The 242,078-nt window shown below is 50.8% G+C and overlaps 7 protein-coding genes and 1 long non-coding RNA gene across 17 annotated transcripts in view; 3 read left to right on the top strand and 5 right to left on the bottom strand.

Annotated features, from left to right (window-relative positions):
- The first annotated feature begins 2,640 nt into the window (after nt 1–2,640).
- LOC128110539 (ras-related protein Rap-2a-like) lies at nt 2,641–5,179 on the top strand. Its single transcript, XM_052738222.1, has one exon. It carries the CDS (start codon nt 4,002–4,004, stop codon nt 4,602–4,604), a length of 603 nt encoding a protein of 200 aa, XP_052594182.1. The 5' UTR covers nt 2,641–4,001; the 3' UTR covers nt 4,605–5,179.
- Nucleotides 5,180–47,537: 42,358 nt separating this feature from the next.
- Tnfaip2 (TNF alpha induced protein 2) lies at nt 47,538–58,864 on the bottom strand. Its single transcript, XM_052739062.1, has 12 exons — nt 58,723–58,864; nt 56,084–56,456; nt 55,209–55,842; nt 53,458–53,572; nt 53,188–53,310; nt 52,932–53,032; nt 52,223–52,321; nt 51,681–51,804; nt 50,840–50,962; nt 50,447–50,602; nt 50,213–50,334; nt 47,538–49,136 (listed from the first exon to the last, which is right to left on the bottom strand). Exons 2-12 carry the CDS (start codon nt 56,439–56,441, stop codon nt 48,995–48,997), a joined length of 2,097 nt encoding a protein of 698 aa, XP_052595022.1. The 5' UTR covers nt 56,442–56,456; nt 58,723–58,864; the 3' UTR covers nt 47,538–48,994.
- Nucleotides 58,865–69,704: 10,840 nt separating this feature from the next.
- Exoc3l4 (exocyst complex component 3 like 4) lies at nt 69,705–78,799 on the bottom strand. Of its 2 annotated transcripts, XM_052738220.1 has the most exons (11): nt 78,151–78,795; nt 76,621–77,275; nt 75,529–75,640; nt 75,195–75,317; nt 74,821–74,921; nt 74,584–74,664; nt 72,831–72,945; nt 72,281–72,400; nt 72,046–72,198; nt 71,312–71,433; nt 69,705–70,222 (listed from the first exon to the last, which is right to left on the bottom strand). In XM_052738220.1, exons 1-11 carry the CDS (start codon nt 78,536–78,538, stop codon nt 70,039–70,041), a joined length of 2,154 nt encoding a protein of 717 aa, XP_052594180.1. In that variant the 5' UTR covers nt 78,539–78,795; the 3' UTR covers nt 69,705–70,038. The 2 variants fall into 2 exon arrangements, with proteins under 2 accessions (XP_052594180.1, XP_052594181.1); XM_052738221.1 differs by lacking the exon at nt 72,281–72,400 and having other exon boundaries at nt 78,151–78,799.
- Nucleotides 78,800–89,655: 10,856 nt separating this feature from the next.
- Lbhd2 (LBH domain containing 2) lies at nt 89,656–95,093 on the bottom strand. Of its 4 annotated transcripts, none has more exons than XM_052739058.1 (4): nt 94,876–95,093; nt 93,146–93,229; nt 91,056–91,212; nt 89,656–89,980 (listed from the first exon to the last, which is right to left on the bottom strand). In XM_052739058.1, exons 2-4 carry the CDS (start codon nt 93,209–93,211, stop codon nt 89,823–89,825), a joined length of 381 nt encoding a protein of 126 aa, XP_052595018.1. In that variant the 5' UTR covers nt 93,212–93,229; nt 94,876–95,093; the 3' UTR covers nt 89,656–89,822. The 4 variants fall into 4 exon arrangements, with proteins under 4 accessions (XP_052595018.1, XP_052595017.1, XP_052595020.1 ...); XM_052739057.1 differs by having other exon boundaries at nt 94,886–95,089; XM_052739060.1 differs by having other exon boundaries at nt 89,656–89,993; nt 94,886–95,066.
- On the top strand, nt 95,040–113,953 carry LOC128110966 (uncharacterized). Its single transcript, XR_008218427.1, has 4 exons — nt 95,040–95,146; nt 96,988–97,146; nt 99,262–99,418; nt 113,215–113,953. It is a non-coding gene; the product is annotated as an uncharacterized LOC128110966 (long non-coding RNA).
- A 2,664-nt stretch (nt 113,954–116,617) lies between these two features.
- Nucleotides 116,618–210,916, top strand: Cdc42bpb (CDC42 binding protein kinase beta). 2 transcript variants are annotated; one of them, XM_052739055.1, is made up of 38 exons: nt 116,618–116,998; nt 154,628–154,719; nt 159,388–159,471; nt 162,577–162,672; nt 166,275–166,423; nt 171,495–171,588; nt 173,798–173,998; nt 175,931–176,179; nt 177,017–177,096; nt 179,502–179,668; nt 179,752–179,871; nt 181,105–181,238; nt 181,673–181,915; nt 183,304–183,414; nt 184,803–185,047; nt 185,133–185,238; nt 185,544–185,668; nt 185,941–186,046; nt 187,378–187,526; nt 188,488–188,582; nt 190,583–190,662; nt 192,898–192,948; nt 193,994–194,083; nt 194,344–194,421; nt 195,879–195,984; nt 197,824–197,960; nt 198,495–198,634; nt 199,712–199,793; nt 201,250–201,466; nt 201,584–201,646; nt 203,023–203,622; nt 206,074–206,171; nt 206,261–206,345; nt 206,485–206,602; nt 206,709–206,826; nt 207,284–207,389; nt 207,481–207,551; nt 209,688–210,916. In XM_052739055.1, exons 1-38 carry the CDS (start codon nt 116,824–116,826, stop codon nt 209,817–209,819), a joined length of 5,193 nt encoding a protein of 1,730 aa, XP_052595015.1. In that variant the 5' UTR covers nt 116,618–116,823; the 3' UTR covers nt 209,820–210,916. The 2 variants fall into 2 exon arrangements, with proteins under 2 accessions (XP_052595015.1, XP_052595016.1); XM_052739056.1 differs by lacking the exon at nt 192,898–192,948.
- A 14,124-nt stretch (nt 210,917–225,040) lies between these two features.
- On the bottom strand, nt 225,041–234,656 carry Amn (amnion associated transmembrane protein). The gene is made up of 13 exons (XM_052738130.1): nt 234,578–234,656; nt 232,959–233,151; nt 232,248–232,360; nt 231,556–231,674; nt 231,352–231,469; nt 226,708–227,270; nt 226,441–226,578; nt 226,229–226,337; nt 226,057–226,139; nt 225,795–225,942; nt 225,544–225,721; nt 225,372–225,465; nt 225,041–225,288 (listed from the first exon to the last, which is right to left on the bottom strand). The coding sequence occupies exons 1-13, from the start codon at nt 234,654–234,656 to the stop codon at nt 225,175–225,177; spliced, it is 2,049 nt and encodes a 682-aa protein (XP_052594090.1). The 3' UTR covers nt 225,041–225,174.
- A 1,954-nt stretch (nt 234,657–236,610) lies between these two features.
- The window catches only part of Traf3 (TNF receptor associated factor 3), a 121,957-nt gene continuing 116,489 nt past the window's right edge, over nt 236,611–242,078 (bottom strand). For all 5 annotated transcript variants that reach the window (XM_052739051.1, XM_052739053.1, XM_052739049.1 and 2 more), the window contains one exon: nt 236,611–242,078. This exon is cut by the window's right edge and continues 437 nt beyond it. In XM_052739051.1, the coding sequence (XP_052595011.1) occupies nt 241,944–242,078 (135 nt within the window). In that variant the 3' untranslated portion in view covers nt 236,611–241,943.

Below are 242,078 nucleotides of genomic sequence, written 5' to 3'. Positions count from 1 at the left end.
AGAACACTAACATGTCCTTGTGTGGTAGGAACCTTGGCTGGGGCACAGCAGTTCACAGCAAATCCACAGTGCCGTGCAGAGGCATTTCCATGGCCAGGGAGGGCACGATGCTCGCTTTTGTGTCAGACTCCAGCTAAAGCAAGAAGGACAGGACTAGAGGGACACACCTGTCTTGATAACTTCCGTGACAGTGACGTGCCCTGACAGAAGTGGTAAGGGGTAAGAGGCTTATTTGAGCCACAGTTCCAGAGAGTCATTGTCCGGCATGTTGGGGAAGTCACAGCAGCAGGAGCTTGGGGCAGCTGGTCACATCACATCCTGTGGATTCTGTAGGTGAGTGTGTTCCTTTTCTGAGTGTATAGTGAACAATTTGAAGGTACATTTTACTCTAGTGCCCAACTCAGCATGCATGCTGGCATTGGATTCTCTGTGCCATGCCCCTGACTTGTCCAGAGTCCCCATTCTTGGTCCCTGAATGCACTTCTAAGCACCGATGACATGCACCCAGTGCAGGCTCCATGCTATGGATGCTGGGAATCCCGATTAGAAGAGCAGAAGGGCAGGGCAGGGTTCCAGAACAGCCAACCGCACACCTCTCTGCTGCACTGTGAAGTCCGCTTTGCTGGTGTTGAGTGAAGGATCTGAGGGTGAGTCTTGGTCTTTTATACAGGTGCAGTTGGTGCACCAGGTGGATTCAGATCGGTTTGCAAGGTGAAGCGTGTGTCCTTATGGTGGGGGTCACAGTTTCATCAGTAAGAAGTAATAAATGACTACTGCAACAATAATAGTAAGAGTGACTGAAGCCGGCTGACTTTTATCAGTGCTCTTCAAAGCCTCACAAACAACAAACCCTTAAAACCAGTGTCAATTCAAGACATTCTCTGGCCACAGGAAAGTCTCCCTGCTGCAGGGAGGGTTTTCCCTCCTTCCCACAGTATGAGGCGGCGGCGGCTGCTGCTGGAACCAGCCCCAATGTCACCTATAACTTCAAGTGACGTTTTATCTCTTCAGCGGTGCTCAAGTGTTAAAGAAAAACTGCTGCTCACACCACTTCTGACACCAGATGTGGGTGTTTCCATACCAACCCCCCCCCCACACACACACCGATGAGGCAAGGGCTGGTATTTAATTCTGACACTGGGTACAGAGATTGCTGCCCTCACAAGCGGGGACCCAGTCCCACAGCACTGCCTTGAGTTCAGAACCAGTGGAAAACCCGAGCCTCCCACACATCCATAAATCCACTTTCAAGGCTCGTGGATCTCAGGGCTGCACTCTCCATGCCTTTTCGTGCTTATCATATAGGAGATAAACGAACAGCTGAGGAGGTTCACAGGGTGAGATCAGGGAGAGCCCTTATTGCAGGGGATTCTGTCCCATGTACAGATGTTGGGGTGTCCCAACTTCCTACATCAGTCCAGAAGTTCTCCAAATCCCTTTGGATAAGGTTTTTATGTAGGTCCTATTACACAGCCTTGATTAATAAGTCAGTGACCACTGACATGGCTTAACCCCCAGCCTTTTAATCACTCTGAGCCTCAACATGGAGCTGGGATGCTCAACCTTCTACTCGCAGATTACCCCTTGAGCAACCAGCCCCTCTCCAGCCAGCCAAAGCATGAATGCAAGCTCATGTACGGATGAAGGGGAAAGTTGCTTTTAACACAGGACTCTGTTCACTGCACTTAGAAATCTCAGGGGCTTGGACTCTCTCGTGAACCAGACGAAGTTCAAACGTAAAGGTCTTTCACATGCCTATTTATACATTTTAGTTGCAGTTGTGTTTCAGAAACTCTGCCCAGAGAGGCATAAACTGTCTACCCCTCCCTTATAGGGCACTAACAGTCAACTAAAGGGTTCTGCCAAAGTCCAGCTTGGGGAACCAATGGGTTCCTTTGGTTCATTTGCAGAGCCCAGGAGAGGGGCTACTTAGAAGAGTGTGGGTGACCATAAAGCAGCCGCCCCAGTACGGATGGCAGTTTCCCCATAGATGCATACATGGGGTCCCCCTGCTTTCTGTTAACCTTCCACACACTATATGCTCAAGCGCCTCCTGAGACCACAAGGTCATGTGCAATTACATACATCCCACTGAGAGGCACAGGAGCGCGGACTGGAATCAGCAGGCTAGAGTGTGAGTAGTCACTGGTGTGCAGGGGAAGATGATGGCTGTGATGCTCAAGAATGGGAGCCGTGGGGGACTGGGAGAGGAGCCTTTTTTGGATGCTCCTTTGGGAGTCGTGGCGAGCCTGCAAATGTTAGTTCCTTGGAAAACATGCTCTGTGCCTCCTAGGCAAAGGGTCCCGGATATGTATTTCTTATGACATTATACCTGTCAGTTTTCATACTAAAACAAAAATTTGTATTTTTGGCCTGGTGGTGGTGGTGCATGCCTTTAATCCCAGCACTCGGGAGGCAGAGCCAGGAGGATCTCTGTGAGTTCGAGGCCAGCCTGGACTACCAAGTGAGTTCCAGGAAAGGCGCAAAGCTACACAGAGAAACCCTGTCTTGAAAAACTAAAAAAAAAAAAAAATTGTATTTTCGGCCTGGGAGGCAGAGGCAGGTGGATCTCTGTGAGTTCAAGGCCAGCCTGGTCTAAAGAGCGAATTCCAGGACAGCTGAGGATCTTACACAGAGAAATGCTGTCTCAAAACAAACTGGTAGTTTCACTTTACATTGTTCTTAGTAGACTCTTTCTCAAATTAGTCTCCTGTGGATTCCTGTTACATTTTTTTTTTTATTTCTTCAGACACAAATGTCATTATTTTGTTATTTTGTGCCAGATAATGCCAGCATCACAGATTTGGGATGTGATTGTGCATCTGGGGTTTCCTTGCCTGTTTTGTGACATTTGAGGCTGTAAATTGCTCTGTGTTCCTTCAGAAGTTATCTGTAGGAAGCTGTCGAACCCGGATGGAGCATGAATGTCTTAGTAAATGTTTAGTTACTTATTTTCGTGTTAGTGTCCCAGAATGCCTACATTGTAAGCCCGCTCTTTTTGGAGATCACTGTGCGCTGAGGATGTTCCCGCACAGCTTATAGAAAAGCACATTCCTCTGGTGGACCACTTCACCAGAGCTGCATAGGCAGCCAAGGCAGCTGTTTTTGCAGGAGGCAGAGGGAATTCACTCAGGGAAACAATGCCAGAACTGGGGCCTAGCCTTCCCCTCAGCAGCCAGCGAGGAGCCAAGAGTAGAAGGGGTCTGAGAAGGTGGCGGTGGGTTTTGCCTGGGGGCTACCCAGGTTCTGCTTGCTGTTGGGTGAATTCTCATTTCCCCAAAGGGACACAGTTGTACGGATGGCAAGTTACGGGGTCACTCCAGTCTTAGGCCTAGGTGAGGAGTCCTCACCAGGATGGGAAACAAGGAAGTGGGTGAGGCTGTGTGGTTTACATTGTACAGGGTTCAGGGAGAAGGGACCAGGGTGAGCCCGAAAGGGAATTGAGACCCTCTGTGACAGGCTTCTCCTTCATCTGCCCTTGAGCGTGGGGTCCTCCCAGACTGAAGGGGCCAGCGGTTGGGAGCAGCGTGACCTTGAGTGGGCATGTCTGCATCTGGAATGCTGCGGAAATCCTAGTTCTTCCTGGGCTGGCCAGGAAAGGATCAGGTTACCTTCTTCTGGGCTGTCAACGGAGGGGCTCCCTCGTCGGGACAGTCAGCCTTGGGCCGACTGAGGGGCCCCAGCTGGTCTTCAGGCAGGGAGTGGGAGGGAGGCCGAGCAGGGCCAGGAAGCTCCGGGGACTCACGGGAGAGAAGAGGCCCGGAGGAGGGGCTGGTGGGCCAGGCCGCAGCCGGGGCGCAGGGCGCGAGGCTGGAGCTAGGCGAAGAGACTCGCGGGACCGAGACCCGGTGACCCTCGGCGGCGGCGGCGGCGGGGCGCCGGGTGGGTCTGTCCTCTCGGGCGCCACGGGGGCGTGCGCGCGCCCTCGGCCTCGCGCCCCGCCCTCCCGTCCTCCCCGCGCCGCCTCCCAGCGCCATTCCCCGAGTCCCCTCGTCCCGGCCATGGAGGGTCTGGTGCTGCGCCCCGCCAAGGACTACCGGGTGGTGCTGCTCGGCAGCGTGGCGGTGGGCAAGACGGCGCTGGCCACGCAGTTCGCGTGCGGCCGCTTCCCCGAGCGCTGCGAGCCGTCGGTGGAGGAGCTGTTCAGCAAGGTGATCGAGGTGAACCGGACTCCCGCGCTGCTGGAGATCGTGGACACGGTGGGCGCCGAGCACCTGGTCACCCTCAAGGACCTGTACATCAGGAACAGCGACGGCTTCGTGGTGCTCTACAGCGTGTGCAGCGAGGCCTCGTTCCAGGCCGTGCGGCCGCTGCGGGAGCGCATGGGCCGGCTGCGGGGCTCGCGCGCCGTCCCTCTGGTGTTGGTGGGCACCAAGGTCGACCTGGACGCCGAGCGCCAGGTACTGACGGCCCAGGGCCGCGCTCTGGCCCGAGAGTGGCGATGCCCGTTCCTGGAGGTCACAGCCAAGAGCAAGATGATGGTGGACCGCGTGTTCACGCAGGTGGTGCGGGAGATGGAGGCCCTGGCCCCGCCGGCGCAGGAGGCTCCCCGCATCCCTGTCAGCGCCCTGGAGTTGTGGCCCACCGAAAGGTTCATTGGCTAGCGCGTTGCGGTCGGCTGGTTCAGTGCCTTTTCCAAGAAAGTTACCGAATCGTAAACAAGTGGCTGCTTCTATATATTCATCCCAAATGGTGCTTCAATCTGCCTACGTGTCTTTCTTCAATGTTTGGCAAAAACTTTGCAACCTCCCTCCGTTGACCTCTGACTGTGCTATAAGAAGAAACCAAAAATGGCCTTTTTCTGTAAAGAGAATTTACAGCTCTGTTCTTCAATCAGCTTGTTTCTGGACTCTCACCCCTCCCCCCCCAGCCTAATTTTTGTAAATAGCGACTTGAGAGCTTTGGATTGGTTGGGGAGTCTGCACTAAAGACAAGTTTTCTTCAGTTGCAGGAGGGTTTTCTCTCTCCTTTTTCAGCCTTGAATCCAGCAGTAAGATTTTCCTCAACATGAATTCCTAAATATAGTTATGACTTATGCCGGGTCGGTTTGAAAGGGGATACTGTATGGGGGACAACTGTCCACACGCACGAAGCTAGCTCAGCCCTACCTTGTAATTGACAGTTAGTTGGTTTCTACATCCCTGCATTGGAAATAAAATTAGAAGCTGGTAATTTTTAACATGTGTCTTTCTAGCTTACGTGTAAACCGATAATTCCTAAAGCTTAATTTTTTAACGATTTATTTTTAGTGTGTGTGTGTTTGTGTGGTGCTAGTACATATGTATGTGGGCACATGTGTATGTAAGGGGACAACCAGGTTTTGATCCTCCCATTCCCCTTTGTTTGAGACGGTGTGTGTTTTTTGTTCACTGGCTTCTGGATTCTTGAGTCTCCTCTGCACATCTTGTTAAAGGAGTACCGGAATTACAGTATAGGCTGGGATTTGAACTCAGGTCCTCAGGCTCGCACAACTCGTGATTTCCCTATTGAGCCATCTCCCCAGCCTCTAATTCTTAGAGCTTTCACATACCTTGTCTTTGAGTTATTTTCCAGGAAACAGAAGTGTGTAAGGAGAAGGGAACGGCGCCCATCTCCTGGTGTATTTCTGCAGAAGTGCTGCCATGAGCCAAGGGCTCATTTATATGTCTTTTTTCCCCCCTTGTTTTCTAGATTCAGACTTTTTTGTCTGAATACCTGCGTAGCTGTTCAGTGGGTGGACATATGAGGGTCATTCTGTGTCATTTTCGTGTGATAGGAGCTGTTTAATGCATCAGTTTAGTAGTGTTTAGTGGAGTGTTTAAAAACTGACCTTTGAAATGTGCATGTGCACAAGTTAAGGAGTTTTCCCTAGCTGCAACATAGTTTTCAAATTTAGGGGCCTCACCCTCTTGGGTAACCTTCCAACACAAACAGAAAGCTTTAGCTTTCCTGTGACCTGAACAGTTAACACTGTGTAAGGAAAGCTGGTTGAAGAGTGAGGGGACAGGGTTGGTTCACTTTTATCTATATGATATGTGGTACTTCAATAGAAGGTTAGGTTTGTCCCCCGCCTTAATGTAAAGAGCATGTTTCAGAACCCATCTACAGATTCGCCCAGAGAGGGCCAGCTGGTTAGGCGGTCCTGACTCCACTCTTCCTCCCTGTCCTGAGACAGCCTTCGCAAGCCTTAAAACCCATCTCACACACACACACACACACACACACACACACACACACACACCCCTTGCTAGCCTCCCTGCCAGACCTCAACCATCTCTCTAAGGCCCTGTTTCAGAGACGAGGAGGAGTGTGTGGGAACAGTGGGAGCACTTTCCTGGCCTCAGCGCTGTGGTCAAAGGCAGCTCTGCTTCTGGAGCAGAGGGAATAAAAGATTCTCCACACACTGGACAGGGGCTCTGCAGGGAATGAAGTCCCCAGCCTGGGGGGTTGGCCCCAGGACTGGAAGCCAGGTGGCCCCTTCTATCTCTCCATCGGCTTGTGCTGAGGCCTTCAAAGACTACTTGTACATCCCTGGGTCCCAGTCCTTATAACTATCAGGCCTTGGTCCAATAAATCATTCCCAGCCAGCCCTTTCTGCCTTGGGACTTCTGGGATGACCTCAGATACCCCCAGTCAGATCCAAGTTTCCAGTTGAGAGTCCAGGGCTCCTCCTGGCTGGCTGGTGGACCAAATGAAAGAGCGGAGTGTGAGGCCAACTCCTCCACCCTCAGGAGTGTGCTCAGGAGTGAGGAGGAAGCAGCTTTCTGGGACATACACACAATTAAAGACATATACAGGAACACACACACACACACACACACAGAGTTAAAGATATACACACAGGATTTTCCTTCATATACTTCTAACATCTGTATATCAGGCATAAGTTGCCTCTGTCCCTTTGGTGGCAAGGAAGGCCTAAATGACTCCATAGTGAATTTGCAAGGGGCAGTAGGACTGCCAGGGTGTTCGGCTCTGGCAGGTGCAGTTCCCAGGCCAGGCATCTCAGGCTGGGGTGAAATGACCTTCCCAGGCCTTGACACTGTGGTGGCCCTGCCCTGTGCAACTAAGGAGTATGTCCCCCAAGTGGCCCGAAGAGTGTCAAACTGTGGAGTGGAAAGAGTGGAAGAGGGAGGCAGTGAGTACTCCAGCCCCTCCCTGGGCTCAGGCAGAGCTGTTTCTGGCCAGCACGCTGCGGTTTCTCTGTGATTAGGGCTGCTGTGATGTAGAGAATTCTTTTGGGGGCTTAAAATAACATCACTCCTCTTCTGAGAAATACCCACTCTCTTCTCCAGTGTTACAGGGCATAGTCTGCCATGGTAACTGCCTCGTGGTAACATGGGGGTCTCGATGTCATCTTGTGGCAGCAGTCTCTGAGATACACCAGCGGCACCCACTTCCCAGTGTTTATTCCCTGTGGTGGCCTCGGCCATCATGGCTGGTCTGCCCTTTTAGAGCTCTGTATTTCAGAAACGTAATATGACCTGAGTGATGGAGTGCCGCTTTCTTTTTTCTTTTCTTTTCTTTTTCTTTTTTTTTTTTTTTTTTTTTTTTTTGGTTTTTCAAGAAGGGTTTCTCTGTGTTACAGCTCTGGCTGTCCTGGAACTCACTTTGTAGACCAGGCTGGCCTCACAGAAATCTACCTGCCTCTGCCTCCTGAAAGCTGGGATTAAAGGCTTGAGCCACCACCACCTGGCTGGGTTGACACTTTCAAAATCACTTCACAAAAGGGTCAACCTCTGCCATGCTTGCCTCCTTGAAAACACACACATGCAGTGACACATGATGTCTCCAGCCGGCTGCAGCCTCCCAGGCTAGACTGGAAGTGGGCCCTTCCCAAGGGGCCATGAAGATGATGGTGTCCTGCTGACACCCACAGAGACACCAACTGAATCGGGTGAGAGCCAGCACAGAGGGCCCAGCTCAGTACTCCAGTCCCCCAGAACACCAAGGACCCACACTTATCTGTTCCCAACCCTAGGTTGGGACCATTTTGTTTTCTGCCTCCTGCATCAGTAGGTAACCAACATAGCTGTGAGGTTAGACAGGGTGCTGACCACAAACCTCTGAAAATGTAGACACTTTGCATTCTGAGGAGTGTGGTAGCCAGAAGGCAAAAGCTCCCCAGGCAGGCCATCATGAGACAGAGGGACTTTGAGGATGCCGGGTGTGGGAGAGGGCTCAGAAGGAAATGAGTGATTTGTTACCGGGACTTGCAGGATAACGCATAGTTTGGTCCTGTTGCCGCCCAGTGGGAAGCTGGCAGTGGCCCACTGCAGCCCATGGCCAGGCGAGGTTTCCCAGCAGGAGGCTGAAGGTGCTGCTTGCTTTGATTTGGGTGTGATGAAAGAAAGAAACAAGGGACTGGAGAGATGGCTCAGAGGTTAAGAGCACTGGCTGCTCTTCCAGAGGACCCGGGTTCAATTCCCAGCACCCACATGGCATGGCATAATTGCATGTAACGCCAGTTTCAAGTGGATCTGAGAGCTTCACGTACATTCAGGAAAAGCATGAATGCACATGAAATAAAAATATAATTAAAAAAGAAAGAAAGAAGACTGTCACAAAAGGACAGACGCCTCATCGTCCCGCTGACTCCACGTGTGCAGCCCACACACACTTCTAGTTTCTCTCGGGCAGTCCAAAATCCCTCATGCTAACTGTCCCTTTATTTAGTCCACACTGCTGATGCCCGTGCTGATATGATTCTTCAAGAATCTTCGTGGACCTCTGTGATTCGGGGTCAACCCATTAAAAAAATAGACACCCCTAAAAGTCTTTGAGAATAGCCCTCTCTACTTTGGGCTTCTGTTGGCTTGTCAGGGACCAGCACCCCCAGATTCCTATTGATTGGGTATGCCATCTTCCTAAAGGGTCCTATTGATTGGGCATGCCATCTTCCTAAAGGGTCCTATTGATTGGGTATGCCATCTTTCTAAAGGGTCCTATTGATTGGGTATGCCATCTTCCTAAAGGGTCCTATTGATTGGGTATGCCATCTTTCTAAAGGGTCCTATTGATTGGGTATGCCATCTTTCTAAAGGGTCTTTAAATTTTTTAAAGTATTCATTAACATATATTTTTAAAGATTTGTTTTATTTTGCCTGCTCATATGTCTGTTCACTAAATGAGTGCATTGCTCTCAGAGGCCAGAAGGAGGCATCAGATCACCTAAGACTGTGAGCCACCCTGTGGAGGCCGGGTATCAACCTTGGGTCCTCTGCAAGAGCAGCCAATGCTATTAACTTTGCCACACCTCCCCCTCCCCCATCTTTTAAACATTAATTTGTATATATATTTGCCATAGTATGCATGTGGGGGTCAGAGGACAACTTGCAGGAGTTGGTTCTCTCTTTCCACCAGAGATTGAACTCAGGTCAGCAGGCTTAGTGACAGGCATAACCTTTTTTCTGTGGCTGAGAACTGCTGAGGCCAGAGCTCCAGTCCAGCCACTGTTGGAGAGGTGGGGGAGGGGAGAGCCAGGTAAGTAAGCCCTCTCAGAGTTTCGTGGATCTGCAGACCACAGGACACTGCACTGGAGACATTGTGTGCACGGGGAACCACACTTCAGGTGCTGCCTCCTCTCCAGTATTTCATAGAGTCACGGGGGGGCAACGCTTAGGGCTTTGTCTTCAGGCCACAGCACATCCAGCTGGCACTGCCTTGGCTTATGGAGTGATTAATATGGTCCAGAAATGGACATCATAACCCAGGGATGGCAGCAGTGACCACTGGGACCTTGCCTCTCTCTCCACCGCAGAAGAGAGCAGGAGTTCAACTGAAGAAACAATGGCTTGTCTTGTGGACGCAGCACGCTCATCCAGTTATGCGAAGAAGGGTAAGTGTGGGTGTTTAGTGCAAGGGGTGGATGGTGCTTGCTCTAACCCTCCATCGCACCAGCGGTTCCTGGGGATTGGACTAAAGGTAGAGCTATTGGATCCTATGGGCACGAGAGTGGACTTCACTTCTTTTACTGTGAAATTAACTCCTTGGCCAGTGAACTGGAGAAGCCTGAGGTTAAACAAACCTTCCTCTCCAAAGCACTTCCCCAAACCAAGAGGCCAAGCAAGCTTTTGATGAGAGCAAAGCTCTGGCTTTGCAAGGAGGTGGGGTGGGCACGCTGTAAAAGAACAAAGCGCCAGCGGCATGGAGTCTCTGTCTATTGAGGCTTTTGTTCCGGTGGACATGAAAAATGCATTCTGTCCAGGGTAACATGAGCCCTGGCGTGAAAACCAAGCCCTCCCTCCTCAGGCCAGCTGAGGAGGGCCTGGCCTTTCATCATATATGCATATATATATATATATATATATATATATATATATATATATATATATATATATATATATATATTTTTTTTTTTTGAGACACTATGAAGGCCAGGACAGCCTGAATCAGAGTGGCCTCCCAGGTTCTGGGATTAAAGGTGTACACCACCGTGCCCAGCCTCCAGTGCACCACTGTGCCAGCCTCCAGCATGTCACCATGCCCAGCCTCCAGTCTTCATCACTGAGTAAAGTGTTCACAATTAACTTTTCACAATTAGCTTTTTGTATATGGCTTTTGTTATGTTAAAGTAGTTTCCTTCTAGCCCCCGTTTGTTGAATGTATTTATCATGAGGTGGTGTTCAATTTTGCCTAGTGGTTCTTAGTTTTCTTAAGATTTAGTGTGTGTGTGTGTGTGTGTGTGTGTGTGTGTGTGTGTGTGTGTGTATGTGCAGGTGCATCTGCCATGTGTGCAGATTCTGGCGGAGACCACAAGAGGGCATAAGATTCCCTGGAGCTGGAGCTACAGGCATAATGATGTGGGTGCTCAGAACTAAATGTCGGTCCTCTGCAGAGCCACAAGAACTCTTAACTGCTGAGCCATCTCTCAAGCCCTGCTTCTTCTGTGTTTTTGTTTATGTTTTTGAGACAGGTTTCTTTATGTAGCCCTGGCTCTCCTATGCATACCAGGCTGGCCTTAGACTTTCAGAGACCCACCTGCCTCTGCTCGCCAAGTGCTGAGATCAAAGGCATGTGGCACCATGCCAGGCCTTCAGCACCTGCTGCTCCTGTCTCAGCTGTGTGTGCGTGGCCCCTTCATTCCTGCTCTATTCCTGTGCTTTAACTCAGCGGTCAGGTTGACCTGCGCGGTCCCGACTCGGGATGGATGTTTGAGACAGGATGACAGCCAAATGTAGGTACTAATTTCCCATTTAGCTTTTGTTAGCGTTGACCCAGGAAGGCGCAGCTGACTGTATTACTGTCATCAGCTTACCCTTAAGCTCTGTGACCAGTTTAGGGCCCCAGACTGCTCTTTGGGCTCCCTTAATTACACAGCAACACGCAGACGAGGTTGCTTGGTCAAAGTGTAGTGCGTTTAGAGCTCTCGAAGCCCTCTGCAATAGTTCATTTGGTTATAATAAGACACGCCTCAGATGTTAGTGAGGCAGACATTTGGGCATGTCCATGAGAAGATTAACTGAGAGGGGAGACCCACTCTGAACTGAGTGTACCATTTCCTGGGGGCTGGAGCAACAGAATAAAACTGGGCAAAGGAGTACAAGAATCCACCTCTATTTTCTTTTTTTTTTAATTAATTAATTTTTTTTTTATGGTTTTTTGAGACAGGGTTTCTCTGTGTAGCTTTGCGCCTTTCCTGGAACTCACTCGGTAGCCCAGGCTGGCCTTGAACTCACAGAGATCCACCTGCCTCTGCCTCCCAAGTGCTGGGATTAAAGGCGTGCACCACCACCGCCCGGCTTTTTTTTTTAAAGATTTATTTATTTATTATGTTTACAGTATTCTGCCTGCATGTATTCCTGCAAGTCAGAAGAGGGCACCAGATCTCATTATAGATGGTTGTGAGCCACCATGTGGTTGCTGGGAATTGAACTCAGGACCTCTGGAAGAACAGTCAGTGCTCTTAACCTCTGAGCCATCTCTCCAGCCCCACCTCTATTTTCTAATCCATACAGATGTTGCGCCTTCCTGTCATGGAGAACTGGACCCTCCCAGACTGTGAGCCAAACTCTTCCCTCCTTTACGTTGCTTTCTGTCAGGCATTTTGGCACGATGAGGCCAATCTAATACACCGCATCTTTCAGAATTTCCTACCCTTTCAATTCCCTAATGTCCTACCTCCTGGAAAAGCACCAGGAAGGTTCCTGGGGCAGGGATGAGTCTGCGGATGCTGATGGCATCATAGGCAGGGAGAACAAACATATACGCAGAATAAACACCCATCCCAGTGGGGGCAACTACTGCTCCTGCCATGACAAAGAGTGGGCTCTTAGGCCACCCACTTCCCTCCAGGGAACTGCTGCTGTTGCTGGAGCCACACAAGCATCGCTGACTGCTGTTGGCAGCACGCGCTCAACAGTGCGGAGAGACAGACAGGCTTGGTGAGGCTTGTGTGCTGAGTTAGGCTAAGCCTAGTGCCTGGCTGGCTCCTGTACACGGGCCCTCGATGGCTGGGCACAGGGTGACTGCACAGGAAGGACAGTCTCTCCCACCCTGCTGTTGACATCCTCTTCTGCAGTCGATGCCCCTGGGGTGGTCATGGGACAAGTGTCAGCACTGGCTACACAGTGAGGGCATTTCATCCTCCCTCTCTCTTCTGGGGTACCTCACCAGTCTTCCAGTTTTTTGGGTTTTTTTTTTTTTTTCCGAGACAGGGTTTCTCTGTGTAGTTTTGGTGCCTGTCCTGGATCTCACTCTGTAGACCAGGCTGGCCTCGAACTCAGAGATCCACCTGCCTCTGCCTCCCAAGTGCTGGGATTAAAGGCGTGCGCCACCGACGCCGGGCCAGTCTTCCAGTTTTATTCCAAGTCTTAGCAACCATTCATGAGCCTGTGAAGGCCCATGTTTGAAGCTTCCAGTGTGCCTGGTGCCGGGGGAGGCCAGAAGAGGGTGTCAGATCTCCTGGAATTGGGGTTTCAGAAGGATGTTAGCTACCATGGGGGTGCTGGTCCTTTGGAGGAGCAGCTAGTGCTCTTCCCTGCGGCTCCACTCCTCTCTAGCTCTGCTTTCTGGCAGAGGTCTTCCATTGGGGTGTATCAGAATCAGAATAAGATGGTAAGCTCTGCTGGGTTCTCCTTTATCCTGGAACATGTTCAGATGATTAAAGCTAGGTCTTCTAGCTCAAATTCTAATTGGTCTTAACAATTAAAAACCTGGAGTCAAATATTGGGGTAAAAGCTGAAAGATCAGAGCAGCTAGCCACTAGAAAGACTTCTTACTTCTAGTCCTCAGACTGAAAGGGCCAAGCTCCTGTCTCCACCATGCCTTATCACTTCCTCTCTCTGCCCAGCCATATCACTCACTTCCTGTCTCTGCCTCCCAAGTACTGGGATCAAAGGCATGAGATCCCAAGTGCTGGGATTAAAGGTGTGTGCCACCACTGCCTGGCCTCTAGTGGCTAGCTCCGAACTCTGATCTCCAGGCAAGCTTTATTTGTTAGAGCACAAACAAAATATCACCACATTTGCTACATCTGGCATCCAACTTTTGGGGCACAAATTCACAAAAAAGCTGCTTTCCTGTGACTTTGCAGCCAGAGCTGCACACAGCTGGAGTCACTACCCCACCAGCTAGGTTTTCCTTTCTTTTGGGATTTTTCTGTTGCAGCCTCTCTGCAGAACTCCATAGGCATTTGGGCTCCAAACGCTATAGGAGTTAGCCACTTTTGAACACTCCCCTGTGCAGACAGCTGGCTCTTTGGCTTCTTCTCTCCTGGTGGGTTGTGGGCTTTCCCTGGACCCCCTCCACAGGCTGCTGCCCCACGAGGTAGCTGCCTTGACACCTGCTTGTGCTTCTACTGTTCTAAGCAGCAGCAGTTGGCCTTACATCTTCAGTGTCCTCTGAATCGGCATTGTTGGCAGATTTGGTGAGACAATTGGGAATTCTTTTTTTTGTTTTTGTTTTTGTTTTTCGAGACAGGGTTTCTCTGTGTAGCTTTGCGCCTTTCCTGGAACTCACTTGGTAGCCCAGGCTGGCCTCGAACTCACAGAGATCCGCCTGGCTCTGCCTCCCGAGTGCTGGGATGAAAGGCGTGCGCCACCACCGCCCGGCCAATTGGGAATTCTTAAAGGGAGAAATTAGTAAAAAGAGAGAGTTTTTTCCCCCACATTAAAATAGTGGGGAACACTATTACAATGCTGGGAGTTAGACTTCTGTATGATAACACGCTGGGCGGTTTGAAAATGGAGCAATTAAATGAAAGGATAATTTAGATGGGATTTACATAATGTCATTTTGTTTTATCATTTAAAAAGTTGATTAACGTGAATTTCAAGATAAAAGTTTTAGAAAAACTTATTAAAACAAATCATAGAGATATTCAGACCTAGACAGAGGAATTTAAAGGAGAACCAATCTCAGCATTGTATTATAAGGTTAGAGAGGATCAGCCTAAGGTTTTCAAACAGTCAACCCTATTTATCCAGTAACCTTACAGGAACTGCCAAATGATAGCTATCCCCAAGGTTGTGTAAAAGCTGAGTAGATTCCTGTGCAAATGTTAGATTTGAAAAGATTCAAGGAAGCTGCAGTCTCATGTGGTATGAATTCACCTTTTGTGAAGCAGATGTTAATCTCCTGGTCAACTTGTAATAGAATTATCCCTCAAGAGTGGAGAGACTTGGTTACAGCAGTCTTGGAGCCTGGTCCTCAGTTACAGTGGAGGACATGGTGAAAACATGAGGCTAAGACCACTGAACAATGAAGTTTACTTTCTGTTTTTTTTTTTTTTTGTTTTGTTTTTTGTTTTTTTCTGGAGCTGAGGACTGAAACCAGGGTCTTGTGCTTGCTAGGCAAGCACTCTACCACTGAGCTAAATCCCCGGAGTTTATTTTCTTTATGGCAAAAGTAAGCCACTGGGCAAGAAAGTGGTCTTGCCATGACTGCTGGCAGTACGCTGTCCAAATTGGACAAGCAGGACAGAAAAGAAAGTGACTGTCAAACTTTGCCAAGACAAGGTGGTACAGTCCTTCAAATACCCTGCTTAATAGAAAAGTCTGTCAGATATGCTAGGCCTGTAAGCAGAAGATGGATGCCCCAACATTACAGAGGAACCTTGGGTAACTGTCCAGGCAACCAGCTGTTTCTGTCACTTCTCACATTTTTTTTGGAAGTCACTTGCTTGCACTTCCTGTTTACTTAGGTAATATTATTTCCTTCTTGAGTCTCTGATGGAGTTGAAGACTTTATAGTTATAGTTTTCCTTGTTACCAGACTCAGAAAAGAAATTCATTAAAGAGGTATAAAGTGTATAAGGTTGAGAAACATTAAAAGATAGTTTTGGTAATGCAAGTTAGAATGGAAAGTGAATTAGGTACACCCTTTTGGATTCACCAAGATAGGATAGATATGGAGTATTTTCTCTGAATTTGTCATTTGTTATTGTACTAGACATTGTTGATGTATTTATTGCCTGTATATATTATATATAGTTATTGTACTTATTGTATATAGTTTTTCTTATGTTAGTTATTTTACACAAAAAAGGGAAAATGTGGAAATTTTATTTGTGTTCTAACAAATAAAGCTTGCCTGGAGATCAGAGTTCAGCGCTAGCCACTAGAGGCCAGGCAGTGGTGGCACACACCTTTAATCCTAGCACTAGGGAGGTAGAGACAGGAAGTGATAAGGCAGGTTGGAGACAGGAGCTTGGCCCTTCCAGTCTGAGGATTCCTAGAGGTAAGAAATCTTTCTAGTGGCTGGCTGTTCTGCTTCTCTGATCTGTCAGCTTTTACCCCTATATTTGACTCCAGGTTTTGTTTTTGTTTTTTTTTGTTTTTTTTTTTTTTTTTTTTTGGTTTTTCGAGACAGGGTTTCTCTGTGTAGCTTTGCGCCTTTCCTGGAACTCGCTTTGGAGACCAGGCTGGCCTCGAACTCACAGAGATCCGCCTGGCTCTGCCTCCCGAGTGCTGGGATTAAAGGCGTGCGCCACCACCGCCCGGCGACTCCAGGTTTTTCTTGTTAAGACCAATTAGAATTCACACTGAGGAGAAGATCAACACAAAGGAAACCTTTTCGATTGTTGTTTAGTTCACTATGTAGACCAGGCTGGTCTTGAAGTCACTATGTAGACCAGGCTGGCCTTGAACTCATAGAGATCTGCCTGTCTTTGCCTCCTGAGTGCTTGGATTAAGGACACACACCACCATGGCAGGCCAGGAAATCTTTTTGAAAGGAGCCACATATAATTGCTTCCTGAGTTAACAGAAAAGGGGGCCTTTCAGGAAAGGGTTCCCATAGACCTAGGAAAAGACTAAACGGTACTGTGCGTTGAGCATTCTTTTTCTGACTCGATTCTGGTCACTTTTCAAAGGCTCAGACAAAATAGCTGATGGATGAACACTAAGCAACGACAAGAAGCTTTTAAATGCATTTGCAAGGATCAAGATGTGATGCCTCATGCCTGTAATTCAGCAAGCACTTGAGAGGCTGAAGCAGGATTGTCTCAAGTTTGAGGCCAGCCTGGGCCTCAAACAGTGAGAGCCTATCTTTAAAAAAAAAAATGCCAGTAGCAATAAAATACTATCTAAAGTAAAAAATACTATTTAAAAAATAACAATAGCAATAAAACTAAAATGCATTTGCATCATTGAGCATTGAGTGTATTTCCTTTCTTCCTTTCTGTGTTGATTTAGTCCCATCCTGAACTGACTTGCTTTTTTTTTTTTTGAGACAAGGTTTTTCTGTGTAGCCCTGGAACTCTCTCTGTAGACCAAGCTGGTCTCAAACTCAGAGATTCTACTGCCTCTGGTTCCCAAGTGCTGGGATTAAAAGCATGGGCCACCAATGCCATCTTGAACTGACTTTCTTTAAAAAGTTTTTCTTAGCCGGGCGGCGGTGGTGGCGCACGCCTTTAATCCCAGCACTCGGGAGGCAGAGCCAGGCGGATCTCTGTGAGTTCGAGGCCAGCCTGGGCTACCAAGTGAGTTCCAGGAGAGGCGCAAAGCTACACAGAGAAACCCTGTCTCGAAAAACCAAAAAAAAAAAAAAAAGTTTTTCTTTGGATTTATTTATTTTATGAAGAGGTGTTTTGCCTATGTGTTTTGTGTATGCATCACATGTGTGCCTGGTGTACTAGAAATCAAAAGAGAGCAATAGTCTGGTCCCCTGGAACTGGAGTTATAGATGGTTGGAGCCATTATGTGGGTGCTGGGAATCAAACCCCAAGTCCTCTGGAAAGGCAGCCAGTGCTCTTAACCTGCTGAGCCATCTCTCCAGCACTGAACTGATTTTCAAGGCCTGGGTTGTGGCCCAGTTGGTAGAGTGCTTGCCTAGCATGCTCAAAGCCCTGGGTTTGAGACACAGCTCTGAATAAAATGAATGTGGTGGTACCTGCTGTAATCCTAACACTTGGGAGTTGGAAGCAGAAGGCTCAAAAGTTCAAGATTATCCTTGGGGGGCGGCGGCGGCGGCGGTGGCACACTCCTTTAATCCCAGCACTTGGGAGGCAGAGCCAGGTGGATCTCTGTGAGTTCGAGGCCAGCCTGGTCTACAGAGTGAGATCCAGGACAGGCACCAAAACTATACAGAGAAACCCTGTCTCGGGGGGAAAAAAAAGATTATCCTTGGGTACATAGTAAGTTCATGTAAGAAAGAAAAATGTTAAAGAATAATTGTTGCAGCTTGAAATAACTCTAGAAAACACAGCTTTATAATAATATGTGTGATACAGCTGTAAAATCACTTGGCTTGTGCTGAATTCTCTGATGCTGGAGTCTATGAAACTGAAAGCAATGGCTAGCAGGACAGTTCCCGGATTGGGATGTCCAGCGACACAGCAGAACTGGGGCCCCTTCTCCAGCATTCCTGGGCTAACCAGAGCTATATTTAGAACTCTGTGGCGTGCTGGCTGCAGCAGCTCAGGGCTGCAAGCAAGCTTCACTACATGGAAGCCTTGTAAAATCGCCTTGCAAATTGGTGCTTCAGTGACTGTCTAGTGAAGACATTAAATGTAGCTACCGCAACAAGTACAGTGACGCATTCCTCTACACCGGGAGACCAAATCCTTCCAGTATGATAGACCACCCAAGGGGAACAAATCTCTCAAAGTCTGAACACACCATGAAGCCTGCAAAGAAGTCACTACCAGGTGGAGGCTCGACATTTTTTGCTTTTGTTAAGACACATTAAATAGGTAATTCTTAATACTTGAGCAAATATTTAATTGTTGTAAGTATAGAGCATGGTTAACAAAATCAGTAAAACATCAAACATAATTTTGTTTTGCTTTTTTTCTTCCTGAGACAGAGTCTATGTAGTCCTGGTTGTCCTGGAATTTGCTATATAGACCAGGCTGGCCTTGAACTCACAGAAGTCCACCTGTCTCTGCCTCAAATGCTGGGATTAAAGGTGGCTCACCACACTTTCCAGGTTGTTAATGACTACAAGCAAAAGGTAGTTTCAAACATGTGATCACTTCATTTTAGGGCTGTTGTAGCCGACTAGGTTTCCTAGTGACTGTACCCAGCGGGACTGCATAAGAGGTTGGTTGGACCAGGGGCTTGGGTACCAGGTGTTTGTAAGGGTCTACACTTGACTATAACTAGCAAGGGGGAGGTCTTCTGTTCCACCCTTGGCATTGTTATAAATAGACCTTTGGAATAAAGTTCTGGGCCGGTGGATTAGGATCCAGGCCCTCCAGAGTCTATCCTGTGTTTTCTCTCCCCTCTATTTCTAACTAAGTCTCTATCCCTCATTCCTCAAGAGTCCCTGGGGTAAATAATGGTGGGGACTGGTCCCCCACAAGGGCAGTTATAACTGAAAAAATGAAACCTTACTGTCTTCAGGTTTGAATTGGTATCTGGTCACAGACACACTATGAAATGATTGCAGCCACACTAACAATCATAATCCTGTCACTGGGGAACACAATCCTTTTTACGTGGTCTCTTTTGTAGATTCTTAGAGTTTCTCCCAGATGAAAGAAGTTAAAAACATACTCAGAAGGAAACTCTAGGATTGGCCCTCTGGAGTTTGAGGGGGGGCAGGGCAGGGGCAGACAGGTTGGAGATCTTGGAAGCTGCCAGGAAGAGGGAGATGGGTAAGAGAAACCCATGCTTTCCCAGGTAGAGATCCAGAGAGCAGGGGACTCAGTAACAGAAGTCTGTGAGGTGGAGGACAGACCAAAGACTGCCCCTAAGGTTGGGGACAACCCTCTTTCTGCTTCTGCTGTCTTATCCAGCTCTGATCTCAGAAATTTCTGAGGTTTGTGCCTCCTTCTACTGCCAGAAGCCAAGGCTTCCAGGAGGCTGTGGAGCCTCACTGCCCTACCCACGTCAAACCTCCAGGGGGAGACAGGGCAGGGGTGATTCTGTCTGCGGGGAGACCCTGCCTCTCCCCCAAGAGGTCTCCAATGTGGAAGGCTGGTTCCTCTAGGGGCCCACTGGGAACTTCTTAGTTCTGGTTTAAAATCACTACTGTGGACAGGGCATGGAGACTCAGGGCAGCCCTGGGTGTACTGGAAACTGGGGTATTATCTGGAGTTTGTGTATTTCATTTGGGGAGGACAGCTGTCATTCATACGCCTGTGAAGCCAGAGAGGAGGATGAGGGGGAGTTTGGGGAGCATTGGGATTAGCGTATGAAAGAAATCAATGACAAAAAGAAAGACTGGACCACGGACTGCCACCGCTGGTCATCAGACAGAACACTCCCAGAAAAAGTGTGTGATATGCAAATGACTCGTGAAAAGGCACCACTTTTCAGCAGGAGGGCAATGAGCCTCTGCCCTTTCTCCTCAGCTCTGGTCCACTCCCCTCTTGGAGGTGCTCTTTATAAACGCCCCATCTTTACTTCTACATGTCCTTACCCATTTCTTTATCCCAGGACACAAAAGCCTGTTTTTCCCATGTTTAGACCTCAGGCATCAGCTACCTTTTGCTGTCTAGGGACAAGCAGTAGATACTTGAAGAGCTACCAATCTCTGCCATGACCACTCAGCTCCGTTCTTAGAGTGTGAGAGCCACTATGCACATAACATAAGCAAATCGGCAGGTTGTGGGAGGAAAGCTTTATTTGTTCAGCAGACAAGGGCTACACTTGGTGCTGGGTGTGAACATTATTACATGAAAATTTTAGAGACTGTCTGTTTATATTCTTTTTGGTGCTTTTGTATGTCTGCCCATACATGGGTCGGGGGGTGCACATGCGTGTTGTTGCCAAAGAACAATTTCAGTTTCAGTGTCCCTCAAAGGAACACATGAACAATGTGAAAGTAAAAGACATGACCAGGATGGCCTCTGTCCTTTAACCCAACATTGGTGATAAGTGTGCCTCATCTCACTGGGGGGAGCTCAGCTTCATAATCAGTTGGCTAATCAGTGGGAAGGGTTAAAGGGAAGTTCAGGGAATATGGGCCTCTTCATTGAACCTGGTGCTCACCCTGTTAGTTAGCTTCTCCAGCACTGTTTTTGTTTTTCTTGGACAAATACCTTACCATTCCAACTGTACAGGCCAAGAATAAGTTCCTGGCGGTCCTCCCAAGTGCTGGGTTTACAGACATGCACCACCACATCAGACTGCAACGTGCCCCACCCCCACCCAGGAGTCTTTAGTCATTCCTGTTACCAATTACTTCTACAAAGTCAGCTTACTTCTTCGGGATTATCTGCTGTGCATACACATTCTCACACCGGCCCCAGCAAGGTGGCTTCCCTTAGCCCCTTCTGTGAACCCATGAGCCCGACTGTTCCCACGAATCAGACAGGAGCTGCCATTGATCTGTGTCCTTTGGTCACCCAGGTGACATCGAGCATCCATTTCTGTTTCCTCTTTGAGCCTTTGTCCGTTTACAAAAGAGGACAAGTTAATATGCTCTCGTGGGAACGAGAATTACGGAGAGCACTCCGGAGGAGCAGGAGTGAAGACAGTTGAGCATACTCTCTGTAACTTACACCAAGGAACAATGGGGAGTGGATTGCCAGGGCGGGGTGTGTGTGTGTGTGTGTGTGTGTGTGTGTGTGTGTGTGTGTGTGTGTGTGAAGCTGAAGGCCACTCCCACTAAGGGAAGACAGGGCTTGTGGGCAGCTTCTAGAAGGAGTCCAGGGGCTTCTCCCTGGCATAGGGCCCTTTCTGCTGTAGGGTTCTCATCCGGGCTCTGCTGTAGGAAATTGGAGTTTAGGCACACTGCTGGACCTGCTGGCTCTCCTGACCTTGGACTCAGGAAGTGTAGCTCTCTCTCTGTCCCTGCCTGCATGCCAGGGCAGGTTGAGAGCAGAGGGATTTCTGAAAACAGTCTAGCTTTTTTTTTTTTTTTTTTTGGTTTTTCGAGACAGGGTTTCTCTGTGTAGCTTTGCGCCTTTCCTGGTATTCGCTTTGGAGACCAGGCTGGCCTCGAACTCACAGAGATCCACCTGGCTCTGCCTCCCGAGTGCTGGGATTAAAGGTGTGCGCCACCACCGCCCGGCTCAGTCTAGCTTTTAACAGATGCTTCACATACAAGTGGAAATCCCTGTGTTTGATGAGGAGACCTGGGCAGACTGGGATCGGTCGCATCGTTAGCTGGGCATCCTAAGATGAGACGCCAGCTGGATCCCAGAACTTCTGCCTGCAGCAGTGGGGTGTGAGGCTTCCCAGAGTTCTTGGAGCTCGGCTGCATGTTCCCTCTTTCTGTCAAGACTTCATAAGCAGTTAACCAAAGCAAGCTGGTCCTGACTCCCCGTAACTGGCTTCTCCAGCATACTGTCCCGGCGATCAGATGGGCAGAAGCCCAGGGCCCATTCTCCATGCTCTCTGAGGCTCCCCAACAGTGTCACAGTAGACTAGGAAGGCTAGAAACTCAAGAGGGCATTCACAGTAAAGAAGCTCTCACCCTGGGTTCTAGTTTACCTTCTGTGCTAACTGAGAATCAAGAAACTTCAAGGCGCAGCTAGCAAGATAGTGACGTGTCCTGCACCCGGCTCCCAGGATTCATGAAGACTCCTGGCTGTGGTGGTGTGGGCGTGTAATCCCAGCAGGATGCGGTGGGAGGGCCCCTGGGGCTTGTGGCCAGCCAGTCTAGCCTAACTGATGAACTACAGGCCAATGATAGACCTTGTCTTAAAAAAGGAGGTAGACGCCGGGCGGTGGTGGCGCACGCCTTTAATCCCAGCACTTGGGAGGCAGAGGCAGGCGGATCTCTGTGAGTTCGAGGCCAGCCTGGGCTACCAAGTGAGTTCCAGGAAAGGCACAAAGCTACACAGAGAAACCCTGTCTCGAAAAACCAAAAAAAAAAAAAAAAAAAAAAAAGGAGGTAGACAAGAGCTGGAGAGGTGGCTCAATGGTTAAGAGCACTGACTGTTCTTCCGGAGGACCCAGGTTCAATTCCCAGCATCTACATGGCAGCTCACAACTGTCTGTAGCTCCAATTCCAGGGTACCTGACACCCCCATACGAACATGCAGGCAAAACACCAATGTACATAAATTAAAAAAAAAAAGAGAGTATGTACTACTCTTGTGGAGGACCATGGTTTGATTTCCAGCATCCACATCAGGCAGCTCACAATTGCCTGTAACTTTAGCTCCAGTGGATCTGATGTGTTCTCACCTTTTGGCCACTGCACTGACACACTTAGTTTAAAAATTAAAAAAAAAAAAGGGAATTTTCTGAGGATGATACCTGCCGTAGTTAGGGTCACTATTGCTGTGCTGAAACACTCGGAACCAAAAGCAACTTGGGGAGGAAAGGGTTTATCTGCTCACACTTCCTCAGGACTGTGCATCGCTGAAGGAAGTCAGGACAGGAACTCAAACAGGACAGGAACCTGGAGGCAGGAGCCAACGCAGAGGCCATGGAGGGGCGCTGCTTGCTAAACCCAGGACCACCAGTCTAGAGATGGCACCACCCACAATGGGCTGGGCCCTCCCCCATCAATCACTAATTAATAAATGTCATACAGGCTTGCCTACAGCCCGATCTTATGGAAACATTTTCTTAGTTGAGGTTTCCTCTCCTCAACTAAGCTTGTGTCAAGCGGACATAAAGCTATCAGCACAACACCCTAGGTTGTCTTCTAGACTAGCCACAGAGAGAGGGAGGGAGGGGGGCAGGCAGAGAAACACATGCACAGAAACACACAGAGAAAAACACACACACCAGAAAGCACATACAGTGTGTGTGGGTAGGGGGAGAGAAAAACACACACACACAGAGGGAGGAAGGAGAAGAGAAACACACACACACACACACACACACACACACACACACACACACGCACACGCACACACACACACAAAGAATGAAAGAAAGTCGGACATAACTGAAAGAGCCCACAGCAGTGACACACAATCTCCTAAGACACTCACACAAGGACATGAGAAACAAAGTGTGCTTGCTTAGGTCAGGGCGGCTATGACCTGAGCTTCACTGTGCCAGCACCCCGCTCGCCCTCGGTCTAAACAGTGTACCTTCAGACTAGGGTTTGATTCCCAGCATCCACATCAGGCAGCTTACCAGCCTGTAACCCTGCTCCAGGGGGATCTGAGCTGCAGAACTCACTTAAGATGGAAAGAGAGCAGCGGCCCTGACCTCCGCAGGAGCAGCGCGTCACACATGAACCCACACTCACACACACACGCTGCAAAAACAACAAACAGTGAAACCTGGGGCCTATGCAGGGTCGCTTGGCTCGGCCTGGGAGGAGGGGACTGGACCTACCTGGACTGAGTCTACCAGGTTGATCTCAGTCCGCGGGGAAGGCTTTGCCCTGGAGGAGATGGGAATGGGGGGCGGGCTGGGGGGAAGGTGGGGGGGGGGAGGGGGGAGAACAAGGGAATCCGTGGCTGATATGTAGAACTGAATTGTATTGCAAAATAAAAAAAAAATTAAAAAAAAAACAGAAAAGGAAAATTCCTTAAGAAAAAAACCCAGCTCTATAATTTTACTTAACTTTTAAACTTAAATTTTAATTTAGCTTTTCTTAATCTTTGTTGTTGTTTGGTTTGAGATAGACCGGCCTTGAATTTACGAGGTGGTGGAGGGTGACGGGACCTCTTATCCTCCTGCCTGGTTTCAGTGTTAGGCTCATCGGCGTGTGCCACCATGCCAGCTTCAAGCTTTGCTTCATCTTTAACCTTGTAAATTGCATCCTTAGGGAAACACATCTTAGAGAGGATCACGGTTGTGACCACTGTAAGGATGCCGAAGCACAACACTCTCTAGAGACACGCAGGCTCTCCCACTGTGTCGAGACTGTGCGCTGCCCTTTCCTACAGACTGCCTGTCTAAAGACGCAATAAACCTGCTAATTTTGCTTCACTCGGGCTCATCCTAAGCCTTATTTATTTATTTATTTTGTAGTGTAGTTAAGGATACCACTTTAAGTAGAGGTCCCCATGGATTATGGAAACTCCTCAACTTGCTAGTGGCTGCACTGGGCTGAGTCTCCCTGGCACCACTGACCCTGTCAACCTGGACTACTTTGTCTGTCAACTTGGACATTGTATCACTCTTCTGATGCTGTGACGAAACAGCCTGAGGAGAAACAGCATAAGGAGGAAAGGGTTTATTCTGGCACATGGTTCCAAGATGGAGAGAATCCATTATGGTGGGACAGTCCTGCTCTAGTCAGGGCGGGAGCAGGAAGCAGAGAGAGAGAGAGACAGAGACAGAGACACAGAGAGAGAGAGAGAGAGACAGAGACAGAGACAGTCAGAGACAGAGGAGTGGAGTAAGGCTACAGCCTCCCAAAGCCCCACCCCCAGTGACACACAGCAATGCTATACCCCTAGAGGTCCCATAACCTCCCCAAACAGCGCCACCAACTGGGGACCAAGGGTTCAATCACATGAGCTATGAGGGGCATTCTCATTCAGCCACAACAGACCCAGAGGCCCCAGAGCCTCTGGTGTTGAGTAAGCAGAAGCCATTGCCCAGGCTAAGCAGGTCACACCTAAGACCTCACGTCCCTACAGCCCTCCACCTCCTGCTCTCTGTCCTTCTCTGCACCGCCATGGATCCTACCGGATCTCTCCACCGCTAGGTGGACTCTCTCTGAGGATTGGCAGTGAAAAATAGGCCCAGAGAAATGGCATCTTGCACACATGCCATTCTTACTGTGGCATGGGGCCAGTGTCGGTAATTCAGAGCTCTATTACCTTGTCGATCTGATGCAAATGTAGCCCAACCAGAATTTTCTGTGACTGCCTCTTCAGCCTGACTTTCACTACAAGGCAGGGCCCTTTCATCTCTGGGAAATGAGAGGTCAACATGTCCCTGCTTTGAAGTTCCGGTCTGAAGCTCTCGGTGATGTGGGAGCCTCCGACCTTTGACCCACGCCTCGCAGGGCCTGCCAAGAGGCACCTCTTGGTTCTCAGAGCATGGAAAGCACACAGTAGGACCTCTTCCTTTGCACTCATTCGCACGTGCTGAGAGAGGCAGCGTTGTAACTGGCACTTTTATTTCATTTTGGCACAATGCCACTTTGACCCTTAAAACATTTTCCTCTGGCTTTGGAGGGGTAGTTTCAGGTTTGGGGTGCCAGTAGAGTTAGTAAATACCAAGTCAGACTCTGTCTTTGACAACTTCCTGGAGGGTTTCATTCCCCAGAAAGGTTGAGCCGCACCGTTCCAAAACACTGTTTTAACTCAATCTTCTGAGTCAAAAGCGGGTTAGTTAAGTGGTTCCTTTCTTTTTTCTTCCTTGTTTTGTCGTTTTACAGAGGCCCGGAGTCCTCAGGCATTCTTGTTACGCATGATATCTCTTGGCTCCAGGCCTTTGTCAGCCTTGGTGTGCTCTGCATGCCGATTGCCAGACTGGACCCATTATCCCTCATCAGTACCCGGCAGTTCACTGGGCTCATGAACTCCACAGGTGCTTTGATCTTCACTTCCTACTTGCGCAGATAGAGTTATCAGGAAGGCAGACCGAGCCAGGCTCTCCGTTCCCGTCTCAGTTACCCGGACACAGACAGCTGCCTTCATCTGCACCTCCTCCATCTTCAGGCTGAGTTACTCGTGGCCAGCTTTCAAAGGTAATAATGGAAAATTCCAGAAACAAACAACCCACATGTTTTGAGCTGTTCCAATGTTCTGAATATGGTGATGAAGTCTCCCACTTTCTCCATGCTGTAGATATAACCTGTACTAACCACTTAGGAGAGGCCACAGCCATTAGTTTTTGTAGGTTTATAACACTCTTATCGCAAGGGTAGTACTGTAACAGGCTCCGAGACCTGAGCACCACTGGCACCATGTTGGCGGCACCGTTCTGACCTTAGAACCCAGTCCGCAGGCCCCAACGCCTGCCAAAATGGGAGCAAAAGCCTAATCCATCACAAACCTAGTCCGGAGTCCCAGGATCCAGGGAAGTCTCTGAATGCGATAACCGCGCTTTTTGGCTCCTTGCTAACTGAGGTGTGTCAGCCAGGATGTGTTTGAAGACAGAGAACAGTGAAGCGTGGGGCCGCACGATTGGGCAAGTCCCCCTCACAGCTGCTGGTTGGCAATATAGATGTGCTATTTGCCTTTACGAGTGTCGTGTGTTTTCTGGTGGGATTACCTCACAGCAGTATGTGATACAAACGACTCCATTTTAGTTCTGTTCAGCTGACAGTGTTAATAGCCAGGTAACACTGCAGAAGAAGAGAGCTGAACTTGAAGACACAGTAGTGGTGTGTGAGTCAGGGTTATCAAAAGGAATAGAACTGATAAATTGTATGAATGATTTTGTCCAACAATGGCTGACTCTGCATGAAAGGGCCGAGAATCCTGTAGTTGTTCAGTTAATGAGGCTGGATGTCTCAGCTGGTCTTCGGTCCTTGTTGGAATCCCAGCGAAGTAGGCTCTAGTACCGTGAAGAGTGCCTCAGCAGCAGGACAGATGAACTGGCCAGTGAGAGCGAGGGCGAGCAGGCAAAAGCAAAGCTTCCCCCTTCCGTGTCCTTTCATGTGAGCTGCCACCAGAAGGTGTGGCTCAGATCCAGATGAGTCTTCCCACCTCAGATGATCCGATCAAGAAAACCCCTCACAGGCAAGTCCAGCTGCTTGGGTTTTAGTTGATTCCAGAAGAAGTCAAGCTGACCACTAAGATTAGCCGTCACAAGTAGGAGCTACCCCCAAAGGAACACCGTTCATCCCAGCACTCCAGAGGCAGATGCAGGCACATCTGTAAGTTCCAGGCCAGCCTGGTCTACAGAGTGAGACCCCTGTCTCCAACACACACACACACACACACACACACACACACACACACACACACCCCAACTACCCCAAATTAAACATAGAGGAGCTGGGCGGTGGTGGCGCACGCCTTTAATCCCAGCACTCGGGAGGCAGAGGCAGGTGGATCTCTGTGAGTTTGAGGCCAGCCTGGTCTACAAATCGAGTTCCAGGACAGGCTCCAAAGCTACACAAAGAAACCCTGTCTTGAAAAAAACAAAACAAAACAAACAAAAAGTAGAAATGGAATGTATATATGTGATGCAAAATGAACCTCATGTATAGGAAAATAAAGAAATCCAACTCCTACCCAAAGCCAATAAAGAAATTCCCAGACATGCAAATAGGAAGACGGTGCTACCAGCAGACTCTTGATGCAAGACCTGTGAAAGGATCCCTCCAGCACAAGACAATTGACACTGGGAAGTGCCCCAGGTCCACTGAAAGAATATGACATGCATAACTCTGTGAGACAGTATGTGGCTGACATCTGTCATCCCAGCACTCAGGAGATTGAGGCAGGAGAATCGTCATGAGTTCAAGTTCAACCTAGAAGAGTTTCAGCCTAACCTGGGCTACAGAATGAGACCCTATCTCAAAAAACCAATGGCTGTAATCCCAGCACTTGGGAGATGAGTTTTTTTTTTTTTTTGTTTTGTTTTGTTTTTGGTTTTTTCGAGACAGGGTTTCTCTGTGTAGCTTTGTGCCTTTCCTGAATCTCGCTCTGTAAGACTAGGCTGGCCTCGAACTCACAGAGATCCGCCTGGCTCTGCCTCCGGAGTGCTGGGATTAAAGGCGTGCACCACCACCGCCCGGCGGGAGATGAGTTTTAAAAGCCGATATAGTCTACATGATACTCTTTCTCAGGACAGTAAGAAGAAAACAAAAACAAAAACAAAAAGACCAATGTTTCCAATAGCTTAGAAATTACATTCTTTGCAACAATTTAAATGTACACTTAAAAAAGTGTATAGTATCATTAAAAAATGGGAGGTAGAGCTAGATAGATCTGGCGACTCACTCTTTTTTTTTTGGAGCTGAGGATCAAACCCAGGGCCTTGCGCTTGCTAGGCAATTGCTCTACCACTGAGCTAAATCCCCAACCCCGCAACTCGCTCTTATAATCCAAGCACTCAGGAGAGTTCTTTAGCAAAAAGTGGGTGAGGTCCAGGCTTCACATAAGCCCAAACCCTAACCTAACCGTGAGCTGGGGTACTGATGGGTACCGAGGGCCTGGGAGAGAACCGGAGTCTGCCACTAGGGGGCGAAACCAGCCCAGTGAAAGAAAAGGTGTGCCTGCGAGTGGTTTTCTCAAGTGGCCGCAGCCCCTGGAAGCCTTCTGCAGCCTGGGGACCAAGGTCTGGCTTCCTCTTCCTCAAAGGACCCGAGACCCTAGAGTTCTGCAGTCCCACAGTGGTCCAGGGTCATTCCCGAGGCACCGAGTATCACCAACACCCGTGCAGCCCCCGGGGCCACTGCCTTAACGAGGTTCTTGGATCGGAGAAACCTGTCCCGGGGCCAGCAATCTGAGGCACAGTCTCTTGAACAGAAGGGACATAGATACGTGTTATGAGGACAGCATCCAAAAGGGGTCCCAGAGTCATAATAGCAGGGGTTTGCGGGACCTGCCATTGGCCATCAAGGACTCTGCGGGGTCACCCTACTCTTCTAAAGCAACCTTACAGATTTTCTTCTAACAGCGAAGAAAACAGGGATTATACCGCCTTGGTGACTCAGCTTCTGCTCTGTCCTGGGCTCAGTCCCTTTCTCCCTGAGCAAAGTGGGAGGGGATGGCCCTGTTCCCACCACCTTGCTGCTGGCTGCTCTCCTGGAGAAGATGTGGCCCCAGGACTTCAAACCCTCTCCCTGTTAGCTTTTGTTCTTCCTGATGCCCCATTTCTTCTGGGATCCGAGCATTGGTTTAAAACCAGCAACAACAAGAAATGTTTATGTATTTATTTAAGGGTGTGTGTATATTGTGTGTGTGTGTACATTCACACACCTGTGGAGGTCAGAGGACAGCTTGATTCTTTCCTCCCACCATGTGGATTCCTAGGATCGAACTCAGAATGTCAGTTTTGGCAGCTAAGTGATTTTACACACTGAACCATTTTGCTCCCCCCCCCCCTTTAAAGCCAGTCTAGAAATCCACAGGGTAGCACAGCCCTTACCAAAGGACTCTGGAAATATCCTTGGCTCACTCTGATGGTCCCTTAGATCCTGCTCTTACAAATTCCACCTCTGTGGGACAGCTGGAGTGAAGCTCACAGCCTTTCCACCAGACTCAGGGCCAGGGGTGGCTGGCTGTCCAGGGGCTCCTTCCTCTCCAGCCCTCTACTTTAGTCGGGAGGCAGAACCCTTGTCCCCTAAAACCTGGACTTGTGAAGGCCCTGAGGGATCCCACACACCTTGGGGCTCTGGAGCACAGCTTGCCAGGGAGTAGAGCTGGAGTCATGGACACCAGAGAGCAGGGAGGATACACAAGCCGGTTCTGAGGTCTTTCACTCCAAGTCCTGGACTCTGACTAAGGCTGAGAATCGGCTGCCCTCGGGCCTCGGAGCCTGCCTTCCTACCATCCTGCCCCTGGAGTCCTTCATTCAGGCTGCTCTGCCCTGACCCCAGGCAAACTGCTGGTTCACCTGGAGTGTGACAGTGGGGTTTTCCTGGTGGATGGAGACACAGGACAGGTGAGTAAGATCCAGAGGACCTGAGGCAAGGGTGCTGGGTCTGCCCAGCCTGGGGCCTCTTGGGTGTGCTCTAGCTGCTGGAGTCCTGGTTCCCCCGGCTTTCTGGGGTGTGGATTGATTGTGAATGACACATTGTATTTTGTGTCCACATTGTTGGCTCTTCCCTTTTACTGGGTGTTTTGGGAGTTTCCAATTTTCCCTACAATGAGAATCTTTATGTGTGAGGACACAGATGTCCTATTATTTCTAACATACATTCCTGTAAGAAAAGCCTGAGCAAGGTGAGACCAGCCACTCAGTCCCTTAGTACGTAAGACATTTTGCCGAGAGGAAGGCCATCTTGTCTGAGAATCTCCTATCTTCATTTAGCCGCCTAGAGTCCCAGAAGCCCCCACAGCAGCACCCCTCAGGAAAGGAAGCCTGGCAGATCTCTCAGGCTTTTCTTGGTTGTTTTGGAAGCCATAGTAATGGATTCTTGAGTCTGTTTTATTAGCAGCTGCATTGCTAAGAAATTAGCAAATTGAGAAGAGTTACGAATTTTCACGTGACTGAGTTTTCACAGGGAGCAAGATATATGCTCTTCTCATGAATAAATTTTTAAATTATTTTTAATGTACTCTTTGACCAGCAAGATGGCTTACTGGTAAAAGCTCTCCCCATACAAGTGGGAAGAGATGAGCTAGATCCCTGGAACCAGAAGTGGAAGGCAGAGCTGACTCCTGGAGATTTTAATCTGATCTCCACAGGAACGCCCTGGCACAGGCACCCCCCCACACACACACACATAAAGAAATGAATACGCATAACTTAAATTTTTATTCCAAAATGTCTATGCCAATTTACTCTGGCCACAGATAGTTGGCATCCACACATCTGCACTTGCACACACACACACACACACACACACACACACACACACACACACACTTCCATGAAGAGGCCATTCACCCAATCAGACGCTTTCGCCGAGGTTTAGAATTCAGAATGGTATCAGACTAGTTCAGGGAAAAGAAGGCGTGTTAATGTTGTCCTGGATCACTTCTCTTCTCTTCCTCCTCTTCTTTGAAACAGGGTCTCTCTGGGTAGCTGTGGCTGGCCAGGAACTCCCTGTGTAGACCAGGCTGGCCTTGAACTCACAGAGATCCACCTGACTCTACCTCTCAAGTGCTGAGATTAAAGGCGTGCATTATAATTTTTAAGGCCAGATTCTGGACCATCATTAATTGACTTTTGAAGCAAAAGAAAGCACCTGTGGAGCTCGATTTTGCTGAGACAAAAAAGAGAAAATTGTGTTTTAGTAACAGCTCAGTAAGGAGTGCTTATAATTTTATCATTTTTATCCCACAAAGAATCAAAACACTTTAAAAGCTTATCAGTGTGTGTGTGTGTGTGTGTGTGTGTGTGTGTGTGTGTGTGTGTGTGTGTGCAAGTGCAGATGTGTGGATGCCAACTATCTGTGGTCAGAGTAAATTGGCATAGACATTTTGGAATAAAAATTTAAGTTATGCGTATTCATTTCTTTATGTGTGTGTGTGTGTGGGGGGTGCCTGTGCCAGGGCGTTCCTGTGGAGATCAGATTAAAATCTCCAGGAGTCAGCTCTGCCTTCCACTTCTGGTTCCAGGGATCTAGCTCATTTCTTCCCACTTGTATGGGGAGAGCTTTTACCAGTAAGCCATCTTGCTGGTCAAAGAGTACATTAAAAATTTGTTTATTTACGTATTTTATGTATATGGGTGTTATGCCTGCATATGCCTCTGTACACCAGAAGAGAGCATCAGATCCCATGGTATTACAGCTATAGGTGGGTGTGAACCGCCATGTGGTGCAGGGAATTGAACCCAGGACCTTTGGAAGATCAGCCAGTGCTCTTAACCTCTGAGCCATCTCTCCAGCTCCTAAAGAAGAATTTAAAAGATTAATTTTAGTTCTAATTATGTATACGTCTGTGTGTCTGCATATGGTTATGTGCAGATGCTAGAGGATTGAAGAATCCATCGGATCCTCTGGAGCTGTAGTCATAGCAGTTGTGAGCTGTCTGATGTGGGTGCTGTTGACCAACTCGGGTCTTCTGCAAGAGCCATACAAGCCACCCCACCTTTGAGTCAGAGTCTTGCTACGTAATCCAGGCTGGCCTCAAACTCAGAGAACCGCCTGCATCTGCCTCCATAGCACTGGGATTAAAGGTGTGTGCCATCATGCCCGACCAGTCTACATTCTTAACTGCTAAACCATCTCTCTAGCCCCCAATAATGTAATTACAAAAATTAGTTTCAAAAATGTGTATGACAATCACCTTTCCATCCTAGACACCTGGTTTCCTTACAACTTTGCCAAAACAGAGGTGATTACACTTATTTTTCTTCTGTTTCTCTAAATCACTTCATTCATTCACTCATTTTGTACGTATGTGTGAGGTGGTGGTCATGTGCTCATGCCGCTGCACACATATGTAGGGTAGAGTTAGATCTCTGCTTTCACTGTGTTCATTTTTTCTGGTAACTTGATGGGACAAAAAAATGCATGTTTTTTAAACAGCTTTGTTGAGGCACCATGTACACCCTGTGAGCTGAGCAGATGTGCATGCACACCACTTAGTGAGCTTTCGTGTGTGTATTCACACGCAACCATCGAGAGAGAGAGAGAGAGAGAGAGAGAGAGAGAGAGAGAGAGAGAGAGAGAGAGAGAAGTTTGCTCACACCCTTTCGTGATCTGTCTCTTTCATCTCTCCCTGCTCCTCATCCCCAGGTACTCGTTAATCCACTTTCTTGAAAGAGTCTTTCTGTTTTAGTGGTGAAATGTCGGGCACAGGCTCCCTCTCCCAGGGCTTAGAGGATATCACTTTGCACAGCTCCCGGGGAAGGATTTAGCCTTTGGGTCTCACACTTAGAAGTCACCTCCTGTTCTCTTCTAGGCCTTCATCTGACCCACACTCTAGCAATTACACAAGATGACCCGGGCACCAGAACAGTCCCATCCACTGTTGCAGCAAAATTCAGGAAACTCCCCAAGTGCCCTCAGTGGGCAGCAGGGGACCAGTCAGAGTGGAAGTACCCAACAACAGAGGCTTGTAAAACTGTGAAGACAGGAAGGACGGTCCTTCTCCCTAGGCAGGAACATCGCAAGAACTTCGACCTTAGCCTTCATCTTCCATGGTCCCACACCCAGCCCAGGTGGAGAGGCTTCCCTGATCGGCCATTGATGAAGATACTGAGCCTTTTATCTACTCTTTTTTTTTTTGAGATTTATTTATTATGTATACAGTGTTCTACCTGCACGTACCCCTGCAGGGCACCCGATCTCATTACAGATGGTTGTGAGCCACCATGTGGTTACTGGGAATTGAACTCAGGACTGGGAATTGAACTCAGGACCTCTGGAAGAGCAGCCAGTGCTCTTAACCTCTGAGCCATCTCTCCAGCCTTCTCTCTACTCTTTAGTAAGAGTGTTCTAATGGTTCCCTTCTTCTGTCTCCAAGGGAAGCACCAGTGCCAATATACAGGCAGGCACAACTGTCCGGTGGAGTGCCCAACACCTGCCAATGTCAGCCAGGTTCTTCACATTGTCTTCCTCGGTCATGATGGTCATGATTTCATCCTCATCTGCTTGCATTTTGCAGGCTGTGTCTAGGTAGGTCATCTCTTGCCCTCCCCCAAATAATGTGATTCTACATTGACAGTTTCTATATGCTTTGTACTAGGGGTGTGTGTGTGTGTGTGTGTGTGTGTGTGTCAGAATAAATGTAGATTTGCTAAGGGAAAGTGAGAAAAGACTCAGGAGAGTCTTCCTCAGAGGGCACAGATGTTATATGATGCACATATGAATCCACCACTCACATCTGCATGATAAGGGGGTTCACACAAAAAATAAGAGGGCAAACCAACCCATTCTTAAAATAAATAGAGAGTCTAATAATGTCACTAGGTATGAGACAAATGGACCAGACTTACTACTTTTAAGCCCACAGCTGAAGACCTGCTGAGGTGGTGACAAGTGGCTTGAGCTTGGAGGAGGTGTGGGCATTTGGGGGATGAATAGGACTTTGGCATACATCAAAGGGCACTGTGTTGTGATCCAGTCAAAGGGGTAGTGTCATTCTACCAATACCACATACAGGAATTTGGTGTCAGTGAACCAGAAGTTGGTGCACAGATCTGATCTGGAAGTGCGTCCCGTTGCCATGGGATGGATGCATTGATCAGCAGAGGCCAGGGCAGATGGAGCCTTCTCCTTAGTGCTGGTCAGCCTTCACCTCTGCTCTTCTGTGGAACTGCTTTCCCAGGAAGCCATGATCACTCTGACAGGGATTAGTCTTGGTCCTGTGTAGATGGAGGTTTCTCTCTCACTTGCTAGTAACCAACTCAGAGGTTGAATGTTACTTATAAATGTTTGGCCAATAGCTCAGGCTTATTACTAACTAGCTCTTACATTTTAAGTTAACCCATATTTCTATTTATGCTTTGCCACATGGTGGCAGTACCTTTATTAGCATGACATGTTAATGTTCTGCTCCCTCTGCATCTGACTGGTGACTCCTGACTCTGCCATTCCTCCTTCCTATCATCCTTAGTTTGGTCGCCCCACCTATAGTCCTGCCTGGCTACTGGCCAATCTGTGTTTTATTAAACCAATTCGAGTGACCAATCTTTACAGTGTACAAGAAAGGATTATTACACAGCAGTTCTGTGTCTTGGCAGTCCCTCTCCCTAGCTAGTATCTTCCACACTCAACCATGTCTTCTGCTTCCAGAACAGGGACTTAGGGGCTACTTTTACTAAAAGCACAGGCTCTTAGGCCTGAAGATGCCCAATGGGTATAATGAAAGCTTCGCATCTCTGCCCTCATGTTGCATCTGTCTCCTTTACTGTGGGTCAGATTCCTGTTCAGCTTGACTCGTAGCATATATCCATTTTTTTTTTTCTCGAGACAGGGTTTCTTTGTGTAGTTTTGGTGCCTGTCTTGGATATTGCTCTATAGACCAGGCTGGCCTCGAACTCACAGAGATCTACCTGGCTCTGCCTCTCAAGTGCTGGGATTAAAGGTGTGTGCCACCACTGCCCAGCAGCATATCCATTTTTTAATGAGGGTTTATTTTAAGGGGTTTATTTAATGAGGGATGAAGACATAAAGAAAAGAATAATCCAGCTACTTGCAAGACTTGCAGGGACGTCAGAACCCACAGATGGTCAGCTGCCAGACCTCGATAGTAAGCCTGGAGGTCTCCAGTCACTGCCTCTACCTGCTAGGAGTGGGAGGAGTCTCTCAGCCCATCACCTCCTGGTGAACCTGCAGTCAGCCAGCACAGCCCTGGGGAGTGCAGGGCTGGTTGGGAATGAGGTCCCTGGGTGATCGAATGCAGGTGTGAGTTAGATGGTCCTGTGAGAGTCTCTCTGCGCTTTTTGCCCTGGTGTCTCACTTGCCTCTTTTTTAGGTCCTAACTCTGACCACATTCCTGGATCGTTAGAAATTGATTTTCCCATAACAAACAACACTGGAGCCAAGCTGAGGGGAACCGAGCTAAGTGTGGGAACACTTGTTTAGCACATGCAAGACTCTGGGTTCAATGCCCGGCACCGGCAGGAATGGGGATACCAATCATTTCCACGCAGTAGGCTCACCAGCTCAATCTGCAGGAGTTGGACACCTTGGAGAAGAGGAAGCATAAGAAGTGTGATCATGAGCCGGGCGGTGGTGGCGCACGCCTTTAGTCCCAACACTCGGGAGGCAGAGGCAGGCGGATCTTTGTGAGTTCGAGGCCAGCCTGGTCTACAGAGGGAGATCCAGGAAAGGCGCAAAGCTACACAGAGAAACCCTGTCTCGAAAAAACAAAAACAAAAACAAAAAAAAAGAAGTGTGATCATGAAGACCCCTGCAGCTGCTATCCTGGAGTAGGACATTTCCTGGAGCAAATTAGCTTTGCCTTTGGTCTTGGGTTTGCAGCTATGGCCTAAACTATTAACTGTTTCTCTGTATTCCTTTCAAGGTTCTGTTTGCTTTTGCCCAACAGGGGCAACAGGGCACTGTTCCATGTTGCCTCTTGACAATGTCGATCCCCCTACTCTCTGCTACAATATACAGAAATCTTCTCTTTCGTTTTTACTTTAGTAACTTTGTTGTTTATAGCTTAGGTTTCTTTTTTTTTTTTTCAAAGGTGATAAAAATATTCAGTCTTCATGAGCCATCTGGGGATAAAGGTCCTGGTCTTGAGGTGTAAGGTCAATATCTGTGTATCTAAAACTGTCAGTGATGCAATGTGCTTTTAGAACGTCAAGACTCTGATACACTGTTTTCCCAAGACTCTGATACACTGTCTTCCCAAAGTGACCACATAAAAACACAATTTGTTTTTGTTTTTCTTTTGAGATAGAGTTGCACTCTGTAGTCTAATCGGGCTTTTTTTTTTTTTAAACAATCCTTTGCTACTCTTTTTCAAAATTATTTTTTAAATTTATTTTTGTGTGTACAAGTGTTTGCTTGTATATATGTCTGTGCACCATGTGTGTGCCTGGTACCCACAGAGTCCAGAAGAGGGCACCTGGAGTTCCAGGCAGTTGTGAACATCTGGGTGTGCTAAAAAGCAAACCCTAGTCTCCCAGAAGAGCAGCCTGTGCTCTTGGCCACCTCTCCAGTTCCCAGTCAGTTCTTAACTTGTAGAAATCCCCTTGCTTCCCTCATGCTATGGTTGCAAGTGTGACCAATCATGCCTGCCCAGGAGATTTATTTTAATCTATAATTTTGTTGTCAACCCAAAGCAGCAGTAGGGAGAGTGGCTGGCTCAGGAATGTACAGAGGATTGCCAACTTAGGTGTGTGTACTATGACAGATCATCAGCATATCTGGGTAGGTCAAGGCAAAGCAGATTTTTAGAAGTGCATCAAGGTTATCTTGAGACAATAGGTCATTGGTCACAGTGGTTTGTCACAGGCAGTGATGTGTGCTTGCTGCTGTTAGGGGATCTCCAGCAACCAACTCTGACCGCAAGGTAGCGGGCTCAAAGGCCCCTTGCAAGCTTGAGGTCAGGGCTGGCTGGCACTGGAGAAGTGTTCTTGTAGAAGGGGCCTTAGCTATGAGATTGCATTTCAGTAGAGTCTTTTAAGGCACTCTTTTTTGTTTGTTTGTTTGTTTGTTTTTGTTGTTGTTGTTTTTCGAGACAGGGTTTCTCTGTATAACAGCCCTGTCTTGGAATTCTCTTTGTAGACCAGGCTTGCCTCGAACTCACAGAGATCCACCTGCCTCTACCTCTCAAGTGCTGGGATTAAAGACATGTACCACCACGCCCGGCTTTTTTAAGGCACTTTGGCAGCAGGAGTGAAGGTTACATTTGGAGTTATCCTGAAGGTTCTCTGTTCATGGCCTCCACTCTACTTTATCAGGATCTGATCAAATTGTCTCCGTTTTGATTCAGGCAATTTAAAAATATTTTTCTTTTTTAAAAAATATAATATTTTAGAATTTTTTGAGAATTTCATATATGCATGAGTGTATTTTTAACATATTCACCCCCTCTTTCCCCTAACTCTTCTCAGGTCCACCCCTTCCAGCCCCCTCCTTTTGTGTCTTTTTGGTTTGAGTTTAGTCTTTAACGGCTGAACCATCTCTCCAGCCCACCCCCTCCTTTTTTTAAATTTGAGACAAGGTCTCACTCTATAGCCAACGCTAACCTTGAAGTCCCAACAATCCTCCTGCCTCAGCTTCCTAGAATGATGGGATTACAGATGTGTAAGTTCATACCAGCTTTTTTTCCTTCCTTCCTTTCTTTTTGAGACAGAGTTTCACTGTGTAGCTCTGGCTAGCCCAGAACTCACTATGTAGTCCAGGCTGGCTTCAAACTCAGCAAAGATCAGCTACCTCTGCCTCCTGAGAGATGGGATTAAAGGTGCACAACACCACATCTAGCTCTTTCCTTTCTTTCTTTCTTTCTTTCTTTCTTTCTTTCTTTCTTTCTTTCTTTCTTTCTTTCTTTCTTTCTTTCTTTCTTCTCTCTCTCTCTCCCTTCCTTCCTTCCTTCCTTCCTTCCTTCCTTCCTTCCTTCCTTCCTTCCTTCCTTCCTTCCTTTCTTTCTTTCTTTCTTTCTTTCTTTCTTTCTTTCTTTCTTTCTTTCTTTCTCTTTCTTTTTTTCTCCCCCCCCCCACCCCCTGTTTTCAAGACAGGGTTTCTCTGTGTAGCCCTGGATGTCCTGGAACTCACTCTGTAGACCAGGCTGGACTCAAACTCAGAGATCTGCCCGTCTCTGACTTCTCCAGTTTTGGGATTAAAGGTGTGTCACCACCACCACCCCCTTTTTAAAAAAATTTACAATAAAACACACATAAAGCTTCCCATTTTTACCCTTTTCCCGTGTTTGTTTTTGTTTTTTTGTTTATATGTGTGTCGATGTTTTGTCTGCACCACATGCATGCCTGGTGCCAGCGGAGGCCAGAAGAGGGCAGGTTCCTGAGACTAGAGTTACAGACAGTTGTGAGCTGATATGTGGGTGCTGGGAACCAAGCTGGGATCCTCTGCAAAAGCAGTGTGTGCTCTCAACCACTGAACCATCTGTCCAGCCCACCCTGGCCCCATTCTTCATGTGTACAAGTGCAAGGGGATTCAGTCCATTCCCAGTGTTTCAGAATCCAAAGCCGTACCACCTGCTTCCAGAACCTTTCATCCTGTGAATCCAAATTCTGTATCCATTAGCCTGCTAGTCGGGATTAATCAGCTCCTCGCCCACATCAGTTCTTCTGCTTGTGCCTCTACGAACTGACCTCATCTGAACATTCTGAAAACACCACAGGAGTTCACCACATTGATGCGGTTTCCTGATTGGATCTGATTAGCCGGAAGTGTCGTGACAGGCTGTTGCCATCTGTGGCTCCATCTTGCCTTATGCCTGTTCCTTTTTCCCTCCCAGGATATGGCTTTGGTCCGCATTCCTGAGTGTCTTGCTGTCAAGATAAGACTAGGAGGTCACTAGGCAAGCGTCACTTCCGGCCAGTGTCAAAACACCAGACATTCCTGTTCAAACTCCAGGGAAGATCGCCTTCTGCACACAGCCCCGACCTGATCCTCTCAGGTCATTAGTGAGTCCTCACTAAGTCTTGGGCGCAGTGGGTGTGGGGCATTAGTCTGCCTCCTTTCCGGGTTACTGGCATCCTTAATAAAGCTCATCCTTCTCCCCTGATTTCCGGAGCATTGGGTTTTAAGGTGATGACACTCTTACCAATCAATTGAAAGGCTGAAGATTTGTGGCACTCTTGGTGTGAAAGGCTGGAGTTTGCTGGGACAGAGCACTGTGAAGAGGTGGCTTATGTGACAGAGTTTATTGTCTCATAGTTCTGGAGGCTAGAAGTCTGTGAGCTCCGGGCCAACCTGGTCTACATAGTGAGACCCCTGTCTCAAACACCCCCACACCCTCACACACACACACACCCCACACACACACCTGACATTGTGAAGGAGATACATTCCACACTTCTCTTGGCTTTGGGTGGGTTACCAGTAATCTCTGAACTTATGGGCCTGTGGAGACCTCCTCCATCTGTCACCGGCTTCCAGTGCTGTTCTCTCTGTGTTCATATTTCTGTGTTTGCTAAGGACACTGGTCACTGGATGAGGGCTCACCCCACTGAGCTCATCCTAGGCAATTACTATGTCCAAATAAGGTCACATTCTGCAGGGCCTAGAGTCAGGACATCAGGGTGAATGTGGGGACACAATTCCCAGATTTTCCAGTGTTTCCTCAAAGGACCAGAATCAACTTTGCTGTGGTGACTGGGACAGAGCCTATGCTTGGCTCAGTGGCATGGGATGAGTGTCCCAGACTGGTTTGGCTTTGGCAGGGACTAGTCCATGGCTCCTGGTGGCACCATTCCCAGAGGCAGCCAGTCGCATGTCAGACAATATCCATGGTAAGGGCAACACTGTCTTCCTTGCGCAGACATATGCTGGGAATGGATTGGCCTTCCCTGCCCATAATGCTGGCACCTGGGTTGCAGATTCACCAGACCTCTCAGCCACCATCTTGCTATTCTATGGGCCATTGCTTTTGGAATTCATTCCATTGCCAAGTAAGAGCAGCAGGGGATTCTGACATGGGGTTCACTGGTCTCACCACCTACCCCCTCACCCAGGAGCGCAGGGTCTCACTGGAATTCCGGTGAGTGACTCTGAAGACATGATGTTCAGGCAGCACACCCAGGAAGGGTGAGGCTCCACTTTATAGGATTTCACACATGCTTTGGAGCAGAGATCACTGAGGTTGCATTTCCACAGTTAAAAATGCAGTAAGCCAGGAACAGGGGTGAGGTGGAACCACCCAACACCCCCATGCTCCCACACCCCCATGCCCCCAAACCCCTGCATTTCCATACTCCACAGCCCCACACTCCCCACACCCTCACATCTCCACACCCCTACAGCCCCACATCACCGTATCCCCCTGCACCTCCACGCTCCCACACCCCCACCCTATACCCCCTGCACCCCACACTCCATCCCCCTCTCCCCCCACACCCCTCACCCCCACAACCCTGCATCCCCACACTTATGGGCAGGATGTTGACTTCTTGTCCCTGAAGCCTTGAATCTACCACTTTGAAAGGCTTTGTCTCCACAAGGAGTACACTCAACTATGGGCACAAGAACAACCCATTAAATTGAAGGATGACACTACCACATGGCTGTGGAGGGCTCATGATGCACCAACAGTCTAGAATGAGATGGCTCTACTGGCTTGAAACATTCTGCGAAAATTGCCAAAGTCAAGATGAATTTGCTATCAACCCTAACGAAATCCAAGAGACGACAAGGGAGAGGTTCTGGCAGGCATTTGCCTGAGTAAGATGGTAAAAGTCTCACGCAAAGGCCACCAAATCCCGAGACAAGAACACTTCTGCAAGAACGTCTGCTTAGCGTCCCTGGGCTATGTCGCTTTTCCAGTAATCATTGTGCCGAAGAGGATTACTTCTTATTTTGCCTTTTAGAATTTCCCTTTGGAGCTAGCAAGATGGCTCAGGGGTAAAGGTGCTTGCCACCAAGCCTGATGACCTGAGTTTGATCTCTGGAACCTACATGGCTGACGTAGAGAAGAGCCAGGCATAGTGGCCCACTCTTTTAATCTCAGCACCTGGGAGGCAGAGACAGGTGGATCATGCTGGGGGCGGGAGGAGAGAGAGAAGAGAGGAGACTCACCCTAGTTTGTCCTGGACCGCCACACATGCCATGGCATACACCACCCCCACATACACAGAAATAAAATGTTTTTTACATACACCACAGACCCTGGCTCCCCGCGAACAGTCCCTTTGCCTCAATCTTTTGAAAATACCTGTAGTTTACTATGGTTCATGAAATTTTAGGTGTTGTCACTAAGTAAGACTTGATTTGTTTCAATTTTAACTTCTTTGTATCTTACTCCATCAACCAATTTTGGGGAGCCCAGCAAGAGACATCACTAAGGGAAAGTGAGGTGCCACTTCCTGCTTTGGCTTCGTTTGGAGGAAGGATAGATTCAGCCTGTGTAGCGATATTACGAAAGGCCGTGACTGGGTTGGAAGAGTACTTGCGTAGCATGTACAAGGCTCCTGAGTTGATCTCTGGCACCGTGCAGACTAGGAGAAAAACAGGAAGATAGGGAGTTCAAGGTCATCCTGGACTATATAGAGGGTTTGAGGTAAGCCTGGGCTATAATAAGATATGATAACAAAAAGAACGAGATGTTGAATGTAACTGAAAGGATGCATAGGGCATGTGCTGCCCCTCAGCCCCACACCTATCCCCGGTTACCCTGCCCCTCAGCTCCACACCTATCCCCGGTTACCCTGCCCCTCAGCTCCACACCTATCCCCGGTTACCCTGCCCCTCAGCTCCACACCTATCCCCGGTTACCCTGCCCCTCAGCTCCACACCTATCCCCCGTTACCCTGCCCCTCAGCTCCACACCTATCCCCGGTTACCCTGCCCCTCAGCTCCACACCTATCCCGGTTACCCTGCCCCTCAGCTCCACACCTATCCCCGGTTACCCTGCCCCTCAGCTCCACACCTATCCCCGGTTACCCTGCCCCTCAGCTCCACACCTATCCCCGGTTACCCTGCCCCTCAGCTCCACACCTATCCCCGGTTACCCTGCCCCTCAGCTCCACACCTATCCCCGGTTACCCTGCCCCTCAGCTCCACACCTATCCCCGGTTACCCTGCCCCTCAGCTTCACACCTATCCCCGGTTACCCTGCCCCTCAGCTCCACACCTATCCCGGTTACCCTGCCCCTCAGCTCCACACCTATCCCCGGTTACCCTGCCCCTCAGCTCCACACCTATCCCCGGTTACCCTGCCCCTCAGCTCCACACCTATCCCGGGTTACCCTGCCCCTCAGCTCCACACCTATCCCCGGTTACCCTGCCCCTCAGCTCCACACCTATCCCCGGTTACCCTGCCCCTCAGCTCCACACCTATCCCCGGTTACCCTGCCCCTCAGCTCCACACCTATCCCGGTTACCCTGCCCCTCAGCTTCACACCTATCCCGGTTACCCTGCCCCTCAGCTTCACACCTATCCCCAGTTACCCTGCCCCTCAGCTCCACACCTATCCCGGTTACCCTGCCCCTCAGCTCCACACCTATCCCCGGTTACCCTGCCCCTCAGCTCCACACCTATCCCCGGTTACCCTGCCCCTCAGCTCCACACCTATCCCCGGTTACCCTGCCCCTCAGCTCCACACCTATCCCTGCTTGCCCTGTCGCAAGGTTCCGGCACTCGTCCCTTGATAACTGGTAATATTCAGCAGCAGCAGAGGGCGCTAGAGGGACAATGAAGAATAAAAGCTTTTTCCACTGGGAGGCTGGCTGGTCAGGGGCACAGCTTCCCACTGCTTCCCTCAGGACTCTTTGCAACAAGTTTTCTGCCCAGCTACTGCCTGTGCATGACTCCAGCAGGAGCTAGAAGAGAGCAACAGGCGTGAAGGATTGGAAGCATTGACTTCTTCCTGGGACTGCAGCTTGGCCTCCCACAGGGCTGGTGGCCATGGCCTAGCTCTGCTATTCCTGTGGGGTTGTTGTTGTTGTTGTTATTTTGTTTTAGAGATCTCTCTCTTAAATTTAATTAATTTATATATCTATTTTTGAGACTGTCTCATCACATAGCCCAGGCTGACCTAGAAATCACTATGTATACCAGGATGGCCTTGAACTCAGAGATCTGCCTGTCTCTGACTCTCGAGTGCTGGTATTAAAGATGTGTGCTACAATGCCCGCATATTTACAGATACCTTTATTCTTCAGTAGCCAATACCTTGTTTCCAACCCCATGTCAGAACCTTACGTTAGACGTTCCCTGTCAGGTCACTGTCCTGGCACCTCTTGGTTGGCTTGAGATGGCACAAAGACCAGGAAAGCCACAGACATGAGCCACTTGTTAAGGCAGAGCCAGCCCTCTGCACAGGGAAGTGTCAGAAGAATAGCTAGAGAGACCCCAGGGGACAGCACTAGGCCTTAGAGAGGCTTGTCCTCTCCTGGGCTGGGAAACAAGGTCTGACGGAAGAGTCTGTTGGCCCTTCTTCATGACATTACCAAAAGCAGCCATCCTGTCCCACCCCTCTCTGGCCACTCAATGTCAAGTGTGTCTCATCATCCAACTTGGCTTTTTAGTTCACAACTCCCTGGATCAAGAGAGGCGTCTGGGCGGTGGTGGCACACACCTTTAATCCCAGCACTTGGGAGGCAGACACAGGAGATCTCTGTGAGTTTGAAGCCAGCCTGATCTACAAAGTGAGTTCCAGGACAACCAGGACTGTTACACAGAGAAACCCTGTCTTGAAAAAGAAAACCAAAAACACAAAGAGAGGGGTGGGGGTGGGGGTGGGGGTGGGCAGGGAGCAGAGGAAAATCATGAGCTCCAGGCCAGCCAGGGGAAGTCAATGAGTCTCAGGGTCAAAATACTGTTTTTAGAAGGGTCTGGGATGTAGCTCAGTGGTAGAGTGCTGTGGAGGACTGAGGCTCTGGGCTCCATCCCAGTACTGCAGAAAAGGAAGTGTGGCCTCATTCATGGAGCCTTGCTGAGGCTCAGCACCCAGTCCCATGGAGATCACAGGGTTGTTGATGGCAGCTGTGATCCCGGTTACACGGAACTTTGGGGAACTAGGCAGGGGAAGACATCTTGTTCGTGAAAGGAATGCGCACAGCTGTAGTCAAGATGGGCTGTGGTAAACCAGCAGGAGAGATGGTCACAGAGCACTCCAGCGCCTCCTCTCATAAAACAGCCTCTTTCTCCAACTCTTGCATGTGGACTTGATCATGTGGCCCGGGGACATCAACAGATGTGACTCCAGCAGGAACTAGAAGAGCACAATAGGCTTGCTCTTTCTTGCCATGAATGAAATCATCCTGCTATCATGTGTCCAGGCCAGGCCAGCCTCCCAGGGATGAGACCGCTCATCAGCTCCAGGACCCGCTGAGGCACCTGGCTACAGGAGGTCCAGCCTCTAGGTGCATGCAATCCCACACGTCTTCCAACACTCCTCCACCCCACAGGAGGGTGCCCCACTAAAGCAGGTCTTGGCTGCCAATGCCCCTGCCTCCTCCTGATAGTTGGCCTACAATAACAACTGCTGTCTATACAGGAGAGGGACTCTGTCTCACACAGACCTTAACATAGGTTTAGTGTCTGCACTACCCCCCACCAGGCTCAGACTCAGGGGACTGGGACCCCAGAGATTCATCATTCTCAGGGGTGACTCCAGAGTACAGCAAGACTAGTCCTGCTGATACACCGAGAACTGTCCCCTCGCCTCAGTTCAGGGAAGGCTTTGCTGAGGTCAGTGGGCACCCACTCTGCACTTTCTCTCTGAACTTTGTCTCCTTTCTACATGCTGCTGCCATCTGTCCCCCTCTCTCTGATCTGCTGCCTTGAGAACAGGAGACAGAGAAAACCCACTGAGTTCCCCAGGGGAGAGAGGAGGGGTAGGGAGGACTCTGACTGTGGACAGAGATGGGTTGTCTCTGTGCTAAGAGCAATTCATCAGCCTGTGGCCTGAGATGCTCCTTCCAGGGTGAGGAAGGCCTTGGGGGGCCTTGGAGGGCTGAGAGCCTGGGGAACTCGGGGAGAAACTGAGCCAAGCTCAGTTTGAGAAGTCTGCAGAAATCATCACAGAAGTCTATAATGATTATGGCTCATTACAAGACCCGAGTCATGATCATGCCCTGGGTAAGGTCGTGGGCACCAGTTCTCTCGCGCTGTTCTGAGGATATCTTGGCACAGCCCTGTGGAGGCGGGTGTGAGACTAACAGACAGATCTCATAACTGGAGCCAGCTACGCCCTTTCTAGGGCTTTCTGATCTGTAGTCCAGCAATTATGCAAAATGACAGGGACATCATGCCAGTCACTTCCATTGTCGTAGCAAAATACTGGAAACTCCCAAAGTGCCCATCAATGGGCAGCTGGGAATTATCTCAGCACACCCAACAATGGAGGCCTGTGAAGAAAGAGAGGAAGGTTCCTCTGTGCTGACTAGGAAATTCACATTGTATAATGTCATGGGAGAGCACAGTACACAACAATGTGCCATATTCTGCCTCTCAAATAAATTCAATTGAAGATAAATGTACATTTGAATTTGCTTATGGGTGTAGCTGGGGTGATTGCATGATTGAGCCATGTCTAGCTGTTAGCATTTTATACTTACACACTCAACTGAGGGACTGAAAGCAGGTGTTGCTGGAGACTTAGGGATGGAAAGGAGCTATGAATTTCTGGCACAGGATGGTCCAGCCACAGTCAGTATCTGGTTGGAGCAGGTACACCACAGCCTCAGCTTTCTCCAGTTATGTTCTGTGCTCAAGTGTAGACCATGAGTGACGGAGTTGGGTTCCTACTAGAGAGTGAGCGCAGCTGAGACAGGAGGGCCTTGCTGGGTAGAAGCTCTCACCGAGGAACCATGGGATCTCAGCTGGCAGGGAGAATGCGGCATGCGTGGAGGGGTGAGGGGTTCTGGCACAGTGATGTGTTGAAGGACAGGACTCCCAGTAGGTGGAGGAGTCAGTCACAGGAGTAAGCAAGGGCAGAGATGGGACTCCTATGTCACAGAGGGGAACCCTGGTGATGGAGACTGGAGCTGCTACAGTTGCAGATCAGGGCAGGGCTGGGGTGTCACCCTGAGAGTGTGGCTGACATCCCTGGGAAATGAGAACTCAAGGAACTGGTCAGCATCTCACGGATGCTGCTGGGGGCTGCAGCGGCTGTCCTTGGAGAATCCAGGGTGAGGTCCTTCATCATTAAATCTTCTCTTCAAAACTAACACCTCCCCTTACAGCTGGAATGAACTTGACCCTGGCTTGTCTCTCACTGTTTTCCGGTCTGTCCCGGCAGACCTCCTCCCGAGTCTTGCTTTCACCCCCAGGTCTCCCCACCTTTCCCCTACAGCCCGACTCTCCCCAGCTCCCATCTGCCCACTTTTGTCCAAGTGGCGTTCAGTCCCGGTCTGTGCTAGGGGCCCCTCAAGTCTGGGATTTCTGCCACAGTCTTCTCTCTTAGCCAGTCCCCCATAATGTCACAGCTAGAGTTGCCCCCTCGGTCCTTCGGGAGTCAACTCCACTGGCAGGCACCCTGTTGCATTTAGCTCTCAACCATTTTCTTACTTGGCATTTGTGTGGGCCTCTGAAAACAGGAGGCAGCCAGGATATGATCCCTTCAACGTGGACCCTGGTGGATGAACTCTGCTTCCAATGGCAGAGATGGGATCAGGCAGTGACCTCTCCCCGTGTGTCAGCGTTCTGGAGCCTGCTGGCCTGAGGTACAGAGCCTCTGCCCTAAAGCCCAGTGACTCACTTCCCCTCTCTGGGGCAAATCCTGCTTCTTGTGGGATTTTCCTGGAGAAATGACTGATGTAGAGCTCAAGTGGCAGCTAGGCTGGTGACAAGGTGGGCCTGATCCTCGCCAAGAGCCGGGAGCCACTGGGGTCACCCAGGCACTGTCATCCTCCACTCGGTAACCTGGCACTTTGGGTACTCTGTGTGATCATCTGACCCGGTTTAGTCTCCCCTTATCTTCAGCCAAGGGATCTTGTCTCATCCTAGCAGGAAGGTCCCAGGTAAGATAGGAATGTTTTGGCCCCAGTTCCCTGGGCTCTGTGAAGGAGACTCAAACCAGTGCAAGGCTGCCGTCCTGTCTTCCCACTCTGTGGTGGGAGTCATCCCATCCCCATCCCATGGAATTCTCCAGCAGCACACACACACACACACACACACACACACACACACACACACACACAGTCCCGCTATGGGGGAGACACCAATTCCTCACCACCTAGAATCCTTCCTGAACTTTGTGGAGTGAGTTTGTCATGCCCTCTTTTTTCCCTAGAGACTCAGCTCTGCCTCAAATCCTAGGTCAGAACTGGGGTGCAGAGGAGGCGGCCATCACGCCCTTCCAGTTGTACATAACCCAGGAGCCTCTTGTTGGAGTTCAAGCATGCAGTTAACACAGTGGCAGCCCACATTTCACCTTTCCACCAGCCCTCCATAGCCCCCATCCTCAGGGTGACCAGTTGCCAGCTTATAGGCAAAAAGACAGGGAGGGGTGAAGGCCAGGACTGTGACTATGAACCAGAACCAGAGAAGAGAGGGTTTGCAGACAACAGGAGGTTGAAGAAGCAGCTAGAGCTACCCCAGCCCATCCCCCAATGTTGCAATTCTCCAAATAAACCACTCCACAGCCACTTTTGAAATCAGTTTTATATCAAGCTATAAAAAAAAAAAACAAACACCCTAAATTCTGTCCTGGGTACACACATACGAAATCAACACTATAAATATATTATTAAAAACATTAATGTCATCAAACAAGCTAACATCTACAGAAATGTGAAGGCCTTTGTGCATTGCTCACACTGGCCAATTCCTGGCCAGTTTTGTAAGGCAAGTACCTGGAAAGGGGATAAACCTGGAGGCAGGGCTTCAAACCCTAGCCTTGAACCATGAGGAATAATCAAGGCTGGGTCAGTGCTAAGAAGGACTTTCACAGCTAGAGAGGAGCAGGGTCTGTGGAGTAGCAGGTGCATGATGGGAAATTGAGTTCCTGTTTTCCAGTTGTAGACCCTGTGGGACCAACTGGTCCCCAGAGCCAATGACTACTGGGTGATGCGTCAAACAGGAATTAAATTTGCAGCTGGAATCAAGGCTGCTAATAAGTCTCCAGGCAGATTCAGTGCAATCACCAGGGTCCTAAATCACAGCGGGATCAGAAGCAGTAGACACTGGGGGAGGGGGGCATGAAGGACATAGTAGCTGTTCCTGGCTCTGAAGGTACAAGGGCCTCAGACAAGAGATGTGGGTAGCATGTAAAAACTGGGGAAGCCCAGGAAATGATTTTCCCTGGGGCCTCCAGGAGCAATGGGCCCCGACCACACCTAGATTCCAAGCCTGGGTCACATTTCACAATTTGCAGAACTGTAAGCAAAGTTGTGGTTCAAACTCACTCGGTGGATGTGTGGAAACATGGTACAACACCAACAGGAAGCTGATCAAGCACTTGGAGGACCCCTGGGTTCCTGCCCAGACTTCAGAGGGTGGGCCTGCGGAGGTGCTTATTCCTACATGGGGGAAGGTGTGGCCTGAGAGAACCCAGGCGCCCTAGGGCTTTACCCACACAGGGGCAGCCTACAGGAGTGAAGGAGTGGGTCCTCCAGGCTGAGTGGTACCAGGAGCTACTTGCAGGGCCAGGGGGCCACTATGGAAGTGGTTCTGATGCCAGCGCTGCCACAGCATCCTACAAGGCTCCTTCCAGGCCCCAGATACAAAGATGACCTTTTCTTTCTTCGTTTTCAGCTCTATCTCATGGCAGCCCACGGGCTGAAGAAATCAGGATGAAGCTTCGTCACTGGTCCTAGGGAGCTCGAAGGGGCTACTCAGAGCCACCTGAGGGGGCACCATTAGGAGACAGACTGTAATGTAGAAGGTAGGGGCAGTCCGCCCAAGATGAACCATCATTTATGAGAAAATTCTTGCGTGCTCACAGGGCAACGGCCCACAGTGGGTTCTGGGCCCCACTGGACAGTGGTATGTCCAATCCTGGCTGCCAGGTCTTGTTCCAGAGGCAAGGCTGAGAGAAATGGCAGCAGAATGTGGGAGGCTGGTGATGGGTCACGGTGCCAGTGCCATTGAGCATCCCCAACCAGGGTGATGCCTGACGTTTGCTGCGTGCTCATTAGCACATCAGACATTTGGAAAAGTTAACCAACTTTTATAAGTGAAAATAGGGGCCTGGAAGGCTCCTGCACCCCTGTGTTGATGTCCAGTATATTCCGGATGCTCTTGACTTCACTGCTTAGTAGATTTCCCTTGATGGCCAGGATGGCGTTCAGGTGGCCTTTGCTGGCAAACGAGAGCATCCTGTCAGCCCCACTGGTCACAAACACCCCTGCTCACAGCCGTGCTGGCTGCCCTGACTCCAGGCCCTGCCACAGAACCTGCAGCCAGCTGCTCTGCCCAGTAGGCAGCCCTGTCCTCTCTGTCTCCTCCCCTCTCCAGCCTGTCAGAGCTTCGTACTGACTGTTACCCGAGAATGTCTCTCCTCATATCCTTGAGGTGGCTGACTCCTTCCCACCTCAAGTTTCAGCTAAATGTCACCTCTCTAAATGGCTTTGCCCTCTCTGATCAGCACCCCCTGTAATTCAAGATGATTACTTACTATAACTTGGAATTTTCTCTCTCTGCCTGGTTACCTCATCATGGTTAGCCCTCACCAGGCTGTAAGCTACAGGAAGAGGGCTGAGACCCAGCTTGCCCTGTACTTCACTGTATCCCAGAATACAGAGCAGCATAGAGTCCAGCATCTAGAATGCTGATAAATGACTGTTGGTGCGATCCCAGCAGAGAAGGACAAGTGATGGGGTCAGTGGACAGATGGGTGGATGAGAAGGCAAGAAAGATGGATGGGTATCTGTGTGGAAAGGTGGGGGATGGTTGGATGTATGACAGGTGGATGAGTAGGTAAACAGAAAGATGGACGGATAACTGGAAGGATGAATAGACGGATCAATGGAAGAGTGGAGAGGTGGTTAAGCATAAGGACGGATGGATAACTACATGGGAAAGTGGGTAGATAGGTAGATGAATATCTATGTGAATGGACAGAGAGTGCTAAGTACATAGACTAATGGATAGTAGATAGGCGAATGGGGGCTTAGCTGTATACGGGTCAATATACGTAGAAAATGATTGAATAGGTGGCGTGAGTCAGTCACAGGCTAGACTAGGTCCAGAAACAGGAGGTGCACATGCCCCCAAGTCACCCCCAGACTGAGCATCAGACATTATGATCCCACCTTGGTGGAGCCTTAGCAGTTGAGTGGGTCATGAGGGGATTCTAGTCCCAGCATGTTCAGAGCACAGTGGGACCTGGCAGGGACAAACCAGCTGCTCAGTTCCCGAGGGCCTCTAGTGCTCACCTGAAGTCAGGGTACAAGGTGGCATATGTGGCCACTTCAATCTTAATGGCATTGGAATCTTGCAGGTGAATGATCTCAGCGAGCCTGGGGAGGGCTTGGTTCAGCCAGGTTGCGTTGGAGCCCTGGAGGCAGAGGGAAGGTTATCCCTTTCCCCCAGGGGTACTAAGAGAGCAGTAGCTGGCCAGGCTTGGAGAGGCTGCAGGGCTTGTTCAGGGAAGGGTGGGGTGTGCTCACATTCTGAGTGCAGAAATGCTGAATGACGTCGGCATTGGCGAGGATGTGCCGTGCCAGCTGCTGCTGCTGCTCCTCAGTCTTGAGGACCACGCGCCGTTTGCTGAGCCGGATGATGTACTCCTTCACCAGGTGCAGGTGCACGGCCCCCATGAGCTCCTAGGCAGGCAGAATGAGACATCAACTGACACCTACCCACAGAGGCTCATCTCCTCTCCTCAATTAAAGCTTCCAAGGCAAAAACCCAGGAATACATAGAGGCAAAAGTGTGAGCACGGGTGCCTGCAATCCCCGTGCACATGTGTAAACACATGTGGGTGTGAGGTATAAACACTGCTGGTTAGCGTGGGTGTCCAGACAGCGCCAATCCCCAGGCCCACTCCTGAGCTCCCTCACCTCCTGAAAACAGTCCTTCAGTTCTGAGAACTCAGGCAGCCTGATGCCCACAGTAGTGATGATTTCCTCCAGGGTCTCAACTGGCGTTGCCCAGCGGGTCTGTGTGAACTTCTTGAACAGTGGCTGGGACAGGCGAGAGGCAGGATGTCTGGTCACACCCAGAAAGGAAGGGCAGCCAGGCACAGACACCCTCACATAGACACTCATGGCCAGTAGGGTCCCAAGGGCTTTCCAGGAGCTGGCCAACTTCAGGTTCCTGCTCTCAGATCGGAAGCAGAGGTAGTCTGTGTGTACCCTTCTTCCAAGGTCACGCAGCTGTGGCTCAGGAGAGCAGGACAGCCTGTCTGTAGCCCTGCAGATCTTTTCCATTGCCTCCCTCTTAAATAAATACATTCCTGCATAAACAAGCCCTGTGCCAGGTCATCCAGGGTCACCCCGTGGGCTTTCCATACCCACTGGCTGCCCTTTGTACCTCCAGTTCTGAGGTTGAGCAGGGAACCTCTCCTCTGCTTTCTAAGGGGCCCCCAGGAGATAGAATCCAGCTCTCAAAGGTCCTGAGCCCCAGGAACTGGGAGCAGGAATGGCAGGGGTGGGAGTGGGGGATGAATCTTCTCCGGATGCTCCTAGCTTTGTGGTCCTTCCAGGCCAAGGCAAAGCCAGGATGTGGGGTGGGTCAGCTGGAGAGCACTTCAGGCCCCCACCACTTGGACATCCCCAGCAACACTGCACCTCCCCATCCGTGCCTCCTGCAGGTCTGAGGCAGGGGCTTCTACTACTCCTCTCTCTGATCTCCCTCCTGTGCCGGGCTTCAGGATGCGCCCTATAATGGGGTTCCTGATACCTTCAGGTCTGAAAACAGGCTCTGGAGCAGGGTGTCGAAGCCATGAGCCTTAAGATCTTTCAAGGGATCCAGCATGTGGTTCAGGGAATCTTGAGGTATCTGCCACTTCTGCTCCACAGATGTTCTGGAGAGTGAACGAAAGCAGGTCACGCCGGCCTGCCCAGCCTCCAACACTGTGCAGCGATCCTTGGACTGGTCTTCCTGAATTAGTCTTTGCTCTAGGACCCTCAGCAGTCCTCCACTCCCTGTGGCATCCCGTCCAAGTCTTCCATGGATGCCCCACGCCCCAGGCACCTCCCTCCTGCCTTTGGCGGGTCTCCAGCTCTCCACCTCTGCTTGGTGTGTCTTCTGCTTCACAATTTGTTATAAAGCTAAACTAGTAAATCAATTGCATCCTGCTGACTCCTTCAGTACTCCACCCCGGAGCTGCGGCTGCTCCAGCCCTGCCATTTCCTCACTGCCTTGTGACCCTTAATTCCCCTTCTGTGCTCCACCCCCCGTCTGCCCTCTTCCCATCGGGCACATCTGCCCAATCCTCTCACCGGAAGGACAGGCAGTTGTTGATGTTGGCGATGATGTTGGCCCTGTAATTTGTCAGCAGTTTGCTCTTCTCTAGGAATTCATCAAAGGTGCGCTGGTAGCTGATAAAACAGAAGGGCATCTTCAGGACCAGCTCAAACACTGGGACAACAGAAGCCACTCCCTCTCAGTCTGCGGGCTGTTGATCTCCCCAGGATCCAGGGAGGGGCCATAAGCTCCTAAACATCCTATTACAAGCTGCAGAAACTGAGGCCAGAGGGACAGAGCCCTGCTTGGGCTCCAGAGAAAGTGCTACCTGACTCTGGGGTCCCCTTTCTTTCCCCAGGCCCCTCCTCTTCCTCAGTCCCCCTCTGTAACTGGGAGGCCAAAGGGTGTCACAGTCTGATGGTGGATGGTGTTTTCAGAACTGGGGGAGGAAACCAAGTTAATTCTGAGGATGTCACGGGAAGGGGCAGCTGGGCCTCCATTCCTCATGGTGCATCTTCTTTTAAGCTACCAAACTGCTCTGCTAGGGAGCTTTGATGATGGTGAAGTCAGGAAGTACTGATTCCTGTAGAGGTCACCCAACCGAGGCTCTTGGTGCTCTGGATTGGGGCAGGGGCCGAGGACCCTGGGCTGTAGTTGACAAAGGCAGGGCAGGGCAGGACTGACTTAGCTTGAATCCCCCCACCCTAAGGTGCTGGGGACCCTGTGTGCTGTAGACACACCTACCTCCTCAGTAGTGCAGCCAGCTCCACCAGTAGCAACTGTCTTATCTGTACCCCCACTTCAGGAGTGATGTTCTCAGCCTTGTCCTGGCCTTGTAAGATGATCTGCAGAGAGCAGCGGGTAAGCATAGCAGGTGCCCCTCTGGACTGGGGCAGGGGCAGAGCATGGAAGAGAGGTGCATGCTGGAACATGGGGACCATCAGAGGTGAGCTGTGGCTGTCCCTGTTCACCATGGGCCTGAGGGGGCAGTTAGAGGTACCTGGATGATGTCGATTGCCAGCTCACTGTGGTAATGGCCATCCAGGCTCTGGGGAGCCACATCCCGGGCCCAGCGCTGAGACTCTAGCTCTAAGGCTCGGGTCATCAGTAACTTCACATTGGTCTAGGGGAAAAGACACAGGTCTTGGTAGCACTAAACCTGTCACTAAACTCATCTGGAAGTGTCTGTCACACACTGTGTCCTGACTGGGCTCTTCCCTTCCATCTCCACTCTGCCCTCCCAGGCCCCGCCCCCAGCATTTGGACTCACCACCTCATTGGACAGGAACACCGCCTCCAGCAACCTGATCTGCTTAGGGGGCAGGAGGCTCCCCAGCCTGATACCCTGTAGCTCCTTTGCCAATTTAGGGCTGTTCAGAATATCACTGTGGGCGGAGAGACACTGGCGTGACGACAGCAGCACCCCAGCAGCTGAGTCCCCTGACTCTGCAGCCGCAGATACTGTTGCATCTTCTGCCCCGCCCCCTTCCCCAGGTCTGACCACACTCGATTTAGTTCAGGCTGGAGTCATCCTGCCTCTTCTTACTACCACCACCACCCCATTCCTCCTGCTCTAAACCAGTTCCCCAGACCACTAGGCTACCAGGCTTCCCCTTTTGCACAGATACGACACAGCCTCTGACCCTAAAGCCAGCCCCACCAGACCAGCCTTGTGGCTGAACAGGAAAGGCTGCCCTGGAACTGCCCTATAGAACTCTCTTGGTGCCTCAAGTGGCTGCAGAGTTCCCAGGGGACCTGCCCAGCCCTGGCACTGCTTAAGGCCTTTTGTTTGCCTAGAACATTAAGAATGAGCCACTCTGTGCCCTTCACCCAGTTTGGATGCATGTGAGTCAGACTTTGGTCCTCACAGGACAGGTCTCAATATGCCTCCCTTGGACTCCATGTTCAGGCTAGCCTTAGTTTCCTGCTGCGCCCCAAGTCAGGAGACCCCTAAGTATCACAGGGGCAGGAAGGTGACCAGGCAGGGAGCATGAGTGCCTGGCATTTCCTGGTGAGTCAGGAGAAACTAGCAGGAACCGGGTCAGGGCCCCGCTGTCTCTGGAAGTCCCTGCCTGTTTTCCCTATGTCCTGCTGGCTCTTCACCTATCACCCTTCTCATGTCCTTTCCCTGGCCCTCCCACAGGAGGCTGGCTCAGCACTTCTCAAGCTGCTCACACTGTCTGTGTCCTTGGCCTTCCCTCCTGTAGACTATACACTCAGGTCTGAGGAATCCATACAAATCCCTGGTCTCTAGTGCTGTGAACATTTCCACCCTGTAACACCAGTCACTCTCCCTCAGCTGGTGTGGATGACAGGCCCATTTGGGGATCCATGGAGTCTGGACCAATCAAAGGATGCTGAGGCTGGACCCAGCTGAGTACCAATTGCCCACCTTTGGCATATTCCAGCCTCTCATCCGAGGGGCTCCAGAACTCAATGGGCCACCAGGGTGATACTGTCTGACAGAGACTGCCCCATCAGGGACACCTAGTGCCACTCCACAGTTGCTAGCTCTCTTGCAAGGGGTTGTTATGACACAGCATCTCTGCTCAGCTCCCAGAATGTCACTCCCCTAGAATACCATCCTCCCTACCACTTCTTCCTTGGGTGTTCTGTCCCCTCCCTGCCTGACTGTACAGCCATTAAAGTGTGAACTGACTCAATACAGAAGACTCCCTGACTCCCCCAGACCTGGTGTCCTCTCAAGCCCTGTGTTCTGGCCTCCCCTGTGTCCAGCTGCGTCTGTCACAGCCCCTCCTACTCTGTTTCATCCCTGTTCAGATCGGAGACCTCCTTGAGAACGAATGACGAAGTCTCCTTTTCCGTGCCTCCCTTCCCCAACTGCGGAATGGCAAAGGTTCAGGAAACTGAAGTACAAAGCCAAAACATTGGGTGCAATTCCCAACTCTCTCCCCTCACCCCCGACACTGGTTTTCAGCTCAACAATGTCTGCCCCTGGAGTCTCAGCACCCCCCCCCCCCCCCGCAGAGGAGACCCGTCCCATCCACTGGCATAGCTCACTTGGGGTAGAGGTTCAGCACCCAGAGCAGCAGAAAGTAGGTGTCCCTCTCACACAGCTCGAACTGCGCCAAGGTGCACAGTTGGGCTGCGAAGTGCGCGTGGTAGCTTTCGGCATAGGTGTGCACAACGTTGAACTCGGCAGGGAACAGCGGTTTCAGCCGCTCCACCACCGCCTCCAGGTCCTCCTTCATGGTGCAGCCCATGTGCAGGAACCTGATCTCGGCCTCCGAGCGACCCTCGGGCACCACGGCTGGCTGCGCGTCCAGACGCTCCGCCGCCACCTCCGCCACACTGTCCCTCCACAGTTGCAGCCAGCGCCGGGGGCGCGTGGCCACCAGCACCGCCGCCACAGGTGCCCCGGCCGCCCGACGGTCCTCAAGCTCCTGCTGTGACACTACGGCCAGCGCCTGGCGCAGCCTCTCGGGCGCCGCCTCCAGCGGCCGCCGCAGCACCCCAAGCACCTGGTCGCGCAGCAGCAAGTACAGCGCCTCCACCTTGCTCTGCTGGCGCACCAGTTCCTCGTTGCTCCTGTGGCTCGCCGCCGCTGCCTCAGCCTCCAGCTCCCGCTCCAGTGCCAGCACCTGCCACGCGGCCTCCAGCCGCCCACTCTCCAGGGCCTCCTTGAGCTCCTCCACTGCAGTGCAGAAACCCGCCTTTAGGTCGACAAACCCACCGGGGACAAGAGGAGGCTCAGCTCCCAGGGAGGGTGCCAATGTCCCAGACAAGACCCGAGCAGGGAACCCCATCTCCTACACTAGTGACTCGCCTGACTGTCTCACCTGCCCACTGTCCTAGCTAAGTGGTATATGAGCCCATACCCAAACCTGGACCGACTCTTTCGTGCTACTCCAGCCCCAGCTACCACCACAGCCTACCTGTGGGCGGTGGACCATCTAGCTCGGGCCTGGACTTGGGCTGGACCTCAGGATCTGATAATCTGGGCTGGTCCTTTTTCTTCTTCTTCTTCTTCCCTTTGGTGAAGACACTGAACATGTTGGCCAGTCCTTTGGACTTCTTCTTCTCCTTCTTTGCAGACTCTTCCTCCTCCTCATCCCGAGCCATCCCAGCCTCCTGGGATGGCATCAGGTCCTCGGAAGAAGCCTCTGACATGGAGGCCTCCGGTTCCGCCTCAGACGTGGAGCGTGACTTTTGGGGGCTTCCAGGGAAGTCCAGGGTCCCCGGCACAGACTGTTGGCCAGGAAGCCCTTGGAAGAAAGTCACCATTTTCAGCATCGCCCTGGCTTAGGCCTGCGGGTTGAAAAGCACAGCCTTGAGAGAGCAGTGCGAATGGTCCCCAGGCCTGAGTGCACAGCCAGCTCCCAGCCCTGACAGTGCTCCATCAAGTTCACCTGGATGGCCACCAGAACCCCCATCTCCTGGCCCTCAGCCTTGCTCCCTCCTTGGCCATGGGTGCTGTAGTGCCCAGGCAAGGAAGAGGCTGGAGGCCCCAGACCTCCCAGACTGAGGGGGCAGTCTCTGCACACGAGTAAATCCTCCCTTGACAGTGCAGCTTCTTGGAGAGAAAGGGGACATGAGAAGTGAGTACCTTTCTGACTCCATCAGACTCTGGTGAGGAGACAGGACACAGGCTGCTATTCCTTGGGACAACAAGAACGGGTCTAAAAATTTCACACCCACTCAGTGGTTACTCTTCCTACCGAGACCAGCCTCCGCCTCCCACCTCTGCCTCCCTGCACAGTTCTTATCTAGCTTTGGGGTCACAGAAATATACCACAAGCAAAACACAACTGTTGTACTGGAACCACAAGAAGAATAGAGCCTGTCCCCTATGCTGGCTTGGGGATTGGGGACCTCAGACCCTGAGCAAAGGACCCTAGGAAGCCTTTTACATGTCAGCAAGGCACAGGGATGCCGGGAGTCACAGCAACTTGAGTGTGGGACCCACACTGCCTGGTTTCCACCTTACCCTGCTTGCTTCCAAACGGGGTGACACGACCTTCACAAAAGTTTCGGTTTCTATGCCCTTCCCGAGGGCCCATCCCATCTAGTCTCTCCCCAGCAAGGGTGTTATTTAGCTTAAAATAACCTTGTGGTCAATAGCTTGAGCCTGGAAGCCACAACATCTGACTCAAAGGACCAGCTTCTCAGTCCTCCACATCCCCTGTTGTATCTGGACTGTCCGAGCAAGGAGGACCGCCAGAGGAAGCATGACTAGCCCAGAGGGAGAATCAGGCAGGAACCTCTGTGGTAATGGTGTGACCCATTACCAGGAGGTGGCCTGCCCGCCCCATCCCCAAGAATACACACCCCAAGCTGTAGCTTCAATTCGCCAAAATGACATGGAGCAACCCTAAAATGGCCCTAGATGGCAAATGGGAAGACCCACCACCACCAAGACGAAACTGAAGCAGCCGATGGGAGGGCCTTGCCCCAAGCACAGCAGACTCGCCAGGCTCAGATGAGGCCACTGTTCCCTCTGCCTCCACCAGCTCGGCTGTCCAGCCCATTTCCTGAGGGGCTTGTCCCATAACTGGGGCATGGGTAGAGCACCCTGATTAGACAGGAAGCCTGGGCTCCTCCACCCCAGCTTTTATCATCCTCCCTGGGTACCCTGAACAGACAGACCCTTCTCCTTTTAACCTCATGAGGCCGGAGAATTCCACTTGGGGCCGTGCAGTGTTTAGGGCCTGTGCCAACCTATCCTATTTGCATGCTAGACAACCAGAAAGGCTGGTCTGGCTGATGGGGCTACAGCCCCAACCTGAGTGTCTGGCCCCAGTTGCCCTTTGGTGTCAGAGGCTGTTGGTACCAGAGGGAGGACCAGCTGTGGGCTCAGAGACACCTCTCACCAGTGTTAGCACTAAACAACCCCCTTCCTCAGGAGGCCTCAGTTTTGCCATTTGTGAAATGGGGATGAGCCCTCCTACTCACAGTGCTGCTCAGGAGATGTGGCAAAATCACAAGCCAGGAACTTGGCACCAGATGTGAGTCCCCTGTGTCCCTGTGACTGCAGGCTCCCCAGAGAGCAGGAGTGATGGGGTGATGTTTAAAGCGCCAGTCCCAGCTAGACCCACTGAGGCAGGAAGGGGCCTGCTCAGAGGCACGCGGAATGGCTGCAGCTGGTGTCACCTACCTTAATTCTAGATGCCCCTGGTCCACAGAGACTCTCTTGCAACCTACTGTCTCTTTCATCGGGTGACAAGAGAGCGTGCCCAGGCCCACTGGAGACTACCCGGGCAGGGAATCCCGCGGGTGCTGGGACCTTCCTATTGTGAACCTGAGATTCCCTAGCTTTTGTCCCGGTCCCTACACCCTGCGTTTCTCCGGAGAGAGCCCTGTGCTGGTCCCTGGCTCGAGGGGTACAGAGTAAAACCTCTACGTCCCTACCAGTGGGTATGCTGGAGGTCAAGGGACCTCGGAATATCCCGCCCGCGTTTTCTTGGCCACTCAGGGCCATTCCCTCGGGGAGTCCTGTCGGAGACTCTGGATCAGGACCGGAGGGGAAGCTACACGGAGCGGTAGGGACAGGGGCACGCCGGTGGAGGTCACTTACTGTGTCCGGGACAGGACGCCTTAGTCCTGACCCTGGCGGGCCACAGCCTGAAATAGTCGCTGGCCCCTCCCGGGCTCCGCCTCCCCCACCAGCCGCAACCACGGAAAATCCGCGGGCGGAGGCCAAGGACCAGTCCGAGTCCAGAGCTGGGGGCGGGGCGGGGCCAGTAGAGAGGGAGGGGGCGGGGTCGCTTCGCTGTTCCCAACAGCCTGGAAAAAAGGTGGCAGAGCTAGCCGAGTGTGGCCCGGGTATGTGTGCGCAGGGAAGGGTATCACGGGGGCCACAAGTTCCGCTAGACGCGGGGCCATTGTCCTTCGACGATCTCTGATTGGCTGCCAAGCAGGGGCGCACGCCCAGAGCCGCTGTTCCGCGTCACACAGTCAGCACCTACTTAGGTGTGGGGAGCGCCCTCTACCACCTCAACCCCTCGGCCACGTGCTGTTACCCCTCTGAGCACCTCTGAGTCTATGGAAGCCTGGAAGGCAAGCTTCCTGGAGGAGGTGTCCTAAGGCAGCTGGGCACACGGCCGGTCCTGGGACCTCTCATTACCAAGCCTGGTGTTAGAGGAGCCTTCATCTTTGCCCCAGAGGTCACACAGGCAGAGATGACAGACACTCCTCCTGCGGAGCTCCCATTGATTGACAAGCTTTCTCAGGCTGAGTTTGGGCCAGATCCTCAGGATTCCCTTCTGCAGGCTTTTTCTCAGGGTCTGCCTTGGGGCGGGTGGGGTTGTAGACTAGTGTAGGAAGGGGGATGCTTCACCCGCTAGGAATTTCTGCCCCCTGGAGTATGGGCTCACTCAGGAATTTCCCCCACTAAACACCAGCTTCTTTTTTGCCTCTACTTGGAGCTCAGCTCCTCCCCATCTTTTGTTTGGGTCCTCTCTTCTTCCCCTGCCAGCCTAAGCTGGGCTTTGAAGGGAGAGGGAAGGGCAGCTGAGTGGGGGGTTATGTTTAGGGGTTGTCCCTGGAAACTCAGAACTTCCTCTTCCTCCTGGGGAGCACTGTCCAAGTGCCAGTTGGGTTTTTTTTGTTGTTGTTTGTTTGCTTTATTTTTTGGTTTTTTTTTTTTTTTTTTTTTTTTTTTTTTTTTTTTTTTTTTTGGTTTTTTGAGACAGGGTTTCTCTGTGAAACAGCCCTGGTTTTCCTGGAACCCGGTCTGGCTGGCCTTGAACTCACTGAGATCCGCCTGCCTCTGCCTCCCAAGTGCTGGGATTAAAGGTGTGCCACCACCACCAGGTATCCAAGTGCCAGATTTAAGATGTGCCTCCGTCCTGTCTCTTGTCAGGTTGCAGAAGGCAAGTACAGAAGGTTGCTGGGCGTGGTTACGCACACCTTTGACCCCAGCGCTGGCGAGGCAGAACAGAGAGACCTCTATGAGTTCAAGACCATGTCTACATAGCAAGTTCCAGGTAGCCAAGACTACACAGAGAGACCCTGTTTCAAAAAACAGACATAAAAGCCAGATGGTGGCTCTTCTCCTGTGGTCCTAATGGGTGACATTTTCAGAGGAGCCCACAGAGCTCAAGCTGGAGGTTATTGCCTCTGCTCCACAGGGCACCCAGGGGAGATCAAGAACTTAGGGCCCCATCCACACTTACATCCAAAGACAAAAAAGGACAGAAAGCTAGGCGTCCTAGCCTCCCCCCTCGGGCTGCCTCTTGACACATTGTGCAACCTCACCAGAGTTTACCCAGCCTCTGCTTTATTCATCCAATTCCTAATTTCAAACAGGTTAGGAAATGGCTGGGAAACTCCACAAGTTGAGTTGAGAGAGGGAAGTCAGGCTTTTAAGAACCCACATCTGCTCAGAGCCTCTGGGCTCTGTGGGACAGAGTTGGACTGCCAATCTTGTCCCAAGATGCCCACAGTAACTTCCTCAGAGCAGAGTCAGGGTTGGCAGAAGCCAGTGCCTCCTGTCTTGTGTGGGCACACCAAGCACTTCTCTGAGTTTAGGGTGAGGGTCAAAGTTCCTGTGTGAAGTTCCCAACACAAAAATGTTGAAATCGGGCTATGTGGATGGCCAAGGGCCAAAAACCAGTGTGGTCCTCAGGGATCTAGATAGTTAACTCTTCTAAATAGTCCCCCAAAGGCCAGCCAAGAGAAGTCCTGATGGCCAGCACCCGGCCACAAGCCATGGCCCACTGCTTGCACTCAACCCAGGGTTACCTCCTCTCCCCAAGTAGCAACTGCTGATTCTTTATCTCTTGGGTGTTTTTTTTTTTTATTTGAGACGAGATCTTTATAGCCCAGGTTGGCCCAGAACTCAAAATTCCTCTGTTCTAGATCCTTGAGGACTGGGATGACAGGTCTGCACCACCACAGGCTCTCCCTTTTGTGTTTTTAATTATAAATAATATATCCATAACACAAAATGCACCGTTTTAACAGTGTTGGGCCTTCTAGCTGTCAATATTAAGTGTAGTGTATGTGTGTGTTTGTGTGTGTGTTCACGATGAGTGCAGGTGCTCAGTAGTACAGAAGAGGACGTTGGATCCCCTGGAGCTGGAGTTACAGGCAGTTGTGAGGCTGCTCTGGGAACAGCTTGGGTACTCTGCAAGAGCAGCAGGTGCTCTCAACAACTGAACCATCTCCCCAGATTCAAGGAACTCTTTTTGCCCTGTGAAACCAAACCATGGTCCCCATTATACAACTGCCCATTCCCTTCTATCCCCCAAGCCCCTGGTGACCCCATTCTGTGGCCATGCCTGCTTCATGGGTCCCATGAGTGGGTGGATACAGCCCTTGTGTTTGTGTGTGTTTGTGTGGTGATGCCACACAAAGGGAAAAAGACTACCTCTTGGTCCTTTAGCCAAGAGTGGACCCGTTTATCCAGGAGTCTGGGTCTCTCCTGTTCTAATAGTCCAATCCAGACGAGATCTAGTCTAAAAGAAGTCTAACTGAGTCCTAATCTAAAAAAGGAGTCCTGAATCAAGGCTGTTCTCTCTCTATACTGAACAGTGCAGCAAATATAACAAATAGGAATTAGCAACTTTGGTCTTAATCTTTTACAGGAGTCTCATAAGGGAGAAAAAAAATTTTTCCCCTCATCTACCTACTCAGAACAGCACACAAAAGCACAATCAGGTGCTATTAAGTTATAATCACAAGTTGCTTCCAACATAATTTTTAGGGGGATGGGTAGGCACTACGGAGAGGTAGGACATTGTTTACAATGTGCCTCACTGCTTCCCGCACGTGGTCTTAGACCTGGTCACCACAACCGGTGCACGCATGAATGAGTTTGTTGTATAGCAGTTTCCTCAATATTAAAAGCTTCAGTTTTGGAGGGAAGCCCTAAGGGCTCAGTACATTTCCAGGGAGGTGAAGCAGCAGGATGGTCTAAGTGGAGTGAAACACTCCATCTAGCAGCAAACCTGGTTAAGACAGGAAGTAAATAACTCAGAATAGCTTCAGGAAGTCCCTGAAACTGACCAGATTCACTAGGCTTCTCCTGTAAGAACTGCTAAGTGATACTCTCAGATAAACTGAGTGGCCTAGAAGACCCTTACAGCTGGGCCTCCTGGGGAAATCAGGTCAGCCAAATGGCCTGGAAGAAACAAATGGCCAGCCAGATCTGCCTCAAAGAGTCTCGGGTCACCTGAGCTTCCCGAAAACAGCACTCTCCAGCCTAGAGTGGCCTGCCTGTAGGTTGTTCCGTAAGAGCTCCAGGCCCCACTGTATGAACCGTCACCCTTGCTGGTGATGGCCTTTGGTAATAACCGTTGTTTTGAGTCATTTCTGCTCCAGTAAGTAACCCTCACTCATGCAACTGTATGTAAGCCCAGTCAGACTTCACCAAGTTGGACTTTATCTGTACTTTGTTCCCTGTTAGGGTGGGTGGACATTTGTCCCAGGAGTAGCGTCCTGCAGCAGGTGTGAAGGAGAAATAGAAATAATAAAAACAGCATAATCAAGCCGGGCGGTGGTGGCGCACGCCTTTAATCCCAGCACTCGGGAGGCAGAGCCAGGCGGATCTCTGTGAGTTCGAGGCCAGCCTGGTCTCCAAAGTGAGTTCCAGGAAAGGCGCAAAGCTACACAGAGAAACCCTGTCTCGAAAAACCAAAAAAAAAAAAAAAAACAAAAACAAAAAAAACAGCATAATCAAAGCTGGGCCTTCAGCTGAGCCTGCAAGACTTTACGTTGGCAGTCCAAAGTATAGTAAGAGTGACTGTAATGCTTTCCCTAGAGGCCAGTTAACCCTGAGCAGGCTGGATGTGCAGCATGTGAGCAGAAAGGGCACATTGTAATGAACGACCTCAAAGCACAGCACTGACTTGGCCACAGGCTGGCTGGGAGCTTGATGTGTAGAGGTAACCCTTAAACTGCGTTTTCCAAGAAACCACTCTCACACGATCATTTCCTTTAGTTAGCATGATGGTCCCAAGGCCTAGGGATGCTATTAATCAGGGTAGGACTTTCTGCCTGTTAAGATCCTAATTATATTCTGTCCTGTGGATGGGCCATACTTTGTTGTCCTCGATGGCTACATTGGCCACTGTGAATAGTGATTCAGGGGACACCAAACTCAAAAGCTCCAGTCGGGTCCCAGTTCCCAGTTTCTGTGGGTGGACAGCTGACTTTCTCTGACCTCTGGAGTTGCCAGGCCAGGCTCTAAGTGTTTTTTGCTCATCAGTAGATTTCATCATAACCATAGGAATTAGGTACTGCCTAGCCATCCCTTACCACAGATGAGCAAACTGAGGCACATTCAAATATGCCTGCCATCTGTCAGTCAGTATGGAGCTGCCTTCTGCTAGACGGCTCCTCCAGGGTTACTCCATATTTGAAATGCAGCTTGATATACTTAAATCAGACACAGGAAAGCCAGGAGTTTCCATGGGCAGATGGGAGGCACTGTCCTTCGTCCTGTCACAGGGTTGGGGACATCACTCAATTACCATCTTCAGTCAACTGATTAAAGTATCATGGGCAACACAAAGGGCCAGCCCAGCTCGGGCCAGAGACTAATACCAAGTGGTGTATTACTGACTGTCTCTCTATTCATTCCCTGGCTGGCTGAAAAGGTAGCTGGGGAAGCTCCCAGAAGGAGAAGCTGAAAGCACAAGGAGTAGCATTGTGGGGCGGAGTTCAGCAGGTACAAAAGCCAGGCAGAGGGATCAGGTAAGTGTGGAAAACCTGGCCAAGGGGAGAGGCTGTACCAGCGGGAGTGGCTGGCCACCTTGTCACACGGGCCACGCTGGCTGAGGAGTGGACTCTCTGGGAAGGAAGACGAAGGCATTCCAGGGTGTCTTCCTGTCCTCTGCTGTCACTGGCCCCACTTCCCCTTTTGTGATGACTTGCATTTCCCACTGGCCTGACCTTGGCTGTCAGGACCACAGTTTCTTCCTCATACTTCTCAGGCCATCATCCTACCTAGGACTTTGGTCACTCTCTTGTTCCCTAGGGATACCCCGTACATTCATGACACTGACCAGAGCTACGACTACATTTCTCGTGGACAGACGAGGAAACGTAAGTCTCAGAGAAGTGGGCACCAAGGCGGGGGTTACTGCTGTTAACTCTCTTCTCCCAGCCTTCCCGGGAGAGGAAGTGACTTGCTCAGGACATCAGCTGCAAGGGCCTGGGGTCTGCTGACATCCTCGGGATCATAGGGTGACCAAGACAGGCCAACCAAGGAGCCACCTTAGTGACATGCCCTTTATCAAAGGCCGCTCACCAGTCAGCACCCCACCCCAATTCTGTTCGAAGCTGCTCACAGTTGCAGGGTCCCCGGTCCCCTTCCCAGGTGGTCTTGAGAGAAAGCAGGGCTCCTGGGGACATCTCCAGAGGAGAACAATGCAGAAGTGCAGAGCAGCCTCCTGGAAGCACTAGCCCTGCCTGTAGGCAAGGATGCTTCCTTCCCAAGCCCAGCTATTTCGTAGAAGATTGGCCAGCCTTTCTCAACAGCTCTCACGCAGTGATGTAAGCAAAGTTTCCATCCCTTCAAGCCCTCCCTGCTATGGGCCCTTCTCTGAAACGGCATGGTTTACAGGAATCAGCCGAGGAGTGTGGTCCTCTCACTATCACAGGCTGGCCACAAGGCAGGAGCTCCCCGGGCAATCCCAGGCTTTACAAAGATGGCCAGGGCGCTGCAAGTCTGGGGGTGTCTCATCCACCTCCTGCCTGATAACCAGGAGCCCCCAGGAGATGGCGTCATGTAGGCTCAGGATCAGGGACAATCCGGGCCCCAGAGAGCTACATCACCTGCATCTGTGGCTTATTAGTGACCTTCAAGGATCCTGGGAATGGAGCTGACTCCGCTCAGAGGGCCGGCAGTGTGCCTTGAAGGAGACATTGCAGAGAAATAACCGCTGCTGCCTGAACCGGCCAAATGGGCCACGCCCTCCTCAGCAGCAGTCTCTCTGTTTTCTCTGTGGTCCTCACAGTTTTACACAGAAAGGCAGAGCCCAGAGCCACACAACTAGGCAGGTCCATAAGTGGGATTCCTCCTCATGCTGTCTACATCCAGAGGCCGGATTTAACCACAGGGTGACTCCATGGGGAGCGGGCAGGCCACATCATGGCACAAGTGAGCACCCCAAAAACAACAGCCCCCCCCACCTTTCTTCTTCTCAACATTCCAGTTTTGTTTTCTGGTGACTTCTATCCCTCAGAAAGCTTGGTTCCTCAGTGCTTGATTTTTGGATCATCCTGGTCTCCAACTCAGTCACCCTAAGCAGAATTAGGTTCCTCAGCGATGACAGAAATGTCACCTCTCATGGACGCTCCTTGGCTAAGCATCACTTTTGTAAGTCCCCTTAATGAGAGTGACTTTTTTGGGGGAGGGGAGGCAGGATGTCTTATCCCAGGCTGACCAGGAGCTCTCTCCCAAGAATGATCTACATGATTCTCTTGACCATCACATGCCAGATTACAGGCATGTGCCACCACATCTGATTTATGGAGGTGTTAAGGATTGTACCCAGGGCTTTGTGGGTGCTAGCCAAGTGCTCTACCAATTGAGCTACATTCCCAACCCCTCTATTAGACTTTTAAATCTTGTGTCTTTTACACACATTTTAAATTTTGACCTAGGGGAATATGTTGCTAGCCATAACATTGCTAAAGCTAAAAATGAAAACACTGTGGGCATGGTGACACCTGCCTTTATTCCCAGCACTTGGGAAGTAGAGGCAGGCAGATCTCTGTGAGTATAAGGTCAGCCTGTCCTACATACAGTTCCAGGTCATCTGGGCCTATATAGTGAGAGACTGTCCCAAAAGGACCAAAAGCAACTGAACATTAACAAATGTTTTGAGTGGTGAGTAGATGGTGGGATTTTGTTTTGTTTTGTTTGTTTTTTGTTTGTTTTTGCAATGACTGGTCCAGGCTTCATAGGTCCTGAAGTACATAGGGGTAAGTAGTCTGAGATAGGAGTGGCGTCCACATTTCAGTTCCCTTCTTGAGCTGGGACACAGAAGGCTGGGCCGAGCCTCCGGCTACTCTTACCCAGGAGTACTTGCCTCCTACCCAGACTTTTAGCCACTGCAAAGCAGGGCTGCCCCTGGAGCACCGTGGAATCCGCTATCAGCACCTGCAGTCCATGTGTCTTATCTCGGTGGCCAGGACCGCTCCTGCCCAGCCTCCTGCTCAGATTGACAATGTCACAAAGCAGGCCGGTCTTGCCCCTCCCCATGACTGATGATGGATGGTGGGAGACTCTGGTGGCCTGCTGTAGTTCCCAAGGGGTTTTTGTTTTTGTGGTTTTTCTTCTCTTCTGAGTGTGTGTGGTAGCAAAGGAAGGAAGTGAGAATGGGAATACAGTGTAGTGCTGCCTCCTGCCCCCGCCCCCCACAGCCTGGTCAGTGGTGAGAGGCTCTGCAGGAAACACCTCAAAGTCACTGAGGGTGTTCCCCCCATGAATGTGGCTTGCTGAGGTCTGGGGCCAGGAAGGAAGGAGCCAGGACCAGCAGGCAAGGAAGGAAGAGGGAGAGGCTGGGAAGGCACGAAGGTGACAGGCTGACCGCCACCTCCAGTACCCTCGAATCAGGACCTCTGTGGACCGCCTGACTTGTCCCTAAGCTCCCTCCCTATCAGCTACTCCATTCTATGGGACTAAACCTCAGAAAGGAAAGGGACCATAGGTTCCAAGATGCAGAGGACAGGGCTGAGACAACTGGCCCATGACCCCAGTCTCGTGGCTGCTTCAGCATGGCACACTGAGCCCAGGGGACAAGGAGAGAAATCATCACAGAAGGCCTTATGAGAAATCAGCTGAAGACAGAGAGAGTGGTGGAGAGGAGGGGGCCCCGGTGGAGGCTGGGGACCAAGGGATAGTTGGCAGGTGCTAGGCTTGGAGACTGAGAGGCAAAGAAGGTGCTTCCAGGCTCCCCTGCTTGTGAGCAGAGCAAAGAGGCTGGGCAGAGGCTCCATCCTGTGGGACAGGCTGGCAGTGCTGACAAGGGCTAGCAGATCCCATGACCACACACACACACACACACACACACACACCACACTTGCCAGCCAATTAGTCAGTGAGTCCCAAAGTAGTGCTTCGAGACAGTTCATGTCCTCTCAAGCTTGGCCTGGACAGCAGGATGGTCAAGGAGACACCCTAAGGAGTCTCTCTGGTCATGGGGGTAGGAGGTTCCCAAACCGCACCACTCTTAGGGCTGAGGAGCCACCAGTCAGAGCCAGAAGAGTCCTTCATTGTCCCTCTTGTCCTCAGTCCCCTGATTTGTACCCTTGGCCTCTGGCTACCTGTGACCTTAGGGAGGGGGCCCCAGGCCCTAGTCACTGCCAGGCTCCTAGGAATACATGCTGATGCTCCTTGCACAGGCATACTTCTAGTCAGGAAACCTGGATTTCCTGTTTCCAGGTCTAGGAACCCCGAGGAAGACAGTCTGGAGTCTCTAAGAAGAACAAGGCTCGAGTCCTTCCTCATGCTCTGTGACGCTGCTCAGCCTTGGGCACACCCTCCAAATCTCTCTCTCCTAACAGACATGCCCACCCACCTCACTCTACTGAACACTCGAGGTCCCATTCCACTTCACCGGGCCCCTGGCCCCATTGCCACACTCGGGATCACCTTTCAACATTGTCTTGCAAATTATGGCCTGGCTGGGTCTTGGGGTCATAGGGAGGCCAGGGGCCTGGCTTTATGGCTAGCTCCTGTTCCACCCTCCTCAGCCAGCTCCATGCTAGCTCCTCTGGCTGGAAAGCACTGACAGCATGCCCATTTCACAGCTGGAAATATTGAGGCACAGCCAGGTACAGAGACTTGCCTGCAGACTCATCTGGATGCTCAGCCCTGAGGCTCAGGACATACAGGATGTGGCCCTGCTGGACCTGGTGAGGGGCCTGGGACTCACAAGTAGGGTGTGCGGGAGGTAGAGGGCTCTCTGGGGAGAACTTGTCTAAGCTAAGGTTTCTGTCACCTCTCAGAACCCTGTCTGCACTGCCAGCAGAACTCTGGTGGCCACTGTGGGACACGCGGGACCGAGCAGGGACTCCTGGCCAGTGAATCGGCCATTTCCCCTTCCTCTCCGATAGAGGTTCTTCTCACACTCTGAACTCTAGGTTATGAGGTTTCAAGGCCACTTGCCCTCTCCAGGTCTCAGTTTCCCTACTAGCAGGAAGGACTGCTTATCAAGTATCAACATTTCCCGGCCTTCACCTCTGGCTTTGGAGCCTGGGAACCTCAACAACTTCACTTCCTCATTCCTGCCCTGCCTATCCTTCCCCATGGAGGTCTGGATCTCCCCGGCTGGGCTGACCTGGCCCTGGCATCCAGCCCTGATACACACGGTGATGGTGGTGGTGGTGGTGGTGGTGGTGGTGGTGGGTGGTCACAATGCCCCTGACACCTGCTCCTAGAAGGAGCTATGAATTCTGGACATCCACCCCAGGGCTCCCAGCAGACTCAGACGTGGGTGGATGGCTCTGTGCTCCAGTCCCAGCACAGGGAGGGGAGGCAGATCAGCCCAGGCATTAATTACCCTTTGGCTACTTATATCCCAGGGAGAGGATATAGTCTGGAAGAGCAGGGAAAGATGTGCTGTCCACTCACCTCATACTGCAGTGTTTTAGAACTCTGGTCTTATACTTGAGGAAGGAAACTTCCCTGGGCTTTTAGGACCCCAGGCCACCTGCAGGTAGGTACCTGACCCCACATAAGCTAGTGCCAGAGTCAGGCTCAGAGCTGCAGGGGAAGCCTGCTGGAGAACAGTAGGGTAAGCGAACTGTCACAGTTTATACCATCAGTTCCCTGCCAATCCCCTCTTGGCTCACAGCCTCCCGGGAAATTAGAGCCATCAATGCAAATAAGGCCCCAGCCTTGTCCCTCGGGCTATAAACAAATCTCAACAGGTGTACTGTCTCCTGGAAGTGTACCCACGGCTGAATGAACGCGCATGGCTACCTTCCCACCCATACCCACCGCCACCACCCTACACGCACAGTAACCCAACAACTTTTATTGCTGGAAAGTCCCTCCTGCATGAAACCAGAATACCTCAAGCTGCAGAACCGGTGTTCACCAGGGCTCAGGCTACCCAGAACGGGGCAGAGTACTGCCCACCCCTTCTGGGCAAGACCAGCATGGTATCTGAGGTTAGTGGACCCAGGGTCCTGGTGAAGGGCTGGCTTTGTTTTGTTGCTTTTTAAATGAATTTGTTTTTACTTTATGTACAGGTGTTTTGCCCGCATGTACGTCTGTGCACCACACACATGAATGCTCACAGAGGCCAGAAGAATGCATTGGGTCCTCTGGAATTGGAGTCACAAATGATTGCTTATTGTCACGTGGGTGCTGGGAACCCAACCAGGGTCTTCCAGAGAGGGAACAAGTGCTCTTCAGCTCTGAGCCATCTCTCCAGCCCCTGAAGACCTGGATCTGCAGCTACAGGGAGGGGCTTTTCCAGCTCAGGACTTGCATGAGTCATCCCATTCATTCAGTCGTCAGCAAAGGGCCTGCCGACCTACCAGCTGGGTGTCCCACATCACCCCTCCCAAGCAGCTTAGTTTGCCCAACCGTAGGCACTATTTTGATTCGTATTTATTTTTAGAATGCTCGGCTCCTCACTACAGTGGGGATATGCTGGACAGTTAGAGAGGGAGGCCCTCCCTGGCCTGAAGTCCTCCAAGGAGCCTCGGCCACCCCAAAAGACTCCCCCACAAATGCCTGGAATGCCTCCACTCTTGGCTCCCCCTGACTGAGCAGCCAAGCACTGAGACCAAAAATTCCATGCTCCAGGCTTCACAGATGGGGGCAGGGCCAGAGTGACTCACTGGGCTCCCAACTTGGGGTCAGTCACAGGGAGGGTGACAGACCCTCCGCCTACCAGGCTCCTGCCTGACAGTCAGCCAGCCAGCCCTAGATGCAGGTGATGAGCACGTCCACAGAGGTGGGCACTTCGATCTCTTCAAAGAGTACACGGCGCGGGGAGGGCCTGACCTCGGGCGCTGCCCTCAGCAAGTCTTGGGTATGCTGCAACAGACTCTGGTTCCTACGGCGGCCGAGTCTACGCAGCGCCAGAATGGCCAGTATATGGTCACGCCTGTGGAGACATGGGGGTCCTTACTGCAGAGCGCCCCGCCCCCAGGGAGGACAGGAACCCAGGCTTGGGAGGAAGTATGATTCACCCAGCATTCCTGGAGCTGGGTCAGAGAGGCTGAAAGGCTGGGACCATCCCAGGCCGGGAGGGGATGAGGGCTCTAAACGGAAGCGGGATTGTGGACCTGTGCACAGCAACTGAACCTAGAAGCACACAGGCATGCGACGGGGGAGGGAGCATGCACGCAGTCGAAAGAAGCTTTGCTCAGAGGCAGCACAAGGAATCTGACCTAGGGAAGGTTCCAGAAACTAGCAGAACGCTAGGGAGGTGGAGGCCAGGTTGCAGGCTGGGGAACGTCCTCGCAGTATGCAGAAACAAAGCAGCGGCAGGGATGGGGGATGGGGAGGCTGGAGGGGGGCGGTGAGTGGGGGAGAGGCAGGTGCAAAGGGGCACCCTGAGACACTGCCTCCCCACAGGTTCCCCACAGCCGTCCAGGGCCGCCCTTGAAGCCAGGAAGGGAGGGCCAGACCCGGGCTGGGGAACCTCTAAGGGGCGGTAGGGAAATCGCAAACTTAGAAGGAGGCTAGCAAAATCTGGCAGAGCAAACCGACTGCTGGTAGCCAAGAACCAGGGAAGGGGCTGGACTAGGGGTTTTCAGCGGCCTTTCCATCCCGGAATCTCCGAGCGCATTGGAGGGAGTCGAACCGGGATTTCCACGGGGGTCCGATGACTCAGTACCCCTCACAGCCCCGGGTCTGAGCCTCCTTCCTGTCGAGGCCTCAGAGGGATTCTAGAGAGGGTTTACACCCGGGGGGTGGGGGCCACGTTGTCCACGGGTGATGGAGAACACCAGGGAGAGGTGGCCCTTTCGCCTTCGCTCCCGGTGACCCTCCATCGTGCACATGCGCTCACGGTCCATAGAGGTTCGCTCTGGGGCTTAGGCTCAGTTCTCTCAGCCAGGACAAGCTCACTCCTCCCCCTGCTGCTCGCCTGCACTCATGGCCAACAGGACGCTGCTGAAGGCCCGAGTGCCAGGTTCCAGCGAACCCTGACTCTCGGTCAGAAGCTAGTGGGGGAGGAGAGTCTGCAAACCTGACGTCTGGGTAGCTTCGTATAAGTGTCTCCAGGTGCCGCCGGATGTCGTCTTTGTAGGTCTCGCCCAGGATCTCAGCCACGCACAGGATGGCTTGGTCCAGCCACATGGCTTCAGAGCCCTGAGGAGACAGGGAGATGTGTGCTGCGGTCCACCTCCCCATAGAGTTCCTTGCGTACAACCCCCCCTTAGTGCCCTGCTGCACCCATCCCATGTATCTGCCGCCGGTGGCTTGCCCATCGTAAGACGCCACGGGGCGGGGGGGCGGGGGCGGAGGAGACATCTGCAATGATTCTATAGAGATGTCTTCTTATCTACACAGATGGGAAATCCGAGTCCTGACCAGGGAAGTGTTGCTTGGAACCTGTCACCAGTAGGAGACCAGCAGCCCAGATAAGGGGTTTGAGCATGGCTCAAAGTGTTCCAGTCCGAGTGGGGAAAGACCTCCCACAGATCTTGCCCATCATAACCCTTATCCCTTCACCTTCATCCACAACTGTATGCAAATATATCGGAAAGTGACACCGCCACCTGGGTCTGTCCCTCTTGAGTCCAGTGTGCCCCCCCCCACACACACACAATGGAGTCTGAAGAACTAGTGTAAGCTCTCTTCTCCACTACCTGCTCCTGCACCTGCCCTGGGGGCTCCTTACAGGATGAGAAGAAATGAGAATAGGAAGTGCCTGACTGGCCAGAGATGGAGCACTGCTTGCCATTCAGATACTGCTCCTACCAAGTCCTTGAAGGTGCTGCTGATGGCCTGGGCATCCAGGCTCATCTTATGGGAGCCGTTCACACGATCCAGGCCACTGAACCTCTCGTGTGGCCTCAGCACCTGCCCGAGGTACTCGCGGACCACAAAACGGTGCACTTCCTGCAGAGTCTCCTGGGAGAGTGAGGGTAGGGTCAGGATCAAAGGCATGGGCCTTGCACACCCATGCCAGCCTCCCCCCACCACTTCCTGGTACCTGTGCCAGTGGTGGGGTCACATGCTCAAGGTGATGAGCAAAGTCCACCACCTTGTCCATGAGGGGACGCAGTGTGTCCTGTGTGAGCCAGCTCTTGGTATATAGCACCTTGAATAGCGGCTGGGGACAGAGGGACATGGGAGTAAACTCTGTTCATCATTCCTAACCCCCTTCACCGCTGGGTTCTCTTGTGCCATCCTCTTTTCTAGGCACAAATTTTATCACTGGGTCTTTCCCAGAATGCCTCCTCCAATGGGCATGGTTTGAGTTTAGTGGCTTGTCAGGCCCTGCTTAGGGTGTGTGCTGAATACACCTTGACTTGCTGGTCGGGGGGGGGGGGGGGGGGGGGCTCTAGGCCTTTTTTCTTGGCCCACTATCCCAGGGCCTGGGTGTTCACCACCAACAGGAAGGAACTGCAGTGAGATGGGAGGTGTTTCCCAACTGCCCTTGCTCAGCTGGGAGCTCATTTAGGGCAAATGAGAGCTGGGAGTTAGGCATGGAACTTAAGGGAATGGATGGGCACCGCTGGGCATGGGAAGTGTCCAATCACCTGCATGTCTTGCTGTACAATCTGGAGCAAGTGCTTCTGGAAGCTGTTGGTAGCAGCCACTAGGGGTTTCTCCAGTTCCTTCATGGTTCCTGGGAACCTGGCCAGAAGGCTGGTTCTGTGGAGGGGCCAAGACAAGTAATAAGCTGGGCCAGGGGAAGCAGGCTGGAGAATAAGACCCACCTAGCACAGCCCTGCAGATGGGGCACTGCACTAATTCCATTCATATACCAGGGGTTCTCAACCTTCCTAACGCTGTGACCCTTTAATATAGTTCCTTATGTTGTGGTGACCACAACCATAAAATTATTTTCATTCCTTCTTCGTAACTGTACTTTTGCTACGGTTATGAATTGTAATGTAAATATGCAAGACATCTGATATGAGACTTCTGTGAAAGAGTTGTTGGACTCCCCCCCCCAGGGTCTCGACCCACAGGTTGAGAACCGCTGGTTTAGACTGTGCTGTGAAGGGCAGTCCCTGGAGGGGTGCATAGTAACAGCCATGGGGGCAGAACTGAATTGAGAGGACAAGGTTAAAGCTGTGAGAGCCCAGCATAAACCCTTTCAGCAGAGCACCAGCTCAGCTCCATGACATAGGTCCCATATGGCAGCTTTGAGACAGTGCTCCATGCCTCTTGGTGATGGGACATTGTAGCAGAGCCATGCCTGCCACAAGCTCTCCACTGAGCTGCATCACTGCCTTGAGGATGACAATATCCCATGTCACTGCTGAGAAAACTGAGGACCAGACTATATGCATGCAGTACACAGCGCTGCCTATCAAGAGGTGGAGAAAGCTTCCTGGGGCTGAGTGGTCCCCGCTCCCAACCCCCGGACCCCTCATTGCTGAAGTGGAGCCCAGCACAGTTAGGCAAGAGAGTGCTGGGAAACGGAGCATCAGTGTGGCCACTCTTTGGACACAGGCAGGCCTGGTTGAAGCTCTAGGTGCATGGCTTACTGGCTGCACCAGCATCCAGCTGTCTATCTGTATCTGGGTACCCTGGTCTTGGGAAGTTACCCAGGTGGATGAAGCAGGCACATGTCTGGTGTATCACAAGTGCTCATAAAGAGCTCATATGAATTGAGTCCCCACGGCCGGAGGAAGCAGGCTCTGGCTTTGTTAGAAGAGGACAGAGGCACAGAGATGAAAATCCGGGGCACACCGCCAACAATGGGCACCTCTGGAATCCCAAACCACAAGGTGGCTCAGGTCACATGCCTTCTGTTAATGGCTGCATTCCCCAGACTAGCCTGTCTGTAGGGAAGAGGGCACCCCGGTATGGTTGGAGGTCAGGGCACAGTAGCAGTCTCTGCCAAACAGAGTGGGCCTTGCCTCCTGAGGGTAGAGGCGCCCGAGATTGTCCAAGGTGGGATTAAGGGAGGGAGCTTCTCCGAGGAGGAGGTAAACTCAGAAAAAAAAAAAAAGAACGGAATGGGATGCAGGAAATAAACGGGGAGCCCTGTGACTGGGCGCGGGGGAGGGGGGACGATCTACTCAGCCTCTGGTCAGCCTTGAAGCCACACATTCGTTCCAGGGCCCTAGCTTTGCTGAACATGTTAGGGCCAGGGCGAAGACAGGACGATCTGGGAAGGCCTTGGGGAAACCCACAAGAATCCACACTCAGGAGCTACTACCCCCTACTTCGCCCGCCTCCCCGCCTGCCCCGGCCGCCACTGCTTCGGATCTCTTTTCCTGACCTCGCGCCCCTCCTGCTGGCAGTACTCGGCAACGCCCTGGAGCTGGGGCGACCTACCTCATCTCCACGCAGGCGTTAATATAGGCGCCCAGGTAGCACTCGCTCACTGCCTTTGATGCCAGAAAAGCTTTTTCAAACCTGGGGACGGGAAAGGATCATTCCTCTGACCTCGGGTCTTCACCCGCTTAGGCCCTCACCAGTGATGAGGGTCTCACACTCAGGCCACCAGTGGACCCCGCCCACTCCTGACCGGGTCATCTCCCACCCTTCCGGGGCTGAGAATGCCACCCGCACCTGGGCACAAAGAGGCAGAGCGCGCGCGCGCAGATCTGCAGGGTGGTGGCCTCCAGCTCCGAGGAGATAGCGCCGGCCGCCTTCACGTGCTCAGCCACGAGCTGTCAGGGACGCCACACGCTGAGCGCAGTTGAGTCTCGCACCCAGCCCACCCCTCTCTCCCTGCAGTTTTCAGCTGCCACAGAGTGAGGGTCACCTCCCCACTCCCAGAGTCCACCGGCAGAGCTGAGAGCTGTAACCTAGACTGACCATGTGCTTCAAGGGCCTAGATCACCCCACAGGTTCCCCTCTCATTATAACTTAGCTCCAAGAGATCACGACCACGTGCCTGAGGCCAGAACACAAGCCCCTCCTCAGCCCACTCCCGTGCGCACCATGTGCACGTCGATGGACAGGGACGCATGGTAGAGGCCCTGCAGCACTTCCAAGTCCTCGCCGGCTTCCCAGCGACTCTGCTCCAGTAGCAAGATGCTGTCAAAACAGCTTGTGATCTTTGTCTGTGGGGTTAGGAATGGGCTGCCGTGAGAAGCCTTCCAGGAGGAAGGTAAGGGCGCCCCCTGCCTTCCAAGCCCCGTTTTGCACCTTTAGGGACTAGCGTCATTGGACCCCAGGCACAGTCCAGGCCTGCAGGTACCTCCAGCACCACCCCAAGCCTCCTTCCTGCAGGACCCAGCCTCTGGAGCCCGGAGGGAGCCTCCCCAGCCTCACCTCTAGGAAGCTAGTGTAGTCACTTTCCAGGCGGGCCCACAGAGCAGGCTCTAGGAGTGGGGGCAGCGGTTCGGTGGGCAGTGCCAAGTCTGGGGCACCCAGGAAGTCAGGACTGAAAAGCAAGGTGGGGTGGGAGAGTTGTTGAGGACCTGGACAGGGTTCTGATGCTCTACCAGCTGCCTCCTCTCCCTAACCAGGCTCAAAGTCTAAAGTTATCATTAGGGCCCTGAACTCCGATTGTGTTGACACATTCCATTTCTCTACCCTCCAGAGGTCTATGCCATCACTTCCCTTCCCGGAAACTTCTGACGGCTGGGTTGGACTTCCTGGCACTCAAGCATCCAGCTGGGCCTGCTCAGAGTGCTTAAGGAGCTGTTCAGATGGACCTCTGCCAGACTGCCTCAATGTGACCTCTACATTCAAGACTGAGCTCTAACCAACACACACACACACACACACACACACACACACACACACACACACACACCCGCCACCTCCCCATCACCATCTAACCCAAATCAGGGTACCCCAGAATAATGGCCTGACCACAGCGATTTAAAGAGGCCAGGATTCTGGCAGCCCTCTCCATCATGTATTCTTCTCCCTTTGGGCTGGGGCAAAGCTGGGGCTCATTCATCTGGGGAACTAAAGCACCCTTGTTACAGCATGTACCAGGGATGGAAGCCCCCAGCAGGCTGCACTCTGCATGTGAATGCTCATCCAGAGGGAAAGCAGGCTGAACCCACACTCTGAGTGGTGCTCTGCCTGGAAAGCTGCCCTTTTCCAATGCAGCCACCTTATGGACTAGCATTGCTCTCTGGGGCTCCTGGCTCTGGTGGGAAGTGCACATGAGAGACTTTCTACCTTTGGGAAGCTGTAGATGCGTGGTCCCTTAGGAAAACCTGGGATGGGAGCACACAGCCTAGCACAAAAGAAAGAATGACAAAATCCCCATCTTCCTGGCGCCCCATCGTCTTTGCCAGAGAAGGATTGGGGAAGAAAGGTGCCCTGTGCTCTTGTAGTCGTTTCTCACGGTCTATTGGTGGGTGGTGGTACCCGCTCCTGCCTTAAGTACTGTATCTTAGGCCTCACCTGCCATACACATTGGCGGCCCAGTCTAACAGCACATAGAGCTGCTCACAGCCGCGGGCGTCTCGCGCCAGCTCCTGCAGACGCTGGGCCACTGCGTTGTGGAAGGCACGCAAGTAGGTCTCCCACACTGGAAAGTCAGTAGCTTCGTAAGCAGGCTGCATCTCTAATCGCACCCTCTGCAGGTCGCGGCGAACCACTCCACCGAGCTCAGCCAGAAGCTGGGCTAGGTCCGACGCGCCCTCCGCAGCCCCTGGGGGGACTTTGATGCCTGCCTGCTGCACGCGCTCCTGAGCGCTGCGCCGCACCGCGTCCTCCCAGTGCTGACGCCAGTGGCGAGGCGTACTCAAAAAGTCACCCTCGGCTTGGGAGGCCTGATGGGCCTCCTCTTCCAAGTGCACCACCTGGGCCAGTTCTGCTAGAGCGTCTCGATCCACGCCTTCGGAACCCAGCGCCTCGCGCACAATGGCTCCGATCTCCGCCGCCATTCCGTCGTAATGTAGGCAAAGGTCCATAGCGCGCCGCGCATAGGCGGTGGGGTCCTGCGTAAAGGTGCGAGAGGTTTTGTCTGCTACCAGCTGCGTCTCTAGGTACCGCAACTGTTCGAAGGCCTTCACTAGTTGCCGCTCGGTGATGAGGTCTGTCACGGATTTGCTTTCTGAAAGCGCGGGTAAGAAAGGGGTCAACGAGAGGGACCAACCCAGTGCCCTGGTACCAACTTAGACAGCTAGGTTGTGCTCAGAGCCTTGGACTGGGCTGCCTGACCACTGCTCAGATGTTCTGTGCGCAACTGAACTGCTCCGCCTGCCTGAAGTCCTTGCTTAGACTCCCGTTAGAAGGAACAGAATCAGGGCCCCAATCCTGACTGAAAACAACAATTTGGGGTGAGCTCCTGGCTGCGCCGCTATATGGGAGCCAGTACCTTCTATCTTGCACGGCCCCCCGCCCCCCATCTTCACTCCCATCTCTGCTGAGCTTGTCCTGGTGACCTCATGTGTGGCTGTAATTGCAGGTCTAATAGGTTCAGAGCTCAGCTGGGTGTGTCCTCCCCTAATGTCCAGAGTCAGCCTTTCTGCTGCCCTGCTCTCTGCCCGCACCACGTTCGAGTTCTCTACTGCTAGATCCCTTCTTGAGAGTCCAAGTTCAATTTATGCTTCCCTGAGCCGGCTCCCTAGCTGCCCTTCCAGGTAACAGTGGCCCCCATGAACCTCTGTGACCCTGTGGTCTGAGAGGATCAATGCCTAATACTTAGGATGAGTTTGCTCAAGAGGCCAAGCAGTGAAAGGCCATGAAGATCTGGGTTCAAATCTCACTTCTCTTTTAGTTATCTACAAGACACCAAGCAAGTCACTTAGCTGAGCCTGTTTTTTCTATTTGCCCAGTAGGTGTATTGGCCTTCCCTTGCTAGAAACTGGAAGAATTTGTGCAGAAGGCAGGATTTGGGTGAGTTAGGCTTCAAGGAAAGTGTGTCGGGATACAGCTCCTGTCCTCTCCGCCCTCAGCTTCCTCTCACAGTGTCATATGAGACCCTACCTGCCTGCGGTTCCAGATCCTCAGGATGGGTCCCAGTGGATGCCTGCCGACTGACACCATCTGTGACCTTGGAAGGCTTCTCTGTCACAGCAGTGACTTGAGGGTGCCCAGAGGTTAGACCTTCATCCAGGGCCCGTCTCAAGGACCGGAACAGGAAGCGGGAACTTCGCCTGAACAGGCCAGGGTCCTCCTTGGGTTTGTGGGTGGAAGCTCCCAGGCTGTTCCGGAAGAAGGTCCGCTTCAGGGTGCTCAGGCTGGGTTTCACTGTGTCCCCGTGGTGCATGCTTGGCTCTTTCATACTGTTGGACTTCCGAGTGCCCTGTGACTTCCCAGGCTGCTTAGGGCTTTGGAGTTCTGGCCCAGGGGTCACTGTTCCTGGCAATGGCATCTTGGCTGCAGGGAAGCTGGGGGTGAGAAGGCAGCTCAAGAGGCCTGGAGGGTGCCGGCCCAGGGAGCAGACACAGAACCCTGGGTAAGCTCTCTGGGGCTCAGTAGGACCCAGGAGTGCAGGAAGGCTTGATTTCTTCTATGGAAATGGAAGTGTCTGCCAGCTACTGGGCTGGCCGGAGCCTTCTGCCTGCCAGAGTGCAGCTGGATACAAACAGCAGAATGCCTCCCTGGTGCCTCCCCAGGAGGCTCTCTCCCAGGTGTCCACCTTTCACTGAGCCTGAGTAATTACCATCGAATTAGAAGGAGTGTTGAGCATGCATATTCTGGGAACCAGCCCAACCCACAACCCACAAGGGCAGGGTCCAGTACCCACATTCCAAACTTCTAGGATTTTAGATTCTAAGGCCAAAACTTCTCTCCATCCCTTCCTCCCACAGTCCCCCTTTATCCCCTCCCGAGACCTGGTCTCACCTCTTTCAGCACAAAAGGCAGGATCACTTCGGCTCAAACAGGAGCCTCCTTAAGAAGCATTCCCTTCCTAGACTCTGTGGAACTGGAGGAGGGTACAATGATGCCCTAGGGCCCTAGCCTCCCGGCACCCAGCCACTTATCTTCACCACACAGCCTGAAGGGAAGGTTGTGGGAGGGACTTCAGGTCTATATTTAACTTGGAGCTGAGGAATCCCAATATATTTCCTACCTGCTGCTCTTCCCCCTCTTGCCAACCCACACCCCCCCCAGCCTCACCACACTGAGCATGATAGTGGTCTCAGGAGCATGGGAGACATACACTGCTCAGGCCTCGGGCAGACACTGCCACCATATTCCCTTCCAGCCAGCAAAGCCTGACTGTTTGCTTTTCTGACCGTATGTTTAGCTAGGGGTGGGAGAGAAGAGACAGTCTTCCTGGCCACTGGAACCTCCTGCCCGCCACATTGTGCAAGCCAAACATGGGTGGGGGATGGTGTTGGGCCAGCAAGCTCTCCTATGCCTTCGGAGAAACTGAACCAAAAGAAGGCCTGGACTGGGCTGGAAAAAAAATGGCCCCGTGGTTAAAAGCATTAGTTGCTCTTACAAAGGACCTGGGTTCAATTCCCAGCACCTATACAGTGGCTCACAACCATCTGTAATTCCAGTTCCAGGGCAACCAATATGCTCTTCTGACTTCCAAGGGCACCAGGCATGCACATGGTACACAAACATACACGCAAGCAAACCACACACAGAGAACATAAAGCAAATAAATGAATCTTTTAAATAAATTAAATAAAGAAAGAAAGGAAGGAAGGAAGAAAGAAAGAAAGGAAGGAAGGAAGGAAGGAAGAAAGAAAGGAAGAAAGGAAGAAAGAATGAAAAGAAGAAAGGCTAGATGGAGCAGAAGCATACATAACTCTCAGCTCTCTTCAGGACTCCCCACCATACCAGGACAAATCCAAGAAGGAGCTAGGGCCAGACCCCTGGGTGAGTCAGGAAGGAACTGCCCTTTCCTGGGACTTAAGGTATGCTGGACAGGGGCCAGCCCCTAGGCTTTAGCCCTCCAGCAAGGTATCTGTCAGAGTCAGCTGAGGCCTACAGCTGGAGCTCCAGAGGCCACCAGGAGCTTCAAGGAAGCCCAGGGGAGGAGGGAGGCCCAAGTGATTGGTTGGGGCCTTATCAGCCCCACCCTGGTCACAGGTCATTATCCTGCCCTGGCACCCAGTTTAGTGACCCTGCTCCACACAGACCTGACCCATACATGGCAATCTCTGGCCCCCTTCCTCTAAGGGGCCTTTCAGTGCCTAGTGTGGGAGATGCCATCTGCCACTGATACAGGGGTGCTGGGAAAGGATAGGGTAGGTCCTGCCTTGGCTGGGAGAGTTCACCTTTGTTTACTAAGCACCCACTGTGTGTTCAGCCCGGTGCTGACACAGATCTGAGCCCCACAACAACGAAGTCAGGAAGTTTGATCTGCCCCATTTGAGGAACCCGAGGCTCAGAGAGGGGCACGGTCTAGCCTCAAGCCACTCAGCCTGGCCCAACCCTCCAGAAGGTAGGGACAAAGGGTGGTTGGTGTGGCAGTCCTTGCAAGGGAATCTGGGGACAGATTCTGGAGGAGGGACACCTGGACATGTGAATTTCACGGCAAGGTACAAGGAATCTTTGGTCTTTCTCAGGCTGCTCAACTACCCTCATATCAAACCAGACCTGCACCACAGGGCCATCAAAGCCACCAATCTGTGGTGGTGGTGGCTACAGCCATGACACTTTTGACTGCAGCTCTCAGTGGCTCCCCGGCTCCCCAAACCATTCTTGACCTCCCCCAATCCAAATGGGTCACTCCCTTGTTTTAAAACCTTTTGTGACTCCCTAGTACCTTCAAGCCATCCCAAGTCCCATAGCTGGGATTCGTGTGTCCCCCACCCCCAGCCCCCATTCTGGACTGATCTTTCTTTGCCTCACTCCTAGTCTACATGCTACTCACGTTAGCCCATGGGACCCCTTCCATCTTGCTGAATGTGCAGTTTTTGGTCCTCCGTCCCCCTCAACCCCATCCCGTCCGTCCGTGCTCCCCCCCCCCCCCCCCCCCCCCCCCCCGCCTCAAGTTGTGTCTCCTCCTGATCACCCTCCCTCTTTGGTCTCCAAGTCAGACCTGGCTTCCAGGACCCAGCGAGTCCCCTACCTCCAAGGAATTCTCAGCTTTGTGTCATCTGCTCAGTGGCCGCTCAGAACTGTTCCTACTGTGATAGAGCTTCTTCCAGACTTAAGAGTCTGTCTCCCTTCTCTTCCACCCTAGAGCACAATTTGGAAGTGTGAGTGGATGCCCCACTGGGCCAGCCTGTGGACTCCACCCCCATGCCTTCTCTGTGTTAGCCACAAGGCCCATCCCTGGCTCTCTCTCTGGTCCCCACTGCGGTCACTCTCTGACTGAAGCTTGCCACTAAACTCCAGGATCCTGCAGATCCAGGCCAGCCTGGGCCCCGGGGTTAAGTGACAGTCACAGCAGCATGGCCAGTGGCAGAGGCAGGGAAACTCACCGTGGGCCACTCCAGCCGTGACCATAAGCTTAGGGCTAGACTCCCCAGTTTCCCAGACTTACTTCTAACTTTTGCAAACCTTCCCTCTTGTACCAGCCCCCACTCTCTCAGTTTCCCTCCAGGACAACCACACCCTTCCTCCCTACCTGTGAGGGCTGGGCTGTCCCCTTTCCATCAAAACCCCAGGAACAACCACTGCAGCCACTGTGGCGCTCTTGCCTCAAAATGTTCCCTGCAAGGTAGGGGCCCTTTCCTGAAAAGATGGAACAGGACAAGAATATACAGTTTCAATCCTTAGCGTTCACCTGCGAGATCTAGTTAAGCCAACAAGACAAGGAAAACCAATAAAAGCTGCAAAAGCCAGAGAGGGACACAGTTCAGATTGCCGTTTTCATTGTTTGTATCTGTCTGCTTAAGAATCCCAAGGTTGGTTATTATGGGATAACAAAGGAGTTTGGTAAATTTCATATGTCGATTTTGCAAACACAACCAGTCTTATATGCCAGCCAAACCTATTTTTAAAAAGACACAGGCTCCCTTCACAGTTGCTAATATAAACACCCCTGGGTTGCCATCACCCCCAGGAGTACAGACTTCTTACCTTTGCATGCAAGGCCCTTTCTAGGGGTTGTCATGGGTTACCCGTCACTCTGTCACTCTCTTGCCCCTCTGTCTGCTCAGAATCATTTCTCCTCCGTGTTTTTGTGTGAGCTGCCCTTGCCTCTAGCAGTGACCTGAGCTCTTCCAGCTGCCAACTTCTCAGGGCTCTTCCTCTGAGAAGCCTTCCCTCATCAGCCGTCCCAGCACACAGCATAACCTAGATAGTTATGTGGTCTGAGATGTCTCTGCCATTTAACCAGGAGTCCCGGGGAGCACAGAATGCGCCTGGCTCAGACCCATGAAGGACCCATAAATGTCGGATGCTCGAGGAAAATGAAGGGGCTCTGACCTGATTGTGAACCTGTGGTACATCCACACTTAGATGAGCTTCAGCTTTACACATCTTCATGCTGGCCTGAGTGCCTCCGTGTGTGTGTGTGTGTGTGTGTGTGTGTGTGTGTGTGTGTGTGTGTGTGTGTGATTATTCTGTAATATGTGTGTGTCTCCCATGTCTGTGTGCTTATCTGCATGCCTCCTGTGTCTCTCTCCTTTCTGCAACCGCGTGCGACTGTCTACATATTTGGATGTGTGCAGATCTTTTGTGACTGAGCTGCCACTGTAGCTCAGCTGGCCTGGGCTTGGAACCCAGGCCTTTGACCAGAAAGGCCACTAACAGAGCCAGAGTAGTCTCTACCCACTGTCCCCAAACACTCTCTACCCTCCTGCCCCACCTGACTGGGTCATACCTGGTATGGGAGCAGACAACTGTGCCCAGGCAGCAGAGGTCCTGGGGAAGCCAGCCACGCAGGATCCTGAGGCCGGATCCAGGCTGGAGGCCTCCAGAACAGCCCAATTGATTACCAACAGCTGGGACTTCCCAGCCACAGGACCGCCCAGGCCCCCTCTCTCCTCAGACCCCATGCTTTCGCTTTCAGAAAAGTTCCGCCCCTTTCATTCCAGAGAACCACTCCAACCTTTGATCTGTCACAGCCTGGAGCTAGTCAGAGCCTGAACCAGAGCTCAACCTGGAGGGACTAGGAAGGGAGGTTAGGGAGGGCCTTAAGGGAAGCTGAGGAGGTGGAGATTAGTGGAGGAGAGGTCAGGGAGGTGGAGGTTAGTGGAGGATGGCCCTCTGTCACAGCAGTGGGCTGTTGGGGACCACTGAGGTACTGTTAGACCCTCCCACAGTCAGAGGCACACTAGATGGGGGGGGGCCCTCTAGTGCCCAAAACCCAGAAACACTCCTCTCTCCAGGGAAGGGCTCCAGCTCCAGGCCAGTCTAGGGAGTCCCACCTATGCTCGCCAGAGCTGAGAGGCAGAGGGCAGATAGGAAGACTTGTCGGGGAAGTTTCCTGGAGGAACAGGTATGAGCCATATACTGTCCCGAGAACTTCAAGGGCCGGAAGAAGGGGGCCCTAGGCACCCAGGGGGTCACACTCAGGACTGAGAAGCAGCCTTCTAGACAGAGGCAGTGCAGCAGCCACAGCGTCAGGGAGTGGCCGCTGTGAAGACTTTGGAACTCAGGGGAAATCCAAGGACACATTCAGGCCTGTCCCATCCTGCGCTGGATGTAGTGTGGATGCTCCAGAGTTACAGTATTGGGTGGTGAGAACACAGCACCACACAGTTATATTCTCTCCGTTCCGGGGCCTGAGAGTTGAGCTCTTGATTTTTCTGAGGCTTTTCTTCCTGGTCTGCCATTTCCTTTTTTTTTAAACCCAGAGACCGGGTCTCACTATACATCCCTCAATGGCCCATAGCTCACTGTGTAGACAAGGCTAGCTTTGAATTCACAGAAATTGGAATAAAGGCATGAGCCATCACGGCTGGCCCTTCCTGGCTTCGTGTGCTCTTTCTTCCGTGTGTGTCCGTCCAGTTTTCTCTTTACGATGCCTGAGAGGCCACCCCTAATAACTTCGTTCTTTTCTCTTCTCTCTTTGCTTTTTTTATTTTTGGTTTTTTTTTTTTTTTTTTTTTTTTTTTTTTTTTTTTTTTTGGTTTTTCGAGACAGGGTTTCTCTGTGTAGCTTTGCGCCTTTCCTGGATCTTGCTCTGTAGACCAGGCTGGCCTCGAACTCACAAAGATCCGCCTGCCTCTGCCTCCCGAGTGCTGGGATTAAAGGATTGGCTTTTTTTTTTTTTTTTTTTTTGAGTCAGGATCTTATCATATAAAGCCCAGACTATGTAGCTTAAAATGACCTTGAAATTTTCATCCTCCAGCCTCCACCTTCCAGGGCTGGGATTACCTGTGTGAGCCACCTCAGTGCTGGGGATCCAATCCAGGGCTATATGAATGCTAGGTGAGGCAGGATAGAAGGATGGGGAAATTGTGGAGACATGAGAACTAAAGGAACTCTGGACCCAGGAATATGGTTGAAGTGTCTCACCAACATAGAGGCAGAGACCCTGGCACAATCACCACCTGATTAAGGCCTTTCTCCCCTTCAGCTATAAACCTTCAGTTTCCTAGGAATTTCACCAAAAACCTCTTATACAGAAAGGACATACACTAAATTCCTTGAGAAGCCTCCTCAAATTATAGTTTCAAACAAGACATCTCCATCACCACTACTCATTTATCAGAAGAGAGATGGGGGGGGGGTAAGCCTTCTTAGTAATGTCTGAGATGTAACTTGAGAGTCACCAAAATGGTGTATATGACTAATAGCTAAGGCAGCTCACTGCTGAGTCCCTTATGGAGGCCACAGCCTCACTCAGGTGTGTCTTTACTTTCTGCTTCTCTTCCTACATGTCCTCACTTAAGTAAGACTGACGCTCGCCCAGTCCTCATGTGTAATCCTACGTTAAATACCTTTAATAAAAATCCCCATCTCTCCTTCAGACTGGCTAGTCCTGAAATGCTTTTCCTCTTTAAAGCCACAAATCTCAGTTTGGCATAAGTTGAGGTTGGCAAAAGATTAAGAGAATCTTCAGGCTGACGAAGGTGACACCTTGGAGCTGAGTCTCTGTCTCTTCTCCGAACTGACATAATAACTTAGCCAGCCTTTTCACGGATTATCTTTTCAAAGACCCTGTCTCCAATAAGGTCACATTCTCAGGTTCTGGGGCTAAGAGTTCAACACATGACTAATAGATCTGAAGGTACCAGACATGCTACAGCACCCCAAGTCAGACAGAAGCCATTGGCACCTCCTCCAGGATGCCCTCTGGTTAATCATTTCTTCAGTAATGAGAAGCCCTAGGCTCCCTAGGTGGATGGGGTTGTAGAATATTAGTTTAAGATGTGCTACATTTGTTTATGCTGTGGAATGTAGGCAGATTTTTCTATCCCTCCTGTCTGTTCCCAAATAACCACATGGAGACTTCTTATTAATTTTGATAGCTTAGGCTTGTTTCTAACTAACTCCTATAACTTAAATGAACCCATTTCTTTTAGTTTACTTTATGCCTCATGGCTTTATTAACTTTACTCTGCCCATGTTGTTTTCCTGCTTCCTCTGTGTCTGGCTGGCAACTCCTCAAGACTCCTCCCTTCTTCTTCCCAGAGTTCTCTCTGCCCTGAAAGTTCGGCCTAGCTATTGACCATTTAGCTTTTTACTAGACCAATCACAGTGAAATGTCTTCACACAGTGTAAAGAAATATTCCACAACAGTGGAACATTTGTGTAATGATGCAAAGATGTGTTGCAGTCTTTTATGTTGCATTTGTTTAATTCTGTGAAGCTGTGTTACTTTGCCTGTCTAAAACACCTGATTGGTCTAATAAACAGCTGAACAGCCAATAGCAAGGCAGAAGGGAAATAGGTGGGGCTGGCAGGCAGGGAGAATAAATAGGAGAAGAACTTGAAAAAAAGGAGAGGAACAAGAAGAGAAGGAGAGGAAGACCTCAGAGCTGGCCACCCAGCTACACAGCCAGCCACAGAGTAAGAAGTAAAGAAAGGTATAGAGAATAGAGCAAGATAAAAGCCCAGAGGCAAAAGACAGATGGGATAATTTAAGAAAAACTGGCTAACCAGGTGGTGGTGCACGCCTTTAATCCCAGCACTCAGGAGGCAGAGGCAGGCGGATCTCTGTGAGTTCGAGGCCAGCCTGGTCTACACAGTGAGTTCCAGGACAGCCAGGACTGTTTCACAGAGAAACCCTGTCTCAGAAAGATTTAAAAAAAAAGAAAGAAAGAAAGAAAGAAAAGAAAGAAAAAAAAGAGAAGAGAAAAGAAAAGCTGGCTAGAAGCAAGGCAAGCTAAGGCCGGACGTTCTTAAGAAAGAATAAGTAAGTTTCTGTGTATTTATTTGGGAGCTGGGTGGCAGCCTCCAAAGAGCCAAAAGAGTAAAAGAACAACAACTACAGAATGGGGCAGTGGAAATCCCAGCCAGTCACCGCCTTTCCTGCAGCTCAGCCTGGTCTGCCTAGTGGCTCCCTGTGAGGGGGTGCCCTGGGCTCAGGGACCTACCCACCACCACATGGTCAACCAGAGAGACCAGGACTGTGTCCAAGTCCAGCCTCAGATGTCAGAGCAGCCAGGCTCTGGTTTCTTTCTGCCTTCTGTCTCTTTATGCTGCCTCAGAATCTAATACCCAGGACCAGGAAGATTGTTCCCGGGCCTCCCTCCAAGTCTCACCACCCCAGACTTCCCACATCCACTTTTTAGCCTGAGGCTGTGATGTTTGTTTGTTTGTTTGTTTTTTTGGTTTTTCGAGACAGGGTTTCTCTGTGTAGCTTTGCGCCTTTCCTGGAACTCACTTGGTAGCCCAGGCTGGCCTCGAACTCACAGAGATCCGCCTGGCTCTGCCTCCCGAGTGCTGGGATTAAAGGCGTGCGCCACCACCGCCCAGCCGGCTGTTTGTTTTTATTTTGTTGTTGTTGGTTGGGATTTTTTTTGTTTTTTTTTTAAACATTCTTTTCAACAAAGTAGAATATTAAATTTATTTATATTTTAAAAATTTATTTCATTTTATGTGAGTGTTTTGCCTGCGAGTGTGTATGTGTACCCTGTGTGTGCATGGTACCTGCAGAGGTCAGAAGGGAGAACAGATCCTCTGGAACTGGAGTTAAGGATGTTGTGAACCATCATGTGGGGGCTGATGATGGAACCCAGGACCTCTGCAGGTGCCCTTAACGGCTGAGCTACCTCTCCAGCCCCAATTTGTTTACTTTTTATGTATATGGGTGTTCTGCCTACATGTATGTCTGCGCATTCCTGGTGCCATATCCTCTGGAACAGGCATTACAGTTGACTGTGAGCCACCATGTGGGTGCTGGGAACCCGGCTGAGTCCGCTGGAAGAACAGACCGTGCTCTCAACTGCGGAGCCATCTCTTCAGTTCCAAGTTGGTTGGTTTTTGAAGCATGGTCTTAGGTAACCCAGCGGGCTATGTCCTTGAGGATGACCTTGAGTTCCTCTCCTGTTTTCATCTCTCAAGTGCTGGGATTACAGGATGTGCCATCACACCAAGAAACGTGTGATATTTCTTTTACTTTTCCACGCGGCTTTCCCCTGGAAAAGTCAGTAAAATCCCAATGGAAAAGTCCCGGCCTAGTCTCAGAGAAGCCCTGGGCACGAGGGCCGTCAAACCGAGGTCAGAAGAAGGCCACGTAGGGGGCACTTGAGAGAGGGAGGCGCAGCTAACACACTAACCGAAGTTCAACCTGGCTCCCCACGACCTTGGGAGAGGCATATCTGTCTCTGAGCCTTAGTTTACTCTTCGGTAAAATGGAATTATTGCTGAAATGAAGTGAGTTCTAGGTAGGTAAGAGCAGGAAGGACCCTCCACCAGATGTTGGTCTGTCTTGGGTCAATTTTGCCCAGAATGCTAAGGGGTCCAGACTGGAGTCCAGTCTAAGACTAAGGAGTCGGAGTTCACCCTCTGCCCCTGGTGGCTGCCGGTCATAGCGGGGGCGGGGGTTTGATTGTGTCCCACTCTCTCTGATGCCAGTTTGGGGCCAATTTTCCATGGTGCCGATGGCGACCTAAATGCACCAGACGGTGCCGTCTGCTGTTTCCGTAGTGACCCCGACGGGCGCTAGGGGGAGCCGCAGGGCGATTTCAGGCCTCCAGCGAGCTGAGGCGGGGCTGGGCTGGGCTTTTGAGTGGGTGTGGCATCCGCTCTGGCCCCACCCAGGCTCTTTCCCACAGCTTGGAGAGGGGTGGGCGGAGGTCCGGCCCTCCACGGACCCCCAGCTCCACGGACCCCCAGCTCCTCGGACCTCCAGAGTGGGTCATCACTCAGGCGCTACCCTGGTAGATCGCTGACATAGCTTGGGCTTGGGTCTCCGGAGACCCTCTCTAAGGGCTCTGGATTTGTCTTCTGCGGGACCCTGTTTAATCAGGCACAATCCCGCCCTGGAGGGAGGTGGCGTCATCCCATGGCTCTGTTCTGCTCTGCTTCCGAAGTGGGCAGCACTTCCTCCCAAAGGTCAGCCCCGGACTATCCCCACACTCCCTCCCTATTTCCCATCTCCCTGCCCTTGCTCAAAACCAGCTCTGGGACCCACAGGAAGGGCTGGCGACAGAAAGGTTCTACAAAAACAGCAACACTTCTAAACTGTGACGCTGGGTAAGGCCCAAGGAGACATCCTGGGCACTGGACCCAGAGCGCCCACGGTTTTAAATTTAAAGCAGAACCCTAGGCAAACTTCCGCACCTCCTCTCCCCTCTGGCGTTTGGGGGTCAGGCTATTTTTAGAAGGAGGGCGGGCTGGAGAAATTGCTTTATTCATTCTGGAGGTTAGCGAAGAGGCCAGGAAAGAACAGAAGGCCTGTGTCTCCCACAGCCGGTCCAGCTCACCCAGGGTGGGGCCTGGGCCTGGGGGGCTTTGTTGAGCTAACATTCATGGAAACTTCCTAGTGGCTAGACCCTGAACTTCCTCAGGCCTGGCTCAGGCTTGGCCAAGGAACGGCAGCACAACTAATGAGGGGGCCCTAGACATGGTCAGCTTTCTGCTCCCCAAGCCAGCCCTGACTAGGTACCATAGCTCCCCTCCTGCAGGGACACAGCCAAGATAGTTTGTCCATGTATGGTTGTGGAGGGCCAAGACCATGGTTCAAGGGAGGAGGAGGTGCTTGCCCACCATAGCCCTCGCCAAAACTAGTCCATGGCACCTCATTTTGCACCTGAATTTCCTCATCTGCAAAATAGGCCTTTTGCTGGAATTCATGAGGTCCGGGCTGGAAGACCTGTCACCCTAGAGACCATCCTTGCGCCCTAATGTACCCGGATGAAGGGCACAAGAGGGTGTCTAGTCTCCAGGAGATCTCCAGCAGAGGTAGGAGGCCACCAGGAAGAGCGGCCATAGGCAGTCTAGCTGAGGAAGAGGAGAGAGAGGGTCCCTAGGCAGAGGCAGTAGAAAAGCCCACTCTGTAGCTCTGAAGAGACCCGCCCTGGAGCCTCTGGCTCTGCTCAGCCCCTCCCAGTCCAAGTACCAAGCACCCAACGTGCTTACCCATCCAACACTCTGACTTGCTCAGCCTAGGTTCTTAGACAAGATTAGAATGTCACTGGTCAAGCCAAAATTGTCCTCAGCACTTCAAGTACCCACCAAGGGTGCCCATGGCCACCGGGAAGTGTGCCTTTATTTCTGCTTCAAATCACTGGACAAAGAGGGGTATACTCCAGATCTGGACCATGGAACACAAAGGCAGGGACTGAGGTCCTGGCCACACTTGGCCAGACAGGAAGCTTGGTGAGTCCTGGTGGGCCCAGTCTTTTCTGTCAATCAGCCAGTCGTCGTGGGATCAAGGCCCTCTCGGGGGTCAGAGAGCGGAGCTTGCCATGCCCTTCTCTGTTACTGGACAGGGAATGCCTGGTGCCCAGAGCTGACGCCCTCGATGCCATCGTGATCTGCTGCCTTCCCTGGCGCTCCTGGTGGACTGGAGGAAGGAACTGCAAAAAAATATACACAAAAGCCTCTACAGTGGTGGGGCGCTGTAGCTGGACTGGTCCTAGGGGTCTAAGGTAAGTCTCTGGCAGACATCTGGGTGGGGCAGCCCCTTCTTCCCAAGAGCTGACGGGAAGGAAGAGGTGATGATACACTTGTTTTAGGGAAAGAGAGAAGGAGGGTGAAGCCCACCTCTGGGAGCAGAAGCAACCCTCGTCCCACCTGGCCCTCTACTTCAGGGGAAAGTATGGCAGAGAGAAGGGTAGACCCAGGGCCTCTCCAGAGCCCAAGCCCCAGTGGTCACCTGAGGGCCAGACCCTGCTGCTCCCATCTCTGATGCTGGCCCGACAGAGTGAAGGAGCTTTAAGTAGATGTGGGGGCTCTGGCACAGACCCCTTCGGGGCCAGCTACATAAGGGCTACTATAACAGCTGCTCCCTGGGGCTGAGGTCTCGGGAGAGGAGGAGGGCTTGTGGGGTCCTGAGCATCCTTCATGGGAGCTGAGCTCACTTCCTCACAGGGGATCCTCCAGTGGCTTCCAGACATAAGGATTTCCAGGGTACAGCTCAGCCCACATGGCCACAGCTTTCAGTGGCCTAAGAACCACTCTAGAGGGCTCCACTGCCAGCTTGCTGGCCCTGAGGACTGACCCCCTCCCGCCCCACCCTCCTCTAGATGTTCCAGGCTTTCACCAAGGCCCCTGCCGCCAAGACATGAGGAACCCATGTTCCCGAATGTGCCCCTTTACCCTGGCCCCTCTGGACCCTTGTGGGCAATGTGCACTGTTCCAAAGGTCTTGAGTCAAGAGGGAAGGAAGGGGAACAGAAAGCGGCTGGAGGGCAGGAGAGGGTGCATCTGTCAGGTGATGGAGACACAGGCGTGCATGAGGGGACAGGTAGAGAGAGGAGGAAGCATGGGAGCAGAAGGAGCAGGTAGAGGCAAGGCAGTGCTCTGGTGCAGGGCAGATGGTGTCAGGGTGTGAACTAGTGCAGGGTCCCCCCACACCTGCTGCAAACAGACAGGAAGTGGGTGCGGTTTCTGACACAGGTGAAATGGCCTCTCACTCACCAGCAGCAGCCTGGATCTGAGGGGTACTCCTCTGGGTGCCCTCAGGTGGCCAGCGCAGCTCCCCACTTTCCACAGCACCCATTTCAGTGGGTTCCACCACAATAGAGGGCAGTCGCTGGCAGAGCCGAGGGCCCTTCTCCCGGACGCCTACTGCAGCCTATACGGAGAGTGGGGAAGGCTCAGGGCAATACTGGGCCGTGGGCTCCTGGCCCCCTGCTCTTCGGCCCTCCACCTGCCCTACTAGGAAGGTCAAGAACAGGCAGGGTGAACAGTCCCTACCCCTTACCACCACTAGGGAATAAGGCACCAAGGGAACACCGTGGCACTCACCTGGGCTCAGACCCAGAGAAGCCCATTTCACAGACAGACCCTAAGACCACAGAGACCAAGTTACTCAGGAGGGAGCCCGGGACTGAGCACCCCAGCTGCTTCCAGTACCTGGACTCCAGCACACTTCCTTTCTGGGGGTTCCCCTGCTGGGTCCTTGGCCTCCTCCCTCCACAAGGCAGGCTGAGGAGCTAGGAAGACGTTGCCATGGCAATCAGAGCTGGCTCTCGCTCATTGTTCAGTGCCCACACGCCCTCTGGGTGCCCTCAGCATCTCCACATCCCATTCAAGGCTTTTCAAGGTCGAGGCTGTCTCACACAGCTCCATCCCTTGGTGCCCCAAGGTCTGACTTGCCTGTGCGGCTCCACCTCTGTGCCCTCCTGGAGTTCTGGCAAAGACCGATACCTAGTGTATGTGCGCCTTCCCATGGTGGCATGAGGGCCTTCAGGAAGGCAGGCACAGAGCAGGCAGGTTGTTACACTGGCCCTGGATGCCTGCTTAGAGCCACTGGGCACTGGTTCCCACACATGCTCTACCCAGGACCCTTTAGCCAAGTACTACAGTGACCCTGAGGTCTGAGAACAGGTGTCACCAGGCTGGGTCATCTGTGGAACAAAAGAACAGAAGTCCTCAGATGACAGCAGAGCAGGGACCCTTTCCTGCCCCCTAGCTGGGACCTCCTGGGGCTGACCCTGTATTGGCATTGCCAAATCAGGCCTCCTTGCCCATCCCGGCTCCCTCCTCACATGCCATTTTACTTCCTGCCCCTCAGCCGGGGGGTTCTGGCTGGAGGGTACCTACTATGGGAAGGTGGCCAGGCCAGTAGGACCTTCAGGGTAGCTGTGCCGATGAGCTCAGAGTCTAGGCTGCCTCTCCTTCACTGGCCCCACTGACCCAATCCAGCTCAGGAACAGAGACCCCAAGCTGCTCCTTTGTGCAGGGACTAGGTTCTCATTTTACTTTATTTCTGCAATGGGGTCTCTTGCCCCAGACTGGCCCGTAATCCACTGTGTAGCCAAGGCTGGTCTTGATCCTTCTGACTCACTTTCTAGACTACTAGGATTACAGGGGTGCATCAGTGCACCCCAGTATATTAAACATTTTGCTGCGTCAACATCCCTGACAAAAATTGGATCTGCAGGCACCCTAAAATTGTATCTACCATGACAGGCGGCGGTGGCTTGTGCCTTTAATCCCAGTACTCGGGAGGCAGAGATAGGAGATCATTGTGAGTTTGAGGCCAGTCTGGTCTACAGAGTGGTTCCAGAACAGCCAGGGCAGTTACACAGAGAAACACTGTCTCAAAAAACAAAACACACACAAAAATTGTATCACCCTGCAGAGAGCAAAGTGTAGTCATGTGCTTGGGGAATAAACCTTCACATTCCCAGGTCCAGAAGGAGCGCTAAGTAAGACAAGGTACCTTGCTTTCAATTGCTTTATCCACCAAATTTCTATAAAAATAGCAGTGGCGCTGGGCGGTGGTGGCGCACGCCTTTAATCCCAGCACTCGGGAGGCAGAGCCAGGCGGATCTCTGTGAGTTCGAGGCCAGCCTGGGCTACCAAGTGAGTTCCAGGAAAGGCGCAAAGCTACACAGAGAAATCCTGTCTCTAAAAATAAATAAATAAACAAACAAAAATAGCAGTGGCCTCCCCAAATAGAAGGGTAAACTGAGGCTAGCAGAGATGGCAGGCATATCTGAAGTCATAGGCTAGAGCTTGAGGCTGGCTCCCCCTGGTCTCCCATCTCTTCAACCACTTACCTTCCCTGCTGGGCCTCTGGCGCCCTCTGTAGGACTCTCCGATGAAGCTGACTGCAGAGTGCTCATGCTGATGCCGATGCCGGGCTACAGAAAGACAAGAGCAGAAACGAGGTGTCCACTGCAGCCAGTGTGAGCTGGCCTCCTCCTCCGGGAACTCACCCCACCCCAGCCTCACCTGGCCCAAAGCTCACAGCTTAGGCCTGATCTTTGTTATGCTGCTCCCTCAGAGGAAGAGCAGGGACAGCTGCCATACAGTGCCCAGGGCTGTAGAGAAGTGTGGCAAGAGAGGGAGAGATTGACCCAGCCTTGAGAGCCAGGAAGGCTTCCTGGAGGAAGATCAGCTGGCCTGAGGCCTCCCTAAGGGATGAACAGCAGGCTGTCAGGGCAGCAGAAGGAAAGATTGGTGTGCCGAGGCAGGGGACAGCAAAGAACACAGCAGACCTGAGGACCCAAACAGGTTTCAGAGTCAGGAGGCTGGGACCACCTGGGACTCCAAGGTGCCCAGTTCCCCCCCAAGAACACCCCTTCACCCACAGACCCCTGGGCCATGCCCTGAGGGCCTATCACCAGAGGGAGGCCGACATCTTGCCTGAACACGGCCATGCCTACCCAGGCAAGGCACGGGATGGAAAGACTAGGTCAGAGCCTCCACAGTGAGGACAGTAGAAAGAGAGTCCCTGCCAGAAATCATAGGCCCACCCTCAGACCTTCCCCAGCAATGCAGCAGGGTAGGTTCTTGGGGCCCAGCCTAGGCCAGAGGAAGAAATGAGGGTGGGGTCTAACAGGCACTGGCCAGATTTTAGACAGGCAGCACAGGGCCGCAGGCTAGAGGCCGGGGAGCTGGAAGAAGATAGGGCCAAGGCAAAATAGTGAACCCCCAGGATGGAATGTCTGAGACACCCTCCAGGAGGCAGGTACTTGGAGGGGGGCGGGAGGCGGAGGAAACGCTCTTAGCAAGGTCAACTGCTAGTCTGGGAAATGAGGCTCCTTTTACCAAATGTCCACCTCGGTCAGCTCAAGTTCCATGGAATCCCAGGGAAGTCTGGAAGGGGGACACGTGCCTGTGATGGGCATCCCCGGGCAGTAAGCAGCCACGTCCTAGCCACTAGTGCCTCTGTCCCAGAGCCCATGGGATGCCCTGTGAACTGCTGCTCCCAGCTCTGAGACCCTCTTAGGATCCTGCATACCTCCGAGTTCTGGGAACTTCGGCTAAGCCCAGAACAGAGACCCAAAGATGTCTCAGAGACATTCGGAAAAAGAGGGAGGGAGAGTGGCCCCAGAGGCCAAGCAAAGAGGGGCAGAGCTAACGAGTGAAAGGAGGAAGGTCGTTCCAGGGGAAAATCTGGGGAGCCAAGACAGCATCAAGGATGGAGCTACCATGGGGCGGCGAGCTGAGGGCAAGTGCCACAGGCTGTCTTGCTCTTGCCCAGTGCCTGGTGTCCGAAGCCACGGCTGCGAGTGCCGCCCACACTTCCATCCGCTCTGGGGTGCGGGAGGGCCAGGTGTGGTGGACCGCAGGCAGTAGGGGGCCTCTTGGTCCAGAGCCCCGCGTTAGATTGCCAAGGGGGACCGTGGGACCCACGCCCGTCCCTTCCGCGGGGCGCTCCCACTAACTCCTTACTGCACTCGCCCTCCTCCCCACGCACCCGCCCCTGGCTGCCAAGGTGCACCTTGGACGGACCCCTGAGGGTGAGGGTGGGGAGGGGGCGTTGCGCCTCCCGCACACTCACCGACACTCACCGCTGGCGCTTGCGGGGCCTCCACGCTGGCTCGGGAGCTCTCCTCCCTCGATCCTCCTCCGAGCTCTCCGCCCACACACGCGCTCGCAGCCAGCCCCTCATTCACACTCCCGCCCTCTGCTCTGCAGGGCCACCGGAAGGACCTGGCCTCCACCTCCCTAGACACCACCCTATTGCCAGAACCTGGTCCTGGCCACTTCAGATCTCCTCCCCCAATCTCAAGATTAGAATGTGAGGTGTAGCGTCACGTGGAGCCAGATAGGTAAGGAGGGGATTTTCTCCAACCAGGCACCTGAAAGGGAAGTGGAAAGGGGAGGAAGTGGGGCAGCTTGGGATTGTTCCCCATTCCCTCTCACATATTCGTCCCCAGTCCCATTCCTCAGAAGGTGCTAAATAGTCCGGGACAGTTGGTCTGGTGAGCAACTCTGACACCCAAGGCCATAGTGCATCATCCCTACACACGTAATCCACATAATTCCCCTTCTAGGATCCACTGTGGACTCTCAAACGTCCCAGTTCTCTCAGAGACCCGCAACCAATGTCCACATCTACTTATCCAAATCATCTCACACCCAACCATTGAACAGCAGCCATCATCTACCACCAACCACCCAACGTCCACCCTATGGGCAATCCACCGTTACCTTCCAAGTACCACCCACCCATTCTCCGGCCATCACTCAATCACCATCCACCGGCTAACATCCACTCACTACCACCTATCACACAGCTACTCTACTACATCCCCCACATATTCATCCTATCATTGCATCCAACATCCATCCCTCACTAGTCACCCAACCACCTTGTAATTCATCCATCCATCTTCTTTCCATGTATTTATTCATCTACTATCCTGATTATCCATCAATCAATACCTATTAACTATGAACACCACATCATCACCACACCCCATCCAACTACTGTGCACCTGTGTGTTCACCATCCATATGCAATTTACTAAACATCAACATGCTATGAAACACCTATCCAACAGACACTCATTTACATCCATTTATCATCTCTCCAGAAGTATTCAATGCTACAGGTTTCCATCAAATAACAACTTCATGCATCCATGTACCACTTACTAACTTCAATCATCAGTCTATTATCTGTTTACTATCCATGTGTCCTGAGCTTTCTACTAGCCTCTCTCTAATCAGCCGCAATTCATTACCTATAGTCAGTCATCAATTATCATCCATATTTATATGAACTGCACTCCACCTCCATCCATCCACCCATGACATTATCCTCGTCTATCACATGTCTACCTGTTCAGTATCCATCTCACAGTACTCACCCATCCATTATCTGTCATAATTCACTATTAATCCCAAATCTATCCAAGTAGCATTGACCATCTACCACTTTTCTATCCTAGGAAATTTCATTGAGTTCCACCTCTGTGTCAAACATTGTTGAAGGCACTGGGGATAGAGCAGAAGCAGTGAGCATTCGTCTACCATTGTTCCTCCCAACGAGCCATCTAGTCACTACCCACACATCGTCTCCCATCTGGTAGTATTATTTGATATTTACCTTCAGGGATCTCTCGTTATTCACCTACCATTGCCATCTTACATTAAATTATCCACTTACTATATACTGCTTCCAGCCATCTAGCCAGCCACCATCACCTCACTTTCATGACCATTCAACTTTCATGAGTCCATTTTCCAGGATGTAGTTATCAACTGTTTAAGCTTTCTCCATTCACATGGCCATCATCACCCTATCCTGAGTCCACCCATTCATTATTCACTCCCCACCATCCATCTACACTCAACCTGTTATCCTTCCAGCTAACAACCATTTATTTGCCATTTATGATGGTTAGTCTTGGTTGTAAACCTAATAGGATCTGGAACAACTGGAAGGCAGGTTTCTGGGCACAACTGTGAGGGGTTTTCTTGATTAGGTTGAAAGATCCACCCAAAGTGTAGACGGTAGTTTTTGGTGGTGGCCCAAGTACAAGGAGGTTTCGGGGGAGTTTCTGCCTGGTCGCCTTCACTTCCCACTGGGGAACTCATGCACTTTGTTGCTGCTACTGGCGTGGTTGTTGCCATTTTCACTGACATCAGAACCCAACTTCTTCAGCCTCTCATTGGACTGAAGACCAATGGCTCCCCAGGAATTCTCCAGGTCTTCAGAACCAGATTAGGACTGCTGGGGTATCCAGCCTCAGGGAGTGAACAGCCCGTTTGCAGTCTCTCTTGTGTGAAGATGACCACTGTTGGACTTCCCAAACTGTATCAGGTAAGCTAATTGGATAAATCCCCCTTTAATATATGTTCATTCTCTTGTTCTGCTCCTCTCGAGAACTCTAACACACCATTTATTTCCCATCCATGCCCCTCCATCTTCCATCTGACATGCTCTTGTCCATCACTCATGATCCATCCATCCATCCATCCATCCATCCATCCATCCATCAATCCTGTACCCATCCACATTTCCACTTAATTTATTTGAATAGACCCATCATAACCAACTTGCTAATTATCCACTGTGCATCTATACCTTATGATTTATCTACCAGATGTCTACCATCTGTCATCTGTTGCCTACAGTCTACCTGTTATCTATAAAGTCATTCACTATCTACCCATTGACTCTTCATCCTATCCAACCCATCCTCTATCTATCTACAATGCATCTATTCATCACTGCCCAGCCATCTACCTTCTACAGATACTCCTTCCCTCCCCATCCATTCACCATGGCAGCACAACCAGAAGTTTTGGTTCCAGTGCCTGCCTAACCACTGTGCACACATCCCACTTACATCATTCTACCATTGTATCCAGCATTCACCCCTCCACTCGTCACCAGCCACACAGTAATTCACCCTACCCAGCATACTTCCATGTAGTCATCTATGACCTTTACATTATTGATAATGTACATCTATTTTCACCTCTCTCTTTACACCTTTTCCATAATTAACATTCTTTTCCTCACTCATTCATAAGCCAAACATTCACTTATTGATAACTATTAAAATTGTTGTGGAGAGATGGCTCAGCAGTTAAGAGCATTTGTTGTTCTTACAGAGGACCCAGGTTCAATTCCCAGCACCCGAGGATACCAGGCATACACATGGTGCACAGACATACATTCAAGCAAAACACTCATACACATAAAATAAAACAAATTGATCTCTAAGAAAAATTCAATATAAAAAACATTCATTGTTCAGTGCAAAATCATCAAGATCTATAAGAATCTATCTAAATTCATGGTCCTATGATCCACAAAGAGCCAACAAGTCAGCGAGAGGAGTGTTGGCATACAAACATGCACTTAGGGGCCGATAGATGGCTCAGTGGGAGCGTGCACTGCTCTTGCAAAGAACCCCACTTCTGGTACCAAAACCCACATCAGGTGGCTCATGACCACTTGAAACTCCAGCTCCAGGGGCTCTGACACCTTCTTCTGGTGCCATGGAAACTCGTACTCCTGGGCACACAGCCACACATTCATACGTGTAATTAAAAATAAAAATAAGGGCTGGGGATGTAGCTCAGCGGTAGAGCACTTGCCTAGCAAGCGCAAGGCCCTGGGTTCGATCCTCAGCTCCAAAAATAAATGAATGAATGAATGAATGAATAAATAAATCTTTAAAAATGTACTTTGCCCTGAGGTGTCAGTGCCTCCATCTCTTGGGTACAGGGCAGGTGAAGCTTGTTGCCTGAGTTCCCTGGGAGGAGGAGTGGGAAGGAGTCATCACAGTGGAGTCTGCAGAGGCCTGGCCTGTTCCTGCAGCCTGGGAGACCGTGTGATGTGATTCGGAGGAGTAAGACCAGACAAGGAGGTGGCAGAGGTCCTGCCAGTGGGACTTGGGGATCAGCCTCCGATTTGGGGGCAACAGAGAGCTCCAGCGGGGCTTTAGGGAGGCAAGTTCTTAGAAAGGACCACCTACCTACGCACACCCCTCCTCTCCAGACAGAGGGGTCCAAAGGTCAGGACCAAAGGATCACATGCTTGGTGATCAGCTGCCAGGGCCATTGCCCACTGTGGCTTCAGCTGAACCATAACCTCCCAGCAGGAAATGTTCTGTGCAGACACACCCCTCCCGCGGCTCCATCCTCCCCATCCTCCTTCCCACCCGGGCAGGAATTGCTCACCCTGCTTATTAGTGCAGGTGTTAACTGCCACCTGAAGTGTTAGCTGTCATCCAAGGTGTTAGCTAACACGAGGCTCCGGCTGGGGTTTGGTCCTGATAGAGCTCTCTGGAAGTGCTCAAGGCTTTGAGGTATGTGCTATGCTGTAATGGATGGGGGTAGGGAGTGTCTGTAAAGACAGGACAGGGCCCAGAGCTTCCTACAAAGTCATCTTGAGGCCTCGCTTTGCTTTTGTCTCAAATTCTAGGTCTTTCCCACCTTCATGCCTCTACTTGGGGACTTCTCCACAGAAAAAGGCAAAGCTGACACCAGGAGCGTTGTGTTTGGTCATCCGAGGGAACCCGTGTCACTCCCTGGGCCTCCCTGTTGGTGCCAACGGAGTAAGGGATGGTGGATGAATGAAGGTAAAAATTGAGTACCTCTTAATGTGGGAAGACAGCTGCGGGCAGGTGCCAGCTTTGGACCTGATGGTTTGCTCTTGTCGCCCTCTGGTGGCTACTCGAAGCATTGGCGAGTCTCAACAGGAACGTTTTTTACAGGACACTATAAACTCTATGGTCCAGCATTTTGACCTCATGTACTGATCATCTGTGAGAAGACAAGTTCAGGACTGACCATTGACCTTGATGGGCTGGCAGGCAGACTTCTAAAAAAATATATCTAAAAGAATTTTATTATTTTTTTTAAATGTAAGCGGATATTTTGCCTGCATATATGCTTGAGCCCTATGAGCATGCCTGGTACCTGAGAGGCCAGAAGAGGGTGTCCGATCCCCTGGGATTGGAGTCATAGATGGTTTTGAGCTGCTACATGGTTGCTGGGAATTGAACCTGTGTCTTCTGGAAGAGCAGCCAGCATTCTTAACCGCTGAGCCATCTTTCCAGCCTCAGAAGTTTTGTTTTTTTTAAGACTTTGTGTGTGTGTGTGTGTGTGTGTGTGTGTGTGTGTGTGTGTGTGTGTGTATTTGAGTGTATGCATGACCCAGAAGAGGGTGTTGGATCCCTTGGAACTGGAGTTACAGTGTTTGAAGGATGCCTGGCTTACGACTTTTTAGACATGTGGTAGGATTTGAACTTTGGTTCTCATGATTGTGCTTCAAGCGCTCTTACCCACTGAGTGGTCTTTCCAGCCCCACAGTGCTTTCTGAGAACTCTGCCCTAGACAGTGGCTGCCAGCCTGCAGCTGGGAAGTTCCCCATCCCCCCCCCCCCCACATACACACACACACTCCTACCCTACTAAATGTCAGCTCATGTCCACAAAGGTAGGACAGTCCTTCTCCAGGGCCTATTGGTAAATGAACAGTAATTGTCATGAGACACCTTGGGTAACCCAGTTTGAAATGTATGCAGTTTATGTATGTTTTTATAACGTAGGAATGTTCTGGAAAATTACTCTGAAATTCTGGCCAACCAAACAGCACTTCCTGTGTGGCAGGCTTTGTCTGTAACTAAAATCTTTGAGATAGGTTCCCTTAATCATGAAACCCCGGTGAGAATGACATGATACACCACGTCGTAGAAGAAGAAATTAAGCATGAAGAGGTTGAGAAAGCTGTGTGGGGTCCCAGAGCTGTAGGAGAGATGGAGCTTGGATTAGAGTGGGCGGGTGTCTTGCTCTGTTCCTCTCGAGGCTGTCTCTAAATAACGGGCATGCACATCTCTTTCAGTAATTGGAAATTGTCCAGCCACACCTCAATGGAGGTGGGAGGACCTGCCCTCCTCCCCACAGGGCTAGGGATGGGAGCTGTTAGCTCTCAGAGAGGGTGAGTGGCCTGCCTCAGGGTGAACAGCTGGAAATGCTGAACTTGAGTTTTCCAGGTCTTTTCTACCTACCCGGAGCAGGAGAGCTAAGGCATTCTCCCTCTCCATGAGCCAAAGCAGACATCAGACGCTGCCCACCATCACAGCCTGGAGTTTAACAGATTCTCTGGTTGACAGAGTCTGCACTCTAAAAGCCCCCATTTGAAATTCCCTGCGCACCTAGAGGCAGAGCCCGTGACCAAAGCCAGTCAGGTGGGGAGTACTGCCACTCCCTGCTCTGGCAGGGAGTGCAGGTGGGGGCAGGACAAGGCTCAAAGCCTTGGTCTCACTTCATGCCAAGGGGAGGGGCCCTCCAGTCCCCTGCACCCCAAGGTGGCCATGAAGAACGGATGCCCACAGTATGACTGACATGACTGCTGGATGCGCTCTACAGACACCTGGGCACGCATTCTCCCAACAGCGCCAGCCCCCCATCCCGCCCTACCTTTCGGGTGACTCAGTTGCATAGGCCAGCATTTCCTCCAGTAGTCTATCCTGCAGCACACCACAACACTATTGGATAGCACCCCAACACAGCATCCCCCCCAGGTGTGGGCATTCTGGGCAGGTGAGGGTGCAGGAGCCAAGGTAGGAGGGGCAGCCTGCTCAGCCTCAGACTCCCCATGGTGGGAAAATGAAGGGGTGTCTGCCTGCATAGCCCTAAAAGACTGGTTTGGGGAACTGGTCCTCTGAACTCTGCTGAGAATCATTCAGATGGTAATAATAATGTTGACATGGATGTGGACACCACACCCACTACATCATCTCCCTTCTCTTCCAGCCTTGTGACATGTCAGCCTGATTAGTTCTGTTGTCCAACTTGACACATCTGGAAAGAGGGAACCTCCACTGAAGGATGGCCTCCCTTGGACTGGCCTGTGGGCATGTCTGTGTGTGTGTGTGTTGGGGGGCAGGTTCTTTCTTTGTGTAGCCCTGGTTGCCCTGGAGCTTGCTATGTAGACAAGGCTAGCCTCAAACTCACAGAAATCCGTCTGCCTTTGCCTCTTGGTTGCTGGGATTCAAGATGTCTGGCTCGTGTAGGGCATTTTCTTGATTACTGATTAATATGGGAGGGCCCAACCCGCTGCAAGCAGTGCCACCCCGGGCAAGTGGTTCTAGGTTATGTGTGTAAGCAAGCCGAGCAGCCTGTAAGTGGCGTTCTTCCGTGGCTTGTGCTTCCTGCCCTGACTGACTTCTGTCAGTGCTAAACTGGCCTGGGAGTTGTAAGACGAAGTAAACCCATTCCTCCCCTAAGTGGGTTTTCGTCAGGGTTTCTTTTTTCTTTTTAGACTTGTTTACTTTCACTTTATGTGTGTGGCTCTTTCACCACATGTGTATCCGTGCATCACATGCATGCCTGGTGCACACAGAAGGCAGAAGAGGGGCTCGAATCCCCTAGAACCCAAGTTAGAGAGTGTTGTGAACTTTTTGTGGGTGCTGGGAATCAAATCGGAGTCCTCTGGAAGAGCAGCTAGTACTCTTAACTGCTGAGCCACCTCTCCAGCCCCGGCCAATGTTTTATACAGCGTCATAGAAAGCAAACTAGATCAGATGGTGACTGACCCACTCCCTGAGCAGATCAGATGGTGACTGACCCACTCCCTGAGCAGATGAGGAACAACCTGCTAATCCTCTCCCCTGTGGAGCAATGTCCAGACTAGCTGGTCCCAGAGACTCTCCCTCTGTTCTCATTTAGGACTGGAGTGCTGCTATGGTTAGGATTTTGGAGCCTAGTGGAAAAAAGTTAGGCCATCGGGGGTGTGCTTTCAAAGAAGAGCTGGGGTTCTGGCCCCTCCCTGTCACTCTGATACCTGGATCCCTTGAAGTGAGGATGTCTGCTCTACTCCTCCCCCACGAATTACACACTACCACCATGATATGTTGTGCAGCTACAGTCCTAAAACAATATTACCAAGTCACCTTGACTGAGCCCTCTGAAGCTGTGAGCTAAAATGAAGCTCTCCCCATCTGAAATCAACTATCTCAGGGATTTGTCACACTGAGCCCACCTAAAGAACACAGGTAGGAAAGTGGAAAGAGGTATGTATTCACAGCCCGACAGTAGAGCGCTGGGGGGATGCTCTACAGAGCCTGCTGGCTCAGGCAATAAGGCAGAGGTCAAGACAGGTTCTCAACCCAAGGCTGCAGCAGGATCCCTGACCTTCCCATAGGGTTCCGGGTTAGTAGGTTTGGGGTCTATGTCTAACAAGTTTCCAGGTGCTGCTGCTGGTCCTACTGGAGACCACACTGAGAAGTACAAGTTGAAGGGAAGCCAGAAGACAACGATGTCCTCATCCTGCCCCTCCCGGGTCTCAGAGGTCCACATCTCAGGCAGTATACGCCAGCCTTGTAGCCCGTGGGGACTCCCAGGCCTCTGCTAGCCATAAAAGCTTAGATAAAGGTCCTGCTCCTCCTCTGATTATGTACCCCTAGAGGGCCTCTTGCCCATCGGAGCCTCCTTCCTTATCTGCATATTGTGGAGGAGAGAAGGCTGTGTGCCAGTCAGAGAGAGAGACCATGAGGCCAGAGATTAGCCTCTTTTGGTAGGAACCACCCTGCAGCTTGGGGGGAGGTGGAGTTCTGTCATGGGCCAGGCTACCTGGGCTCCAGACCGGCAGAGGCTTCCCCTCTCCAAACGCCAGCTCGCTCTTCTGATAGGGAGGCAGACCCTCCCTTGTCCCTTCGGTTCTCAGGCAGGTAGGAGTGGGGCCTGCCGAGCACTGAGCACACAATGTCTGCAGCCAGGAAGAGAAATCCTTGACCTAAATGCCAGCTGGCCTCAGAACTCCCTGTCATCCCTGAGCGAGCAGGAGCTACGGAAGGTTTCAGAGCAAGGTTGGGGGGTAGTCAGTGCCAACTTTTCTGAAAATGCCTCTGGTGGTCAGTGGGAGATGGTCAGGCCGCCAGGAAGGGGAGTGTGGGCAGTCAGGGCTTTGCACAGGCCGTGATGGTCAGCATCCCCTGTCCCTGCCCTCTTCTTGCTGCTGTGACAAGCTGCCGTGTGTGACTCTAGGGTTATCTGTGAGGACTGTGCCCACTGTGACTATGGACTGAACCTATGAACTCCCAGAAGCTTCGCAGATTGTGGCAGAGAGGCAGTCTCCTCTTCCCCTGGCGAATGAGGAGCTGGGGGCCTCAGGGAGCTCTCGTGCAGCTCCAAAGTGTCCTGGGTAGGCAGCTTCTGGCATTGCTGGGCTTGCACTGTTAGATGCCAGAAGCCTTGGCGGGCTGCAGAGCACTTTCCCGGAAGATATGGAAGAAGGGTTAGGAGGGGCTTGTGTGCAGTCTAAATCAGTGTGGCCAGAAACGGATGGTAGTGTATTTGCAGGGGACAACGTAGGTCACGGGGTGGTCCAACCCCGGAGACCACCCTCTCCTGGATGGAAGAGGTGAAGGAAGCAGCGGAAGGTGGGATCCAGAATGGAGAGGGTCACCTCCCCTTGGCTTCCTGGAGAGGGGAGTAACATTTGGTCAGGGCAGTGTCAGGTGCCAATGGCAAGGAAGAAGCCTGGAAGACAAATGCCCTTCTTGTCTCCTTCTTTCCCCTAGATGCCCATCAAACTCTGCATTACCTGAAACCACAGGCCAGATAGCTGGCCCAGATATGATGGCACCCACACAGGCACCTTCATAGATGTAGCAGCTAGAGAGGGTAAGGTGAACCTGGGCCATGGGTATGACAGCTGTGTTACCGCCAGCTTCTTCCTGCACCGTCTCTGTGGTCCCTACCTCTTCCTCTCTGTTGTAAGGCTCTTTGTAAACAGATCTTTCTAGAATAATCCTTATCTAATGGTGCCAGTTGTTCCCTGCTGGGCCCTTGCCTGACAGGGATGTTTGATGCCCTGTGAAGGCCCACTGACAAACTCTCCTGGAAGGCTGCCCCCTGCCTTGCTCCCTCACCCCAGTAGACTAGTGGGGGTTCCCAGACTGACTTTCTGCCTTTGCGGTCTACGTGTTTGGTCCCAGCTACGTTGGCCTTTATGATAATGGCTTCCTGGTTCCACTCTCGGCTCCTCCCACGGTATTGCATTGCTGAACAAAGAGGAGGTGTTCAGAGGTCCCCATCTCTCAACCTGACATGCCAAGCAACATTACAAGCCCCAGGACCCTCTATCCGCCCTGCCTCCCTCCTGCGGCTCCTTGCCTCTTTCCTTCATATTAATGTTACCGGGGCGTTTCTTTGTGTCTGATCATGGTAAGGTGGTAGCCTGTGATCCCGAACTTCACAGCCTTCAGTGTGGTCAGCTGAGGTGTTGAAAAGGAGAGCGTGTATCTTCAGGAAGAGCTGTGATCCAGAGAGTCTGGCTACAGGACGCCAGGATCTCAGGGGTTCTGGGACCCTGCAGGTATGGGAGGGAGGGAAGAGGCCTCTCATTAGGTAATGGCTATCTGTGCTTGTCAGGCCTTGGAGGGTTGGCTTGCCCACTCCATCATTCACACTTCTGCACGTGCCCTGTGCCGGGCATCTCCCTTATAGTGTCACTTAGGAGAAAGACCTCCCTGTTTGCAAGGCACCCCTTTTCATGTCCCCCAGGTCCACCGTCCACTTCCTCACAGAATCAGCACATCCTTGGCTCCGTCTTCTTTACTTCTTTCCGTCCTGGTCTGTGGTCTGGTCCCTTGGTTGGAATGCACCTTAGACCCAGACAGGGTTTCCAGGAGCCAATGGTCCATAGCCTTGGTTTGGTTGAGAGAATTACTCTGCACTGTTTTTAGGGGCTATATGGAATTCTACTGCCTGGTGTGTGTATGTGTTTTGTTATTTGTTTATTTTTATTTTCTGAGTCAGAGGGGTTTTTGTTTTGTTTTGTTTTCTTCCTTCCTTCCTTCCTTCCTTCCTTCCTTCCTTCCTTCCTTCCTTCCTTCCTTTCTTTCTTTCTTTCTTTCTTTCTTTCTTTCTTTCTTTTTGTGACAGGGTTTCTCTTGTGTAACCCTGGCTGTCCTGGAACTCAGACCAGCCTGGCTTCAAACTCACAGAGATCCACCTGCCTCTGCCTCCGAGTGCTGGAATTAAAGGCATGTGCCACCACTGCCCGGCTTCTGAGGCACTTTTTTTGTAACTTAGGCTAGCCTGGAGCTTGCTATGTAGCCAAGAATGACCATGAACTTCTGATATTCCTGCTTCTGCCTCCCAGGATGAATTAGTTACTTTTCTGTTGCTGGGATAAAACATTATGACCAAATCAACTTATAGAAGAAAGAGTTTATTTGGGCTTAAGAAAGTTGAAAGTTGGCCAGGCAGCTGTGGCGCATACCTTTAATCCCAGCACTCGGGAGGCAGAGCCAGGCGGATCTCTGTGAGTTTGAAGCCAGGCTGGTCTACAGAGCAAGATCCAGGACAGGCACCAAAACTACACAGAGAAACCTTGTCTCAAAAAACAAACAAACAAAACAAGTCAACCAGGGGACTCATGAAGGCAAGGCAGCAGGGGCAGAAAACTCACAAGCATGAGGCAGAGAGGAGCGGACTGGGCGGGACCCAAGTGACTTCCTCCTGCAAGGCCACACCTCCTAAGCCCCGAGCAGTGCCACCAACTGGGGACCAAGCATTCAAATGCCCAAGACTATGGGGGACATTTCTCATTCAAGCCACCACATGAGTACATACCACCACAAGTGTGCACCACCAGGTCTGGCTGGAATTCCACCTTTGGAGTGTCCCAGACTTACCTATTCTTCTGCCTATATGGATAGTTAGGCTTTCATTTTTCCACAGGCAGTAACAATGCTGTGACTATCACTGTACAAGTGGCTGAATCAGCCCTGAAGAGGACACACCCTGCGGGAGAACTGAGGAGGTCATACAAGTGGCCTGTTTACCAGGGTGTGGGCAGGGTCAGACCAGGAAGGAAGGGACGGACCAGCATGTCCCATTATACGTCCCACGGGGTGGCTGGAAGGAAGAGAATCATCATCTGAGAGTGGAGCCCTCAAGGAAGGACCTAGATGGGAGCGGTACTGTCAGCTACAGGGTGAAAACCATCCCGTATGCTCTTGCTAGACACCCGCCGCATCCAGAGTCTCCCAGGGTAGCCCGCTTTGGAGTACAGAGTAGGATGGAATGTAGGATCTGCAGAGATAAGGCAAACCTCTTAGCCCTGTGCCCTTCATCTTTCACTCTTGTCCTATGGAGGAAGATGTGTCCTTAACCCCAACGGCCACAGAACTGTCCGTCTCTGGTGACTGTGACAACCAGGGTGGCATCACCATCAGTGTTTGTGTAAGGTGTGTGTGAGTGGGTGGAACGGCCCTGCCAGAAGCAGTCCTAAGACTCACACTGCCACAATGCCTGCCTCTGGGCCCTTCCCATGCCCTGGCTCCCTGTGGGGGCTCTTAGCAGCTCTTTTCCTTAGCTCTGGAGAGATGACTGGAACTTTTGTTCACTCGGGACCTGACTCCCCTCAGGGCCCGTTTCTAGTGAGCTCTCCTTTTCTGCAATAAGAGTTATTAACAGGAAGTATTAGGAGTACCTCCCTGGAATTCCTAGGTTCTGTACAAGATCCCCTTGCCTCACTAGCCGAACCCGTTCACAGTCCCCCTGGTGGTTGAGGCTGAGCATCTTAGGACTGTCGGCTTGGTGGGGTGGGGCGGGCAGGGCTGGCGGGGGAGGGGCAGCCTCAGCTGAAATCCTGCAATCCATCTGAGCTGTGACATGATGTGACTGTGTTTCCTGAAGGAAGCGTTCCTTTCTTGGACGCTAGCCCAAGGTCACAGGAAGGAAAGCAGAATTCCTGTGTGTTAGTTGGTGTTAGGCGGGAGGACCTCCTCGGCTTGGTTCCTGGACTCATCATGTGCTGGACTCTTGGGGCATGGCACTATACAAAGCCTGCTGGGGAAGGAATATACCACACCCTGCAGGGTGGGCCTGACGGTGAGGCATGTGGTAGTCAGGGGATTTCGTAGGCAGGAGCTCTCTACCAAACTTCCTTCTCCATAAAATGAATCCTACAGTTCTCAGTGATGTTGTTTGGGTTGCTATGGCGATAGATAAATAAAACATTCTCAAAGCCCAAAAATGGTGGTGCTGGTAGAAGCGGTGTGACTGGGAAAGCAAGCACGCGCCCACTGTGATGGAAAGGGTGTAACGGCAGTAACTGGGAGATGGCATCTGATGAACGGCACAGCATGGGGCCCTGTGGATGAAGTTTGGGCTGGGTGCCATGACGGAAGCCACGTCAGTCTGGGTGAAGGGAGTCTGTGGCCTCCATTCCTCCGCCTTTTGTCAGTGGTACCTGGGTCCTTTGAACAAGCACTGTGGCAGGGGATGAGAGACAGCCGATGTCTTCAGAAGGGTCGCCCTGGTCATGTGAACCCTGAGAGCCTCCTCCCCACTGCACCTTGCTTGGTGAATGAATCTTCATTCTCACAGGCTGGCATGTTGTGCCTACCCTGAGAATTATAACCAGATTGCCACCCCCGCTGGGGTGCACCTTTCAAAGCCTCTGATTGGCTAGATAATACATTAGTTATGAATTGACATGGAGTTTTGCCTTCTGGGAGACTTTCTCTTCAGTGTTGTCTTTTAGGAACTTACCTCACTGGGTCCAACCACCACTGGCTGAGGCCATTACCCCCTGGAGAGCAAGCTTTACTCCAGCCCCATCCTGTATTGACTGACCATGAGGCCATAGCTGTGGGGTAAGAAGAGTTTGCAGAACAGTGGGAGCAGATACCATGGGCGTCATGCTACCTGCTCATGACCTTCACTCACTTCTTCCAGACATATCTGGGTCCAGTGTCATTTTACAGCAGAACACTGTTATGCATACCTGGTTTTGTGGTATCGTGGATAACATTGACTTTTTGATGGGCAGATAAATTGGGTTGAATAGTTTCTTGGTATCCATGGCCAAGCAGTCACCTTTACTAAGCCAGTACTAACTGAGTAGCAAGCCAGTAGGAGCCTTTGAAAAGGAGAACAGTCATTGGTAGAAGAAATGGATTTATTCGACAGCCCTGGAGTGTCCAGGGTAATGGGTCTCCTACCAGGCTGGCTCTACAGGCCTCTGCCCTACACACACACACACACACACACACATACACACACCACACACATCATACACACACACACAACACACACACCACAGACACACATACACACACCATACACACGTAAACATACCACACACACATATAAACACATACATACACACACCACACACACCACATATACACACACACTACACACACATATATACAGCACACACACATACACACACACCACACACCCACTACACAAACATACACATACACTACACACACACCACACACACCACACACCACACACACACACACACACACACACACACACACACACACACACACACACGTGGAGGCCAGAGGACACCTTGAGTGTCATTTCTCAGGAACTATCCACTTTTTTCTTTTAAAGACATGGTCTATCACTGCCCTGGAACTCCCAGAAGTAAGCTAGGTTGGTTGGCTAGCGAGTCTGAGGATCCTCCTGTTTCTGCCTCCCCAGGGCTGGGGTTATAAGAACACGCTGCCACTTGAGCTGATGTGAGTTCTGGGAACCAAATATGTGTCCTGCACTTGACCAGCTGAGCTATCTGCATAATCTCACCTTTTCAAAGCATGCTGGGTCATGAGGCTGAGGGGCAAGCAGCCTTCACAAAGCCTGCGGCTGGCCACCAGCCTGCTGCTGCTCTGGATTCCACCCCAAACTGGCAGTCTGCAGGGATGCCCAGCAAATGAACAGAGAAAACCATGCAAGGTTGTGGTTATCACCTAGAAAATTCCAACATGCATAACCCCAGGCCAAAGATCCTGCTTCTCTTTTTTCACAGTGGGTTTTTACGTCTTTGAAATATTTCCCCCTCTATTTTGAGGGATATTTTAGCCGAGTATAAAATGTTAGGTCATAATTTTCTTTCGCTTTGCTGCTTTAGAGTGTTGCTTCAAATGAGATATTTGCTGACGCCTTTTTTTCTTTATATTTTCCGTGTGTGTGTGTGTGTGTGTGTGTGTGTGTGTGTGTGTGTGTGTGTGTTGCTGTGGGATGTTCTGTATGTCAAGTGTGTTGCTGATTGGTCAATAAATAAAACACTGATTGGCCATTGGCTAGGCAGGAAGTATAGGCGGGACAAGGAGGAGAATAAAGCTGGGAAGTGGAAGGCTGAGTCAGAGAGACACTGCCAGCCGCCACGATGACAAACAGCATGTGAAGATGCCGGTAAGCCACGAGCCACGTGGCAAGGTATAGATTAATGGAAATGGATTAATTTAAGCTGTAAGAACAGTTAGCAAGAAGCCTGCCATGGCCATACAGTTTGTAAGCAATATAAGTCTCTGTGTTTACTTGGTTGGGTCTGAGCGGCTATGGGACTGGCAGGTGAGAGAGATTTGTCCTGACTGTGGGCCAGGCAGGAAAACTCTAGCTACAGTGTATGTGTGTGTATGTGTGTGTGTGTGTGTGTGTGTGTGTGTGTGTGTGTGTGTGTGTGTGTGTGTGTGTAAGGGATGCCTGAGGAGACCAGAAGAGGGTGTCAGATCTCCTGGAACTGGAGTGGCAGATGGTTGTGAGCAGTGCACACTCTCAGCTTCTGAGCCGCTCTCCAGCCCTCTCTGGTGCCTTTTTCTCTCGCTGTTCTTCTTTTCTTTTACCTTCATCACTGGTTTGGAGAATTTCGTGATCTGTCTCGGTGTAGCAGTCACAGCATCTGGTTCTGTGTCCTGTGCTTGTTTGTATATCACTATATGTCTTCCATTTGTGGGTTTATAGTTTTGACATGTTTGGAAATTACTGTCATTTCTTTCTTAAAAATTATTCCTTTTGTCAGGCATGGTGGCGCATGCCTTTAATCCCAGCACTCAGGAGGCAGAGGCAGGTGGATCTCTGAGTTCAAGACCAGCCTGGTCTACAGAGCAAGTTCCATGACAGTCGAGGCTACACAGAGAAATCCTGTCTTAAAAAAACAACAACAGAACTGGAGAGATGGCTCAGAGGTTAAGAGCACTGGCTGTTCTTCCAGAGGTCCTGAGTTTAATTCCCAGCAACCATATCTTGGCTCACAACCACCTGTAATGAAATCTGGTGCCCTCTTCCAGTCTTCAGGGATACATGCAGGCAGAACACTGTATGCATAATAAATAAATAAATCTTAAAAAAGAAAAGAAAAGGCAAGTGCAACCATGCCAGGCACATTGCTTTAAAAACAAAACAAATTATTCTTTTTATTTATGGGGTTATAATATAATTGCGCCATTCCCCCTTTCCTTTCTCCCTCTAAAACCCTTCCAGATACCCCTCCTTGCTCTCTTTCAAATTCTTGGCCTCTTTTTTCATTAATTGTTGTTACATACATAAATATCTATATACATATATATTCCCAAATACATAAATACAACCTGCTTAGTCTGTATAAAATGTTATTTATGTGTATATTTGCAAGGCTGACCATTTGGCATTGAATACTCAATTGATGTGCTCTTTCCTGGCGAAGACTGTCTCCTGCTCTCAGAGTCCTTAGTTGTCTGTAGTTCTCGTGTGGGGTTGAGCCTGGTGGGCTCTGCACCCCATCTACTTTAGCATGTCCATTGTTGCTGTCCTTGTTCAGATCACATTTGGGAAGTCATGTTGGTGAGACTTGATGGGTGTTGCTTCTGACATTCCCGGGAGACAGTCTCACAGCGACTCTCTGATCCTCTGGCTCTTACAACCTTTCTGCCCCCTTTTGCAATGATCCCTGGGTTTAGGAGTTGCTTTGTAAATGTATCCATTGGGACTAGGTGCCACAGTTCTCCATTGTGACTGGTTGTGGTTTTCTGTATTGATCTCTGTCTATTGCAAAGAGAAGTTTCCTCGATGAGAGGTGAGAACCACGCTTATTATAGCTGAAGATTTGGAGCTAGAAGCCTCGGATTCGAGAGAACATGGGACATTTGTCTTCCTGGGTCTGGGTTGCCTCACTCAATACGATCTTTTCTAGTTCAGTTTGTCTGCAAAGTTCATGATTTCATTTTTCTTTACAGCTGGATAGTGTTCCATAGTGTGTATGACCATGTTTTCATTATCCATTCATTGGGTAAAGGACACTGAGGTTGTCCCATTTCCCAGCAATTGGTTCATCACCTGCTGTTGTCACAGAGTTCACAGGGGCTCAGTCCGCGTGTGTGTGTGTGTGTGTGTGTGTGTGTGTGTGTGTGTGTGTGTGTTCCTGCACATGCACATGTCTGTGGGTAGAGGTCAGAGGACCGACTTCGGGGAGTCACTGCTCTCCTTCCAGCCTGTGGGGCCCAGGAATCAAGGTTATCAGGCCATCAGGCTGGGGGGCAAGCCCCCTCACCAGCTGACCCACCTCACTGGCCCTCTGAATAATTCCAGTTTTAAACCTTTAATTTCATGAATCTTAAGTAGTATTTAATGTGTCATTAGTTACATACAGTACATTTTTCACTTCAGGGGCTGTAGTTTTCGTCATTCGATGTTAGATTAAAAATTAAAAGGATCTCCAGCTAATCCTCTCGCGGTGTAAACTGGAGGCTGGCTGTGACTCCTAGTCTCCTCACTGTGGGCTGTGCTTTCCTACCTGCTTGTTTGAAAGCTTGGTTACCCTTGACCGGATGCCAGGCATTGTGATGTTGCCATTTGAGACGTTGGGTATTTTTGCCTCCAATAAATGTTTTGTAGCTTTGTTCTGGGATGAAGTTAAATTATTTGTGAAGAGTTTGGTGTTTGTCTTGTTTTGATGATTTATTTGGCAGACATGGATGTATGCTCTGTCTAGTGCCCTCTTTCCCTTCCCCTTCCCTTCTACTTTTGGACTGAATTCAGGGCCTCACACTTGCTAGACCAGAGCTCTGCATGAAGCTAAATCCCAAATATTCAGTCGAGGGCTTTATCTAGGAAGTCTAGCAGCGGCGATTCCACCTCTGAGGCACAGTTGTGTCATTTGGATCTGAAGATTTCCCCCAAGGCCCACATGTTGAATGCCCTCTCCCTGGCTGGTGGCACCAGTCGGGGGGAGGGTGATGGAAGCCTTAACAAACGGGGCCTGGTTGATGGAAGTAAGTCGTCGTCGTGGGCATGCTCAGGGAGGGTACACTGGGAACCTGCTCTTACCTCTCCTTTTCTCTGCTTCCTGGTTGCCACGATGTAAAGATCTTTTCTCTGCTATATGCTCCTTACCATGATGTCCTGCTTCACCATGGGCCTAGAAATAATAGTCCAGTGGTCATAGAATGAAGTTTCTGAAACCACGAGCCACAGTAAATGCTTCTCCCCTTAAGCCATTTTTTTTCCTCAGCCACTTTTTCACAATGACAGAAAGCTGCCGAACACAGTAACCTTCCTGAGAATTCTATCCAATGTCTGAGAATGACGGGGTTTTCTAGTCAAGCTCGTGAGAAACATTATCTCTTTGTCTGTTTGTGCACCAGGTACTATTCCTCTAATCTTTTGGAAGCCTCTTTCCCTGGCCCTGGATGTTTTCTTCCCCGTGAGCACTGGTAAGTAGGCCGCTGGATTCCCAAGGCTCTGAGGCTATCCTTGCAGCTTGGTGCTATCCTGGGAGCTGTGGCTGTCTCCTTAGCCCTAACCATCTTCAAGCCTAAGGGAGATCACGGGGCTCCACCCCAGTTCTCTGGCTGGCTGGGTCAGAACATTCATCTCTGGCAAACAAGATCTCTGGGAGAGGGATCACTGCTATGATCCTGTCTTTTCCTGTCACAGAATTCTCTATTTCACGTATCTTGTCTATATATTTTTTTCTTTAAAAAAATTTTTTTTTGTTTGTTTGTTTTGGTTTTTCAAGACAGGGTTTCTCTGTGTAGCTTTGAGCCTTTCCTGGAACTTGCTTTGGAGACCAGGCTGGCCTCGAACTCACAGAGATCCACCTGCCTCTGCCTCCCGAGTGCTGGGATTAAAGGCGTACGCCACCACCGCCCGGCTAAAAAACATTTTATTTTATGTGCATTGGTATTTTGTCTCCATGTGTGTCTGTGTGAGGGTGTCAGATCTTGGAGTTACAGTTATTATCTGCCATGTGGGTGGTGGGAATTGAACCTGGGTCCTTTGGAAGAGCAGTCAGTGCTCTTAACCACTGAGCCATCTCTCCAGCCCCTTGTCTGTATTTTTCTTATGTAGAATAGTAATTCTGATCTCTGTCGCCCCTTGTTTTTTTTTCAGACAAGGTCTCACATATTCTGTCTTTGAACTTGAAGCCGCCAGGGAGGACCTTGAACTTTTCGGATCCCACTGCCTTTGCCTTCACAATGTTGGGATTATGGGACTGCAGGCCTGTGCCTCCAGGCCTGGTTACACAGTGCCATGGAGGAACCTGGGACTGGGTGCATGCTAAGCAAACACGCCTGCATAGTTCCTTATTCCCATCTCTTTAGGATTCCCTCCTGTCGTTCTCTGTGATTTGAAAGGATACTACAAGTCCCTTTCTCACATTGATTTCGAGAGAAAAGGAAACTTTGTTGCCTGTGGTCAGCTCCCCTTTCTCAAACAAGGCTTGTGTCTCTGGACTTGAAACCCTACTGTCAAAGCTGGTGTTAGGAGGCAGGAGTCAGCAAACTGCGCTCCACAAACCACGGGCTTCTGTAAATACAGTTTTACTGGCACAGAGCCACCGTCATTTGTTTAGACATCATCTATGCGGAATTCTCAAGATCTGAGAGTTAATCCTCCAGATTGCCTATATAGATTATCAAGGGAAATGCTTGGGAACCTTCCCTCACTCTGGACCAAGTCTATGCTTGTGGCATAGACTTTGTGTACATTTTGAGGTGCTGGGATGGGTTAACTTGGAGCAGGGTTGGTGTGTTGATCTAAAAGCTCAGAAATACACTGGCAAGTCCACACAGTTTACTGTGTGTTCTCATGGTTGCTGGAGAAGACATAGCCAGGCTGCCTCTGTCTAGGGGCCAAGAGCCGGTACCCAAGGCTATTTCACCCATCAGCTGGTCACAAACCTTGTTTCCTAAAATATTAGCCCTAATGTCCCAAGAGCAGCCACCAAAGTAAGAGTAGCATGAACAGGGCAGTGGGCAAAGTACTCCCTGGTGATTACTCAGAGTCCCTTCCCAAACTGTCTGAAATGCACAGGAGATTCTCTTATTCTTTTTACATCCAAGGAAACTGAGGAACAGAAACAACTTTGTTTATTAATTTACTTTTGGTCCCAGACTAGTGACCAAGTCCCATATGGACCCACTGTTTCAAGTTCAGAGGAAGCCTACAGAGGACACCTGGATCCACTCTGTCTTGGGGGCCAAAGGCGTCCTAAAAGGCAGTGTGGAAACAGATCTGGGATAAACAGACACACTAAAGGTAGCTGGGGGAGGCACTACAGACTGGCACAGGAGGGCAGGTACAAAGTTCTAATTTGGAGGGATTAAATATTTCAGAGGCAAGCAACCAGAGACTGGACTCAGGGACACCAGTGGGAGGGTCTGGGCTGACAGGGCCAGCCAGAGAAGACACTCTCTCATGGGGGACATTTATGGGACAAAGGAAGCATGGGTGGTCAGGAAAGGAATTCAGTTGTCTGGTCACACTATTTTAGGTCTTTGTCCTACAAACAGGGCTCAGATTTTAGTTTTGGGTAGGGAGATCCTCTTGGCCTTTCTTTTACAATTTTAAAAGCTGGGCATCATACACATGCAGTAACTAGTGAATACATTATATATGTGTATAGATTCCCTCGCAATGATACTGCTCTGATGAGGGTTCGCTCTACCCAACCTACTATACCGGGCCATTTTGCCTGCGTTTTAAAAACTAAGGCTAGATACACAGACGTATGTGTGCCTGTGTAACCCCAACCAAGTCATACACCATTCCCAGCAGCCCAGAAGGCTCCAGGGACCCTTCAGTCGCTTCCTGCGCAGGAGTCGCCATTCGGCTGCTGTCTTTCCACCCAGCGTTTTGCCTCAGGCTCCACTCAGCTTCCGGCTTCCTAACCCCACCTGCCCCCGTGGAACTACAAGCCCTCACTCTGTGGAAGCGACCCTGGGATCCACAAAGGGCTCCTCCTCTGCCGAGGCCCGGGGTTTGTCCGAAGGGATATTCTACATCAACCTTTTCAGGCGCGGAATCCACTAAAAGCGGCGCCCCGCCTGGAGACAACCGTCTACTCCGCACCAGGCCGACACCCTAATGATCAGTCAGGGAGCAGAATCTCAAACAGTCGAGGCAGGGTACTGCGCATCCCCAGGGGCGCGTGCCCGCGGGGGAGCGCGCGGCCAGCGGGTCCCGGAGCCTTCCGGCAGGTGCCCCGCCCGCGTCTCGCGTGCGCACTGGGGCACAGGGCTCGGTCGCTCTACAGCTCGGACGCGGCAACCGAGACCCAGCAGAGCGGCTCCTGGGGCCGCGCCAGGCAGCTGCCTGGCTAGGCCACGAGGGTCGGTCCGGAGGCCCGGGAGTAGAGCCGAACCACGGGATCCCGGGCACATACAGCGCGGCTCGGCGCCCCGCCCGGGCTCCTCTGCGCGTGCGCCACCCGCAATCTCGGTTTCGCACTCGGCACCCCGCCCCACACCGTTCCTACGGCGAACCGCAAGGCCCAAAGAGCCGCGGGCCGAGGGCGGGGCGTCGCGCTGAGGTCAGCGCGGCGGCGGTCGGCCCCGCGGTGGTTGGCTGCGCGGCGCTGGCCGCGCCCTGGTTGGCTTGCAGGTCGCGGGCTGAGGTCGGGGCTCGGGCGCCGGCCGGGTTTCTGCTGCGCTCGGGCTCCGCCGCGGTCCAGGTCGGCGACGGCGCGCGCGAGGGCGCGGCCAGGCGACTGAGGGCGGGGACGGCGTGCGGGCGTGCGGGCGGCGCCTAGGGGAGGAGACCGGCCCATGGACCCGCGGGGCCCGGTGCCCCAGACTCGGTGCCGCCGGGACGGAGCCCAAGATGTCGGCCTAGGCCCGGCTGCGACGACAAGGACTTTGCGGCTACTGGACGCCGGGGCGCGCGGCCGCTGGGCCGGGGAGTGCTGGCCCTGACGCCGGGGCGCACGGGCGGCGAGAGGCCGGCGCGTGGGGAGCGGGCCGCGCGGCACCATGTCGGCCAAGGTGCGGCTCAAGAAGCTGGAGCAGCTGCTCCTGGACGGGCCGTGGCGCAACGAGAGCGCCCTGAGCGTGGAGACGCTGCTGGACGTGCTGGTGTGCCTCTACACCGAGTGCAGCCACTCGGCGCTGCGCCGCGACAAGTATGTGGCGGAGTTCCTCGAGTGGGGTGAGTAAGGTGCCGCTCGCCCCTCAGCGCTTCTCGCTCCTCGTACCCGCGCCGGGCCTCCCTGGTCCTGCGCTCCGGAGCCACATCCTCCGTTCGCACTCCCCCCACTCCCGGCCATCGCCCTGGCCGCTTCCTAGACCCACCCTCCGAGTCTGGATATCATTTCCTGCAGCGCTCCCTGGGACATCCGCCCTGCCTCCGCCCGGGACTGGCCTTTGGGGTCCAGAATCGGGCCTGGAGTTACCCCTCCAGCCCTATCCTCTGCCGGGTGGGTGGGCAGCCCCTGTGTCTTTTGCATCTCCTCAACTCCCGCCCCCGCCGGGTGGGCCTTCCGAGGGCATCGCGTCCCACAGCCCAGCTCCCGAGAGCTCCACCCAGGTGACAGCCTGTCCACATCCCCTCGATGTCCAGGGCCTGAGCATCCCCTTTCCTTTAGCACCTCCAAGCGAATTTTAACGTTAAAAGCTTTATTTTAAGTACACCATTCGAGAGCAAGTAGATATTCCCCCCACCCTCGAATTATAATCGTGTCAGACTCTTGTGATATTGGCGCGGGGGGTGGAGTGGGGGGAGCTGGAACTGTCACTTAAAAACTTTTCTTCATCTCACCTTGGTATTGGGTTCATTTAGGGATCGAATGCAGTGATCATAGGTCGGATAACCTATTGTGCTTCATCAGGACAAATGCGTGATTAAGTCATTTATTGATAGGAGTTCCCAAGACAGGTTGGAGTGTAAGGTGAAACCCTTGCTTCAAACCTCCCTTATGGTCATTTCCCCTCAAGACCCTCAGTTCCTTCACAAGGCCTGACTGAGTAGGAGGAAGTGAGGCTTAGGTGCAGGTCACACTGTCCATCCTGCCCTCAGGTTGCTCTCGTCATTGGGCTAGGACTGTGCAGTTTGAACCAGTCATTTCTAATCTTTAGGACTGATAAAGCTGATGTTTACACGCGGAACCAAATGTGTTCCACACGGAGGCTGCCTGCTCTGACAGTGGTTACCAGCATCTAGAATTTTGTTTAGGACTTAAAGTGCAGTGATCTTTAGAAGGGCTTCTGTCTGGTTGCTTTTGAGCCTGACGTTGCTGCTGCGTGTGCCTTAGAGTAGCTGGAGGAGGGACCCTTCCTCAGGACGCTCTGGTGCTTTGTTGTGTGGGGGCCCTGCTCTTGGTTACAAAGAGGGCCGAGCCCTTAGTTGAGAGGACTGGCTTTCCGGGGACCTTTATCAGTGACATGATTTCCAGTTGGATAGTTAACTGACTTCAGAGTTGCTTTGAAAGTGAGGTCTTTAGTGCATGCTGCAATCTGAGACTTCTCAATATTGTATTTGTCATTCTTTTCTGAGCACTGGATATTGAAATCCGGACAATTCCAGAGTCAGGTTCAGCTGGGTGCATAGCATGTGAGTAATAAGAGGAGACAGCAAAGGGAAGGGCTGTTTCACTGATGAGGTGTGGTCCAGGTGTCCTCTGGCCCAGGACGTGCACAGTGCCTGGTGGGGATGGGCCGGAAGGCTGGGTGCTCACTGCTGGGTACTCCAGACTTCCCGGGAGGAAGCTCTTCTCAGCATGTGAAGAGGGCAGATTTTGTAAGATCTGACCTTTCCAAATCTAAACAGAAACTGTGTGCTATAATGTGAGCATAGTTACAAAATTGTGTTTTGGCCCTTGGAAATTGTGATTACAAATAAATTATCCTCTTGGCTCAATTCCTGCGGCAGTGTAAGCTTTTAATTAAGAGCAAACTGGGTGGCATACCCTTAATCCCAGCATTTGGGAGGCAGAGGCAGGAAGATGAGGACTTGAAGGTCAAGCCTCAGCTACATTGTGCGTTTGAAGCCAGCATGGGCTACCTGAGAGAGACAGTTCTATAAACAACAACAAAAACCAAATTATAGAACAGAATGGCCTATTAAATACAAGGTAGAATTTTACTGAAATAGTAACATAGTTTAGAGTGCCGTGTACTTTTATATATATTCCTGTGTGCACTGTTGTAACATTGAAGTGGTGTGTCGCCAGCACAAACACAAGTGCAGTCATTGTTTAGGTGTTGGTGACAAGACAAAGAACGGCCTTTCTAACAAGACTGTTCTGGAATTCTAGTAGGTACCTAACTAAACAGTGGAGAGGCTTCAGTTCAGGAAGCATCCGGCTTGTTGAGATTTGGGGTTCCTCATTCTGCCTGTTTTGAAGTCTCTGATAACATTGACAGTGCAGAGGGCCAGTCTCTCTCCCCCCACCACACAAGTCTACCTATCTAGTGACAAGTAGATAGAATTCTTGAGACTTGGGAAGGGAAACAGCTGACTCAGCCCTTAAGAAACTTAAGGGAAGCCAGGCAGTAGTGGCGCACGCCTTTCATCCCAGCACTCGGGAGGCAGAGCCAGGCGGATCTCTGTGAGTTCGAGGCCAGCCTGGTCTAGAGAGTGAGATCCAGGAGAGGCACCAAAACTACACAGAGAAAGCCTGTCTTGAAAAAAACAAAACAAAACAAAAAACAACAACAAAAAAAGAAACTTAAGGGAAACCTTTGAGGAAGTTTGGGAAATGAAAGTAATAAAAGTTTTTAAAATTTGAAGATTATTCCTGGCGCTCCATGACCACAGTGTTTGTGTTGGATGAATCGCTGCAGCCTTCACTGTGGGAGTTCGTCTTTACTTTTCCTCTGATTATGTTTATCGTTTGATTGGTTTCCTCTATGAAATTCCGGACGGTAATTAAAGGTTGGAAATACTGTGCTTTGTATGTGTTTCTTTAAACTATTTCTTAAAATTGTAAATTAGGAGCTGTTTGAAGACAGCATATGAAACACTTTTAAGTTTCCACTGGTACACATTAACAAATAGAAACACCCCAGTGTGCTGTCTTTTCTCTTTGTTATATAAAAGTGTGTTTTCACGTGCTGAGTATTTTTTCAGTTTAGAGTGGTGGTTGAAAGAGCTGTTGTTTGGAATCCCAGCTTGCCTCACACCCATGCATCTGTGTAGTTTGTAGACCAGGAGAAAGGTGCCATGGCTTCCCAGTTCCCTGTCGGGCATCTTCTCTTGCTGTGTGCTATCTCTTAATAAATAGAACTAAACTGTTTATCCTTCTGGTTAGTTAATTCCTTGTAGTTTTTCCTTTTTTCTTCTCCTTTTTTTCCCTTTTGGTTTTCAAAACAGGGTTTCTCTGTGTAGACCAGGCTGGCCTTGAACTCAGAGATCCGCCTGCCTCTGCCTCTAGAGTGCTGGGATTAAAGGAGTGCACCACTACACCCAGCAAGCAGTTTTTCATGTATTTAAATACCTACCCCTCCCATTTTTAATGTATGGGTGTTGCGCGCGCACGCCACATGCAGGCCTTTCCCTCAGAGGCCAGAAGAGGGTGTCAAAACCCCTGGAACTGGAGTTAGAGACAGTTGTGAGCTGTCCTGTGAGTACTGGAAGTTAAACCATAATCCTCCAGAAGAGCAGCCAGTGCTCTTAACCTTGAGTCCTCTTTCAAGCCCCTTTAAAAGAACCAAAAAAAAAAAAACAAAAAACAAAACAAAACAAAAAAAACCAACCAAAGCACTTTTTAAAATCTTGTGGCACACAGGGATGTGTACTGTGGTGCGTGTGTGGAGGTCGGAGGGCGTCTAGCAGGTGTCCGCTCACTCCACCAGGAGAGTCCTGGGGATGGACTCAGGTAGTCAAGCTTGATGGCAGCACTTTTGCTTAAAGCCACTTCACCCATCCCACTCGGTGGCTTCCTCATCACCAGTGTGACCAGTGTCTCCACGCCTTCATTGAGCTGTGTGGGGATGCCCAGCCCAGTGTGACCAGTGTCTCCACGCCTTCATTGAGCTGTGTGGGGATGCCCAGCCCAGTGTGACCATTGTCTCCACGCCTTCATTGAGCTGTGTGGGGATGCCCAGCCCAGTGTGACCAGTGTCTCCACGCCTTTATTGAGCTGTAGGGGGATGCCCAGCCCAGTGTGACCAGTGTCTCCATGCCTTCATTGAGCTGTAGGGGGATGCCCAGCCCAGTGTGACCAGTGTCTCCACGCCTTTATTGAGCTGTAGGGGGATGCCCAGCCCAGTGTGACCAGTGTCTCCATGCCTTCATTGAGCTGTGTGGGGATGCCCAGCCCAGTGTGACCAGTGTCTCCACGCCTTCATTGAGCTGTAGGGGGATGCACAGCCCAGTGTGACCAGGCAACTACCACCATAGGAAATAAGACCTGATGGTGCAAAGCATCTCAGAATACCTGGTAACTTAATATTTCTCTGAATAAGATGTTTGTGGAATATAGTGAGTCTTCCTCTGTCCTGTCAGCCAACTCCCAAATAACAACAACTCTTTATTAGTTATGAAAGCGAGGCCTTAGCTTAGGTTTGTTCCACTAGCTCTTTTAACTTAAATTAACCTGTTTATATTAATCTATGTTTTGCCTCATGGCTTTTTACCTTTCTTTCGTTCTGTATGTCTGACACCCTCCATGTCCTACGTCCTCTCTCTCTGCCTGGAAGTTCTACCTATACCTCCTGCTAGCTATTGGCCGTTCAGCTTTTTATTAATTACATCAATCACAGCAGTACATTTTCACACAGTGTACAAATATCCCACAATATTGGAACATGAAAAAAAAAATTTTCCAAGACAGGATTTCTCTGTGTATCCTTGGCTGGCCTGGAACTCACTCTGTAGACCAGGCTGGCCTCGAACTCAGAGGTCCACCTGCCCCTGTCTCCTGAGTGCTGGGATTAAAGACTTGCACCCCCACTGCCTGGCTAAAATTGTAATGTTTCTGTCTTTTTGTTTGTTTCTCCCAGTGAAAATATTTTTTTAAAATAAGAGACTTAAGAAACATCTTCTAGTAAGATCCAAATTCGAAGGAAATGCTGGAATTGCATGATAAAAAAAAATAGGCTAGCATAATTTTAATTTCATTAAATAGCTCCTTGAAGTGCTTATTGACACTGAGTTCAAGGCGTGAGATAGGATGGTGGAAACAATTAAACATTAACAGACCAGTCCTACTTTGTCCCTCCTCGGACCACTTCATGGACAGTTGGGCTGTAAAGTGAGCAAGCAGTGGTGTCTGTGTTAAGTCTTCAAACACACAGAATTGGAGGTGAAGATTGTTCTCAGTCAGGACACCACAGTGTGAGCCACCTGCTTGGAAGTTGATGTTGCGTGGGAAATTGCTTTTCAGCACAGTACTCAAGTGTAAGTTAGGGAACTGAGCCTACATTACAGGGCTGGCAGGCAGGTCCTCTCCTGCCTCCTGCTTCTGGTCAGCCTCCTGCTTCTGGTCAGCCCCCTGTTGGGGACCCAGGTGCCTAAGTTGCCTATCTGGACATCACCTGTGAGTGGGCCAGACTACTTCTTCCAAATAACGGGCTAAGAAGTTCCAGGAGAAAGTATGCTGGGCAGTGGTGGTGCACGACTTTAATCCCAGCACTCAGGAGGCGGAGGCAGGAGGATCTCTCTGAGTTCAAGACCAGCCTGGTCTAGAGTGAGTTCCAGGACAGCCAGAGCTATACAGAGAAACCTTGTCTTGAAGAAAGAGGAGAAAGTATTTTTAAATTTTTATTTATTTTGTGAATGTGTATATGTGCCACCATGTATGGTCAGAGGACAGCTTGGGGTGAGCTCTCTCCTTCCACTGCTGGGTTCTGGGGATCAACTCAGGTTACAGGGCTTCCTGGGGGAGCGCCGGTGCCTGCTGAGCCGCCTCACTGACCCCAGAAAGCACTTTTGAGACTGATAACATTAATAGGTTCTTGTTATATGAGACTGAACACAGGCTTTACCTTTATTTTTTTGAAAGAATTAAAAACTGGATAGGGATTTGGCTTAGTTGGTAGAGTATTTTCCCAGCCTGTACAAAATCCTGGCTTCAGTCTCTAGTACTGTATATAAACTTGGTGCACTGGTGCCTCCCTGCAAGCTAGTGCTAAGGAGGTAGAGGAAGGAAGGTCAGAATTCAAGGTCATCCTTGGCTACATATCGAGCTCAAAGTCAGCCAGGGCTACATGAGACCCTGGGCCAAAAAAGAAAAAAAGAACTTTTAAACACTAAAAAGCATAACCACGTAGTCATATCTGAGTCTGTGACAAGACACACCTTGGGTCCTTTTCCACTTTGATGTTTTATTATTTACTTATTTTTCAAAATGTTATTTCATGTGTGGATGGATGGGTACACCTGTGCCACAGTGCGTGTGTGGAAGTTAAAAGATGGTGTGTCAATCCGGGCTCTCTCCTCCCTCAAATGCGCCCTGGGGATTACATGTAAGATCATGAGGCTTGGTGGCAAAGCACCTTTACCTACCCTCTGAGCCATCTTGCTGGCCCTTGCTTATTTCTAACTTTATTTACTCTGAGAGACAGGGTTTTATGTAATCCAGCTGGCCTGGAGTTCTGTGTAGCTAAGGATGACATTGGACTCTTAACCTCTCCCGTGCTGGGTAACAGACATGGGTCACCATGCCCAGTTCTTACTGGATTCCTAGGGTACTGTATAACAACAGGATCTCAGGAGGTATGCGTGGGATCTCATTCATGCCCGTCCTTACTGAGACGACCATGCTCCTCAGTAGAAAGTGTGATGTACTTAGGACAATTCTCTTTCCTTTTTGGGGAGGGACTGTATGTAGTCCCTTCACAGTAATATTTTTCACAGTTTGTTTGGATTTAAAAATCTACCAGAAAAAGCTGGGCAGTGGTGGTGCACGCCTTAAATCCTAGCGTTCTGGAGGCAGAGGCAGGTGGATCTCTGAGTTTGAGGCCAGCCTGGTCTACAGAGCTAGATCCAGGACAGCCAACAAACAAACTACCAGAAAAACCTTTGTATGTGCAAACAATAGATACTACCTATGAGGTATAGGTCATTCCTTTAAGTTTGACACACACCACTCCCATGACAGGGTTTCTATGTGTAGTCCTGGATCTCGCTCTGTAGACCAGGCTGGCCTTGAACTCACAGAGATCCACCTGGCTCTGCCTCCTGAGTGCTGGGATTAAAGGCGTTCGCCACCACTGCCCAGCTAAAATTAATCTTTTTTTTTTTTTTTTTAAAGATTTATTTATTTATTGTGTATACAGTGTTCTGCCTGCACACATCCCTGCAGGCCAGAAGAGGGCACCAGATCTCATTGCAGATGGTTGTGAGCCACCATGTGGTTGCTGGGAATTGAACTCAGGACCCTTGGAGGAGCAGCCAGTGCCCTTAACCTCTGAGCCATCTCTCCAGCCCCTAAAATTAATCTTTTAAAAGTCTTTTTTAGGGGCTGGAGAGATGGCTCAGAGGTTAAGAGCACTGGCTGATCTTCCAAAGGTCCTGGGTTCAATTCCCTGCACCACATGACAGCTCACACCCACCTATAGCTGTAATACCATGGGATCTGATGCTCTCTTCTGGTGTACAGAGGCATATGCAGGCATAACACCCATATACATAAAATACATAAATAAATAAATTTTTAAATTATTTTTAATGTACTCTTTGACCAGCAAGATGGCTTACTGGTGCCACTGTCTGGCTAAGGTTGTCTTTAAACAGTCTGTGTTGACAATTAGGTTTTGGTTGATTTCATTGGTTGGTGGGTAACTGACAATTGTTTTTAGATGAACGTTGTCCAAAAAAGATTATAGGGAACTTTGGATTTTTTTTTTTTTTTGCTGTTCTTAGGAAGGTGTTAAAAATTCAGAAATTTTGAGTTATTTCATTCAAATCCTGCCCTGCACTGGAGTCTCATTGGAGAATTTGTGACACTTCTCCCTCATGGGTGATTCCTAATGTCATCGAACCCATGATTCCTGTAGTCTCCAGAATGGGAATTTTGAGACACTGGGGCCTGCCCTGTTCCATGCTCCTCTCCCTTGAGTAAACCAGTTGTAAACATTCCCTCTAATTGTGAGACAGTGTCTAACCCCGTGTGACTCTCTCAGGACCACAGTCATCCTTGGGCCTCCTGGTTGCTCGTTGGTTTTTGGCTTTTTCTTTGGGTTCCCTTTGGCACTGGTCTGAATAAAGTTCTTGACCCTAGCTGTAAGTAGGTGCTCTTCCCTGCGTTCAGGGCCTCCCTAGGACCATAAGTGGGTGCTCTTTCTTCCCAGTGTTCTGCTATTCATTTCGTTACGATTTCTCCTAGAAGCTCCTTTAGTGCTTCAGGATGTTGCCTTATAACATTGTCTGAAACCCAGGCCAGTGTGAGAGTTTAAAACAGACTCAAGAAGATCCGTGGAATCCTAGTCTTAGAAGTTAAGGTTAACATTTCTGTTAAAAACACCTGAGAGTGATTTTCTTTACATTAAATTTTCCTTTATTAGTGTGGTACATTCACATAAAGCCAAGTAGAGCTATGGAATTCGAACATAACTCAGCAGCTCCTTGGCTACCTCTGCCTCAGATTCTTTTGTCTCCAGTTTCTGCTTATCAGTTGGAGTCACACTAGACTGCCAGCGGAGGAGAGGAGAACTGGGAAACATAAAGCCAAGACTGTGTTCACATAAAACTGGGATGTTGTGGTCCAAGCTAGTAGGACACCTTGTTCTTAGAAGTGACCAGGGGCTGGAGAGAGGCTTCCAGAGGACCTGGGTTCAGTTCCAAGCATCCAAGGTGGCCCATAACCACCTGTAGTTCTAGTTCCAGAGGATCTGATGCCCTCTTCTGGTCTCTGAGGGTACCACCACCTGTGTGGTATGCAAATACTCATGCAGACAAAATACCCATACACATTAAAAAAAAAAAGTGTGGGGCTTTGGGCTGCACTTACTTACATCTCACCTGTCAGCAGTCACCTTCCAGATCTCAGGCAGCAGGTGGGGGTTACTATGGAAACCCTTGGCTATCTGTGGCTCCCTTTGGGCATCACCTGCCTCTTCCTGCTTCAACTTCCTCCCTTTCCTTCCTCTGCATCCGTGTCCTCCACTGCCCTGGAGACAGGCTTTCTTCTGTCTCTCTCCAAACACTGCTTTGTAATTTGGCTTAGGTTGATATTCAGTGTTGCCATTCTCACCAATAAGTGAACGTATCACAGCTAACCCATAAAGAGTAGGGTTAATTTGGGTGTCTTTACTAAGACAGGGGAGATTTTTATGTGATTGGAGTGAATTATTTGCCTTTAGCTTGAGTTTCAGTGAACAGACCTGAATTCTCATCACTAGAACCTTTTTAAAAACATAAAAACAGCCTGGGTGGTGGTGGCACATGCCTTTAATCCTAGCACTCAGGAGGCAGAGGCAGGCAGATCTCTGGGTTTGAGGCCAGCCTGGTCTACAGAGTGAGTTCCAGGACAGCCAGGACTAAACAGAGAAACCCTGTCTTGAAAAAAAAAAAACCAAGAGGAGGAGGAGGGGGAGGAGAAATCCATACCTGAATTTCATACTAGGTTTTTATTTATTTTATTTTATTTATTTACTAGAAACAGGATCCCACTATGTAGTCCTGGCTGTCCCTGAGCTGGCTGTGGAGACCAGGCTGGCCTTGAACTCACAGAGCTCCTCCTGCCTCTGCCTCCTGACTGCTGGGACTAAAGGCGTGTGTCACCACCATGCCTGGTTTCATACTAGGTTTGTAAGTGGAACATGAGTGTAGTCACATGCAGTCTGTCATTCTTGTTTTCTCGAGAGCCTTCCAGGTTTTCTGCTTCATTGTGTGATGTTCTGTAGGTTACAGCTGAGCTGCTGTCCACAGAGTCTTTTCATCTTTATTGGACTCTTTCTCTTTCTGGGGTGGGGTGGGGGAAGGTTTGAGATTGGCCTGGAACTTGGGACCTCTGCCCGGGCTGGCCTCAGACTGGCACTCTCCTGTGCTTGCCTCCTGAGTGCTCTGCCACACCTGGCCGTCGTGGGGACTGCTTTGTTTCTCCCCTCCATTGAAGAAATCACTTGGAAATAAACAAGAGGGTAACAAGAAAATTCTCATCACTAGAACCTTTTTAAAAACATAAAAACAGCCTGGGTGGTGGTGGCACATGCCTTTAATCCTAGCACTCAGGAGGCAGAGGCAGGCAGATCTCTGGGTTTGAGGCCAGCCTGGTCTACAGAGTGAGTTCCAGGACAGCCAGGACTAAACAGAGAAACCCTGTCTTGAAAAAAAAAAACCAAGAGGAGGAGGAGGGGGAGGAGAAATCCAAAGGTAAGCAGTCTCCCTTAGGCTGTTGCTCTGCTGCATGTCACCCTTGACAGTACAAGAAGGGAGTTGAAACAATTGACCCTGCCGTTCTGTTTGAGAAGTTAAGTCTGCAATCTGAGTATATTTAGCCTATACCACACCTTTAATCCAAAGACCATTTTGTGCTGATTGTTTGCTATTTTATAACTGGTGGATAGCTAACAATTCTTAAAGTAATTTTGTTTTATTTTATTTTTTAGACAGGGTCTCACTCTGTAGCCTTTGCTGGCCTGAAACTCACCGTGTAGTTCCGGCTGCCTCTACCACAAACATCCGTCCGCCTGCTTCTGCCTCCCAGTGCTGGGATTTAAGAGCCACCGCACCCTCCTTAAAGCTCAGTCACACATGGGTGTTTTTTAACCCAAAGTATCTGAAATCAGGTTGTTGAAGTCTTTTAAGTATATGAACAAAGCAGCTTTCTGGTGTACAGTTACAATCTGTGTCGAGGAAACGTGGAAATGCACTGTGTGAGCAGCAGATGGGGTGTTGCTGGGAGGGAGAGCATTGGATTATAAATATAGATGGTGTTTGAGATATTTCTCAAACCAGGCACCAGGATAACTTTATATGACCAAATGATAAACCCAGATGCATTCCCTTCATAATAAATATTTCATTTTTTTAGAAAGCAAGGTTTGTGTTCATGAAGTTTAGATAGCCCTTGTGAAATATTTTAAGAGTATTTTCAATTAAAACTGGAAGTCTATTATAATAAATGAGAGAAATTTAAATTGAGTTATATAGGTGATTGTTTATTTTAGTGGAAAAAGTTTCTTCCTTTCCTTCATGAGTGTGTGTGTAGGTTGTGTGTGTGTTTGAAATAGGGTCTCATGTGCACCTAGGCTGCCCTACAAAGACCCTGCCTCAGCTTTCCCAGTGCTGGGATTACAGGCTTGTGTCACTTGTAATGCCTGGATCCTTAGTAACAGGTTTTCTGGTTTTTGTTTTGTTTTTTTAAGGTATAGCTGTGCACACCTTATCTGTTTAAATTTTATAATTCAACTTGATGAGGTGCCTTGGTGGATGAAGTGCATAGGGGCCTGAGTTGGTATGCTATCACCCTCCCTCCCTCCCTCCTCCTCTCCCCCCCTCCGAAGCTGGGTGGGTGGTGCACATCTCTAATTGCAGAGCTGGGAGATGGAAATCGGAGGATTGAGAGGCTGCTGTGGGGACACTTGATGGCTAGCTAGCCAGGCCAGATTGGTGAGCCCCAGGTTGTAAGAGACCCCTGCCTCAGGAAGTAAGGTGGAGAGGGAGCATGTGAGGTGTGACACCTGACCCCTGGCCGCCACTTGCTCACACATGCGGTTCATGCACCTGGTTATACGTTGCGCAAGCACGCGTGCACACACACACACACCCCACACAAACATACGCCAGAAAACCCAAACAACCCCAAGTGTACAGCTCAGTGGTGTCTTAGTTGTGCAACTGCCAGTGTCCCTGCAGAGCGTCTCTGCCTCACAGGGAAATTCTGCATGAGCCCATGACCCCCAGCTGGTGTCCTGCCACCTTAGCTCCAAGGTCACTGAGGCACTTCCTTACACGTTTGCTATGCTATACTGTAGTTATCCCCGCACCCAGGCCTTACTCTGTGTCTCAGGCTATTAAACTCATGGTGAACCTCCTGCCTCATCCACCCCAGTACAAGGTGAGCTAACCAAGACCGGCTTGCCCAGCTCTGTCACTGGCGTGTTTTCAGGGTTCCTCCCATAATCTTCCTTCCTCTCCATCGTACAGCGAATCTACAGTTTATCTTTTCATCAATTGATGGACATTTGGGTTTCTGTTGGGCTCTATTGACTATTAGGGGTAATATAATACTGGTATACAGTTCTTGTGTGGACATGTGTTTCTGTTTCTCTTGGGTTGTGGGCTGGCAGCTCTGTTTTTGGTGTTTTGAGGAACGACCAGATTGTTCTCTGTGGCAGTTGCCAGCAGCACAGGCCTGCCCCAGTCCATATCCTCCTGTGTGTGTGTGTCTGACTCTGTTCTGCTTATTGGCAAGGGCAGATCCTCACTCTTGACTTGATGTACATCTCATTAGTGGCTCATGATGTTGAACACATTTTCCTCTGTCTGTTGACTGTCTGTCTGTCTATCTGTGTCTTGTTTTGTTTTGTTTTGTTTTTTTCTAGACAGGGTTTCTCTGTGTAGTTTTGGTTCCTGTCTTGGAACTTGCTCTGTAGACCAGGCTGGCCTTGAACTCACAGAGATCCACCTGCCTCTGCCTCCCGAGTGCTGGGATTAAAGGCATTCGCCACCACCGCCCAGCCTGTCTGTCTCTTTTTTTAATATTCAGATTCTTTGCGTATTTAAAATTGAATTAATTTTCTTTTCATTTTTGAGTCATTTATAGGGTACATCACATATCAAACACATCTCAGTCTTCGGGGCTTCAGTCTGCCTTCTCCACGGTATCTTTTGAAGCACAACGGTTAATTTTGATGAAGTCCAGTTTACTTTTCCTTTAGTTGCTTCTGGTTTCTTCACAGCTAAGGAGTCATTGCCAAATCTAAGGTCACAAAGTTTTACACCCGTTCTTGCTTCTCTCTCCTCTCCCCTTCTCTCCTCCCCCTTCTCTCCTCTCCCCTTCTCTCCTCCCCCTTCTCTCCTCCCCTTCTCTCTTCTCTCTCCCATCTCTTCTCTCCCTTCTCTCTTCTCTCTCCTCCCCTTCTCTCCTCTCCCCCTTCTCTCTTCTCTCTCCCATCTCTTCTCCCCCTTCTCTCTTCTCTCTCCTCCCCTTCTCTCCTCTCCCCCTTCTCTCCTCTCTCCTCCCCCTTCTCTCCTCTTCTCCCCCTTCTCTCCTCTCCCCCTTCTCTCTTCTCTTCTCCCCCTTCTCTCCTCTCTCCTCCCCCTTCTCTCCTCTTCTCCTCCTTCTCTCCTCTCCCCCTTCTCTCTTCTCTCCTCCCCTTCTCTCCTCTTCTCCCCCTTCTCTCTTCTCTCCTCCCCTTCTCTCTTCTCTTCTCCCCCTTCTCTCTTCTCTCTCCTCCCCTTCTCTCCTCTCCCCCTTCTCTCTTCTCTCCTCCCCTTCTCTCTTCTCTCCTCCCCCTTCTCTCCTCTCTCCTCCCCTTCTCTCCTCTCCCCCTTCTCTCCTCTCCCCCTTCTCTCTTCTCTCCTCCCCTTCTCTCTTCTCTTCTCCCCCTTCTCTCTTCTCTCCTCCCCTTCTCTCCTCTTCTCCCCCTTCTCTCCTCTCCCCCTTCTCTCCTCCCCCTTCTCTCCTCTTCTCCCCCTTCTCTCTTCTCTCCTCCCCCTTCTCTCCCCTCCTCCTCTTTCTCTCTTCTCTCCTCCCCCTTCTCTCTCCCCTCCTCCCCCTTCTCTCTTCTCTCCTCCCCCTTCTCCTTCTCTCCCTTTCTTTCCTTTCCTTGGTTGGTTAGTTTGTTTTCAGGCATGGTTTCCTTATGTAGCTCCAGCTGGCTATGAACTCAATTCTACACCAGCCTTCTTGTTTTTGTTTTTGAGACAGAGTCTCTCTCTGTAGCCATGGTTATCCTGAAACTCACTATGTAGACCAGGCTGGCCTCGAACTCAGAGAGAGATCCACCTGCCTCTGCGTCCTGAGTGCTGGGACTCAAGTTGTGCACCACCACACCTGGCCTGTGCACCATCCTTCTGAGGATGGAACTGCACACCTTCTCCAATGTGCTCAGTGTCTCTTGTGAACTCACAATCCTGCATCAGCCTATTAAGACTGGAATTACACACCTTCTCCACTGTGCTCAATGTCTCTTGTGAACTCACAATCCTCCTGCGTCAGCCTGCTGAGGCTGGAATTACACACCTACACCACTGTGCTCAGTGTCTCTTGTGAACTCACAATCCTGCGTCAGCCTGCTGAGGCTGTAGTGAGACCTGACCAGCATGCTTACTCTGCCGTTTGTTTTTTTTTTAAGACAATTATAGTTTTAGCATTTAGATTTGGGTCTTTGATTAAATTTTTATATGTTCGTTCATTTGAGTGTAAATATCCAATTCAACCATTTGTTGAAGAATCTAGTTTTCTCCATTGAATGACTGTGAGTGTTATTGCAGAGCACCCCTGTGTCTCATGTGTTTGAATATTTGGTCCCCAGCTAGTGCCAATGTTTTTGGAGGTTGTAGAGTCTCAAGGAGCTGGGGCCTCTCTGAAGATGTTGCCAGAGTTGAGACTTAGGGATGAGCCTTGCCTGGCCCACCTCAAGTTCTCTTTTCTTCCTGGCTGCCACTGGGTGCCATGTAACCAGCCACCCAAGTCTCACGCCATCCGCTCTGCCATGGTGACTGTATCCTCAAACTGCAGGTCAGAAGAAATCCTTCCTCCCATGAGACCTTTCAGGTGTTGTGCCCAGCCATGGAGAGTTAAATCATTTGTAAATGTGTGGGTTTATTTATACATTTCAGTTATCCCTTTGTTCTTTACGCCAGTTATCACGGTGTCTTGATGATTACTGTTGCTGTATAGTCAGGTGTTGAGTACTCCAGCTTTGTTCTTTCTAAGATGGTTTTGACTACTGGGGGTTCCCTAGGTTCCCTGTGCATTTTCTGTTCACTTTGTTTCTGCTGAGAGCTTCACGGGGACTGGGATAGACCGCATTGTCTGCCGGGAGTACTGCTGTCCTAAGGGTAGTGAGGTCGTCTCTTCATGAGCACCCATCCTAGTCACATAGATTGGCAGTATTCTTTGTTCTTTTCTTTATAGCAAAAACATATAATGTAAAACCTGTCATTCTAACTATTAAATGTTCAATTCAGCATTTTTCACAATTCAAGATTCCTTTCCCACACCATTGTAAATGGGAATTGTTTTCTCAATGTCATTTTTTAATTGTTCATTGGAAATATATCAAAATACAGTTTCTTTGTGTATATTGATCCTGAGTCCTGAAAATTGCTGAATGAATTCCCTTATTCTAGTAGTTTTTGTGGTGCTGGAGTTGGAATGCAGGAATTCTTTTTCAGTTTTTAGGATTTATTTTATGGAGTTGTGAAATGGAGGCAGAGGCAGGGGGGATCTATGTTCAAAGCCAGTATGATCTACACAGTGAGACCCTGTCTCAAAAAACAAACCAAAAGGCCAGATATGATAGCACTCAGGAGGCAGAGGTAGGTGGATCTCTGTGAATTGAGGCCAGTCTGGTCTACATAGTGAGTTCCCAGACAGCCAGGTCTAAATAAAGAGACCCTGTCTCAAGCAACAATTAAAAATTAAAATTAAAAAAATTTAATTTTTATGTATATGAGTGTTTTGCCTGCATACATTGTGTACCATGTGCATGCAGTGCCCATGGAGACCAGAAGAGGGCATCGGATCACCCAGGACAGGAGCTGCAGACAGTTATGAGCTGCTGTTTGGGTGCCGGGAACTGAACCCTGGTCCTTTGGAAGAGCAATTTGTGCGTTTAACTACCAAGCTGTCTTTCTAGCCCCCAGTTGTAGCTGGAAGTTTTCCTGTCCTGACCCCCCCCCCCCCCATCCTGGCAGCTGCTTCCAGTTTACCACACAGAGATTTAATATTATTTATAAATGCTCGGCTGATGGCTCAGGCTTGTTACTAGCTAACACTTACATTTAAATGGACCTGTATTTCTATTTATGCTTTGACACATGGCTCATGGCTTGTCACCTCATTTTTATATGTCCTGCTTGCTCAGCCGCTGCTGGTGTCTCCTCTCCACCCCTCTTCATCCTGGTATCCTCAGCTTGATTGTCCCACCTAACTATATCCTGCCTTGGTATAGGCAAATCAGCTTCTTTATTAACCAGTGAGAGTAATACATACTCACCGTGTACAGGAGGATTATTCCATGCTAAGAATTTTTAATCTGTAAAATGAGGCTGGGTTTGCTGGCACAAGCTCTGGGCCAGCTTGGTCTGTGTAGTGTAGTGAGACCTTTGTTGAGAAACAAAGCAAAACAACAACAACTTCACTCTCCTGAAGCTTCTTCACAATTTGGGTACAGTTTATTTCTCCACTTGTCCTGCCTGGGAACAGCTCGGAACACTGAAGCATGAGTTGCAAGTGGAGAGGGAGCATGTGAGGTGTGACCCCTGACCCCTGAGTTCCTGCTCTTGTCAGCCCTGACGGCGGTGGGAAGCATCCAGCCCTCACCAATAAGTGTTTCATGGAGGTCCTTCATCAGGGTACTGAGCGACTGCAGAGCATCTGTGTGTGATGAAAGGGTTTCCTGCATCTGTTGAAATAATCCTCCGCTTTCATTAGACATCACACTGTAAGTAGAGCCAATCCTACATGTGTGGGATACGTCTCCCTGGTGGGTTCCTCATTTCCTGGTGAGTGGCGTGTTGTTGGTACTGTGTTTTGTTGAGGATTTTTGCATCTGCATTCATAAGAGATAACAGGTCTAGTTTCCACATTCATCTTTGGTTTGGGGGCAGTATTGGACCAAACAACAACTTAGGAAGCATTCTTTCTTCCTCTTTGATGAGTTGGAAGAATTGATTTTTTTAAGTGTAATTAACATGATTTATTTGTGTGTGTGTGTGTGTGTGTGTGTGTGTGTGTGTGTGTGTGTATTTGTGGGTATACATGTGCCATGGCACACACCTGTAGGTCGGAGGACAACTTGTGGGAGCAGGTTCTCCCCTTCCACTGTGTGAGTCCTGGTGATTGAACTCAGGCAGGTGCACAGCTTTGTTCACTAAAGTCCTGGTGTTGACTCTTTAAACATTTGTGGAATGTTCCTGTGACAGGACTGGGCCTGGCCTTTCATGATAATTTTTTGATTGCTCACCCAATCTTCGGATTTATAGTCACATTTCCTTTTTTTTTTTTTTTTGGTCAATTTTGATAGATAGTTCCTTTAAAGGAACTTGGTGTACGGGCGTTTATAGTATTCTTAGTTTTCTTTCTCTTCCCCCCGCTGGGAATGGAATCCAGGATCTTGTGCGTAAGCACCCTGCACCCTGGCCTACCCCGTCCTCTTCGTTTCTGTAATGGCACTGTCCCCTTTATTTCCACCCTCGCAGTTTATGTCCCTGCTCTTTTTCTCTTGGTTAATCTTAAAAGTGGTTGACTGGAGTATTACATAAGTAGCTTTTTGGAGATGGGGACAGAGTCTCACATATAGCCCAGGCTTGCCTGGAGCCCTCCATCCTTCTCCTTAGCTTTTCAATTGCTGGACTTAGGAATAGGGTTTCCACTATACCTGGCCTGGTAGATACATTCACTACCATAAGAAGTAATGGCAGAGCTGGGGAGATTGCTCAGTGGTTAGAGTGCTTGATATGCAAGTGTGGGGACTGGGGTTTAGACCCCAGAATCCGTGGAGAGGCCACATTTAGTGATGTTAGCTAGACTGGCTAACGGTGAATTCTGGGCTCAGGTAAGAGACTGCCTCAGTATATAAGTGGAGAGAAAGAACAGTCAAGGAAGACTCTGTGTGTGAGTGTGTGTGCATGTATCTCCCCCCACCCCCCCTCCACACACAGAGTTTTAAAGCTGAAGATGGCTCAGTAGTGGTTAAGAATACTCACTGTGGGCTGAAGAGATGGCTCAGAGGTTAAGAGCACTGGATGCTCTTCCAGAGGTCCTGAGTTCAATTCCCAGCAACCACATGGTGGCTCACAACCATCTGTAATGAGATCTGGTGCCCTCTTCTGGTCTGCAGGGATACATGCAGGCAGAACACTGTACACATAGTAAATAAATAAATCTTAAAAAAAAGAGAGAGAGAATACTCACTGCACTTGCAGAGGACCAGGGTTCAATTTCTGGCACCTACACGGTGGTTCACAACTATTTGTAACACCAGTTCCAGGGGTGCATGTGGTGCACAGACATACATGCAAGCAAAATACTCAAAATAAAAATAATATATTAAGCTGGGCTGTGGTGGCGTACGCTTTTAGTCCCAGTACTCAGGAGGCGGAGGCAGGTGGATCTCTGTGAGTTTGAGGCCAGCCTGGTCTACAGAGTGAGATCCAGGACAGCCAAGGCTACACAAGGAAACTCTGTCTTGAAAAACCATAATAATAAAAACAACAACAGCAACAATAAATACATTTTTTGAAGTAATTGTAGCTGAGTGTGGCTGAGGCATGAGTTTGAGGCCACCTAAAGACGAAGCAAAACAAAACTGAGGTGATTATAAGTAAAAGTGACCCTGAGTAGAGCAAGGGTAATGTCCGTCTGTCTGCTTGCACCATTACTGCCGTTTACCCCTGATCTGGGTCTCCAGTTTGGGTTTAGCAATGAAGAGCACAGTGGCCAGAGTTAGTGTCTCTGATGCAGTCTGCCGTGTTGTTATGTTGTTAGTAGGTTTGTTTGTTGTTGCTATTTTCTTTGCTCTTCAGACCTTTCTCACTTCCTCTTCCCTAGTTTTAATAGTTGGGAGTAGGTTTCACAGATGATCCAGTCTCCAGTTTGTGATTTAGGACTGCCTTGTACTAAGCATCAGCGGTATTGGAATGGAGGTCACAGAAACTTAGGCAAGTACTGTTGTCGAAAGGGTTGTTTATTTGTTTATTTTGTGTGGAGGAGGAGAATGGGGACTTGCTTTGTTGCCCAGGCTGGTCTTGAACTTGGAGACGAAAGTGATCTTTCTATCTCAACCTTCCAAAGCTGGAACTATAGTTCCCTGTCAATCTGCCTACCTTTACTTACTCGTGTGTGTGTGTGTGTGTGTGTGTGTGTGTGGCCACTCGCGTGCCTCGGTGTGCATGTGAAAGTCAGAGGGCAACACGCCAGAGCTGGTTCCCCTTTGACCATCAGGTCATGGGAACTCTTAAACTCAGGTCCTCAGGCTAAGTGACAGGTCCCTTTACCACATCGCCATCTTGCTGACCCCGCTTTCTGGCTTGCTTTCTCTCTCCTTTCTTTCTTTCTTTCTTTCTTTCTTTCTTTCTTTCTTTCTTTCTTTCTTTCTTTCTTTCTTTCTTTCTTTCTCTCTCTCTCTCTCTCTCTCTCTCTCTCTCTCTCTCTCTCTCTCTTTCTTTCTTTCTTTCCTTTTCTTTCTTTCTGTTTTTCGAGACAGGGTTTCTCTGTGTAGTGTGGGTGCCTGTCCTGGATCTCACTCTGTAGACCAGGCTGGCCTCGAACTCACAGAGATCCTCCTGGCTCTGTCTCCTGAGTGCTGGGATTAAAGGCGTGCGCCACCACTGCCCGGCTAAATATTATTTTTAAATGTTCTAAATATTAAAATGTATTTATTGTCTTTTGAGTTGTGAGCCTCACCTTTACTGGCTGAGCCATCTCTCCAGCCTGTTAAACTACCTTTCTGTTCGTAGTTAGGACTTCCAGGAGAAGCTGATGCTGGTGTGTGGTGTTGTTTACATTGAGAGGATTTGGCTTTTGCCTGTGACTGCTTTTGTTGTTACGTTACCGTGCATGGTGCTGTTGACTCGTTCACTCCAGAGTCCAACACTAAGGTGCCATTTTATGTTCTGATGATGTAGTGCCTGTTAGGTTTATGCTTTGTTTGAAGACTAGGACTTAAAATTTATTGTACTATTATTTAAAAACTTTTATTTTATGTGTGGGTGTTTTGCCTGTGTGTACCTGGTGCCTCCAGAAGCCGGACTGCATCCGATCCCACAGAACTGGTGTTATACACAGTTATGAGCGTCCGTGTGGGTGCTGAGAACTGAACTCAAGGCCTCTGGAAGAGCTGCAGGTGCTCTTAACCACCAAACCATCTCTCCAGCCCAGTTTGTGTGTGTGTGTGTGTGTGTGTGTGTGTGTGTGTGTGTGTGTGTGTGTGTGTGTGCGTGTGCGTGTTACACACATGCCACAGTTCTTTTCTTCCTTCCTTCGTGGTTCTGGGGATCAAAGGACAAGTTTGTCCGGGGGCTGAGCCATCTCTCCTGTCCTGATTTTTGGGGTGGGGGGAGGGATTTTCCTCCTTTTTTTTAAAATTTGAGACAGGATCTCACTGGCCATCCTGGAGCTCGGTAGTTGACCAGGCTTGCCTCTGCCTCTGGAATGGTGGGGTTAAAAAGCTGATTTTGATTAATAATTTTCTCTTAGAAACATCATCCACTTTCTCGGTAATTTCTGGTTTATTAATGTGAATTGTCTAAGAATTATTAAATTTGATCTTTACACCTTTTAATTTGTATTTGAGTTAGAGGACTAATCAGTTTATGGCATGTATGTTGTGTGACTGCAGTGGATCAGGGATGGGGATGTTGGGGAGGTACTCCACCACAGACTATCTCCTTAGCTGTGACGGCTTTATGTTGGTTTAAAGAATCGAAAACCAGGCCGGGCAGCGGTGGCGCTTGGCTTTAATCCCAGCACTCAGGAGGCAGAGCCAGGTGGATCTCTGTGAGTTCGAGGCCAGCCTGGGCTACAGCGCGAGATCCAGGACAGGCACCAAAACTACATCATGGAGAAACCCTGTCTCGAAAAACCAAAAAAAAAAAAAAAAAAAAAAAAAGAATTAAAAACCAGTGACAAACTTTTCTGGCTGAGTCATCCATTATAAAGCCCTTGTCCTGTGAGTGCGTCCAGTGAGAGTGCAGGCCAATGGACGTTCTTGAGCAGGTGAGTGGGCGTGGGCTGTGGTTCGGGTGTGATGTGGACTGCCCCTCCCTCTGACTCCTGCTGCTCTTCACGCTGCTGAGTCCCACTCACACACCACTACTCTCTTGTGCTCACCACTTTTTCTTGGATTCTGTCTTTTGATATTTCCTAGGGTCCTTATGGGTGTGTATGTATGTCTATACACACAGTGTATGCATACATTGCACATGTGTGTGTACATATAACTAACACTTGGGTTTTTTCCCCTCTGAGGATTGAGATGTCTTCTGTTCTCAGTTGACTTAGAGACCGTGGAACTAGGGAGACATACATCTAGAGACCCTGCTTGGTGGTCATGTGGTTGCCGGGGGGGTGGGTGGTAGAACGCTGTAAAGGCCTCTCTTTCGGATGGTTAGAATTTCAGTGTTTTCTTCGGTGATGTTCGGTTTCCTCCAGACACAGCTCTTTGCTGACACTGGAGAGTCAGGGTTGGTAGTCCTCGGCTGTCCCCTTGGCTCTAGATTATGTACCTGTTGGTAGTGTAGGTCAGCGGTTGCATCTTGGTCTCCTTCAACACTGCCCACCGTTGTTAGTCTCTCTCCAGTAGCATCGCAGTGGCAGTGGCTGTCCTAGAGGTTCAAACGCGCCTGGCCGTGAATCAGGGCCCATTTCTCTTCCACCCTTCCTCCGTTATTCTCTTCTACTGTGGTAGTTCTTGTTGGTGGCATGCACATTTACTTACTGTATTTACAGTCTTAGAAGAATTCTCAATAAAATGAACATTAAATGTTTTTTGTGGAGAATTTTAATGGTTGTTTCTCATTTCCTGAGGTTTGTTCTGTAGCACTGTGTCTGGAAGGAGGTCTGCATGTGGAACAGTAGGAGAACCTGCACAGACCTTGCAGTCAAGTCTAGAGTGTGGCTGGGCTGGTACTGACCAAGTTTGGGAAGTATAGATAGTTTGTGCTGAATACTGAAACTATCCATCATGTTAGCTCTGCAGGGTTTGCACAGAAGTTTTACCAGCTCGTAAAACTTTCATGGCCCAGAAGGAATGCCAGCAATAAACAGAGTGAATTCATAGCAACTCAGCCGGGCATGGAGCTGGTGTCCTGACAGTGCCTCCATTGGAGATGCTGTTCCATGTGCTACAGGGCTGGCACTCATGGGGTTCTGGGTTCTGCTTGGAGAATGTGTGCATGGGCGCGTGTTCAGCAGTCTTTAGTGGTGTGTCCTCCCTTTGCACCATGAGGTCTGATTTGACCTTCCCAGACACCTCATCTGGTTTATTTGGGGCCCTCCCTCCATGGGGTGGGAAATTTGCAGTGAAAGGGAGCTGTCTGGAAGGGTATACTCCCCCCTCCCTCTAGCCCTCACCTTTCTTGTGCTGGCCAGATGTCCACCCAAGAGCTATAGGGCAGCTTCCTAGGAACCTCCTGTGTCATGGAACCACATAGGCACAGGCTGTGCGGGTGTGTGGAAGCCTTGTTTCTTCCTGTCTCCAGCCAGAGCACTCTCCGGTCCCGCCTTCCACTGGTAGGAGGCTGTAGACTAGTTAAGAGGTGGTGACTGCCCCCTTTGCCAGGGGTGACTGGCAGGACCTCAGACTTGCTCCAAGGGAGCAGAGAGAACGGAAATGTGTGGTGTCCTCCTAGCATTCGCAGACCCTTGCACAGAGAGTCTGTATAACAAACACATGGGCTCATTGCATGCTCTACACTACTGCTCAGGATTCGACTACTGGCTGGAGACCCTTCATTGCTGAAGGTAGTGAGGACTCTGTTTTGAGAAAGGATCTCATGCAGCCCAGGCTGGCATGAACGCCTCATCTTCCCACCTCAGCCACCATGCCCAGCAGGACTTGGCTTTTAAATGTGGGCTTGAGCTTTGTGGTTATAATTGAGTTTAGGAAAAACAAGTTGATACTTGCCCATCTCTGTGAGCCGTGCTGTGTCCAGCTACCTCAGGTGTGTTTGTGTATAGCTCTTCCAGTTGCTAGATCTCCAGACGCTTGCCGATGAGTCCAGATGGCAGGACTGGGCCGGGAGCCTCTTCCCACCAAGAGCGGTGTGTGCACCAAGGAGCAAGTACAGCACCCTGCACTTCTGTGTGCTCCCTTCCATGGTGTGTTGACCACTTCTGTGTGGCTAGGGAAAAGTCCTTCGCACAGTTTTAAACTAGGGTACGGTGTTTGTCTTTTAGTCAGTCTTACATGAGAGTCTTTTCCATATTCTAGACAGATATAAATCCCTTATCAGCTATGTGATTTGTAAATGCTTTTTGACTGTGGTTATCGTTTCCTTCCCAGCCTCCCTTTTCAGTTTTTGATGTTTCCCACCCCTCCCCCCACCCCACCCCCCCATGAGATGTTGCCTTGGGTATGTGCTCACCAGAGCTCTTGGCTAGCCTTGCAAATGTCTGGGACTATAAGTACACCACCACCCCACACCACTGCCCGACTCCACCACCGCACTCCACCTGCCTCTTCTTCCTCTTCCTCCTTTTGCTTTTTTGAGACAAGAGTCTGTGTAGCCCAGGCTGGCCTCAAACTTGTGGTCTCTTGCCTCAGCCTTTCAAATGCTGGTATTATAGATGGGTGCCACCGTTTTTCTTAATACTGTCTCTTGTTTTAAGGTCTGAGGTGGAGGTCTGTGATAGAGTACTTCCTGGTACTCTGGACTCACTCTCCAGCACTGGGGAAGCTAGCTTGCTGTCATTGGTTCCCGAGTGACACTTTCAAACACATTTTTATGCTTATAGTGTTTTGTTTGTTTGGGTTTTGTTTTTTGACTTTTTGAGACAGGGTTTTACTAAGTAGTCCTGTGTAGCATGAATCTTAAAAAGTCTTATTAATAAAAACAAACCTGGAGCCAGGTATTGGGGTGAACGCTGGAAGACCAGAGAAGCAGAACAAGCCACAGCCACCTCACCTCGCCAATTCCTCAGCTGATCCTGTTTCCTCAAACTGGATGCCTCTGAGTTCTCATCCAAATAGATCTCAGCTGAACTGTTGCTCAAAAGCCTAAAAGCTTAACCAGCCTCTAGTTCCTCATTCTCACGCCTTAAATACCTTTCTGCTTTCTGCCATCAGTTCTGGGATTAAAGGCATGAGTCACCATGCCTGGCTATTTCCAATGTGGCCTTGAACTCAGGATCTCTGCCTCTGGAATGCTAGGATTAAAGGCGTGTGTGCCACTATTTTCTAGCCTCTATATCTAGTAGCTGTTCTGTTCTCTGACCCCAGATAAGTTTATTAGGGTGCACAATATTTTGGGGAACACAATACCACCACAGTCCTGGCCGCTCTAGAACTTGATGTGCAGACCAGGCTGGCCTTGAACTCACAGATCTGCCTGCCTCTGCCTCCTGCTGTTGAGAGCGTCTGCTGCCTGGCCCGCTGTTTTGATGAAATCCAGTTGGTCTGTTTTTGCTTGTGTTTTTGGTTTCATATCTAAAATTGTCACCTTACTCTAGATTACCAAGATTGGAACCAGTGTTTGTTCTAAGTGCTTCCTAGTTTTAACTCTTGGAGGAGGTTGCTGCCCCCGACTTCCTTACTGAAGAGGCCATTCTTTCCTGTTGGACTCATGGTCGGGGGCAGTGTCTGCTTTTGAGATTAACGTGGGTGTGGTGGATTGTGCCTGGTTTCCTGTGTGGATGTTCACACATGTCTCACTCCACCTTATCTTTTGGTTTTTTTGTTTTTTTTTTGGTTTTTCGAGACAGGTTTTCTCTGTGTAGCTTTGGAGCCTGTCCTGGAACTCACTTTGTAGACCAGGTTGGCCTCGAACTCACAGAGATCCGCCTGCCTCTGCCTCCCAGTGCTGGGATTAAAGGCGTGCGCCACCCGCCCGGCCCACCTTATCTTTAGAGACGTGGCTGTTACTGAGCCTGGTGTTCACTGATTGAGCCACGTTGACTGGCCACACTCTGAGGCATCCTCCTGTCTCTGTTTCCCCAGCTCTGGAATTATAGGTGTGTTGGTGTTGTTTGTTTTGTTTGTAAACATGGGTTTTGGGATCCAAACTTCAGTGCTCAAGCTTGGGCAGCAAGGACATACCAACTGAGCCACCTCCCCAGTGCATGCTCGCTCTCCCTCACATTACATTGTGATTGATTTACGTGCGTGCGTGCACGCGCGCGGGCATGTGGAAGTCAGAGCATCAGTTGGGAGCCGGGCTCTCTCCTACTGTTAGTCTTCTGACTCTGGCCGTCGGCTTGGCGGCAGTGCTCTGCTTACTGGGCCATCTTGCCAGTGAGCACCCTTGCCCCTCACTCTCTTTTTTCATTTTTCTCTTTGAGACAGGTTGTAGCCCAGCCTGGCCTTGAACCCAGGATGATTTCTGCCTCAGCCACTCCAGCAGCAGGAGCAACGTGAGCTACTGTGCCCACCTTTAGCTTCACATGGTGCCCCTGAGATACTCAAGTGTATCTGGCAGTAATCCGCTCTTTTTTAAGTGTAGTGATAGTATTTATTATATGAACAGGACAGATTGCCCCTTCACCTGTTAGGGAACATTTGGGTGTTTTTAGATTTTGATGATCACAAATAAAGGTGCTGTGAACATCGCTGTGTGTCCTTTTTGATAGATCCGTCCATTGTTCTCTTAGAGTTACCTAGTCTGAATTCAGTCTTTGAGCTGCACCTGTGTTAGCCAAAGAGCTTCCTGCACAGGTTTGGGATGGTGGCAGCCAGGTGTGCTTAGAGGAGAGTGAGATAATTTCCTGAAGCTAAGCTTTTCCCTTCAACTAAGAGGCATGGCCCCTCTGACGGGCAGCACTCAGAACGGGCTCATCATACGTGAGAAGCCACTGTCACTTGTCTGAGTTCAGCAGCACAGGCTGTTTTGATAATGCGTCATTTACTAATGATTACATTAAAAAATAACCAAAAAAAGTCAGGAGCTAATTTCCCCTCTGGCTTTTAAAATGGAAGCATTTTAGTGTTACAGGAAATATAAGACATGGATGTGGAAGATGAAAATAAATGGTAACAGATATAAATACCAAGTGTTACCATGAACTTAGACCTCACATTTCCTCCGTCTGCTTAGATATTATCCATCCTTTGAAGATAACAGTGTGCTATCCCTGACACTAATTGTTCAGAAAACAGTAACTGCCATCAGCTGTGAAGTGGATTTACTACTTACCTAAAAATTAGGATTCCGTGAGCAAACGATTTTTAGAATATTAGGTGAGTCGTGCCTTTCGAGTCTTTTAGGTAGGAAGGACTGTAAGTCTGAATGAGTCTTTTCAGGCTAGTGGTTCATGGGGTCTGAGAAATGCTTGTGTGGGTGGAGGGCTGGGATCTTGGCTGATCAGCCCCTTGGGTGCCAGAAGAAGCTTGGCCACATGAGAAGGACCAGTAGACAGCCCCTGAATGGACTGGCATGCCCCTTAATCTCAGATTTTCCAGATTATGGAAGTTTAACCACCCACGTTCACTTTAGTTTGTTGATGCCTTGCAGACTCGCCCTCCTGGTTAATCTCCCTGCTTCCTTCCCAGTGCAGTCTGTGCTCTGGCTGCCAGTTTAGCAAGTGCACTTGGTCCTCAGCCTGCCACTGCTGTCACCAGAAGCATGTTAGAGAGTCCCTTGGGCTTAAGGATTGGAGCCTGAGGACTTCAGTTGTATTCTGTCAGACATCCCCAGCAACCAAAGTTGAATCTCCTTTTTGTCTTCCATTCACAGAAAACTCATGACCAGAGGCATTCTGGGAGGAAGAAGCGCAGACAGTTCCTTCCTCAGTGTCATGCCCTTCCTGTCTTGGCAGCCCTAGCCCATGCTAGTGTGGGAGCATCGCTGTGTGTTTAGAACGGCTCAGCCCAGTGCTGGGAAGGAAGGAGGAACTCAGTTTGGATTTCTCATTCTGCACCTGCACAGTACTTAAGTTCGTTTCCCATGTTGCTGCCCTGGAGACAGGCATTGTCCTAGGTTCTGTCTGCGTGCTAGATCTGTCCATTTGATCTGGGGAACCAATCCGTATTGCTTCTTGTCTGTAAAGTGATTGCATAGAACTTGAGGGTGGGGGAATGGGTCAGTCACCACAATTTGAGGTACTTAGTTCCCAATAGTATTGGATTAGAAAACTATATCTGCAGTGCTCCTGCTAGTCTGTCTTGCTCACCTGCCAATAGATTACACTCCATGGTACAAGATCCAAAATGACTCTGTTGAGCATGCTGTGGAATCTGCCACTACCAGATAACCCCAGGGTTTGGCTTTAAAAGACTGTGTGAGCTGTACATCCACCTTACGCCATCCTCGGAGGATATCACATAAAAAGTCCCCCAAGGGCTTTCCTCAGTAAATGTGGGCAGAGTTAAATCTGGACTGGAAGACTTTGTTTCTCAGATTAGGTGTTAAGGGGGATGATTAAATTGGGACAAACTAGGGGCCTTTGTCTCTGTGTCTCTACTAGAACACACTGTTTCAGCAAAGGTGATTTGCCAGTTAGCTGGTGGATGCCTCAGAAGACCCCAAGTTCTCTCAGCATGCAGAGCTGGTTCTTTTAATTTCACCCTCAGGGTGAATAATTCCAGATATTGAGTGAAATTCTCTGGAAGTGTTGCATTTGAAGAGTGGTAGAGGTGAAGAGGGGTGGGAGTCTAGAGTTTGGGGAAAGGCCTGGAAAATTATGTAGTGGAGAAAGGACAAGAAACCACAGCTGCTTCCTTCTGGAGGAGCAATGGTTTTAGGATCTGTTCTCCACCATTAAGCTCTTCATTCCCAATACTAAGTGAAAGAAACAGACACACGGCATGCTGAATTCAAGATTCTCTTACTGAATTACATTTTGGGGTGAGCTGGTGTCGCAGGGTAACAGAAACAAGACTTTCTTTCCCCCTGTGTCTTGGCTATTGAACCCCAAAGCAGGAAGGTGGCTGTGGGGAAATTCGGAAGCTAACTGGAAAGGCCCTTGTGACAGGGATGTGACCATCTAGCCTTTGCCTTTGCTTGTACTGTCCTAGCCTGTCCCCTGAGAACCGTACCGGGTGCCCGGGAGAAGGTGGCCCCCAGGGACTGACACAGTCACATCTTTGATTTAGTCTTGGCCTGGGGTCGAAGCTCTGCTGTTTCCTGTGTGATGTGGCCACAGCCCTTAGTTGTCTACCTGTCAGGTGGGGACGCTGTGGCACAGCCACATTGCTGGTGGTTGGGGCGGGTAGCAAAGTGTATGTGCACTCTGATTCACATCTGCTCACAGGCTGTGTCATTTCCATGGCAGGTTGTTCCACACTTGTGTTTCCTTTCCGTGCTCAGCTCAAGTTTTGCCCCATGTCTGTCTTTGTAAAACAAGGTTAAACAAAACAGTATTAAAGCTCTTACATTAAAGATTCTACTTGCACTGGGCAGTGGTGGCAGCACTTGGGAGGCAGAGGCAGGTGGAGCCTGGTCTACAGAGCAAGTTCCAGAACAGCCAACACCACACAGAGAAACTCTGTCTCAATATATATACATAAATACTTGCTACAGGAAAAAGTACATATTTCCCAAAATATTTTGTCCCATTTCCCCCAAAGCAGCAGGGCACCGGACTTTACTGTGTCCTCTGGTACCTCTCTCTTGTTGAGGTTCTTGGGAGGGCTCCACTCCCCACCCAGTGAGCGTCTGTCAGGATGACACTGAGGGCCTCTTACCACAGGGTTTCCGGGCTGGGAGGATGGCTCAGTGCAATGTGAGGACCTGAGTTCTCAGCACCTGTGACAAGCAGGGTGTGGTGACACATGCCTGTAGCTCCAGTGCTGGCGGAGCAGAGAGACAGGTGATCCCTGAGGCCTCTGGCCAGCTAGTCTAGACAAAGCGGAGCTCCAGGTTCAGTGAAAGAATCAAAGTGGCCTCCATTCATCCATACACTAATGAGTGTGCGTGCACATGTGAGAGCGTGCACACTCACACATGCAAACACTCATGCATGCACACACAAGTGCACGTGCACACATACACACAGGTTGGGGTGTCTAAGCATTGTAAGTCACAACTTCCTGAGTGCTGCCGCCCTTGCTGCTCCAGACTCGAGCATTCCACTTCTAAACTACCAGTGTTTTGTTGTTATTTAACATTTGTTTACTTATTTTGTGTGTATTTGGCTGGGGGCTGGTTATGGTGCAGTACACAGAGTGCATATGGAGGTCAGAGGACAGCCTGTAAGAGTTGGGTTCCAAGGATTAAACTCAGGTCATCAGCCAGCCTGCAGCAAGCACTTTTCCCCACCCAGCCATCTTGCTGACACCAAAAAGCTGTCAGTTTGTACTCAGGGCACCATGGGCCTCTGGGTCCTTTTCAGCGCCTTTGGTTAGCTGACAGAACCCCCGGGGAGACAGTTCAGGGAAAGCATCCTGGCTTCTAGTTACTAAATCTCTACCTTCTCCCAGCAGATGCTGTGGGCCAGGTGAACTGGTTAGGGTTTTGTCAGCTTGACGGAGCTGGGCCATCTGGGAAGAAGGAACCTCAGCTGAGAAAATGCCAACATCAGATTGGCCTGTAGGCAAGACCAGTGGGGCATTTTCTTGATTAATGGTTGATGTGGGAGGGTCCAGCCCACTGTAGATAGTGCCATCCCTGGGCAGGTGGTCTTGTGTTCTATAAGAAAACAGGCTGAAGATGGGTGGTGGTGGCGCATGGCTTTAAACCCGGCACTCGGGAGGCAGAGCCAGGCGGATCTCTGTGAGTTTGAGGCCAGCCTGGTCTACAGAGCGAGATCCAGGACAGTAGGGCTACACAGAAAAACCCTGTGTTGGGGAGGAGGGGGAAAGCAAGCAAGCAGGCTGAGCGAGCCATGGAGAGCAAGTCAGTAAGCACCATCCCCCATGGCCTCTGCTTCAGTTCCTGCCTCCGGGTTCCTGCCATAAGTTCTTGCTCTCACCTCCCTGGGACAGTGCTGCATGTGGCTGGGATTACTGCCTCCTTAGAGGGTTCAAGTGGGGTGCACCATCTTTGAGCAGGAAGTCAGGACACTGCTAGGTGAGGTGCAGCAGTGAGGTGACGGGGAAGGGGCTTGTTTCTGTAAGAACAAAGCAGCTTCATTTTACTGTCATTTTACAAATATCTAGTTATCTGTACAGTGAGTGGAGAAGGAACCTGACAGACATGGAGTGCAGCCAGTGAGAGGCCTGAATTGGTCTGGAAATTAGGTGTGAATGGCGTCATAGCGGCATAGGCGGCCCTCCCATGACTGTATACTGCTGGAATGAAGGTTTCCCATCTGGTGTTGACTCAGCTCAGCCTCCCCGCCCCACTGGACTTTCACTGCCCAAGCTTGTAGGTGGCTTGGCTCCTGACTCACTGTTAAAAAGCTTCCTCTTTATTCTGAAGTCTCATGTTGAGCATAGTTCACATTTACGGTTTGCTCACTAAGAGTGTTGCAGGTCTGCAGGTCCACGTCCGCTGGGCGGGAGGGTTCTCGGGTAGGGAGCTAGAGGCAGGTGCCGCTGGGGCTTCTTGGAAGAGTCAGGTCAGTTTTCTCTAACTCGTGGGTCACGGTGGAAGATTTGTAGTTGCCTGCCTGGGAAGCAGGTGGCTGTCATTTTACAAATATCTAGTTATCTGTACAGTGAGTGCGATTTGTATCATTGGAGCACAGTTTTCAGAACTCTTGTGGTATTAATCTTTTGTGCCCTCACTAGCAGCAGGTGCCTTCAAGGAGCCGCCCATGTGCCAGGCGGCCACCCTACGTCTCCTGAAGGGAGCCAGGCTCCCGTGTCTCCTATGTTTCTGTCAGCTCTTCCCTTTGCCTCCCCTAGTTCTTCCAGGCAGAGCTTTCTTGTCTTCAGGAACACTGGGCTTCAGTCTTTCTTACAGTTTGGATCTCATGTTTATCAGTAGTTCCTTTTTGTGTGTATGTTCTCGTGGGAGTGTGCCTGTGTGAGAACATGAAAGGCCAGAGGAGGATATCAAGGGTTCTCCTCTATTGCTCTGTGCCTTCTTGCCTTGAGACTAGGTCTCTCGTTGAAGTGGAAGTTTGCCTTTTTGGCTAGGTTGACTGTCTGGTCATTGAATTCCTAGGACATGCCTGTCTCTGCCCTCTCTGTTGGGGCACACAGAGCCATGCCTGCCCAGCAAGCAGTATTATTTACTGAGCCATAGTAGGTATCCTGGAACTCACAGAGATCCTCCTGCCTCTGCCTCTTGAGTGCTAGGATTAAAGGCATGTGCCACCACTGCCTGGCTTCATAGTAGGTATCTTGATTGATGAATTCATTGCCTTTTGGGCAACAAGAAAAGTTCAGAGGGTCAATAGAGATCTACAGCTCAGTGTAGAACACTTGCCTGGGACTCTAGATTTGGCCTCTAGCTCTGCAAAAAGAAGAAAAGTTCAGTGTGGTTTAGAGAAATAACAAGTCTAGCTGAGTAGACATGGCGGTGTAAGCCTTCCACACAGAGAGGCAAATCTCTTTTTGGTGGCTTGTCAGTGTGACCAGTTTGTGGCTGTACTGGGGAGAAAGCAGTGGTTAACCCATGGGAGGGAGACCTAGACTCCAAGTTCACTTTGTGAAGGGGGGTCTCGGTGTGTGGGAGTGTTTCAGGGCTCCTGGAGTCTAAGGCTGAGAGCGCTGGTACTGGAGTGAGCCATTGTGGGCTCTAAGTTAAAGCTGTGAGTGCCCATCCCTCGCGGTGCTGTACTTGTAGGGTCCCTGTGGGCATTTACTGACCTGGCAGCATTTAGTGTTTAGATAGAGATAGGTAAGACAGTCTCTCTGTGTAACCCATCGTAATGCCTCTGCCTCCTGAGTCTTGGGTTACAGGTGTTCTGTAGCTAGAGTTTTCCTGCCTGGCCCACAGTCAGGACAAATCTCTCTCACCTGCCAGTCCCACAGCCGCTCAGACCCGAACAAGTAAACACAGAGACTTATATTGGTTACAAACTGTATGGCCGTGGCAGGCTTCTTGCTAACTATTCTTACAGCTTAAATTAATCCATTTCTATAAATCTATACCTTGCCACATGACTCGTGGCTTACCGGCATCTTCACACGTGGCTTGTCATGGTGGTGGCTGGCAGTGACTCTCTCACCCAGCTTCCTGTTCTCTTAATTCTCTTCTCTGTTAGTCCCGCCTATACTTCCTGCCTGGCCACTGGCCAATCAGTGATTTATTTATTGACCAATCAGAGTAATTTGACATACAGACCATCCCACAGCAGTGTTCGTCTCTGCAACTCATACAGTTCTGTTCTTGAAACTTAGAATTGTTGCATGTGGTCTTCCTGCTCCATTTATAATGTGTGGGTCTCACTGGGAGAGTCAGTGCCATCACCAGAACGTCTGCCTTCTTTAACCTGTGTTGTGTGAGCTGGGAAGATGGCCGCTGCTCTTCAGAGGACCAGGGTTCCATTCCGAATACCCACTCGGCAGCTCACAACCCTCTGTAACTTCAGTTCTAGGGGATCTGACTCAGTCTTCTGGACTCTCTGGGGACTGCACATGTGTGGTCACAAACACATGCAGGCTGCACATCCATAAATAGAAATAGTTCTTCTTTTTGAGACAGGGTCTCTCTGTTTAGTCCTGACTGTCCTGGGACTCACTCTGTAGACTAGGCTGGCCTTGAACTCACAGAGATCCACCTTCCTCTGCCTCCTGAGTACTGGGATTAAAGGCGTGCGCTCCCACCGCCTGAGGAAAATATGTTTTAAATGAAGATATTACTTTTATTTTATATGTATGTATGTTTTGCCTGCATGTAAGTATGTGTACTGCTTAAATACCTGGTACCTGCAGACTATAGAAGAGTGCATCGGATCCCCTGGAGTTACTGATGATTATGAGCTACCGTGTAGGTCCTGGGTATTGAACTCGGCTCCTCTGCAGGAAGTGCTCCCTAATGCTGAGCCATCTTTCTAGCCCTAGTGTTCTGTTTTTTTTGTTTGTTTGTTTTGTTTTGTTTTTTTAAAGTACAAAACAGCAGTAGAATGCTGTCTTAGGGTTTCTGTTGCTGTGAACAAACACCATGACCACAGCAGCTTTTAAAAGGAAAACATTTAATTGGGGCTGGTTTACAGTTTCAGAGATTTAATGTCCATTATTGTCATCGAGAGAAACATGGCAGCATGCAGGCAGACAGGCAGACATGGTGCTAGAGAAGGAGATGAGAGTTCTACATCTTGATCTGCAGGCAGCAGCAGATTGTACCACACTGGGCATAGCTTAAGCATAGGAGACCTAAAACCCCACAGCAACACACCTACTCCAACAGGGCCACACCCACTCCAACAGGGCCACACCTACTCCAACAGGGCCACACCTACTCCAACAGGGCCACACCTCCTAATGTGGGCCAAGCATTCAAACACATGAGTCTGTGGGGGCCACACCTATTCAAACCTCCACAAATACTGTAAGAAAAGACAATCACTTTGTCCCCTTTACACCTGAAAGCCCTGTAGCGTTAACTTTTGTTGCTTGATTTTGTGGTTCTGGGGACGTTCTCTGCCTCTCTCATCCCAGCCTGACATCACTGAATCTTCCACTTCAGTAAGTCATGCTCCTTGCTCATCAGGTTGCTGGGATGTGTGCTCTGGTCCCTGAGGTGTTCAGGTGCATCCCGCTCCTCCGCTCCTCCAGGACTGGGACCCATCTAGTTGTCCTGGTTTTCTCTTGAGGCTTTAGTGGCAGTGTTCATCTGACCAGTATAGCTGTTCCCACTTTTTAAACTTACCTTCTTAGCTACAAATGACCATTAGAAAAAGTGTCTAAAGTGGCTTAGAAATCGTTTCAGACTTAGAGAAAAGTAAATAACAAGTATTTGAGCAAGTTCTCACATGATATTCCCTGACTCTTGAATAGTATTTCCTGTAAACACAGGTATTTTTCGTAACCGTAAGACAACTGAAGTATCAGGAAGTTAACCTTGATATGTCACTGCCTGCTCCTTTAGGGACGCAGGTGAGGTCTTGAGTATCCCATTTTTCCCAGCTGAAGAACTTTTTTTTTTGTTTTTTAGTATTTTAGAGACAGGGTTTCTCTGTGTAGTTTGGGTGCCTGTCCTGGATCTCACTCTGTAGACCAGGCTGGCCTTGAACTCACAGAGATCCACCTGGCTCTGCCTCCTGAGTGCTGGGATTAAAGGTGTGCACCACCACTGTCGGGCTTGAAGAACTTGTTGATGTCAGTACCCACTCCCTGGCTTGCAGTGTGTGTTGTTGGGTTTGTTGCCATCATGGACCATCTTTCCTTGAGCTTGTCTTCACACTGCCGGGTGCTCTGGCTTGCCTGAGGAGACTGGTTCCTTTGGAGGATATTGAGAAACTGAAACCTGGTATTAGGAGCTCATTTTTTGTTGGAGTTTCTGTTTCTATGGCCCTCGGGAGATAGAGCTTGATCAGATGTCTGTGTACACCCATTTATGTCTGTGCTCATTTCTGTATGTCTGTCTGTTTGTCTCTACCTCAGTGTGTATATTTGAGACAGGATCTCACTGTCTGTCTATATAATGGAAGTGGGGAGTCATGCTGACCATATCGGATTCCCCCACACACTCCCACTTCCTTCCTGTCCTTCCACCGACTGTGCCTAGGTCTGTGCATTTACGTGATCACTCCCGAGTCTACACCAGCTCACCCCCCCCATCCTCAGCCTCTCCCCAGGACAAAAGTCTTCATTGCCCTGTCACCCAGAGTGTGAGCTCTGACTCCTTTATTTTTTGGCCTAAAGAAAGTGCTAGATGAGGCTGAGAGATGGCTCAGTGGTTAAGAGCACTGGCTGCTCTTCCAGAGGACCCGAGTTCAGTTCCCGGCACCCACATGGCAGCTCATGACTGTCTGTAATACCAGTTCCAGGGGATCTGACACCTTCACACCAATGCATGTAAAATAAATAAATAAAAAAAGAAAGAAAGAAAGAAAGAAAGAGAGAGAGAAAGAGAGAAAGAGAGAAAGAGCGAGCTAGATAAACCCTCAAGGGCTTTCCTTCCAGGCTGCCATTGTGTGTCTCACTTTGTTTATGTTGATTTCCTGGTTTTACTCTTGTACTTCCTCTGCCTTGTCTCATTCTCCTCTTAGGTTTGTTTCTGTCCAGTTTATCAGGCTGACCCTGGTAACTCCATGTCAGCCTTTTGAGGATGCCTGGGCAGGACTGTTGAAATGCACAAGCAACAGACAAAAGTTTGGTCAAAGGGTAGAAGGGAAGCTTGACAAGACAGTTAAGTGACCTTAGGGTGGGGATGTGGAAGGGTGGCCTGAAGACAGGGAGTGACCTGGAGGGGACAGCCTGGGTGTGGGCTCCAGCGGATACAACCGCTGAGCCCTGGGAAGGACTTCGTGTGCAGAGAGAAGAAATCTATTCCCTAGAGCGTTGAGTGACCTCTAAGGTGGCGCAGGCGCCGGGTTGTTACCAGGCATCATGATCTGAGTCTGTGGTGGAGGCTGGAGCTTTTCTCTGGACCCCACAGTGAGGGTAGCTTCTGCCTGAGGAGGGAGAATTGAACAGAATTAGGCAAATCATGTTCAGACTACTTAGACACATGTGGGTGGTTAAAAACAAGCATTAAAATCTGCATTTCACACCTGCTAAGAGATGAACAGTAGGTGGCATAAAGGATTAAATGGTTTTGAAAGCCATTTAACAAAAAATAGGATTAAATAGGATCTTCAAAGGATTAATTGGTTTTCTAAACCTTAATAAAATGATAGGAGGAAAAAGAACCAATTAAAATTTATTAAGATAATTTTTTGTCCTGTCTCAAAATCAAAATAAATAAATATATAAATATAATTTTCCTTAAACACTTTCTATAAAATGAAAAATAGTGTCATTCATTAAAAAAAGGCCACAGTGTAGAAGAATTTCATTTACAGCCGTTATGTCTCGACAGAATGAGGGTAAAGCAGTTCCATGCCCAGCAGGAAGAGCAGCGTGTAGTGGGGTACAGAGCACCCCAGTGGCTCACTTAGACAGCTCACTGGTTTCTCTGTGTAGCTTTGCGCCTTTCCTGGATCTCGCGCTGTAGACCAGGCTGGCCTCGAACTCACAGAGATCCGCCTGGCTCTGCCTCCCGAGTGCTGGGATTAAAGGCGTGCGCCACCACCGCCCGGCTCCCTCGGGGATTTTAAGAATGGTTATTTTTGGTGATATTTGAAAGAAACAAGCATGAACTGTAGATGACCCTTTAAGTTCTAACTTGAGGGTTTTCCTGTTAGACTGGCCTTAAAATCCAGGCTTTGTGTATTCTGTTTTCTGAACTCTATGCTGCTGGAGTTGATGGTGATGAACTAGAGTCCACTGCTCAGCCTCTGAGGAAAGCCCAGAGTCTTCTGTTGCTTCCAGTCTGTTGTTGCTGGGAACAGCAAACAATAGTGATTGAACCTTAATAGTACTGAGCACCTGTGTAAGGAAGAATAGAGAAAAGTAAGGTCAACAATGTGGACGTCAGTGTAAAGTTTTTAAAATATCATGTTATTCATTTTGACAGAGCTAGTTTTAGATATTAATTTGCCCAGTTTTCCAACCACCTAATGTACTAGAAACCTTAGAGTAGCCAGGCGGTGGTGATGCACACCTTTAATCCCAGCACTCAGGAGGCAGAGGCAGGTGGATCTCTGAGTTGGAGGACAACCTGGTCTGTAGAGTGAGTTCCAGGACAGTCAGGGTTACATAGAGAAACCCCGTCTCAAACAAACAAACAAAAAAAGAAGAAGAAGGAGAAGAAGAAAGAAAAAGAAACTTCTAGTAATTAGGCCAAATAGAAATGTGGGTTTGGGTCTGACGGTAAAAGCAGGCAGGCATCCGCAACCAGCCTACTTGCCAGGTGGGCAGACCGGGCAGGAGGGAGACTGGTCAAGAGCACACTTCTCTAGAGTCGCAGTCCAGCCTTGTTCATGGCATTTACTATGTCCTGGAAGAAATGAGCACCTCTCTGTGTGAGTTTCCTGGGATGACCATGCATTGTCATACTGGTGGAGGTGGGGGGGGGGTGTTTAAAGTGACAGAGTCACAGTTGTGAAGGCTAAAAGGCCAAAGTCAAGGTATGGTCAGTTGTTTCCTTGAAGGCTCGGGGAGGAACTTGTTTGCCTGCTCCAGCTCCTGGTGGCTACCGGTGTTCCATGGTATTAACTGGCTTGGGGCTCTCACCCTCCATCTTCTATTTGCATGTGCTATTTCTCCTTCCTGCCTCTGTCCAAATTGTCTTCCTATAAGAACACCAGTCTTGCCGGGCGGTGGTGGCGCACGCCTTTAATCCCAGCACTCAGGAGGCAGAGCCAGGCGGATCTCTGTGAGTTCGAGGCCAGCCTGGGCTACCAAGTGAGTTACAGGACAGGCGCAAAGCTACACAGAGAAACCCTGTCTCGAAAAACAAAAAACAAACAAACAAAAAGAACACCAGTCTTGTTGGCTTTAGGGCCTACCCTGTTAGGGCCCAACCTATTACAGTATATGACTTCATGTTAACTTGGTTATATTGGTGAAGACGTTGTTTCCAAATAAAGTCACATTTTGGGGGAACACTTCATCCCACTACTACACCTTCCAAAAACCCAGCTATTTACTCATCTATAAAACATGGACAGTAATAGAGTTACTCTAAAGAGTTGGTGTGAAGAATACATAGTAACATGAAGTGTCTGACTGGCAGATGTCACCAGCAGAGATTGCCTGTCTTACCAAGGACCATTTACAGCTCCCTGAGAATGCTAAAGGCATCTTTGAGTCTCACTGTCCTGCAGGAGTCTCCTGTTTCCATAGCTGTCCCATAGTTCCTGCATCATACAAGTAGGGACCACAGACACACCCCACCCAGCACTCTGTGATCATTTGGCAGAACTGTCCCTTATGATGTTTGGGGACATGCCAGTTGCTCTCTCAGTGGACCAACCTTGGATCTGACCAGGAAATTTAGTTTTGGGTTTTTTTTTAAACCAGGAGCTTTTCACAGCAATGGTATTTGCTATAGTAGATACTGAAGCGTGTAACTGTTGACAAATATCCACGTTCAGAGAAACTATAATGCGGTGTGGTACCTCCATCGTTTGTTTTAATAGAGTGTTAGTGTGCTGGACTAAATTGGTATTTTTCTTTCTACTTATAGCTAAACCGTTCACACAGCTTGTCAAGGACATGCAGCTTCATCGGGAAGACTTTGAGATCATCAAAGTGATTGGAAGAGGGGCTTTTGGTGAGGTAAGAGGGACTCCCTCTTCATGGCCTGGGCAGCGCCAGCTCCATACTTCTTGGGCACCTGTCCACTGGCATCATCTGGAAAGCTCTGGGTGGGTAAACTCTGAGAAACGGAAGTAAGAAAACAAAGTTTATTATTGGTGAATTACCCTGCATATTTGGGGGCCCTAAAAAATAGTTTCTTGGAGATAGAAGTTTTCAATTTGTTGACTTCTCTGTCTTTCCTTTTTTGTTTCTTTCCTTTTGGGGGAAGGGGGCGGGGTGTCAAGATCTCATATAGCCCAGACTGGCCTTGAACTCACTATGTAGCTGAACTTTTGATCCTTCTGTTTTTGCCTCCCAAGTGCTGGGATTCCTGGCTCTTGACATTTTCCTAAAACTGCAGGAGGGGCTAAGTCAGATCCTGTTCTGTCTGTCCCGGGCACCTTTGTCTGGTCCTCCAGGGCCGTGCACTGTAGTGAGGTCTGACCTGATTCCCTAGTTTGCCTTGGAAGTACATGTTAATCACTGAGGAAGAGTTGAACAATAACAAGGCGATGTATCACAATGGCTGGGCGTTGTGCTCTGCCTGACAGTGACCCCATCAGGCATTACCCACTGGACACTACTGTAGAGTGCTGCCAGGCATTCGATATAGTACAGGGGATCCATTTTTCTCATTTAAGAAAGCAAACAAAAAAAAAAACAAAGGAAAGTAATTTAGAGAGTTCTGCTTCTCTCTGGGGTCCCATCTGACTACAGAGTCTAAACCAGCTCGGTGTTGGAGGTCTCTTCATGATACCCCCACTTTACTGCTGGGCTGTGATGGACTCTGTGTCTCCCATTCTTCTCCCTCTCCTTTCCCATGTCTCCTCTCCAGACCCACATCTCTCAGCTCTTTCCCATCAAGGGGAGAAAGGCATCCAGTCCTCAGTGGCTTTTCCACAGCTCCAGGCCTGTCTTAGTCCCGCTCTGGATAATTACATACAGAGTGCACAGGTCTCAGTACATGGTTTGTGCCTGATGGAGGCCTGTGCCTCTGGAACCAGCACCCAGTCAGCGGAGTGGCTCCATCCCGAAGGTCCCTCCTGTCTCCGACAGTACCTCAGCCACATCCAGACAGTGATTCTTCCGTTTTCACTGGAGGGAGCTTTTTATTTGAATGAGCCACAGGTAAAAACCTGAGTTCTACATGAAGTCAGAATGCTTAAGTGGTCGGTAGCTTGCTTGATGGTATGAGTGTGGGTTTGTTGAACAGTGAGATTCAGAGAAAGTCTGGTAAACTCAGCCAGCTCCACCCAGCCCACCTTTGGCCTGCAGTGGTGAGGAACCCACCATAGCTACAACGTCCCTGCCGGAGGGAGGGCACGTCAGATGGGAGCAGGGTTAATAGGGGGTGAAAGAAGGGAAATTCCTTTGCCAGGATAGTTACAGTGTATGCCCATCGTGTGTGTACAAGTGTGTGTAACACTTTGCGGGGAGGGTGTTGAGAACTTGTTGCAAAGCTCGGGTTTTATTGAGTTTCAGAGATGGCACTTAGCAGTATAGGCTTCTCCCAGGTTAAGAGAACCAAATCCCTTTCCAGGCTGGGCGTGCCCTCCTCTGTCTTCTCCCCTCTCTCCCTCTCTCTGTGATGCTGGGCTTAGCCCAGAGCCTCTGGAAGGCCTTGAAACGTTTTCTTCTTCTTTTTCATTTTTTGTGTTTGACGAGTGGTGTCACTATGTAGCCCTGGCTGTCCTGGAACTCTCTCTGTAGACCAGGCTGGCCTCAAACTCACAGAGATCCACCTGCCTCTGAGTACTGGGATTAAAGGTGTGTGCCACCGTATCTGGCTATCTTTTTGTTTTAAAGATTTTATTACTTTGGTTACATGTGTGTTATATGTAAGGCTATATGAATTTATGTGCACTGCCCGCATGCAGGTACCCATGGGGGCCAGAGGGTGTCAGATCTCCTCAATCTGGAATTACAATTTGGGCCACCTGGTATGGGTGCTGGGAACAGAACCTGGGTCCTGCAAGAGCAGTTCTTAACTGCTGAGCCTTCTCTGCAGCCCCCTGGCCTTGCAACTTTTACCGCCACCACCGCCCCCAACTCCCATAAGGTATATTAGCTCATACCTGTAATGCAGCAGTTGGGAGACTAAGGCAGGAGGATTGCCATGAGTTTGAGTCCAACCTGGACTATATAGTCCTATCCCAAAAAACAATAAATAAAGAAAACTGCAGATTAAAAACAAAAAATAAGCAAACAGAAACCCCTCTTTTCTTTGTATGCTCCTGTTATCCTTTGGTGGACTCAACATCATCCGTGCCTGTCCTCCCGGGTCCCTGTGGCCTGGGCTTTGCACCCAGACCTCCTTGCTCAGTCCCCCAGCCAATCTGCTCGTTTTCCTGTGGCCATACACCCTTAGGTTTCCCCTGCCATAAACTAAACCTTTGGCCTCTGACTGAGGTTACTGCAGCCTTATGTCCCTGGAGTGGGCCAATCTTTGCACCTGTCTCTGAAAGCACTGAGCAAGTCACAAAAGGGGTGGACAGTCGCCAGTCATTGTTGGGAGAAATTTTCTTCCTGTCTGATCCGTTTGAGGTTTGTGTTTATGAACATGTAATGTGTGTGTTTATGGGGCACAGGGTGGTTGAAGACTCATCCTGAGTCTTCAGTGTGCACCCATCAAATCAGAGTCCTGGGCATGTCCCTGTCTGTCATTGTTATCACAGCACTCAACTCCTCTCTTCAGCCTCTCACAAAGTACCTTCTGGGGTAGGCTTTCACATGTCACCAGTCTGCCTGTCTGTCTGCTCTGCACCACCTGAGACCCTGTCCTCAGGTGAGAACACACAGACCGGGTGTCCTAGGCAGGGTCACTACTGCGGTGATGAAACACCATGACAAAGCAGATTGGGGAGGAGAAGGTTTATTTGGCTTACACTTCCACATCAGTCCATCATTGACTGCTCAGGACACGAACTCAAACAGGACAGGAACTGGAGGCAGGAGCTGATGCAGAGGCCATGGAGGGGTGCTGCTTACTGACTTGCTCCCTATGGCTTGCTCAACCTGCTCTTATAGAACCCAGGACCACCACAATAGCCTGGGCCTTCCCATATCATTCACTAATTAAGAAAATGCTCCACAGGCTTGCCTACAGCCAGATCTAATGGAGGCATTTTCTTTCTTTCTTTTTTTTGTTTTTGTTTTTGTTTTTTTGAGACAGGGTTTCTCTGTGTAACAGTCCTGTCTGTCCTGGAACTTGCTTTGTAGACCAGGCTGGCCTTGAACTCACTGAGATCTGCTTGCCTCTGCCTCCCGAGTGCTGGGACTGAAAGTGTGTGCCTATTGTCCAGGAAGGACGAGAGAAGTTCCGAGCTGGAGCTCAGCCACTCTGCCTGCTGGAGTCACATTAAAAATCTGATGAACAGCCGGGCAGTGGTGGCTGTGTGTGTGTGTGTGTGTGTGTGTGTGTGTGTGTGTGTGTGAAGAGAGACACAGAAAGCTTTCTGAAATCTTTCTTTCATTGAAAATTAATTGTTCACCCCAATGCCTCAGTAACTACTTTTTCTTTTTTTTTATTTGTGTGTGTTATTTTTGTGTGTGTGTGTGTGTGTGTGTGTGTGTGTGTGTGTGTGTGTGTGTGTGTGTGTTGCTGGAGAGAGAATCCAGGGCCTCATAAGTGTGAGTCAAGTGAAGTACCACTGAGCCACACCCCAGCCCCAGTGACTCTTTTCTCAGAGGGACTGTTTTGCATTCACAGGACATAGAGTTGATCCCCCCCACACACACACAGGGTTTCTCTGTGTAGCTTTGCGCCTTTCCTGGAACTCACTCTGTAGCCCAGGCTGGCCTCAAACTCACAGAGATCTGCTTGCCTCTGCCTCCTGAGTGCTGGGACTAAAGGCTTAACGCCACCACCTCCTGGCAACATACAGTTAATTTAAAACAGGTTTTCTTTCTTTTTCTTTTCTTTTTTTTTTTTTTTGGTCTCCTTTTTTCTTCCAGCACAGGACTAGCATGAAATATTAACTTTGTTCTCGTGTTCTAAGGTCAATTTTTAATGCTTCATGAAATTCCTTTGTTGAAATGTCTAATTTCAGAAATAGTTTGACAGTGGTAACTGTGTTTGTATGTGTGCGTATATATGTGGTATTTGTACATGTTAGTACCTGGGGGTCTTGGTGTAGCCTAAAGGTGATGTCATATGTCTTCTGTCACTCTCCACCTTGTTTTTGCGGGGACAGAGGTGTCACTGAACCTGAACTCAGCTCGGCTGGCTCTGCCTCCCCAGTGCTGGGTTACAGGGTACAGGGTATCATTCAGTTTTGCACTTGGGCCCTGGGGATTGAGGGATGAGGAGTGTGTAGGTCGCCCCCAAGTGCAGGGAGAAAGCTTGAGAGCTACAAGCCAACTTCAAAAGGACTGGGTTTGTTTTTACTGAAAATCTTCAAATGTTGCTCCGGTTCCCATTGCTTAGTACTGAAGTGTTTTTTTAACTGAGCCAGGTGGTCCCATCCAAGCTACAGTGAAAAGGCCAAGTTTTGTTGTTTAAAGGGCAAATCTTTCTTCATATAGAAGACTTCTCTTTTTTTGACTTCTCGTTTCTCAGAGTTCCCAGGCAGTTAGGATTGCCATTTAAATGTGCAAGGCTTTTGAACCATTAACTAAATTTTTGTTAAATTCAAATTTGCATTCTAGGTTGCTGTGGTCAAAATGAAGAGCACTGAACGAATTTATGCAATGAAAATTCTCAACAAATGGGAGATGCTAAAGCGAGCAGAGGTATGTGGAGTGTGTAATGAGTAAAAACGGTGTGTGTGAGAAGGGACTGACTGCACTGGCCCTTGCAGCCGCCTGAGACGCTTCAGACATTCACCATAGTCCTCTGCCACGTGCAAATGAAACCCTTTGTTGGGAGCCCACGTGGTGCAGATACTTTCACAGTCCCTTATTGAGGGTTGTAGACTGGAAGGATCAGAGTAAAGGGGCAGGGGTGGAAGGAGCTGCTTGGCCATCTTGACACACTTGCCCTTGGTTCCTGCATCCCCACACCCAGCCTCTGGTCTCAGCTCTGCTTTCCGCCCTCTCAGCCTTGCCCTTCCGTCCCTCGTGAGCGTCAAGTTGTCTTCCTCTTGGCTCCGCTCCGTCCATCATGCTCACTCCTCTTCCCTTCTTACTCTGCCAGGCTCCCTTGGCTCCCGTCTTTGCAGATCCTACCTCTGGCCAAGCCCCTTGCTTGCCCAGGGCAGTCTGGGCTTCAGTGGAGCTGCAGTGTATGGCCAGGCTCTGCCCTCTGCTATGGGATTTTTTTTTCTCTGTGTAGCTTTGCGCCTTTCCTGGATCTCGCTCTGTAGACCAGCTGGCCTTGAACTCACAAAGATCCTCCTGGCTCTGCCTCCCGAGTGCTGGGATTAAAGGCGTGCGCCACCACCGCCTGGCGGGATATCTTGATAGAGGTATACCTCCTTTTGGAAGACCCTTCTGTGGTTTCTGACTCTTGGCATCTTGCTGCTCATGCCTTTCTTGTCAGTTGCCCCGGACTTCTTACATGTTTTGCCATTGGTAGCTGCACCTTGGGCAGGTAATAATATGCAAAATCCTTAAGCAGAGGAGGGGGGAGAGGGGAGGGAGAGAAAGGGAGGGAGAGGGAGAGGGAGGAGAGGAGAGAGAGAAAAAGTTGTTTGGGGGAGAAAGGGTCTTGCTATGTAGCCCTGGCTAGTCTAGAACTCACTATCAGGCTGGCCTCTAACTCATAGAGATCTTCCTGCCTCTGCCTTCCAAGTGCTAGAATGAAAAGCATGTACCACCACCCCTGGCTATTACTAGGTCTTTCTTGAGCTTCAGATTTTGTGGACTGGGGTAGTGTTGACCAGCCAGCCTCCCACAGACACTTCATGCTCTTGATGTCTAAATTGTGTGTATGTCTCGTTCTCCTTGGTACCCATTTCCTGTTTCTGATGTAGCTCCACACATAAGACCTTGCCCTCTGTCATTGCTCAAGAAGTGAATGTGGGTTGACCAAGTTGTCACCATTTCTTGGTCATCTGGTAGCCCCATGACTGCCTTAGCCACCTGCATCACCAGCCTTGGAGTGGTACCCAGTGGCTTCCTTCCATTCTCTCTGCTTTCTGCTCTCACATAGTTTGTGTCTGTTGCTGTGATAAAACACTGACTAAAATCAGCTCAGAGAAGGGAGGGTTTGGTTGGCTATCATTTCCCTGTCACAGTCGTCGTTAAAGAAGTTCAGGTCAGGAACTGAATGGAGATGTGGAGGATCACTGCTCACTGGCTTGCTCTCCGTAGTTTGCTCAGCCTGCTTTCTTATAGAACTCAGGACCCCCTACCCAGCATTGGCACTGCCCGCAGTGAGACGGAGCCTCCACATCAATCATTAATCAAGAAAAGTCCCCACAGGTTTGTCTAGAGGCCTGTCTGATGGAGGCAGTTCCTCACTTGAGGGTCCTTCTTCCCAGATGACTCCAGCTGGTGTCAGGTTGACAAAAACACTTTGGCAAACAAGGGAATCACTGAAGCAGTCGAGGGGAAGCAGCAGCTGGTGCGCCATAAAGTGTGGGAGGCGGAAGGTGTGTGGTCTGCATCCAGCGCCATGGCGGAAGAGCTGATTGAAGAGTTCCTTCCTACAGCTGATTCCGTTTGATGGGTCACACAGCTTCAGTTGAACTAGCCACCCAGAAAAGGCTGAAATACTCACTCGTGTGTGTGTGTATATGTGTATACACACACTTGCTTTCTCAGCTTTCCTTTTTAACCATACAGGCCTGAAAGCCTTTTACCCGTGTGTCCTTGGCCCTCGGGGTTGACATGGGAGTGTCAGCTGTTTGTGATTGTTAATCAGAAGATTGAGTAAACAGTGTTTCAGATCAGGAAGAAGTGTGCAGTTGGGGTACTACGTGTGTCACTCACCCAGGGCACATGAAGAGGCTGTTAGTAAAGAGGTGTGAGGATGTGTTGTGGTGGATGGGGTGTGCAATTGAGAGCTGCTGCTGAATCCATGCATCACATCAGGGTGACCTTAAGGTGTGGGCCACAGAGAGTGTCATGGGGAAGGCATTGGTAGTCTCCGTGATCCTTGCCCTTGCCCAGGGCTCAGGAGAGGAAAAGTGCAGATATGTTCAGTTTCTTGCCTTCTGTAGAAGCCATTGGGGACAGAGGTGCGTTTGGTTCCAGGTGAGGTAAAAGATCCGGCTTTGGGCAGTCAGGAGGATTGGGGGTACTTACTGTATGCAGATCATGGTCACAACAGAGACTACTAATATTCAAGAATATGTTCTGTGGACAGTTCCCTAGATCAGTAGTTCAACCTGTAGGTCACAACCCCTTTGGGGTTGAATGACCCCTTGACAGGGGTCTCCTAAGACAATCAGAAAAAAACAGATATTTACATTACAATTCATAACAGTAGCAATGAAAATTTTATGGTTGGGGGTCAGCACAACATGAGGAACTGTATTAAGGGTCTCAACATCAGGAAGGTTGGGAACCAGTGCCCTAGATGGATGCCGACTGACTTGCGGGGTGGCTACCCACCAACCCCGCAGTTCCCCAGAGTTTTCTTGAGTGGGAGCAGCAGGAAATATTAATAGAAGGATTTAGAGTGTGGAGATAAACAGATAGAAAATAAAGGATAGCCTCGAGAGGGCCTGGAACCTATTCCAACGGGCCCTGACTGTCTCTGCCCCAGGGTATTTATAGAGACGCCAAGGGGTGGAGCAAAAGACCTCCTCCCCCAGCACAGCCAAGTGCAGACCATCTCAGACACCTGCACTCAGGCCCGTGGTCCAATCATCTTTATGCGGACCTGCTGGGTAAAGCCACGAGGAACCTGAAAACGGGCTCCCACGCTGACCATCCTCTCATCCCTCACAGACAGCATGTTTCCGAGAAGAGCGCGACGTGCTGGTGAACGGCGACTGTCAGTGGATCACTGCGCTGCACTATGCCTTTCAGGATGAGAACTACCTGGTAGGTCCAGGCGCTCGGCACAAACCCGCCAGGGACTCTTCCCTCACGGTTCTGGCTCTTCCTTGATGCCACTCAGGACGACAGTGTGGGACGGACATTGTTAAGTACATACTAGCCTACAAAAAACTGGGAGGCGGGGGATGTTTCAATTTAATAGCCCTCAGGTAGAATTTTTAACACTAGGTTCTCTCAAAGTTTGTACATCATTTTTCCCAAGCCATTAGTTTACTCTGTGACTTGGTTCTTAAAACATTTTAAATGGATAAAATTCTTTTTTGTTTTGTTGTTTCTCTTTCTGTTTTGAATTGTGTATAACCATGAGAAACTCAGCTTCAGTGGTAGCACACCTGTGGTCTCAGTAATATGAAGGCTAAGACAGCGGGTCAGGAGTCAGAGACAAGCAGAAACACATGGGGTGTTCCGGTGCCCTAGCTCGGTACTGCACAGCTCTTTCCTCCTTTGTCGTGTGAGGGGGACACTCGCCGCTCTGTGAGTCTCCAGAGGGCATGAGGACCTGGGCAGGTCTTCTGGGGTGTCTCGGTGCTGCCGGGTCACCTCTGTTGCCCTGAGCCTGTACTCTCTCAGTATTCCGTGAGTACTTTGGAAGTCCACCCGTGTGTGGATTTGAGTGTGGACAGCTCTGGAACACTCCTGGAGCGGCCAGCGTAGAAGTGATGGCCTTCAGGACTGCCTTGTTTGGATTCCATTCCGGGGGGACTCTGAGGACCACGGAGAAGCAGGGCCACGCTTACCTCCATCTGACCAGTGCTCTTGCCTCAGCAGTGGCTAAGCAGATGGGATTGCTCTTGTCCCCAGCCGGGAGCTGAGGCTCTTCTGTGTGACAGAACTCCCTCATCTGTTTGCCCTGTGAAGCTCCTTGATCAAGTGTCCATTTGCTTGCAAAAAATTTTTATTCATGTTAAAACCATCTCTTTCAAACAACAAAAATGCCTGAGATTTGAACCACTAGGATGTGGTAAATGGTATGTGTCGTATTGTTTACTTAGAGAGGTTTGTTTTGTCCCAGCAGAGGGCAGCTGGTGTCTGCCGGGTACCCCATGATACATTAGGCCATGGTCAGCCTTCTCAGTGACTCCATGATATAAGCCTTTGTGAATGCCATCTTTTTATAATTGGGTGTCCAGGGCACAGAGTGTATGGCTGTGTGCTCACAGTCCTTGTACAGATGACAGCAGCCATGCCAGGGTCCCTGCTCTGGTTTGCTGGGGCAGGTGGTTGATGTTGCTCAGTTCCTGACGATTGTTTCTGCCTGTGTGCTCAGGTGGCCCTCCAGAACTCTGGCTCTTCTAATAGGAGCTATTTGAGCGTCCTGGGGAATACTAGGCATCACGGGTCTGTTCAGTAGAATACAGTTGTGTTTTAAATTTCTTCTCTCAAATCAATAGTGCGATGCTGTGTGAAGTGTGAGACAGGCATTATCAGGGGTATTGTAAATTCACACACATCAGTTAGGAATCTCCAGGGAAGATGCCAGTCTTGGGGTACCTTCTAGGGTGTGCTATGGTGCATCAGTAGGCCTGCTGCCTGAGCCAGAGCCTAGAGGAATTGTTGGAATAGGACTGTATTGTTCTAAGGGAGAGGAGGAGACAGGGGAGCACTGCTAGATGCCCGCACTGGCTGAGACATGCCTCACCTGGGAGCATGCATGCCCCTGCTGCCCGGGTGCTGGTGGTAGGTGTTCGGATTTCTGTTGCAGATGTGTGGCATGAAGTCTCATCAAAGGAAGCCTGTTAACCACCAGCTGAAAGACTTAACTCTCAAGCCTGCATGACAAGCAGAGCTTACTCCCAACTAAGTTTCTTTGGGTCTGTCTGTTAAGTTCCTTTCCGTAGCTTGGTTTCAGGAAGCCGTCAGTCAGAATAACCCTGTTACAGCTGCAGTGTAGCTCTCTTTAGATTCCTGGATAGACAGGAGATCCTTGGAGTTCGGCTGTATATGGTGCTGATTCTAACCCTCTGTTCTCTTAAGGGTGCTGTTTCATTTCTCCTAGGTCCCCCCAGCCTCCAAAAATGTCCTTTAGCAGCTCCTGGCTCTCTTCCTCCAGGGTTTCTAGAGTGTCTACCCACCTTCCTCCACACACAGCACCTTGCCTGCCTGCCTGGCCTCGTCTCCGTGATCCCCGCCATAGCTGCTGAGCTCTTGCTACAGGCTCTAGCTTCCTCCTCCCTGTACCTAGACTCGGGTCTTGCTCCAGCTGCCACATTCATCTCTTCCCTCCTGGCCTCCGTACCCCCCCCCCCCCACACACACCCGTCCCTCTGGCCTTGACTCCAGCGCCCCATAGTCTGTGCTCAGTAGCTTCTGTGCTTGTTGTGGTCTTCCTTAGTAATAGGAACCCTGCTGAGCAAGGACATTTTCCATTTTCTACACTCCAGGCCTGGCCTCCCAAGGGTCCTAACGGGCTTAGTGTTGAGGCGGGGTCAGTGGCGCTCCGTGATGGAAACTGATACTTCAGTATCTGTCCACCAGGATGCTCTGTGCAGTAAAAGTTGAGCAGGGTGAGGGGTGGGAGACTTGCGGGGGCAGGAGTCTGCTCTAAAGATGCTGTTGGTTGGGAAGCAGGCTGAGGTGGCCTTCACAGGGTGGGGATACAGGAAGAAGGAAGGATTTGTAGAGGAGGGGATACCTGAGGGGAATTTTGGAAGCAGGGTGAGAGCTGTTGGTCACACTCTAAGGCAGGGGTGCTCTGGTTTGCTCACACCCAGTGGGTCACTCTTAGACAGTGGCTTGATGATCACTTTACTTTCATAGGGCAATGCATCCTCTGTCCTACTGAGATTGTGGGCCCTGAGTTGGGCATGAGAGGAGGGCTGTGTTGAGGACTGACATGTAACAGGCCTAGCTCAGGTAGCTGGAGGCACAGCAGAGTAGAGTTGTATCAGATCTCAATACTTGTTAAAGGGTGGTTTCCCTGGCTCAGTTAACCAGGCCATGGATATTCCTTACTATGGCAGTGACTTAAAACTTAGGTTGACATGGAGATGAGACTGCCTGATACACTGTGTGCCTGACACACTGGCCTCGGGGCTGTATGAGTGAAGGGAAGCACTTGGTTCACTAGCAGAAGACATTTCTCTCCGTAAAGCAGGAGCAGCCTGAGCTGCCTGTGGCTGAACATATGAGTGCCACCCTTCCTGCTTTGATGGCATTATCTTTTCAACAAGAGCTGCTGGTGTCTGTGATGTTAGATAGCCCCCTCTCGGTGTCCTCCTGTGACTCGAGGACCAACCCTGCAGGCTGGATGGTCTGTCTATGAACTGAGCTCCTGCTTCAGACCCGGCTCTTGACGGGCTTTCTCTGTGAGTGATGCCGTCAGCCCTTCTTCACTGACTAGCTGCATTGTTCCGTGAACTCTGTTCTCTGCCCTGTGTGCATTTGGACCGCAGCAGCACCACAGCGCATCAGGGTGTTTTCTGAGAGAGGAGATCACTGCATATGCCTGTAATCCTAGCACACTGCAGCCTGGGGCAGGAGGCCAGCCTGGGCTACTTGTCAGACCCAGCCTTGAGTCAAACAGCTTCCATGGTAGTCAGCTGTCAGGTTTGATGTTAAGAACTGTATTCTCTCTTTCTAACCTGTAGTACTTGGTTATGGATTACTATGTGGGCGGTGATTTGCTGACCCTGCTGAGTAAATTTGAAGACAAGCTTCCAGAAGACATGGCAAGGTTCTACATTGGCGAAATGGTGTTGGCCATTGATTCGATCCATCAGCTTCACTATGTGCACAGGTAACCACCTTTTCATGAATACTTTTATGAATACTACATTAAACATCAAAGTTCTCCTTTTAACTAGTTGTTCCTTGTCTCGGGCCACCTGAGGAATCCTGCAGGTGACAAGTCCTCCTGTCTGCTTTTCTGAGAACCTACTGTGAATCCCCATAGGCCATGTCATGAGCTCTGTACACCAGGAAGGAATGTTTTCTTTACTCTGCTCCATTCTTCTTCGGTCTTGCTCTCCTGGGCTTCTCCCTGGAGTGACTTGAGTGGAGAGGCGCTCTCTGGTCTCTGGAGTCCGAGCTGTGTTTTCTAAGCCTCTGGCTTCCTTTGGTTGGCCTCATTGTTTGCTGTGGTGGTTTCTTGAGAAGGGACTTGTGAGTGAACTGGATCACCCGTGGAGAGTGTCAAGCTGCCGGTAACTTCCTGGGGTTTTTGACATTGCAGCTCCTGTGTTTTCCTTCTCCACAGAGCTGCAGTTGTGGTGTTGATTTGTTCTTTGCTTTTTATGTTTCTGGGGATCCAGGGCCTTGTGTGAGCTGAGCATATACTGGTGCTGCACCCCACCCAGCTCGCCTTGGCTTGAAGCATTTGTCAAGGCCTCAGGCCTCTGTGAGGAGACTCCCTAAGGAGCAGAGCACCCACTGTGGAAAGAAGGACTTTTCCATTTCACAGAGTGCTGCCTCATTACCAGGGGATGCAGCAGGTCCCGGGGGTGGTATTGGCCCACTGGGGACCACAGGAGCTGCCCCGAGTACACAGTGCTCCCTGTAGCTCAGAGAGCTTCCATCAGTGCATTCCCCCCACGTGCTCTTCACTGGGGTATGCCTGCTTCTGTGGGTTATTGCAGTTCTTAGATTACGGTTCTTATTTTCACCGCTAGGGTTCAGACCTGAACTTCACATTCTACCACTGAGCTGCTCCACACACAGCCCTTTTGTCGTGAGACGGTTTGCACCTGTCACCCGGGCAGGCCTGGTACTTGTGGTCGTCCTGAGTAGCTGGGATCATAGGGGTGCATGCTATCAGGCCTGGCTATTGCAGTTCCGGTTTTCACTTTAAGATATTATTTTTATGTGTATGCATCTATGTGTGTGCCATGTGTGCATGCCATGTGTGTATGGAAGCCTGCAGAGGCCAGGTGCTGTGAGCTGCCCAGTGTGGGCTAGGAACCAAACTTGGGTCCTTTAGAAGAGCAGCAAGTGTTCTTAATCACTGAACCATCTCTCTAATGCCCAGTGCATGAGAGAGAGAGAGAGAGAGAGAGAGAGAGAGTGAGTCCCCATGTGTGTATAGTGGTGTATGGAGACTGGAGAATTAGTTCTCCCCTTGTACCCTTGTGTGGGTTCCGGGGATAGAACGCAGGTCATCAGGCTTGCACCCCCAAGCCATCACATTAGCCCTCTTTGGGTTCTTAACATTTACATTTTGTACTCTGTCTCTGTAATAGAACTTTGCCAGCTCCATAATACAGAGAGAAATAGCTTTGTATTTGTCACAGACTCTAGGGAAATTGTTTATTTATTTCACGTGCATTGGTGTTTTGCCTGCATGTATGTTGTGAAGGTGTCAGATCCCCTGGAACTGGAGTTACAGACAGTTGTGAGCTGCCATGTGGTGGGTACTGGGAATTGAACCTGGGTCCTCTGGAAAAGCAGCCAGTGCTCTTAACCACTGACCCATCTCTCCAGCCCCAATTAGGTTATATTTTAAATCGCTTATCCTTTCTCTTTTTTCTTTCTTTTCACTTTTTAAATTTTGTTTTTGTCAATGTGTGTATGTATATTCCTGCTTTTCTGTGTGTGACGTGTGTGCAGTGCCCATGGAGGCCAGAAGAGGGCATCACATCCTCAGGTTCTGGGGTCAGAAGTAACTGTGAGTTGCCTGGTGGGAGTGCCAGGAACCCAGCCTGAGCCATCTCTCCAGCCCTTGCTCATTTTTATTTATTTTTTTTTTGTTTTTTGTTTTTTGTTTTTTGCTTTTCAAGACATGGTTTCTCTGTGTAGCTTTGCGCCTTTCCTGGAACTCACTTGGTAGCCCAGGCTGGCCTCGAACTCAGAGATCCGCCTGGCTCTGCCTCCCGAGTGCTGGGATTAAAGGCGTGCGCCACCACCGCCCGGCTCTTGCTCATTTTTAATTGACCACACAGAAGTTCTGCTTTGTCATTTGACCTCTAGGAGTAAACATATATAATTCAGAAACTTGTATTCTCCTCAAACCAACTCAACTCAGATTGTATGTAGATGTAACACAGTAAGAGCTGATGCCGTCCAGTCTCAGGTAGGGGTGCTGTGAGGAAGTAGAGAACTTTATTTGGCCGTGTCAGAAGTGAGTCTCTTGGGCACGAACACAAATGGCACTGGTGAACTCAACAGCAGACCTCAAGCACAGGCCGCAGCTGGGCTCCTTTCTTCCTCCTCTATGGCTATGGGTCATGACCCGTTGGGTGGCCAAATGACCCTTTCACAGGGGTCGTCTATCAGATATCCTGCATATCAGATATTTACATTACTATTCATAACAGTAGCAATATTACAGTTTTGAAGTAGCAATGAAATAATCTTATGGTTGGGGAGATCACAACATGAGGAACTGTATTGAAGGGTCACAGCATCAGGAAGATTGAGAACCGCTGCTCTGTGGACTATGACAGCTCTGTGCACTGCCCCCTTCCTCACAGCTGCTGCCTGGCACTCAGGGAAACAGTGACAAAATCAGGACCCAGAAGCACCCAGGCCCACGTGTGCGGCCCCTTCCTAAGTGTCAGCCGCTAGGGACCTGAAAAGACAGACAGTGACAGGGTCACAGAGGATTACAGTGAGAACAGTGTGGATGCCCAGAGAACATGTTACACAGGCACGTGGACGCAGATGAGCTGCAAGTTAGTAAGCAGGTATCCAAAGGGTAAAAGCAGCCTAGGGGAAACTGAGGCGAGGGAGGGCAGAAGCAGAGTGGAGGGTAAAGCGGAAGCGGCTCACTGAAGGTGCTGGCCAGGCGTCCTTGGGCAGCTGCCTGGTGCCACCCGACGATGGAAGCTCATCCCGGGTGCGCTCGGCACCCATTCTGCTGTGGGACTGGGATTGTGTCGACTGTCGTTCATAGGAAAGGAAAGGCTTTCAGAATACTGGGGCCTTTATCAGAATAGTTTCATCTTTTTACTGCCAGTGAACGGGAATTTGGTCTGTAGATCGGTAGGTAACCCCACACAGCTAAGGAGAGGGGGCAGCAGGCAGTGACTGACAGTCCCCTCCTGGAGCAGAGAGGGACATTCATGTCAGCAGGTACTGTACAGGATGTAATGCTGGGTCCTAGCCAAGACATCCCTAAACCATCGCCATAGTTATTCATCTACATCTGTGTGTGTGTGTGTTGGTACAAATGTGGCTCATGCGCGTATGGGGGTTAGAGGGCAAATTGCAGGCATCATTTCTCTATCATGAAGGTCCCAGGGATCAAACTTAGGTGCTCTGGCTTGATGGCCATTACATTTACCCATGGAGCCATCTCTCTGGCTCCTGGGTTCTTAATAAGTTAATCTAAGTAGCTGTATGTGGCAACAGACTACTATATTAGATAAAGGAGCCTTGGGAATAGAAATTAGCTTGTTTTTAATTATATATCGTGAGCCATACTATATATAAATTGTTTGTTTTGAGGTGATGGCCTGGAACTCGGGATCCCTTTGCTACAGCCTCCCTAACCCTGAGCTTACAATTCTGTGGCATGTTCTATTTCAGTGGAGTTGTGTTTTATTATCTGGTTCCCTTGTGTCTGTGGGGCCTCTGCTGGCTCCCACCTCCGTCTTCAGCTCCTCTGTTGACTTGTTGTCTGGGTTCCTTCCCTCTGCCGTTAGGTTTGGTCTAAACTCACTCTCTTAAGCATTTGTCATTAGTCTTCATTTGAGGTTACAGTTTATCTCCTTCTGGTTCTCCTTTAGTTAAATCCGTTCCTCATTTCTTCCTGGTTTTGTTTTTGTCTAGTGTTTTTTCCGCTGTGGCATTTGGTTCCCTGCTGTTCCCTTTCTTTATGTCACATTCCCCCCCCCCTCCCTTTCTCTTCCCATCTTTACTAGTCTGACATTGTAGCTCAGGCTGACCTTGAACTCACAATACTCCAGCTTTGCCTTTCTGAGCGTGCTACACCTGACCTTTCTCTTTCCCCTTTAGTGTCTGTGTGAGGGTGTTTATTTCAGGTTCCGTGTTGTGTTAGTTTTCTCCTGCTGTTTGTCTTCTGGTTTTGTGGCAGAATCCCTGTTGCGCTGCAGGGCTCCCCCGTGTGGCTGCATCGCAGTCTGCACACATGCTTCTGCCGCGGATGCGGAACATGTTTTTGTTCTGTGTGGTGCTGCTGGAAACAGACTTGAGCATGACTTTGGTGGACATCTTTTCTTGCTTTCAGAATAGTTTGTAATGATTTTATTCTCAGGACTGTGAATATGCTTCAGCCCAGCATTTGGGCATAGAGAAGGCAGTTGACAGCATGGACTCTGGGCGGCTCTGGGCTGTGTGACTGCCATTTGCTGTGGTAGCTGGCTCTGTATAGGCTGCCCAGCTTCGATGTGCAGAGTAGATTGTTAGCCTGCAAACAGTCGGCCCCACCTCTTCCCTGGCTCCATTACTTCTACTGAAGATCCTCGTGGCAGCTACTTCATGCTGCAGTCCCTCGATCTCCTTTTGTATTTCACTCTCCACAGACCACAGTGTGGTGCCCTCTGAGGCAGCACTGCATTCGCTGTTGGGATGTCTCTCTTTTTTTTTTTTTTTAAAGAGAGTGCGAGCGCACACACAGGCTAGAAGAGAGTGTCGGATCCCTGAGCTGGAGTTGCAGGCATTTGTGGAACCCCTGGCTGTTATGAGGTTGCTGGGATCCAGAGATTGCATAGCGAGCACCCTGACCTGGGAACTGTCTTCCTAACTCTTCAGTGGTGGTTCCTGTGGCCGAGGAGCCTCCTCAGGAGGCGGCAGGGAACCTTGGCAGGAGCAGGAGTTGCAGTGCTGCTGGGAGGGGTGGCTCCTCTCGGGGTGACTGGGGTCCCCGTGAGCCCGCGGGGACAGTTAACTTACCCTGCCTATCTCACCAACAGAGACATTAAGCCTGACAATGTCCTTTTGGACGTGAACGGTCATATCCGCCTGGCTGACTTTGGATCATGTTTGAAGATGAATGATGACGGAACTGTAGGTATTATTTTGTTGAAGATCACCATTTGCTTTTGAGTTTGACTTGTAGTTAAAAGGGAGTTAAATGTTTAGTTTGACATAAAATTAAGAAAACCAAGTTTTTTAATGTAAATTAAGAAAATTTGTTTAGGAGATAATTGAAAATTTCTATTTGGAGAATTTTTAAAGTTTGAAAATCATACGTGTATGTGCATGCTATGTGCAGATGTGTATGTATGAGTGTACAGGTGTGCATGCATGTGTACACATGTGTCGGCCGGAAGACAGCCCTGGGTGTCATTCCTCAGAAGCTACCCACCTTTTCTTTTGGAGACGGAGTCCCTCAATGGCCTAGAACTCTCAGAGTGGGCTCTGTTGGCTGGCCAGTGGGCCACCTGTCCTCCCTCCCCAGCACCAGGGTTACAATGGCGTGCCACCATGGGCCACCCCACCCCCACTGCCCAGCTTCTTTTAACAATGTGGGTTATGACAATAGAGCCCAAGATTCTCATTCTTGTAAGAAAAGCAGTTTACCTACTGGACTGTCTTCCAGCCCTTCTCTTTTGTTTTTGTGTTGACATATGGGTGCCACTGGGGATTTGTCGGGTTCCTCAGACCCCTGGGTGACTGAGCATGCCACACTGCAGCAAGTGAGGCCGGCCCCTTCCTCCTCTGAAAAGCCCTATCTATCTGGGAGGGCCGGCTCCCTCTGCTCCAGGTAGCTTTCTGCCAGGTGAGCTTTCTCTTGTTGTTATTGCTGGCCTAAAAACTGGCTCCCTTGTACAGAATGCTGTGAGCCCAGCTGTGGGACAGGAGGGTGCCTGGCTCAGCTGGTACCTCAGGTCAGATCAATACTGCAGCTAAGTGGCCTATGGGTAGTTGGTCTGTCTTACCTCAGTGGTCAGTTCCCCGAAATGTTACTACACTGTGTCATTGTATTCTTTCCTGTGACCTCAGCAGCCCCTGCAGTCACATACAGGAGGCTCTGCTCCTTTAAATCCTACACCTAAGTGTGATGCCAGATATTCCAAAAATGAGTGGCCCAGACATTTCCTACCAGTGTTTTTTCAAGTATCTAAGTGCAGACACCAGCTGACCATGCCACACAGGCCATGGGGCTCCAGCTGACCATGCGCATGGACCATGCACAGGACATGCAGCTCCAGCTGACCATGCTGCACAGACTGTGGAGCTGTTCACACACTCCTCCACTGCCCTGTGGTTTTTTGGTTTTTTGTTGTTGTTTTAACCCCCACATTGACTTGTTGGTAGGTTGGTGCTGTGGTCAAATCTACTCTTCTGGTAATGAGAGAACAGTGTCCTTGGGCACATTGGCAGTGTCACCCTGCCACAGTGGACATATTCTTACCGTCACCACCCTTGCTGCTTGCAGTGACTGCAGGCTGTATATGACCTGCTGTGATGACTCCCTGCTGTCTGTCCACTCTGAGTAGCATGTCTTACCCGGCTCACCCGGGGCACTGCTTGTCCCTGCGATGTTCTTTCCAAAGGAGACCCTAGAGAGTCTGGTCTCTTCTTAGATGGGCTCAGGACCACTGCCCCATTTCTGCCTAAGTCTCAGTCTTAGAGGCTCAGCCACTGCGGTGGCCACAGCCCTGCTCTTGTCCCATCTGCTTATCTAACCCTGTCTTGCTTTCCTGTGATGATTAGCCCTCACTGAAAGCAGAGTTCCTCTGCTTCAGGCCTCTGTCTGCCGATGTGGATATTAGGGAACTGCTCTCTCTCTTTGGGGTAGTTACCACCTTCTCAGGCCCCTGAGCAGAGACTCTCTTGGGAACTGGTTCGTGCTGGGCCAACTTGCCTGTTTTCCTTCTAGACACTCAGGGTGGGCTGTGCTAGGAAGCTACAGCCCCTGAGGGCTTGTGAGAAGCCAGCATATGCTTTTCCTAAGGCTCTATGTTAAACAGGAAAGTCGAGGGCTGGCCTGGTCGTGTGGCCCTAGACCACCCTGGGAGCATGGACAGCAGGTGTGGAGTTGCTGCCTCTGGGGTCTCAGGCCCACTGGGAACTTCACAAAGTCTGAGTGCTACAAGAGTACTTGTGTATGTTGAGTTTTGAATACCTGCTCTCTGAATCCTGATCACTCACTGCTTTTATTTTATGATTGTTTTGTTTTCTGTAGCTGCTAGATTCTAAGGAAGGTGGGTAGAAATCTGTCATTAGTGATGCGCTTGGGTTTCCCTTCATTGCCCCTTCTCCCTCCAAGGTTCAGTCTTCTGTGGCTGTGGGCACGCCTGACTACATCTCACCAGAGATCCTGCAGGCCATGGAGGATGGCATGGGCAAATACGGACCTGAGTGTGACTGGTGGTCGCTGGGCGTCTGCATGTATGAGATGCTGTATGGAGAAACGCCATTTTATGCAGAGTCACTGGTGGAGACCTACGGGAAGATCATGAACCATGAGGTGAGATGCTGTATGCTCTTCTAGTGCTTGTACAGGCTGGTGTGGGGGGACGGGGGGTGGAGGCTAATGGTGTTGAGGCCAGATGGGGTAGGGGGACAGGGAGAGGTGGGCAGGCGTTTGTGACATCATCAACAGAGGACGGTGCCACTGCGCACATGAGACAGCAAGGAAGGGATGCTGGAAAGATGGCTCCTGTGTCCCTGACGGTGCCCATGTTCACTGACCTCAGGCTCCCTATAGGAGAAGCAGGCTTGTGTGGAACAGCCCATGTGTTCATTTAACTGTCGAGTGTGAAGAGCCTAGAGTGATGTTGGGAGGTCCAGGTTGTTGACACTGGGACTTTAGATGACGCCTGAGACACAGTCAGTCCTGAGTGAGCTTGCCTTCGTGTAGGGCATCCTCACTCCTTTTTTCCCTTGTCAGGCTTTTTATTTTTCTCTCTTATTTTGTTTCCCTGTTTTCTCCGTCCTCACCTCTGCCCCACAGTACACACTTGATTAAACACAGGACTTCACACATGCGCGGTCGCCCCTACCACAGAGCCAGTCACCCAGCCCTGTAGATTGTGGGGTAGGATTCCTTTCTCCTGCCTGCTCTAGTACAAACATGCCCTGGCATGTATGTGTGTGTGTGCCTACATACATCCCAGAAAACTGAGTTGTATGTAGTTAACCTGTATTTCAGCCAGTCTCCCATTAATTGCTCATGTTGGGAGCAGATTGACATTAAAAACAGTAAATTGCTTTATATTTCACTCCAAATCAAAGTAAAAACTATACTTAGAATATTTTCAGGATGGGGAGACAGCTCCATCAATAAAGTGTTTGCTGTGCAGTCTTGCATACCTGATTTGAAGCCCCAGAACCCAAGTAAAAGACAGGTGTGGCGGTGCACAGCTGTAGCCCCATGGAGAGAATGGCACCCTGGAGCCAGCCTGTCCAGACAGATCAGTGCGGTCTAAGTTCTGTAAGAGACTGTCTCGAAAAATAAGTAAATAAATAAAGGTGGAAGGTAATTGAGGGGAGGCTCCAGTGTGGACCTTTGGTGTACATACGCACACACGCACACACAACTCCACAAAATGAGGTAGATTTTTAACTTGTAAATAAGTGCTTCCTAGAAAGACTTCATACAGTGCATACTCACCTCAAGTAGATGGCAGCTCAGTGATCAGCCCTGCAGTGTGCTTCATGTATGAATGAATGGGTTTCTGTTCATGTTTTGGTATTTTTTTTCTGTAACACATGGGTACATGTTTCTCATTGTTGGTGTCTGTTCTATCCTTTCTAAACAAACCCCTTCCGTAGGAATTCAGCTGAACACTTGTTCTCTTGGTCAGAGTGCAGATGTGAGGTGTTAGGAGTTTTCATCTGTTCTTTGTTCCTGACAGTTAAGGAGTGTGTGGTTTGTAGTTTTCCTGCATCATGAAGTGTAGATACTGGAGGCCGCTTTCTTTTAAGAGTCAGTGTTGGCCTAGCACTGAGAGGGCTGTGCTGCACGTCTCCCCCAGCACACATGTCTGTGTTCTCTGCTGTTTGGAGAGGCAGAAACCTGGTCTGTCTTTGCCATTTGTGGGCAGTAGTTAACAAGTCAGCTCCCATTGTTTGTTTATTTTAATGAATTCACTTATGTATGTGGGTGCATGTGCCACAGCACATGTTGCAGCCCGAGGACAGCTCTGGAGCTCTCTCCTCCCTTCACACGGGTTCTAGGGATCAAACTCCGTTTTCGAGGCTGCAAGGCTAGCAAGTGCTTTTACCTGTGGAGCCACCTCACAGGCCCAAGGGAATCATTTCCTTGTTTGCCTTTGTGGAAATGAAATTCCCTAGCTTCGGATGACGTTTGGTTAATTGTAAAGAAAGGATTATTTCCTGTACTGTCTGCACATTTCAGGTTTTCCTGACTGTCCTCTGGCTGTCCCTTCCTCCCCAGGAGCGGTTTCAGTTCCCGTCCCATGTCACCGACGTCTCTGAAGAAGCAAAGGACCTTATTCAGAGGCTGATATGCAGTAGAGAACGACGGCTCGGGCAGAACGGAATAGAGGACTTTAAAAAACATGCATTCTTTGAAGGTCTAAATTGGGAAAATATACGAAACCTAGAAGCACCGTACATTCCTGACGTGAGCAGTCCTTCTGACACATCCAACTTCGACGTGGATGACGATGTGCTGAGAAACACAGTGAGTGCCCAGGCCGAGTCTCTCTGGGCTGCTTCACGGTGGGGCTGAGTGTCAGGCCACCATTTGCCTAACAAGTCAGTAAGTGGCAGAATTGTAATCTTTGGAAATCTTTGACAACTGAGCTGGAGAGATGGCTCAGCAGTCAAGATTACCTGGTGCTCGTCCAGAGGACCCAGAGTCTGGTCCCAGCATCCACATCAGGCAGCCCATGACTGTCTGCCACTCCAACTCTAGGGGGCCCAACACCTTCCTCTGGTCTCTGCAGGCACCTGCATACATGTGCCATAGACACAGACACACACATAAAAGAGGAATTAAAGTAGCTGGGGGGAAGCACACACCTTTAATTCCAGCACTCTTTGGCAGGAGGGGCAAGTAGATAATTCTTTGAGTTCAAGGCCAGCTAGTCTACATATTGAGTTCCAGGCCTGCCCAACGTAAGACCCTGTCTAAAAACAAAATTGTTTTTTAATTTGACAATTATTTTAAAGTCTTCAGCTTGGTCCTTAGTGTCCCTTTTGAAAGATGATGGATGACTCTTGTGACAAAAATTGTGCTCTTGTTACGGCACACATCTGAAATACTTTGGCTTTTATTTTTCCTGTATTCTGTACCTTTCTATGCAGTGTTGATTCATTATTGTGTGACAGCTTCGTTGTACCATGGCTACTTTGTGTATATAAAGGAAGCCTGGCCTATAGGCCTCTCCCTGGTGAGCCCTCTTGCCAGCCCACATTAATTAAATCATAGGGGCTTTGAGCTGCTTTTGTGACACGCGTTGTGTTGCTTATTGAAGGGAGATGTATTTCATTTGTGTTCACGTGTGTTCTCCTGCAGGAAATATTACCTCCTGGCTCTCACACAGGCTTCTCTGGATTGCATTTGCCATTCATCGGTTTTACGTTCACAACAGAAAGGTATGGCTGGGTTGATGCCACCCATCACTCTTCACTAAGGGCAGGCACAGCCTGAGTGGGCTCTCAAGTGTCTGTTCATGCCCTAAGGGCTGAGAGGATGTCTCTCAAGAGAGAGAGATGCAGAGAGGCTTTTGTCCTCTATTGATTCTTATAGGTATATATCAGCACTAGCTGGCTTTTTCTGTAAAGGGAGAATTAGTAAATGTAGTCATGTCACAATGTTTTAGTCAACAACAGACCACATACACAATGGTGGTCTGAAATATTCCCACTGACAATGATGCCAATGTCTGCCATTTGTGGTGATGTATTACCATTGTAAATACATATGTTCAGTGGTCATACTTGGCACTGATAACAGGTAACTCAGCTCACAGCTACAGCACACTCTGTTGTGTTGTGTAGTATACTTATTTTGTGGAGAAGGCTCACTGCACAGCATCCCACCATGCCAGCAACAGCTTAGGTCACGTGTGTGCTCTGCAGTTCTGATGCATCTCTTCGTCCTGCACATGATTTGCTCTCAGGTTGTGTAAATACACTTCAGGCTGTTGGCACAAGATCACCTAATAGCACTTGCCAGAATGTGTCCCTGTCATTACACGATGGATGACTGTAGTGCTCATCTTCTGTTCTCTGTTACACGTTTTTTTCTTCTCCAACTCCTTAAATGTATAAAAACTGAGGCTGGAGAGATACGTCGGCAGTTAGGAGCCTGGCTGCTCTTCCCGAGGACTGGGGTTCCATTACCAGCACCCACAGGGCAGCTCACAACCGGCTCTAACTCCCGTCCCAGGGGTTTTGATGCCCTCTTCTGGTCCCCTTGGGCACTGCAAGGATGTGCACAGGCATACATACAAGCAAAACATTCATACACATACAGTAAAATGGAAAAATGGGAAAACTGGAAATGTAGCTCAATGGCAGTGCTTGGCCAGCATGCATGAGGCCCTGGGTTCTATCCCTGTTGTGGAGGATGGGGAGAAAGGATGGGGAGTAGTGACATGTAGAAAACTTCCTGAGGCTCACAGAAGGTACAGGATTTGGCCCACAGGCAGTAGTTGGTTGGCTCCTGTTTATAGGCTATCAGCTGGGAGGATTGAGTCTAGTGAAAGCCAGTGGCGGCCACAGCCGTTTCCGCTCACACTCGGTCAAGAAGTCTTCAGCACACACTGCTCGCTCGCTTTGTCAGTGCTGCAGCCCCAGTTCCTAGTTCCCGTCCGTGGAGCTGGAATTCTGTCCCTCCTGTGGTGTGAATTTGGTGTTTCCAACAACATCCACCCCGTGTGGCCTTGGCCAGTGGCATCACATTGGTGTTGGCGTCTGTCATGTCTGTCCCCAGTGAGCCTGTCTCTTGGCAAAGTTGTATGGTTGAGGATGTTCTGCCTCAGTTTTAGAAAGCAGCTGAGGTCCAAGAAGAAAGGACGGGGAGGTGAGAGTGAGGCGTGTCCTCTACCTGAGGGGAGTTACAGGACTGGAGTCCTGGGACCTTCTAGGCCCACTCTGGCGGTGGTGTGGTTATTCTGGAAGGGCACCTCTGCTCAGGCTGGTAGGGAGTCTGGGGATGTGGCATGTGGATCTCCTGTCTCCGATGCCACAGTGACTGCTGACACCTCGTCACAGAAGAGTTCCAGGTGTTTTCAGTGACTCGGTGCCCTGAGTGCGTTCCAACTCATGGATGCTAGTCACACTTGTGAGTCCCAGGCCTGCCTGTCAAGACACAGTGTGTAAGGATGGGCTTAGAACTCTCCTTTTGTGGTGGGCTGTCTTCAGAACTGCTGGTTGACTTACAGTCTGTAACAGAAGAGGATGTGCCTGGTGCCCGCTATCAGGTTCATTATAGGAATGAGACAAGCTAAGCAGACCTGAGAGCCTCGTGCAGCAGTCCAAAGCTGAGTCTGCTGAATGGCAGACTGTCCTTGGCTTCCATGTGAGCAGGGGAGGGAGCTCACATACATGAGTATGGTTATGAGTCATCTGATCCTTCACAGCTAAGCCTCTTGGCCAGAGCACTGCCATGTGCTATTTAGTCTCCAAGGCAAGAAGATAAGCCCTAAACATTAGCCTGGCACAGCTGTTAAGAGGCAGAACCGGTGAGCCTTTGACCACTTCCCAGTGGGCCATGCTTCCCTGTCAGCCCCACTCATTAGGCAAATGCCTTAGTTTTGCCTTTCCACTTGAATGTGAGCACTGATTTCCAAGTGAGCATCTGTCCCTCCTGTGTCCTGTCTGGCCCCCACTCCCTGCCCAGTCCTCTGTAGTAAGGAGGCTCTTGTCTGACTCTGGCTCCATCCACAATAAGGTCTTTTCCCAGGTGTTTTGTGTGCCACTCTGAAAAGACTCTGAATGCTAATGAAATTGCCGTGGGCGCTCAGTAGGTCAGAAGCCCGTCCTTCTGTTCGCAGCTGTTTCTCTGACCGAGGCTCTCTGAAGAGCATGATGCAGTCCAACACGTTGACCAGAGATGAGGACGTGCAGCGTGATCTGGAGAACAGCTTGCAGGTGGAGGCTTACGAGCGAAGAATACGAAGACTGGAGCAGGAGAAGCTAGAGCTGAGCCGGAAACTGCAGGGTGAGTGGCCGGAGTGGCCTGATGTGGGCGAGGGTCCTGCCTGCACACATGGCTGGCCACTCCCAATGCTGTGTCTCCCTTAGAGTCCACCCAGACTGTGCAGTCCCTTCATGGCTCCACACGGGCCCTGGGCAACTCAAACCGAGACAAAGAAATCAAGAGGCTGAATGAAGAAATTGAACGTTTGAAGAACAAAATGGCAGGTAAGTGCTAGTCTACCTGGTTGCCCCTGGATCTTCATTCTTGAATGTGAGTTTCTGTTTCCAGAATCCTTTTCCTTAAGGTGCAAAAAGTAGGGACAGGCTAAAGCTGTGCAAGCTCACATGGAGTTGTGGCGCATTGTCTGTATTTGACGTCGTTTTCCTGCCTCACTTGTTCCGATGATGTAGTATTCTCATAAACTCTTGCTTTTCCCTTGTGCTTGACTTGCCTGGATGTTGCCTCAGAATTATAGGGGTTCGACCCCCCCCACCTCCACTTTCTTTCATTTTTTTTGTTAGGAGTATTTATCTTATGCATATGAATGTTTTGCCCACGGTCTCTGCGTGTGTACTGTGTGTATGTGTGCTGTGCGTGTGCCTGGTACCTGTGGAGGCCAGAAGAGGCTGTCAGATTCCCTGGAACTGGAATTCCCAGTAGTTGTAGGCTGCCATGTGGTGCTAAGAACCGGAACCAAAACCAAACGAGGTCCTCTGCAAGAGCAGCAAATGCTCTTAACTGCTGGGTTGTCTCTGTAGCACCGTCCACGTTCTGTTACAGTCTTGGTCGTCGGAACTTCCGAGGACTCGGATCACTTCTGAACTATAGCCCTTAGCCACAGGTGGCAGGCTCTTCAGCAGCCCCCATCTCCAGGTTACATGTGGAGTCTGTCCTCTCCGTTTCCGATCAGACCCCACCATGCTGATTAGAAACAAAGGTTTGCACTGACTCTCTTATTCACCAGATCACCTTTATTGCCTTCCACCCTGAGAAAGGGCCAGCACTCTGCTGGATGACAGAGAGGGATTGAGGCAAGTCTTTGAAGCGAGAGACTCCAGCATGAAAAATAAGCAGAGTACAAGTGTTTAGGGTAACACCAGGAAGCCTCCTGTGTGTGCGTGTGTGACACTGTGGGGAGACACGGCTTCTGAATGAAGACGTTGTGAGGCTGATGAGATGGTGCAGTGGGTGCTGTGGCCAGCGGCGCCACAAAACCTGACAATTAACGTTCAGTCCCTGTTGCCCACAGGCTGGCCTCTGCCCTCCACACCCTCACGGTGGCATGCACATGGGCACACACTACACAGACATACATGTGAAATAAGTAAATGGAAACTAGTGAAAACAGTCGAAGAGAAAGACTTACCTGTGAATTGCCAGATAATTTCGAGTCAGTAAGTCAGCTAACGTAAAATCACTGTGCACAAAGGAACACAAGGCATTTCTCTTCTGTGCAGATTCAAACAGGCTTGAACGACAGCTTGAGGACACAGTGACACTTCGCCAGGAGCATGAGGACTCCACACACCGGCTGAAAGGCCTGGAGAAGCAGTACCGCATGGTTCGTCAGGAGAAAGAGGAATTGCACAAGGTAGCACAGCCTGTCTGTGTGGGAGGGCTGTGCGTGTGAGGAGGCCTGCACTCGTGAGGCGGCCTGTGTGCGTGTGAGGAGGGCTGTGTGCGCGTGTGAGGAGGGCTGTGTGCGTGTGAGGCGGCCTGTGTGCGTGTGAGGCGGCCTGTGTGCGTGTGAGGAGGGCTGTGTGCGTGTGAGGATGTTCTAGTTCTCCCTTCCCTTTCCTTTCCTATGTGCAGCCTGCAGGAAGCACACTGGCTCAGGTGCTGAGCACGCACATCACCAAGTCCCCACTCCACGTAGGGCGGCCTGTCCCCAGGAGCACTTTCCAAAACCTGGCTATAATCTGAGCAGCATTTGAATCACTTTTCACCTTAATATGACAAAACAGCTTCTGCTTTTCCAGGTCTTTGTTAAGCAAATGTAAAACCTACAGAATTCTTTTCGTTCAGCAATTGGTTGAAGCCTCAGAGCGATTGAAATCCCAGACCAAGGAACTCAAAGATGCCCATCAGCAGCGAAAGCGGGCCCTGCAGGAGTTTTCAGAGCTCAATGAGCGCATGGCAGAGCTCAGGTCCCAGAAGCAGAAGGTGTCCCGTCAGCTCCGGGACAAAGAGGAAGAGATGGAGGTGGCCATGCAGAAGATCGACTCCATGCGGCAGGATATCCGCAAATCCGAGAAGTACAGGAAAGAGGTACCTTTGTCTTCGTTTTTTTTACCTGTTGAGGGTGAGTTCGGACGCACCTGTCCCGCAGCCACTTAGAAATAACCATTCAGAGGCTTATATTAATTGCATACTGTTCGGCCTATGGCGCAGGCTTCTTGCTAGCTAGCTCTTAAATCTTAAATTAACCCATTTCTATTAATCTGTGTATCACCATATGTTGGTGGCTCATGGGTACTTTCACATCTTGCTTCTTGGGTGGCTCACTGACGTCCCTCCACTCCACCCTCTTCTCCTGTATCTCTCTTGGATTTCCCTCCTGGCTCTATTCTGCCTTGCTATAGGTCAAAGCAGCTTCTTTATTTATCAACCAATAAGAGCAACACATATTCACAGCATACAGAATGACATCCCACAGCAAACCTGAGAATGGACATACAGACAACACGCATGGTTCTTAGCTAATTGTCACCTGTCAAAGCTGGATTATGGGCATGTCGGTTTTTCTCTCCTTTGAGGATGTTTGAATTTTTCTTCTAAAAATTGAATTGTAAGTAAAAATTTTTTTAAGATAGAAGAACACCACTTTATTAGGTGGTGTTTGGTCAAGAGGGATCAGAGTTTATTCTCTGAGCAAATGAAAGGCATTCAAATTCTACATTTGGGGCTGGAGAGATAGCTCAGCGGTTAAGAGCACTGGCTGCTCTTCCAGAGGACCTGGGTTCAATCCCCGGTACCCACGTGGCAGCTCACAACTGTCTCTAACTCCAGTTTCAGGGGATCCGACATGCTCACACAGAGTATATACAGGCAAAATACCTTTGCACATTAAATAAATAAATACCTTTTTAAAAATTTGGGGGAAAAAAGTACATTATTTTCCTTTTTCTTTTCTTTTTGTTTTTTTCTCTCATACATTACATCCTGAACACAGCTGGGCGGTGGTGGCGCACGCCTTTAATCCCAGCACTCGGGAGGCAGAGCCAGGTGGATCTCTGTGAGTTCGAGGCCAGCCTGGGCTACCAAGTGAGTTCCAGGAAAGGCGCAAAGCTACACAGAGAAACCCTGTCTCGAAAAACAAAACAAAGCAAACAAACAAACATCCTGAACACAGTTTCCCCTCCACTCCTCCTCCATTTCCGCCTCCCATTATACCTCCACATGTCAGGATTGTTTCCACAAATACGGAGCTTTTCTTGAGTTTAAACCTCAAATTAATCTATTATGACTAGATTGCAGGCTTGTTTCATTACTAATGGTCATAGCTGACCTCTCCAATTAGAGTGTTCCTCGGCCTTCAACTCTTGGTGAATCTGATGAGGAGACTGTACAGAGACCTCCCTGCACCTGTTCCTTGGCTGGTCCTGGGGCAGGTTCTTACTGCAGTTTTATAAAAAGCAGATCTGCCTTTTCCTTAGCTGGAAGCTCAGCTTGAGGACGCCGCTGCCGAAGCCTCCAAAGAACGAAAGCTGCGTGAGCACAGTGAGAGCTTCTGCAAGCAGATGGAGAGCGAGCTGGAGACCCTCAAGGTAGCACTTCTCCCTGGGGGCCGCTGGGGCAGGGCTGTCACAGGGTTATTGGACCATTGTCACCCAGGGCAATTTCAAGGAAGTAACAGGTATGGGGGAAGTGGAGGACGTGGCCACTGCTTGGGACAGCTTTCATTATAAAAGCCAAGTTCGCCGGGCGGTGGTGGCGCACGCCTTTAATCCCAGCACTCGGGAGGCAGAGCCAGGCGGATCTCTGTGAGTTCGAGGCCAGCCTGGTCTCCAAAGCGAGTTCCAGGAAAGGCACAAAGCTACACAGAGAAACCCTGTCTCGAAAAAACCAAAAAAAAAAAAAAAAAAAAAAAAAAAAAAGCCAAGTTCGTTTCTTTGTTGTATAAAAGTTTTGGGTGTTTGTAGTCAGTATTGCAGAGTTAGCAAACGCCACCTCCTTCCTGTCCTGACTTCCTACGCTTGGGCATTTCAGTTCTGGAAGCGTTGTCTAAGCCCATGTCCTGTTGTTGATGTGGCAGAGGCAGGCTGCCGGCTGATGGGGTCAGAGGGCAGGAAAAAAGCTAAGAGAAGGAACAGTCACGAGTGAGGACCACTGTCAGCTTCTCAGTGTAGTGTGGTCTTGGATAAGTGACTTCCCTCTTTGGAGCCTGGGCCTCCATATCCTTCTTGTGGTTGTGATGATGCTCTCTCCTTCAAGTCCACATGCCCAAGGTATTATTCCTCCGTTGTCTTTGCTACCACCCGACCCAGCTCTCAGCAACACTGTTTTCTAGACTGCTTACCTGTGACTGACTCTCTCTGCCTGCTCCTTAGCTCTGTGTAGGTGTCCTTCCCCAGGACATGCAGCCATTGAGTTTAGCAGAATATCAGAGACACCCCTGTTCTCAGTCTGCAGCCTGAGAGTCTGCTCGGCCTGAGTCAGAGTCCTCTCCTAGCACCTCTCCACTAGCCTTGTCAGACATGTCAGCCTTCCCAGTGGACCCAGCTCTCCTTCACCCCCAGCATGCCTGTGCCCAAGACCCTCTACTGCCAAGGCGGCACCATGCCCCTTCTATGTCGCCGTCTTCTTCCCTTTCTAAGGATTTGCTGTGACCACTCCCACTGCCTGCCTGTGAGAGCAGGGACCTCAGTGTCATCCCAGTCACCAGACTTGTGACAAGCAGTCGGTACTCAAAAGAGTATTAGCGGTGAATCAGTGAACAGCCCACCACTGTGGGACAAAGCCTGTGTGCACTGTGCAAGACAGCTGCTGTCCCCAGACTCTACCTCGGGTTCTTGGAAGGACCCTGTCTCCCGCGTGGGCTGCTCTGCCTGGTTCAGTCCTAGATGGCAGGTCCCTGCTAGTAGTCGAGACTGAAAAAACATCACAACCCTTGAGGGAGGACAGCTTTGTCGTTTACATCAACCCTTGTCTGAAGGTGAAGCAAGGAGGCCGGGGACCAGGCGCCACGTTAGAGCACCAGCAGGAAATCTCCAAAATCAAGTCCGAGCTGGAGAAGAAAGTCCTGTTCTATGAGGAGGAGTTGGTCCGCCGAGAGGCCTCCCATGTGCTGGAAGTAAAGAATGTGAAGAAGGAGGTCCACGACTCAGAAAGCCACCAGCTGGCCCTGCAGAAGGAGGTCTTAATGCTGAGGGATAAGCTCGACAAGTCAAAGCGAGAACGGTGGGTTAGGATCTCACGGTGAGAGTCGGAAGCTCGCTGCTGCCGTAGGCGCGTGTTAGTGAGGCTTCCTCTCTCACCTCCACAGGCACAGTGAGATGGAGGAGGCAGTGGGCACGGTGAGGGACAAGTACGAACGCGAGAGAGCAATGCTGTTGGAGGAGAACAAGAAGCTCACGGCTGAAAACGAAAAGGTGACCCAGTCCGTCCGCGCCATCACTGAGGGGCAGGTGGTGGTTCTTCCCGAGTCTCTTGGAAGCTTGTGCCTGTTTTAAATGTTTGGGTCCTGAGATGAAATGGTCTTTGAAGTGGGATGTTTTCATTTGTGAAAAGCTGCTCATCCCTGGCTGTCACTTGGGTTAGAATTGAACTGACACTGGGGTGAGATACAGTGAAAGCCCCACAGTGCGGATGAGCTGCAGCACTCCTGGTGTCACCGTGCTGTGTAGTGAAGAGGCGCCAGACAGACATGTGATGTGGTGACATTGTTTAATTTCAGCTTTGTTCCTTTGTGGATAAACTCACAGCCCAAAATAGACAGCTGGAAGATGAGCTGCAGGATCTGGCATCCAAGAAGGAGTCCGTTGCACATTGGGAAGCACAGATCGCAGAGATCATTCAGTGGTACGTGCCCTGTGGTGTGTGAAAAGCTGCTCCTGGGCTGCACTGTTGCCTGTAGGCCGGAGTGCCTCTTGCTGCTGTTTCCTGAATCCCTGCCTCTGGGTAACAGTGGGCGGAGAGCTTCCGTACCAATGTACACACAACTAGGGAGGCCCTAAGGGGGCGGAGCCATCCTCTCCTCTACTCAGTTAGAGGCAGCTGTGCTCTGGCCACATTGTCCTGAGGGGTGCAGAAACTGCTCACCTTCATAAGACAAATGCCTGTTCCCTGTGCAGGGTCAGTGATGAGAAAGATGCTCGGGGCTACCTCCAGGCCCTGGCTTCTAAGATGACCGAAGAGCTGGAGGCCTTGAGAAGCTCCAGTTTGGGATCAAGAACTCTGGTAAGGTGCTCTCTGAAACTTGATGTCTCCTCCCTGGTGGTTTCTTACAAGTGAATGCGCAGCTTAGGTGGCAATAGGTGACTCCAGGACCTGCGGCAGCTGTCGGTCCAAGCTTCTCATGGGTTCATTTCTTTAGTTGTCAACTTGACTGGGACCTCAGAGCGTCAGGACAGGTGCTGCTCAGGGAACTTTATTGACTTCATCCTCCAGAAAGGAAAGGCGGAGCCAGGCGTGCTGGGGCTGGCACAGGGGGGCTGGGCTCAAGGCCAGCCGCTCGGCTGTATAGTGAGACACTCTCAAAACGTCGTCTTGTTTGTTGTTTCGTTGGTGTTTTGAGACAGTCTCACTATGTAACTGGCTGGCCTGAAACTTGATATGTAGACCAGACTGGGCTGGAACTCAACAGAGATTCACCTGCCTCTGCTTGCCGAGCTCCTGGATTAAGGGTGTGCACCCCCCTACTCCCCCACCCCCCACCCCCTGCTAGTTTGTTTTTAAAGGATTCTTAGGGAGGGGCTGGAAAGATGGGAGTTAACAGATACACTACTTCATGGACCTGGGCTTGGGTCCTAGCACACATGCCTGGCAATTCACAACCACCCGTAACTCCAGCTCCAGGGGATCCAACACCTCTAGTCTCCATGGGCACTTGACTCACATGGTCATACAGACATACATACACACAGTACACGTAAGTAAAAATAATGAAAATAATTTAAAAAAAAAAGACTTCTAAGAGGGAATAAAAAGTTACAAAATATTGGCCTGGAGATTTATCTCATTTATAGGGCACTTACCTAGCATGCCCTTGGTCAGAGTTCATTCCCCAGCACTACAAAAAGAAAAAAAAAAAAAAATTGGGCTGGAGAGATGGCTCAGAGGTTAAGAGCACCAACCGCTCTTCCAGAGGTCCTGAGTTCAATTCCCAGCACCCACATGGTGGCTCACAACCATCTGTAACGAGATCTGGCACCCTCTTCTGTATACATAATAAATAAATAAATCTTAAAAAAAAAAAAAAAAAGAAAAAAAATTACTGATATTAAAATTAAAGCCGGGCAGTGGTGGTGCACGCCTTTAATCCCAGCACTCAGGGAGACAGAGGCAGGCAGATCTTTGTGAGTTCAAGGCCAGCCTGGTCTACAGAGCAAGTTCCAGGAAAGGCACAAAGCTACACAGAGAAACCCCGTCTTGAAAAACCAAAAAAATTAAATTAAAAACAGGACTGATGAAGGTAATTTGTAAATATCCTAAAGGTGTGAGACTGGAAATGGTGAATTACTTACTTGTATTCACTTTATTAAGTAATTTATTCTTTTAACCAATCAAAGGACCCGCTCTGGAAGGTCCGCCGAAGCCAGAAGCTGGACATGTCTGCACGGCTGGAGCTGCAGTCCGCCCTCGAGGCCGAGATCCGCGCCAAGCAGCTGGTTCAGGAGGAGCTGAGGAAAGTCAAAGACACAAGCCTCTCCTTCGAAAGGTTGGTTTGTCCTGGAGCTGGTCAGAACAATGTTTGCTGCTCCAGAGAGACATGTGAGGTCCTTAAGTCAGGGTGAGGAGAAATGTTTTGAGGAAGAGTGTGCCTTTCCCGGAGGGTGTCACTTAGTGTCCCCAAGAAGTAGTGAACCTGTGTGCTATAATCCTGGCCCGTAGGCTGAGACAGATGCTGAGGCCAGCCTGGACTACACAGCCCTTAAAAACAAACAAACAAATAAATAAGCCATGAAGGGGGGTGTGCCATTCAGTAGTAGAGAACATTTGCAATAGCCTGAATTAAGTCATGGGTGACCCTCATACATCCCGGTGTAGACATTATTATCCCCGTTCTACAGGTGGTGAGACCAAGGTGGAGGTGTTGGAGGTAAATGTCATCCTGTTGACTAGTGGCCATGCCTGTGCTGGGTCCTACCCTCCTGTCCAGATTTTACCTGCTAACTCTGTCCTGGAGTAAGGCCTACTTAAGAGCCAGGCTCTCAGGGCCTCTGTACTCAACAATAGTTCTCCTGGTGTTGGTCATGGGCAAGTCTTTTCCAGGATGACAGCCAAGGGATCTGGACTATGTGTTTATCCTCAGAGGGCAGGCAAAAACTCACCTCCAGTTTCATGAGCTGCACTTTCTTTGACCAGGACCTTATTTAGATATTTTTGTTTTGTTGGTTTGATGTAGCCCAGACTGGCCTTGACTCTTGATTCTCGTGTCTCTGCTTCCTGGTTGCTGAAATTGCAAACTTGTTCTCTCGTCACACCTTAGCCATGACTTAAAATCTGTGTTTGAATTCATAATTCTGAATTTTCTGTAAAATGTGCTGAGTGTAAAGGCCTAGCATGCCCTAAGCCGTTCCCGGGAAGCCAAGAAAGCCCCTCGCTCCCACTCCAGCACACCGTAAAACAAGAACACGGCCTCTGCTCCCTGCATTTACAGCTCTTTGCTTTTATTTCAGTAAACTAAAGGAATCCGAAGCCAAAAACAGGGAGTTATTAGAAGAAATGCAAATTCTGAAGAAAAAGATGGAAGAAAAGTTTAGAGCAGATACAGGTAACTTAAAACCTAGAGATTTGCATTACGAAATATCAGCCTTTTCTAATGAGTGGTTTTTCTTCTTAATAGCTATTTTTGGTTGTATAAAAATAATTCCGGCTGGGCCTTTAATCCCAGCACTTCTTGCCTGGGCCTTCAAGACAGAAGGCCCTAGGCCTCCACCAAACCAGATTATTTTGTTCTCAAAATCCCTCCCCAGCACTTGGGAGGCAGAGGCAGGCGATCTCTGTGAGTTCGAGGCCAGCCTGGTCTGTAGAGTGAGATCCAGGACAGCCAGGGCTGTTACACAGAGAAACCCTGTCTCGAAAAACCAAAAAATAAATAAATAAAAATAAAAGAAAATTTTCCAAAATTAAAATTTTGAAACAATATGTTCAAAAATACCTTACCCTAGATTAGCCATAAATTTTGGTCACTTCTTCCTTTGAAATCAAAACAAATGCGCGCGTACACACACTTATTCTCATTCTCATTCCTTCTTTCTCTCTCTCTCTCTCTCTCTCTCTCTCTCATACATTCCTACCCCCGGTCACACAAAAGTTAAGCCTGTTCTGTGCCGAAGAGGCCACTAGACCACAGCCCGTGGGAACCGTCTAGAGCCCTTTACAGCTGCTCTGTGCCATCCGGGCAGAGCTCTTTCCAGCTCTTTGCTCACTGCAAAGTGCTGAGGTGTGGTGTAATCCCAGCACTCAGGAGGCCGAGGCAGGAGGATCCTGAGTTTGAGGGCAGATGGAGTCTGTAGAGCTTCCCCACATGCTTCAGTGAGTAGCCATGTACATAAAACATCCCATGTTTTGGGATAGAGTCTTAGAAGTGAGACTCTGTCCACATCAAAAGGCAAAACGTCCCATCTGTCAGTCTTGGACAAGAGGGTTTGTCCCCAGACCACACTCAAAGTGAACTTCATGCTTGGGATTCTCCATCCCAAATAGGTGGTATCTCAGTACAGGAATTTGCATTCTTCTGTCTGTTTCTTAAATTTGGGTTGTCTTACATTTTAGAAGCTTTTTATATATTGAGGAGGAAGTCCTTTTATGATGTAAGTTACGGATATTTCCTCTTACTTGGATTTTGACTAAGAAAGAGCCTTTCTAGGGCTCAGGTTGTAGCCTAATGTTAGCATGTTTGCCTGGTATGCACAAACACCACAGAAACCAGGCAGGTGCACACACCTGTAGGCTCTACACTCAGGATGTGGTCGGTGGTCCTAGTCTACATGAGACCCTGTCCCCAAAAAAGAGAAAGCTTTCCCTGTTTTTGTGTCTAGTCTGTTAATCTTGCCTTTCCTTGAAAAGGAAAATCTTCCCAGCTGCAGGCTGCTCAGGGGACAGAGCACATTTTCCTGGTTATTTATTGGTTTATGTGTATTGCTGTTTTTGCTGTGCATCCCTTGCATGTCTGGAGCCTTCAGAAGCTGGAAGCGAGTGTCAGATCCTCTGGAACTGGCTTCAGTTACAGATAGTTGTGAGCAGCTGGGAATCCAGCATAGTCCTCTGGAAGGGTAGCCAGTGCTCCTGCCCATGGAGTCACCTTCCCAGCGCCCCCACCCCTTCCTTAAACAAGACACAGTCTCACTGTGTTGACCAGACTGGTCTCAAACCCTCCACCTTCCACTGCAGCCTTCTAAGTACCAGGTCCTTGCCGTGCACCTGGCATGGCTTCGGCCTTTAAGCTGGGGTGATTAGTTGATTTGGAACCCACTCTGGCCTGTAGCTCAAAGCGTCTTCCCAACTAAATGCTCGTCTTAATGTCCTTTCTCTCCTGCTTCCAGGTGGTCTCTGGGAACTGCTATTGTTGTCATTTCTCATCACAGAGCGTCCATGACCCTGTGGTCAGGCTCTGTCACCCCTCCACCTCTCCACCCACCCCCCAGAGGCTTTTCTAGATTTTCTTCTGAGGGAGTGTGTTAACTCTGCCTGCCCTGGAGTCCCATCAGGTTGACAGCGAGGACTGCTGTCTTTACAGTTTTTGCCTTAATTTTCCATTCTTTCTTGCAGGGCTCAAACTTCCAGATTTCCAGGACTCTATCTTTGAGTATTTCAACACTGCTCCTCTTGCACATGATCTGACATTTAGAGTGAGTACTGCTTTTTGAAAATAATGAGTGTATGTAAGTTAGAAACAATAGAATATGACTTGACTACCTGTGGGCCCCAAACATCTCCGGAAACAGGTCTGACATTCTGTGAGAGCTGTGCCAGTGACATCATGGGCAGGGAAGTCATGGTGTGAAGGTGGAGAGCGCTGTGGGTGTTGGAACTGTTTCTGGAGACTAAGAGGAACTGAGAAGATGCTTAGCCTCGCTGCAGAAATCTACACTGGCCTCTGGCTGTGTAGTGATGTTTGGGGTCAAATTTAAAATATAAATAATAGTCATGTTGCCATTTCTGGGACTTCTGTGTGAATATATAGCTTGGACTCAGTGACTAGTGGGGGAAAGCGGTTTCTAAGTGATTCAGTGCCAGGCAGTTTACCAAGAGCCTGCCTGGTCCAGCTCATCTCTGAGCTAGTAAACCTCAAGGTGACCAGTGACGGCTGGTCTGCCTAGAATGCCCTTGCAGAGTGGGAGGAACCCACTCCCCCTCTCACATGCTGCGGAGGCCCTGAGGCACTTCAGGGGCCTTCCTTCTCCTGGAGCAATGACGTAGACTTGCTCTACTACAGCATGCGTGTGGGAATGATGAAGGCTAGGGATACAGTTCAGTGATGAGCCCTCGCCTAGCCTGCGGTTAGACCCCCAGTCCTGGGGGGGGAGGGGGGGCGGCGGCTGGAAGAGTGAAAGCACTTGTCATGTGATGGATGAAGCTTCTGGTGAGGCACCCAGTGCTGCTTCCCACACTCGCGTGTACTGTTGATTCCACAAAGTCAGAAGGCACACAGAGCAGTTGCACCCTCACCGGGCATGTGCTTCGTGTGTGCACTCGATTTCTCTGCCCGTCTCTCTCACTCACATACACACAGGTCTCTTTGATCTAAACTAGTGGGAAGTGGTTTGTAGACAGCAGTGACCACAGGAAACTTGGCACAGTTTCAGCTCTGCAGACTCACCTGTGGTCCTGGCTGTGTCCTGGACCCACCCGAAGTCACTGATGGCATTCCATCATCAGGTTCTATCTAGACAGCGCTACCTCTTCTACTTAGGACATGGGAGAGTGCCCTGCACTCTGGGTTTATATCATGTTCCCTCTTGGTGCCCATGGGAAGGGGCTGTTGGCCTTGATTCTGCACAGGAGTCAGGTTTTTTTCTGTTCAGAGGCCACTTTGCAGTTGCATCACCAGGTTGGTAGTGGCATCAGCAGGTGCCCTTCCCATTGTTAGCAAGTAGCAGTGACTGCACGGGCCTAGTGCAACACTCCAGGAGTGACCGCACGAGCCTCATGCAACACTCCAGGAGTGACCGCACGGGCCTAGTGCAACACTCCAGGAGTGACCGCACGAGCCTCATGCAACACTCCAGGAGTGACCGCACGGGCCTAGTGCAACACTCCAGGAGTGACCGCACGGGCCTAGTGCAACACTCCAGGAGTGACCGCACGGGCCTAGTGCAACACTCCAGGAGTGACCGCACGGGCCTAGTGCAACACTCCAGGAGTTCTGTTATTCACCTTCACTCATCAGAGTATTCGTGGTTTTTCCCAAGTGGCAAAGTGTCTTTTCCCTTGATTTTTTGTTCTGTTTTCAAGATAGCGTTTCTCCGTGTAGCTTTGTACCTTTCCTGGAACTTGCTCTGTAGACCGGGCTGGCCTCGAACTCAGAGATCCACCTGGCTCTACCTTCCGAGTGCTGGGATTAAAGGCGTGCGCCACCACTGCCCGGCTGAGTCCTCAGTTCTTAAGCAAACATTACAGCAGTAATTGCTGACCTTGCACACTGGTTGCGTAGAGAGCTCAGTGGCAGTGGCTTTCACGGCACCATCCATCAGTGTGGAAATCACAGCGTAGACCTCACTCACTGTCCAGCATCCTGCCATTTTTAGACCCTCTTAAAGGCTTTGTCATTTGAGTGTGAAATGTGCTTCCTTTAAAAGAAAACTCTCGGGGTTGGGGATTTAGCTCAGTGGTAGAGCGCTTGCTATAAGGCCCTGGGTTCGATCCTCAGCTCCAGAAAAAAAAGAAAGAAAGAAAAGAAAAGAAAACTCTCAGTTAGATCAGGGTCCATGTGAAAAGTTTCCAGACTTGAGAACTGCCCAGGAGATCTTGTACTTTGCCAGATTAAACATGTTGCTGAGTGCTAGAGTGAGTCTCCACGGTAGCCTTGCCAGGCTTTACTGGGGGAAATGATCATTTGTGTTCCTCCTGTCTGTTATACCAAGGACTCGCTCTCCTCCTCGTCTGCATCTTCTCTGCTAGCCTTGTGGGAGGACGTAAGTGATTGCAAACGCCCTTCCGTGGGTTGCTCTCAGAGGCAGGGTCCTATGTGCTCCGATTGCTAAGTCTGCATCCTTTGATTAACAACTAAGGAAACTGGGCTCTTAAACCGCTAAAATTTACTTCATTGGCTTGCTCTTCACTCACCAGGTGGATCGCTAACTTCTTTAACTTGCCTTGTGGGTAATGTTCACATTTACTAGCTCTGCTCATTAGCTAATTGATGCCCCTGTCCACAGGGGGTTGTTGACACACTCCAGTCCTGGAGTGTGCGGTTGTACCTGTGCTGTGTGTGACCCCCCCCCTCAGTGCTCCCTCCCTCTGAATGTGGAGTCCTACCCAGGGTCTGATCAGTGCCGCTTTTGGGGCTCGGCAGTGGAGCAGTTCAGCTGTGGACCTGTAGGCTCTGCTCTGCAGTCTCCCATGCTAGTGCCGCCATTCCCGTGAACTTACTGCACACTGGGAATAGCGGTGACCTGGGCCCATGTGGCACTGTACCAGGACTACGCCTGCAGGGAGGTTCACCTCAGATAGCCATTCATGAAGTGTGCCTGTGAGTGCTGGCATTGTTCGGGGAATGCACGCTCTAGCTGTCGGGGCTGTGGTGTGTGTGAAAAAACTGTCTCTTCATCTCTGGAAGGAGGTTACGTATCTGGACGGTCTGAGGACTGCCTGAGGTCGGTATTCCAGCTCCTTCTCTGAGGACTGAGGTTAATTTTTCTAGATCCTTTAAAAAAAAACAACAGATTTTTACTACGTGGCCTTAGCTGGATTAGAACGCACTGTTTAGTCCAGGATGGCCTCAAACTTAGAGATCTGCCCGTAGATCTTCTAATGGCCGGAGGAGGGAAGGCTCATGGTAGGCAGCTGGCCAAGTACAGCTTTCTGTTGAAATAACAGTGACTTGCCGCTCCCTGGGAAAGTCAGGGTAGCTGTGCGTAAACAGGTTCGTGGAAAGACTGGGGGAAGCTAGGGTACAGGGCCCTAGGCCCTGACACAGCACACTGTCCAGGAAAGTTACCACCTTTTTCCTTTTCACAGACCAGCTCAGCCAGCGACCAGGAAACGCAGGCTTCGAAGCCAGACTTGTCCCCTTCAGTGTCGGTGGCCACAAGCACAGAGCAGCAGGAGGTGAGACTGTGCTGCTCTGGGGGTACTCTCCAAAGGGGCCCTGCGCTTGTGGCTAGGCCCCTTCGCAGGTCTTCCCGCCTCTCCTCTTCAGAACTCTGTCAGACAGACCATCAGCTAAATGAGGGAAACCTTGACAGGTGTCTGAACAATGTAGTAAATTAGAAATTCAGAATGTTAAATAATTTATAAATTCTAGAGAGAAACCCCAGATAGGCCCTGGCAGCTCAGCTGAAGCTCACCTGTCCACACTTTTCTCCTAGGATATGACTCGGCCCCAGCAGAGGCCATCTGCTGTGCCGCTGCCCAACACACAGGCCCTCGCCATGGCTGGACCAAAGGTAGGCCCTCTCACATCGCTGGGTGCCGCCTTGGTTTTAGAAGATAAATTTTGGGTAAAGTAGCTGTGCTTGCTGGTTTTGAATATACACAGTCAGGCCCTCGTGTTCTGTTGGGGGTGGTTCACAAACCAAGTCCAGGGTCTGCACCGTCGTCTTCACACTAAAGCACTAAGTGTGGTCTTCAGCTGAAGCAGGTGTGGGTGTGGGTGTGGGTGTGTGTGTGTGTCCTCCTCCTCCTCCTCCTCCTCCTCCTCCTCCTCCCTTTCCTCAGTAGTCTCATGCCTGGTTCACAGGCAGCAGGGGCGTCTCATATGCAGGTGCTGCTCTTTATTATTGTGTCTGTTGTTGAGAACTATATGGTTTGTAGGAGAATGTTCCCAACATGAATGGCTACCCACAACGTGCAATTTGGACCTTGCCTTCTGCATGAGCACGGCAAGAACCTAGCCTCAGTGTGTGTGTGTCCTCACCTCGTTTTCTTACTAGCCTTGAAGCTCACCTGGGCCTCCTTTCTCTTTGTAGATCCCGTTTCCAACTGTGCCAGGCCCTGAGGTTCTGGCTTGGCTACATTTGGCCAGTATGCCTGGCATGGACTTGTGTCCTGGGTTTTGGTTTTTTGTTGTTGTTGTTGCTTTAAATACAGACCTGGTCTATTGATGTTTTCCCCTAGAGACCTGAGAGTAATCCATGCTTTGGCTTTGGGACTCAGGCTCTTGTGGAATTAAGGACCAAGGTGCGGGGCTGCTTGTTTAGTAGCTCCTGCTCCCTGGAGAAGGGGCTGTCGAGGTGACGTGTATCTCGGCGATGACTGAACCCTGACCCCCTCTCTGGGCGGCTCCTCTCGTTGCTCCTGGGGCTGTGCTGACCACCCCTACTCCTTGGGAAACACATGGTCCTGCTGGTCCGTGTGTTCCTGGGCAGTGTGTCACTTTGTCACTGCATGTGGACTCTAGGCAGCTGTCACGGCCTGTCCTTGTCTTCCCAGCTAGCCTCACGGCTCTTCCCATCTGTTGCATTCTCGTTTTTCAGTCGTCCTGGCAGGAGACAGTGGGTCTTTCCAAGACTCTGCTGTTGGCATTTCTTATAAATTAAAAGTCCTATCTTGTTCACACACCCAAGAAGAGCCAAACCTAGACAGGGTTCCAGGCCAAATCCCCAAATCTAGTTGGTGCTGATCCCTGGAAAATGCCCCTAATCCAGTTAGAGTATCAGCTGTGAAAGGTAACACCACAACCTAGCCCAGCTCTGTGTGTAACAAAACTAACTGAAGGAAGCAGGGGTGGTGGCTTCGGGTCCTGGCTTGGGACCTTGGGTTTTAGGCGCCACTGATGAGAACCCACAGCAGGAAGAGAAACAGCGTGAAGCAGGCAGGCTGTGTATAAGCCAGTCAGGAGCAGACTGACCCGCTGCTCCTTGCTTTCCAGTCACCTGCTTTGTTTTGCTTGTTTTTCCTGCAGCCCAAAGCACACCAGTTCAGCATCAAGTCCTTCCCCAGCCCCACCCAGTGCAGCCACTGCACGTCCTTGATGGTCGGACTCATCCGGCAGGGCTATGCCTGCGAAGGTGAGTGCTGGCCTTAATGCCAGAGGTCAGTGCACGTGAGCTGGACACTGCTGCTCTGGAGGGCGTGCGTACGTCAGCCGAGCTAGAAGAGGGGAGGTGTACCTGTTAGCAGTGTGGGGCAGGCCTGCTCTGCATAGATGCCTGGTCAGGCCTGTACTCGTCCTGCAGAGCCTGTAGGTCCATAGCCAGGTTATCAGCTGAAATTACTATAAAGCACACCACCTCCACCTGAGGGCCCTGTGGAGCACACCTCCACCTGAGGGTCCTGTAGAGCACACCTCCACCTGAGGGTCCTGTAGAGCACACCTCCACCTGAGGGCCCTGTGGAGCACACCTCCACCTGAGGGTCCTGTGGAGCACACCTCCACCTGAGGGTCCTGTAGAGTACACCTCCACCTGAGGGTCCTGTAGAGCACACCTCCACCTGAGGGTCCTGTAGAGCACACCTCCACCTGAGGGTCCTGTAGAGCACACCTCCACCTGAGGGTCCTGTAGAGTACAGCACTCACAACCATTCTGTCACATCAGGAAACATGGAGGAGAGGCCAGAACTTTCCACTCTGATGTTGTCTGGGGTTTTGGGGGTTTCTTGGTTTTTGTTTTTAGCTTTTTAATTGCATTTACTTCCTGGTGTACTTGAGTGTGTGGGTGCATGTGCCGTGGCGCATGCTGGGTGTCTAGGACAACTTGAAAGAGTCGCTTCTCTTCACCTTTGGTTCCAGAGGGCGAACTCAGGCTGTAGGCTTGGCAGTGATCGCCTTTCCCTGCCGAACCTTCTCACAGGCTCCCGATTGTCTAGATCTCACAGGATTATAGTGTCTTTTGATGGCAGTTAATATTTTTAAATTACAAAACCCTCTGTGCTCTGCTCCAGGCTGGCATTTGGCCGTATGCTCTCGTGCCTGTCCACTGTGACTGTTGCTGCCTCACTTCACAGATGGCGCAGTCTGGAGTGAGATTCCTTGGTCAGAGTCTCCACACACTCCTTGTAGCACAAATCCTAATTGGTCTTAATAAAAACCTGGAGTCAGATATCAGGGTGAAAGCTGAAAGATCAGAGAAGCAGAGCAGCAGCCATTAAGAGTTCTTACCTCCATGAAATTATCAGCCTGAAAGGGCCTGAGCGCCTGTCTCCTCCCGCCTTATACTCCTTTCTCTGTCCAGCCATATCACTTCCTGTCTCAGCCTCCCTAGTGCTGGGATTAAAGGCGTGTGTGCCACCACTGCCTGGCTGTTTCTCTTTTAGACTGGATCAATCTTGTATAGCCCAGGATGGCCTGAACTCACAGAGATCCATCTGCCTCTGCCTCCCGAATACTGGGACTAAAGGTGTGCGCCACCACAGCCTGGCCTCTGGCTAACTAGTTGCTTAGCTCCACACTCTGATCTTCAGGCAAGCTTTATTTGTTGATCATAAACAAAACATCACCACAATTACTGGCTGTGCTCTGCCTTTCTTCCTAGAGACATTCTTTTTCAGTTGCTAGTTTGTTAGTTGTTTTGGTCTTCGGATTGGCTGTACATCACTGTGACCACTGCTCTACAGTGACTCCCAGGTGACCTCGGTGAGCCGCTCTGGAGCCTGCCCATGTGGATTTAAGGCAGGCTTGTTGGGTAACTGTAACGCAGACTTCACGCTTGTTCAGGCGGCCTCTCTTTATGTGTAGTCTCCATATGTGTAGAGCTTTTATTGTGAAGCCTTCGGGAATTGTTTTCAAGGACGTCTGCCATCCCGGACACCTAGGCTTCCTGGGCAATGTGTGCAGAGAGCCTGTGCTCAGCAGGTCTACTTCCTTGGTTGCATGTTATGAGGTGGGTGGAACTTTTCCTCTTTTTCAGTGTGTGCGTTTTCCTGCCATGTGTCCTGCAAAGACAGCGCTCCCCAGGTGTGCCCCATACCTCCTGAGCAGTCCAAGAGGCCTCTCGGCGTAGATGTGCAGAGGGGTATAGGCACAGCCTACAAGGGTTATGTCAAGGTAGGAAGAGCCAGCGTCTGTCCCATAACCCATTGTGGCTCATTTTTCATTAGGTCAGCTTGTGTCTTTGCTCTCTCTGGTAGCCCTGGTACCTTGTGGGTCTCAGGCACAACTGCTACTTTACATGGCCAAGAGCCCGAGTACCACTGGACATAGAGATCCCGCCTCATGTTCCTATAGTTTCTCTTCTTGGGTGTCTGGTCATGAGCTTAAAGTCAAGGTTCCAAAGCCAAGCGGTGCTTACAGAACACCGGTACCTGGGCCATCTGCATGTCCTATCTAGCCGAGCATCCAGGATGCAGTATCCCTTGTGCTTTCTTCCCATTCACGAGCTTCTAGTCAGGCCCCGAGTCTCCTGATCCAAGACTGGCTTGCCCAGACGCTTGGGAAGAGGGTTGATGGAGGAGCATCCCTGGGGACCAGGACAGTCATACAGCAGGTGGACACAGACTGAGAGAAATGCCAAGGGTCTGGCAGTCTCTGTGCTGCCCGGATCTGTGGCCCAAGGGAAACATGGTCATTGTTGGTCTGTAGGTCCCAAAGCCCACAGGAGTGAAGAAAGGCTGGCAGCGGGCTTATGCAGTGGTTTGTGACTGCAAACTCTTTCTATACGACCTGCCGGAAGGAAAGTCTACCCAGCCTGGAGTCATTGCCAGTCAAGTCTTAGACCTCAGGTATGTTTCTGCAGCAAAACAACGGCCCTGGTGTCCAGTGCTCACTGCCCACGGTAGCAGGCCTGTGCTCTCCTGCCGGTTTCTCGCCAAGGTTATTTGAAGAATGTAGCAGGGTAGGAGGAGCTGTCGTGAGGATTAACCAAGGGCACACAAGCAGGGCTGGCAGGCATTGCTGCTGTCATCACCGTGTATGTGGAAGGCCTGTGCTTTTCTCGCCTTATGCCAGATCAGGAAGGCAGGCATTATGACCGTCTGCGGTTAGCATCTGTCTGGTCTAGAGACACAAGCTCCAGTATGTTCTTAGCAAAGGGGGCTCTCTGGCTGGTTCCTTCAGAGATCTGTAAGAGCACAGGGTGAGTCAGAATCACCCAGCAGTGGCAGCATCCCATACTTTCTATGTCTCCATCACGTGGTACCTGCTGGTCCCTTGTTACGTACAACTGCCTTGGTCACTGTTCTATTGCTGTGAAGAGACACCATGACCAGGGCACTCTTATAAAGGGAAACATTTAACTGGTTTGTTTACAGCTTCAGATGTTTAGTCCATTATCATGACAGAGAGCATGATGACATGTATGGTGCTGGAGCAGTAGCTGAGAGCTACATCCCGATCCAGAAGCAGAAAGAGAAGTGGGCCTGCCATGGGCTTTTAAAAACCTCAAAGCCCACCCCAGTGACACGCCTCCTCCAACAAGGCCACACCTCCTAATCCTTTTAATCCTCTCAAATGGTTCCACTCCTTGGTGACTAAGCTTTCAAATATGTGAGCCTATGGGGACAGCTCTCTCCTGGCCTGAGCCCACGTGATTGGGCACCATCAAGGGTGGGAACAACTCAGCTGGCATGCCCATGTAAACTGAGCACCTTCTGCTTGTTGATGAGCCTTTGCCTGATTGTACCATGGACAAGCCAAAAATAACTGTTGTGGAACTTGGAACTGGGGGACAGTGTGACAGTGTGAGTCAGGCAGGGGCTGTTTTCAGTGTCCCTCCAATTAAGATGTTGGGACGAGTTGTGAAAATGTGGCGGCAGATCTGCAAGGCTTCCCCAGAACTGAGTGTGTTTCTTTCTTGCCAGAGATGACGAGTTTTCCGTGAGCTCAGTCCTGGCCTCAGATGTCATCCATGCAACACGCCGAGACATTCCATGTATATTCAGGGTATGCGTTTCTCTGATTTCATTTGTTAGACAGTCATTTTAAAAATAAATGACACTGTTAAAAGACAGCAATTTTTAAAAACAACCAAAACCACAGGCACAGTGGTGCATGCCTTTAATCCCAGCGCTTAGGAGCCAAAGGTCATGGATCTCTGAGTTCCACAACAGCCAGAGAGCTACATGGTGAGACCCTCACTCCCTACAAAACCAAAAAGACCGCAATTCTCTGAGCATCTCGCTGTGCTGCGGCAAGCTCTAGGGAATATCCCAAGTGGCCCCCCACCTGCTTGCATTCCTACTGTGCACCAGGTTCCGCCTTGGCCACGTGCCACATGGCGTAGCTGATCCTCACTGAGCACAGCGCCCTCCCCACGGACTGTGTTTCATGAGGAGCCTGTCACCAGCTTCCCGTGCTGTCCTTCTCCTCAATGACCACCTCCCCTTTCTCTCCTCCGCTGAGCACCCTTCCCACCTGGTGGTCCTTCCACCCTGGCCACAGGCCTTAGCACTGAAGGGGTCCTCAGGGTCTGTGAGACGTGTCTTGCTAGGTCCCCTCCCTGGCATACATACTCTCTCTGAATAAGACAGAAAACATTTTAAAATGACCACATCTGTTTTGTCTGTCTCTCTCTGACTGAGCTGAGCTCTGTTCCCCCAGTTAGTGCTGTATACTAAAGCATCAGAAAGCTTCTGGAGGAGTATTGGTCAGAGAAATACACACACCTTTGAGTAGGAATTTTTATAGGCACATCTGGTTGACCAGAAAGCTGTCTTTAGAGTTGTTTTTATTGAATCACACTTTTATTCAGAAACAACCTTTTGGATACAGTCCAGAAAAAGCACTGACATTCTGTACTAAGAGTGACAGTTGTTGTGTAGCTGGGGAGCCTCCCAGGTTCCTAATGGTGCTTGGTGAACACTTACTGGAGACCCTCTCCTCCCTGGACATGCCAAAGAACCCACATCTTAATCATAATAAAGTTACTCAAGGAAGCCTTTTTTTTTTTCTTTTTGAGACAGGGTCTCTGTTTAGTCCTGGATGTCCTGGAACTTGCTGTGTACTGCCATATGTGTGTGGCCAGTGTGTGGCAGGTTGGCCTTGAACCCGCAGAGATCTGCCTCTGCCTCTCGAGTGCTGGGATTAAAAGCGTGTGCCACCAGGCAGGGCAGGAAAGCAATTTTAGATTGTGTTTCTATGACCGTGTTACAGGAGCAGAATTAACTGACATGGCCAGGAAGGGACTTGTGTGTTCATAGCACTGCCCCTTCCGGTTAGTGGCCTGCCAGAGCCTTACTGGCAGCTGAGGAGATTGGTGGCCTTTGGGGCAACACAGGGACGTGGACTTGAGCCTCTTCCCGTCCTGTTTGTGACCTCTGTGTCTGGGTGGCTCCAGCACAGTCCCTGCTCTGATCTGGCTGGCCGCTCATGGTTTGTCTGTTTTGTCTCTCTCATGAAGGTGACGGCCTCTCTCTTAGGTTCACCTTCTAAGACCAGCTCACTGCTCATCCTGACAGAAAACGAGAATGAAAAGAGGAAGTGGGTTGGGATCCTTGAAGGACTGCAGGCTATCCTCCATAAGAACCGGCTGAAGAGCCAGGTAGTGCACGTCGCCCAGGAGGCCTACGACAGTACTCTGCCGCTCATCAAGGCTGTTCTTGCTGCTGCTATCGTGGGTATGTGTGCAGGGCCTGTCAGGTCTGGGAACTCATGGCTGTGAATGTGTAGACAGTTGTTTCTCCTGTTTGAGGAAGCAGGTCCTGGCTCACAGGACTCATGTGTTGTTTCCCCAGATGGAGACAGGATTGCAGTCGGCCTGGAAGAGGGCCTCTACGTCATTGAGCTCACCCGAGATGGTGAGTAGAAGGGCACCTTGAGTCCCACTTGACTGCTCCAGACACACAGGGCCTTGAGAGGGGTCAGTGGTTCACTTGGACTTTGTGTGGTACAGTGCCAGAATGTGTGAGGCCCTGGGGTCCATCTCCAGCGCTGTAAAATAAGGGACATCCTGTTATGTAAATCGAGTGATGGTGTCAGAGGACTTAGGCAAGAAGTGGAGGAAAAGAATTTTCAGTTGACACAGCAGGCATTCAGCACAGTCAAGTGCCTGGACATGTTTTCTGGGTAGCTTTATGTGTGTGCAGACAACAGCAAAGAGCCCTTGTTATGTCTGTTCTTTTATTTATTTGGTTTTTTGAGACAGGGTTTCTCTGTGTAGCCTCGGCTGTCCTGTAACTCTCTCTGTAGACGAGGCTGGCCTTGAACTCACAGAGATCCGCCTGCCTCTGCTTCCCAAGTGCTAGGATTAAAGATAAGCACCACCACCATCTGGCAGGCTAGTTTTTTAAACGCACATTTGTTTCTATGTACATGTGTGTGCACATGTACAGAGGTCAGAAGACAGCCTGTGGTAGCTGGCTTTCTCCTGTCGCCATGTGGGTCCTGTTACTCAAACACAGGTCTTGCAGCCCGGCAGCAAGCACCCTTACCCACAGAGCCATTTTACTAGCCCTTTGTTGAATTCTTTCTTTGTTTATTTGCTTGCTTACTTATTTTGAGACAGACAGGACCCTGGCCATCCTGGAACTCACTCTGTAGTCCAGGCTGACCTGGAAATCTCAGAGATCCACCTGTCTTTGCTTCCCATGCTGGTGTTAAAAGTGTGCATCTCCACATCTGGCCTCTGTTGGCCTCTGTTGAGTTCTTTAAAGAGATTGGGATAGGGTAGTGGGTCACAGAGCCTCTCAGGAGAATCCAGCAATGCTGGTGCTCTGAAACTTACCAGAGTTCCTGTGTCCCTCTCCTGCCAGCGAGGGAAGATGGCTTTTCCTGCCTATAGCCTACTTTTCCCTACTCCATAGCCCCTTCCTGTTGAGAGAGAGCGAGCCAGAGCATGTGGGCAGCTGAGTCCTTCAGGCTCTCGACCAGGGAAGGCAGTGGAGGTCCTAAGCCGGCTAGTGCCCTAGTTTGAGTGGGCATGAGCTTGGAGAACTCCAGATCCAGCTCACAGGGCCTTATTGTGTTGTAAGTATCAGCTAGACTCTGGCTGCACACTGAGGACAGGACAGGCGGTGACAGGTCAGGGTTGTCAGGTAGCTGAGACAAGGCAACACTGTGTCTCTGTTAGGGACATTTGCAACACTGGCCCTGGGGCTAGCTGTGGTGGGAGGATCGCTAGGGACCCGAGGGGCCATGTCAGCCAGAGCAAGTCACCTGCATCCTCTGGCCACAGTGATCGTCCGCGCTGCTGACTGCAAGAAGGTGTACCAGATCGAACTGGCGCCCAAGGAGAAGATCATCATCCTCCTCTGTGGCCGGAACCACCACGTGCACCTCTACCCCTGGTCCTCCTTTGACGGAACGGAAGCAAGCAACTTTGATATCAAGCTTCCAGAAACGAAAGGCTGCCAACTCATAGCAACAGGGACCCTGAGGAAGAGTTCATCCACCTGCCTGTTTGTCGCCGTGAAGCGACAGATCCTTTGCTACGAGATTCAGAGAACTAAGCCTTTCCACAGGAAGTTCAGTGAGATGGTCGCACCAGGACACGTGCAGTGGATGGCCGTGTTCAAGGACAGGCTCTGTGTTGGCTACCCTTCTGGGTTCTCTCTGTTGAGCATCCAGGGGGACGGGCCGCCTCTAGACCTGGTAAATCCCGCTGACCCCTCGCTTGCGTTCCTCTCACAGCAGTCTTTCGATGCCCTTTGTGCTGTGGAGCTCAAAAGTGAGGAGTACCTGCTTTGCTTCAGCCTCATGGGACTGTACGTGGACCCTCAAGGCCGGAGGTCACGCATGCAGGAGCTCATGTGGCCTGCGGCTCCTGTCGCCTGTAGTATGTATATGTTTTTCTGTTGCCATATCACTGTTGCTGCTTCTCATACGGACAGCCGGCATGTGCTCTGTTGGCTTTGGTTTGTCTCCCGGTCCCCGAGCTGAGACAAACTCTGAGCGGAGCAGAGTGACTCGGGTGATCCAGAGGCGACCGTGTGCAGGCCAGGTGCTGCACAACACCCTCCTGAGCGAGCGAGCACCCCGCTTGTTCCCCAGTGTGTGACAGCAGGTGGCCTCCTGGGCAGAAAGGGCCTGGAGTCTCCTTTAAAAAGGCATTATTTCCTGTAGTAGACGAATTCACAGGGCAGGATAGAGCTAGAGGGATCATGTCAGGTCGTGCCTGTTGGTCTGTAGCACACTGACTGTGTGTGTGAGCGGGTGCTGTGCCGAGGCCAGAACACCCAGCTTTGCTTGAGAAGCTGTAAGGCTGGAGAGCCGGGCACTCCGTTCCTTTGGGAGGCGTTCGCCTCCCCACCCTGCCCAGCTGTCGGAATTGAGGTCCGCAGCAAGCAGTGAAGACTGCGGCCAGCAGGGCACAGACTGGTTTTGACATGCAGCCTCGGGGGCTGCGGGACAGCAAGGAGTGTTGTGTTTCCTTGATGGTGGACAACTAAAATGGCAAGGCTGCCTCCTCGCTGGTCCGGCCAAGCTAGGCACCAGGGCTGTCCCGGCTGACAGACCCTTCTCACCCAGGAAGCTGGGGCCGCAGTGCAGCAGGAAGAGCAGCCTTGCCGCCGTCCCTCTCCTGTCCCTCACAGGCAGCCCGTGCAGCGCTCTGCCATGCACTCCCTACTTCTCGGTTCATTTTTCTTTGCAGTTCTCAGGTCCCTGAGTGCAGTGTCTTCTTAATCCTGGGCACAGATAACTAGCGTGGACACGCAGTGGGCCTGCCTTCTTTCCACCTTCATGGTCTTCCTTCTCGGCCCCATGTGTAGCAGATTCCAGGTCAGCTTTAGAGCTGGAAGCAGTTAAGGAGCTTGAGGGTGGAGAAGTACTTGTTGAGAGCCCGTCTGCATGAGTGTCTGTGGTGCCGCCCGTCCTGTCTCAGGAGAGAGGTGCAGAGGCTCCCCGCCTGCAGGTCTGCCCCACTCTGAAGCACAGGCCTCTCGAGTTCTCTGTAGTGTCTGTTTTTCTTCAGACTTTTCAGTTGGAACATCGTCCTTTCTGACAAATCAGGAGTGAAGTCCCATACATTGAGCACGTAAGAGCGCTTGCCCCATTGTTCCCATGTCGGGGGTTTCATCTTAGAGGTAATTGAGGGCCAGCCTCTGCACATGGCATTCAAAAACCGCTCGTGTGTGCACACTCGTATGTGCGTGTGTGTATGTGTGTATGTCCGAAACTGCTGCTGGACAGGTGTGGTGGCTGGTTCCAGCATCTTACCTTGTCTAGGCTGACTGGAATCAGGCAGAGCCATAGTGTAGCTCCTAGAGCACATTCCCAGTGAGTGCTTACAGCCTCATTAATCCAGCTGTGTGCAGAGGCGCGCTCCAGCACTCAGCCTGGGATCAAGGTGCACCTCCTCCATTACTCTGCATTTCCATAAAGGATGCTGCAGCTTCCTGGTGGCAGCTGGGCCATGTACCGCAGCGTAGCTGAGGAAAAGTAGACATCCACTCCTTGTGTCTGGCAGGCCATTCCGGTGGGCTTTGTTGTGTCCTAAATGTGAGGGTGTCTCCTTCGACCTCCTGCTCATGGCGGCAGAGGGCGCTGGGCATGTATCTGCCGTGTGCCAGTTGTCAGAACCTAACAGACAGCGTTTCTCAAGAGTGCTGGGAGAGAGAGGGCACCATCCCAACACGCTTGCCCTCATCTGAGTGTGTTCTGAGCAGATCACTAGAGTGAGGCCCTGCCCTGCAGGATGGTTACAGTGGCCCTACGTGAAGTGCACACCGCTAAGTCATGCCCAGAGCAGAGCAGTTAGTGTAGTCTGCAAAACACTCACCCACCCAGAGACCTGCCTTATTTCCATCATTTTAGAAGACTGGAGAGGTACCTTGGTGCTTAAGAGCACTGGCTGCTCCCCTAGAAACGGGTTCAGTTCCCAGCACCCACAAGGCAGCTCCCAACCATCTGTAAGTACAGTTCCAGGGGATCGGGCACCTTTACTAGTCTTCTCGGGCACTGTATGTACGTGGCGCACAGATGCACATGCAGGTAAAACACCTATATATGTACAAGAAAGAAAAAATGGAGATTTTGTCTGGTAATGTGGTCCCTGCCCGAACTTAACAGGGGTTGAGCCCCGCCAAGCTCACTTCTTAGGAGAGCTGAGCTGAGGAAGTAAACTTTCTAAATCAGCTTTAACATCTGGCTGTGCTGTGGAAGAGTGGAAGGCCTCTGAGCCCCACACAGGCAGCGCATGCGCCTGCACCTCGCCGGTGCCGCAGTGGCCTAAGAGGGCAGGCGAGGCTGGCGCTCCGGCTTACTTGCTCCGCTTCGTCTGCCTCAGGTTGTAGCCCCTCCCATGTCACAGTGTACAGCGAGTACGGGGTGGACGTCTTCGACGTGCGCACCATGGAGTGGGTGCAGACCATCGGCCTTCGGAGGGTAAGATAGCATGGTGGCCTCATCAAGGGCGGCTGCCCCCCTGTTTCCTGCTGCCACACACAGGATGCATCTCCTCCACTCCTCCACAGATACGACCTTTGAACTCCGATGGCACCCTCAACCTGCTTGGCTGTGAGCCCCCACGCCTCATCTACTTCAAGAACAAGTTCTCAGGTGAGCTTCCCCACAGGTGGGAGGCGGCCTCAGGTGGAACAGGGCCGCGTCTATCCCGACCTACTGGTCGGTCTGATGGATCGTTTTCGGCATGTGCGGCTGCACCCCCGTGCAGCAGCCTAGTGACTGCCCCCCACAGGAGCGGTCCTCAATGTGCCCGACACCTCGGACAACAGCAAGAAGCAGATGCTGCGGACCCGGAGCAAACGGCGTTTCGTGTTCAAGGTTCCGGAGGAAGAAAGGCTACAGCAGAGGCGGTGAGGCGGGTCCCTCTGGCTCCAGTTCCCGGGTCCCCGCGAGTGTGCAACGAAGACCTGGAGGATGCTTCCAGATTCCTGAATCCCAAATGTTTCCTTTTTGCAGGGAGATGCTCAGAGACCCAGAATTGAGATCCAAAATGATATCCAACCCGACCAACTTCAACCACGTGGCTCACATGGGCCCCGGGGATGGGATGCAGGTGCTCATGGACCTGCCTCTGGTGCGTGCTCAGCCAGGTGTGGGCATGGGCTCCATCCCCTGCTGTGGGGATAGCCTGGCAGACTGTCCTAAGGCCAGACCCCAGAAGCCTCTCCCCAGGCCTGTGGGCCTGTCCTATCCGGGCCATTCCTGGACCTCCCTGTGACCACTCGTATCCCTTAGGAAACTGCCGTCCAGACGAGGTTTACTAGCTCCTTTGTGTGAGATGACAGTTTTTGCGTCTTCATTTGAAACAGTGTTTTCTGTAGAATTTTTCTGCAGTTGCCATTGCTGATTCTTAGTTCAGGCATTTGTGGTACAGTGGTGCACACAGCTGTCTTCCATACTTAGCTCTAACTGATGAGAAGCCATGTCTAGGGACCTACAGCTGGCCTGTTCATTACCATCTCATTGTGGCAGCCCCACTGTGCTCCTTGTCCATATTCACAGACCACTCTCCTATGCTGCTCTTCCCCCAGAGTGCTGCACCCCCTGCCCAGGAGGAGAAGCAGGGCCCTGCCCCTCCAGGCCCCCCTCGGCATCCCCCGTCCAGGAGCAAGCCCTACATCTCCTGGCCCTCATCAGGTACCAAGGCGGGGTAGCTGCTGGGGCAGGAACTCCACTCTCCATCTTTCTCTTGGCCTCTCTCTGAGGTCAAAGGTGTCCTTGTCCACAGGTGGGTCTGAGCCTGGAGTGACCGTGCCTCTGAGGAGCATGTCTGATCCTGACCAGGAGTTTGACAGAGAGGTATGTGTTCTTCAGCACAGACGATGGGCACATAGGGCCGGCAGAGTGGAGACGGCAGTTCTTGTGTACCTGTGACCCCAGGGCCAGCTGGCTGAGAACCGGGACAAGGAAGACACCGTACAGCAGGGAGCACGGTCTTGAACCCTTCTGGGGCTCTGCACTCCCTGGAATACAGCGGTCTGAGCACAGAGACCCTGGTAGGCTGGTCCACCTATAGCAGTGTGGCCAAGGTTGTGGGGTCATGAGGTACACACCCCACCTAGGGATGAGGATCTCCTGTAGAGCTGAGCGAGTTTCTGCCAGAGGTGCCTCTCCTTTGAACCTCTCTATTCCCTGAAATGGTTTCGAGTAGCCCGGACCAGCCTCCAGCTTACTATGTAGTTGAGGATGACCTTGAACTCTCGATTCTCCAGGAGTAAACCCTACATCTTGGGGCGTGGTTGTGAGTTCCATGTCCTGCTGCGTAGGTGGTCATACCTAACAGAATGTCCCTGAGGCAGGGGCCTGCTCAGGCCTGCACTACCTCACTTGACTCCTTCTGGACTTGGCTCTGTGGTCTTGTGAGGAGTTTGTTGCTGTTATGCAGGGTCTCACTATCCAGCCGGGTCTGGCCTGGAACTCACCGTGTTGACCAAGCCTTGAGTTTGCTGAGCCCTGCCAGCCCCGCCTCCTGAGTGCTGATGAAAGGCAAGGCGCGGCCACCACATGGACCCTGCAAACTTTCTGACAGGCTCTCAGTCCATTGCCCAGCCAGGCTCTGTACTCCTGAGTTCTGGGCATGTGCCACACACCTGGCCTTTCTGTCCAGCTCTTGTGTGTGTGTCTGTCTCATCCTGGAGGGTCTTCTCTGGTCACCTGTGCTCCTTCCCTTCTAGAACACTTGAGAGGGTGTGAGCAGCAACACTCCCATGCACTTGAAGGTGACAGTGGCCCCTGCCTCAGTTTCCCCTCTGGAGTGGGGATGAGAAACAGATGAGATAGGACTTAACCTAGCATTTAGCACTGAGGTTCAAGACTTAGGTCTTTCTGGAAACAGGAGCTGGCCTGTCACCCACAGCCACCCAGCATGGAAGTGGGGATTGACATGGCCGCTCTCCTCTCCCCTTACAACCCCGAGGCTCACCACACTGGCCGTCTTCTCCACTCAGGCATGCTGGGTGATGCCCTGGCTCTCCACTGAAGCCAGTCTTGTCTCGTGATTGTTTTTATTTATGCGTATGGGTGTACAGACCTTGAACTTTGACCCTTTCTCTTCAGCATCCCAAGCAGCTGGGATTATCGGCCAGAGTCACCAAGCCCAGGTTTTCTTCCATTTCTGCAGAAGGCCATTGGAATTTCAGGAGATCACATGGAGTCTGTAGGCCACTCTGGGGATTGATACCATCTTGATTATATTTCAGTCTGTGAATATAGGGTCTTTCCATTTTTCTGAATCTCCTTTGTTGTGTGCGTGTGGTGGTTGCTGGCACAGGCCAGATCCACCAGAGGTGGAGTTAGGGACAGTTCTGAGCTGCTTATGGGTGCTGGGAACTGAACTCGGGTCCTCTGCGAGAGCAGTTTGTACTCTGAACTGCTGAGCCATCTCTCCAGCCTCTTAAGTGGTGGTTTGTAAGTGTACAGATCACCTCCGTTGTTTCCAGTGCTGCTGTGACTTGACTTGTCTGATTTTCGTGTTGTCTGCTGTGTGTAGAAACGCAGCTGAGTTTTGGATGTTGATACTGAACCCTGAGCCTGCTGAATTCACTTGCAGTTCTGGTTTATTCTTGATGTGTGCAGAATCGTGTCACCTGTCAATAGTGTCTGTCATGTCCTCTTCTAGTGCAGTGCTGAACTTGGGCAGGAAAGCATTCTTGTCCCGACCCTCAGGGAAGCGCTTTCTCTTGAATATGGGATCTGTAGGCTTTTGTGGCAGGCTTTGACCCCGATGAAGTTCCCATCTGTTTATTCCTAGAGTGTCTTTTTGGCTCCAGGCTTCTTCTGCAGTCAGAGGTCCTAAGTCACTTCCAGGCACAGGGGGCAGTGGATGACGTCCTCACCTGCAAAGTTGAGGCCCGACGAGGCTGTCTACAGTGTGTGTACTCGTGCAAGGGGCAAGGGCACCGCCTGCCTCTCATGTCTCTCTCTTTGTATTGGCAGCCTGACTCGGATTCCACCAAACACTCAACTCCATCCAATAGCTCCAACCCTAGCAGCCCTCCGAGCCCCAACTCACCCCATCGGAGCCAGCTCCCTCTGGAAGGCCTGGAACAGCCAGCCTGTGACGCCTGAGGTGGCCAGCATAGCAGCGTGGGGCCAGGGAGCCCAGATGGCCCCAACATCAGTGCCAAGACTGAGCTGACCCTCCAGTGTTGTCCAAGGAAATGTAGAATCAGTCTGTAGATAGAGAAAATAACTTTATTATAATGAGCAGTTTTGTGCCACGTTGTTGGTGGCAATCGACCAGATGTGTTCGTCTGCACAGCCGTAAGGCAGCACTGTTCCGTTTGCACATGAAGGACCACCACTCACCTCTCCCACCAGGACCACCCAGGCCCTGACCCATGGCCTTCCTCGGCAGATGCTGCTCCTGAAACTGTCTCAAGGACCTTAGACGAAAGTTGTGCGTCACCCAGTGTCGAGGAGGCAGAGGCCAGTGTGTGGCTCTCTCTCATTTCGCCCCAACACAGCTGCAGCAGTCCTGACTGCCTGTGTCCGTGTTAGTCCATGCTGGGCCGCAGCCACGAGATGCCCCTGCTGCAGTGAAGGCAGCTGCGCACTGGCTCCCATGGCTGCCGCAGCCCGCTGCAGGCCAGCACACACAGGGCTGGCAAGCCCATGGCTGCCGAGCTCAGAGGAGGCTGGAGCCTGGGAAGCCATGCCACGGGCCCTGGGACATCCCTCCCTCTCCCCTCACCCTGCATGGAGCCTCTGTGCTTAATAGCCCAGTCAGTCCCATAGAGTCGCCCGACACTCCTGCACATGGGCCCACAGCGCAGGCCCGGGAACACCACATGTATTTAACCTCATCCCTCCCTGTGTTGAGTGATCAGGCCTGCAGCCCCGCCCGGGAAGGCTTGTGATAACTGGCAGCAGGCCCGTCTTGTCCTCTTTTGGGACAGGCTTCCCTTTCCTATTGGCGTGCTTGGTGACGCTGTTCAGGATGTGCACTTGGCCGAGTTGGCACTGAGGGTCGTGTCACACCCGGCCATGCCTGTGTGTCACACCCAGCACCTGCCTGCCCCATCCACCCTCCTGGCTCTGTGCTGGGGCAGGGACCTGCTGGAGGTTCTGGTTTTTACTTTTTTAATGTAAGTCTGAGTCTTTGTAATTATTGAATTGTGAGAACATTTTTGAACAATTACCTGTCAATAAAGCAAAAGACAGCAGTTTTACAGTTCCCAGTGGCTTGTCTGAGTGCGAGGTCGCCCACTGCCCACAGGTGAATCTCTCCAGGGATGTACACATGCACTTGTATCCACGGCATGAGCTGGCATGTTAGCTGTGCCGTGACAGGCAAGTCAGATGCGAGGTAGTAAGAGGGGCGATCTGCTCAGACGCTTTCACCAGGCCGGTGGGTCCCCCCAAGAAGCCTCTACACAGAGAGTTGGCCTTCCAGCCTGAGCAGCAAGGCAAAAGTGGCAGGCAGCCCTCGAGGACAGCGTGGTGAGCCCCAGCAAAGCAGTGGACAAGCCCGTAAGGGAGGCTTGCGCAGGGCGGCCTGGCCAGCGATCCTGAGGTTGGGGAGTGGCCACTCAGCCCTCCTCCTGTAAGGCTTGGTAAATGAGGACACCAAGAGCCTGCCCTAACTAAGCATGAGGGTGACTGCAGGGGTCAGCTGCTCGTCTAGGAGCTCCTTCCCTGGCACAGACAAACATCAAGAATTAAACATTTGGGGAAACACATGACCCAGTCCCAGAAAATCAAAGGTAGCAGTTTCAGAATAGGAGGGGCCAGCCCTGGCTTCTGTTAGAAAACTGGGCCATGGTGGTGCACGCCTTTAATCCCAGCATTCGGGAGGCAGAGGCAGAGGCAGGCGGATCTACAAAGCGAGTTCCAAGACAGCCAGGGCTGCACAGAGAGACCATGTCTTGGGGCATGGGGGACAAGCTAAAGAAGCCAGATGGAGCAAGCCAGTAAGCAGCAGTCCTCCATGGCCTCCACACCAGCTCCTGCCTCCAGGTTCCTGCCATTCATGTCTGCCCAGCTTCTTCAGTGATGAACAGTGATGTGGGAGCATACGCCAGATAAACCCTTCCCTCCCCAAGTTGCTTGGCACTGGTGGCACTGTCGCCCTGGCCCTGCTCCCAGCCAGGCTGAGCACAGTTAGTCATGGTGCTTCATCACCACAAGGAAGCCTTAACCAAGACAGGCCCTAAAAGCTGGGGATGTGCTAAATGGGCTCTGGCTTGGGCTTTATAGGTCTCCTGGGTCCTCTCTCCCCTGCCGGTCCTTGTTTAGATGCTCACCCTGTACCTTGTTCTCACAGTACCGTCCAGGAATAAGCTCTCCTGTTGGGGAGCTCACCTCCTCCACGTCCTGGTCGTCCGCGGGTCTCCCTCTAACTCTCCTTCGGCACCAGCTGCTGTCGGGAGGAGTAATGACCACATCTAGCTGCTGCGTGCTGAGGGGCAGAAGCTTGGGAGTGTCCGTCCAAGAAAGAAGGGGCTCTTAGGAGGCAGGCTCCGGGGCCACTTCAGTGGGCTGTGGTCCCACATCCTGAGCCGCAGCCTGAGATGATGCATTGGATTCACATATGAATTTAAGCCTCATGTCTAGGGAATGTGATCCCACTAAGGAGTATGATTTTTTGACAATTAAATTCTGCACTCAGGAAGCAGAGGTACAAGGATCTCTGTACGTTCAAGGCCAGCCTGGTCTACATAGCAACTTCCAGACCAGCCAGGGCTGCTTAATGAGACCCTGCCTTGGAAAAGAGGGAGGGAGGGAGCCGGGTGGAGGTGAGGAGAGACAAGATAAAATAACCACCATTTTAGTCTTTGGTCCTGCTTTCCTGTTGGGTGTTCGAGATCCTGCAGTTAGCCAAAATTAATCCTTTTTTTCCCTTTTACTGGCAAGGCCAGTTGAGGCTCTGGTCTTTAGGTCATTTGAATTTGAGGGGAACCTCTGGCTCCTCTAACCTTTTTGGTAGTAGTTACATCCATGTGAGGATAAGTCAAAGGCCTTGCTTGGCTATGGCTTCTCTTGGAAGCAGAGAGGAAATTATCCCCCTGTATTGACCCTCCTGTTTCTGTATTGACCCTAGTGAAAACTTACCAGCTGGAGTCTCCACAGCCATCCCGAACAAGAGAACAGGTGACCTTGGAGGGCATGGGTTAAATCTCCCCTTAACTCCTCTGACCACACTGGTGTAGACCTCCAGGTGTGGTTATTGGACACCCAGAAGGTCAGTTACACCTTTATTTTTTAACTACTGAGCAACGTTTAGATAAAGTTTAGGCAAAAAAATCAAGCACTTAAATAGACTTGGATTAGACATACATTTGTTAAGTCAGTCCTTATAATTGCTAGGAAGAACAGACCAAAAATTCCATCGATCTAAGGAGAGGTTTGACATCAGTGGACTAAATATTGATCTTTTGCATGGCTTATGTATAACTTGTTCAGACCTTTGTAACCTGCTTAAGCTTTCTTTTTTGTCTTAGTTGAGTTTGCTGTTGTGATACCGTAACCAAAAGCAAGATCCCTGGGGAGAAAAGTGTTTATCTGACTCAACTTCCACATCACTGTTCATCACTGAAGGAAGTCAGAACGGGAACTCAAAGGGGCAGGAATCCAGAAGCAGGAGCTGATGCAGAGGCCATGGAGGGGTGCTCTTTACTGGCTTGCTCCCCCTGGCTAGCTCAGCCTGCTTTCTTATAGAACCCAGGACCACCAGCCCAGGGATGGCACCACCCACAATGGGCTGGGCCCTCCCGATCACTAATTAAGAAAATGTCCCACCTGCGTGCCTACATCCTGATCTTATGGAGGCATTTTCTCAATTGAAGTTCCTTCCTTTCAGATGACTCTAGCTTGTGTCAAATTAATATAAAACTAGCCAGCATATTTTTCTTTTTGAAAAAACATCCAGCCATCTTATATGAGAATCACATCAACAAATCAACAAAGCCCACCGTACTGATCTCAGCTGACATCATGGCAGTTGTCTGGCTTGAAGACTGCTTTGTAACCCCACCTTAACAAAACAAAGTTGAGCCAGGCGGTGGTGGTGCACGCCTTTGATCCCAGCTCTGGGGAGGCAGAGGCAGACAGATCCCTGTGAGTCTGAGACCAGCCTGGTCTACAGAGCGAGTTCCAAGACAGGTTGGGCTACACAGAGAAACCCTGTCTCAAGAGCAAAACATTGAATCAAAACTACATACATGTATATAGTGATATTTTGTTTGTGCTCTAACAAATAAAGCTTGCCTGGAAATCAGAGTGTGGAGCTAAGCCACTAGTTAACCATAGAGGCCAGGCAGTGGTGGCTCATGCCTTTAATCCCAGCATTTGGGAGAAGGAAACAGGAAGTGATATGGCTGGGCAGAGAGGAAGTGATAAGGTGGGTGGAGACAGGATTCAGGCCCCTTTCAGTCTGAGGATTCATAGAGGTAAAAAGTTGATGGGTGATGTTGTTCTGTATGCTGTGAATATGTATTGCTCTGATTGGTTGATAAGTAAAGCTGTTTGGCCAATAGGGAAGCAGAATAAGGTTAGGCGGGACATTCTAACTAGAGAAAGAGGAAGGAAAAAGAGGGAGACGCCGCCAGCCACTGCCAGGAGAAGCAAGATGTAAAGATACCGGTAAGCCACAAGCCACGTGCCACGTGGCAAGTATAGATTTATAGAAATGGGTAATTTAAGATAGAAGAGCTAGCTAGCAAGAAGCATACCATGGCCATAGTTTAAAAATAATATAAGCCTGTGTGTGTTTATTTGGGTCTGAGCGGCTGTAGCACAGGTGGGACACAGGAAAACTTTCAGCTACAAAAGTCTCTGGTGAGAGCTGGAGAGATGGCTCAGAGGTTAAGAGCACTGGCTGCTCTTCCAGAGGTCCTGAGTTCAATTCCCAGCAACCACATGGTGGCTCACAACCATCTGTAATGAGATCTGGTGCCCTCTTCTGGTGTGCAGGCATACATGCAGACAGAACACTGTATACATAATAAATAAATCTTTGGGGGAAAAAAAAAGTCTCTGTAGTGGCTGCTGGTCTGCTTCTCTGATCTTTCAGCTTTCACCGATATCTGACTTCAGGTTTTATTGTTAAGATCAATTAGAATTCCTGCTCCACGTGTGCATGAAGCTGTTAAACCATGTTGCTCCCCGGTAAGCCTTACAGAGAACACAAGAGCATCTCATACAGCACAGAGGCTGTAACCTTGCCCTGGTCTTGAGTGTGAGGAGCAGGTAGGATGGAGGTGCTGGGGGTTTTATGATAACAGCACGGGTGAGCGTAGTGGGGTTTCTGCCCTTGCCCGTGGCTCAGTTCAGTCCCTGCCATTTCGTGGTTCCCTCGAGTCTTGGGCCTGTATCACCCGCTGTCCTTCCCCACAGGGACCAGGGTTCAGGTCCTTACAGCTACCCAAGACATTTGATGTCACCACTCCCCAAAACACTTGTCCTTTAAGCCCCATGAGCTCAGAGGGACCAGAGCCCCATTCACCAGGTTCCCTCAGTACATGCTACATGATGGAGCCATGCTCCATCCTCACATGATCCCAAAACTCACGGTGAGGGTGTGTCCAGTGATTGCTTGAGTTCACAGAGCTGGAGCAGGAGCCAGATGCAGACAGGATGCCGGTAACATCAACCCACCAATGGGTCATACAAACAGCCAAGGCAGAGTCATCATGAGTCCAGAATTTGGGATCTTCCTCATTCCGGGATCAGCCACCCAACAATTAAACACTCAAGTGTTAGTCACTTGCAGAAATACCACAGAAACAGGAGTACCAGCTCATCGTCAGGCCAGCTGCCAGGCAGGGTTGGTCTTCCCTCACAGCTTTGTCTCCAGATCCCATCACATTCCTACCTGGTCCAGAACGAGCAGTCTGGAGGTCCTTGGGAAACAACTCCTGGATCTGTAAGCTGCACACCCGTGGCTTGGCCCTGACTCTAGTGTCTGCGCTCACAGGCCCTGTAGACCCGGCCAGCAAGGTTTCAGACACATGCGGCCTGCATTCAGGCCGTTGCTACTCTGCTAGCTTTTCACCAGAAACTGGCTAGTCAGAGCCACCTTCCTGTTGCACCTCACTACCAAGGCTGCGACAAGTAGCTCCTGTAACACAGGAGTCGTCTAAGAGGGCGACTCCTCAACACCACCCTAGCGGGGCAGGGGACCTAACTGAGGTTAAAAAGTGGCCAAGGATCATCAGAATAGAAGAGTCTCAGTGCAACTGGGGGACATCTGCAAGGCTGCTGCTGGACACTAGCCTAACAGTACCCTCCACAGTGACCCCGGCGGCCACAGTCACCAGGCGCAGGCCCAGGGGGTGGTGAGACGGAGCAGGAGCAGCATCAGCAGTGAAACTAGGTGCTGCTCACACTCTTAACCTTGGGAAGCCAGAGCGTAGGAGAGTCACCCCAGGTGCTCAGAACATGTCTGACTTCAGAGCTTCGGCACCTGGCCCCTTCTTGTTTCTGCTACGGCTCGCAGCCTCTGTTGCCTCTGGGGACCTTCCTAAAGGTCCTTCCCTTGTTGACACTTGGCAGAAGTCCTGAAGTACAGGAACAGCCAACAGCCTCTTCAGCTTCATCCAGCAAGAAGCAGTTCGTTGAGCGCTGGCCTACACCAGGGTTGGCCGTGCAGGCGTCCTGCACTGCTGGTTTTCACATGCTCTGTATCTCCATAGAGATGAAGCCCGTATGCAGAAAAATACCAGTTCTCGCCGGGCGGTGGTGGTGCATGCCTTTAATCCTAGCACTCGGGAGGCAGAGCCAGGCAGATCTCTGTGAGTTCAAGGCCAGCCTGGGCTACCAAGTGAGTTCCAGGAAAGGCGCAAAGCTACACAGAGAAACCCTGTCTCGAAAAACCAAAAAAAAAAAAAAAAAAAAAAAAATACCAATTCTTCCCTTCTTACGGCTGTGGATCAGAGATGCCAATGGGTAAAGACACAGCCTAGGGGAGTCTTTGGGAACGACCATGCATTTGTGGACAAAAGGTGTACTGGAACATCTTCTAGATCTTTGTCTTCAGCTTAAGAGTCTTCTGAGGTGTTTTGTTTTGTTTAAAAATTATGTTCTGCCTGCATGTACGCCTGCACTCCAGAAGAGGGCACCAGATCTCATTAGAGGTGGTTGTGAGCCACCAAGTGGTTGCTGAGAATTGAACTCAGAACCTCTGGAAGAGCAGCCAGAACTCTTAACCTCTGAGCAGTCCTCTCCAGCTCCCTTGTTTTGTTTTTTGAGCCAAGGTTTCTATGTGTAGCCCTGGCTGTCCTGGAACTCACTCTGCAGACCAGGCTGACCTCGAACTCAAATCCGCCTGCCCCTGTCTCCTGACTGCTGGGATTAAAGGCGTGTGCCACCGCTGCTGGCTGTGTCTTCTGGAGATTTTAACAACGTGGGCGTAGGGACCTGTGTCCTCTAGTCCCCATCATCTACCATGAAAGGAGGGAGAGCGGTCCTTTTTAGGTCATGTTGGTAAGACTTCATGGGTGCAGCTTCAGACATTTCTAGGGGAACAATCACAGGAAACTCCCTACACTTCTGGCTCTTAGAGTCTTCCTGTCCCCTCTTTCCCAGTGATCCCAGAGCCTTAGGACAACAGTTGTGTTGTAAATTTATCAGTTGGGACTGGGCTCCATAACTGCCCTGTTGTGGCTTTTTCCTGGCTGTGGCTTTCTGTAATGGTCTCCATCAATAGACATGCTAACGTGGATGCTGGGGGGGGGGGGGGCATGTTGGGGTTGGGGAGCTCATGAGGCTTCAACCCGAGACAAAATACCACAGACAGCTAAGGAATGGTGAGTATAGGAGAAAGTCTTCCCCAGGGAAGAGCACACCAAGTGATTGTCCCATACCGAATGTTCAGCCCTGGAACAATGCAAGTAGCATACAGACGGAATAGGCTGTATTTATGCACTTAGGAATACACACATGCACACATGTACACACGCGTATGTGTAACACTAATTAAAAAGAATCCATGAATTTAAGAAAGAGCAAAGGGTGGAGGTGCATGGGGCGGGGGGAGACAGGAAAGGGGGGTGTGATTCAATTATCTCAAAACATTAAATATTTTTGAAGAGAAAGAAAAGAGGGGGACTGTAATATCTGCTCTCTATGACTCTTCAGTACCCTGTGACCTTAATGAATTAACCACCATTCACAAAAATCTCTGAGGTAAACAGGCCCTTTGACACCCTTTTCAGATTTATGATCTGTAAGCTGGATAAGCACTCAGTAAATAATTTAGCGCATGGACCTGTAATCTAGAGAGTGTGGAACGCTTTTTCCTCAGCCTGTGCATGTCACAGCAACTGGAAAATAAAAACAAAGCGGAACGAGACAGAACCCCGAGCAGGCAGCAAGGAAGGGTGACTATTCCATCTCAATCAGACAAAACAGGTGTGGCTGGCAGGCAGGAAGAGCTGGCGTCCAGGTCCAGTGGGCCCTGGTCTCTGCCTCCCACCCGGGCAGGCGCAGCCTCGGTTCTCTGCAGGTGTTCCTACAGCAGCTTCCCTAGCACCCAGCCCCCGCTGTTGCAAGTGACAAATGCCTCCCAGGCCATCTTAGTGCGACATGGCTGGGAAAGCTCTCAGTTCCCTTTGTCCCAGAGTCCGTCCAGTGTCCCCTGCAAGGCCAGCAGAGCAACACACACACACACACACACACACACACACACACACACACACACACACACACACGGGACACAAAGCCTGGGCTGGAGAAGGGACGAGCCTGGAGGGGTATTTGCAAGGTCACAGCTGTCCCTGACACCCCAGCCCTGCCTTAGAGTTCACATCAAACATTCTTACCTCTCCTCTAGGGAGCTCCAAGGGGGAGAAAAGACAAGCTTCTGGCAGCCATATAGTTCCAGACACAGCCAAAGCCTGTGAGCCATGCCAGCCCCCAGCAAAGCTTTCCGATAGGGAAAGCACCTTCCTCCCAGGCCACTCAAAGCAGCTTTGAGGTGGCATGCCTCACTTCAAACTCAAGGCAAGCCTGGGATCACATTTTTCCCATCTATAATGGAAAAAACTTCAAGGTCAGGTTTTTCCCTGCGTGCTAGATTGGCTCAAGAAACATTAGGGAAGCCGGCAGTGGTGGTGTACCCCTTTAATCCCAGCACTCGGGAGGCAGAGCCAGGCAGATCTCTGTGAGTTTGAGGCCAGCCTGGTCTACAGAGTGAGATCCAGGAAAGGTACCAAAACTACACAGAGAAGTCCTATCTCGAAAAAACAAAAACAACAACAAAAGAAACATTAGGGAAAGCTGAGTGGGTCTTTGCCCCAGGTGCCTGCCCTTAGCTACTCACAGCCTGTGGGCCCACAAGCCAGGTGGGGCGAGGAAGCAATGGAGAAGAATGACCTTCCCCGTGAACCTCACCCAGCTGTGTCAAGTGGGCATCTGCCCTCGCCTTCGCCCCCTGCAGGAAGTATCAGTTCCTTGGTTTGCCCTATCTTAGGAATGGCGGCTTCCACCCTGGTTCTTGGGGTGAAAACTCCTTCTAGCCAGAAAAGATCAAAGCTCTCTCCCTCAGAGCCTGAGCGCCCTACTCTCCTCATGGAGCTAACTGGAGTTTCTCATCATGCTAGTCTTGGTACAGGGGTCTCAGAAGGGGCCCCCAGAGTGCCTGATGGTTAAGGCCACCTCCAAGCCCTCCTCCAGGATCTACAGTCTGGAATACAATCTTGAGTAGATTGCTCCCCAAATCCAGTATAAGTACCCTGAAAAATCTAACAGGGGTGCATTGCAGGAATCTCCAAGCTCATTCCCTGGCTGGGCAAAAAAAAAAAAAAAAAAAAAAAAAAAAATCCAGGAAAGACAGAAGGCCAAAGCCAAGCATGGGGAGAAAGTAACAGCTTCACCATTCAGGGCTGGGGAGGTCCATGCCCCAGGCTTGGGTACTTCATAGGGCCCCTGGGTCCTCCCCTTCCTCCTATTGGCCCTGTTTAGACGCACACACCCACCAAGCCTCTGAGTGATGGGCAGGGTTGGAGCTGGGAAGGCAGCGCTGGACACAGCAGCAGCCTGTTCCCAGGCAGCAGCTCTCAGCCCAGCTTGGCCCTGCAGACCCAGGCCTCCCTGGGCCTCAGGCAGCAGTCAAGGAGGCAATGTGGTTTTAGAACATCAGCTCCAGGCTGGAGAAATGGCTCAGGGGTGAAGAGCACTGTCTGCTCTTCCAGAGGTTCTGAGTTCAATTCCCAGCAACCACATGGCGGCTCACAACCATCTACAATGAGATATGGTGCCCTCTTCTGTCACACAGCAAACTTGCAGAAAGAACACTGTTTACATAATAAATAAATCTAAAAAACAAAACAAAAACCATCAGCTCCACTGGTACCCATGGGGGGGGGTCACATTTCTTGGGCAAATCAACTACAACCTCCTGGGAGCACAGTCCTCCAGGATGCCTAGAGGGGCTTACATAGGGACATAGTGGGCTGCTTAAGACAAGAGGGCCCTTCCGAGCTGGTGGCTGAAGGAGCAGAGCACTAGGAACCAGGAACCAGCTGGGCTGGGTGGGCTGATCCATCCCTGACATCTGTACATGGTAGGCTTGAGGACTGAGAAAGGAATGGCCATAGCTGGACGCTCTGGTCTGAAAACAACGCTCCAGCGTGAGCCACTTTTCAAAATCCTAGTCATCTTAGGAGAGTGGCAGCATTGTAAATGAGTCACGGCCACAAGAGTACCACAGGCATCTCATTTACATGAAACCCCACACAGCTAAGCTATCCCAGTGATGGGATATCCTAGGCTGTGATGGGGACAGAGCCATTTCAGGAGCACCTGACGACGTGAAGAAATGGTTGCTGACTGTTCAAGCTGCACATATCCAGTCAGGAACCCTGGCATCTGTGCACACTGCCCAATGGCAGTTATGTTATGACCTGCCCAGTGGCTGTCCACTCCAGCTCTGGCTCCCCAGTGTCTGTACCAGGCTTTTTCTCTTAGGTCACCAACCAGCTCCCAAATCATGACACAGACTTCATATTGGTTATGAATGCTTGGCCTTATTTTCGCTCTTATTTTAATCTGTTTCTCTTTATCTACATTTTGCCTCGGGCCTTTTTACCTTCTTTCTGTATCTTACTTTCCTGCTGTCTGTATGTCTGTCTGTCTGGCCGCTGCCTGCCTCTGGCCCTAGGATTGTCCTTCTTTCTCCTCTCCTCTTCCTCCTCCTCCTCCTCTTCTTCCTCTCTCTCTCTCCCTCTCTCTCCCTCTCTCTCCCTCCCTCTCTCCCTCTCCCTCTCTCCCTCTCCCTCTCTCTCTCTCTCCCTCTCTCTCCCTCCCTCTCTCCCTCTTCCTCCTCCTCCTCTTCTTCCTCTCTCTCCCTCCCTCTCTCTCTGCCCACCAGCCCCACCTATACTTTTCTTGCCTAGCTATTGGCTGTTCGTCTCTTTATTAGCCCAATCAGGTGCCTTAGGCAGGTAAGGTGAAACAGATGCAACACATCTTTACACAATTAAACAAAGGCAGCATAAACAAAAGTAACACACCTTTACACAGTTAGACTAATATTCTGCAGCATAAATAAGTGCAAAACATCTTTACCTAGTTAAAATAATATTCCACAACAAGTGTGTACCTCAGAACTGCCCTTGGGGAAGGGTGGGCTTTGCCTTACAGCGAGTATAACAATTGTAAAAAGCAAGATGGATTCTTGCTTGGGAGCCAGAACCACAATAAAAATGAGTAAGAATAAGAGTTAGGAAGGGGGAGAGCCCATGCCTGTGCAGCGCACCGGACAAGAACATCATGGAACTTCAGAACACAGCCTCCCACAACCCACTTCTTCAAGGACGTTTGTCCAGTGACAACTTCAGCTCCAGACTGGCCCCTTCCTTGTGAAGCCTTCCAGCTTTATTTTTAAATGCTGCTTTTAAAGCCTCCCTTTGCTTAAAGCCTTTGAACAGGCCCATGGCCTCCTGGGCACTCCAGTGCACGCATGCAGTGCCCAGCTGTAGCCGGAAGGTTTCTCTGGTCCCACCAGGCCTGGCAGTCCCCAGGTCCTCCGGTTCTGCCCAGCCCCACAGTCCCTCAGCCACTTATAAAATAGTCATTCAGAGGCTTATATTAACTACCAATTGTATGGCCTATGGCAGGCTTCTTGCTAGCTACTCTTATAACTTAACCCATTTCTATTAATCTAAAGGTTGCCACGTAGCCATGGTATTACCGGTCTGCTGGCATCTTGTTGCTCTTTGGTGGTGGCTGGCATCTCTCCCTTCTCTCCTTTCTTCTCTCCGGATATCTGCTTGGATTTCCTGCCTGCCTCTAAGCTGCCTTGCCATAGGCCAATGCAACCTTATCAACCAATCAGAGCAACACATATTCACAACATACAGAAAGACATCCCACAGCACCTAGCTCTACCAGGATACGTCTAGTGTGGGCAGAGAGATCTGGTCAGGTCATCTTCAGAGGGACTCAGTAATTAAGTCTTTTAGACTCTGATTTTACATTAGGGCCCAGAAGACACCCCCACCGTGATGCCTCGCCCATCTACAGCCTGGCTGAGTAGGTGGACCTGGGGTATTAGATCACATAGGAAGTGCCATCAAAAGGCTTCAATCAAGAGCTCTTTAAGTCACATAGATGTTACTGATGAAAACTGCCAAACTGTCCTCCTGTGATGCCTCGGGCCCACTCATTAAAAAACGCCACCAAAGCCAACTCCCTTGTCAGTGACTAAATTAAAAAATTCTCACCGTGGCTGTTCTAATTAGCTTGTCGCCCACAGTTCTGAAATGTTGGCTGTCAGGTTCTGGATTCATAAATACTCTCAGTACAGAGTTCCGATCACTTTCAAGATGGATGAAGTAGGGCTGGAGAGGTGGCTCAGTGGTTAAGAGCACTGTCTGCTCTTCCAGAGGTCCTGAGTTCAACTCCCAGCACCCACATGGTAGCTCACAACCATCTCTAGTGGGATCTGATGCCCTCTTCTGGCGTAAAGTTGTACATGCAGATAAAGCACTCATACACAGTTTCCAGGCCCCACATCAGATGCACCTGTAACTCTAGTCCAGAAGATCAAACACCCTCTTCTGGCCACCACAGGCACCACATATGCTGCACATATATCCATGAAGGGAACCACACATTCACATAAACTAAAAAATAAATCATTTGATTAAAAAAATCATTAAACAAAATTCAAAATGTCAGGCTAGACATGGTAGCACACACATTTAATTCCAAAACATGAGAGGCAGAGGCAGAATAAGCTCTGTGTCTCTGAGGTTAGCCTGGTCTACATAGCAAGTTCCAGGCTGGCCGGGGCTAAATCTCAAGAAAACAATGATATTCAGAACTCTGACTGACCCAAGGCTGGTCCTCACATGAGAACCCACATAAAGCTACAGTGCAGAGGGGCAGCTGGAGAGCTGGCTCAAACCGGTAGGAAGACTTCTTCTTGCAGAGGACCTGTGTTTGGTTCCCAGTACCCACATGACAGCTCACAACTGCCTAGAACTCCAGTCCCAATGAATGTCCTCTGACTTCCATGGTCACCCATACACATATTCCACACACTCGCATTCACACACACACAAACACATAATGAAAACAAAATCTTTTGTTGTTGTTGTTTTTCGAGACAGGGTTTCTCCATGTAGTTTTGGTGCCTGTCCTGGAACTTGCTCTGTAGACCAGGCTGCCCTCGAACTCACAGAGATCTGCCTGGCTCTCACTCCCAAGTGCTGGGATTAAAGGCATGCGCCCCCACCCAACTGAAAACAAAATCATAAAAAAAAAAAGCCACAGGTGTGGTAGCGTGTGCCCACATGTGCCCAGCACTGGAGAGACAAAGCCAGGAAATCAATGGGGCTTGCTGCCAGCCCGTCTAGCTCAATCAGTGAGCCTGAGATTCAGTGAGAGATCCTGTCTCAAAAGACTAAGTTGGAGAGTGATAGAGGAGCCCAAGGTCCACCTCTGGCTTCCACATGTGCACTTCAGAGTTCCGATCTGCTGGGTGCACACAGCCGAGGAAGCTCAACCACTACACGTAGGAATTACATGAACCCAGACAGAGCATCCATGAAACCGGCTGTTTATAAAACACTGTTGTTTTGTTGTTGCTGTTTAAGATTTTATTTATATGTGTGTACACGTGCCTGCTTGTCTGTATGTACACCATGTGTGTGCAGGTGCCCTCAGAGGCCAGAAGAGGGTATCAGATCCCTTGGAACTGGAGTTAGAGATGGTTGTGAGCCACCATGTGGGTGCTGGGAACCCAACTCTGGTCCTCTGCAAAAACAGTAGTTAACTGCTGATCATCTCTCCAGCCCGTTTGTTTTGTAAGGGATTTTTTATTTTTCTACTTCTAGACTAGAATCCATCCTAAATCCTTGCCTGTGTTGCCAATCTAATTTTCTTTCTTCCTTCTTGTGAGGGGAGTGTGCATGTATGTGTGCATGTTCAGGTGCATACAGGTGCATGTGTGTGCATGCAGGCGTGTGGGGCAGAGAACCTGTGCAGGTGTCTTCCCTCTGGGGCTCACAAAGACTAGACAGGCAGCTACCTCCCCAGCATTGCGGTTACTAGCTTGCACCCCATGCCTGCGCGGTCTGGGAATCAACCTCAGCTCCCCTACTTGCAAGGCAAATATTTAGCCCCTGAGCCATCTCCTCAGCCCCTCCGCTCCTCCTCTTTGCTTACTTTGTTTTTGTTTATTTAGGCAGTTTTACAGTGTTGCCCAGGCTGTCCTCAAACTCTATCCTCCTGCCTCCGTTGTTAGCACTGGGATTGCAGGCGCTCACCACCATGCCTAGCACTGATACAATTCCCCCCCAACACACACACACAAAATTACTAAGAACTGGAACTGCTCTTTCCTACCGCCCTGTAAGCTAAAGCCGGGCATCCTGCCATGATGAACCGAAGGGACAAGCTTCCTGTCCACTGTGTGGCTACAAAGAGCAGACCCCTGCTCCTGGACCCATAACCAGAAACAACAGATAAAGACCAGAATGAGTGGGTGCTGATGGGGTAGCGAGACTGAACCTGGCAGTGAGCTGAGGGGACTCAAAGTCACCAATTACTTCGCTCTGACATGAGACCAAGCCTGACCAGGTCAACAACTGGGACAGGTCCATCGGAGCATCAGTGGCCATCAATGGCCTAAAGCCCCACTAGTCCTGGAGGCTAAGGCAGAGAGATATTTGAGCCCCGGTGTTTTAATGCCTTCCTAGGATATATGGTGAGACTCCCACCTCAAAACAAAACACCATGAGGAGTGGGTAAGAACACTTGCAGGGCAGGTCTGAGGACCTGAGTTCAGATCCCCATAAGTCAAGTAAGTTGAAGTTAGAAGTATGACCACCCATGCTAGCAGGTTAAAAAAGAACAAAAACCCAAACAACCCTTTATTGGACAAGGTGGGCCCGTCCTTGCCATCAGGAGAGAAGTCGTGGTCTCAGAGGGGATGAATTGTCCACTGGCTGGAGGGATAGCATTCTTCCAGAAGAGGTCAGGCCTCTGCTTCTGCCTCCCCGGCAAAGAGTGGGTTAACGAAGTAGCTGAAGTTGGTGTCGAGGATGTCCACCTTCTGGGCTGAGCCAAGCGGCTCCACCGAGGGCTGTGGCTGCGGGATTACAGTGTCAGGGGCTCATGGTGCCAAGTACCAGCCCCTGGGAAGACCCCCAAAGCTTCTTCCTGCTGTCTCACCTGCTGCTTGAAGACCATCACATCGAAAAGCGGATTGCGGAAACCCAGCGGCAGCCCAGCGGTTGCGGGCCCAGCCTCTTCATGCCTTCTCCACCTGCGGGATGCAGGAGCAGGTGAAGCCCTCCAGCCCGGCCAACCTCTGGGAGCCCGCCCTCGGGAGGGGCCGGCGTACCTGAGCCTCCCGCTGCGGTGCAGCAGCAGCAGCACCGTCCCCAGCAGTGCCAGCAGCACCACGGCTGCCACGCTGCCCGCCAGCCAGGCACCGGACCTGTCCAGATACAGCGCGGAGCCTCCCGTCGCGGGCATGCCCGACTGACGCAGGGTCGCCGACAGGATGCCGAGCACGCCGCCTGCAACAAGGGGGATTCAGCGGCGGCTCCCAGGCAGCCGGGGCAGCGGAGGGCCGGGAGGGCGCGAGGTTACCTTGTGCCTCCGCGTCCTGCAGGAGCGCGTGGCCCAGCCGCCCCGCTGCGCCGGTCTCGGGCCCGGTCTCCACCAGCACCACCTGGATCTCGGTGTGAGCCTCGTGCAGCACCTTGGACACAGCCACCTGCACCCCCTGGTACTGGGGCTGGGGAGGGAGAGCGCTGATCCGGAGTCTGCCTTCGGGCTGGGGGCGGGGGGGGGGGCAGTAGAGTCGGGGCGCAGCTGCCAGCAGCCGGGACCCTCCCTGTGGCCTCGTTACCTGCTTTACGAAGAGGTCCAGCAACCGTGCTCGATACTGCTCCAGGTCAAATGTGGGGTCGTGGGTCAACGATACGATGGCTCCTGCGACGGGAGGACAGATCAACGCCGCGGACCCCAGCAAGAGAGGGGAGCCCGCGGGGTGCACATTAGAGGGCCGGCGGGGCGCTCACCGCAGAGGTCGCAGCACTGGCCTTGGGGCAGCACCGGGTCGCGGCAGGTGGCCTGGGGGCAGCGGCCGCCCAGGGGCTGCAGCAGAGACGCGCAGATCCACGGCAGCGTCTGGGTGGGGACACGGCGGTGAGTGCTGGAAAACGCAGCGGCAGCCACGCGCCCCACCACGGCCGAGCAGACCTCGCACCGTCCGCGGCCCAGGCTCACTCACCTCGGCGTAGCCACAGACGCAGCCTGACGCGTCGGTGCAGGCCTGGGAGCCCACTCTCACCGTGCCCGGCCCATGGAAGCGCAGGCGACCCTCGCGGGACGCCAGGAAAGACGCCAGGTCCTCGTCGCGCGTGAACGTCTGCGGGTGGCGGCATCACCGGTGGCAGGCGAGGAGAGAGTCTGAGCGCGCGGGGCCACGCGCGCAGCCGCAGGACGCCATGGGGACGCGCACAGGGGATGGGACCCGAGCCCTCCCGCGCCTGCTCACCTGGCCCACGGCCGAGACGCTGCGGACGTGCACCGGGTTGGGGCCCGGGCCGAGCGCTACGCGGAAAGACCCGTCGCGCGGGAAGAGGACATCGTCGTGGCTGCAGGGCACGCGCTCGGCGTCCACGGAGAAGAGGCCGGGCGCCTGGGTCGCGGAGCTCCACAGGTGAGGGTCAAGCCAGGAGAAGCGGTCGGGATTTCGGAAGAGCAACGGGGTGCCTACGGAGGCACGCACCAACCCACGCCGCGCACTGAGCCCCGCGCCCCGCCCTCTCCAAAGCACGCCCACTCTAGCCACGCCCCGCGTCCCCCTCCTGAGCCACGCCCCCTTCACCTTCCTCTCCGGAGTGACAGGCCGGGTCCGAGCCGACTCCTGCAGCGCTGAATGAGGCTCCAGGGGCCAGGACGAACTCTCCGTCCAGCGGCAGGAGCTGCGGAAGGCGCGGGCTGAGGTGGCGCAGGGCCCAGGCACGCACTGCGCCCAACTAACACCTCCCGGGCACCAGGAGAACCCAAGCTGAGACGCTGGCAGCGATCTAGGTGAAGGAATCAGGGCCCGGGAACCTTAACCTGGCTGAGGCTAACCGGAAGAGCTGGATCTCACCAGGGAGAGAAAAGGGAAGGGTGTTGTACACCGGGCACAACATGTGCCAGGCCTGAAAGACCCCCAACTCTGAGCTGGAGCAGAGGCTAGAGGGATATATAGGCCTAGGCGGCAGACTCTGTTGCTAAGGGGCAGGACACAGCTGAGATCCTGCGAACCCATGGGGCAGGAGGTGACATTGCCAGCACTCATCACTCTGGAAAAAGGATAAGACAAGGTTTCCTGATCCTAGAAGCCAAACTTTAAAATGTTCATATTCCACTGGGGAAGGGCCCTCAGCTTCAGGGAGAGCGATGCCGGCGAAGGCAGGCACCGTAAGAGTGCCTGTACCTCGTGGCATGGATCCACTATGGGAGCCCCCTCACCCCTCAAATCCTGTTCTATGCTAGGAATATGCTGTGGGGAAGGGAACATACCATCTCCTGATCCCCCAAGCCTCATCCCTCCACCCTTCACCCGGAGTTTGAGGGGATGGGGGCCCGTGGGAACTGCTCCTTGCAGGCCCATCAGGTTATCAGGCATCACCCACAGCCCAGCCTCTTGTCCCCACTTGAGGGGACAGGGCCTGCTCCTTGGCCTCCCCAGAGCTCCAGACCTGCCCAAAAGCCCACAGCAGAGAGGGGAGATGAGGTCATGGGCTGGCTCCACCCATGCCAAGGGTGGAGCACTCTGAATGCAAGGGACTCCGCCCACAGCCGGGGACAGCGAGGGACAGACATCATGTATCGTAAGCGAGGAGGGGCACATGCACCCGTGTGAATGGAATGCATTTTCATGAAGAACGGGGCTGGGGTAGAGCTCAGGGATGCAGCACCTGCCTAGCATTTGTGAGGCCCAGGGCTCTGCCCCCAGCATCACAGGAAATGGACAGAGCTGAGGAGGAAGTATGGAGAGAAAGTGGAAAACCACCCCAGCGAGAGGGCAAGCGCTAGTAGATGAAATAAGCATCAGGGCTGATCCAGCTGAGGGTGTTCAGGGACGAGTGTTCAGGCCAGGCTCCACAGAGGACAGCAGAGAAGTCCTGAACGGTGGACAGCTAAGACCCAACTCCACACACGAGGGCTGGGGGAGGCCGAGGCAGAAACATGACACCAGGGGGCGGGCTTCAACACCTGAGGCTGGGAAACTTCAGCTCAAGTGCCAGCAAGCAGAATCCAACCCTCATGTACACATGTACAGCATGTTTAATACCAAGCACAGAGAATATTCTAGAAAGGAAGGACAGATCACACAGGATATACAGAGACAACAGAGGGCTGGAGAGATGGCTCAGTGGTTAAGGACACAGACTGCTCTTGCGGAAGATGCAGGCTGGATTTCCAGCACCCACATGGTGGCTCACAACCCGCTGTTATATGTCGCCCTCTTCTGGCCTCTTCAGGTGCTGCAGGCACATGTTGCCAGGAAGACTTGGGGGGGGGGTGTTTTTGTGTTTTTGTTTTTTTTCTGAATTGAAACTGAAGTTGGAACTCGCATCTCAATCCATTAGGACATGACACTGAAAAGTTCAACTACCTACTTAATTTTTTTAAAAAGCTGTTAAGCTTTAGTAATAGAATTTCTACAATGTTCTAAAGCTTACGTCATCCAAACTTAGAGCCGGCATGGCACCCAGTAGAGAAATGTAACATGCTTTTTCATTAACAAGACAACCTGACAAGGGCTCCTAATTCGATAGAAGTGAGCATGCCAAAGCGCTCGCCTTATATTTAAGGCAACTTTTATAGCGCGGTTCGCCCATCGGTTTGCGTCGAGAAGTAGTGAGCGTGACCAATAAGGAAAGAAAAAGACATAAATAGGTCTAAAAACAGGAGGAATGACTGCCATCTTTCATATGAGAAGAGCCAACGGAACTATAGAATATAATTCTTTTTGTTTGTTTTGTTTTTTGAAATAGGGTTTCTCTGTGTAGCCCTGGCTGTCCTGGAACTCATGCTGTAGACCAAGCTAGACTCAAACTCACAGAGATCCACCTGCCTCTGCCTCCCGAGTGCTGGGATTAAAGGTGTGCGCCATCACTGCCCGACTTAGAATATAATTTTTAAGGGTACCATTCATGATAGACAAAACTCTATAAAGTACTTATGAGTTAGTCAGTATTCTACATGACCACCTTTTTTTTTAGTTAATGAAAAATTTATAGTATTATGTAGCATTATATATATTTATATACAAGTTATAGAAAAATGCTGAATTTCTTCAATATAAGTTCTTAATGATCATTAAACTGGGAATCCAGAATTTTGAAAACTTTTCCTGTTTTCTAGGATGAAATAATGTGTGTCAGTCTTCCTTTTCAATTATGGCTACACATTTGAACAACAGTTTCCCCAAACTTCAAGGCTCCAATCCAATACAATGAAAACACAGTCCTCCACAGGTGGACCTGTGGGCCGGATGGGAGCTCTGGGTTGGATGACCACCTATTTTTTGTTTTGTTTTGAGACAGGATCTCACTGTGTAGCCCTGGCTGTCCTGGAACTCACTCTATAGACCAGGCTGGCCTTGAACCCACAGAGCTCCGACTGCCTCTGATCCAGAGTGCTGGGATTAAAGACATGCGCCAGCACTCGGAGAGCATCTTAAGTTTGTAGAAGAATGAAGCTGGTGGAAATATTGGGAGACACAGCCCATGCTCTAGAAGGGAGAACTCGGCAACTCAAATGCTCGGGTTCTGTTGGGGTGTGCATATGGGTTCTCTGCGACAATCAGAACCACAAGGAAGACCCCTGTGTTGAGGTAAAGGGGGGAAGGGCTGGGTATTTGTCCACCAACAAAGATGGAGATAGAAGTGGGTAGGAGCAGAAAAAAACTCCAAGGGAGGAATGTGTGAGGAACTGATGAGGTCCAAGATGAGGCCACAGGAAGCTGGAGGGGACTCCAAGAAATAAGAGTGACACTCTGCCTCCTCAGAGTGACCCCGTAGACATCCCTGGCACCCTGAGCTGGGGTGCTGAAGAGGAAAGCGAGAAGGAGAGCTGACTGCCTGGGAGGGTTTCACCTATACACCTATCACTGTCCCTGGGGCCAGAGAGGTGGTGCTTTAAGTGGGTTGGGGCAACCTTGTCACAGCTCAGACAGGGACCGTCCTCTGGGTCTGCCACACCCACGAGCCCCAGTGAGCACTCAGTGCAGGATGGGTGTGGTTAAAATTTGGGCACTGAGTCTTGGCTGGTGGCTCACACCTGTAATCCCAGCCTCTTGGAGGTGAGATGGGAAGGTCAGGAGTTCCAGGTCAGTCTCATGAACATAGTGAGTTCAAAGCCACCTTGGGTTACTTGAGACCCTGACCTACAGAAAAACATTATTTCTTGCCGGCCAGCACTTGGAAGGCAGAAGCAAGTGGATTGCTGAGTTCGAGTCCAGCCTGGTCTATAAAACGAGTTCCGGAACAGCCAGGGATACATAGAGAAACCCTGTCTTGAAGAACCAAAAAAAAAAAAAAAAAAAAAAAACAACAACTTGGGCACCGAAATGGAGATTTGGTGGTGGTGGTGGTGGGGGTTGCTATGAAATATTGTTCTTTTGGTTTGGTTTGGTTTGGTGGTGTTGCCGGCTCAGCAGTTAAGAGCACCGGCTGTTCTTCCGGAAGGACCCGGGTTTGAATCCCAGCACCCACAACCCGTGGTTCACAAACATCTGTAACTCCAGCTCCAAGGGACCCCGCGCCCTCTTCTGGCCTGTGTGCACACTGCACACAGGTGGGGTGCAGAAAACCCCTAGTCCTAGTTCCAACCACAGGAACTGAACTCGGGTACCGAGGCCGGCAGCCTTTGGCTCACTGAAGTCTTAGCATGTGCGGGCGGCAGAGGCTGTTTAGCCTCTTGCTTCTAACCTTCCGGGGTATCTGGGCCACTGGCTTTGCAGGCAGGTTGCTAACGTGGCCTCCAGGACGGGAAAGGGCCGGCGGCTTCCCAGAGCCCACCCTGTACAGCAGATTGGGGGTGGGGGGTGGGGGGAGCTGGGCTGTGAGACCCCATGTGCTCTCTGATGTCCCCTCCCAGAGAGTATCTCCACCCAGCGGCTCCCGTGGCGACGCACAGAGGCCTGGAGAGGGACCTTCGGCGACCCTGGGGCAGTCATGCCTCCCTGTGGCCACAGCCCCGAGCCTTACCATGTCCGAGATGGCGTGACTGTCTCGCACCAAGACCGACACCATCTGCAGCAAGAGGCGGCGTCAGCTGCGGGGCTGGCAGACCTCCCCACCCCAATGCCCCCTCCCCACCCCACCCCCTATCAAGGCACCTTGTCCGCCGGGAACTGGACCGCATCTCCCGCGCACGGGGTCCGGTTCTGGCTCCAGTTGGAGGCAGAATCGAAGTAGGTGTTGGGGACCCAAAGTTTGTAGGCGGCCCGAGTCAGTGCTAGAGAAAGGAAGGCTGGGTGTCTGCCTCCCTCGAGGAAGGCGGCCCTCCAGAGAAGTGCCACAGTGGTGCACACCCCTGGTGCAGATCGGGTCCCCGAGGTGGCCCCGACCCGGGCGCGGGTCTCTCAGCGCAGGAGGTCAGACCTCACGGGAACCCCATTGCGCGGCCTTCTCCGGTGCACTCTTAGCGGATCTGCAGAGCCCGCGCAAACGTGCCCTCCCACGGGACGTCGTCCCTGTTCACCCGTCGCGGACTTCCGGGCATGGAGGGGAATAGGACACAGAAAGGAGCTCTGGCGGGAAACGCCCTGGGCGTAGAGAGGCGTCCCGGGATCCGGGAGCCAAGGCCCTGGCCCTACTCCGCACAGAGGAGCCGCGAGGGCCTTGGAGTCCACAGGGACAGGACTGCGGTTTCTCCACCTCCTGGGCACTGGCGACCTCACCAGCCCATGCCAGAGGACCGGGAAATCGAGGCAGGCTGCGAACGCCGCCTCCCTTTCCCGCCCTGCCCTGAGATCACGACCCCTCGGGCCTAGAGAAACAAGCTCAGGGGCCGCAGACCCCGGCCTACCGCAGAGCTGCAGCCACAGCAGGACCCGGCCCAGAGCGTCCATCTCGCCGCTGCTGACGCTCTCCTGTTGCAGGTGCGGACTTTGCTCCGCCGGCCCGTGTGGCCGGGTGGGGCTGAGGGGCAGGGGGCGCCCAGATGTTACACATTTACCTCCGGACCGCCCAGCTGTCTCCTGAGGCTCCTTGGAGGAATCTTCTCAGTGACCTAAAGGGCAGGGCCCCGGGTGCCCAGTAAGAGGGTGTTGGCCTGACTTTCCCTGTGACATGGCGTGGAAGTAGCCAACAACCCTGGGGGCTCAGCTGTCTTTGCCCATCTTCTCCAGGCCGGAACTCCTGGCCTGAGTTCATGCTCTGCATGGATTGTATGTGCTGGAGACTGGAAAGGAAGGAAAGCCAAAGGGCAGATGTGTGGTGGTTCTGAAGGTGGACACGTGGGTAGGGCAGAGTGTGATGTTCCTGGATAGGTAGAGGGACCGTGAAGATGCGTGGGTTGGAGAAGGGCAGGGTGGACTGTGCAGGGTGGACAATGAATGGGGAAGGATCAATGCAAAAAATGTAAGGACAGTCGGTCACCAAATGATGGAGGAGTGGGAGGGGGCTTATGTGAGCTCAGGGTTGACAGAGGCTCCCAGCGCTGGGTATTAAATGCCTGGGAGCAACAGGTGATGACGGTGGCTGGAGATGACTAGGTCGGTGGCAGAGGGTGGCTGACGGATAGTAGTGGGTGGGTGGGTAGGGGACAGTGGGCAGTGGCAGTGTGGGTAGTGATGAGCAGACAGACATGAACAGGTTGTGTGGGAATGGTGGGTGGCTGGGGGATGGTGGGTAGAGGAGAGCGGGCTGTGAAGGATGGGCGATGAGCTGTTGCTGGGTGTTGCTGTGGGTGAAGATGTTGGTAGGCACATCTGGATGGAAGGTTGGTTGAGGTCACAGGGAGGGGGAGGAGAGGTGTGGACTTTTTAATGGGGAAATGGGTGGAAATGGACGGTAGATGAGATAGGTCGCTTGGGGGATGCTGAAAAGATGGGGAACGGGCAAACGGGGATAATGAGAGGTTACTGGGAAGCTTTTCCCTGTCCAGAGGTACACTGGTAACTCGAGAGTTGTCCCTTGTGATCCAGCCCTGCCCAGTCACGTGTCCCTGTGGGGCAAAACAGATGAGTGCAGAAAGTACCGGGGGAAAGGAATGTGAGTGAAAGGGTGTGATGGTTAAACTCCCTTGTCAGCCTAACTGGTCTCCATGGAAACACCTCTGGGTGTGTCTGTGGCGGTATTTCCAGGGAACACCTGCATCAAATACGGGCAGCACAATCCCACGGGCTGGGGTCCCAGACTAAACCTGAAGGCAGAAGCAAGCTGCTCGGCAGCACCCTCTCTGCTTCCCGAGAAGCAGCACACCATAGTTCGACCAGCTGCCTCATCCCGCCATGCCTTCCCAGCTGCGTCCTCTGTGAGCCCAAATCCACGTTTCTTTCCTGAGGTTGCCTTTGTTGGATGTTTTGCCACAGCAGGGGTGTTGGAGGGATCAGCTTGGGTTCGAATTGGTGGTGACGGATGGATGCCAGGGTGATAGCGCACCTGAGGATGGTGGATGGATGTGTAGGTGATGGGAGGGAAGAGGTCCTCAGGCTTGGGGACCCCCTGAGCCCTCCTCCCTGGAGTCATCCACTCATCTGCAGAGTTCAGTCCTTAACCCTCCATGCTTTTGCTTCTCCCGTGCAGAAGGCATTTCATCCACTAGGGGGCACTCATTTTCACACCCAAGTTGGGCCCAAACTGGCCAGGGAATCAGCTCGATCTACCCTTTACTCTGGTACAGTTGTCTTCAAAGGGGGCATCAGCTGTCCTGGCTCAGCAGGAGTAGCTGTTGAGAGGGGCTTGCTCTTGGCCTCCAGCTAGGCCATGCACAAAGGAAACTCTTGCGGGGGTGAGGTGGGGGTGGGGGTGGGGTGGGAGGTGTCACATTCTTGTTGCCTATTGTTCTATTTCTGTGATAGATTGGGCTCTGGCTCTCGCTGCTGAGCCAGTATGACCCATAGGACATAAGCTCCTGTGGCCGGGCGGATGCTCAGAGCCACAAGGTGGCCACATGGGAAAGGCAGTGAGAGTGCCTGGGCAAAGAGGGTTCCTGTAAGAGGCAGCCACAGAAAGGATGGCTCACAGCTCCAGTCACAGGGCAGGAAGAATGGCTGGGGCCAGCAGGCAGTGTGTCTACAGAGAGCCCTTGATTGCAAACACGACCCCAGGCACATGTAGACACACACCTGTGAACTGGTCAGGACCTTCACAGGAAGTGGGAGAAATGCAGAACCCTGGAGTAACTAGGCATACTCATAGCGTGGCTACTCCTGCAGGTGAGGGTGGAGCCAGGGGGTGGCTGGCACTTGCGCTCTTGTGGCTTGACTGCCATCCTGTGTCAGATTATCTGTACAGTCAATCTTCACATGCCAGGGAAGCCATCTTCCTCACTAGGCCGCTGATACAGTCACCACGAGGCTTCCCATTGGTTCATTCAAACTGTGCAGTCAATTAATCTGGCTGTTTTTGTGCTTGGTCATTGTGGCGCATGGCCTACCCCGGGGTTGTGGGAATCCTGAATGACAGCCCTGTGGCGCTGCAGGGAGGGGTAAGCAAAAGACAGATGGACAAGGATGTCTGCAGAAATAAAGCCTACAAGGCACTGAGGCAGGGGCATGGGAGGCTAGGAGGTGGACAAAGCTAGAAGTGGGGCTGGCCCATTGTTGCTGAGACTGGCTTGATACAGCTTTGAGGGGTGGGGTGGAGAATGTGATTGGATGGGTTGGCCTAGTTACACTCAGAGGTTCCAATGCTGGGAACTTCTCCAGCCCTCTAAACCTCTGGTTCATTCTTCCAACTGAAAAGGGGGTTCCAGAGCCAGGTTCCCCTTCCTGTTGGGGTGTGGGACAGGCTCTCTGGGCGGTTGCTGCCTTCTCTATCTGTAGGCAGTGGGGGCGGACAGCGGGAAGGCAGAGGGCTCCCAGGAGTCCTGTTCTGAGAGATACCATTAAGTCACTGGCCCCGAAGGATGAAGAGGTAGCAGCAGCCTTTGTCTTTCCTCCCCCTCACATGGCCAGTTGTCAGCTTCTGTTGGTTCCTTTGCATTGAGACCGGAAGGCCATAGGTCTCTGGGTCAGGGGAAGTCACAGCTGGATGCTAGGCTTGCTGACTCCAGGCCTGAACACTCTTTGTCCCTCCTTGGGCGGGGTCCCTGCAAGGACAAAGGCTGCTTGGCTAGGAGCAGCTTGGTTGGTGGCATCCCAGTGAGAAGCAGTCCCAGAGCTGGTCCCTTGAGCTGGCCACCCACAGTGTGGTCACAGGGCTGCCTTCAGGACCCTACAGAGGTGGGGGCAGCTCAGTGGCAGGGTCCCAAGTTCCATAGCTAGGGGCACACAGGCGAGTCTTCTGAGCTCAGTGCCATGGCCCTGGTGTGCTTCACCCCAGGGGGCTGCAGTGCAGGCACCCTGGGAACTGAAGCACAGGATGGAGGTGCAGGGTCCAGTAGTCCGAAGCCACCAGAGGATTCACCCTACATGGGATCTTGGGGACAGATGCTAGCTCACATGATGCCAGAGAGAAACCTTCATAGGTACGGGTGTATTGCTACTCCAGGAGTCAGCCCTCTACCATCCCTGCCCTCAGCCTGGGCCAACAGGCCCTGCCAGTTCCCAGGAGTTCCCTGGGTTCCACTATCATGGCATCAGTCCCTATTTTGAATTGTGGGCCACCAGCTTGTGCTCAGGGTTCTGCTGCAGGTGGCTGTGGCAGGGTTTGAACAGGACAGGGAAGGTGGCTTTGAATTCTCCAGGGTTTTACAAATGAGGTGTTGATGAAATTGTCCATTTCCAAAAAGGGGGAACACCAGACTTCCCAGTCTCCAATGCTCCCATGTGTGGTTCTAGTTACCTGGCAGCATCCTACAGAGCAGGCAGGGGGCACTGAGTGATGCCTGGCCATAGGCAGCAACCCCTCACAGGACAGAGCACATGGGCCCCAGACAGCCCGGGGCCTGCCTTCCTCTCTAAGCCTCATGCTCTCTATTTGAGACAGAGCTTTCAGAACATGGGCTCCCCGCCCAGTCACGGCTCCTATCTAGTCCTGGTACTTGTGGATCTGGTTCTCACCCGTGTTCTCTTCTTCACCCTGGACCGCCACACGGTCTTGTGAGCTGCAGGCAAGACCTGGGGTGACATGAGCAAACAGGCCTTGCTCAGAACCTTCTGGTATCTCAGGATGGTGGCAGCTTGGAAGGAAGGGTGTCCGCAGGCAGCTGTCACTTAGCCACTTGTGAGAACAGCTGGAGGAGGCCAGCCCAAAGCTCAGTGGTGACAGACTGCAGTAAGAACTCAGGACTCTTAAATCAGCTTTATTTTCCTCTAATAGACACTTTAGCATTGCAAAATTTTGCATTCTACAGTCTTACAAACTTTATTATTAGCAGCAGAACAGAAACATCGCAAGACCTCAAAACACAAATAAATACCAAATGAAACCACACATAACATACAGTAAACAGAATACAAAACATCATAATGCTATCAGGAAATGAGACATGTTGCTAACTCCTAGTGACAGGATTATTGCTGAGCAATAACTCACACTGTCTCAGTTTCTTAGAAGAGCGGAAGAACACGGGACGCTAATCACTGGTCACAATCACTTGGACTGTCAAGATGGGGCCTCACAGCGAGCGGTTACTACAGACGGCAAGTGTCAAAACAGGCAGATTAGAAATACAGTCAAATGAGAGATTGGCCTTCTTTGGTCTTTGTTTTTGGGTAATAGAACTGAACACAAGAGGCGTGCCATCAGAGAAAAGAACGCAACTCCACAGCAGTCTGCATTAATCCCCACTTCCTCAGTCAGCGCCTACAGATGCTTAGGGAAATCCTTGGAAGGAAGGCCGGCTTTTGTGTTTTCCAATTAGGTCATTTATTTGCTTTTGAAGGTTATCTGACTTGACTAAAGGGGACTAAGGGTGTACGCCAGTCACCACTGACTACGGAGTGGCACAGTGACCTCCTTTCCACAGTGAACTCACAAGAAAGACTCCAGACATGGTGTGGCAGGGGAAATGAATCACCCTGCTGGGCTACTTGGGCCTGCTTAGCTGTATGGCTGCCTTTGTGTGGGTCACTGCCCACCTGCTAGCAATGGTGCCCAGGGAACCCTCCAAGTGGACAACAGGCTGGGGCATGTCCAGGTCTTTGTGATGGGCTGCTGGCCTCTTTTTACTGTCCCTGCAGGCCTGGCTCCCTGATGCCACAGTGCCCACGGCAACCAGCACCAGCTGGAGTGAAACAGTTAATGATGGCTGGATCACTTGCCAACTATCCCCTCACCTGACCCAGACCCTGTGGACACGTTCTAGGCTGGAGAAAAGAGCTGCTATGGATTTGTAAACGGAAGACAAAAACCATGATCTTAGTCTGAGAAGATTTGGAGGCAGACCCTCATTTGTCACACTCAGACACAATGAATGGCATGCCTGGAACTCACACTAGCTCTCCTGCAGTCGAGCCAGGACAGGGCTGGATTGAAAGTTTAAAAAAAAGTACCCTAAGCTCCACCAAGCCATTCTCCACTCACTGATGGTCCCAAGCAGAGGGATGTATAGGAGGGTAGGGACTGACCCACCCTGTCCCCCGTCAGGTGGGAAATGTCTTGGTCAGGTACAAAGTGCTTCCCTGCAATGCTTGGCAGTGTGCAGGGGTGAAGAGGCGGCAAGGGTCATGCTGTTGGCACTGGCCCTCCCCCTGCTCTCCTCTTGGGCCAGCAGCAGTAGTCCACCCGAGACCCTGTTGCTTGGCATTCCCAGACACACTCCCCTTTGCTGGATATAGTCCACTGCTCGTCAGGCCTGTCATGGGTGACTGCTACCACACACTGCTCAGTCACAGTGGTATCGTTAATGTCAGGCCCAAGGGAGCAGGCATGTGGTCCCGACTCCAGGTAGGACTCTGGGGCAGACTAAGGAGGTATGGGGAAGGTGGCCAGCTACCCGAAAGAGACTGCGTCTGACCTCCAGGGCCTCATGAGGCTGACCACAGATAGTGAGACAAAGCCAATTCAAAGGGGATCTGGTGGTGGTGGGTCTGAAGGCCCTGCTGGAGGCCGCCCAGGGAGCAAAGTCAGTGCTTCATGCCACCGCTCCCTGGAGTCCCAGTCTTTGGAGGAAATGGAGAAAGAAAAGAGACAAGAAAGGAGGCAGGACGTGGCCGTACGCAGTCACCTCCTACAGCTAGCTGACTGCTGTGCCGTCTGGCTGCTCTGCTGTCTTAGGGACACGGTACATCTGTGCATAGGCTACTTCAAGGGGAGATGGAGATGGACTGAGGTGCAGGCTCCCTCAACAGCCCTTTGCTTCTTCAAATGCTAAGCATGGGTTCGAGAGAAACTGATAGCTGGGTAGGTTGGGGTGTGGGCGCTACTCTCCTCCATGAGCCCATCACGCATACTCATCTGCAGTCTCATCCATTGCTCTGTCTTACCCACAGCCTGGCAGGCTACACGGCCTCGGTTGGGTCTGTCTATCCCCAAGAAGTAAGGGAGGCCCAGTCAGGGCCTTCAGGCTACCTTCCTTTCCCTGACCAAGGAAGGTAGAAGGCGCTCACTCCCAGCCTGGTCCTGGGTTGTTACTCACACAGGCTTTCCACTACTCACAAAAACCACGGGTCAGGCCTCAGGACACACTGCTACTTAGTGGCTTGCATCTTACTGGGGTGGCTTTGAGCAGGTACAGACACTGGCCCAGGCAAGCAGGAGTTGTGTCCAATTTCCTCATGGAGGCCACAGGACAAATGGCCTTTATAGAGTGAGCAATTGACACTTTCGCACAGCCAGGTACACACTGCACGACCAGCCTGTGTTTCTTGTGGCCAGGACCCTGTGAAATGGAGAGGGCTGGCTGCCAGAACTGGCAGCAGGGCCTCAACTATGCTGAGACCACAGCCCAAAGCTGGCCCAGGCGGTGAGCACCAAGGGGGCACCAAGGAATGCTGAGCCGGAGCAGAGCAAGACACACCCAGGCAGGACATGACATGCTCCACACCTCCCAGGAGACATGTCTCGCACGCCCGTCCTTCACACACTGAGACAGGGCACAAAGGGATGAGCTTGCCCACTACTCTACTGTTACCAAGAAATGCAAAAGACACACTACAGGAAGCTGTGACATGCTGGGCCCTCATCCCAGGGGACAACAGTTACTTAGTTGCTTTCCTCACATCCTGCAGGTGTGGGGGGGGGGGCAGGAGGGTCCGCATCACATAGGAAGAGTCTTGTAAAAAGTCTCACTAACAGGGAGTGCCTGAGGATCCCTCAGGGTCACCCTCATAGCAGGGTCTAAACCTACAGACAGGCATGCTTTCTATCGGCCCACGATGTTGCTGGCCTCTACCTATTGGCCCTGTGCTGACTTCTTCAAAGGGGTGTTGCAAGGATGTCCCTGCTGCTGACACCTGCCCATGAAAAAGCTACCTGAGGCCAGCTAAGGACTGCCAGGTGGTCCTCCCGACTCCAGGTCTTTGGGGACGAACCCCGGGGTGGGGGGTGGGGGGGAGAGGCAGGCCTGGAGGAAAAGAGGGTACTTCTGAAAGGATGTGGGCTCTGCAGGCTTCCACTGACTTACCCCAAAGCGATCCCAGCAGAGTGGAGAAGGGAGCAGCAGGTGAGGAGCCCAATGTTTCAGCCATGGAAGGGCAGGACAAGTGCTGGAGACCAGGAGGTCATTCATGGAGGCATGGGGACAGGTGTGCAGGAGGAGGGCACTTCCAGCAGGCACTGGGGCAAAGGCACACCCAGGACAGATGGCAGCACCAGAGACAAGGTGGGCCACCAGGCACCAACCCAGCTGTCCCCGCGCGACCATGGGGAGAGCCCAGAGGCAGGCAGTCTGAAGCGCGGGCCCAGCTGGCCAATTGTGGGCGCGCCTTTTGGGCAAGTGGCACAGATGTGGTGGTTCGCACACATTGGTTTTGCCTAAGAAGCACCCGTCGCGTGTAGCACCCATCAGTGTGAGAGCACCATGAAGTGTGGTGCATAGCAAAAGGGGCACCGGGGCAGGGCTCCAGGCTTCTATCACAGTTGGACCATCGAGAGACGTAAACAGTGAGCTGGGAGTGCCATCTGGACAGGACAGGCTGGGGCATCAGCTGGCCATCCTTCTAACAGGGAGGCCAGGGCCGCTGCTGGCCAGCCTGGGCAGGCCCCCAGACCAGTGGTTCGGTCTTGGGAATGCTTAGGGTGGGTGGGTGGGGCTTCTCCTTCATGCTGTGGGGATTTTCAGGGCCCTTGTGGAGACTTGGAAGGGTGTGGCTTCTGCTTACACCTCCCTCCCTTGGGGTGGGACTGAGCTGCTCTTGGGGGCCTAGAGTTGGAATCCGTGACTATTTAGCAGCAGAGCCTCCAGAAGCTGCCAATGGAGGCCTGGCTTCCCCAGGCAGGTTCACAGTTGTCTGAGGGCCCTGGTAGAGACAAAGATTGGCGGTGGAGAGAGAAAGATCTGGTTAAACTACCACTTTCTAGAATCATGGTGAACGCAAACCCAAGGACGAGAAGCAGCATGTCACATCTAAGGCACATGTACCGTATGCCACCATCTCTGAGCACAGACGTTGCTTTCGGAGATCATTAGCCTCCTGCAGCAGTATGACAGGATGAGAAACACTTGCTGGGGCCTCCTGCGGCACAGGTCACCTGCCTATCCCCACACACTGGACCCTGGAGACCGCGGCGGGTGCTGTCAGCAACAGAGAGCTTGTCTAAACATGGGGCAGAATTTTAAAAACCTACAGGGTTTTGTGTAGAACTCCAAAGTTCAACTAATGCCCTATTTTAGGGTGAAGACAACTGTAAGTCTGCAATGATGCACAGCATCCATGAGCATTGTCCCTCTCATAGTCATTGGGAAGTATGTCACTAACTACGACAGATAGTGAAGGGTTACATTTCTAACGAGAAATAACGACAGGTTGAATATTCTCTTTCCTATCACAAGTGATAACCAGTGTTTGATATTTTACATTTTCTTCCAAGAAATATCAGTCTATCAACGTTTTAAAACAAAATGTTGCAGTAACAATTATTTGTAGAACTTTAAATTAAAAATGACTTCTGAATTTAGAGACTTGATGTCTACTCAGGGCCTTCTGACAAACAGATTATTAGAACAGAGACCAGATGAGGCCTTAAAAATAGACAATATACTATATTTGAAACAAGATTGCACTCTTGAATTTTAGGATGAATATATCAAAACTGTATTATTATTTCGTAAGTTCTCCTTTTAAATTAACATGCTGACACGCCCAGCTACCTCCATGTGTGTTTTCGGTTTTGGTGTTCAAGTTAAGGAAGAAAAATCATGTTTCTTTTTAGCATATATGTTTCCACCTTAATTAACTAGATCTTTAAAAATGAAAATGAAAACCTTCTCTGACAGCAGTATTTATCTTGTGGAAGGATAAATAATTCTTCAGAGTGAGTGTGGCTAGTCTATTAGAAATCCGTTGGGGTCTGTTTTCACGTGTGGCTCCTCCAGCCACGCCTCCTCCTCCTCCTCCGGCTGCTTACCCTGTTCCACACGGTCCTTTTTGAGGGCGAGGACCTTCGTGAAGACAGACCGCTTCAACCCCCCAGAGGAGTTACCTTCTGCTGAATCCACCTCCCCAGTTACTTGTCAGGGGTCAGGCAGATCCGAAGTATCCACTATGACTTTAATAAAAATTGTATCATCTTTAATATACGTCCCATTCTCTAGAACAGTTTGGGCGACAAAGACTGGGCAGCCAGAGGCGATATTCATCTCTCCAGT

This window comes from Peromyscus californicus, unplaced genomic scaffold (assembly GCF_007827085.1).
Source record: "Peromyscus californicus insignis strain IS unplaced genomic scaffold, ASM782708v3 Scaffold_15__1_contigs__length_86483966, whole genome shotgun sequence".
NCBI lineage: Eukaryota > Metazoa > Chordata > Mammalia > Rodentia > Cricetidae > Peromyscus > Peromyscus californicus.
This window is presented reverse-complemented; position numbering and strand designations above follow the sequence as displayed.

Coding starts and splice junctions, on each gene's coding strand:
- LOC128110539 (XM_052738222.1), top strand. CDS start 4,002: ATGGAGGGTCTGGTGCTGCGCCCCGCCAAGGACTACCGGGTGGTGCTG.
- Exoc3l4 (XM_052738220.1), bottom strand. CDS start 78,538: ATGCCATTGCCAGGAACAGTGACCCCTGGGCCAGAACTCCAAAGCCCT. Junction 74,665..74,820: donor CTCTGCCTCTTTGTGCCCAG/GTGCGGGTGGCA, acceptor TCCCGTCCCCAG/GTTTGAAAAAGCTTTTCTGG. Junction 71,434..72,045: donor GCAGCACCTTCAAGGACTTG/GTAGGAGCAGTA, acceptor CTGTCTCCTCAG/GGCTCTGAAGCCATGTGGCT.
- Amn (XM_052738130.1), bottom strand. CDS start 234,656: ATGGCAGTCAAGCCACAAGAGCGCAAGTGCCAGCCACCCCCTGGCTCC. Junction 231,675..232,247: donor GCTGTGGCTGCAGCTCTGCG/GTAGGCCGGGGT, acceptor TCCTTTCTCTAG/CACTGACTCGGGCCGCCTAC. Junction 225,466..225,543: donor CACCGCAGCGGGAGGCTCAG/GTACGCCGGCCC, acceptor TGCATCCCGCAG/GTGGAGAAGGCATGAAGAGG.
- Lbhd2 (XM_052739058.1), bottom strand. CDS start 93,211: ATGAGCACTCTGCAGTCAGCTTCATCGGAGAGTCCTACAGAGGGCGCC. Junction 91,213..93,145: donor CCAGAGGCCCAGCAGGGAAG/GTAAGTGGTTGA, acceptor CTCTCCGTATAG/GCTGCAGTAGGCGTCCGGGA. Junction 89,981..91,055: donor TCAGATCCAGGCTGCTGCTG/GTGAGTGAGAGG, acceptor TCCTTCCTCCAG/TCCACCAGGAGCGCCAGGGA.
- Cdc42bpb (XM_052739055.1), top strand. CDS start 116,824: ATGTCGGCCAAGGTGCGGCTCAAGAAGCTGGAGCAGCTGCTCCTGGAC. Junction 188,583..190,582: donor AAAGTTTAGAGCAGATACAG/GTAACTTAAAAC, acceptor TCTTTCTTGCAG/GGCTCAAACTTCCAGATTTC. Junction 198,635..199,711: donor AGTCAAGTCTTAGACCTCAG/GTATGTTTCTGC, acceptor CTTTCTTGCCAG/AGATGACGAGTTTTCCGTGA.
- Tnfaip2 (XM_052739062.1), bottom strand. CDS start 56,441: ATGCTGAAAATGGTGACTTTCTTCCAAGGGCTTCCTGGCCAACAGTCT. Junction 55,843..56,083: donor AGATGGTCCACCGCCCACAG/GTAGGCTGTGGT, acceptor TCTGCACTGCAG/TGGAGGAGCTCAAGGAGGCC. Junction 51,805..52,222: donor AACAACTGCCTGTCCTTCCG/GTGAGAGGATTG, acceptor TTCACTCTCCAG/AACATCTGTGGAGCAGAAGT.